Source organism: Spodoptera frugiperda, chromosome 25 (genome assembly GCF_023101765.2).
Source record: "Spodoptera frugiperda isolate SF20-4 chromosome 25, AGI-APGP_CSIRO_Sfru_2.0, whole genome shotgun sequence".
Lineage (NCBI taxonomy): Eukaryota > Metazoa > Arthropoda > Insecta > Lepidoptera > Noctuidae > Spodoptera > Spodoptera frugiperda.
In genome coordinates, this window is record NC_064236.1 from 4,084,368 (window position 1) to 4,299,022 (window position 214,655).

Consider the following 214,655-nt stretch of genomic DNA (forward strand, 5'->3'; position numbering starts at 1 on the left):
AGCTATAGTTAGACCTTTTTCTAATAATTCTTCGGTTTTAAAAGTAATACATAACATAAGACAATGTAAAGAAAATGAAGTTTCCTGCTAGAATCCATAAAAATAAAACAGTTTTTATTGGTGAGTATCAATAAAAATTAACAAACAACGTCTATGACATTTTTTTCTAGACGGTCTATCACCAAATAACCACTTTCCAAAGAATAACCAAAATCAAGAATAATAACAAAAATGCTAAACAGTAACAAATTAGTAATTTCTGTGAATTCGATCTCTTGTTTCTAACCGACATTTTAGTTTCACTGTTTGCAACAAAATTATTGTGGCTAATGTACACAGTTGGATAGGCTACAAAGGTGGAGAAATGGGTTCTATTATATTTTTGGCCATTGTCATTTCATTCGTATTAAATAATGGTTTTCGATTTAGCGCTACGAGATGGCGTTAGTGAGGCCAAAGCAAAGGACTTGCTTGTTATTCAATGCGTAAGCAGGCAGATTTTGTGGACAATGGCGTGGATTGCATTGGTACTACAATTTATTACTGTTGTTTAGTATAAGACTAGGTATTTATTTAGTTTTAATAAAAAACTAGTTACACAAATATGAGGTGTCTGCCGTTTGCCAAACGAGAACGCTCACTGAAAGCAAAAATTTAAGAAGCGGTGATGCGGCCCGACGTTCCTGTTTTCTTATAGATTGATATAAATTCATTAGACATATTGTAAGTGGTTAGATAGGTATACCTAAGTAGTATTGCCTATATCCTCAACATAACTTTTCAATACTTGTTGTGGTAGAAGTTTAATTTGCCAATTAATTTGTAATATTTATTTATCAATATAATTTCTTGCCTTGTTCTAAAAGTTGAAGAAAATGCTGCTGTTTTAAAGGCAAGTTTCTCTCTGGATAGTAGGATTTTTTTATTGAGGAGATGAAAACTAAATAAGTAAGTACCTCGAGGATTTTAAATACAGACATAATGACTTGGCCTTAGAGGCACAATGAGACTACCTACAACTGGGAAAAACCCAGTCGTCAAATGCTATTCAGACCCAGTACTTGACGAGTTGGAAAATAGTGGTTTTCCATAGTATAGGTAGGTAGAGGTGGTAAACGAGCAGACGGATCACGTGATGGTAAGCAAGCAAGCGGCGCAACACCAGATACCAAAGGAGTTACAAGTGCGTTCCCGAGCAAAGGGGAGCGTTGCGTAGCGCAAATGTTGTTTCACGCCGGTTTTCTATAAGCCGTTGTATCACTCCGGCCGAGCATAGCTCTTCCACACTCAGACCCTTTATGCTTTTTAAGAGAATTAATCTTTTGAAAAAAGCTCACGGTGCCAAACGCTACGCCCCATTAAGTAAAATGGGTAAGTGTGGGCTGATAATCAAGCCTCGAAGATAGGGCGGAATGGCCATGGTATGGTCTGTTCATCTGTTGAAATAGGTTCTTATTGCCATCGGACATTCGTACATAAGTATAGATGACCTGATGTAACGAGATTTACCTGAAAACAAAAGAAATCAGAATGATCCTAATGGAAAAAATATATATGTAGGTACCTATTAATTTCCGGAGCTGCGGACAACGTAAAAGTTACCGGGGCTCCGGCTCAAAGCAGGAGAAGGAACGGGGTGGTTTTTAGTCAGTAAGAGTCTACCACTTCCTCTTGTCTCACCCAAGGCGGGAGAAGTCATTGGATGATTTTCCTCCCTTCCCTCAAAAAAGGTACCTAGATATTAATTGTTTTGCCTGTTGCTATGTAGGTTGTGTACCTACCTATTTGTTTCCACAAAAACTCTCATTTCACTCGTTCCGTGGCTCGGGGTGGCTTGCAGCGCATGGTGTGAGGTGGGGGGTGAGGGGTGCAGGGCGGCGGTGGCCCGGGGTGGCAATTAGTTCACTATTGGTTGCAACCGTTATTTCACAAATTCCCTGTCAATATCTATTCATACTTTACCTACTCGTCACTCATATTTCCATCCTACTTTTTCCCTGATAAAACATCATATTTTCTCTCCCACTTTTCCTCCGAGAAAAAACCTGGCAAAGGAAATTAATAAGCATCATTGTAAGAAGCTTAAAGTATTAAATTAAACCAGTTAGGTAAATGCGAGACTGACTCGTGGATGAAAGGTTCCGTCTAAAAACATCGTTAAGTTGTGACTTTCTTAATACAAAATATGCACCTCTACCTACCCCTTCGGAGATAAAAGGCGTGACGATACATACTTAATACAAAATATCTGTCGAAATTAATATAGTCAAAGTTTTCTATAGAAACCTCATAGGGATGTACATACATATGTAACAATGAAGTTGTACCTATATAACTAATATTAAAAAAAATACAAATGAAAAATCTTTACGTCTTATTATGTATCATTAAATTTGTAAAAATGAATTAGGTAGGCAACAGTCTACCTAAGTAGCTATTACAGTTCACGCAATGCCTACAGTCTAGTGACATACGGACAGGGAAGTATTAGTGAGAGTCCCGTTTTTACTCTTTGAGTACGAAACCCTAAAAGATGCATCCTGATTGCTCATTGAAATGAGGTATTAAGTAGCAGACTGGCAAAAAATCACCTCTAGACTCCAGACGCTATTAATTATAAAAGAATTAATTTTTTTCTTATGGGTGCCATGGAGACACTTTAATATAGGTAGGTAGGCATGCCTTGTATGGGAGACATCATTGCCATCTCAGCCACAATTTTCTTTTATGGTAATTATAAGCCGGTAAACGAGCAGACGGATCATCTGATGGCAAGCAATCGCCGTCGCCCATGGACACTCGAAACACTAGATGCGTTACAAGTGCGTTGGCACCCTTTTTGGGGTTAGGAATTTAGCACTTGTTGGGGAATCGGGGATTGGGAAGATTGAAAACTCACTCACACAACGAATTACAACGCAAGCGTTGTTTCACGTCGGTTTTCTGTGAGGCCGCGGTATCAATCAGGGCGAGCCAGCCCATTCGTGCCGAAACATGGTTCTCCAACAAATCTACAGTTGAGCATAGGCCTCCCCAATAACTTTTAGTTCAGTTAGTTGGAAGCTGCAAAAGATACAAGAAGATGTCTACGCGCAACGCACAAGGTGGACACGTGATCTAACTAATTAAGGTCGCAAAGAGCCTTTGCATGGTAGGTATAATACTGCCTACCTCCTACATGTGCAACTGCGAAAACAACGCCACTGGACCATAGGATGTCCATGGTCCAGTTGGCTATGGGCGTCTTTTGGTCCAGTGGCCTTTTCGCAGTATTTGTATTGCAAGGCTCTGGGTGCCCCTTTGAATCAAAGCAAACCAATGTAGGTACACACCGTCCACCTACCTGAATGTACACCAAGCTGACTCTCAATGTGATTAGATTGCACTATTTCTAATTAAGGTCTCATACAATCCCTGGCCGTATTATTAGACGCATTCACATTTCTTTTTAGTAAGGAAGTGAATATTTAAGAGGTTGTGAATGGTCGTAGCGTGATCTTTTATATCTCATAAACTTACACACACGACAAATGGACAATCCTTGACAAAAAGATTTTTCAATTAGAACCACAACTTCTGGGGATAAGCGTGTTGAAATAAAGTTTTAAATTAAGTACATAGGTATTAAAGATATAGGAATCAATCAACACTGTAATTCTATATCTAAATAATAACTACAAATCCAAAAATACAATAAATTACCTACGAATATGATTATATAACACTCATGGGTTTATTAAACGTAAAAGTACGGAATATAAACAGTGACTGAAGCTTTGTGATTTAAATGTATTACAAATCGAACGAAAAGCAAGAGAGCGTCTAATAATGTGGCCAGGGATTGTACAGCACACAGCAAATAGAATTATAGTAGGAACTCTGAGAAGAGAACATATCCCCTCTTTGACCGTTCCTTGAAAAAACTAAATAAAAAGTGTATCTACAAAATAAATATACAAAGTATCGTGATAGTACCTAACTAATTTTAAAATGACAATTAACAATACCTTTTTTGATGACGTGGAGAAGCTTCAAAAGACGCCTAACTTTTTTGGGGATAATAGACTACGGAGTGCGGGATTTTTACCTCACTAAAACCACCCTTGGCCAACCTCAACACCTGTAAGGAGCACCGAGTCCTCTTAGTAGACCTGGTCCCTACGGTGCAACGCCTGCTATGGCACATTCCTGAGGAATTTACAATGCCTAATGATATAAATGATAAATGATAAATGATATTTATTTCTGTAAATAGATTATAAAATAACACTTTTACACGTCAATATTTCAAATAGCTAGATGAGGCCGGCATTTCCTATCCGACTACTCTGAGAAGAAATGCCGAAACAAACTCAGAGGTCATAGTCTCTTTTAAAGTCCAGACAAAATCAATTAAAGATGTCGGAGAACCGTGCAAGTTTATTCTGTAGTGGTCTTTTGAGGAAAGAACCACAGCAGTTTGAGCGGACCTGTTCAGATGGCAGCACGCATATGTCAGTTTACAATGAGCTCAGCTGACGGCTGTTGCTGAATGATCCGACGAACAATACCAACCAAAAGAACATTTGGGTAGGCCACACAAATGCTCACACTGTCAGAATATAATTAACTAAAAGTGAAATGACTAGACAAACTCTCGCACGGTCCTCAAACTAACAATTTTAAAAATAATATGTGAAAACAAAAAAATATCGAATGATATTAATGTATATCATGTCAAATTGTATAAAAATGTAACTTGTGTTACAAACATGTCAACATGACCTGTGTGGACATTATAGCGGCTCACTCCCAAGCCTGACTATCATCTAAGTAGTCTTTAATTTTATAAAAAGCTTTACTATACAGTTTTTCTTTAATAACATTTTTAAATTTATTCAGGCTCAAACTTTGAATATCGCTGGGAATTTTATTGTAAAAGCGTATGCATTGACATCTGAACGAACCACTTATTTTCTTAAGTCTAGTAGTGGGAACAATATATTTGTTTTTACTTCTAGTGTTTATATTATGTATATCACAATACTTTTTGAATAAATTAATGTTTTTGTGAGCATACACTACATTTTCATAAATGTATTGAGAAGGAACAGTCAATATATTAATTTCTTTAAATAGTTCCCTAAGAGAGTGCCTCGGACTAAGATTATAAATTGATCGAATGGCTCTTTTCTGCAGCACAAAGACAGACTGAATGTCAGCAGCATTTCCCCACAGGAGGATACCATATGACATGATACTATGAAAATAACTAAAGTATACTAATCGCGCTGTATTTACATCGGTCAAATTTCTAATTTTTTTAACGGCATATGCTGCAGAGCTGAGTCTTTTCGACAACTTATCTACGTGTGGAGCCCACTGTAGCTTAGCGTCCAGAGTTATACCTAAAAAGACAGTTGAATCTACAGGGTCCAACTCCTCGCCCTTGATTAGCACGCTGGTTTTCACATGTCTAACATTTGGTGTTGTGAATTTAATGCATTTAGTTTTTGATTCATTAAGTAATAAATTATTGGCACTAAACCAGCGTACTATTTTTGAGAGAGCACTATTTACATGATCACTGACTAATTGTCCACGTTTGAGTTTAAACAATAAAGATGTATCATCAGCAAACAGTACTATCCCATGGTTATCCTTCACAAGGTAAGGTAAATCATTAATATAAATAAGAAAGAGAAACGGGCCGAGAATTGACCCCTGCGGAACACCCATCCTAACAATAGACCCGGAGGAAACTTTTCCGTTAATGTCGACTCTCTGAATCCTATCACTCAAGTATGAAATAAGAAGATCCAGAGAGCTGCCCCGTATTCCATAATGGGATAGCTTCCTGATCAGTGTTTCATGAGAGACACAATCGAACGCCTTGGATAAGTCACAAAAAATACCCAATGCGTCGGCCGAGTCCTCCCATGCATCATAAATATTATTAAGAAGTTCAACACCGGCATCAGTTGTTGAACGACCCCTTGTAAAACCAAACTGGTTTCCATGTAATAATTTATTTCTATTAAAGAATCTTTGCAACTGATATAGAATAATTTTTTCAAAAATTTTACTGAATGTAGGTAGTACTGAAATAGGTCTAAAGTTAGTGGGGTCAGAAGTACTACCCGATTTAAATAACGGAGTTTAAATAACGATTTAAAGATAAGGTGACATTATTAAGATCATCCATTAATATCGTGTCGTCCTTTCTAATTTATTACAATTCAGTTATAATTCCACTTACTACTTAGAGACATGTAATGATTACTTACTTAAACTATTCCTTAGTAACGATTTTGTTCCGAAAATATTTGCTAAAGACTGGGTTAAGTAATCATTAAATGACTCTGAGTACGGCGTTAAGTCCATTAATTTATCTATCTACATTGGTTAGGATTTTTTTATCCATAGAATTTCAACATCGCCTAATTAATCTCCTAGATTAAGTGGAAAAAATCAAATGGTATAGCAGATCATACCTTTCTTCACAATGACTTATGTACTTAGCTTTATCACAATTATTGAGCAAGTAAGTAAATTACGTAGATATGTAACAAAATTAAATAAGATAATTAATTGACTTATCGCACACGTGATTAGGTAAACTAGAGATAATTATAATATTGATTATTTTATGTAAAAGGTTGCTGAGTACCTAAATAGTAGGTGATTATTAATTAATTATTAATTTTCTTTTATTTTATTTTCTACGTAAGTTTTGGGTTTTTAGGAAGGACCCTGCAGTGGGACTTTAAGTGGGGCGATGATCCCTGAAATCTAAATCTAATCTTTTACAGTTTGTATATAAATATTATTTTATAAATAAGTTAGTTATAAATTAAAAGAAAAACCTGAAAGATACAGTAAAATGTGATTAATCGAAATATAAATAAAACTATTAAGAATGTTTCACAAAACTAGTAAGTATCATCAATCAGTACAGTATTTTAATTTTATTTATTTTAAAACAGCGTAGTCTACGGAAAGGTCATCTGTTCTCGCTAATGGCTAAACTTTTGTTTGCCAGTACGGAGTGCACTTAGAGTAATGTACAATGGTGGTCGCATGCGCCTGACCACCACTAAGTTAATATTTGCTTGCACCAGTTACACCTGATGAGATCCGTCTTGAATCTTGAATTGACGAATGAACAGCATCAAATGTACCAATGAAATCAAACGAACCAGTTACTAAGGGATTACACGTGTTGCGTCAGTAAGCTGCGATGTTATCGCTTTTCTATTAGTTGAGACACTTATGGGGTATGGTTTTCGCTTTTCTATTAGATACGACATTTATGGTAATGTATGAACATTAATATTTTTACTGGGTTCAAGCAATAAAACTGTAAAATGATCAGGCGGATCTGTCCTCCACTGTACCTAAATTGACAGAAGCATTGGCTAACGTACTTTTATCACTCCCCAGGGTCTCAGATGATTGATTAGGTACTGTATCTTAGCCAATAAAATTATTACACCAGATTAAGGGTAAACTGAAAAGTAGATAATGGAACCACTATCTCTTTGTTATCGTTATTTACGTAGTACATTATCGTAGTGATTATAAATCCAAATCGTATTAATCGTTTGATAATTACATTCTGAACTTATGGCCTTGCGCGAATGACAAACGGATTTTGTACAGATGGTGATTGGTGCTATAAATGGTAATCCACAATGACTAGATAACCAGAGTTTTAAGTACAATGATAGGCAGATTTTTTTTTTTGAGTGGGAAGATCATCAATGTCTTCTCCCGCCTTGGGCGAGGCGAGAGGGAGTGTCAGACTCTTACTGACTAAAAACCACCCCGTTCCGTCTCCTGCTTTTCGAGCCGGAGCCCCAGCAAACCCGCTAGGTAGTCCGCAGCTCCGGATCAGGCATCAGCCCTACTGGGCCCATCTGTAATGATAGGCAGATATGCTCATAAATATGTATAATACTTAAAGTTCATTTTTGCAAAAACAAAACATAAAAGGGTAGAAATGAGGCCGGCGTAGAATTTACTGCCAAAGTCTGTATTAACGCAAGCGAATTCCCGTTAAAATTCTAGGTCTTTGTAAAGATAGACAATGGAAAATTGGAATTCATCGGTAATGTTCGATTTCAATTGAAATAGCGAATGCGGTAATATAATGAAGGCGAGGAGCCAGTAATGCGGGCATTGCAGTGGCTGCTCATCATTTCGCATTCCTAATAATATTATTGCATATGGAAGAGAATACGACCTTCAAACCACGCTTGCGTAGAGCCCAATATCCTTAAAAAGAGCAATAACGCACTAGTACCGGGTATTAGGTATTTATATCAGTTTTTCTGTTTGCTGACCTATCCGATAAAAAAAAAATACGCCATGCAGCTACTATCACATCGCTCGGACGTATAGGAATTGTAAACAGCTTACCAGCCGAGCGCCCATCGCGTTCGGCGGCAAATATTGTTACAAGCTGATAGTACATCGCGTTAGCCACGAACCACTGACTCGCACTGGTTCCACCGCGCAGCGGCAGCGTTTTCAGTACCAAAGCTTTCACGACCACATCTGTATTGAGAGTATAGCGATTTATGTCGTGATCCTTCGTAAAATATTTGTGAGATTTGCAGAAGTAAATTATGAAATTTTGTCCAGCAATAGTACCTATTTGCCAGCATTGTATTGCAATAGGCATGATGACGGGGTGAGAAGATTAAAAATCAATTTAGTCCCTCAAGTAGGTAATGAAAATATTAGACACGTACTTTTAATTTTGTCATAACTTCATAGTTATGTACACGATGTATAATTATGATACTTAAATAATACGAATCAAAGTTAGGAGTGGGAGCAAATACGTCATGTCTACGTAGAAAATGTACCTAGAAGTAGAAAAAAATGTGTGTATAATATTTAATAGAAAGATATAAGACAAATTAAAATTATTCATTTACCCTATTAACTCACCCGAAATCCCTTAATTTATGAAATTATGGGACATTAAATAATTTGGTTAAAAGTCAACGGTGTATTATAAACTGCAAGCATTTTCCACAAAGTGCCTTTCAGCGGTTAATGCGTTGACGCTGATGTTAAAATTACCCAAACCAAAAATTAATCCGATGATGGTTGACATATTGGTCCAGCTTACTATTTGTTTACCGGGCATAGTAAGAGCAGAATATTCATCGAACTCTGGACATTTTCAGCTTGGATATTTTCAGATAATACAACTTAAAACGCGCTTAGAAGTTGTTCAAGTAGTAAGTCAATTAATTTCTAATGACGTTGCATTGCAAAATGAACATTATTGTCTAATATCGAAAGGTACAAATGTATAAAAATAGTTTAAGAAATACATTTTCATTATTTAATTTCGGACTAAACCACTAGGTCGGTCGGTGCATACGTTATACCACGCTGAAGAGATGAAACATAATTATTTAATGGACCTGTCGCCAGTAATTAAAATAAATCTACGTTTCTACATAAAGTCCCTCTTAAAAATCGAGACAGTCTAGGATATACATACATACATACGAACATAATACTCGTTCCAGAACTATTACAAAGACGGATTGACCGCAACATCACCAAACAAGCACTTACAAAATCATTTTAGTCTAAATACCTTTTATTAATTTGAATGTATCAGCATTTAGTCCACCCCCCTAGTACATATTAGTGAGTAGTGTTAGTTACGTTACGCGAGCATTGATTTGGGAATTAAAGGGGTGGCTAAGGGCTTCCATTGACCAGCATCCATTTCCAAATTAATTTTGATATCAATTAGTTCCAAAATAGCTTGTCAATAGCAGCCAGCATATGTATCTACACAGCTACACTTCATTCTATGCAAAGCCAGTGTAAATTGACCCTTGGGTGTCCACAAAGATCATATAAAGCGAGATCATGGTAAATTTGTTTCGTGTGTCTATTAATTGAAGTATAGCTCGCTAGGGTTCAAAATAAAGGGGGACCATTAGTGTTTGTGAGTTAACCGCAACATTTAATGCACTCTGATTTCATATTGCTATTTGTTGAGCTGTTGTAACGCGCTGTTGAATGTAATGCTCGTGTGGTTTGTTCGTGGTGATCGGGAGTACAATATTATACGAGGTTGGAATGTATGTGCATTGTTTAATTATGTGGTGTTTTGGAACAACTAAATATTTACATCTATGGAGCCTGCTTAGGTACCTGGTTAGCTGACTGTGCAGCGCTTATAACAGACAACCAACGGGGCTCCAATTTTGGACCACCAGTAAGCATTAGAATGCTTTTCCACCAGATATGTGCTATGCTACGTTGCTGTGGATGCGTTTGGCTTCCACCAATCATATTCATTGAGTCGCATAGTATAGCACTGGTGGTAACTGACTCAGTTAAGCTTTGTTTTTATGTAGAAATATGCGTGTTGTCTATGCGTGTTACTATCGATACATCGCATACTTGAGTTGCGCATCTCTGGTGGCTTATACTTATATAGCGTCAATGAAATAAGTACCTATATCAAAATCATCTGCAACAGTCACAAGCTATTACACACAAAGAGTGCCCAAAATGTTTGATACAGATTCAATAAATCAACCATCACCTCTAACAGACGAACCATAAGTAATCATGGCGTTTCAGAAAAAAGCCAATTTATTAATCCATCCACGTACGTAGGTACCGGTGCTGCGAATGCACCTCGAAATTCGATTTTTCGGAAAACGAAATACGATTCGTGTCAGGCGCAGTTTGCCGGAATATTTTGTCGGATCGGGTTGAAAACTTGTTAAGTGACATGATGCAGGATAACGAGGAATGCAGGTGGACGGTGCGAAGCCAGGATAGGTGGATGATCAAATCATGGGCGGTGGTAACGACTTCGCAGACATAAACCTATTACCAGTGGCACCACGGCACCGGAGCTTTGGATTTCAGTTTCCAGTTTGCAGCGTGTCACAGCAAATTTTAATGATTTCAAGCGACTAAAAATGTCTCATTTCGACTACATTTAAAGCACTAGCTTGTGAATTGTATTTTTTTATTTATTAAAGTTTTACAAACAGCTTCTGCATAAAGAATATTAAGTACAGTAAATACAATACAGTAACGGCTACGGTTTATACAGTCGTGAATTATAGGTTAACCAACATTTAATACTAAGTGATAACTTGACACTAAATGAAATATGTAAATCGATTTAATAAACTCATTAAACTGTAGGTATGAAGAGCAGGTAGCAATATTTATATAAATTCGTCTTACACTATAAAACAGTAAATAAATAAAGAAATCATTGAAATATATTGCTTTACACAGATATTGAAGATAAGTAAGACATTATCTGACCCCAAAACACATTTTTTAGAATAAGCAGATAGGTACCGACTTATTATTTAGTAGTAATAATCTTAATAATCCCACTAATCTTATCGCTCTATAATATTCTAATGAAAGTTTGTTACGTATGTTAGCCACTAGTTATACATACACGTATCTCAGGAATGACTGTATGTATTTAGACAAACTATTTAAGAAATATAGGGAATAGTATTTCATGTTTATTACCCTGAACATTTCTGTTGTTTCTTTTTAGGCTTACACTAAAAAGTAGGTTTCTACTAGCAGATTTATGAATACTTTTATGGTAAAGTTTTGTTTTAATGTAGTCATTCTACACTATCTAGATGGTACCTACCTAGATACTTTTTAAGTTAGTTTTAAGAACTTGTGTTGTTAGAATATTTCGTCTAAAGGTGCACCCACACAGCGGTTATATAACGTTACACAACAATGTGTAACAATAACATTTGTGTTTAAACAAATTATAACAGTGGTTGTAGAGTATGTTACATGCTGTTATAAATGTTACACAATGTTGTATAACGTTATATAACTGCTGTGTGGGAGCACCTTAATATACAATATAATACGTCAATCTCCTATGGGGGTAGGGAGAGACAAAGGAACACCATCAGACTTTTCATGAATGTTCATCGATAAAGGGTAAATACCCTTTATTTGGCCTTTCTTTAATATATCACCAATCTGGTCTCAAATCAGTAAGTATCGGTATTAAATTCAGCAATACTAATCAATGCAATTAAGCAATAAACCTTATTATCTTCTTTATACAATTACTATCTATACATATAATAAAATCGTAGAAAAGTGCTGTCTGTACATTGAAAATAAAAATAAAAAAAATAGCAGGGGTTATTGTTATGTCGATGTCGAACCCAAAAATGTAATTAACTTTTTTTTTGTCTGTTTGTCTGTTTGTCTGTTTGTCTGTTTGTCTGTTCGTCTGTGCGCGCTAATCTCGGAAACGGCTGATCCGAGTTGGATGCGGTTTTCACGAATATATTGTGGGATGCTTAAATTTACATTTAGTGTTTGTTTCATGTCAATCGGTTCATAAATAAAAAAGTTATGTCAAATTAAAGAATCACGTCGAACATTCTATGCTTATACCATTAATCTCCGCAACTATTTGACGGATTTGGTTGAAATTTGGTACAGATATAGTTTAGAACCTTAGAAAGGACATAGATATATTTTTATTTCAAAAATCAAAAAATAAAAATAAGAAATAATTATCTATACATATAATAAAATCGTAGAAAAGTGCTGTCTGTACATTGAAAATAAAAATAAAAAAAATAGCAGGGGTTATTGTTATGTCGATGTCGAACCCAAAAATGTAATTAACTTTTTTTTGTCTGTTTGTCTGTTTGTCTGTTTGTCTGTTTGTCTGTTCGTCTGTGCGCGCTAATCTCAGAAACGGCTGATCCGAGTTGGATGCGGTTTTCACGAATATATTGTGGGATGCTTAAATTTACATTTAGTGTTTGTTTTATGTCAATCGGTTCATAAATAAAAAAGTTATGTCAAATTAAAGAATCACGTCGAACATTCTATGCTTATACCATTAATCTCCGCAACTATTTGACGGATTTGGTTGAAATTTGGTACAGATATAGTTTAGAACCTTAGAAAGGACATATTACACATATTTTTATTTCAAAAATCAAAAAATAAAAATAAGAAATAAATTATTTATAAATAATTCTATGTCGATCGTTACACACGACTTCGGTTCATGTTATTGTTTTAATTTATCGAAAAATAAGTAAATAAATAGTAAAAAGATATGAAAAAAATAATATCAATATAATAAAACATTTAGTACAAAGAAAATGCTCTAACGGAGTATAGATAATTCTATGTCGATCGTTACACGACTTCGGTTCATGTTATTGTTTTAATTCATCGAAAAAAAGTAAATAAATCGTAAAAAAGGTACCGGTAAACTATGGCAACTTTACCGGACCCTTGGCAACTTTACCATACTATAGGTATTCAGTATAAACTCATTTATCTAAAAATCTACCCACTAGAATTCTGTTTTGTAATAGTAGTATTTTTTAGACATTAAAAGGAAATATTTACTATATTTTGCGTAGACGCAAGACTGCTATTATGCCAGTAATGGCCGTCACAATGTATGCGTGAAAATGTGCTAAAAGTTAGTAGTTCCTAAATTGTGCTCACAGAGCCTTAATTATATGTCACAGGTGAGTGAAATTTTGATCTTGAATGTATAATATAGTTGGGATTACTGTTGTAATGTCAGCAATTGCTTTTTCTTTAATTTATTGATAAATAATCGCTTCGGTAATGTTGACACAGGTTAGGTAAAGTTGCCACGGCCTACTTTGTGGCAACTTTACCTACAGTTAGGGTTGGCAATAAATGTTTTTTTCTTGTTTGTGTGTATGTAACCATTTTCGAATACCTAAATTTCCCAGCATAATAGTGAATATCCTGGATGATAAGTTATAATGTATTTAATAATACCTTTTGTTTTAGAGCCAAAATGGCTCACATGAAACAAAACCGCAGATAACTCGGAGTTAGACAATATAAAAAGTATACGAAAGTAATGTTAAAATTAGCTATGGAGATAGTGAAGTCAAAAAATTAAAAAGTCAAAAGATTAAACATTATTTTGTAGCCTTTTTTTACAATTTTAAACATAAATACTTAAAATTTTAGAACTTAATTTAGTTTAAAAGGGAACAATATTTATGTCAGATATTTATGCTTTTTTTTACTTTAGGTTTAAGGTTTATAATTTTTTTTTAAATATACATGTCATAAAAATAATTCTCATTTTTTGACAACCCCGAGCGTAACAAATTATTTGTATGTAAATTACGATGAAACCCGTGGCAACTTTCGCGACTGTCTGTGTAGCCGTTATCTTTATAGATTTCCTCATATTGTTTGCATTATAATACGAAGAGGTCCTAGATGAAGCCCTCTGTACCTCAACAACTCTTTAATATGCAATACACGATGAATACGGCGCGTAGGTAAAGTTGCCAAAAATTTGGTATCTTTACCCATGTTGTTTTTTCTTTACTACGGCTAAAGTAAGCGTTTGTATATAATGACGATTACGGTAAAGTGAGCCAGATAGACTACAATTCTAAATATATAGTTTTGGTTTCTATGCGTCTTATGGTTAAAAATATATTTCGATTTTTGTTCCAAAATATGGTAAAGTTGCCATGTTTTACGGTATGAAAAAAATATAATATCAATATAATTAAACTTTTAGTACAAAGAAAATGCCCGAACGGAGTATAAATAAATAATCCAAGTTGTCTTTATCCTCGATAGATGGCGTTGGGATCGAAATAGATCGCGCTATGGTTTCGTTACATTCATTTGGTTGGGTATCGGCCGAGCGCTTCGGTACTATCGTAGAAAAAGTGTATTATCAGTCGTATGATTATTTGTCTGTAGTGGTCCTGCTGTTTCGTATATTCTAAATTGGTTTCGTTGTATTTGTCAATTAATAAGTTTATTTGTTGGGTTTTCCTGGTTTTTTGGTTAAACTATTTAACGTAGGTTTAGTTTCATATCGATTATTAGTAGTTACTGTAGTTAGTTTTTTTAATAAAATTGTAAGTCTAATTTTTTTTTAATTAGATTAGATTTAAGTCGTTTCTTTTAAATTATTTAGTTTAAGCTTGGTTATTATAGCATAGAGGATAGGTTGTAATATAGTTTCTTTTTTAATTGTTATAAATTCGTAATTCGTAGCTTTCTTTAGTTTTAAGTTAGTTTAAGTCCGTTTTTAAACTATTTTTTCAATGCCCTAAGTGAGTATACATCTATTAAATCCAACGCAGAGCTCATTATGTTGATTTTTGAAGAGTTCCCGGGAATATCTTCCACATCTCATTTTTGAAGAGATCCCGCGAGATCGGGAACTATGTGGTTAAAACCAAAAATTTGCCGGAAGTCACTATTCCACGCGAACGAAGTCGCGGGCAAAAGCTATATACAACAAAATCGTTTTAAAGCAAAACGCGTGCTTCTACAGAATAAAGGCAATTCTAACATACTTTCCTATGCAGGTAGGAACGTGAGATGTATTTTTGTGACAGCCTCCAACAGGCTCCTTACTCAGTATAAGATAGAACGGAGATTGTATGATATCTATTCAGAGTTAGAATAATAGAAATGCATCTTATGCAGGGCTACTTAGTTTGTCATGTATCTTGGAATTGTTAAATTATTTAGTATGCAATAAGAAAATAAAGATTGATTTAATAATGAGCTAATAGAGCTATTGTGGTACTAAATCGTTTTGTACTAAGTACGTTTTTAACGAAGCTATGTACGTATGTAGGTACATACAGTATGGAGATCACTCCAATAACTTAAATGAAACTACAAGTATTACTAGTCCACAGAAGCACAATAAAACTAAATATTTCAAAGAAAACTGGAAATTAAAATATATCAATCAATTATTAAATAAATCAAGTATTAAATTCTGTATGAATAGCTCCATGTTCCTTGATCACAGAAGAGACATTGTTATAATGCCGTATTTGTAAAGAGTGTTTAAATTAGCTCAAAGAGAATAATGCACTATTTGGCTTATCAGCTGGGCCTATTTCGCACATTTTTCGTATATTGTCAGACAAAATGATATAAATATGTGGTATTAAGTCATAAGATTTTCATTTTAATTTTTCCATGCGGTATATGACTAACTATTAACCAGCTCAGTAGACACCCGATAGTTACAGTAACTATCTTTGTACAGTAACTGTCTTTGTACTGAATCTTTCTTTTCTTACCTGCATACCAAATTACTTAGCTGACTCTACATACTGTATACAAAGAATACATGGTAACACGACAATACCTTACAGAGAGGAAGTAGCTCACGTAATGTAGATTTTTTATTTTACTGAAAGAATACTTTATTTTCATATCCAATTCAAACGGCATTCGTATATTTTTTAACAATTAAGTATTATGTTTAGCCGTGAATCAAATAGAAAAAAGAATACTTGGTAACTTCATAATAACAGGGTTGAAATTTTTAAATTCGTAGAGAAAAGAACACTGTGAAAGCTTTTAACTACTGTTTATTTGATTATATCTACGATTTTTTCTAATATCTACAAGTCCCCCTTCTGCGAAATGTGGTATTCCAATTTAATCTTTACACGAGATCATTCTTCGGAATTTGCTTCGGAGTATCAAAAAAAAATATTTCTGTACTTTTCCACGATTATGGAAATATTTGACATTCCTTTGACCTACATTTTGGTAGACTAGAAATTTAACTTCCATTAGTACTCAATAGATGGCGTGAGTAGTTCCAACCTAAAGTAAAATCCTATTTAGGTCATACAACTAAAAGGAATCTTTCTCGGTTTAGATTATAATGTTTTGAAAACCAAAAGAACTTAAGGTATAACTTTATGTCACACTGTTTAATCTCCGAAGCGGTAGGCAGAAGGGTACTTACATTATAACACTCATTTTTCACCAGTCATATTAAAAGTTACATGTCAAAGAAAGTCTGCTAATTGCCACAAAATGTACCTGACACTTTGTGCTTCGTGTATAAGATCGTCTATGTCGAAGGGAGATTATAAAATCCGTTATTATCATATTACGATTAGCCGTTTAGAAAACCAGTGCAGTAAATTCTTATACACACTACTCAGATAAAAATTTTGAGGAACTGAAAAACAATCTAAAAAGACTCACGACTGACTCACGTGGAAAATTTTCTTATTTTTATTTAGGTACAGACGGTTCAAGACGATTATGTGTCTCGTCTACAGCTTGTTATCAGGAGGGGGCCTTGAGACATCGATTTGTAATTACCTTTTCTATGAAGTCCTTCACTCAAAGCTTTTAGTCTTCGAGTCACTATTCAAAAGAATCTGCGAATAGAAGCCCTATATTTGCTACGAATAAATTATCTCTAGAAATGTTTTTTCTTCTTCCAATCCTTATTTATTTCATGTTGCTATTGTTTTCTAGTAGACCGCGTGTAAGAGATTACGTTTCTTTCGTATGTTTTGAAATATGATGTATACATACAACCTACTTATTATAAGGTTTGGGTTCGCTGTCATTGCAGCGGTAAAGAGGGATATTTGAGGAGTGGTTTAAGAGACGCTACGGTGTTCTCATCTGACAACCGCCTGACAAAAACATCGTGAGGAATCCTGGAGCTTATATTTTTTAATTATATCTAGATTTACTATTAATTTTGAAGTTGCCAACCCGCATTGAGCAAGCGTGGCATTAATGCTCAAGCCTTCTCCGTGTGAGAAGAAGCTATTGCTCAGCAGTGGCCACTTGTAGATTCGTTTTTATTTTGACTGCATTTCACATTTGACTGCATGGTTGGTGCGGTGGCTGGGCAACCGGCTGCCGCGGAAAATGTAGCGGGTTCGTTTCCGCACGGAGCAACTTTTTGTGTGATCCTTAAACTGTTGTTTCGGGTTTGGGTGTCAATGTTTTTAAAAAATCCCTCAAATTCTTTTCTAAGAGTATATTTAAATATTAAAAACATTTTGCTCGATTCTAGGATCAAACCTAACTCATGTTTAGACTTTTTTGTGACCCGAAGAAGTATTTCAGAAAAATTTTATTATTGCAATGTATTGTATGTAGTATTTCATGTATTTTATAAGTACCACCGAATACATTTCCAATCTGCTTATAGCTTTTGAGTGCACTAGCGATCGCAGCACGTACTTCAAACAGGCTCCGATATACAGGCTGTTTAAACTTTTTCAATTTCAAACTTTCAATTACTGGTAAACATGAAGCTTCGCACTCCGTTCAACATCACATCAGCAAGAACAAAACTGTGTGAACTGCACTTTACACTAGTGGGTGGTGTAAAGTGCAGTTCACACTTTGTGTGTACGAACACACAATACAACACAATCGCTTCTCTTTCTACAGAATGGGTTGATACATACCTACCTATAGGCTACAGGTTAAGATGCTTTTTGCCAGTTAGGCTATATGTATAGCTAAGAGGGTACCAACTTATAACTATGAATCACGTATTAGTTTGGTTTGCTAGTATTGTCCAGATGACTTCGTTTTTTTGTAACAACGCTGTTGTACATGATATTTAGGGATCAGAAATGGTGCTGTATGTGAAAAAGTATTTTCCCTATGTTACTGCTTTTCTTTTGAAATTTTTCTTGAATTTTCTTTGCACTAAAGCCCACTGAGCCCGAGGCCTTTCCAACGAATACAAAACCGTGGAAATCGGTTCGTGCGTTCTGGAGTTGTAGCAACAGGAAGGAAAACCCGATTTATTTTTATATTATAGAAGATAAAACAAACTTTCCGAAACCAACACCTAAAAAATTTAAACCAAGAAAAAAAACAACGTAAGCTACTTATCAATAAGGGTGCTTTTCCAATAGAGCACATCTCTTCTATTACCTACTATTATCTATTACCTATCGTTGTAATTTCAAACCGTCTGCTAGTACTAGTCTAGTCTAGTGCCCATTCATTAACAAAGAGAGGCTATCAACCTTTGATTGTATTCCTACTAGTTGAACAAAGCAAGCTGCAATGGGCTGGAGTGGATTCACCGCAGGCCACTTGATCAACGAGGATTGATTAGAGAAGGCCCTCACTCGAGATGGTCTCGAGTTCAGCCCTAGAACCAACTATGGACGTAGCCAAATTGATCCAATTAATTAATATTCATTTATCGATGGCTTTCCTACTTATGGATAGATGTCAAGTAAGATGTTATTAAGACGATGGCCTCTTATGGTTGATGCAAAAATTAGTGTCATCTACTGTCGTTTCTGTTGTAGGTATGGGAGTTTACATAACTGTATTGTGAACCTGATTATAAAAGAGTAACCTATGGAGTTTTTTGTTTGTTCTTCTCTATAGGAATGTACATTTTGGAACGAGCAAATAGCACTAGAGGATTAACCGCCAGACGTTTTGTTTTTTCTTTAATTTGTAATATTTGCTTTAACGTTCAAAAGTGCCTTCCCGGTCTATTTGAAATAAATTATTTTGACTTTGACTTCATTATTAGCTTATTTCTTCTTTTCTTTCCTTTGTAGGTACTAATTATTTTTTTATCTAAATATAAAGATACTAGCTTCTGCCAGCAGCTTCGCCCGCGTTCTTGTGGAACAGAAAATAGTGTGTTATTCCCGAGCATAATAAACCCCGATCCAGATTTTATCCGGATCCCCTCAGCCGTTTTGATGTGATTGAGTAATAAACATGAATATACCGGAACATTGAAGAATGACTGTTTTGGATCCCGCAACGACAAGGAGCAAATAAACGATAGGTTCCACTGTCCTCGATGAATTTAATGCAGGAGATAGAATGACTTAAGCCTAAAGGCACAAAAGAGACTGCACAATTGGGAGCACCCCAGTCGCTAAGTGGGTCAAATGTGTGAACTATTATACTTGCTTCCAATAATAGGTATGGCAAAAACGCCTAGATAGAGATCTAGATTCCACGTGGTCCGTATAATAAACTATATAAGTACGGTACATGTTCATATAGTAAACACAAAAGTACGTAATCCTACCTATGTGTTTACTTTTTTTTTGTTTATTACTCGTGCACCTAACATAATGGTACAATAAGCAAAACAAAAAAAAACAGTAAACAAAAAGAAAACAACGCACAAAAATTCTTGAATAAATTCGTTCAGGTAATTGTATTTGATTTTTATTTGATAACATTTTATCAACGGAGTGACCAAGTACAAATCTTGGATACTGTTATCAATGAAAATATATGGTGCACAATGTCAACTAATCACAATCAGTAGCGCGCGGTATTAAACGCACGAACAGTAATTATCACATTTTCAATAATTAACATTGTTAAATTGGAAGTGTGATTGTGAAAATGTGTGGTGTGATCGGTAGCGTGATCACTTTGAGCTTAGGTGCCATTCTTGTGATCGGCAGCTGTATCGTCGGCTTCCTTGTGGTACCTAACGTCGTTCGGAATGTGATCACAGGCGTGAGTATTTTCTTTTTTTTTTGGTAAACGAGCAGACGTATCACCTGATGGTAAGCAGTCGCCGCCGTCCATGGACACTTGAAACATCAGAGGTGTTACAAGTGCGTTGCCGGCCTTTTGGGGTTAGGAATTTAAGGGTTGTTGGGGAATCGGGGATTGGGAAGATTGGGAAGGGAGGAATTGGGCTCCCGGTAACCTCACTCACACAACGCAAGCGTTGTTTCACGTCGGTTTTCGGTGAGGCCGTGGTATCACTCCAGTCGAGCCGGCTCATTCGTGCCGAAGCATGGCTCTCCCACACTTTCTTCAATTTTATTTCCAAAAAGTAAAAATATATTATGGGTACCATTAAAACCAACGTCGAGAAAATATAAATAAAACACTCAAGCGCCTACTTAGTGCAGAATTACCTTTGTTCCTCGTAGCCTGAGTTGCAATTGGTCAACAGCATTCTCGTTTCAATTAGGTCGCCTAGGAAATCTGGACAGAACAAAAGAGGGGTTCAGTAATTGTGTCTGACTTGGGTTAAGTGCAATTCTCATTTATAAATTAGATTAAGATTTTTTTTAATACGATGAAACAGTTTTGTTGCAATTCGTATGGATAATAGAAAATGCTTATACAATGTTTTTTTTTTTTATTGAGACGATCTTGTCTTGTAGTCCCATTAATTTCGACGCTGTATTGTTGATACATTATTGAAACATACAATAGGCAAAGGATCAAATAAATAATGTATCAGAGCAAGGGTAAAAAAATTTTTTTTTGAAAAAGTAAAGATGGAGTTTCTTGCTCATCCTTCCCCATTTGACACTTTGGAACAGACTTCACTGACGAACAGACTGACGGACAATCCAATTTGATCTTTCAAAAGTGCCTAATTAAGGATGAATTGAAATAAATGCTTACTTTTAAGTAAGCATCGTGGACTAGGAACAACAAATATCAAAACAATATTTAAAAAAGTATAGCTGTCGTCCAAGGCTATGCATCTACCGAGCTTACTATTTGTATGACCTAAGTATCATTTCACAAAAATATAACAGCAACTCATCTCTATCTAAGCATAGTAATAATATATTGCATTCATTGCTATGATTAACAGTAATTAATATAAGGATCTTATAAAACTAACTGCCGTACTCACAGTCATTTAATGATTACTTAACCCAGTCCTTAGCAATAGCGTAGATGACTGATTTTTATTATAACGTCCGTCTTGTAGATAATTTTAAAATAATCGACACGTATTTTTTTATTTTCTTACTTACTTTCGAAACAATTACAAATAAATACTTTCGAAGATAAATTGATTTAAAATGTCGCGCGTCGTTAAAATGATGTATAATTAAATGTTTTGTCGTTCAGTGATCGATGGTCTTGTTAATATATTATGCATTTACGGAAATATTTACAACCTGCGCCGGAGTGACCTATTGAATAGATATTTACACTGACAACTTTGGTGTCAAGGGTCAAATCTTGACTTTTTAAACATCAAAGATCAATAGATATTATGTAACATTTTATGAGCCGTTATTTTTTCTTTTATAATAGGTATCAAATCGAGTCAGTTTAGTAAAATTAGTTGAAAGCAATTCGTCGTCTGTGGTCGCGTCAATTTTAAAACATTTACATATCCGGAAAAGGATTTGATTTATTTAGATCATGATAAAAAAATTAGCCTGTTGTAATTAAATATTTTTAAAGTGTTTATTTTAATCTTAATAAAATATAAAAAGATTTGGTTGTTTATGAAAATTTATGTTATCTACTAAATGTCATAAAAAAGAAAGTCGTTTGGCGAGTGGCATCAAGCGTAAACAGTTAAATGTACCTAATGTCTAAGCATTGATTACCACATTAGATGTAAATACAGTATTAGAAAAGATTAGCAAAAATAAGTTCGTGGTATTTTTTAAATCTAATTCTATTCTCAATTCCAACTGTTTGCTTAGTATAGTACAACGGTTTCATTACTTTGGTTGCATAAGACAAGAATAAAACAAATACCAATACAACCAGATCTGCAATTCGTTAGACTCCATCATTGTTTGAATGGCCAAAGCAAAAGAATAAATAAACAAACAAACCAACATCTGCCTTTGGTATTTACAATGAAACATCAGCAAGAATGCCATGCTTCACAAAGAACACTGCAGATCAGCATTTTAAAGAAAAACAGATACCAATTAATCGTGTTTTTCCACCAGAGATGTGCTATGTAGCTATGCTACGAAGATGTAATAGCTAAGCTTTGAAACTATGTGACCGTTTCTACTGATACTAAGCTATGTAGCTGTGTAAGTAAGATGTGCTATGAAGATGCGTATAAGTAAGCGATATATCGATGCTTTTTTTTTCAGGGGGGAAAATCATCCTATGACTTCTCTCGCCAGGGCAAGGCGAGAGAGAGTGTCAGACTCTTACTGACTAAAAACCACCCCGTTCCTACTCCTGCTTGTCGAGCCGGAGTCCCGGTAAGCCCGCTAGGTAGTCCGCAGCTCCGGATGTATCGATGATAGGGAAGCTTTATCAAATATCAATGTCAATTCCGTGCATTTATTTTTTTATTACCGTTTTAATGCCATTGTTTAATTGGGGCTTAAACAGGGGCTTGGCTGTCTGATATATGGCAATGTGAGTGTCTCAATCAGGTAATCGAATATACCGTCAACCGTGATTTTAAGTTAATTTAGTATGTCTCACGATATTATAAAAGTAGAGAAATAAAATCAATGTTATTTCTACGACCCATTTGTATGTACTGTAGGATCCGTATTAGGGCTTGAAAAGTGTGTAATATTTGTCCACTTGAGTACCAATGTAAGACAATAAATAGATTTTGAAGATATCTATTGTTACAGTTACAATAAGTGTGGATTGTCCGATAAAATTTACTTCAACAGTAAATCTGTACTTTACCTACATGCGTGTTTATCTTAATTTTATCGAGCTAATCGCTAATCTTGTTTACTAAGATCTTCACTCCAGACAAGTTAAGTGTGTTTTCGCGTTTCCATTTAGGTTCTTACTCCATTTTTTTTTTAAATCATCCAATACAGTAGTAAACCTACAACTTGACTTTGCTGCGTGGTCGCGAAGAATGGGATTTAATTGGGTTTTTTTAATGGCAATTGGGCAGACTGATTACCTGACGGGGTCTACGGATGGCGAACAAAGGTAGCTCGCCGCCTGACCAGAATCAGACCCGTGCGTACGGGGCGTCGCGTTGGGCGCGCGCTTCAAAGAGCCATTAGACCACCACAAATGGGCCCAGTAGGGCTGATGCCTGATCCGGAGCTGCGGACTACCTAGCGGGTTTACCGAGGCTCCGGTTAGAGTAGGAATGGGGTAGTTTTTTTTCAATAAGAGTCTGATACTCTCTCCCCTCGATCAAGGTGGGAAAAGACATTGGATTTTACCCCCTTTAAAAAAAGCAATTATCTATTGCTGCCCCTGGACTTAACTCCAGAGGAGTTAAAAGTGTTTGTCGGCTTTTTGGGGGTTAGGGAATTGATGATAGGGATATTTGAGATTGGGAGTTGAAGTGTTGTGGTTATAGGCTCATCAAAACATACTTACGTAACTGGTAAAGTAAGTAACCGGTACATGTAACAGTAGTGCACCCAAAGCTTTAGGCATTTGAGTACAATATTTAGAGGAACGCCTATTATTTGGCTCGTTGTGATACGAATGCTATGTAACCTAGTATTTTCGATTTTACTTCACCTACTTAAAGAAATTAATTCGTGACCCCTCACAGTCGCATATAACATATGACTTCGTTAAACAAGGCTGTAAAAATAGCGACAAAAATCTAAATATTTCAATTTAAAATTAATTAATGTCACATTAATTCTGAATTTATAATTTATTTTTATGTATGTCAAATGTCAATACCTATCTGTAATAAAAATAAAAGGAACGTTTTAATAATGAAGTTTTTATATAAAAAAAAACTTGTTTTGAAGATCTGTGGCCAGAATTAATTTGATTTTTATATGTATGTAGGTATTTTGCATATTTTGTTGAATTTCTGGAAACTAGCGATTATTATGCATCTCATTGGGTGTTTAACTTTCTTAATATTAAGCGATATTAGGACCTAACTTAGCTGTATGGTCTAATTTCGATCGATCGACATTGATATTGTGGAATTATGTATTCTTAAGTTGCAACAGTAGCGCCCATTGCATCCGTATTGCGTAGATATTGAATTAAGTAAATGGCGCGTTTGGCTTTATATACCGGACTCTGAATGCTACTTTAAAACCTACGATTATTGAGTTAACATTAAATAATTATGGAAATTTTATTGGATTAAAATAGCATTGACATTGAGATTGATTTCAAGAGTAAGCGGCCTGATATTTGTCAGGTTAAATTAGGTATATCTGCTGAGACCTCGAGCTAGATTTGTTGGTAGGGTGCTTTTCCACCAGAAATGTGCTATGTAGCTATGCTATGAAGATGTAATAGCTACGCTGTGAAACTATGTGACTGTTTCCACTGATACTACTGATTCTTTGTAGCTGTGCGAGTAAGATGTGCTATGAAGATGCGCCACCGTAAAATGGCTGTGCGAAGAAGATGCGCAGCGTAGGGAAACCGTCCATGACACACCCATAGCACGTATCTTTCTATATATATAAAAAAAAACATAAAAACATGGCTTAGCTGAGTTCGTTTCCATTAGTGTTAAGCTATGTGTTCCAATGAATGTGATTGGTTGAAGGCAAACGCGTATACAGCAACGTAGCATAGCACATCTCTGGTAGAAAAGCATCCTTATACACACACAGTAGTAAGCCCAATGTCCTTTAAAATGCCAGTAATGCACTTGTAACCTCTCTGGTGTGGTAGACGTCCAAAGGCGGAACTACCGTCACTTACAATTAGGTCATCTGTCTGTCTTCGTCTTCTGTCCTATAAAAAAAGTAGACTTCGAAACTTGAACGTTATAAAATAAAATCAGGTTAAAACTGCTAAACCCTAGTGCCTTGGAAACATGCCAAGAGAATGCCTGTATTCTTTTGTTCCTTAATGAAAAGTTTAGCGAGTCTAGTTTAAAAAACTTTAGTGAAACGAAACATGTAAGCACTGTGAAAGAATTTCTTTGCTATAGTGCCAAAGCACGTGTTTTTATTGTTTAAACACAAAATATCTTTCCTAATGTGTTCTATATCCTAATAATCCTGATAAACTTAGATAAAAAATGAAACAGCTAATGATATCAACTCCTGATTATTTCAATTAAAATATTTAATTATTTTGTCATTATTACGTTTACATGTCACTATTTTAATGTTTACATATTAATACCTGATAATATTGTATCATGAAAGTTCAAACTTTTTATAAACCAAACAATATTTTTATGCTATGAAAATCGCAAATCTCGAGAAAAGTTGAACTGCGTACGGTCTTCACCACCCATTTTTCTGTTTACTCGGCAATCTAGTTTAGGCTAACGATGCGCGTACAATTTAGCGTAATAAAACAATGAGACTTACGAATTAAAATATAGTCAACATATAACTGTGTAGCTATCAACAACTGAGAGGAATAATCGCCTACCATTCATATTGTGACTAAAGTGCAATAAACTAACCTAAAAGACAATAGTGACGTGGGCAGACCTTCCACTAAACCTTAGACTAGTCACGAGGAGCCAGAGGATGCCGGTGGCGGCTTGTCGTTCTACGTGGAGGACTAAGCCTTTGTTCAGCAGAGGACGTCTCTCGGTTGATCATGATGATGATGATGAAGATGAAACTAAATACTCAGTGAATCTGGATGGAACGTCATTCTCCAAACCGTACTAACTAAACCTTCACTACAACTCAATGTACGGAGTTAACTCTAAAGCTTATACAAACCGATTTCGCTAATTCAATTTTGTTGAATGTTGTTGTCTTGCTCATTAATAATCTTGCTCTATCATTCACCTCTATCCATCTCACATAGTTTCTTTATGTCATTTGCAAAGGCTTACAATATAGTGGCTCATGCCTCCACAAGACTTGCAAGCACAATAGTGCTGGTTACCTTAGCATGTGCTTGTTGTTGACATATTCGATAGACCAGACGTTCAAAGACAAATGGGATTTCATACGAGCTTGTTAGTAGATATTGCTTATATTCAGCACAAAGACAGGCAATCTGCATGCAATTCAAATGGCTAATTGGGTACAAGAGTAAAGCTATTGTGGTTTCTCTATCTTAAAAGGATTGTTTTTGTTTGTGTAGCATAAAGAGGGCGCTAATGTAGCGTACGGTCTTGTTAGTGTAATCTCTGTGACTATTAAAATATTAACCGCCGTACTCAGAGTCAATTAATGGTTACTTAACCCAGTCCTTACAGATTGATTTCGATACAAAATCGTTACTAAGGAATAGTTTAAGTAATCGTTAAATCTCTCTAAGTGCGGCTGTAAATCTTTATCTCTTTGGCACTACAAAATTTTTTAGTGAGTAAGAGTCTGAAACTCCCTCTCGCCTCACCCAGCGTGGGAGGAGGGATGATTTTCGCCCTCAAAAACGCGCCTAGTTACGAAGCAGCCTCTCAACCTGATTTTATGTAGCTGCTTGAACAATTGTTATACTTCATTATAATATTTATCTGAGCCTTGGGTTGGAACATATCTAAATTCCCTTTGCGATATGCACATATCACTTGCATAATTATATTTGTGATAATAAAGAATCACAGAGCAATTTTTCTGATAATTTAACGTTTCAATGTCGTTGTAAATTAAGTACGTATCAGTGTGGGTGTAAAGTATCTTTATAACCTTTTTATCGATACAAGTATCAGTTGTAAGGATAATCGATTTTATGTGTGTTTATGTAAATAGTATTATTAAATAAATCAAATGAAACCTAAGAGTGCTGAACCTCTTCACACTTTATTACCGACTTAAAATTTGAATTTTATATAACATCTATCGTTTATCTTTTATACAATGTGATAGGGGCGAGACTTCTAACCCGTTAAGGCTGAATACTACATCTAATTTTAACGACAAAAGTCCTGGGTCGAAGGGGTCGAATCCCCTCCCCCTAAAAATTATGGCCATTTTAATATTTTTTTTACTTTTTTTGATATCAAAGGTTGTATGAGTCGTAGAAACAAAAAAAAGACGACAAACGGTAGCTAATAACCTTGGCTAACTAATTCATTACTTTTTTCATATGTTTGATAATGTTTTGGTGAGAAAAAAAATAATTTGTGAATTATTCTTACCGAAAAAATCACTATTTTCCTATATTTTCAATTAGGGGTTCAACCCCCCATATTATTTTTTTTGTCGATAAAATTAGATGTAGTACTCAGCCTTAACGGGTTAGAAGTCCCACGCCTATCACATTGTATAAAAATGTTTTTTTTTATTATTATATTATCTGCTAACTCACATAACGGTTCGACAAGAAACTCGTCTAGTCTCAAGCCATGCATGAGACCCATATTCATGAGCAGCATTCCGCAACACAAGACGCGGTGACTGTCGCGATTGTTAATATAGTATATCTTACAAAAATTATAATAAATAAAATAAATGTGTTGCTAAGGGCAAATCTCGAGAACAGCTCAACCGTTTTTGCTAATTAATTTTTGTAAGGATTTCTTATTGTTAAGAGTAGGTTCTTATGTAAGCAAATAAAGTTTCTGAAGCGCAACAAAGTTTGTGGGGTCCAGTGGCTTATAATAGTAGGTAATTTTCCCTCTCAAACTGCTGTTCACATCTCGTGTTGTCATTATGATACATAAGTGCTGTGTACATAATACTATGAGACCTTAGTTGTGATCCTGTCGAGTTGGTAACAAGCACGTATGTTGTAGATACCCTCGAGCACATACCTTCGAGGATCTTGGGCCACTTATACAAAATGAAGGTACATTTTAACATAAATAATTTCATTATTCGTATTATGTAAAAATGCTCAGTTAATAAGAGTTCTTATTGAATCTTTGGGTTCTTTAGAATACTAGTTATGTTTCTCGTCAAATATTTATACATGAGTAAGCTGAAAATCATAATAATTAATTTAGTATATCTCGCGAAAGTTATAAAAATTGGTAGATTATATTTTTAGGCAATAAAATAAAAATATATGTACGGTATTTATTTTTCATCGTGAATTATAGTTTTGTTTTTATTGACTTAATAGAAAGTGGTTATCGTTTCGTGTACAATTATTTATGCAGATATGTATCGTATGCACTGATTGTTGATTCATGTACCTACTTACAAAGATATGACTTATTAAGGTAAAATTATCTGAAAGATTTGTAGCATAGAGTAAAAAATCTGGCACTTTCTGGCATCTGGTGCATTTTTTCGTGGATAACACATAATAATTCACTGTAATGTAAAAACTGTAGGCTTACATTTTTTTTTAATTTTCTGATAACAGTTGGAACCTTGCCGACCACCTGGTGTCACGTGGACGTCGTCTACAGGGACACCTTGCATATCTCTATGGCAATAATTACCAAACCATGTTTTCTCATTTTTGGTATTAAAAGACCAATTTTTATGTAGAACACTTGATAAGTCATTTCATTTATCTCAAACAGAATCATAAAGGCGAAACATGATCCCTACAACATTAATCCGCTGAGACGGTCGCAAGAATAGAACACAACAAATCTCAGACTAAACCAATACCTCGGCTTCCGTCGAAGTTAATTCTACAAGACCAACAATCCGGTATCTTTGACGTCATTCAAGTATAAATTCTCAAGGTAGGTATGCCTTGGAAACTTTTCCAACTCCGTCTCGATTCTCGAACAAAGCTGGGGGTAAAACTACTTGGCCGCTTGATTTAAAACGAATAAACGCAACGTAAAAGGAAGCCAGACGACTCCCATTCCAATAAATAACTTCAAAGCATTTACTTAGCTTCTAGAAAACTAGAGGTACCAGGAAATAATAAAAATCATACTATCTAAGAAATTCTGCCAGTGATTTTGATCGATATTCAATTTTCCTTCGTTCGTTTTTCTCGCTGTTGCAATATCGACCTTAACGTAATTTGACAAGTAGGTCGACTATTGCCTGTCAATAAGTGCTGCTGGGAAAGTGCTGTTTTAGTGGTGCTTTTACATATTTATAAAATAAATGTCACTTTTATAGGATTTAAGTTTATTGTCGTTTAAGAAGACAATATTGCGGTGTAAGTACGTTGTTTTGTGTTTAGAAATAGATAACACAAATAACAATAACAGTTGCCTACACAATGAAGCTTATACGTCGCTCGTCGTGCGTAGTTTTCCATGGTTATGGCTCCGAACGTGCCTCGAAACTAGTCGAGTAACCTAATCGGACAGTATGAAAGAATAATGATATTTACATAGATTGATTTCTTTAATATTCGAATGAGACTAATAACGTAGCGCAACAAAGATTTTTCATTCAATTATTACATATAAAATACTGTCTGAATGCAATGTCGTTCTAAAGTACATAGCACAAAGGTTTAAATACAGAAACGGTACGACTTACGGTATACACCAATGCTACTACCACTTTGACTAACCAATCCTTTGGACTACGTATTTTCGGTTATCTGTCAGATCCAATCACATTCGATCCTTCAAAGAGATTCCTAGCTTATATGTAAGATAGCATAGCCCTCTAGATAGATAGTAACCAATCTAATTGATGGACCAGTCGCATTGCCAGTGACCAAATCTCTGCTCCGTTTGTCAATTACTGGTAGCTCTTGTTGAAGTCCCAATTTACTTAATTACCTACTCTTATATTTACAAATGATGATGTTAAATGATATTTATTTTTGCAAATAAGTTACAATGTAACTCTTTTACACGTCAATCTCTTAAATAACTAGATGAGGCCGGCATTTCCTATCGGACTACTCTGAGAAGAAATGCCGAAACAAACTCAGAGGTCATAGTCTATTTAAAGTCCAGACAAAATCAATTAAAGATGTCGGAGAACCGTGCTAGTTGATTCTGTAGTGGTCTACGATTTGTAGTGTCTAAGATGTATTTTTGTAAACATAAAAATTACGAGGAGAATGTGTTTGTTAAATAGTAGTTTTTAATTAACGGGGCTCTTGAAATCTCTTGTCATCAACTTAATTTTGAGGTAGTTAACAACGTCCTAGCTACTCCCATTATTAAGCCAACAACACTTTTCCTTCATAAAAATAACGTGGAACGTGTGAAATACACAATAGCAATACCACTCAGCAAAATCTAATTGCGAAAGAGGCGAAGAGAAATAAAATTGCATCTTCACACAAAGTTTTTAAAACAAAGAGCATACCGTACGATTTAATTTCATTAGGAACCGTAAGCATCTACATTAGGCACCCTCAAAGCGCCACGCACTCACCGTTATTAAATAATTTAAATGAATACGTACTTAGTCCTGTAGGCTGAATAGCGACGGAACATTCACCGCGTCGCGTCGTGTGTCGTACATTGTTCCTTATGAATATGAGCCCCTAGATTGGCTTGTAACTAGTCGAATTACATCGAAGAGTACATATGACGTGATATCCTGGATCCTCAAGATATCTGATAAATCAGCATTATAATATGCAAACGTCATTGAGAACGTCAGTAAATATAAATAAATAAATACCGTACATATTTAATTTCGTATCGTACTGCATCGCAAAAAAGCACAGAAGCATTTAAAAAGCAAACATGGAATGCGAACGAATTAATTTGCCAATAGTCTTCTCAAAGGGACGACATGGCGGTAGTTGGAAGGTAAATAAACGGGAAAGACTCTGATATACAAGGTTCCTTTGAAGCCTTGCAGTGTCATTAAGTAGAGAGACTTTAAACAAAAAAGAAGAGACCGATGGTATTTACAATATTGGAAGTTTCCCAAGCCAATGAGCTCCGTACTGCATTTATTACGAAGTTTGTGAGCGAAATCTGTTTGTTCTCATTTCTCTAGTTTCTTTTGATATCCGAGAGGTACTTAGTACTAGGTAGACTTGTTCGCTGAATGCCTTCTGTAGTTCCGTGATGTTTTAAGCATCGGACACTTCGACTACGACTTTCCTGTTAATGAATTCAGTACTGCAAGTATCGTGAGCAAAAAAGTTCTAGAAATACAGTTTTATTTTAAATATTTTTGTTAAATTGTGTTACGTTTTCATATGCAGAATAGATTCTGTGCTCGTTTTTCTTCATTCGAAGCTACACTTTGGAATGAGCACCTAGCTTTATATTACTGACGGAGAATTCAATTTGACGTGTCTATAGTGCTTAATTAAGGATTAATTGAAATAAATTCTCTGACTTTAACTTTGATTATTTTTTAAACAACAGACGATTCTCCTATTCGTAAGAAGTTTCTATCCATTTCCTAAAGAAAAAGTTATTTTGAGAGCGTTCTATCTAGTCAAATTCATTGCTTTTCCAATAGGTATTTGTTATTTCGGGTCTGAGTGACACGTGTATGTGAAATTGTATGTTGTAAACGCTCCGACGATACAGGAAAAAATCACAGTGTGGGTTAAAAAAATTGGTATGATAAATACAACAGTTTTCTATGAATTTTGGGAAATTGCACTTTGTGTTTGTGTGTGTATTATTTTTTTATTTTTTTTCATAGATATGTAAAAATAAAAGCTTGTAACAATTCTAGAAGCAATCTTTAATAAAGAAGCGATAAGTGAGACTATAATTGTTTTTAATACATACATATAATTATAACCTCACGCCTGTTTCCAATGGGCGTAGACGGAAATAATGGAACGCCAATTGCTACGAATCTTACATACCTTTTTCGCTTCATCAACAGTCATCAGTCGTTTCATGCATGCTCGTCGGTTAAAGCTACTTTTAATTTGGCCCTTCTTTAATATATCGCCAATAAAGAAGATTTGTTACTAAAACCAATTAATTCTTAATTGAGGAAATCACCCATTATAATATGATTGCCTAGCAGTCTGACCGTACTTTTGCTATCTGATCTATACCTAGTTGAAGACTAGGTTTAATTAACAGAGCTGCTTCAGAAATACGAACAACGCAGTTCCGGAACGCGATCTTCCCTCCTACGTCATAGTTTCTTAGCACCTATTAACCGATTGAAGGAACGAGAGAAATTAGTTGTAAACTACTTGAAGGCATCCTGCAGTTGCTTTGACATTAATAGCTAAGATCAAAGTCTAAAGGGATCTTAGAACTTCAAAAGATTTATATTATTAGTTTATTCTCTGCCTGGATTCTCGCGTGGATTACGGACTTTGTGTCTTATAAAAGTCTAAGTTACTGCTTAGTATATCAGCTATAAAGTCCCGTCAAAATCGGTTTAGCGATTTCAGAGATTAGCCGAAACAAAGCGACAGACAGACACAAAGACAAATAGACAGACAAATAGACAAAATTAAAAAAAAAAACATTTTTTTTGTATGTATTCTAATTCTTATATACAGACAATCAAACAGACAATCCAATTTTATTTACAAGTGATGTTTTTCAAAGTTTATGACCTTAATTTGGTTACCATAATGCTTATTATTCTGTCATAATCATTGAGTTTGCGTAAGTATATAGAGAGACACAGCACTGATACATACATAATTATGTAGACGCAATCACATACGTCAAAGGGTTCAGTGGCTACTAACTAACTATGTACCGTATCGCTTGAGCTGAGGAATGTGGACAAAGGCTATGTTATGTATCTTAATATCATATAACATGACGCGTGTTCTTGCCAAATACCGAGATATTATGTCTCTTAACCAGGGGTGGTATACAGATATAAAAGTTAATTAAAAATATTTTTGCGTGCGTTGCCGTCCTTTTAGGGCTTAGGAATTTCATGGTTGTTGGGAAATCGGGTATGGTCAGATTGGGCTTCCGGTAACCTCACTCACACAACGAAACACAACACACGTTGTTTCTGTGATGCCGTGGTATCACTCCGGTGGAGCCGGCCCGTGCGTGCCGGTGACAAATAAATCTACAAGAAATAAGAACTTAAATAATAAATAAATATGTACAACTTAAAACTAAAATATATTATAAATAAAAATTCAACAAAATATAAATTAGTTTAAGAAAACTCCTTTGAACCTCTATACCTCACAATCATTTGATAAACAATGAACAACCAGGCAGTTCTTCAAAGAAAACAATAAGATTAGCTACTCCCCACAAAGTGAAATAACATGTAAGATTACTTGTAGAACAAAACACGTTTACAACAACTTTATTTCATTAAAACAACAATACATGACAATGCTAAATATTCCTTTAAACAAACCTGTAAAAGGAAATGAGATTTCATGACATTAAGAAGCAGACAGAGATATAATAATTGTTGAATGTCGAGGAAACAATGCGTAGTTTGCCCATGGCACCGGGCACTCCATGCCCAAAGCGATGCCCATGGCGTTTGCCCATCACCGAAAAAGTGAACTGACAAAAGCAATGCGGCTATTCTCCACATCCTATTGTTGCAGCCCTCGCAAAATAAAAACAATGGGCAAAATGCAAATTGCATCCAATTATTGAGTGTCTGGTATTGAAATTTGAATGGCAGGTGTAATTTCCGTGGTTGCTGCGTACGCCCAGCGGCCACCGCGCCCAGCGGCCACCGCGCCCAGCCTTACTTACCTATGGTCGGTGCTTGTTTCATTTTGGTGTAAAACTGTTGTTTGTTTAATAGAAATGTAGTGTTTATTTGCTTTTCGTACACGTTATTGAAAAATAAAATTTGAACATAAAAAACATGTATAGATCGTAACGCCACGTCACTCCTTTTTTATCCCCGAAGGGGTAGGAGGTACACATTAAGGCACGTAAGCCACTGTACAATGTACACCCACTTTGCGTTATAAGTGCCATGTACTAGGGGATAAGTCTATTGCCATATGTTGGGCACATTTCAAGACTCTGAGAAATTTTCGGAAAACCGAAAAACGCCCAGCATTGCTTTGGCCGATCCGAGAATCGGAGAAACACTTGCCACCACTCAATCAACGAGGCAGACATCAAGAAAATATTCAAATAATAACCATAATACCTACTTTGTACATATTTATAAACTTCTTTAATCTCGTATTTTGCTTGACATCTCTACTAACCCGAATGATTTCTCTAAGGAACACAACTGTCTTGGTTCTTTATCTTGTCTTTTCGGATACCTGACAGTCGATAAGGGTATAAGAGAATGTCGTATCATCTGCAAAACAAAGCCAAATAACAGACATGGACGTATGACGTCACTAGTCAGAGCAACAGTGACGTCCAGCGGAATTTAATTAAAACTCTTCAAAGGGGAGCGGACAGGAAGGCAGGCTTTGGTACAGAATGGATGTGAATTGCAATTCGTTTGTGACAGAGATAGGGCGCGAAGCGACGCGCATCCGATGATCGTGCGTCGGGTGCTGCACCGAATTCCTAACAATAGATTTGAATTAGAATGACGCTTTGCTGCAGCGTGATACGAACAGCTTTGCAAAATGCATTCATTACAGCGTTTAGACGCTGTAATAAAGACAATGAATAGAAAAACAAATGGAGTGTGCATTGGTATTTTTAATAAACTAGTGGTCGCCTAGTGGTCGAAATTCGACCATATACGATTTAATTTACAATACCACTTAACATACGTTCAAGGATAATTTTTATTTAACGAATTGCTATTAGTTTAACCAAACCTCCTTCAATGAGAAACCTCTTTTCACATGAGACGTGAGGATATCATCGCAATGTCTGTCAATTTTGACGTTTTGTCAAATACGATTACAATGTACTCTGTGAATACGATACTATTCATGGTAGGGTGTGTAATGTTTTATTTATTGATTTAATGTACTTTATAAGCATTATTTTTGAAAAATATTAGCATTCTGCACTTCTCCTACACATAAACGCATTTTGCATCACGTATTAATATATAGATACACATAAATCGATCAAAGAAAAGCTTTTTGAAAATACTCAATTTTTGTTTACTTTAGATTTTCTTCAGTGTCATGGACTGGCTTCTTGCTTTGGTATGTAAGCCGGTAAACGAGCAAACGGATCACCTGATGGTAAGCAATTGCCGCCGCTCATGAACATCTGAAACACCAGAGGCGTTACAAGTGCGTTGCCGACTTTTTGGTGTTTGGAATTTAAGGGTTGTTGGGGAATCGGGGATTGGGATGGGAGGTAATGGGGCTTTTGGTAACCTCACTCACACAACGCAAGCGTTGTTTCACGTCGGTTTTCTGTGAAGCCGTGGTATCATTCTGGTCGAACCGGCCCATTTGTGCCGATGCATGGCTCACCAACACTTACCTGGTAACGACATAAAACTGAAAGAATCTGCCTTATATAGTTTTGATAACCCATATTCGGTTGCAGGAGGTCGTGCTTATAGAAAACACAATACAGATGGAGAGGTTCGAGAGGGTGCCGTTCACGCTGAACTTCACCGTGAAGATCTTCAACGTGACCAATCCACAATCCGTACTGAATGGCGGTGTCCCATTCGTCACTGAAGTAGGACCATATGTCTATAAGTAAGTACTTCAATATATTATTTGTTATCTTAAAACTATATTTATGTGCCCATGTCCATGTCAGGGATTGACAGTAAGGACATTTGACAACATCTTCTCTTCCAGTGGGTGTCGTAAGAGTCGACAAAAGAACTGCATATTTTTTTATGAAATAGGGTAAACGAGCAGACGTATCACCTGATGGTAAGCGATCAGCGCCGCTCATGGACACATGCAACACCATATTTAACTATATATTTAACTGAGAACGAACAGCAGCGCTCTCTGACAAACTCTGAACCTTTTAATTGCGGTCTTCAAACTGCCCGTCAAACGTGGAGATTATTACAAACCCTAGTATCTATAGAGGAGGTTCTTAGGCAAGTAGTGGACTACAACATGTGATAATTGATATCATCATTGATACCTGCATACCGTCGTGATCAATTTACTTAGCTATATGTTTTATTATAACATGGTTAGATTGGTTGCTAGAGCCTACACCACAAGCTTGCTAATCTACAAGTTCAAAGCCGTCATAATCGATCCACATTGTCGATGCAGGATTAACTTGCCAGCGCATATTGGCAATCTCACCCGCACCACCAGCGGCATGTTGCATAATTTATTTCGTCAAAGCCGACTTTAAATATAAAGTCGCTCAAAAATCTATGCATCTTGTTTACTGTACCTATTACAATCTAACTTGTAAACTTGGGTAGTTTAACTGTTTTTTATGCTAACTAGTTTGGACAATTTTATTAACTGTTCTATGTGATATAATTTTTAATTTCTGACTTTGGGTTTATATAAAAAACCGCACACAAAACGACGATTCTTAAAATTGAAACTTCTGTTGTCTTTCGGAATTTGTCATTTTTTTAAAGTAACAATAAGTAATAGTTTTACTTTTATTTTATTTCTTTACTAATTGTTACTAAAAGTAAGAAGTCATATCACGAAAGATCTCATTTTTAAACTTCGTCAGATAAAATGCATTTCAGCTGAAAATTGTTCTATAAATAGAAGTCTGACTTGCTGAATACTTTTTCCCCGAACCCCTCAGCTTGAGTTTCAAAGAGTCATATTGAGCCTGCGAGGCGGCATGAGATCAGGTTCCACCATTATTTTTTTATCATTCCGAGCGAGAAAGCAACAGAGTGCGTTATTTTTAAATAAAATGTAAAAGAGAAATGCAATGTGGGGGCGCGGCATGGGCGGGCTGGAGGGTGGTGAGGTAGACGCGGCCCCGCGCGCGCCCCCACGCTGACGTACTCATCTAGCCACCCTCCCCATCCTCCTCAACTGAGGGATTAATAAATTATTTTTCTAAAAATCTTATGTAAAATGCCACTTTACTTAAGAGACAAGAATACTGATCCAGAAAAATGCTTTGAACATTTCGATAACCGGTCTTGTATGTGGTTCAGATCGGAGGAATTTACTGTGTTGTTGCCTGTTGGGCGTCTGTGTTCAGTCATGTCTTAAACTATCCGAGCAACGCGTGTAGACAGCGAGTGCCTGAGTGAGCACCTTGGCTAATGTACACGCTATGCACACAGACATTTGATGGCAACTTGTTTCCAGGTTACACCAGACTCGGGAGATACTCGGTATGAACGGCGATGTAATCAGGTACAAGAGACATGAACACTTCGTCTTTGACCCGGTCCTCTCATACCCATACACAGAAGAAGATGTACTAACCATCATCAACGTGCCGTACCACGTAAGTTTATATTTTATTCAATTATTTACTATTGTATTATTGATTTGTTCATAATATTGTAGGTATAACAATGTTTACCTGTGGTCAAATCATTATACTACGAATATATTGTCTCTCTCCACTGCCTGGTAAAACAATAGCAGAAAATCAATTATGTAGTCGCAATTGTTGTTATAATAACATAGGGCGTGTTGCAGACCGTCGATTGTATGGCTCCTGATTTGGTTAACTTTGTAATACTGAATATTCCACACCATACATGACTTAATTAGGAACCAATGGAAATGCAGTATTTCATATCTATGTGCATGTAGGTATCTCTGCAGCAAAGATGTTCTTCTCCGCAATCCCGTGTGAATCCGACAGCAATCTGTACGGGACCTAATGAGCCCTTTGTGCTGTTCACAGTAACATAATAATTGGCACCTACATAGGGTTAAATCATGCGTGCTTCTATTACATGCGGCTAGCACACGCTTGCGTCCAATTATGCTATGCGAGTGAACTATATGTTTATGTATGTATACACCTGCGCCACGAAACGGGGCCAAAATGAAATGCAAGTAGGACGCCTACGCGCTTTAAATTGCTCAGCGATCGAAACTACAGCGAATTTATAAATGTAGTTCATTATTTCTCTGAAAAAATTGCAAACTTACTTTGAATATTTTTCTCATTTAATTAGTATAAGCCCTGTGATACTCCGCTGCGTAGGCGGAGTGTATTGAAATGCAATATCAAAGCAAAGTGAACGATATCAAAGAAAATGAAAAGGAAAAAATATCAGTGAGCTTTAAAGGGGAAATGTCGTTATGCTATGATTGGAACTGAGTGGGCAATAAGTCGTCTGTCTGCTCTTTGGTACTTCTTCACGATATTTTTAGTGTACTTTAGATCGTATGAATAAAGCATGTCCCCTCTCCTAATAGATTGTGGAAGGCAGACAGCTACCATATCCATTTTAAATGTGCTCTGCCAATCACACGTCGCTTCGATTAAATATCAAAATTATGTCTGTCTCGCATCCCAAACCTTCATACTCCGATTCAGGGTATTTTAGTAACAGTAATAATGTATTTATCGACACTATTCTATAGTCTAGTTGAGTTTAAATAACGTATGTGAAACAATACGATTGAATTATGTTTTTAGACAAGATTAGTAACACACTTTAATTTACATCTCGGGTTACACTTTACATCTCGGCCTTACTAATTATCAACTACGTGTAAAAACTTATTCATCCATACATACTTATATATTCCTCATCTAGACTTTTTTTATAATCATTTTGACATTTTGCCAAAAAAAATATAATTTTGACGTGAAAAAGACTAAGATAACTAAAATAAATTCATTGTTTCATTCGACTAAAAAGTTTATTCCATTTTTTTAAGTCTAAATAAGATGTGTGGGTTAGTAATAATTATTTATAGCGTCTATGCTTCTTCTATACACATAATATACCATAAGATTACACATTCATTAATTTTGATTCAATAGTACGAATTTTGTAAAGTCCTAAAAATCTCTGATTGCCTTTATAAATAGAAAAACAAGATTTAAGTTTACCTTACGTAAGATTTTCGTCTGTCGCGTTGGCGTGAGCTAATTTTGGCTCGGCAGCCAGAACAGCTGTCTTATCTTGGTGTAGAAATTTCCAAGCAACAAGTTGGGGGGTTAGGTTGACTGGAGTTCCGTGTGTATGTACATAGGTACATAACTTAGTACTTAGTTTGGAGTTTCAGCGCCCAATCACTTACCAGATTTAACGGTCTGCTTGTTTAAGCCCCTTTGCGGTTATAAAGGTTAATTTTCGAAGTCTAGTCGTAGTGTTATGTATTATATAGTAGTAGTATTATGTAAATAGGTGTCTCGGGTTCCCGGGTTGGGCAAATTATTTTTTGTTTTTTTTTTACGAAAATGTCTCAGTAGTAGCACGGAGTCTGGAATTATGCTCAGTATATGAGACTTATAACATAAATGGTGAAAAGTAGGTGTACATTGTATAGCGGCATTACGTGTCATAATGTGCACCTCCACCTACCTCTTCGGGGATAAAAGGCGAGACGTTGCATAAGTTATATTCTATAGTTACTTGACAACATACTTATTTGTAAAGACTATCTATTAATCAATAGGTTATTATTTGTTCAATACATGAATGGATTGAAAAACATTTAACCAGTAGTTATCAGTATTAAACAAGATTACGAAGAGATTACAATTGCGTTATATAGATAGTGTTTTATCAACATTTTTAGCTATTTCTTAACAGTGTTTACATCGATTTATAGGTATCTACGTGTGTAATGAAGGTGAAAGATTTTTATTTGGTTATTTACTGAAGGTAAACAAGAGGTTTCAGGTTAGCTTTTCAGGTCAAACAAACAGTATTAATGCGGTTCAGATTTTGATATTCTCAATTGTTTCTAGAATAGGCAATAATTTATAACTAACTAACTAATAATTTGTCACAGAATTATTTATTTTAATATCCGTCTTGTAGATTATTTTAAAATATTAGGCACATTCTTTTTATTTTCATACAGAAACAAATACTTTCGAGGATACATTGATTTGAAATAAGTATAATGCCACTTCTAGGTATTTTTTATACGTAGATATGATGCATTTGCAAAAAAATACGTGTTTAATATTTTTACATTGCCTAACTGACGGACTAAATAGATTTTTAATGTCATCATCATCCCTGTTGAAGCTGTTATATTTACCTACATAATCTTTCTAATTATTTATTAATACACATACATATATATTTTTATAAAACCTAAAAGGCTATGCCTTTTTATAGTTTTATAGATTAAAATTAGGTTTCACGAACGTTCCATATTTAGGCACGTAAAACGAGGTTTTTTAGTAAAAAATAATGCAATTTTTTTATACCGTCCATTTCATACGCTAAAACGGAACGTAATTTAAAATTTAAAAGCGGACAGCTAAAATATTTGAGTATAAAATCATGTGGAAAATGCACTAATGGAGATCAGTTAGAATTTTCCATTTTTAGTGAATATGAAATGACGAATTTCGTTGCGAAAATAGCGAGAGTCTGTCTAAGTGCTTACCGCCAGCAGCCGCCTGCCAAGCTTGGGAATTTGACATGCACTGCAAAAAGAATTTTAGTGAACTAAATTGACAGACATATCTAATATAATTATTTAGAAAAGAAATGAAAGCTTAGGATGGCGGCTAGATTGCATTATTAAACCATCCTTCCTTTCTAATCTCTGTCAATTAGAGATCTGACCGTTCGTTTCAGAAAGCGTTCGCAAAGACAAAGACTGAGGGTGCATTTCCGCCAGAGATGTGTTATGTCGCTATGCTACGAAAAAGTAATAGCTAAGTTGTGAAACTATAGGACCGTTTCTTTCTTTTTGAGTTCAGCCCTCATTCATACAGACGAACAGAAAAAAATTATTAAGATTTCTCTTCAACAATCAAGTAACCTTTAAAAAAATCAAAGTATCTAGAGTTTTGACCTTTCTACAATTCTATTACATGTATATAAGTATGTATATAGATGTACTGTATCTAGAATAACAATAAACACCAAGATTCAGTACTAGGAACTCATATCGTGGGTAAAGTTAGAACTGTTTAGTGTGACGTCATCACTCGCGTTGAAGCGTGTACATGACCTGCCTTAACGTATTTATTCAGAGCCTGCCAGGCGCAATAATCGCTCCGCGTCGCTTCCTCTCACAATATGAATAGCATATCTATACGTATTGTGTCGTATACCATCTTGATACCGTCTGGGAATGCGGCATTCGTTGCTCTAGAGGTAGAAAATCTATTTAAGCAGAAATGTATATTCGAAATATGCATTCGTCGTTTTCAGTCGTGTCAATGGACAACTGCACTAAATTATAATTATTACTGAATTACATGGTTTTTACATTGTATATGTATTATTATATTGTGTACCTCTATCCACTCCTTTTTTGAGGAGGGATAATCATTCAATGACTTCTCCCGCCCTGGGAGAGATAGAATGTCAGATTTTTACTGATTAAAACCCACACCGTTCCTACTTCTGTATTTCGAACCGCAGTCCCGGTAACCCGCTAGGCAGTCCTACAATTTGGAAATTAAATGTCGTGTGTGACTTGTCACGTTAGCGTCAGGTTTTTGGGAGTTGTTTGACGCCAACATTTAATTGTAAAAAACTTCTTAGTTTTATTTTCGAACAATTAAATTCAATGTTTATTTTATGTAATAATAGTTGTAATCAACTGCCAAGGCTGATGTTGCATGAATAACACGAAAACTAAAAGATTAAAATTATAAAATACAAAAATAATTGTAGCGTTTTTCGGGAGCGTTCCGTTTACACCCTGTACTTACAACAGTAATTACAAAAGTTCTTTCTAAATATAAATACAATATATATACAGTACATAGCTTAGGACACAATACTCATCAGTCCTTATCATCCTGATATCAGTCTAAAGCCACAAAGGCCTCCCCCAATAACCTCCCGATCTGCATTACTCTATTGAGTCCATATCGAGCTCAAATCAGACAATCGAACACCTCTGTGATCCATTATCTACAAAGCATGTGTATCTGTGTCTATCTGTTTGTAACCATCGTACATTATAGCCATCAGATCCTGATATAGAACCTCTTCCAATCAGAGATTAATTAAAATTATCGTGACACGTGATCCATGGCTGTAATTGGTCCACCATCAGATTCTGGTTACACACGAACCAATTACGTAACAGTTATGTATTTAGTTGATTGTGTTGTTTGCATTAATTATCTGTAATTAGCTAGTTGACTCCTGCAATGCTAATTATCGTAGCTAGTGTGTTGGTTAATTAGATTAATTAAAAACTAGGATTTCATAGATATATCAGTTACTCAGAAGGTTTTGGATTCTGAGAATTACCGCCTCTATTTCTAAAAATATACCACAGTTCTATCACATGAAAGTATCAAAATATTAAAGGTTATCTCGCCTTCAGAAAACCAAGTGTTGATACACAAACAATAATGAGAACTTCACAGTGTTGTATTGCAAGTAGTACTATTTCAATCTCCACATACTATCATGTATCAGTTCATTAAGCAAGTTCTGTGATTAAATCGAAACAACACGCTGCTATATTAAAAGTTTTAATGCGCTACGAACAGTTGCTTGTAGCGTTACGCCGTAGTAGTTACGGCGTAGCATTGTTGTAGCTACGTAGAGCGTAGCCGCGTAGGCGCGGTCGTAGTACATGGTGCACTAGTAGGCTCGTAGCCAAGTGCAAAATTAGTTCCACACTTTCTAGATTTCCGGTAATACTTAGCCTTTAGAAGTTAGAAAGTTAAGTTAGTTAGCCTTTTGTAGTTTAGAAGTCGCATTTTCTTACTTAGTTTTTGCATTCATAAATATAGTAAAACTCACGTTACATTAATATTCACTAAATAGAATCGCCATAAATATTTCAACACACGAGTCAACACAAGCCGAAACAGTTTATTTTCAGTTCGGAAGCCTCCCAATTACAGTAGTTACACAAACTAAGTGCAGTTAAGCCAGGTGCAGGAATATTGTTGTTGAATTTGTTTCCCATTTGACGTCGGGAGCTCTGGTTTCTGTGCTCCGTGCCTCCCATCTCCTGTCTCCCGTCCGAGTCGTGTTGACATGTGAGAGACCAATTAACGCCTCAACTCTAACGAGGCTCTGCTCTCCGTTTTGTAACTTCATAATTAACTGGCACACTTTTCATTGTATGCAAGATGTTCATTAGTGTTGTTTTTGTTTTATTCTAAGTAATAACTTATTTTGATTATTTTCAAATGTAGTAAAGTATGATAATTTCAACGTCCATACAAGATCCATCCAAGATAGTTTTTTAAAACGTCTAAAGGCCAATAAAAACGATTGATTTCTCTCTCGATTTACAATTTACTACTCTTTTTATCACTCGATATTTAAAAAAATACATTATTAATATGCATCTAAAATCTGCATGTTGCATTGAATCTGAAATTGCATCTGCATGTGTTAATAGTTGAATTATTAAATAGTAGAATTTATGTTCGACGCCATGTTTGATATCCGACAGTTGCGGTGTTTGCGACGCCAAGCTTAAGCCTGGATGCACACTGTAGTGCCAATCACGATCGCCTTCAGTGCGGTCTTATCCGAGATAGCAATAATTCAATAATCGCATGAGGGGAGGACTGGCTTGTCTTGAATATTCACTTCAAAAATTAGTTAGATCAAGAGCTTACTAGCTTTCAAAATTCGAAATCAATTCACCAAGGCCAAAATTGGTTTGGAGAGATTGATTATTTGATTTATACACAAGAAATAATAATAGTCATTCTAAATTATTATCGTTCAGAACCAAGTTTTGGTTCAATTTAACTAGTAAAAAATATTTAAGTAAATCAGAAACGCACTATGGTCGGTTCTAAACTGTAGTGTAGACCGACCCCAAAACTGAATACCCAGGTAGTGATTTAGGATTCGAAAATCAAATTCGGATGCAATTTTTGACGGGTCGGTGGCAGCGAAACGGTTGACGGATTTAAAATTTAAATTCGGAACACGGAATAAAGGGATTAAATCAAAACAACTTGATTTGTGATAGCTGATAGGCAGTCACATAGGTAACCTGGTTATAAATATGTGGAATTTTTTAAACTTTAGCGTTCCTGCCTAGCGCCGGAGTTTCGGCTCGAAAAGCAGGAGTAGGAACGGGTGGTTTTTAGTCAATAAGAGTCTGGACACTCCCGCTCGCCTCGCCCAAGGCGAGAGAAGTCAATGAACGATTATCCCCCTCAAGAAAAGTGTAGAAGAGCCATGCTTGCTTAGGCACGAATGGACCAGCTCGACCGGCCTCACAGAAAACCGACGTGAAACAACGCTTGCGTTGTGTTTTGTTCAGGTTACTGGAGGCATAATTACCTGTCGTTTCCCCTTCCCAATCTTTTCAATCCCCGATTCCCCAACAACACTTAAATTCTTAACCCTCAAAAAGCTGTCAGCGCACTTACAACGCCTCTGGTGTTCCGGGTGTAAAGGAACAGCGACGATTTCTACATCAGACCATTAAAAAAACAAATGACATTTTAAAGTTCGGTTATAGGTAATTTGCGAACTCAGAATATAATTACTTGGTAACAGATTTTAATAAGAATAACATCCTGGTAATTAATACTTTAAAAACTGCACCACAAAAAAAACAGACCATCATAACAATACGGTAAAAATTAAAATGCATTTCATTTCTATAAAATTAATATAATAATACAATACAACGCTCCCGAGTCGCGGTCGCTTCGCGTCGCATGCAAAAACAAAAACTTATTGTTTCTACTCTTTTTGAGCGAATGTTCGCAAAGTCGGCTTTTCAACTCCGTTAGCCTGACCGGGAGCGACACAATACTCTATTATAATAAATATATTATGAATACATATAATATTTCGCAGTTTCACTTGTTTCCTGCAAAATGGGAAACGTATGAATCAAAATGATATACACCGGGTCACATAAAGCCATGCACAACCAGTATAAAATAACCGTCGAATGTGTGCAAAGATCGTATGAAGCGAGACCACGATTAATTGGTCGGTTGTATAGAGAGATGTGCAGCTGAGAGTTCGTGCAGTGAAACTTTTGATGTTTACAATTATTTCGTGAGCTCTCATGTAACAAGCTTTTTAGTTTGTATCTCTGTAACTTTCTCTTTACTGTATTTCTGTCTGTTCGTTGAGATAAAGTTTTATGTAGTTGTTGTTTATTTGTCATAATGAAGCTAGATGACTAATTAAAATTTTGTGCCTGTCTTGTAGTTTATTTTAAAATAATAAGCACGTATTTTTTATTTTCTTGCGGAAACAAATACTTTCGAAATACATCGATTTGAAGGTACTTTTTATACGTAAATATGACGTATATGCTTCCACTACTAAACTTTGATTTGTTTTATCTAAATATTGTTATCTTATATGACAAATTAAAAAAATACGTGTCTAATATTTTTTCAACTACCTAACTGACGGACTAAATACATTTTTAATGTTCATACCCCGTTTGCTGATATTGAAAGAAAAGTTTCAACATTGAAGTAAAACCGTATTAACATAGCATACATCTTTCATTATTGTAAACATATATGGGTAGGTATACTTTCCAATCACGGCTATTATGTCCTGAACAGAACTTTTGTTATTGTGCACTAAGACAAGAGCTCTAGAGCCCTGACATCACAATGAAAACAATGAAAACCACACCATGTGATGACGTATACGAGAGGGAAACAAAATGACATTTTACAACGGCCTCAAGCAAAATTAGAATAAGGACAAAATAATCACTACAACGAACTTGAAACTCTAATCTTTTGGCCTTAAGTCTTAAAATCCAAACATTATTTAAAGATATCATATCATTATGAACTAAATTTCACCTTATCACAATGTTGTTGCTACTTGAGACACGAAAATTATGCAAGATTTAATACAGAAAGGAATTTGATAAATGCTGAAATTAATTTGTAAATTTCTTGATTAGTTTGACTTCGTAATGTGTAATCGGATAAATAGAGATAGAAGAGATAACAGTGTCCTGTTTGTGAGTGTTATCTTCTATCACGCGTGCTGTAGGTCTAACTTCGAGGGGATAAGACTAAGACTAGATAATAAGATTATACCTAAAAAAAACATAACCCTTCCTTGGCAGTCGGGTAACTAGGTATTGTTTTATAGCTAGTCGTTTGAACGTAGTAGTTTGCACTCGAAATGGGATACGCGTTATTAGCCATTATTGCTCCTGTAGTACCTACTTGCGTTAAAATAAATCTTTTTCTTACTCCCAGAGGTACTTTCGTTTCACTTTTTATACGTTCCACCTTAGTAAAAGCACCACCACACCTTAGTTGGTGCTATGCTCCTTCATAAACTTATATTATTATGCACATTTCAGTTTGGACTATGCTTTTGTCTTGAGAGTGACGCACGACCCACACACTGACACAAAGTTACCTAGTTACACAAGCTTAGAGCAAAGGAAATTCTCTTTGTCCATCTCTACTATAGTATATGTAGGTAACGTGATGTCTTTGCTACAACAAATTTAGCCATTTTAAGTGTGGGAGAGCTATGTTTCGGCAAGAATGGGCCGGTGCGACCGGTGTGATACCATGCCCTCATAGAAAACCGACGTGAAACAACGGCCCAATCTGCCCCCTCTCCTATCTTCCCAATCCCCGATACCCCCAACAACCCTTGAATTCCTAACCCCTAATGGGCGCCAAGTCACTTGTAATACCTTTGGTGTTTCGGGTGTCCATAGGCTACGCCGATTGCTTACCGTCAGGTGATCTGTCAGTTCCATAAAAAATATTGTTTAGAATCTTTGTAAGCTTCTCATTATTTTAGCAAACGCAACACGATGTATTGCTAAAGAAAACATAAGATCTATGTTTGCAATCCATCGCAATAACAACTATTCAAATGCTTTCTTTACAAAACAGCGAGCACAAACAGCGCACGAATAAAAGGCTCTTCACATATCCGAGGATCACGTTCGATGCGTATACAAAATGTACTCAGACGATCGTTACAAACACGTCACATACAACGGCCGTCCAACTATGGATCCTCGACGAGGCTGTACCCCCCACTACACAGGCTGAACATCTGGGGACAGGATCTAAACGAACGTTTTGTTCTTGCCACAAGCTCCGACCAACAATTCAATCACTGTGCTACTTTCCTTGCACACCCTGTAGCGCTAGCTCTGGCATGTAACTACGTATGTGTATTTTTCTAGTAGGTGTTTTGAAATTTACTTTATTGTTTACTTTTTAAACTTAACAGTACTTGTAACTTAGTTTAGAATGTACTTATATGTGTATTCATATGTATAAGAATAGAATAGATTACTTTATCTGCAAATAATGTAGGTAGGTAATTAGGTGATACAAAAATTTTAAGTCCCTTGTACATTTTACCTAAATTGTCATGCAAATTTACATTTAAGAAATAATATAATACTACTTATCATCTAAGAATTCTTGTACTAAATAATAACAATTTCGTAAAATTAATTCTGTTTCTATTACATGCTTTCTAAATTTTGTTAGTGGTAGTTCCTTGACATTATTTGGTAACTTATTATAAACAAGTGGGGCCATATTTGCTCTCCACTCCTGTGTGGTTAATGTGTTCAATAAAATTCCGTAATAAGGTATTTAGTTATATATTATATTTTGAACAAAATACACATATTACAAACTATTTAGACTATTATAAACTTATTTGAAAAAACAAAAGAGGAGAGCTTTCAAACGTGCTAATGCTAGTGGCCAGTGCCGCTACAATCAAATAGTTTGGAAAGATTTTAACACATAAGTGTCGCTACACTAGTAAAAATTAGAAGGTAAACAAATTTTATAATTGTGTAAAGCTGGGGTATATATTGAGAGGGTTGGCAACGGAACAATAGCGCTCGACGGTACAACGCCATCTAGGAACCGACTTATAAACAACTGATTTGTTCTTACAAATGATATATTTTTGAAATGCTGTTACTAATTTCGGTGATCATTGATAAATTCTCATTTTTCCTCCGTGGGAAAATAATGTGTTATATTCGTTTGCACTAAATATAATTACTTTCAAATATTCCTGACGAAGTAATCGAAGTATATTTATGTAAGTGAGTAAGTACAGGAAAAATATTTGATTTTTAATTTTTATTTTATGTATATGTAATATTTATTATGCTCACACTTCATTATGCTATCAAAGAATAGTAAGTTATTCTGATTGACATACAATTTGGCATAATTTCTATAAAAGATCGACCTATTTATTTAACTATTCTTTGTGAGATAGGCCTTTAAAGCTTTTTCATAATTTATTAGAACTGACCGAAGTCAGTCCTTTCAAAAATACACACCATTATGCAAACATTTCGGAGTTTTCGTTCTTGAATCTTCAAAGTGAGGGGAGCAAAGCGGCGACCCTTATACGGGAGCGTGTAACGAAACCATAGCGCGATTCAGCTTTTGTTAGAAACCGTTCAACGCCATCTAGTTAGAACAAGGGAACTAAAATTGTACTGGAGTTTGTTATTATTTGCTGAAGTATTATATTTTTTAAACTGGGGCATTAGAAACATTGTTTAGAAGTAAGTTTTAATTTTATTTTTAACCTTTTTAGTGAGAACCTTCTCCTTTTTCGGCCGGTATCTTTTTCGTATACATTGAATATGCCAAGGTTTGATACCGATTTGTGTGATTCGATTTTGTTTACATTTGGTCTCATAAAAAAAAATATTCAGTTTGGTTCAGTAGTTTTTATATTATAAGCATTTTATTTACTTGAACGATGTTTTATTGACGAAACTTCGAATATTTTAGACGCTGTTAAGCTGAAAAGATCCAGTCAACAATTTATTACTTTTGAGTAAATTAAGTTTAAAGTTACCTTACAGTAAGTTAAGTTTTTTTGTATAGTTTTAACCATATCTTTTTTTATTATCTGTCTAGCTTTAAACTTAATTTACTCAAAAATAATAAAAAGTTGAATGGATCTTTACTGCTTAGGTAATAGGGTACATTTGTAACTCAATAACTTATTTCTTTCTGATCGAATTTTCGTGATTAATTTTTTTCGGTAGGGTATACTTTAGATTTGGTACTATTGTCACTTGCTCAGCATCTGATGCTGAGGTCGCGGGGAAATCGCGGGCGGGGAGATCAAATTATAAGCACATAATTACGTTTATTATGACAACTACATAAAGATATTCTCAACCATTTGCATCTGATTATCATCATTTCATGTCAATGTGCTGATGATGGAAGACAAAATTCCTCAACGGTTAAGAGTTTGATGAAAATTCATTCAAAATTATTCTAACACTAGCTTTTTTCTGCGACTTCGTCCGCGTGGAATAATGACTTTTGCAGACTTTAGATATATGTAGAGATTCCCAATTTCAACTATTTTTTTTTTTAAATAAACTTTGCTCTCTTCTCGGATTTTTTCCTGTATCGTGGGTGCGTTTAGAAACAGACAAATTCACCCAGACCCGAAACAACAATTTGTGGATCACATAAAGAGTTGCTCCGTGCGGGAATCGAACCCGCTACACGTTGTGCGGCAGCCAGTTGCCTAGCCACCGCGCCAACCGTGCAGTCAAGAGCTTTGTTCCCATTCTCGTGAGATTTCTGGAGATAACTGCTCCTATATACAATCTACCAGCGGCTCCACCCGCAGTCCCGTGAGATAAAAATGCCTAAGTATTATTCCAGACAATAACCTACTCCTGTTCCTAATTACATCCCGATCCCTTTAGCCGTTTTGACGTGAACGAGTAACGAACATACACACAAGCTTTCGCATTTTTAATATTAATAAGTTGTAATATGTTGCACATATGTAGCACACGGTTGTTGCCTGAGCAATATTGCATGTTACGCCCGAGTAATTTTCCTGCACAACACATTATTAGAGGAACAAGTATACTTCAAAGTTCATACGAGACCGTTTGTAGTGTACTTTGTTAGTTTATTATGTTGTAGCAATTATAATATTGTAATATTTGTGCTCCAGCGTAGGCCGCATCATCACTTACCATCAGGCGAGATAGCGGCCAAACGTCGGCCCATTCAACATAAAAAAAAATATTATGTTGATAATAATTGGGCATCAACATGAAGTATTGAATATACAATAAACTGTCTCTTCTCTTCAAGATTGTGTAATTACTAATTACACAATCTTGAGTGTGATTATTGGAAGTCTAATTACTAATTAGGCTTCCATTAATCACACTTACAACGTAATCGTTGTTTCACGTCGGTTTTCTGTGAGGCTGTTGTATCACTCCGGTCGAGCCGGTCCTTTCATGCCGCAGCATGGCTCTACCACACTTTAAATGGATAGTGAATGTGAATTTTGAAGTAAAAAAAACCAAACATCTTATTAAATCAAAGATAACTTATTAAGTATTGGCTTGAAATTATAAATCATGGTTTCGCAAAATTATCTCCACATTTTAATTAGACTCAAACTGCTAAAAATATAAATGCGCTCTGACTAGACAAACCAAACTCAGCTTCATAATAATAGCTATTTATCTATAAACTTTAAATATAAAACGCAAACAGAAGCGAAATTTCATGAATAGGATTCGCCAGAAACAAGTTTTGACAGCAACTTGATCCTCGAACTTGTAGCTCGGTTCGAAATGATAATACTTCGGAATACAACAGGAATAGACCAAACAGCGCTTAACAAAATCTTGAAGCTGAGTTCAGCACTATTAACAATAGCTCCGCTTGAACTCAGCCGAGCGACCGAAGACTTTCATCAACTCGTTTAATAGTTCATAACAAGAACATGCATTGCTTATGCCGCGAGAAACTTTCATTGTTTAGAACATATTTACTTTGCCACGGCCGGCGAGCTCGGGCCCGAGACTCCAGCAAAACTACTAACAATACTTCGACATATCACAAACCAATCCCTGCCTTTGTTCTCCAAAGTTTCATGTATATTTTTATCAATTTTTCCGCTGTGTTCATATTTGTAAAGGAATATTTTCGAAATAAAATGCAAACCAACATGCATTGCTTGCTTTTTGATCAGAAGATAAATAAAGGTACAGCGCATGCAGCTTTGTACTGCAGCGTTTATTTTTATCATCGACGAATATGAAAATGGACGTGTTGAAGTGAAAAATCAAATTTAACGGTTATTTAATGGCATGCAGTGACGAGAGAATGAGGAACTAAAAATATTCAGAGGTTTTAAAATTATTATCAAAAACCCTTCTCCCCTGTTCTGTCTATCGGTTTGTCAATTAGAGAATTCTATTATTACTAAAGCTCTTCATGATTAGAATTTCTTTATATATTCACACGTCTATTCCTGCAGCCTGGCAGTGCGAGGTTTTAAATAGTGTAACTGACAGCTAACTGCTGAAATATTAAACCAATTATGACGGTGGAGCGTGTCCTATGGTTGCAAGTTTTGATCGATATCTAAAAGTGACAACGCATATTTGGATCTATTTACTCATTATAAGATTTTAAATTTCATATAAGTTAGGAATTATATGGCTTGATTAGGTCGTCTCGGAGTGTCCAGTTTTCCACCTACCAATGTAGACGAAGGAATACAAAGTAACATAAGTATATTAGTTCATGCACCAATTCAACTACGCGCTATTTCTACCTATTCGAGAATATATAAATAATTTATATCTTTGTTCGAGAATATCTGCATACATGTACAAGCAGTTGAGTATATTGATTGCGTGCGGGTGCTGTAAAGGATCCTAACAGATAACAGCCCTAGCTGTTGTCATAACACTTCAAAATTATCCCAATTATTTGATAAATAATATCGAATACGATACCGAATTATCGGTTTAAATTTCGATACCAGTATTATCGATTGATTATTGCAACTGCCAGATACCGCAATCATGATAAAATGATGACGAAAAAGTATCTGGATTAATTAAGATAATTAATATATTTGGACCTCTACCTACTGGCAGGGTTTGTTTTTTTGAGTGGAAATATCCAATTCCATGACTTCTCCCGCCTTGGACGAGGCAAGAGGGAGTGTTAGACTCTTACTGACTAAAAACCACCTCGTTCCTATTCCTGCTTGCTGTAGCCAGAGCCCCGGTATATGGACGTGTATAAGATACGGGATCGTAAAAAAATACACTCACACATTTTAATATTCTTAGTTTCCACCACGTTTTCACGATAATGATATGAAAATAAATGAAAACGAAAATACACGAGTCAGAAATGCAGTCCGCCATTTTCTTTTATAGAGGTGTCATTAAAAACATAAAAGAATACCATTAGGAATAAACCTGCAGCTTTGTGTTATACGATATTACTATCTTTAGCAAAGCTTGGCCACAGGCAGTGCATCTTCATTAAATAAAGTAATTTCTTTTCAAAGACAAAGATTGAAGATAAATATAGTGCAGAAAGGAATGAGGTCGCTATAATAGCACAAAGGAGAGAAAATTCCAAGTAGTGTCTGTAGATAGAATTTTTCTCAACGAAATTATCTCAGTTTTGAAGAACAAATTGTTTTCTAGAAAATAATTTCTGAATGACTTTAAGATTCTTTTTTTATAAAGTTATTTTCGTTCTTCATAGAAATGTTTTAGTATTTATAGTAGATAGACACGCCCTTATTTCCTCATACATAGAGTTCACAGTACACTGAACGCGAATGCTGGCTCCACACTGTCACTAATTAACATGTTAATTATACTGCGTCGCTCCTCATGTTTTTTATTTTAAGAAAAACATGGCCGTCGATAATTATCGCCGCTGGCTGGTTATAGATGCAAGGGTCAATACGATCATAATAGGGGATGATGTAATATGGAAATTAAAAATCTATTTAGTCAGTTAGGTAATGAAAAAATATTAGACACGTATTTTATTATATAACATAAAAATACTTAGATAAAATAAAACAAAATTTAGGAACGGTAGCAAATATATCATTCCTGCGTATTAAAGGTACCTAGGTGACGCCACGCGATATTTAAAATCAATATATCTTCGAAAGTATTCGTTTCCGTATTCGTAAGAAAAAAAAACGTGTCTAATGTTTTAAAATAATGTACAAAACCCGTCTTGTACTAAAATAAAAAAAATACCCTATTGAGACTAACAACAGCTTGAACAAATAAATTTTCGCAGTAGATTTTAAAGTGTACTTAAGTATTAATATTCCATTGTTTCATCGAAAAAAAATCAGGTAATAATAATACAAGATCAAAGTCTCTATATCTATATAGAGATGTTACTAGTACATTTTGTCAGTCTTAATTAACACGCGAAAGTATTACGTCTGTAAAATCAACAATGTAGTGTTACCTTCTTGATATTTAAACTATTCTCATACTCGTGTCTTGTACCTACTACCCTACTACCTACGCGATTCAATTATTGTCACATCTTACACTGAATGAGGAAATTCCTTTTGGTAACAGAAAATACTTAGATGCAAGCGAGTGTCAGGAGGGACGGGTGAGTGGGTGTGTAGAGCTCGCATCTTCGACACCCGGGAGGGGGGGCCCTCCCGGTGGAGGCAGGTGCAGTGACAAAATAGCTTCACAGAAATATTCTAGCAAGTTACGTACAACATCCATTTTACATTGCATAGGTACTCAAAGCAAACACTCCGGATGAGATTTAAATTACGTTCCTAAAACTATTCAATGAAAGTCCATTTATAATTGCAAATAAAACTGAAGAGATTCTACCATTTCTAGTTAGTGCCTTATAAAAGCGTATTTTTTGCCAACTTTTGAAATCCAAATAAGAGAAATGAACACGAAACTACGTTCCGCTAACAAATAAGCTTCATTTCTAAGCGAATAATGGTGCAGCATCCCAGTTTTATTATACAAAAATTCAAAGCCCGTCGCTCTTTTGAAAATGAAGGGAAACTTCGCTATATTTATGGGGTAGCGTTGTCTACTGTTGCACAGAGAGTTCCAAACTGTATCTAGGGGAGAAACGGGTTACTGGGCCACTGGGGCTTAAACACAGCTGTTTGGGGGAGACGGAGCGCTGCAGTTATTCAGCTGTGTATTTATTGCACATTAGGTCAGACGAATTGGAATCAGCTTTAAAGCGAAGAGATAAGGAATAAATTTAAGCGACCCATGTTGATATAAACATAATTTTCCTATAAACGATTTGGTAGTGACATTTAGAAAATAGGGTGGCAGGAGGTTGTGAATGCAGTTGGCAATCCAATAAATTAAGGAAACTCTGCGTTGTTAATTGTGTTTGAACCTGTACAGAGCTTGGCTCGGCAGCGGCAGGGACCTACGTCTGCAGTGTAATTGTTAATCACACACACTAACGTGTAAATCTTCATTAGTAAGGTGCTGCGTGTGAAGTGTGAAGCAATATAAACTACTAGTAGGTACTCTATTATGTCAATAATTATTAATTAACACATACTAACCTACTTCCAAGAAGCAAGTACAAAGAGGAGATGCCATAATGTGATTGTTTACAGTGACACAAAAGACGACCCTGCCCATTGATAATATAATAAGTAAAAAGACGTAGATAGGTTATAAGCGCTCAGAAAGTGGCACACTAAAATGTAGAGAAAACGTTTTTGTAGTATGGGAACGCTAGCTTTAAAATAGAGAGGGGCGTGGTTTGTCTCGCGGTCCCTGTAAAGTGTCATGCCATGCATTATTCTAAAGGACAATCCAGTTCTGATATGTTCTCATTGTATTTGCTTCAAGTCTTCTTCATTGTGACTAATAATACAAAACACCTTATAACTGATGAAAAGTGGATATACCTTGAACAGTGGCATTAGGTTCCATAATGTATACCTCTGCCTACCCCTTCAGGGATAAAAGGCTTGAAGATACAACGAACAATTAATATATTTTTTTAATTTGTCTTTACGTAGCATATAACTTCAGTACCATGCACACTTCTCGTTTAATTAAGTGCTCTGCTGCCTTCTATGCTATCTTTTTGAATTAACCCAACAGCAGTTTACTGCTGTTTGGTTAATTCCAAAAGACTCTAGACGCAAAGTAAATGAGAAACATTTATCGATCAAAACGATTCGCTTAGCAAACTGATTTACAACCTAATTTTATATTCTAGGGAAACTAGGTTAGTACGAAATGTTTTAATGAAACCTCTGTGACTTAAAAATTCACTTATTTTACAGCAGTGGCCAAAAAGTTAAATTATTTTAATGTTTATAACACTGAACCCCTTTTTTAAGGGGGGAAAATCATCCAATGACTTCTCTCGCATTTGGCGAGGCGAGCGGGAGTGTCAGACACTTATAAAAACCACCCCGTTCCTACTCGTGCTTTTCGAGCCAGAGCACCGGTAAACCTGCTAGGTAGTCCGCAGCTCCAAATCAGAACACTGAACCCAATAGGTAAAAAAACGAATCCAATAGGTAACCACTTCGTAACTCAATTAAAGTCATTTAGCCGCTGTCGTTGTACAAAAACTTTTTATCTCATTTTATCGGCACACGAGACGCTATTAATAAACCCATTGTACGGTAACCGTTCGCTTTGTGAAGATTTCCTATTACCGTCCATTGATACATTACACGAGTTCCAAGTACATAGTACCAGCATTGTTCGGACTAAGCCCCTATTCCCTGAAAATCTAACAACAAAGTGAAACGTAAGTACTTTATAAACGTGCATTTAAGCTTTGGCCGTAGCTCTCGAACACGTTATGCTACAAAGCACTAATATTGAAGCATGTTTCGTGTGATGACAGGGATTTAGTCTAAAGTTACTAAGAGGAAGGTGGGCCCCCACCACCTCCCACAAAATTCCGTGTTGAAGGGCAGAGAATCGATAATGCAACGTGTTTACAACATTAGTTACATACAGCATACTCCTACATAGCCCGCCTGACAGCTGCGGCTTGTGAAATAAAATTCTCGCTCTCCGAGGATTAAATTATTGAGAAATGGATATTTTTAAAATGAATGCTGGATGCAAGCAGCCAGGCGTTGGACCAGGAAATCCTATTTTACTGTGTTGGAAGATAGTGCGGTACACATCGAGTCTTGTAGCATTACTTTTTTATTGTACCTTTTGTTTTTCCGTCTCGACGCGAGTGCACCTTGATACAGTTGCAGAAAAACATTTCATTTACTGTTGGTAATTAAATTAAAGCAGGGATGAGGACTACTTTTTTGTTTCGTGTCCGACTTGGCGTCTCATTAAAAGTATTGTACATGTATTTTTTTGTGGAATCAAAGTCTTTCCTGTGTATTTTTAATTTTTTAATGGAAACTGAGTGGATTGAAGATATATTAGTAATAAATATTAGTAATAATAAATATCAATATCATTTTATATTGTGCACTAGTATTTATGAATAACTTTGCTCGCCTTCTTTCTTTATAGGTCGTCTTTGTACTTAACCGTTGATCTACCAAACCCAATTATTTGTTATTTATATCAACAACAAAAACAGTATTTCATTGAGATATAATTATATAACTAAGAAAAGTTACAAACAAAATGGCATTTACAATAGAAAGATATCAATTACAATGTATTCCTAATGAACAATGGAAGCCTAACCGTACGTTGATAATACCTCTTTCCTATTAATGGACTGTTTGGCAGACGTTGTATTTTGAGTACACCTGAGCTTTTGAAATATGTCCGAAATGCATTGTTAGGACTTGCATTGAACATTATTGAGATGTGGTAGCGAGTTACCGACAGTTCATTAGCAAAATGCGAAGCCATCAGTTTGGAACAAACTGTAATGCAAACAGACACGTAGTGTGAGTACACTCGGATATTGTGGGTAATATTCATGCTTATTGTTGTTCAATAGTAGCTATTTCTGCTCGCTTATAATGAACTTCCCATTTGAAGATTTAGACTACCGAATAAACTAAAGAGACGTTATTAAAAGACTATCTGCCGCAACCAGAGTCATTTAATGACTTAATCTATTCCTTAGTAACAATTTTGTATAGAAAACCATTGCTAAGGACTAGGTTAAGTAACCATTAAATGACTCTGAGACAAAATTTGTCTCAAACAATATACTGCCGTACAATGTACCATTTAATGATACATTGTTTTAAAACGAACGTGACTTTTAATGCGATGCTATCCATGTGGAAAAATATTAAGATATCCCCATACCAACAGTTGTGAGGGCAGGACACGTGACACGTAAGAGGACAAAGGAATATTCTAGATTCGAATAGAGAATATGAGGCATGTGTCGCGTGGGCAGGCTCCCGGTCCTTTCTACAGAGAAGGGCTTAGTAACAAAAATAGGACCAATAATCCATACTGACTAAATTACCTAGAACATAATATCTATATTGTTTGTGTTAGTCAAAACAACCATTGTGGCGTAGGTTGATCCTAATGTTATAGGGATTTCATTACACCTGATTGTTTACTTTTGCTACGGAAAAAATAGATTTGCGTCAGTTTCAAGAATGATGAAGGTGAAATTTCGATAGGTTGTCAAGTGATATATTAGTGAGACGTCATTAGTATGCATCGAATTGCTGATGCGGTTCGTACGATGCGGATCAGTGGACGCAGTTGTATGTGTTTCTATACAAGACAAACTAAAATCCGTTGCGTACGATGCGGGCCTGTGCACGCGTACTTTAAAAGAGTAAGTTAGCCCTTAAGTAAAAGAGTAGGCTCATTTCATGAATATAATAAAGCATAGCAAGCGCTGCCACTTTGCCACACAACCGCACAATACTTTACAAACGCTTTCCCCGTTTTCTAAGATGCTTGTCGAAGAAGTTTCTTTGTTTTCGCCATGAGCGCAGTTGAGAACGGAAACTGTAACCGCGCCGGTGTTACAGGGAGCTGACGGTCGCCGTCATTATCCGGCCCCCAGGCGACCGCATACACGTGTAACTATCTAACTATACAACGTGTAACAAAAAGGGGGTATACATATCAATTGCACGGTTTCTAGATAACATAACAAACGATACGGGAAGGGTTTTTAAACTCATGTTTTCATGGTACCAAGTTATGAATTTTTCAAATCGCGTTGGCGCGCGAATCAAAATTTGGTAATCAGGTACTAGGCGATCAGATTGACAGAAGAAATGTTTCATAATATTAGCGAGTGATCCCTGTAGTGTTGTGACACGTTTGTATGATTTGAAATCAAGAACTATGCGATACCAAGTATTTGGTACTAATTTTTTTTTAAACGTATTTTAAGCTGAAACTTTGTGTAGAGATTCTATTCAACCTGTATTCATCAGGGCTTCTTGATGTATATGGGTATTTTGCTACACGTTGAATAAACTACACTATAATACTCAGCCATTGGTGTTTGTCCAGCCGTCTGTAAATAACATACAGATCATCATTCACCCGCTGTCATCCGCGCAAATGTTAATTTTATTCGCAGCTGATTTAATCAATAAAAGTAAATTAATACAGCAGCGTACTTAATTAGTTTTTGTTTGACCGCAACGATCTGTTTGTTCTATTTAATTGAGTGTTGTTGGTCCTAGATCAGTGCTTGATTCTTTTTTTCTAGTAGAATATTTTATCCATCCCTTAAAATAATAAAAAACTTATCTTACTACGTAGACGCTATGACGCGATGATGGCCAAACGCCAAGTTTTCAAATACACATAATTATTTTAAAAAAACGCCTTGATTGCATATCTCATTAGTATTCTTTGAAGATATTTTCAATATCAAAATGACGTTTCTCTCAATTTCACTTGTCATTTCATTGTGTCCTACAGGGGTAAATTCAGTTGTTTAATTATAAACTAGTGTATCACCGCATTAATCCACTCGGAAAGCAATAAAGTATCGACAGTTGAGAACGTGAAAATTTAAATTTAAACCATGTCCCGACTCGATGGTACTTGCGAATAGTTGCGATTTACCGATTTTACCCGAAAATTTTCAGGGAATATGGTCAAAGCCACATGAACCACAATTCAGCGCGAAACTCGTTCGATTTAAATTTAGGTGGCACACGTATCTACTGGATGGGGACTAAAAAAGGTGGAAATGTCATTAAAAGTGGTGCCCCGCCCTCAACACGGACTGAAACCTAGATTCGCATCTGCCTGTTTGTGGGAGTTTAATTAAAATGCACTGAACACTGAACCGGAGCCCAGTTCAGCGTTAATACTGAATTGATTGATGACCAATTTAAATGTCAGAGGGATGACGCTTTTTAGAACAGCTCCCAGTTTTTGTTGATTGAATCTGAGCTACCAACGCTGCGTCCAATGCATTTCTGTTTGCAATTTAAATAATTCAATCTGCGAGCTTTCGTTTGAACGAAAATGTTTTTTAACTAATTCGACATTAAGTATTAAATGAAAATCCAAGATGGGTGCTGCACGAATTTAATTAAAGTTGTTATTTACTATGATTAGGTTTCAACATTAAAACTTTTATTTGGTACTTTTTTTTACTTATATTTGAATAATATAAACACCAGAGACGTTACAGGTGCGTTGTCGGCATTTTGAGGGTTAGGAATTTAAGGGTTGTTGGGGAATCGGGGATTGGGATGGGGGTTATTGGGCCTCTGGTAATCTCACTCACACAACGCAAGCGTTGTTCCACGTCGGTTTTCTGTGAGGCCGTGGTATGACTCCGGTCGAGCCAGTCCATTCGTACCGAAGCATGGCTTTCCCACACTTAATACCCTGTTTCTGTTATAAATACCCTGTTTCGCTACATATTGTAGGCGGTCGTTGCTCTGTTCATTAGGAGCGCATCGACTATGCAGTCCGTTTCAATTACCGTTCTTCGTCAATGGACATATAACCGTTTTTAATAGCAGGCCTTTGCTTGGGAAATTGCCTTTATCGCCATGAAATTGCCTTTAAAATCGACATGAAACCCTTAATGGGGGCATTAAGGGTTTAAGTCGGTCTCCGTAATAACACATAGCCGTCTCCATTGCGTGGTTCAAATTAGCTGTAGTTGTTCTAGCAATCAATCGTTGATAACATTGTTAATTACATGCCTTTGATTACGTACTGTTAGAATCTTTAGTAAATAATTAGCCGGCCCTGCGAACATTGTTTCGCCTAGGATATAATTATTTTTCTTTTCATAATATATTATTTACTATTTCTTGGTCTAGTCTATTCGACTGCCTCTGGCCTCGCCCAAGGCGGGAGAAGACATTTGGTGATTTTCCCCGCCCAAAAAAAGGCTAACCAAGATTTTTATTGAAAGAAAAAAAAAGCATTTTCATTGCTAAGTCAACTTCTCGCATATATTGCGTTAAACGTGCAGTCATTTACAAAAGTAAAACCGATCAGAAACAATGTTTAGTATAACATGTTAAATAGCCAATGTCGAGACACCTTGTAATTATACAGAGGGTATCAATTTGGCCAATGCTCTGTCCTCACAGACAACTTCAGGTTAACCTCTCTGTGCATTGAGATCAGCTTCAAGTTTCGAGATTGACCCTCCTTTGTACCTAATAATATCACTCCATTATCCATAGTATCTACTTGCGGCTTTGCTTGTATTACTACACTATAAAAATGTACCGTGTGTAATTATGTTTCATTCCAGACATTTATTCCACACATTTATTTGCATTGTAATATGTACCTGTAGTACGAGTTTGCTTTACGTTAAACGGTACGTTAAAAATAAATATAATTAGTACAAATAAATAATGTAACAAAATTCATGTACAAATAAATAATGTAACTCTGGAACACGCTGAATTAAATTGTTTTTTTTTTAACGAATATTTTATTTTTCGTACCAAATACAGTTACTAAATTAAATGGTTTCGATGATTCGAGGTCGCTTTCGATTTATTATTAAACTAATGGGTACTCCTGCGCGATTTTACCGCTGCTCAGTTACTATTGATCGCAGCGTGAGCTTTTATAGCCTATTATAGCATTCCTCGATAAATGGACTATCGAGCACAAAAATCTTCAATTCGAATACTGACTATTCGAATCGAAGATTTTTCTACTGATACGTCATTTCACTAAGCTAAATCCAGTGAAATGTCGGAAGAGCGGATACTGCCGAATAAAAATTGAGTTACGTATTCTCTATATGTATAATATCAACGGTTAAAAGCCTATTTTTATTGATCTAAGCGACATTTTTTGTGTTCACACGTCATTCTATAAAGAAAAATTTGCTGATTCCTGAGTTATATAACTCAATATAAAAAATGTCGCTTGCCTCAATTAGCCTTTTAACAGTCGATATGTGGGTATACATTAAACTAATGCCTGCAAAACCGCGGGCAGAAGCTAATTTTTAAAGCAATAGTATAGGTATTTTACGTTTACATTCTAGCTTAACAATACAACGCTTAAAGGTACCATTTATCTTTTGTTTCTATCTCGAATGAGCTGCAGTTCGTTTACCATCTGTGCCCAGGTTTCCCGAATACGAACTAATTAGTCGTTGCCTAAGATCCGGCGAGTAATTAGGTCAGAACATTACCGAGTTTGTTTCAGTCGAATAGTTCGCCTCGCCCACGTAAAGAACTAATTGATACTTTGTTCGATCCCCAGTCGATGCTGTGACAAACTGCAGGAAATTTATCTGAATTGTGTATAGTGTTTTATTTAGTTTAACCTCTTGTATGGATTTGTTCGTCAACTGGCGAGTGGTTATTATTTTCTTATATAGCTGCAAAATTAAAAGAAACCCTATTGATGAATACGCGAGTTTGACATTCGCCAGTTGACGAACAAGTCTTCAAGTATGCCTATTTTAGAGACACAATAAAAAACTCATTGTGACTAGCGGAGATCTGCGCTCCCGGCATACTATGGACTTTTTGTTTTAAGGAGTACGATTTACTTACTTTAATTAAATTTCAAGGTTACATAATAACATCATCGATATCGGTTTGTTTCATCTGTCTATCTACTACTGGGTGTTTCGTTCTTTATGGTCGGCTCCTATTGATTGTAGTGTGATATTTTATAACTCATATAGCCTTCCTCGATAAATGGGCTATACAATATAAAAAATAATTATTGTAGCGGCAGGACATAGCTGTCAGCAAAGAAACATTTAATTTTATCCTAAAATTGGCGCCCAACGTGGGGCAACGAAAAACTCATTGTTTTATTTTAATCACTTTTTAATGTTCTAACTTTCATTGCATATATTTGGGTATACATATAAAATTACAGATATCAGACATTCATTACATTTTTTATTGTTAGAATATAATATCACAAATAAACTATAACATATAATGTTATACTTAAAGAATAAATAATACATAGACTAAATAATAATCCCAATGACTAAAACAAAACTAAAATATTTACAATTTAAAATTACAAAAAAGTATTTGTAACGTACAAACAAACTAAAGACTTAACTGACGATGTTTATATCAAGCTAACCGAGTTTAGAAGTGGAACGTTAGAAGCAAGGGATTTCTAGAATAAAATTTTATTAGATAGCCGTGAGCCTTCGCAGTTCGTTACGTCCAGTCTGTTACTTGTCTTATCAGTGGCCATTGTAGCAGTCAGCTAGAGAGTAGGATAGCATCTTAGACGTACAAGTGTTTTAAAACATTGCATCAAAAGCCCAAGTGGCCAGTGCTGACCAAAGGCCTCTTTTCGCATGGAAAAGGTTTAAGTATTAATCACTACGCTAGCTCAATGTGGATTGGCGATTTGAAACTTACCTATACAATGTGATAGGGGTGGGACTTCTAAGCCGTTAAGGCTGAGTACTACATCTAAATTAATCGCCAAAAAAATTAAATGGGTGTTAAAAATTATGGCTATTTTAATATATTTTTTACTTTATGTGATATCAAAGGTTGTATACGTCGTAGAAACAAAAAAAAACCTTGGGTAACTAAATCATTACTTTTTTCATATGTTTGATAATGTTTTGGTGAGAAAAAAAAACATTTCTGAATTATTTTTACCGAAAATTCGCTATTTTTCAATATTTTCAATTGGGGGTTCAACACAACAAGTCACACTTTTTTATAGTATTTAAGCGGTGTAGTGATTACAAAAACTCTTTAATCTATTTTGCACCCTAAGTAGTAGCTTATTACAGGCATGATTAGGTACAATATTGTGCAAGGACCGCTTCAATTTCTTCACGGTCTATTAGATGACGTTCTTAGAAAATCTCATTATCTGCCCACATAGTAGCCCCTGCAATACTCAGAGCACAATATTTATTATCCGTGCCCTACCTACATTAAATCCTTTGTGCTATTACTTGTGACCGTTAGCCACAATGCAGGTGGACCTCATTTCACGTCACGAGATGCAGTATAAGAAGATTAAAGCTTCAATAAGATTACTAGCAAGATTTCTTTAAAAGGTCTTGTACCTTCTTTGTGTCAACTTTATTGAGGAGTAGTTAATTAAGTTATGATTTTAAGTTATTATTTTAGTCGTGGGCCCACTACAATGTAGCTTAAATTTAGAGCGGCTTGACCAGCGTAGGCGTTCGATAAGCGTACACGCTGCGCAGACGTCGCGGCTATGTGGCGCAAGCGTTGTTTTCAAGGCGTCAGTATAAGGGTACATAAATAGCTTCACAATGCAGCGTATTCATGTATCCTTTCCGTTTTTTACCGGATACATTTCGGAGAGTATGCGGGGGAATTGCACAACTTGATTCCTCCTAGTCCTTTCCATCATCGAACCACAAGACAATCGGCGAGGCGTCACCGTTTCATGGTAGAAATCCCACCCACTCGCACGAAGCGCTTCGCTTCAAGCTTCCTTGTGCGAACTGCTAGGGAGTGGAACTCCTTGCCGGAGTCTGTGTTTCCTGATGGGTATAACCTGGGTGTCTTCAAAGCCCGAGTGAATGGGTTGCTTATGGGCAGACGTGCTCCACCGTAGGTCGCATCATCACTTACCATCAGGCGAGATAGCGGCCAAACGTCGGCCCATTTAACATAAAAAATCCTTACCAACGTAACGATGTTCAATTGAATCCAGAGGAAACGCTGCGACCACGCGACGGTTATATCGTGTATTTGCGGCTTCTGCGCTGCGCATACGTTTATCGTACGCCTACGCTGGATAAACACTAATATTAAGCCGCTCTTAACACTACTCCTTATGTGTGTGTGAACCTGGCAGATCATTGTCCAGCAGATCAAAAATAAAAGCCAGGTTCACACACATACTCCTTATGATGCCTACGAGTGTAGTAAGAGTCAACCGTTCTCTAATAAACTGGAACCTTTTAAAACAAATACTTATGCAGAGAAGACCCCAGTGCAACATGACACTTACCTATAATTTAAAACTATCTAAACGATATGTCCTTTGTGTCTATTCTATTAAATAGATAACTAGGAAAGCAAAATCATATTTCGCAATCAAAGACGTGGAAATCAAATACATATGAGACCTTATAAATTATAGAGAGATATAAGACTATTGCCTACAGAAAGCCTGAGTAGAGCGTTCAAAGCCTGATCATCCAAAGCGGCGCGCTGTTTCCAAGCGACCTGCAATCATGTTTGAACGCTGCATCGAATTCAGGCCTTTGACGGTTAATCGCACATAAAATCTTATTTTATTTTGATCTTTCTGCTGTTAGTTTTAACTTAATATAAATGTTTTGTATAAATAGTTTCTAGTAACGCACTGGCATTCGTAAACTATAGTAATGGGAAAATACGATATGAATATGCATTATAGTTAGCATCTGTAGCTTGGTACTATTTATTGCAACGTCACGTCTTTTATCCCATACAATATACACCCACTTTTCACCATTTGTGTTATAAGTCCCATGTAATAGGGGGTGAGCCTATTGCCATATTCTGGGCACAATTCCAGACTCAGTGCTACTACTGAGAAATTTTCGAAAAACCGAAAAAGACCCAGTAACGCTTTACCCAATCCACGAATCGAACCCGACACCCCTTGTCCGGCAGTCGCACTTGCGACAAATCGACCAACGAGTCAAGTACTATTTATTATTTCTTCTATTACATTCTTATTGATCGCCACATAAAGCGTTACTCAGTAGAGTTGAATCCAATACCGTCTACAACGAAAGGCAGTTTAAAAAACTTTTAACGAGATAGAACGTCAATTTGTGGAGCTAGAGCGGCCATGACAGTTGACAGCTACCGCCCTGCAATGCGAAGCGACGACGCATGCACCTGGAACAGCGAGTATATCTCCCGTGCAATTTACTGACACAAAAGGATATTTCTTCTACTAGAATTCTTTACCTTAAAAAAAAAATACTGGCCTGGAGTATACCAAAATCCTAAACATCTCTTACCACTGTACTCAGAGTCATTTAATGGTTACTTAACCTAGTCCTTAGCAATTGTTTTCGAAATAAATACGTTACTAAGGAATAGTTTAAGTAATCAGTTAATGTCTCTGAGTACGACAGTAAGTTTATTAATTGGGATTTTTTAAAAACAAATACACAATAAGCATGTACCATAGCTACGTCTATCACATCATTCATCGTGATATATAAAATTGATACATTCGGATCCGTCCACGATAAAAAAATATACTATCACAAAAGTCAGGTCATACATCTGTCTGTAAACCAAATTTTATCAAAATTCGTTTTGTAGTTTCAGCGAGCAGGCGTATCACCTGATGGTAAGCAACCGCCGCCCATAGACACTTGAAACACCAGAGGCGTTACAAGTACGTTGCCAGCTTTGGGTTTGGTTTTGGGGTTGGGAATTTAAGGGTTGTTGGGGAATCCGGGATAGGGAAGATTGGAAAGGGAGGAATTGGGCCTCCGGTAACCTTAATCACACAACGAAACACAACGCAAGCGTTGTTTCACGTCGGTTTTCGGTGAGACTGTGGTACCGAAGCATGGCTCTCCCACACTTAAATTGATTGACGGCCAAACGTACAAACATTCAAACATTCAAACAAACAAACTTTCACATTATAATATTTAGTTTGATCAATCGCATACTCGATACTCGATACCTACAGCTAAAACAGCATCGAAATAATTACATTATAATTATTAATCAAATGCATATTCGAGATTGTTACAATATCTTGCTAGGTAATTCCACATTGTTTGATCACCCTCAGCATACCTTGTTAATTATTGCAATGAACTCTAGCCAACTGTAACTGTTCTCTATTAGTATTGTATATTCAATTATTGAACTGTTTACACATATGTGTACCTATGTACATAACATGTCGTAGCTAGCTAGCAGCTAGCATTGATTAACTAGAATCAATTGGGTCAATACTTACCTACAAAATTATTGATCATAATTATGGGAAAAAACAGTCAAGTAAAAACCAAGATGCTTTAAGTGGAAAAACCGAATTAGTATTTTACACGACTCTTTTTTTAATGGGGAAAATCATCCTATAACATCTCCCGACTTGTGCGAGAGAAATTGTCAAACTCTTAATACTGACTAAAAACCAACCTCTCCTTACTCTTGCCCTGGTAAACCCTGCTAGGTAGTCCACAGCTCCGGCTCTGGACTGACGACTAACAGTTTGAGAGTTCATGTAAAAATTCGACTGAAACAAAAATTATGAAGTAATATGTAGAATTGTCGAAATGTACCGCTTTCATAAGGGGAGAAGAAACGGAGAGGGGGTCACTGTTGGACACCCTTATAGATATATTATTGTGTACCCCTACTCCAGCCAGAAGGCGCGCAACCCCAGATGAGTTGTGAGAGCTTTTATCGGCATTTGGAGAAGAAGGAGACAGGAGAAGCTCTTGCGACCTGCGACCAAGTATTGTCATTAGTTTTCCGATGCTACTCCGGTCAAGCTGACCTTTTTTTTGTAACGCGATAGATATACTCTTGAAATGCCCACCCCATGGGGACGACTGAGGGGTATGCCGGATTTTTACCGGCTAAAATCACCGCAGTGTTCCTCAATTGCCAGTGGCCGTGATCCGGGCTGCTCTCGCGGATTCACCGCACCCGGTCAAGCTGACCTATCTTATATAGATTTCTATTTAAGATTTCACAAAAACAATTCATACCTACGTACACAAAAAAAGAAGACCTCATTTTCTCTGTTCTGTGCCTACGTACGAAGGCTCTCCCACATATCATCTTTTAACCTTTATAATTATAACTCCGAAACTAGAGCCGAAAGAAAACAACAGCTTGTATGACAATAACCATAACATAGTCCTAATTATTTGCCTTGTATTTACGAAATAAAATCCTCACAGTCCTAATATTTTTCGTATATTTACGAAATAAAACCCCCGCGACCGCAACCTACGCTGATTCTTTGCTAATTGATATTTAGTTGCCATAGCAACCATAAATAGATGGAAATGATACATTATCTCAATGCCAAGTGTTGTTTAGGTACGCCTATATGACGTCATAAGTTCTTTTCCCGTAGGAAGATGTTTTAGAAGTTAAATGTCACACCCGCTTCGTTTTCGCCTTCGTTGTATAAACATCGATATTTATGGCATATGGTGGGTATAATTCTATATTCCAAGGTATTGTTAAGATACACCTACAGATTAACTCACATTACAGAGACACATATAGAAAAAAGAATCTTATCTATTTCAAGTATAAAAACGTTTTTTTAAGAGGGAAAATCATTCAATGACATCTTCAGGCGAGATGGAGTGTCAGACTCTTACTGACTAAAAACCACCCCGTACCTACTCTTGCTTCTCGAGCCGGAGCCCCGGTAAACCTGCTAGGTAATCCACAGCTTCGAAAAAAAAAACAGAATTTAGACTTTGATAAACGGATTTTGATAAAATTTAGCTTAAAGACAGCGTAGATATGAGCTGAAATGGTTGATAGGATACTCTTTATGCCACGTGAACGCAAACAGAAGCTAATAATCAATAATTATTTATTATTCGTAGTAGCAATACCGAGTTATTTCATAATGAAATATCGAGAAGTTTATTAAGAGTAGATTGATTAAATTACATTACTGCAATACGAACGTAAATTAAACTTTATTAGTAGTCAGTTGAGATACTTTTTCAATGCAATCCGATGTAATTTAATAATACTGATTTCAATGTAATTAATCTATGAATGTGCAGTCGGTTGGAAAAATACAGATAGCACTTAATAAGCAAAATGCAATCAGTCCAATTAGACTTAAAACATTTGCAATATTTATTATATGGTATTTTTTTATTGTAAACATTTTATTTATAGTTATTACTAGCTACTAGCGCGGTTTCACCTGCTATGCTCGTCTCCTTTTTGTTGTAGCGAAATGTTTTATAGCCTTTCTCGATAAATGCAAAATCCAACACAAAAATAATAAAATTATTCAAATCGGACCAGTAGTCTCAATGATTAACACGTTCAAACAAACGTCTCAGCTTTATATATTAGTATATAGAATATAGATCTAGATAGACATATACATTATTATTTAGGTATAGAGATTAGAAAAAATATAGGCAAATCACTATAAAGCAGAATTACGTTAAGATTCCTAATTTATTAGACTAAAAACTAACTTATGTAATTGTTAAATCTTTGAAAATAAAATGTCTATATGTTCCAAGGTATCGATTCACATGGCAAAGAAATTAAAACAAATGTATTATTATCTTCTAATCTTCTATAAGGTTCTAATCTCCAACCAGTTTCACAATATCTGGGTCACATTACGTACCCAACAGTTCCAGTAACTATGTATTAAGAGAGAAAAATAAATAAATTCTAAGAAAAGCTTATACATTTAAAGGTGACCTCAAATATATTTTTGTCCCTATATTTCTTCAAACAGAAATCCTACTAATGAACAGCTAGCTCTATTAAAAGAATGCCCACTTTTTATAATACAAATAAAACGCTTTTTCGAACACTTAAAATGTATAAACAAAGATATTTACACAAAAAAAAGTAAAAGTATTTAGTTTGCGGTTACTGTATATACCTTTGTTTAGTACTAACTGATATTTGTAATAAAATGCTTTCAATATTTTTTTTATTGAAACTATGGTGTTGTTGAGTGCTTTCGATCAAACAGATTTATTTATTTAGTTATTTATATAAATAAAAATACAGTCCTTTTCGTCGATTGTTAAGTGAAACCTTTTCAAAGTGTTCTATTTTACTAATTTGCATATTTCTTATTGATTGTCTTGTCGATTATTGTAAAACATTTGACACGTATTTTTTATTACCGTACCTTACGGAATAAAATACTTTCGGAGATATATCGATTTGAAATATTGCATGACGTCACTTTCAGGTACATTTTATATGTAGAAATGACGTATTTGCTGCCACTACTGAACTTTGATTCGATTTAGCTAAGTATTGTTATCTTATATGACAAAAAAATATTTAATACTTTTTTATCTAACTCATTTTTTATTTTCATACCCCGTAATCATGTCTATCTTCTTCTCAGTGAGCTGTGTGATAATAAATATTGGATGCTACACAAAACTCTGTCAATTTACAACTTTGTAGACCTATACTTTTGCATTTCAAACACAACAATCTTAAGAACCTAGATAGGTAACAAATTGACATCTGGTGGAAATAAGTGACTTCAATAGCATGCCACTGAACTTAAGGGAACCGTGAATAAAGTTCTCTAAGAAAAAGGGAATCTTCCGACCAAGCGATGTGAACGTGTCTGGCGGGCTTTCTGCTCAACTGATGTTCGTTAGTTTCTAACCACCATTTTCGCATGTAAACTTCATATGTGCAATATAGGATTTATTACGTCTTCCGTTGATTTGCTCATCGATCCCTTACAAAATAAATTCTTTTTTAATAGAAGTAATAATATACCTTAACTTATCTTCTTGTACAATTATTCTCCCCAGTATAACAGTAAATACTTTTCAATTGTCATTTCAAACGTAAAAGGCAATTTCGATAAGAGCCTTATAGGTACCTAAGCTGCCTACCGCAATTGTAGAACAACAGTAAGACACCTAAGTCTAGACCAATAGACAAAGAGAGGACTTACATAGGACTCTTGGAAGTTGATAGGATACAAGTAAAAATTATAAATTCATGTTTTCATGGAACAAAGTTATGATTGTTTCCAATATTTTCATTTTTTTTTCATGCGAATCAAAATTAGGTAGGTAGGTACTAGGCGATCAGATTTACAGAAGAAATGTTTCGTAATTATCGAGTGACCCCTGTAGTGTTGTGACACGTCACCAATTATTTGGTACCAATTTTTTTCAAAATGTATTTTGTGCTGAAACTTTATGTAGGGATTCTATTCAGCCTGTATTTGATTCTTTTTAAAAAACGTTGCCCCACACTAGGATTTTGTCCTGTGTCGTGGGTGCGTTTACAAACATACAAGTTCACATACACATGACACCCAGACCTGAAACAACAATTTGTGGATCACACAAAGAGTTGCTCCGTGCGGGAATCGAATCCGCTACACGTTGCGCGGCAGCCAGTTGCCCAGCCACCGCACCAACCGTGCAGTCGTATTCTTCAGTGCTTCTTGATGTATATGGGTATTTTGTTACACGGTGTATATGTAAGTCTGAAATCCCGTCTGTCCCTATCTACATTGTTCGACATTGAAACCCTTTGATGTTACAGTTTTGAAGATATCTTTTATCGTCAATGTAGTGGTCACAACCACTGTTATGTAAACGTTCTGTTAAACTGGCAACCTAATGTTTTTCTTGATATTATTTTAATCTTTATTGATTCTTTAATCTGGCTGTCCGTCTACATTTTATCTAGGTTTGATTTGCGTGGGTTACCGTGACTGCCATATTTTTTCTTTTATAATTTAGATTTGGCCTCTTAGGTTTATATTTAAAATAGAACTAAATAAAATATGTTAAACGCTTTACAAAATTTTCCTTTTTGTATTAGGCCTTTTCTGTTAAAGCAGGAGTAGGAACGGGGTGGTTTTTAGTCAGTAAGAGTCTGACACTCTCTCTCGCCTCGCCCTAGGCGAGAGAAGTCATTGGATGATTTTCCCCCTTCAAAAAAAGGCTTTTTCTGTTGACTGTTTTTTTAACCATTTAACAACGTCTAATCTTCATAGCCACACATATAGTCACGCGTAACATTCCGGTTTAACATACTGTTAATACAATATGCGAACATGTACTTACTAGCTATTAATAGAGCACTCCTGTCGCCTGATTTTCAGTCCAGTCACATAGATTAGTGTGCAACATTGTGCCCTTGTTATCGCTATTGACAGCGAACTCGGTACAGCCGCACAACTTTACATAATCCCTACGTGTTGACATGTTCACCATACATTATAATATCGTATCATACACGTATGGAGAGAGGCCTAGGTACTCATCGTTTATGGATTAAACTAAAAATCTATCTATGAATGAATTGATCGCGTGTACGGTCTGAGTTTTTTATTGGATGAGATGAATAGGGGGTTTGCTTGTCTCCTTGTTTTTAAAAAATACCCTTTCATAATCTATTAAATCAGTTACGTGACGTGATTTTCAACAATAATAAATAGAAATTTTAGTATTAAAACATCTATTTAGTTACCTGTTTAAACTCCGTTAATGTTATAAGTATAAACACTTTGTAATCTTATAGTTTTTTCTTATGAGAGTGGTTCGTTTAAACTAAATATTTAAGTAATTAATCAAAACTAAAATCTCTAAAATTTTTCTCGGAACACAAAAACCGATACTAGCCTTTTTGTACAGCTGTATAAAGTTTTCATAATTTTGTTATTATGAACGTTCATATATTACCACTTGACGTGCATAGTACTAGATATCTAAACATGTTGCCAATTGCACAACCAAACTTATAGAATACAGTTTTAAATCACATCATTCACGGCTATCAATTATCAAGATCTCGAACTCAATCCTCCGTAACCCAACATATTAGTCGGAATCACGGCTCATCACGTCTAGAAACATACACCAGGTATCGCAGAAAAAATTAATGAAGATAAATGCTGTAACAGGAATTAAACGCAGTCCCCCTCTACCCCCACACCCACGAAGTGCACGCACCCCCTTCTCCCTGTTTGCCACCCCGACACACACCTACGTTCATGCACAGCCCTCACTCACACTACAACACCGCTGTATTTCAAAGAGTAGTTTGTTCAATCGTTTTACAGTGCATATGTAGGTGTGGGTATATTTTGACAAATATTCAACTACATTTAAATTATACCAGGAATTTATTTTGCAGTGTTTATATTTGATTTTATTACAGTTCCAATAACGGAACTGCAATAAATGTTATTCCGGAAACGGGGCTGAACAAATTCGCGGTTCACAAACATAATTGGTGTTTACTTCGAAAATTGAATGTATATTTTTATAAATGGAGTATATAAAACACGGCATTGCGAATTACACAGAAATTATAATATGATATGCAATGCAGAATAGCGGACGTCGCATAAAAATATTCAAATATGCAATCACAGAATAAATATTAGCTAGCAAATAATATTATTATTTCGCCTGCTTTAAACTGATTTGATTTCTAAAAGAAAAACAACCTTAGGCGTTTTACTGTCTACGTAAAGACGATTTTTGCTTAACAATGAAATGTGGGTGTACGGACAATTACGGATGTTGCCAGGCGATCATTGCTGTTTATGGGCCACAGTCCACAGTTCGGCTGCGGGCCACGCTTTGCCAATCACTGACCTATCCTAATTAGGCCCAGCGTTAATTCGTACCGTTTATTTGTTTTCCAGGCCATCATCCAAGTAGCGGAAACGTTGTACCCGAGTTTGATGCCATTAGTGAACCTCGCAATCGATGGTGTGTTTGGAAAAAACAATCAGCCGTTCGTAAACATAACGGCTCGGGAGTTACTGTTCGACGGTATCCCGCTGTGTCAGAACACTGGTCTGATTGCAACTATCGCGTGCAACATCATCAGGAACATCGCACAGGGAGCCCGGAACATTGAACAGTTGGAAGATGATTCTCTCGTGTTCTCAATCTTAGATTATGTAAGTATTTTAGTCTAACACGTAAATAAACACCAGTATAGTTATGTGTACTACACAGTACAGTGCCGAAGTAAACCTGTCCCAATTCACTTACGTATTCGAAAAACACAAAATGTATCTAGTCGCAAGGAAAACAGATGCAGCTACAGGTTTCCCACCGCTATATCTTCGCTCTGCTTCTCGTATCTCTTTGTCGATCTTACTAGAAATAAAACCTCATTCCTTTCTGACTTTGTTTCCTTAAAATTCGCCTCGTGACTTGTGACCTTTTCCCAGCAATAAACGAGGTCGCTGGTCGGGTCGCGATGACGTCAGCACTTGTTGCACCAAACGAAGCAAATCTATGTTCTGTAATCTGACATTATTAGTAGTCCGTCCAGTTTGTGTGACAAACGACGTGTATTGATCTTAATTCCTAGAAGCGGTCGAGCGCTGCCTCCCTCTCTCCCTGCACAGGCCACGCCCAGCTGGATCCCGCTGAAAATAGATAGCTGACTATGGCTGATTATGAATCAGGACTATCGCGGCAAGATGAATGGAACTCCATGGGGAGCGTCTCGACAGGGATGTCATTTGCTTAGCTCTTTTCAAAAGATGATCATTTACTCTATTATGGAATTCAATTTTGTTCTGAAAAAATAAAATGATAGGTTTTAGTTCGAGTCTTGTGTGGCTCGTAGGTACAAAAACTCAGATTGGAAGATTGGCAATCGGTAACCGTAGGGGTTGGTAACAAGGTGCTTCAGTGCTGCGTTGGATTGGATGATTTTCAATTCAATTCCGACGTACGAAATTGTACGTAAGTACTTGTAGCTCGTATAGAATCGGTGCACCTGAAATGTATTCAGGTTTCGGCGACTGCGTCAGGATTCTTCCGTATATTTAGGTACTTTTTCCAATAAAAAAAGTGTTTCAAATGAAAAAAAATACTGCCTCGTTGGTCGAGTGCGACTGCCGGACAAGGGGGCTCGGGCTTGATTCCCGGGTCGGATAAAGTACTATTGGGGTTTTTGACTATTTCTCAGTAGTAGCACGGAGTCTGGAATCGTGCCTAGTATATGGCAATAAGCTCACCCCCCATTACATGGGACTTACAACACAAATAGTGAAAGGCATAATGTAAACCTCTGCCTACCCCTCGGGGATAAAAGGCGTGAATTGAAAAAAAGAAAAAACTTTTTTTATTGGAGGACATTTTTATTTGATTATTTCTAATCTTTGCAGTGATATTATACGTTCCTTAGTTTTTATTTAGGTTGACTGTTTACTTGCCTCATTAATTTAATGGCAGTCTCGAATATTCGAGCCGATATTTCCAACTACTAAGTCGGGATTGCATTTACTTAGTCTTTGTAGTACACAAAGTGTGTTCGTGACATCTTCGAGGAACCTCTTAAAGTTTTCTGAAGTTCCAATGCTCTCGCGGCATTAACAAACTTGTTGAGGGCAATTACTCGTACTTAGTAGGAAGCTGCGCTGATGCAAGCATCTGAGAGTCTGAGTCTGAGAGTATTTTGTACATGGCCTAATTACTTGGTATACTGCGCCTAGGGCCATGTTTCTTATCTTACATATTTTGTAGTCTTATTAGATTTGAATCAATATTCGTTGTTTACAAATTAAGACACATTATTTTCAGTTCTTGTTGTAAAATTGTCATGATTGACATTTGTAATGCTGGCTTAGGCAGTAAGCTTAAAAACCAATGAAAAATCCTATGAAAATTCGAATGTTTACTTTATACATGCTTTTTTAAGAGGGGGATCATCCGATGACTTCTCTCGCCTTGGGCGAGGCGAAAGGTAGTGTCAGACTCTTACTGACTAAAAACCACCCCGTTCCTTCTTCTGCCTTTGTAGCCTTAGTCCCGGTAAACGGAGCGTAGGCGGAAAATTTCATAATAATCTTCAATAATCCGCCTCAATCGATAAAAGACTAACATAGCCTCCTGTTAATAAGAAAATTCCTCATAGTTAATCTCTACGCTTGGCAGAGCGTGAAGATCTCAGTTTAAAAGAAAAACATGTACCTAATATACTACTTATATTTTCACAGAAAGAACAACTACCAAGCGAAGAGTATGAAGTGCTAAGAGGATTGGATGACCCGGCAGATTTGGGTCGTATCCTGAAGTACGGTGGCTACAACCGCTTCCGACACTGGGCCAAGAACCCTGAAGGTGGAGTCACCCCCTGCAACCAGATCAACGGCACTGATGCCGGTATCTACCCACCGTTCGTCAAGAGATCAGATAGCATCTATGCCATCAACACGGACATCTGCCGGTAAGTTCTATCTATATTTATTTAAGGTTCTTTTTCGAATAAATGTAAGTACGGGAAAGCAATTTTTAGCTTTTGATGCGAAACGTTTAGTATTATGTATAATAAGTGTTATAATAAATATTTTTATATCGAAAATAGTCTGGACCCATAGATATATGCCATAGAGACCCATTATTATAGCAATATTAGCTATTGAAAAATTATTTAAAATGTTAAATGTATTTAAGAAACATAAAAACGACGAACTGAAATAAACAATTTTAATGTAATTATAATTTCATTTCAATTTTAATGTAATTAAAAATTAATGTAATGTCAAAAATTAATGAACCTTAATTTTTGATAGCGTAATATTTTTATATAGGATCCATGTATAATACTAGATCTAGTACCTAACATATAAAAGACGAAAGCTTTTAAAAGAAACGCATGACTTTTGACCAATGGCAGAGCAATTCGAAAGGCGATTTGAAAAACGTAGACAGCTGCGGGCTGTCGCCGCCACGCGCTCTCTCATGTAGAAAAAAATCGATATGAAAAACCGCGTAAACATGTCTGTCTCTCTTATGTTTTAATTATACTGTGGCAAAGCAAATATGTCTACCACACCACCCCTTTAGGTCGCCAATAAAGCCACCAAAGGGTTTAATACCACAAAATCCCTGCAGCAGTTGTCAATTTGTTTGATACGTAAACATTCGATGTGTCAATATATTTTTACATACATACATACGGAACTGGAAACCTCTGTTAAAATAAAAAAGGAGAACCAAAAAAATCCCTTTGACAGAAAGCGCATTCGAACGAGTTATTAATTTCGACTTTTACAAAAAAATAGAAGCATCAGATTTTACTAAAAAATATCACCCATCCATCCAGTTGTTACGTTTGCTGAAAAAAAGAAAAGAGAAAATGTCTCTACTTTTTTAACTGGCAACATTTGCACCGGAACACGGCAATCTGGTTGGTCGGTTGAATAGGATACCTGTGCCTGCAAAGACCTCTTTAGCCCACAAATAAGAGGTCAGTAAACAAAGACCTCAGAAAACGTCTGTTGTACAAGTAGCTCAAGACTACACAAGATTACAAGTTAAGCCATTAAACCAGTATAAACTGATCTTCGGATTTGCGGAAAGATTATACAAAATAAGGCCATGACAAACTGGTACTGAAAAGCCGTGTACCTATGTAGATACTGACTTAGTAACTTAATATTCAAATAATATGTATGTATGACTCTTTTGTAGTAAATAATCCTACTTTCTTATCCTCATGACATAATTTTGTCAGTAGGTAACTCAGTAGTATTTTGTAAGACAATACCTAAAATTCTTGAACTTGTACCTACCTAAATAAATGTACCTATATAAAATTCTACCGAGACTTTGACAGACTTTATTCTTAACAGACTAGTGCCAATTATCCTCTTTTCAAGATTTTTATTTTATAAAATGTATTTTCGAAGTATTTATTCTATTATGTATTCGTAGGTACGTAGCGAAATATGTATTCTATTATATAGTTAGGTACGTAAGACTAGTCTAGACTTCTATAGAAAAATGATATGAATATACTTTTACACGTAATTGAATATCGTTTTGTAAAATATTTCAGTTGGAAATTCGATACATTGAAAGAATCTCACAATATAATCGAATCTTACAATTATATAACCCACTGAATGTAAAATAATTTGATGGTTTTATATGTATTTTAAGCCGTATTGTGACGGTCATAGAATACATTTAATTGTCACCACCCCTCTGCTCGCGGGTGTCGTAGGAGCCGAATCCGAACCTTACACCCCGACAAAGACCGGGTGGTAGCGCCCTTTACCTTTTAACCTCTTGTCCCTCTCCAGAAAAAAACAAAAGTGGAGAATAATGCAAAGTCCGTGAGGTAAGGTATGTGGAGTATAATTCAATAATCACACCAACAGCTTGTATGTAAGTGGCGACTGCTGACCAAAGGCCTCTTCTCGCACGAAGAAGGTTTGAGCATTAATCACCATGCTTGCGTTGTTGCGGGTTGGCGATCAAATATAATTTCTGATTCTAATATAATCAGAAATTATAAGCCCAGGTTTCCTCACGATATTTTTCTTCACCATTTGTCAGTAGTCTCTAAATAATCTTTTAAAGTACCAGTGTGACTTTATCCGAGTTATATTAACTCGAATAAAGTCACATTGGTACTTGCCGCTGATAGGCCGAAATCGCAACCTCATGCATGAGAAGCGGGCGTCTTAAACCACCCTGCAACCACGGCTTAATTTATTCGATTGTGAATTACCTATAAAATATCCTATAATCTAGAAATAAAATTCCCAGTTCACACAAAGTATGATTAAAGCAAAGTTTTATCAAGGTAGCAATATAACTATTGTAAATAATAAATTCCCTTCTTCAGGGACTGGGGGATGTGTTACAAAGTAGGTGACGCTAGTTTTAGGTCTATTTATACTACTATGTATAATCATCAACACTGTTGGCTCCCCGATGACCAAACACCGGCAGACAAACATTGTATTTGTTGTTTATACACTGTTGAGTAGGAAAAATAGGAATATGGCCTCAATAGTTGAATCGATAAAGTTGTGTTTTTATAATAGTTTTGTATTTTAATGATGGTATATTTTGTCGAGTGGTTGCAAGTCCGAATCAAGACGTCTACTAAAAAGGCACACAAACGCGAACTCATCATGATTTAATGCGTAAAAGGTAGTAGAAGGTTCGCCATTACATACAATTTTTTTTTCTAAAATCTACCATACAACTTTAGACCAACAACGTGTTTATGGGATAATTCAGATACTTTTTTTTAAGGGGGGAAAGTCATCTAATGACTTCTCCCACCTTGGGCGAGACGAGAGGGACTGTTAGACTCTTATTGACTAAAAACCTCTGTTCGGCTGTTTTTACTCCTGCTTTTAGAGTCGGAGCCCCGGTAAACCCGCTAGGCATCCGCGGCTTCGATAATTCTCGCGTGACGATCTCCGGCCGCCGTAAGTGCGGGGCTGCGAACGACGAGCAAGGGTAGCTCGCCGCCCGAACAGAACCAGACCCGTGCGTACGGCGCGTCGCGTTCCGCGCGCGCCTCAAAGAGCCAGACCACCACAGATGGGGCCCAGTAGGGCTGATGCCTGATCCGGAGCTGCGGACAACGTAAAAGGTTACCGGGGCTCCGGCTCAAAACAGGAGAAGGAACGGGGTGGTTTTTAGTCAGTAAGAGTCTGACACTCCCTTCCGCCTCACCCTAGGCGGGAGAAGTAATTGGATGATTTTCCCCCCTCAAAAAAAAAAAGCTTCGATAATTCAGATACTCAGCGCATCAAATGCAGCATTAACTTTTAATCTAGGTCGGTGTAACATTACAAGCACGTCACAAGTTTAGATCAACATTTCGCAAGCAGATACCTACTCCTCCAGCCTGCAGGTTTCAGATACCGTACTTAACTAGCTAAATAGACGAGTAAAACTATTACTAACTGTAATAGTTGAAAATTGTTAAGTTACAAGATATTTCAGTTCAGCTTACAAACTGTGCTACATCGCCGTCAAAGGGAAATTTCACGTGAAAATCCATTCAAAATAAATCCTTTTTATAGTTATTGACGTCATCCGGCGCTTGTATGAGTGATGGGCGGCGCCTATACCGTTTCCATGTATTTCATTTAATTTAGCACGCACACATCGGCACTGGTTTAATATTGGAGCATATAGTGCAATAGTGATTTTATCTCTATCGCTCTTATGCACTGTCACAGCGTACATAAACGGCAAAGGGCTATGTGACTATGTACGAACGCATCTCTCGCAACTGTCGCCGTCATAGGGACTTCCCACTACATCCCTTCACCCTTATTCTACACCCCCCACTAACTGTATGTAGGGGGGTGCAATTTAGGTCACCTACAGTTGTACCTTGATTCGACTTTAACATCGAGCTAGTCAATTTCGGTGGGGAAATTCTTGCCTGAGTTAGGAACTGAGTCTGACGGAGGGTAACTTGAGCGTGCCGGAGTTAGGGCATAAGTTTTATGAGGTACACCTCAGATAAACTACTTTCGAGACGTAGGCGAGATGTGGTGTGAGTTTACCACAAAATTCCTAGAATATATGATAGAAGCGTGGTGTATGTAAAACCACATATTGTATGTGTTATCGTGTTCTACAAAGGGGTTAGCAAATATTGATAATCCTACATTTAGTTACCGAAACGTTCCATTGTCTGGTTCATTTATAGATGACGAAGACTTTCTTTTTACATATTTTTTCTATCATAGCCTTCAAAAATCGTGCTAAGGTTAAATGTATAGCCTGTATGATAGTCTCGCCTGCTTTATTAAGCCTTAGGTTAGGTAACGGTAGTTACCATAGGGAGAGGAGCTATACAGCTGTACACCTGTCTAATATACACAAAAATTATACTACACATATTTTTGTATATGGTACAACGTCTACCAAAAGCAAGTATCAATAATATAACCTTTTCGCGTTAAATATACTTTCTAAATATATTTGGACACCATTTTCAATCTCTTATAGGCTGTTGATGTGTGATGATGTGAAATAGGTTTATATCGAACCAAAGGCAAGCGAAGTAAAAAGGCAATTAGTTCTTCAGGTAAACAAACACAGCAACGTGATCACAGAAAACATATAAAGTCACAATTAGTAAAAAACACATTTGAAACTCACAAGACCTTTTCAAAACTTACAAGATTCTTCCAAGGGTATGAAGTTTTTCTAGCACAAACAAAACTTAGTTTACAGGGACCTTGTACCTACTTGTTTATGAATTCATAACCTTTTTCAAAACTCTATGTTTTCTTGGTTTCTTCAAATTAGGTCGCATTAGTACGGGTTTTTTTCCCTACAGCGGTTACCCGGCCCAACTGCGAAACAGCACGTGACGCAATTTCAATTCATAAAGTTCGCTAGAACTACGACAATACGACAATGTTTCATAAAACTTCACGGGTTAAAAGTAAATAAAAATTGTTAATTTTAATTTTTTAATATACTGACATACCATATTGACATCAGCTAATCGTAAGTTTTAGTTGATTAATCGTAAGTTGAGTTAGTTAAATTTTAAGTTGATTGACTACAATTAAAAAGTAAACCAGTAATATGTAACTCATAATATATAATTTATTTATTTACAAATTGACATATACATATAACATTACAGCTTACGCCAATACGTTATACAGCCAATAGAATAGTTAAAGTTAAGATACAATTAAAAAACAAAAAAAAACCTAAATAGTATTTGTGCTGTGTTGTGTGTGATGTTGCTGTAGATTTTTTTTTTTTTTTTTTTTTGAGGGTGGAAAATCATCCAATGACTTCTCCCGCCTTGGGCGAGGCGAGAGGGAGTGTCAGACTCTTACTGACTAAAAACCACCCCGTTCCTACTCCTGCCCGTCGAGCCGGAGCCCCGGTAAACCCGCTAGGTAGTCCGCAGCTCCGGATTAGGCATCAGCCCTACTGGGCCCCATCTGTGGTGGTCTGATGGCTCTTTGAGGCGCGCGCAGAACGCGACGCGCCGCACGCACGGGTCTGGTTCTGGTCGGGCGGCGAGTTACCCTTGCTCACCGTCCGCAGACCCGCACTTACGGTGGCCGGAGATCGTCGCGCGATCCCCGACGCCCGAAGTGTCTCTCGCGACGGCTGGGGCGTGAGGAGGTTCGTTCTCTCACGCGCCCCGCCTCCTCCTTAGCTAGCATGACTGCTTCGCAGAAGGAGGAGACGGCATCCCAGTCCCCCTCGCTCCGCACCATGGCTTGTATCAGTGCCGGACGCGAGAGGGCGCCGTCGCCGACCACATCCCTGAGGACACGGCGGTGCTCAGCCCACGCAGGGCAGACCGCAAGCGTATGTTCCACCGTGTCCTCCGGGCGGTCTTCGCAGTGATGACACCCGGGCGTTTCCTCCCGCCCAATCAGAAACAGGAACCTACCGAAGCTTCCATGTCCGGTAAGCACCTGCGTCAGGCGGTAGGTGAGGACGCCGTGGCGCCTCTCTAGCCACTCCTCAAAGAGGGGACTTACCGCTGCAATGACAGCGAGCCCAGCCCTTGGTTGCGACAGTCGCTGCTGCCATTCCGCCATGAGATCGCGCCGGAGCTCATCCCGCCACGCATTAATCTGGCGCGGCAGTGGAGTTTCGCCCCGGCGACGCGCGTCGGCGCGCAAACTAAAGACGCGCGCGAGCACCTTCGCCTCCAAATCCCACGGCGGGAGTCCGGCAAGGAGGTTGGCCGCCTCTCCGGAGATCGTGCGATATCCGCGGATCACTCGAATGGCCATGACCCTCTGGGACGTGAGCAGCGCCCGAGCTGGTAGAGGGGCTCCGTAGAGGGCCATGGACCGCACGATCCCCGCGTACAACCTCCGGCAGGAGGCATTTGGCCCCCCGAGGTTGGGCAGGAGCCGCTTAAGCGCAGCCCCCGTCCGTTCCAACTTAGGAGCCAAACGTCGGAAATGCTCCACGAAGTTCCATCGACTGTCGAGGACGAGTCCTAGGTACTTCATCGTCGTCTCGACGCCGATGGTAACCCCTCCTGCCGTTATTTGGAACCCATCCGGAGGTGGCGCGTTTCCGCGGCCATGAAAACACATGGCCTCGGACTTGTGGAGCGCCACCTCGAGTCCCAATTGCCGGATCCTTGCAACGACCGTCGCAACCGCTCTCGCCATTAAATTGGCCGCCGCCTGGTGCGACCTCCCGTGCGCTAGCACCAGCGTGTCGTCGGCGTAGCAGACTACGCTGACACCGTTCGGGAGGTCGGTGCGCAGCACCCAGTCGTAACCGATGTTCCACAGGAGCGGCCCCAAAACCGAACCCTGTGGAACACCGCGCGACATCTCTCGCCGGTTCCACACACCTTGGTGACCGGGGTAGGTGACGAACCTATCCGTCAGGTAGGCCTCGATAACACGACGGAGATAGGTAGGCACCCGGTGGTACCGAAGTGCCTCCAGTATGCAGCTCCAGGGTAGGGAATTGAAAGCGTTGGCGATGTCCAGAGACACCGCCACAACGACCCCACCCCTGGACACTGCATTCCCCGTCGTGAGGTCTCTTACGCGCATGATGGCGTCCACCGTGGAGCGCCCTCTGCGGAAGCCGAACTGTCCATCCGCGAGGTCCGGCCCGAATCCAGACAGGTGCGCGACGAGGCGGTTTGAAATGATCCTTTCGAAGACTTTTCCCACCTCGTCGAGCAGCACAATGGGCCGGTATGCGGACGGAGAGTCCGCAGGGCGCCCCGGCTTCTTCACGAGGACCAGTTTTCCCGTCTTCCACTGAAGTGGGAACTGGCCCCTCTCCAAGCATGCGCTGTAGAGACCTAATAATCGAGGCCCGAGAGCCTCTGAGGCCAGGACCCACGCCTTGCCATGCAGGCCATCGGGTCCTGGGGCGGTGTTCTTGGCGCCCATCCGGCGCAACGCCGCTCTCATTTCTGCCTCGGTCACCTCCGGAACGATGTCGTCGTCGTCGTCGCTGTGGCCCGCATTGGGCACCGCAGGGGGCGGAGTCATGGATGGAGGGGTGAAGCCCCTCCATAGTCGGGGGAACAAGGCGCCGACCACCTCTTCCACGATTTCTGGCCGGAGACTCTGAGTCAGCGGGGGAGCCCAGGTGCGGAGCTTATCGCGCACCATCCGATAGGGGCGCCCCCATGGATCTCTGTTCAGAGTCTCCAGCATCTCCCGGCGGGCTTCCTCTTTAGCCCGCCAAATCTCCGCTTTTAGGGTGGCCTTTGCCGCCTTGTACCCCTCGTACAACTCCGCCTCTCTTACCTCCGCGTCTGGAGCGCGAATACGGAGCCTGCGGTGCCTGGTGTACCGGCGTCGCGCAGTAACGCACGTACTGCGTAGAGCAGCCAACTCTTGCGACCACCAGTACACCTGGCGCTTGCGCTGACCTGGCCGGACCCGGGGCATCGCCACGTCACATATTTTGACATGGCGACCTGGAGCCATCTTGCTTCCTCATCGACGTCGGCAGGCCTGTCTGGTGGTATCACCCAGGCCTGCACGATTGCGGCTTCCAGGAAAAGCTCCCGGTCCAGCTGTCTTAGCGCCCAACGCGGGCCACATGGGGCCTGTCTGACTGGCGGGTCCGCGGACTCGGCGGAGACGTTGAACCGGATGTACCGGTGGTCAGAAAACGTCTCCACCTCCTCCATAACGCGCCAGTCAACAACACGCGGTGACAGAGCAGGGCTGGCGAACGAGATATCCACCACCGACTCACCCTGCATCCGCACACACGTGGGGACAGAACTCCGGTTCAGGACGACTAGGCCTGTCTCCAGAGCCCAGTCTTCCACCATCCTACCCCGAACGTCGGTCAACCGGGAACCCCAAGCCAAGTTCTTGGCATTGAAGTCCCCGAGGACAAGCACGGGGAGGGAACGGAACCCGACGACGACGTCAACCAACTCCCTCAGGGAGTTGTGGAACTCGACGAGAGTTCGGTTCGGAGAGAAATACACGCCCACCACAGCGATCTCTCCGAACCGTGCTGCGACACAACCCCGGCCTCTCTGAGCGCTCTCGAGAGTCGGGGTACCGGCGGCGGCCGACGAGATGATGGTCACCGAGCCGTCCAAGTCCGCAACCCAGTGATCCCTGGGCGGGACGAAATACGGCTCGGAGACCACAGCGACATTTATTGACCACTGCGCCATGCTCTGGAGTAGAAGGTCCTGAGCGGCGGCGCAGTGGTTGATATTCGCCTGGAGGAGGCGGAATGGAGTCGTTACTGACAATCCATCACGACCTCCTCCCTGGCGGCATTACGGCTGGCGGTGGCCGCGGCGGCGGTAGCAGTGGCGACTGCGGCGGCGGCGGTGGCGGAAACGACGGGGGCGGCAGAGGGCCTACCCTTACCCCTGGGTTTGGTAGCAGGCCTTGCTCCCGGCCCGGTGATTGGCCGGCTTGCCAGCCGCCGCACATGCGTCGCAGTGCAGCGGGGCGGTGCACGAGCCGGCCCTATGACCGGGCTGACCGCAGCGGAAGCAGCGGTCGCTGCGGTCAACCTCCGAGGTGCATTTAACGCTCACGTGGTGGCCCACGTGGCAGCGGTAGCACCTCAGAGGCCGGGCCTCGAGCAGCTTGACCTGCGCCGAGACCCACCCCACCAGGAGCCTTCTGCCCTCCTTAATCTTTTTGGCCGCTGTCACGGGGCAGCTTACCACCACCGTGCGCAGCCCCGAGTTGTCCGGACGGATGGTGCCTGCCTTGACCTGGTCAACAGGGCACCCTCCCGTCCTGGCGACAGCGGCCACCACTTCGTGCTCCGTCACGGAGTCGTCCAGGCCCAATATTCGTACGTCTAGGCACTTGATGGGCCTGGACACGCGGACCTCTTCCGCACCGAGACACGCCCTAATCCTTTCGGCTAGGGCGTCGGCGGAGGAGCCGCTGGCCGCGCCGGGGACCTCAAGTAGACGGGCTCCAGTTGCCGTCACCTTCATTGAGAACCCGTCAGGGGCCCCGAACTCCGCGGGAGTCACCGCCCCCTTCAATTTGGCGAGGACGTCGCCATACGTTACGCCCTTCTGGACCGCATCGGGCTGTAGCGTAATAACTACAGCCGCGGTCTTAGGGGCGAGAAGCAAGGCCGCAGCGCGCTTCTCCTTGCGCTGCTGCTGGCGCCGCAGCCGCTGCGCTTTCTTGCGGCGCTTCCTCGCCTCTTTGGCGACTCTCCTCGCCTCGCCAACTAATTGCCAGTCACCACTTGCCGGCAGGGTGGGCTCGCCGGTGACTGGGGCAGCTTGCTGAGCCGCTGCGCCCCTCCTCCCTCTTCTGCGTCCTGTAGACGCATTTACTACCTGCCCGCCAGCCGGAGCCTGCACCACTGGGGGAGCTGGGGCCGTTGCTGGAGGAGCCGCTCGTGGCCTTGCCACCGGTTGAGTAACGCGGCTAGTCCGACCAGAGGAGGTCAAGGGCCTGGCCGCAACGGCCGCATATGACCTCGAGGTCGCTGAGCTCGAGGCCGCTAGCGGGGGACGGAGGAGTTTGCTCTCCAGCACATTAAAACGTTGCTGGAAAGCAGCCATCTCCCTGCGCAGTAGCTCCACCAAATCAGGCTCCGCCGGAGGCTGAGGTTGACGTCCTCGGCAAACGGCAAGCTCAGCCTTAGTGGCCCGGAGCTCGGCCTCCAGCGCCGCATTGGAGGCAGACAAGCGCGTCAGCTCCCGCCGCATGTCGGCCAGCTCCCGATGTACTTTCCCCGCCGAGGGAATTCTGCATACGTCAAAGGCCGCCGCCATAATTTCGGCCTCCACCGATCTCAGCTGAGCGGATCCGGCAGGCTGGGATTTTTTCCCTGCTATCTGGCGGAGTCCCTCCCTGACAGCTTGCCGAAGGGTCTCGGAGCCACGCTCACCATTCAAGCCCTCGGCATCCACAACCTCCATCACGGAGGAGTCCGAGTGGACGGCACTGATTAGGGCGCTACCCTCTGCGGCAGGACGCTCAGCCGGCTTGGACCGGGCAGTACCTGTCAACCTCTTGCCCTTCCCTCTGCCTCCACCCCGCGCGGCCGTGGGGATTTTAGGGGGGGCCGGAGCCTCCTGCGCGTTGGAGGACGAGGACAATCCCCGACCCTCCTCCGTCCTGGGGCGCTTGAAAGCCGCCCTTGTCTGGCGCTGTGAGCTGACGCTCGCGGCAAAAACTGATGAGGAGTCGGACTCCGAGTCCGACGCCCTCCGACTTGGAACCCGTGTGTGGGACTTGCTGGATGAGTCCAGCGCCTCCCCACGGGTATCAGAGCCATTAAGGCTCTCTGCCACAACAACTGCAGGCGAGCTAAGCTCACCTGCCCTCTCCTCTTCTGGTGGTTTTGTAGTTTTAATTTTTTTTCCCATATAGTTCCCACGAGTATGGGGGAAATATTCAGTCCACCCAGGCAGTGCCCCCTGTACCTGGGTAAGTGTATATTTGTATCCCAACTGGGGGGTCCACCGATCCCCCAGCTGGGGGTGCGCTCGAGACTGACACTACTCCTCAGCCACGCATACCCTCGCCGCGCACCAGAACTTGGTATTGGAGGAATTTTTTATAGAGGTTAACTTCCTCGCGGTCCGGGCGACCAAGCCAAGACCCTCGTCCCGTTCAGAGTCATAAAACATGACCATGACCTCTTCCCGGATTACGATATCAACGGTTGCAGTCGGGAACAACTTGTGCCCCGATGCTGCTCGTTGGCAGGGTGAGTGCACAACGAGCACCGTCCTTGCCTCTCCGCCACGCTCTCTGCTAAGTCAGAGAGACGGGTGGAAAGACGCTCCCTCGGAGGCGCAGGCCATGTGCCAGCACAAAGCCTGCCGCCTTCGGAACCCATCTCGGATTCTTCCGCTCCGTCCAGAAGTTCGCTACAGGCAACAGTCACTCCAACCCTATCACCCCCGTTAGGGGGACTATTACCTGTACCCAGGGTGCACCGCGGGGAGGTCTTCTGGCACCGCACCCCAATGTTGCTGTAGATGCGTTTATCTTCCATCAATCATATTCAACTTAGCACTGGTGGAAACGGACTCGGATGGATAGATGTGTGCTATGGATGGCTTTCCTACTATCGATATAGCTCGCACTGCTACATAGTTTAGTATCAGTGGAAACGTTATAGTTTCACAGCTTAGCTGCATCTTCGTAGCATAGCTACATTGTACATCTTTAATGGAAAAGCATCCTCATGCTGCAACACATTGTTCCACCAATAAAAAGATGCAAGGTCATAATAATTGCAAGTATCACTAACAAGCCGGACATCTTGATCAATTTAGCTCAGTTCTTACAATGCAACCACTTAGCAACAACACTGGGAAGTCGACAGAATTGCTAACCAATTCGCACTTGACCATTGTCACCAACAATAAAGTGTAGGGCACTTAAAATCTTCGACAATCTCAAGATCAATTCCCACAATAAAACATAAATTAGCCCACAATTGACAGCATGAGACACCAATGTTTTTAAAAATGCACTTTATTTCCTTTCGTCTTAAGTCCATTTTAGAACTGAAAGTACATTATTTTTCGTGAACTCTCCATTAGTCTCATTGACCTATGTAAAATCAACTTAATTACGACATGTGAGAGTCGTTATTCGTTTACTTTAGTAGGTATAAAATGGGAAATACGAATAATAAATATGTTAAGTATTATTTTGGCTTTATATTGGTTAAACTTGTGGGAATTTGACTATTAAAATACCAGGTATGACAGATTGTACAGGAATTAATTACTACAATATAAACATGTTTTTGTACGCAGTATTTTGCTAGCTTTTATTGCGAAATAAATGTAATATTATATGAAAGCGGTAAATAAATTGAGGTTGCATCAATAACAAATGTTTGCACACCTGCAATAACATTGGTTTTATGTTTACTAGCCCGCGGCCATAACCAAATATTTCATATTGCCAGTTTAATCGCATAAAATTATTTATGTTTTGATTTCAGCCTTCCCTCTCTTTCCCCTCCTTCCTCAAAAACCCTCCCCAATCTCGCCAATCCCAGTCCCCAACAACTCTTAAATGTCTAACCCCCAAAAAGCCGGCAACGCACTTGTAACATCTCTGGTGTTTCGAGTGTCCATAGGCGGCGGTGATTTCTTACCATCAGTCTTACAATTTTTAAATCTGTGTTAGAATAAGTAGTATTTCCGAACCGATACGACATCCAAACCTTCAAGAAAAGAAAGAAAGAAAGAAAACCAGTTTATTTGCACCGATTAAAAAATAATAAACATAAATAATTAATATAAAAAAAGTATACACTATATATCAAGAGTATATAAAGAGAGTATTCCTTTTTTAAAGACTGGCAATGCATGTGTAACTCCTCTGGTGTTGCAGGCGTCCATGGGCGGTGCTAATCGGTTGCCATCGTATGAAAAATAATATGATCGTTTGACTCATGTTCCCTTAAAAAAATCTGTGAATAAGGATCGATTTCTGACAATAATTGTATGGACTTTTGATCAATAATAGTGGAAAAGCTTTACCGCGACTTTGACGCGTTTTCCATTCCTGAAACAGCCAAAATAACTTATTACAAAGATGAATAAAATTGATCCTCGAAAGATTCCAGGAAAATTAATTTATTTATACAGGATAGCCTAATAAGGACAATAGACAATTGAAATTATGTTACTGATATTATGAATTTGGATATAAGTAAACGGATTAAGTATTATAAGATATTTTTACACTAGAAATACTTTCGAAATTGCTCTTTTCTGTATTTTTGCGCATTGACATGCAAATTGTGTGTGTAATTGACAACTGCGCTACGAACAGACGGAGAGAAATGGAACAAAGACTTCTCCGTTGCTATCCGGACATTCCACCCAGTCAGTTTGAAATAATATAGACATTATATTGTGGGAAACATGGTTATATACTTTATACATGTGTTAGAAATACACGGTTAAATCATTTTCTAACATATAGCTTTGGGATTGTTTTTAGGTATAGAATTGTATAATATAGTGCCTCATATTCATGATTGTTTTAAAAGACAAGCAAATAAATGATTATACGCCCCGCGTCTACTAGAAGTTCGAAAATCTTAAGGTTTCATTATTATTTGTTTGCGAAAAACACCAATTTTTCCCTAATAATTTATAATCTTCAGTTATAATCCGTATCAATACTGAAATTCAACACGTAGTTATACACAAAATCTCTCAAATATTTTTACCTGTGCTAAGAATCACGAGAGGGTGAAAACGTCATAAAGAACAGTATCTACAGAAACAGTATTACTATTTACATTTCCCTCAGAATTAACACTGACTAGTGTACTTATGTTACCGTTTTTTAGCTTAAATTGGGGTTACCCAGTTTCCAACTTCGTCTCGCTTCACCCTTTGATGAAAGGACATTCACCTTTCACTTGTCACTGCCCCACTTTAGCTCGTGTGGCAAATCGATAACAAAAAAAGTACAAGCCTGCTCTTCGTTCGCGATTTCGGTGATTGCTAAATGTTTTACTGATTCTATTTGATTGAGGATGAGATATATGTATAATGTTTTAGGTATGTGTTTGTTATAAAGTTATATTGCTTAGATACAATAAGGGATTTTTAAAATAAATACTTATTAATAGTAATGATGACAGTGTATGAAAATTTAAAATCTGATTAGTCCGTCTGTTAAGTAATAAATAAATATTAGACACGTATTTTTTATTTTGTCATATAAGATAACAATACTTAAATAAATCGGATCAAAGTTAAGGAGTCATTTCTATGTATATATAAACGAACCTAGAAAGTAAGGAAAGTATTTGTTGCCGTAAGAAAATAAAAAATACGAGTCTAATATTTTAAAATAATCTATCTAGAATAATATCGGACATTTAAATAAAAAATAGTCATCTACCCTATGAAATCCTTCTCAATACGGTATTGAACTAATGATGCCTCTAGTGTTGTGTGTACCCAAATCTTGGTTACCGTTAGTGACCGTTGTTATAGTGACCGCTACCAACATACGGCCCGTAAGCTTTGTTACTACGTAAGATCCGCCATTTATCCGTTGCGTTGCGTTGCATTGCGTCGCGACAACGCAACAGTGTCAAGTCATAAAACAATATGCATGACAAGCGAGGCGTCGCTCTAAGCTCTAAGCAGTATAAAAAATCTATAATTATGATTAGAAGAAAATCCACACATGTACGATATGGATAATGATAGATAGAACCTATCTGTAAAAAATCCTGTCTCCTTACATCAAAAACCGAGAAAATTAAGCCAAAAATACAACCATAGCGTGTTTTTCTTAAAATCTCAATAAGTGTTTTGAGTGAGTGACATTTGCGTGTATTTAGTTAAAGTGTGGCGTAAAAGCTTAAAGCGGTGTTTGTATTTAAACACCATTTTAAACGTTAAACGCCGGGTAGGTGTTTGTCGCGGCGGAGTTTCTGAAACCAGTGCCGCTGAAATTCAATGACAGTTTGGTTTATTGTTCATAAACACTGTAGGGATGCCTCGCTCATTGAAATATTATATAAAGATGGAATGACCTAATAACATTTTTGTTTATGAAAACTAGAGAGTGCTAATCTTACTAACATTATAAATGCGAAAGTTTGTGAGTGTGGAATGTGGATGTTTGTTACTCTTTTAAGTTAAAACGGCTGAAGAGATTGCGATTAAATTTAGAACAAGGGTAGATTGTGGTCTGGAGTTAAACATGGACTACTTTTTATGCCATGGAAACTCGGACGAAACTGTTGGCCGAAGTTAGTCTGTTTATACGTAATCCTTATATTAAGAAGTACTATCGAAATTGTATAATAATTCGTTCACTAGATTTGGAGTTGACGCCGACATAAGCAGACGAATTTAAACACGTCGCGTTGTTTAAATATGATCTAATAATAACGAAGTGACTATTAAAATTGGCAGTTGACGTTAACAAATCGCACAAGTTAATTATTTCGTGTTGACCTTTCGAGAACAGAATATAATAATAATTCAATTGGCCATTCAAAAAAATAATGTGACATCAGCATTTTAGTAATACGAGTAGGAACTAAAAAACCAAGCCGTTTGGTGTACGGGGCTCCCATAGAACATAAGTGATTTTTTTTTCATATGAAAAGCCATTACAAGTGGTCTACTCTTATTCAATGAAAAACGAAGTTTCGTTCTACAATTCCATTTATTGCGTACTCTCGTAAACAAAAATGAACGAATGAAATCAAGATAAATAAATATGTTTTGATATGAAATTAAAAATAAAACATTATTTTAAGTAATTTTATTAGTAAGTCATAAAACTTACGGCCGAAGATTAAACGAAACTTCGCATTCGAGAACCGGAGTAGACCTACAGATCTAACTCGCATTTATCCGTTATTCTCTCTAAAGAGATTTAACTGAAATCTATTTCCATCAACACAAAGACAATTTGACAGCAGTTATTGAAGATAAATTTATTGCCTTCCATCTCAGTTTAAAATTTCCAAACAACTCTGGAAATAATCCAATAAAATGCGGATCAAACTTGCAATATGTCCATAACACGTTAGCAATAATTCCAAATTGATTGCCTTTTAACCTGAGAGCAAACCCCTGTTTGTCGTGGGCTGTGAATAGACCGTCTGAAGCCAACTGTTGGCAGCTATAAAGACAGTCAGTCTGACCGTCGGCTTTTGAACGAAATGCAACCTGTATACCTCTATATTCAATCCGGATGAGACCTGTCTCAAAAGTTGATTATAAGTCCTAGCTCCCGACTTAGAGCTATTACGGTATTGCCTTTTGACATAACATAATCCGTTGAAAAACAGATTTAAGATGAATAGGTATCACTAGCAAATAAGGCTATTGATTCGACCTCTATTTCGGATACTGAAGAGATTATCTTGTAGCTTATGCTTGTCTGAATTATTAGGCTAATGACACTAATAACGCATCCATTAATGATGCCTAATGAGGTATTAGACGACAAAGGAGGTATTACTGAGATCTATGATAAATTATTCAGATTTATTGCATGATTGCCTTAATGATTGGGTATGCATGTGCACCATCCATCCTCCGCATAGAAGTCTCACAGTCTCTACACTTGATGAGTGAGATGAAGTTTAAAAGATTCAGGGTTTTCCAAATTCAATCAGATCATGCTATTACCTCCTGTTTGTTAAATTTGTGGTGCCATAGTCAGCTCTTTAGAGCCGCTGGATGCAGGTCGCTTCCAACCGGCCTATCTAGAAGTCATTGGGGCAGGCCTATGTTCAGCGGTGGATGTCTTATGGGTGATATGATGATGATGATGATAGTAAGCTCTTTGGATACCCACGGAAAGAATAAGACAAAGTTCTACGGGATGTTTGTTAATCAAAATTATTATCTACCAAAATATATCTGTGCGTGCACTTATCTATAAAATAACTGAACCAAACTAGATAACATCCTTCAAGTGCTTATTGCAACCGAAACCACATTTGTAAAGGATAAACGGTATTCACGAAGGTAAGGAATCTCCCGTGTGAGTGATAGGTATAATCGGATCAATGCAAGTGGAGAATAGCTTTAATCGGTGATATCGACATTGAACCAAAGCCGATTTCAGGTCGGTTGTGTAACAATTAATACTCACTGAATACTGCTCAAACTACCGATCGAGACATGCCCGATTTGAGTGTTTGACAGTTGGATCAATCGATGACGTATTTGACACAAATTGAACGCCATTTACCACGGTTAGTGACGTATTCTGACTTTGATTTATTAGATCCAATGCGGTGTTAATTGGAATGGATTATTTTGACTTATTGTCGGTATTTATGGTTGTAGTGGTTTGGAGATAAAATACTTGTTACTCAAGTTTAATGGTGCGTGTTTGAAGCCTGGTTAGGTACTGCAGTGACTAGGATTTTTATTCTAGGCCGATATCTTATTATGTACATAGGTACTTTATAAGCGTATTCAGACATTTCTTACAGTAAAGCAAAGAGTAGTGAAGAAACCGGGTTTAATTTATAATTACCAGTTATAACATTTATCCCTAAACGATTTGAAACCAAATCTGCGTTGAGGCAATCGAAACGTAGTAATTAATCAATGTATGAAAAGCAGGTTTTAACCAAAAAAAGGGGACAGTTATAGGTTTAATTAGGTCGTCTGCTCCTCTCCATGGAATTATCGGAATTTTATCGTCAAAACATTGATGTTTTGAGAATCTCAAATATAAATTTACATCATTTTCCTTTTTTAGCAGTCCTAACCACTACAATGTAAAAACGTAAAATATCAACTTAATACCCAAAACATCGTTTACCGCAAATTATAGCTAAAAAACTTCAAACATCATTTTTAATGCATTTTCAATCCTTTATTTTTCGTATTAAGGTGTGAATTGGTGTACAAATAAAGTGTTAGGACACATTCCACAGAGGTTACTCTGACGCAAACCTAGTTACCTATTTATAGACGTATACACGTTATGTTTTTGATTTTGAATTTAGTGTAAAACGTACTACTTATTTTATATATTTATGACCACATACGTGCATAAAAATCCTTTTTTTTTTCATAGACATTTCGGATAAATATTAAGTTTAAGAATAAATATCAAATTTATGATTATGATACCTAGGTATAACTGAGACAGACTATCGTATAATATTAGTATAACATACTTTTTTTACGGTATAATCAGTAGACGGGCAGACGGATCATCCAATGGTAAGCAATCGCCGCCGGCCATGGACACCCGAAATTACAAGTGTGTTGCTCTTTGGAGGTTAGGAATTTAAGAATTCTTGGGGAATCAGGGATTGGGAAAATTGGGAGGGGGATAATTGGGCTTGCGGTAACTTCAGTCCCTCAATGGTCTATGTAGGCGTTGTTTCACTTCGGTTTACTGTAAGGCCATGCCACTCCGGTTATCTGGTCGAGCTGGCCCATTCGTGAGGAAGTATGACTCTCCCACACTTAAAGTTAATATAATTTTTCGAGCATCTTCAACTAGTTTCGAGCCATATCGGATCTCATACACTATACACGCAGCGACCAACAAACTTCCTCACAGAACAATTAATTTATTAATCGAACACTAACATGTTTTATACTGAAACTTGCATTTTTAATGAAAACAAAGCCAGACAAACAATATGAATAGCACAGCGACATTTCTCATTTGCTTTATTCGTTCATTGTGAAGGTATTAAGAGCGGCCATTGTCATTCACCGGGCTTCAATGGCGGACGGCGCGCTGCCAATTAATGGTAGAAGAAGTTTGAAATTGAAAATTTCCAATTATTTGGTACCGGTATTGTGATTCGGAAATCAGAGTCATATCTGAGTTTGCTGCCACTAGAATTACGAGCTATTACGTAAGCTTTTCATTAGGTGTAGAAAACTGCACCCTGAACAAATAAAATGTCTATTTTCTTATAACTAATGAAACTCGCAGTTTTGAAAACGAGTCTTTTGCCAATATGATTTTAGAATTAATAAATATTAGGGTAAATCCATACCCCAATCGTAGCTACTATCCTTTAACCGAGTTTAAAACTCGATACTCCATGGTCGGCAACCATGGCCACTCATCCAACGAAACACAAAGGTTTGAAAGGTTGAAAAATATTCTATTTTGAACAAAGGGATTTTATTTGTGAGCCTTTATTGTGTTTTATTGTGGTGCACTGTGCACTCGACGGCTATTCGTCCACAAAGTGAAACACGGTATTTCGATATTTATACGTCCCTATATTGCATTTGCCTAAAAACGAAAGAGGAAAACAAAAGAAATTCTATATCCGAACCAGGGGGTCTACTCTAATTCAACGAACGAACGAAAAAGCTTCGCAGATTGCATACTAGAATTCTATTTATTGCGAACTTTCGTGAGCAAAAATTAACGAATAAAGATAAATAAAAAGGTATTGATATGAAATTAAAAATAAAACCTTATTTTAAGTAATTCTATTAGTAAATCAATAAAACCTACGGCCGAAGATTAAACGAAACGTCGCATTCGAGAACCGGAGTAGGCCCCCAGTTTACAAAAAAAGAGAATACGCCCTTTTCCAAAAGCCTGTGGTAACTCTAGAAAAGTCATGCGAGCGGCCATGGCTATCGCTGATCACTTACCATCGAGTGATCCGTCTGCTCTAAAAAAACCGACTTCGTCAAAAAGGAGGAGGGTCTCAATTCGACTGCATGTTTTTTTGAGGTATTCCCAATCCCTATACAAAAGCATTTGACAAAAGACCGTTCAAATGGCATTTCCAATCGAGACAATCCAAAAACAATGCAAATAAAAATCAAAAGCTTTCCATGACAATATTTTAAAAGGCTTGATTCTGGACATCACATGAAAATAGTAACGTGGCTCAACTGTAATTCACGAAGCTTAACAACAAGAAATAATCCCATATTATAATGTCATTAGAACTTAAAAAAGAATACTATGTTTATTAGTTTTTATTCATCCGTGATGATGATTGGCGCTTGCAACAGTGCCTAAATATTGGAAACTCACAAAAACGAATAAACATATTAAAATATCCCATTTTAAGTTCAAAAGATATTACTAGTGACCATGTCAGTTTAAAATCTTATAATCCCATGTATATATATATATATATCTGTTTATTTTATCTTTGTTTGTGAGATATGTCGTTTTTGCTCTCGCATTGAGTGCTCATATTAATTCCGGTTCGATCTAAAACAATAACTGGCGTTGTGAGCAGAGATAATCCAGCGCGGCGGGGGTTCGCTCGCCCGTACATTAATTATCGAAAATGAACTGTGAACGATTTAGTCTTCATTTGTGTTGCTTCGTTTTGTTGTTACTGCATCAAGTTTGTAGTACATAATTTGGATACGCCTGGCTGATTAAATAGCCGAGAGAGATCCTTTTTTTTTGAAGGGGGAATCATCCTTTGACTTCTCCCGCCTTGGGTGAGGCGGGAGGGAGTGTCAGATTCTTACTGACTAAAAACCACCCTGTTCCTTATCCTACTTTTAGCCGGAGCCAAGGGTGATCCTGAATTCGTATTTCTGACGGATATTCATTATTGTATTAGCGTAGCAAAAGAAGTAGACTAACTGCCGCACTCGGAAACATTAAATGATTACTTAAATCATTCCTTAGTAACTATTTTGTATCAGAAAACAGTGCTAAGGACTCGGTTAAGAAACCATTGGATGACTCTGAGTAGGACAGCTAGAAACTGAATACAATGCAAATATATTTTTTTTATATCAGCTATTAAAATCTTAAAAAACTGTGTACCAAGGGTACAATAATATGCTATCTAGATATATCTATATGGCACACAGATTTTTTAGGATTTTACACGACGTATCTGCAGCATCTTTTTTTAACTTTTATTTGTGTATTTTTATGGTATAAGCCGGTAAACACCCGTGAATACCTGAAACACGATCGTTACAAGTGCGTTGCCGGCCTATTGGAAATTAGGTATTTAAGGGTTGTTAGGGTATCGGAGAGTAGCTATTACAAACACCGTGTGGACGAGATAATTGGCAAAACGTGGACGTTATACACACATGAAATGGTGCGGCTCCACAAAATTTACGGTAGATAACAGAGTATGAACTGAAGTTAATTAATCCTAGATTTTAATTGCAGTTTTCCATGTGTGAAGCGAGGAGAGCGCCACTACACAGTAAATTATGATACACGATGCCAATTTGTGTACTTTTGACACGTAGTACCTATCAATTAGTAACGTTTCAATATTGCAGCGCTCCCAAAACGTTGCCATTGACGGCTTTTGTATCAAACGAATTCTTTTTGAAGTCCATCAGACTGATTAATTGATATATTCACGGAATGCACATACCCACGGGCCTTCTCTCCAATAATTGAAGCGCGAATGAAAATAATTACAACTGAATTAACGAACATGGTATTTTAAAGAACTCTGTATGAAGCACAGAAATTGTTTTTTCATATTTCTATGGGGATTTAAAAATTCCAATTATACGTATTCGTTAGTAATGAAAGGATTTTTTTTATTTTGTTAAAATTTTAATGATTATATTCCGTTGCGCTCGTGTGGAAATGATTGCAGATTGGAAAAGTAAAATATAAATGTCATAGTAATTTAGTACCTACATATACCTATATTAGTAGCTTCTTCTATACACTTAAACGTGCTGCTCGGCTCCTATTGACCGTAGCGTGATGTTTTATAGCCTATGACACTCTCCATCCCTCCAACTATTACAAATTAACCAATCACATTAATTCGTCTCTCCGTTTTGCCGTGAAAGACGGACAAACAAACAGATACATACAGTCTCACGTTCATAATATTAGTATACTCGTAGTATGGACAGCTAGTAAATTGATTAATACCTATATTGGGAATAGTCGTCGTCTCGTCTGAGATCATAGCAATATTGGACAAGGTGCCATACGAGCCAGTCGGACGGAAACATGAGACACCTTGACCCGTTTTAATTGAACCTGGGAATTGGTGCGATCCACTTACTCGCTCGACATAGATGTGTCAGCTATTGTTCCTAGCTAGCTATATTAGGTATAGGGATTATATATTCTCCCAATATCCGTTAACATGATCCTCGATAGATACACAACATGCTCCATATTAATCTATACTAACATAATAACGTAGAGTTTGTCTGTTTGCTCGACTGTTTGTTTAAACGCGTTTATCTTTGGAACTACTAGATGAATATGAAAAAATACTTTTTTAAAAGATACTTTGTTATTTTAAGATAATTAGACTATTATGGAGTTTCTCGGTCGTTCTTCTCCATTCGAAGCTACACTTTTTTTTGAGCACCTAGCTTCACTGACGGACAGGCTGACCGACTATTTTTTATTTCTTTCTTTGTTGACGTTTCAATAGTACTTAAATATTAATGGTTTAATTGGAATAAATTATTTGACTATGACTTTGAAAAAATTACTAAGATCTCTGTATATAACGATAGGCCTGCATTGACAAGATAATTATTAAATTCAACGGTATGATCGCAAATGGTGCACGAGCTACTAGCGTGCGTCTTCATACACGGTACAATCATAAAATTAATTTGAAAAAAAAATAGCGTAACTTTCCTCTAACCTTAAGGATAAAACTAAAGAAATGATGAGTGCCTCTAACTTAATAAGAATTTGTATAACTTTTTATAATAACTATTGTGAGACATAATAAATTAAATAAAAAATCACGGTTTACACACGCATAATAATGGAGAAACACGAGAAACGCGTGCGCGCCTGCGCAAGCTGCACACGATGAAGAGTCCCTCTGTGACTCGAAACTAGTAGAGCTTTTCTCCAATAATGTATGAGATTAAACCGTGATTTATTATTTAATTTATATAACGTGTAGTGATGATATAAAACATTTCTGTATTTTTTTTTCAGAGTTATGAAGTTATTATCTTAATACGTTAAACTCCACAAGATGATTCTAACCATCAATTTTTATTTGTCACCAGATCAGTGGAGCTCCGGTACGAGTATGACACGGAGTACAAGGGCATCCCAACGTATAGGTATGCTGCCAACGAGTGGCTGCTAGACAATGATGAAGGTTGCTTCTGTCTGAATGAGACGCGAGGTCTGAACCGAGAAGATGGGTGCCTACTTAAAGGTGCCATGGAGCTGTACAGCTGTGTCGGTAAGTGGCTAAAATAAGTCTTATTTATCATTTCTATTAAGCGTTGCCCTATAGGTACTAAGATGTTTTTTAAGCTCTTGGATTCGTTTACGAAGATATTATTTCGTATACACACATCACCACTATACCTTTGACCCATTGGACAAACAAGAACTATACGGTGGAGAAGAGCCATATCACGGCCTCACAGAAAACTGACGTGAAACCACGCTTGCGTTGTGTTTCGTTGTTTAAGTGAGGCCGCAGACTATAGAACCCCTTCCCCCCTTCCCCCCCTACCCAGTCTTCCCAATCCCCGATTCCCAACAACCTTTAAATTTTTAACCCCTAATAGGCCGGCCACGCACTTGTAACGCCTCTGGTGTTTCTGGTGTCCATGGTATCGCGATACTTACTATCAGGTAATACGTCTGCTCGTTTATCAGTTTATACCAAATGGAAATAAAAAAAACTTAAGATACCACGATAATGCAAGCATGACGTTTATTTGACGGCGACCTCTCGCGCCCGGCACTGGTTCAGGCCATGGTGCCGAGCGAGAGGGATTGAGATGCCGTCTTCTCCTTCTGCGAAGCAGTCATGCTAGCAAAGGAGGAGGCGGGGCGCGTGAGAGAACAAACCTCCTCAGGCCCCAGCCGTCGCGAGAGACACTCCGGGCGTCGGGGATCGCGCGACGATCTCCGGCCACCGTAAGTGCGGGCCTGCGGACGGCGAGCAAGGGTAGCTCACCGCCCGAACAGAACCAGACCCGTGCGTGCGGCGCGTCGCGTTCCGCGCGCGCCTCAAAGAGCCATCAGACCACCACAGATGGGGCCCAGTAAGGCTGATGCCTGATCCGGAGCTGCGGACTACCTAGAGGGTTTACCGGGGCTCCGGCTTGAAAAGCAGGAGAAGGAACGGGGTGGTTTTTAGTCAGTAAGAGTCTGACACTCCCTCTCGCTTCGCCCAAGGCGGGAGAAGTCATTGGATAATTTTCCCCCTCAAAAAAAAGCACGACGTTTATTTAGATGTGCCATTTCACATATGAGAACGTTTACATTAGTTTTAGGTACAGATACATAAGGTAAAACTTCAATTATCCTATTTTTATCCGATCTATCTTAGCATGTACTAATGAAGACATTCGAAATCTATAAATTACTCACATTTAAAATTCGTCTTGATATTGGCAAGTTAACATCGATCTTCTATATTTGGATTTAGCGATACGAAACACCAAAAAGCACTTTGGACAGGAACAAAATTATTTAAGGACTTGCTCAAAGAATAGATCCTGGAATCTGGAATTAAAGACCGGTGAGAGGTTGGAAATAGTCTTGTTCCTTTTAAAATGGTACTTACCTACATGTAACATATATTATATATCTACCAAGAACACCGTTAATCCTCTGCCTACTCGAGTACCTATTCGTTCGACGAAATCCCGACGATTTAGTACTAAAATAGCATTCTTAAATAACCATATGGACTTTTCACATCTTTCTTAAAACATATCTCCGCTTCTAAGTCTATTCTCTGTTTAAACTTTGATTGTGATTGTGGTAGTTACCACAGCTCTTAGAAGCAGAGAGCAATTGTAAGCAACTGCTTACAATACGCCTCATAGGTCAATTTCTCGTGCTCCATCGTCGGTCACATCATCGCTTACCACCAGGCGAGATGATGGCCAAACGCCATCTTAGTAAGTATAAAAAATGTCTGCCTCTCTCTCACTCATAATGTGACACAATACTCACACAATTTCCATAGTTGTGATTCATTAACAATATAATAAATGTACGCCTAAAAAAATTAGACACAATAACAAATGCAGTTGAAACATAGACTGAACTTCTGTCCTATCACGTAACTGTTGCCTTGTCGTGACTGTCATTCAAGTGAATACTTCGGATCCACGTTCAAATCTGTCGGCAAGTCACTGTGAGATAATAAAAACAATAAATAATTAGAATATTGCTAGTCTACGCTATTGCATTAGGATAAGTTCCTGTAATAATAGTCGTAAGTTGATAATAATAAATAATAAATAAATAGATTTTTATAATAAAGCAGTAATGCTTAGCGTACTGTAAAGCTCTCTAACAAAAATAAGCATAAAACATTTAATAAAAGGTAATTGAGTAAAATTCCTAAAACTCATAATAATAGCGTTGACGTTCAAGTTGCTGTAGAAATATGCACTATAAAAATAATTCCCCATCTGCAGTACGAGCGAAGCAATTTTATTGTTATGAAAACTCTCAATTTTCTCTCAGAAAATATTAATCCTATGATCGCAGGAAATTGATTTGAGGAAATCACTAGATACGCTCGACCGAAGGCGAACAATATTAGCTTGAGCTACTCCGCTCGATTTGCATTGCATTTTACAATTTTCATCCTCTTTATAAAATGGTATTTATTTGTTGTTCGCCTCGTATTTATTATGTTTGATTTGAATATTGCATAAAATGGGATTCTTATTTTATTTATTTACTAATTTCACAGTTGAATCGCTCTTGAAGATATTTGATGGCTGTTACGTAGCTATTAGTAAAGCGAAAACACCGAATGAACTAGCTAGGTCCGTTTTTAAGGGAGGAAAATCATCCAATTACTCCTTCCGCCTGGGTGAGGCGAGAAAGAGTATCAGACTATTACTGACTAAAAATCACCTTGTTCCTACTCCTGCTCTTCGTGTTAGAGCCCCGGTAATCCTCTAGGTAGTCCGTAGCTCCGGGCTGGGCAAACACTCTACTGGGCCCTATTTGTGGTGGTCTGATGGCTCTTTGAAGTGCGCGCGGAACGCGAAGCGCAGTGCGCTTGGGTCTGGTTCTAGTAGGGCGGCGAGCTACCCTTGCTCATCGTCCGCAGGCCTGTGCTTACGTTGGCAATTATATTGACCCTAAGATACCGTTACAAATCCACTACACAACAACCTCGTGGTCCCCAGATGACATTCAATGCCCCCATCAGTATGCATTTTTATACATAGATAACACGCCATAGATTAGTCATTGAAATAACTGTTATGAATACTGATTACTGATTTTCAATGTCATGAGAATATCAGTAAAATGTTTTTTTTATCTTAAGGACCTGGAATTCAAAACATTAATTAGGAATTACTTATCTATTCCTAAAACAATGATTTTAATTTGCTGTCCAGAAAAATCTTATGTATAAACAGGGTCTCGGGTGGGTTTGTGGGTACTTGTGTGCTAGCCTATTCTGTAACATTCAATCCAAAAGATCGAAGTGAACTCGCGGTCCCTTATATCATTGGTTGCGAGAATAATCTCGATCAATGAGAACGCGATTTTTTGAGGGCAAAAAAGCGTAAACCTAAGACACCTTTACCACTGCCTTGGCGTATAGTATACCTACAGGGTGTCCCTGAAGTCGACGTCCAACGGGCACTAGATGATCAGCAAGGTTCCAACTGTTATCAGAAAAATATAAAAAAATAATCTAAGTCCTACAGTTTTTAAATTACAGTGACTTATATGTTATCCACGAAAAAGTACACCCTGTGCCAGTCTTTTGAATCTTGTTGCTACAAATCTTTATTTTTTCGTCTGCAGTCTTCCTTACATTATCCTGAATTCCGTATTACTGGAGCACTATGCCTGTTGGACGTCGACTTCAGGGACACCCTGTATAATTACATTAATTAAAACAATTATCTTTTTCTTGAGCAAGAAATTAACCCACTGTTCCTCGTTTCCACGCCGGCAGTGTGACAACTGCCTTATTTGATTTAATGCACACTCCGCCACCTATTTTCGAACGCAGTGCCATCTACATAATATATTTACCAATGCAAAATTTGTACACAAATTAAAGTGTTGATGGAAACACAAACAATGGACATAATGAAGCCGTCCATTTTAATAATTATTGAAATTATTTACCATTGTTGAAGAGCACTTTTCATCGTAAATATACCGTACAGTTTCTGTTATAATTACAGGTCGTTACAAAATCTAGATTTATAAAACAACCTCTTGTACTGTTATATGCGTAGATTATAAAGTTACTTCCTAGAAAATATTTTGTATTTTCTGTGAGATTCCGTTGAATTAAAAAGGAATACGAAATTAAAAATTTAAAGAAGGTATTCTCTCCGACTTCATTTTTTAAATAACAGGTACCTACTAAAATTATTTGGTATCTGGTTTATCTAATAAGAAAGATATTGTAAAAAAGATGGTAAGAAAATCTCTAACCCTTCATCTCATCATTTACCTAATGTCCTAACAAGAATACCCCGTTACTCATTCTCGGCCACCCTGTACATGTACACAATCATTTTAAATTTTCAAATAGAGCAACGCATATTTTATGCAAATGCACTAGAATCACATTAAAGGACCAATTAGGCCACAAATATTGATAAAAGCTTTTTCATTGATTGAACCCTGAATTGAATTGTTCGTGCCAAATTTTGTATTCGAACCATCACAAGCAATATGCATGTGAAATAATAAATTGCGGCTATTGTTTGAAAATGCACTTTATTTCGATTGTAGGTAGGTACAGTCATTACTGGTCTTCATTATCCTTAATTTTATGAAGGTAAACAATCATCTAGACTCTAAGGTAAACATTATGTGATCACAGTCGTTAATACATAATCGTTTTCACACTCAATAAATGTTTACTCACCTTTTTATGCGCGGTCTCAAGAAAAATAACCTATGATTAAGGTGTACCTACTTGTTTACGTTGTCTACATTAAATCAAACGGTAGTTATCAGCAGTAAAATATAGAGTCCTTTGACTTGATTGATAGGCACGATTATCCGATATGTAGATGTGATATATTAGAATTTACGATAATCTTTAAGTTCAAACTTATTATTAGGCAAGAGAGGCCAACGGCGCACCTCTTGACCTGCCACGGAAACGACCGAATGTTTACACACAGCACGCGCACGCATGCACGCCGCGCCGCCGCCCGCCGCTCAACCTTGAACAAATTTTAACACTGATGCTCACTAATTCTCGAGTTCATATCGATTTATAATGAAGTCATTGTGGATACGAAAATAAAGTAAAACTTAAAATGTGCTTTGGTAATAATAGTCTCGTATAATGAAACAAGCCATTAGCCATTTTAAATATTGACCTTTATACTCGAGACGAGAGATGTCCGAAACCGAATTTCTAACGGATGCGAAAATTCGGGCGCACTCGCAGAGCGCAGTTTGTCAAGCACCTAAAGCGTGTATGTTTGCGCTGCGCCAGTGGAGTGGCGTCAAAGCCTTCCCAACCGCTCTGCTCTCCCCGAACCTGTTAATTTAGGTCAGAACAAAAAGCTACCACATGTGTTACTTTCCACTGGCTTTTACGTAAAATTGTATCAACTTTATATTTCACGAGGCGCTAACACCTAACTCTATGTCGTTTTTTATGTCACCACCGCAGCCAGGTTGTTAAAATCACATCTCAACCAAAAATAGGACAAACAGTAAACAGACGAAAACAATTTTTAAAACGTATACAATTTCCGTCGCAACCCTAACAAGCAACTTTTCGTACTCATGTTGTCATTATAAAACCGGTCACAGCGCGCAAGCTTCTCATCGCGCTTCGTATTTATTTGTTTTAAAACAAAAGAAAATGTTTAATTTTGCGCACGTATTTAGTGATCGCAGAATGTACGTGAACAAAATGAATATGTTTAAACCATCAATATTATCTTCATTGAAGTTCCGAGTGACTCGCACGACGTCTGGTCTGGTGCGACGGTGACACGCCCCGCCAAGGTGAACCTGTAGGCTCAATGATGTTCATTCAGCTCCCGTATACTAGACATTTAAGACACCATAATAACTTGGAAGCAATGACCCTCTTTTCTGCTCTAAAATGCATGGCAGCTGACCTAAAATAATTAAGATTATGGTAAAAATACGGGCGCGACACACATAGAGAGCGGCGCGTGGCGGGAGGTTGATCTCGGTACTTACGTAAAAAAGAGTGCGCGAGCGCAGGACGGTCAAACGCACGTTGCGATGAATCGTGTCGCGTGGTTGACGTGTGCGCTTCTCTCGGTCGTCGGCGCGCGTATCTACGAGCGCTGTGAGCTAGCTCGCGAGTTAGAGTCGCTCGGAGTGCACCCTGATGACATCTCCACCTGGGTGTGCATCGCTTACCACGAATCACGCTTCGACACCAATGCCAACAACCCTTACAGCGGTGACCATGGCATTTTTCAAATCAGTGAACTCTACTGGTGCGGCCCCGGCAAGGCGTGCGGTCTGCCATGCTCCGCATTACGTGACGAAGACATCTCCAATGATGTCGAATGTGCGTTGATAGTGCACGAGGAACACACTCGGCTGCAGGGTAACGGATTCCTGGCGTGGGTAGTGTATCCACAACATTGCAAACATAACACTAAGAAATATCTCGTGGACTGTGATACTAATGTGAAGAGTTCAGTGCCCATTACAAGATCTCGAGGTTACAATTACGTGGACAGTAACGACGAGCAGAATGTTACGACATACAGACAAAATACAAATAACGGTCTGCCGTCATTTTTATCGATTGCAGCCATCGTTAGAGAAAATTATGGTAAAGTGTCCGATCCAAGCAGAGGACGAGTAGATTGGACTAATTATAAAATTGACAACATTGATGAACTGAAACTGCCGGTGCTTAACCAACCATCGCAGCACATCAGCCTGCCACCTACGTATGCACCACGCCCCACCACCACCACGACAACAACTACCACGACGTACGTACCGCCCGTGAAGCCGTGGAGGACGATCGAAACTAATCAGTTTAGGAAGAAACATCGCAATGGTGATACACAAAAGACTACGAAATATTACGATATCGGATACGATAGATATTACACACCGAGCACGGCATCGGTAGCAGCTACTGTTCGTCCCATATTCTATGCAGCGAGCACGCCTGTACGCAATGTAACTACTACTACGTTAAGACCTACGACAAGGAGCACCACTGTAACTACAACCACTTGGAGACCACCTACTACTACCACTACATACCGGCCACCTACTACCACTACATACCGGTCACCGACTACCACGTACCGTGCACCCACGACTACGACGACATACCGGCCAATAACTTCATCAAGCTCTTTCTACAAATTTCCATCTTCTACAACAACAATCAGGACACTAAGTCCGTTCTCGTATAATTTCTCCGGATTTAAATCAACAACTAGGCCATCTCCTTCTTCAGCGAGAACGACATGGAATTGGCAATTTACTTCGCCCACGACGAAACCAAGCACGACTTCTATTGCTCCTCGAGCAGTCACCACTACTTACAAACCTATGACTACCACTCAGAGACCAACCACTCGTCCAACAGTTACATCAACAACAGCTAGAACACCATGGACTTGGCCTGCCTTCACACAGAGATCCACGACCAGTAAATCGACAACAAAACCCAAATCAGACTTCTCATGGTACACGTTCACATCACGAACATCAACAACGCCGGCGACGCCGAAACTGCAGACTGTCTCAACGAAAACTACACCATTTACATTCTGGACTAAAGCACAGAGCACACTAGCAAACACGACCCAGGACAGAACTACTAAAACATCATCATACTCTACTGTGAAACCTCAAATCACCTCAACACAGAAACCAACGACTCAGTCAATATTCGACCTGTATCTGAATCCTACGAAACGACCACAGTTGCCCAGCTATAGTTTCAGCTGGGGACAACCTAGGCTACAAATCTTCGGCAGCGGCACTACAACGGCACCAACAGTGTCACGGGGACAGTATCAACAAAATAAAAACACGTGAAACTCGTACGTAGGTTTTTAATCAATCAGTGGTCTCAGTTATCACAAATACCTACTTAATTATAGATAAGTTCGTCATAATCGTATTATTAATATTACCTTGTGATTCCTTCACATTAACACGTGTCACATTGTTTACAACTTATAAGTTAGAACTTGTCATCAAGATTTTTATCCTAACATTGTATTATCTGCGCAGGAAAAATAACTGCTTTGTATTTAAATGTCAGTTGCGCAAACGCATTATGTATGTCTATTGCGACGGACACCGTCACGACGGGGATTGCTCTTACTGTGTAAATATAAATATAATTATGCAAAATATGCGAATGTTTATTTGTAATATTATACCAAAAAGCATTTATTTACTTTTTTATGTGTACATTAAAGAAGATTTTTTATACGTGCGTTGTGTTATTGATTTAACTGCGCATCCTAATGATTAATAATATTTAAATGAAAGGCTAAGCATAAAATTATTTCTAAAAATAATGGATAACATGGTCAATAGCTTGTTATTTTTGTAATTAACATTTAGAATCAAGTTCTGATGCGGAAACAACGGAAGGTGCGAATGTACTGAAGGACAGTAGTATGTTACACGCGACCGTATCGTTTACTCATCACATAGAAATATAACAACTATAGTCTGTCCATTTTATGATGATTAATGTGCTAAATATTTATCTTCAAAGTGAAGTATACAAATAAACTAAAGATTTATTTCATCATTCACAAAGTTTCTGTTGGTCTACAGAAACTTATAAAAATTTAGAGTCCTTCTTATCTTATATTCTATTGACGTATAATTTGACATATTTTCCATTCGAAACGTTATTATTGATTTCCATATATCTATTTAAAATTCTCTAAAATTACATGTTTAAATACTACTAATAAAATACAACATAAAATAATGTTTAAAAATATAAAAATAGGAGCCGACCGGTAGCGGAGGCATGGTCCAAGCTACCGGTGGTTAGGGCTCCAGAGTCAGAAACCTCCTCACATTATGTACAGTTTCGAGGAGCACTGCCTTCTGCATCAGGCCCTTGATCCATCCGCCCAACGCCAGTCTCCTAATGTGGTTATCGAGGCTGTTAGGTATTAACCCATTGGCATTATTTATTATTATTATTGCACACATTACATTTGTCATTACAGACGTATTCTAATACGACAAAGTAACTAAACATAAAATAAAGTTCCACATAAACAAAACCTATACTTATCCTCTTTTAACATACATATATATATGTCTTACCTACCTAGCTACATCTTTAAGCTAACAGCAAGATAATGAGACATTGTGTAGTTAAGCCTTTAACATCACTAACAGGACATAAAACCTCTTTCTTATTCACAAAACTAATCTTGAGCACACAAAAGATTTTATATTACAAAGTGAATCCATTTTCCCATAATCCTCTCGCGTGTCCAAAGGATCATGGGGAAATTGATGCAGTTTACTATAAGATGCTTAGCTTGATAGAAGGGTGATGGTAACAATGCAGCCAGAAAATTTTCCATTTTTCTCTAGAAATTTTAATAGAAATTAGATTACGCTTAGCTAGTGCACCATAATGTATCATAATGTATTAATAATACGTCATAATGTATTAGTTTTGGCACGAATCTGGCATCAAAGGCGAAATTAATCCTAAATTAATTAATTTCGGAGCTATCAAAATCAATATACCTAATGGGTCAGAGTCGACAAACCATACCTATTTACCACACCTAGCTTTACTGATGGACAGACTGACAGACTATTATCTATTTCTTTCTTTGTTGACGTTTCAAAACTACCTAAGTATATGGTTTAATTGGAATAAATGATTTGACTTTGACTTTACTCAGATTAATAATACTTACTAGATGAAGCTGACAAAGTCCCCCATCACATAATATTTTGTTGAATAAATTAACTTATATCAATATTCATAATGTGACATCCATGAGAAGTGAATTGATCGAGTATTCGCCGTCCAGCCGGTTCTTCCAGGGCTGTCACAAACAACATTATTCAAATTGATTTATCATCGTAATGCCGGTATTGCTTTCAAAGTTCATTTTGTTCTGATCTATGACACAATCAATAAATAAAAAGCTAAAAGGAATAATGAGTAAGGAACTATATTTTAATTTTATATGCGGTTTAAAAATAATGATGCGTCAATGTACGTGCGGATAATAAAACATCGTGTGTTGTTTTCACAAAATCACAAGTGTTAGAGAGCTATGTTGCTCGACCGGAGTGATACCACGGCCTCATAGAAAACCGATGTGAAACAAAGCTTGTGTTGTGTTCCGTAGTGTAAGTGAGGTTACCTGAGGCCCAATTTATGGCCCTTAAATTCCTAACTTCCAAAAGACCGGCAACGCACTTGCAACGCCTCTGGTGTTTCAAGTGTCCATGGGCAGCGGCGATTGCTTACCATCAGGTGATCCGTCAGCTCGTTTACCGGCTTATACCTTACAAAAACAAATTGTTGGGACGCATCGAGACGATTTAGTTTTTAAAATAAATAGACGAAAAAATAATTATGACGACGTAAATAATGCTCTAATGAAGGTTCAAAATTGGTTTACATCAAATAACTTAGTATTAAATGATAAAAAGACAAAATGTATTAGATTTGTTTTGCCAAATGTTAAGACTAACCAATGCGATGTATTATTAAATAGTCAGAAATTAGAATTTGTAAAAGAGACTACTTTCCTAGGAATCACTGTAGATGACAAATTGCAATGGGGTCCCCACATTACATCGCTAGCGGGACGATTGAGCTCTGCAGCTTACGCTGTCTGGAAGATCAGACAGCTAACCGACATAGGCACGGCAAGACTAGTGTATTTCAGTTACTTCCATAGCATCATGTCGTATGGCATTTTGCTGTGGGGACAAGCTGCTGATGTTGAGTCTATCTTTATCCTACAAAAGCGCGCCGTCAGAGCTATTTACAACCTAGGTCGTCGGGAATCTCTTAGAGAAAAGTTTAAGGAGATCAATATTATGACCGTTCCATGTCAATTTATTTATGAAAATATTATGTATGTTAGAAAAAACCTACATTTGTTTGCGAAAGTATCTGACAGACACAACTATCAAACTAGACATAAGGATAGATTAAGTCAACCATTTTTTAGATTGTCAAAAATAAGTAAGTCATTTATGGGATTCTGTGTTAAATGTTATAATAGAGTTCCAATGGAAATACAGAATCTGAATGAATCAAAATTTAAACTATGTATTAAAAAAACGTTATGTAGACAAGCATACTACAAACTAAATGATTATATAGAAGATAAAAATGCTTGGAGGCAAGCTGGTCCGGCTCCACAGGATAACTAATAAAACGTAGTAATATAACCATGTTATTTCGATGTATTCTGTACTTTATACAATTATTGTAAATGTGAGAGCCCTGTAATTAACTGAAATCAAATTAGACTAGTAGAATGCATTTATGTCAGCTTGGAGTTGTCATGCTCACTCAAAGGTCTCATTGGCGGTGGCACGGGCATTGGATCGCCCGATTCCCTGCAACATGGTTGAGTTGGGCGGTGCTGGTGTACGTGTCATGTTCGTGAACGGGCGCTGTCAACTGAGACTGGTCAGCTCCGGACTGCATTAATTTTTATTGTCCTCTGGGTTATTTTCTTTTTCTGTCGCTTTGACTGTATATAAGTTTTACATTGTTCTCACATAGCTGAAGTAATCGAAACAATGTAACCAAGAATTGTATTGTAAATCTGATTGAGAAAGAGTAACCTATGGAGTTTCTTGCTCGTTCTTCTCCATAGGAATCTACACTTTGGAACGAGCAAATAGCTTCACTAGAGGACTGACCGACAGACAGACGTTATTAATATTATTATATTTGCTTTGACGTTCAAAAGTGCCTTCCTGGTCTATTTGAAATAAATGATTTTGACTTTGACTTTGACTTTGACTTTGACGTAATGGCCTCGGCTTTGTTTGCTTAAATTTCAATCCTGTTGGGCATAGTTCGGCGGATTTTAATAACGTACAATATTTTTCGTTCGCATGCGACTCTCTTGTCCTGTCTGCTGTCTTGAAGCCAGACAGCGGTAAAATCACTGCTGTCTGGCTTCAAGTGGACAATTTGTAGCCATCGATAGGTCTAAGAGTGATTCAATCGGAGTTATTGCTGATGGATGAGGGATTTGAGTCACAGTCAGTAAAGTTTCATGTCACGACTTAGATCTACATACCTACGTTGTTCTTTATATGGTTTAAATTCTACTTAAATATGACCACAGAAAAATAATACCTACCAATTTTAATTCTTGTAAATTTTCCTCGTAAACATTGCATTTACCGCCGTACTCATCAAACTTATCTAATTACCGCCGTACTCATAAAGGCATTTAATGGTTAGGTACTTAAACCAGCCCTTAGCAATAGTTTTTGATACAAAATTGCTACTAAGGAATACTTTACGTAATCATTAAATGTCTCTGTAAGCGGCAGTTAAGTATTTACACAGACTTTCAAAATGATAAAGAAGTCGGTTAAAAATACATATCATTTTACACTTTAACATGAATCGTACCACTGTATTCAATTAGTCTTCGCTCTGCAATATTATAATATGGGAACTGATATATTATATTATATTTTATTATCAAATTATACATCAACATTACCGCTGACCACATTATAATAGTATATTGCAACATCTGACAGCTTATAATAGCCACGGCCATTGACCAGACATTGTGTTTGTGACAGAAACTAATTAATTATTTGGTTAGCATTGATTTTGATTAGCCGGCGGATCATGCCCCTACCCTTTGTGGTAGTGATAATGCCATCCGCATTATTCATATGCACCTATCATTAGATATATATTTATTGTACCTATCTGCGACTAATGCAGGTTCTATACTACCTATATAAGAATGTCTAACTTTAGTATGTATGCATCTATGGAGTTGTATATAGCTTACTAATAGGTATTATACTCAAAACTTAGCAACAAAATTGTTTTCGATACAAAATCGTTACTAAGGAATAGTTTAGGTAATCGTTAAATATCTATTCTATGAATACGGCAGATAAGTAAAAGTTGTGAGTTCCAAAGATTTCGTCACAAATTAAACAATAAAAGATAGTTCAGATACTTACAGTAATAAATAAATGTACTAAATTGTTTAATTTTAAAGAGTTACAGAATACCTAATATCGGGTGTCCCAAAATTAACGCAAGATTTGAATTTGCCCCCATTTGTGCAGTGAAGTGTTGGCAACCCTGAAAAAAAGCAATTTGACAGCTAACAGTATAGGGTTATTAAAAATGGAGCGTTACACGATAGAACAACGTGTCTTCATTATTAAAGAATATTTTAAAGACATTTCCAGGTCGTGTACTCTCTCGTTTCGGTGATCAAAATTGGCCTCTTAGATCGTGTGATTTAACACCATTAGCCTTGATCACCTTCTTTTTATGGGGTTATTTGAAATCACAAGTATGTCAACAAGCCCACAACCACTTGTGCATTAAAGGAGGAGATTCAACGCTGCAGTAACGAAATTCAGCCACATTTATGCAGAATGGTCATGGCAAATTTCAACAAAGCCGTGGAGGCCATTTGTCCGATGTGTTATTCCATATATAACCCTATCCTATGTACTTTACGAGTCAATAAAAATATAACTATCAAAAGACTAAAAACGGCGTTTTCTATTTAATTCAAATCTTGCGTTAATTTTGGGACACCCTATATTATTCTTCTATGTCATTTCTTAAAATAAAAATGTAGGCAAGTGCTAGAACTCATCCTTTTACACGTTAGATAGGTTTATTGGTAGGTAAAAGTAATAAAATAATTAATAATGTAAGAAAAATACATAATACATGTGTTTTGCGGTCACAGGTGCGAATAACCACAAGATAATAATTTTAGGTCAATTTCCTGATCGTCTAATTTTAAAATTAAGTACCTATTTATTTTTTAGCGAACGACTTTAGAGACTTATTAATCGACCAAAATTATAATATTGAACAATAATATTATTTGGTATTCTCAACTACAAGGTTCTTTTTTAATCATTTAATGCTTCACAGTTATTTTTTTTTATTTAAAATGTAGACCGGTATAAAATAAGTATGATGAGGTAACGATACAGTGCATGTTGTGACATCTTAAAATGTTGTGCATTTAAATTAAATATAACATAAGTGTTTTTATATAAGTACTAATGTAACATAATATATATATATAAAGACATCGTTGTCACCGCCCTTCCCAATCTTCCCAATCCCCAATTCCTTAACATCCCTTAAATTCCTAACCCTCAAAATACCGGCAACGTATTTGTAATGCCTTTAATGTTTCAAGTGCCCATGGACGGCGGTGATTGCTTACCATCAAGTGATCTGTCTGCTCGTTTCCATAATAAAGACAACAATAATGTTTCTTTGGAATATTAACTCGAACCTGACCAATAGTTCAAAAAATCTTTAAAAAGCATTAATATACAACCCTAGTTTAAAATACTACTCAAAATTCAATTATTTAAACGTACGTTCCAATCTACTTCCCTCTATTGAAGTCTATTAAGTTCGAATTGAGCTGTCTACTTCATCAGTTCAGTTCATATTTATGAACGACACACAGGCATCACAGGCTAGCTGAAAAATGTCGATTCGAAAATTTTAATCAACATGTCCTGTCAATCTCGGTGTGAAAGGACTTTATGCCTATCCAATAAACCCCTGACGACACTCCCGTATGTACAAGGTGTAACGAAAAGGGATACCGATTTTTAATTTTTTTGAGGGGGGAAAATCATCTAATTTGTTCTCCCGCCTTGGGCGAGGCGAGAGGGAGTGTCAGACTCTTACTGAATAAAAACCACCCCGTTCCTACTTCTGCTTTTCGAGCCGGAGCCCTGGGAAACTTCTGGGCAGTCCGCAGCCCCAGAAAGGGTTTTCGATACGACACGTTTACGATTATAATTTATTTTTTACTCTTATTAAGATTATGATTTAATTTTAATGTTCATTAAGTATTTATAATTTTAATAATGATTCTGACCTCTAAATATTCCTGAATTTAATTTTATTTGTAATTCGTGTGTCTTTTAAATGTCGTGTAAAAGTGTGATCTTTACTAAACTTATATTGTGGAGTGGGTCCACATTGTATCCTATTTAAATTTACCACCTAAGTCTTACATGTGGAACGCAATAAAGAATAGAATTGAGAATGAATTGAATTGTCCACAGGGAATTTAAATTGCCCCACTGGTTCCCCACCTAAGACTTAATCTTGATAGAATAGCGCGGAAAAAATTCTGTGATACTCGCAGATAGTTTAAAGTGAAGTAATAGATGTATAGTTTAAAAATCAAAACAGTCCAATAGTTTTGAAGCCTATTCAATTATTCAAAAAACAAAAATGTGAAAGAAAATATGTATAAATAACATTATCGTATGGGTAAAGGGTTTTTTCTCTCGCTTAGGTAACTCAGCACAATTAGAATTAATAACATTATTTTAAAATTGAACTTATCAAATTTAAACAAGCATATCAGTGACATCAATAACATTAAATCAACTCACGAATGCTTGTAAACTATATCAAGATAGAGTATCAGTGAACTATTGACACTTATAGTAATATTTTAAGATATTTATTTCGACGCTTTAAGTTTAGTAGCTTTTATTTCTTTTTAAGTTGTAAATATTTAAGTTATAGTTATTGTTGTAATTATTTAGTTTATATACCTATATATTTAAGTTACATAATTTGAGTTTAGTTTCTAATTATTAAGTTTGGAAATATAATTTGTATGTTAAATAAATAAAAATAGATCCCTTTTTTGGGCATGACAGTCAAAAAAGGGTTATTATAATTAAATTTAATAATATTTGTAACCTTTGTTATAAATAGAGTTTTTACAGAATCTGTACCTACTCTTTAGTCGTCAGCGAAAGTAACAGTGTTTCCGAAACACCCTATACGTAGTCTGTTCAGTAGTGTCCTATAAAGCCTGCCATTTGCATAGCAAGAGATTTTAAACACGGTTTTAAAACACGACACGCCTTTGATATGTCAATCAGAGTTAACAAAGCCTATAGTGACAGTTTTTGTATAGTGCAGTAAATATATTTAATGTACATAATACTCGTATGTGCATAATCTCACGCCTGGTGGGGTAGGCAGAGGCCTACCCCCCTGTGGAACGCCAATTCTACGAATCGTACATATCTCTCTCGCTTCAACAGTAATTTTAATGTATTGAATAGTTAAAGTTATTTAAAAATAAATAAAATTCGAGGAATAATATGTACTTTCAGTTATGTCTGTTCTTTCCTTAATGTAATTGAACCCCATCATGGACATTGTTCAAAACAAAAAGTTCGTAGGTTCATAAAGTCCTTTTGTAGGGACGCGCATGGGACGTACCCAGTATAATATGGTGTCTTACACGACTCAGAAATCGAATCGGAGATCTCATACGCGACAACCAACCTTGACACTGCTATACCACCTCAATCACCTAATGCGTTTCACAAACAAGATGAACTAACTCACGCAAGTTGACCTTGCTCGGCTCGAGATGCGGATATTATGTGAAATTCATTAGCAATATATTATATAGTAGGTACTACGTTATTTCTGAAGTGTCCAACTAATGAGCTCGTCACCGCAAACAATCTGGCCATCACAACTTCTTAGAAAAGTGTAACCGACGAAACCTGTCCACAGAAACTGGCCAAAAACTGCCATCTATAAAAAAAATATCATCATTCACCGACCATAACAAATGATGAAACTGACTTAATTTATACCTTATTTAAATATTAATTAAAGCTAATTTTATATAGAACTGGATCACTTCCATATACAGACATTAATATCGTTTTATTGATTTAAATATGTACGAGTATCACTGATTAGGCCCACACATTATGCTGCTCGCACAAATTACAAGCCATTAGTAGATGTTCCATGTTTCGAGCTAATAGTAAAATATTTATTTAAATCTTTACACATAGTCATTATGTAAACAACTATTCTTATGTGCACTTCATAAATATACTCCCAAAGTATATTTCTGAGAAAAGGCTTATAGGTAGGTAAAAGAGCGTGTTTCCTTCTAAGTGACGTCCTAACGGTCAAACCAGATACACATCTCACGAATACTTTGTGCAAAATATTTTATTCGACTTCTGTTAGTGCTAGTACTGAGGGAAAATGTTCAATATTTTTCTCTTAGCACTCCCCTACCGGAGTAAAGCCAGTCGGCATATTTCCGTTCCACAGGATTAGCTAAACACGACGCTACATTCGCGAGAAATGTACGATGCACGCTTCGACAATCCTACATCGTACGGCGTACCTCTGAGAAATGGCCTTAGCGAACATATTTTCAAATAATTACATTTCCCTCTACACGAACACGTCTGCAGCCCAGGTGGCAGGTAACAGGCGGCCAGACAGGATGGGTTTTAATATGAAATGCAAACAATTTTCGAGGATTGAGTACAGCTTTATTTCGATGCAATTTTAGAAACCTATTTCCTCTTGTTATAGTTTTTTTCTTTACATTCCGTGTCGCTGAATGCAAGATACGAGTTCAAAGGCTAACAATAGATATGCGATGCTTTGATGTCAATGCCTTTGTTTGGACCGTTTGCTGTTATTGTCGTTTTAATTTTGCCTTTGACTGCACCGAAATGAAAGATAAACCCTTTACCTTAGCTGACTGGATGTAGAGCGCTGAAATTGTAAACGAGAGCGTTACCGGCGCCATTGTGAGCGGCGATTGTGTCACGATCAGGCCTGCATGTACAGAGGAAGGTATAGCAGCTGTCGATGTCGGCGACTGGCCGGTATCAGCTGCCGCACGCCGCCATGCGCCGCCGGCTCAGCGTCCAATGAAATACGACAGCCACACAGATACAGGGACTGCACAGCTTTGACTTATCCACTACAGCTTAATAACGTCATGGGCGTGCGTCATGCATAAGCATATTATGTAGATTTAGCACAGGTAACGCCGAGCGCGGACGTCACATTATCTATTCACATATGGATACGGTGCACGGGTTATAGGATATTTGTGAAGGCGGAAATGTGGAAGGGTGAAACGTGTCAATTTAGTATTTAGTTGTAAATGGCTATATGGTGTTGGAGACATGTCTATGTAAAAATAGTATGCATAAGTAGAGTAGCTAGGTTAGATGGGCTTTGATCAACACGCGCGTTGGCAAACCCAACATTAGACGCCGAATTTTTACGTACTCAATCTCAAATATCTCTCTTTTACTCAGTATACAAGCCCGACACCAGTGTATACATAATGATGCACGTGTGATAAGCTCACCACGGCGCGTCTGAAAAAGAAAAAGTGTAACGTTTAAAACGAAGTACAAAGTTTAACAAAAAATTTTAAAAATACAGAGGTGACGGAATTCGGCACTCCTCTCAAAGCTTGCAATACCTGCATAGCTGTATGTATCAGAAGTTCATACATTCTTCAATGATAAAAGCCACGTATCTATGAACTACGTAGTATCTGCGGATCTGCAACCCGCTTCCAGCATTTTGCGAGCACGCGATGAGACGCTCCAAAGCCCACATGTCATCTCACTTTTTCCCGTAGGTAATACTTTGTCTGTCTCTTTCGCAAGAGTTCTTAAAAAAAGAAATCATACGACATGTTTGCAAGTCTTATTTAGCAATCGCGCGGTGAATTTTTCAACATTTTCCAAAAGCAAAAATTTCGTCGGCTCGTTAGTTAAGTGAGGTGGTCAGCCGAACCGTACTCTCATTAATACGGTGGAATTATCTGATGTTTGCCAATAGACTGATCTCCGTATTACAAAAACACCAGCACGACCAACAGCAAATACTTTTTAGCCAAGCTTTTCTGGCCAAACCGAGATTTTTTCAGCAGATTAAAGAAGATGCTTTAATCAAGTGTAGAGCACTCATGGCAGAATTTTCTCAACACGAAACAGAGCAAATATTTCGTTGCTTCAAAATAATTGCTCAGAAAGCATTTCTAGCAGACTCCCCAAAGATGTAGCGCGGGGAATGGAAGTTTACCAACAAAATCACGGCACAGTTGGTAAATAAAATGCTCGGAGTTTGTTTGTCCACGGTAATTACTTCAGGAAATATATTTCAGTGTATTTGTTTTCAGTTTTCAATCACTCTTCATTTTGTGTTCAACTGTGACCGTTGGTCGAGAAATTGTAGGTAATCATATTTATTTAGCCGCCCGAGGGGATTGTCGCGAGCTCATTTACACTGTTTTCTCCCTGGTGTTAGATGTTTATTTTCCCTGAACTACTCTCAACTAGGTTGAGGTTGATACTGCGTTTGTGTTGACATTGATTCTTAGTTCCTATATTAACTTTTTTTTTTTATTTTACACTTATTATTACAAAAGTTTTTTTTTTCATCGTTTATTAATGGAAGTAACATGAAATGTTATACTGCCATATTTTATTTTCCTATAAAAACGCATTGTCCTAGTAACAACGAATTTCAATAATAAAAATGTTATTATTATAAAAGTAGTTTTTGTTTTTATACTAGATAATCAAATTGATTTATACAAAAAACTGATTGATCTTTTCCAGGTATACCTAACATTAAAATGTACCAAGAAATATAATATTCACAATAATATTTTGTAGATTGTTTCGAATAACATCTGCATATTAATTTTATACTCTCACAGCTCGTCTCGCCTCGTACGATTAGCATTTGAAATGTCAAAGTGTCAAATCGAAAACTGGAAGTCCCGAAGGTATTATGATGATTAAATATGCTTGCGCTTTCTACTGTCAATAGGCATTGCAGATGCTTTAGTTAAATTGATGGTTATATACAGTATGTTAACTAATAGAGGGTGTTCCTTTAAACTCGTTAATCTATATCATTAATAGATTAAAATAAAAATATCAGCATAGAAAAATAAGCAATAAATTGCAACGTTTGCCTTCCTTCAACTTCAACTACGCGTGCACAGAGTGTTTCTTTTACGTATCGATTTAAAAATTTTGGTGAATATTTTAATATATTAAAAAAAAAGTTTTGTTTTTGAATGGTAATATTTTTTAGCATATATGGATGCTATACTGTTGCGGGTTAACAGGAACGCCCTCTGTTAGTTAATATACTGTATAACTAAAATCTTTGTTAAATCTAAACTTGATTCTAGACCGCACATAAAATCGTCGCCGGTATCCATTAGAGCGATTTTTTATTCCATTTAACTTAAGAAATATAATTTAGAAAACGAACGATCAAATCTATGTCCAGAGTTTTAAAAAAACCATTCCAAGCGATGCGGCATCGGTCGCACCGCTTCAGCTTGGTCGCATCGAAACGAGAAATATTGTAAATCATGGATTACCTACCCACTGTTGTCAGTTGTTGCAAACATTTTTATCACAATTCCACGTCGTTGGAAGTCGCAGACTCCGACAACAGGCTATAATAAAATGTGCACGTAAATAGTGCATGTGTGTGGGTGGCATAGAGGGTGTGTAAAGATACACGTGTCGATATTATCTGCCTATAAGTTTACAGTAGTTTGAGCATTCGACCTTTACCTTCAATACTAGAATAGCCTTATATAAAGGGGGAATGTTCTTTCACCGTGAACTTTACAAGTCCCCGACATTGAACTGATTAAGTCAAATGATGCGTGGGTCAATAGCTCTTACGTTTGATTAGCTAATTGTCAATATGTTATTGAATTTTATAGTTTTATATAGTTAAGAAATTGTATTAATATTATATACGATTTTTACTCTTCTAAGAACAATATTATTATGTTTTCGTGGTTATTTGTGTAAATGTAAATAAATACAAAACATACAAATGTATGTCACCTGACGGTAAGCAATCCAGGCCAGAGGAGATACTAGTACGTTGCCAGTCTTCTACGGGTTAGCGATTTAAGGATTTAAGGCTTAGAAATTTGGGAATAGTAAAGGACTGCGGCTCCGGTTATCTCGCTCACGTGGTAAAACACAATGCAGGCATTGTTCACGATAGTTATCTGTGAGGCCGTACTACCACTTCGGTGGAGCGTCACTCATACCAAAACATAATGCCCCAACTCTTAAAATTACTTATTTATTCTTATATTCAAAATTGCTCTAGGTACCACTGTTAAAGAAGTTCTTTAGTTTCTTTGTCTTGCTTTAATTTTCAAGATAAAGTCAGTACGAAAGAAGAATAATAGAAAATCTGCTTGGAATGTTGGTGAATAGCTCCTGTGCAGAAAGGAGGCGGGTTTTACTTGTAAATATTTTTCCAAGCTATTCATAATAAAATAAACTTTAAACTATTGCAAAAGGATTTATAATCTTTTAAAAGCGCTTTTTAATATTTCCTTAGTACTGCTTTGAAGATTCGCTTTGAGTATTTTACTGTGTTATTATAAAAGGTAGAGAGAAAATAAATCCTTTAAGTTAAGTTTTAAAATTATTTTTCCATTATTGTCACAGTTGAGAGAAAAATAATTCTCCTCCCTTTGAGAAAACAGATGCACTCAGGTGCGATGAAAAATGCATGAGATATAAAAGAAACACTAAGTGTATACCATAAAACTAGACTTAAGAAACCAGGAAACAAATGGGCCTTATTCTTTGACGACGGAATAAAACCTTCAAAATGCGCCTAGCTTTTTGGGGATAAAGGATTAGAGAGTGTGGGATTCTTACCTTACTTAAACCACCTCGGTGGCCACCCTCAACATCTGTATGGGGCAACGAGTCCAGTTAATAGATAGGAGCCCCCACGGTCCAACGCCTGTCATGGCACATCCCCAGGGAGACGTGTGTCTCCCATGAGCCTCATTGTGCAAGTTGTACGGCAGCACGTGACCACTATGCTACCGTCTTTCCTGAGGCCGCTGGAGGTGCCCACCTAGAGTACCCACTCTATGCACCCAGGGCCCCAAAACTCCGCCTACAGTTGATGCAAGCGGGATTTAGATGGATAGGCATCAAGGTGGATCTCGTGATCCCCCTCAGCAGCCTCTTTTTGGGACCTGGGTATTTTCTTAAACTGTAACGGGATTTGTTACAGCATCTCTTACGTTTTGGTGATCTATTAATTGCACCCCCCAACACGACTGCCAAGCAACAATCTTTTTAAGGAAGCTTTTACTGTTGTTAACTCCGTCTTTGGATGATCGCCTTTGCTCAGCACTGGGCGTTTTCAGACGAATGTTAATTAATTATAAGGTTTTGACTTAGTTAACTTAGTTCACATTCATAACATTTAGTTATTAAAGTTATTGCATGACACGAGTCCGTGGAGAACTAAATACCTAGTTAGGTAAATTAAAAAAAACTTAGGTATTTCTTTCCCTATGACGTTATTTTCTTCTGGCCTGATTTTTTTATAAAAACGTACTGAAAACAAACTGTTTATAGGACTTAAAACAAAATAATGTTTAACCTAGTTACAGTATTGTACTGAAAAGTACTGAAACAAGAACGACAACAAAGTTATGCGCGAAAAACAAAATGTTTACAAACTCGTACAAACAACAATATACTATTTTTGTATAGCATACAAAGGCTTCACTTTCATTAATTAGTTCAAAGTCAAGAAGTGTTTTTCTAAGATCTTGATTCTACAAGTCTCCTTTAAGTTATTCATTATTGTAAGTAAAAAAAGTATGTAAGTAGAGCATGCCTTTGTTGTTATTTATTGAAGCATTGATAATTCCCGGAGTTGCAGATTACCTAGGCGAGTTTACCGAAGCTCCGGTTCAACGACCAGGAGTACGTAGGAACGGGGTGGTTTTTAGTCAGTAAGAATCTCATACACCCTCTCGCCTCGCCCAAAGCGAGAGAATTCATTGAAAGATTTTCACTCCTTATAAAAAAAAACATTGATAATCTTCTGTAGTGTGATTACATTTACAAACATATAGTTTAACAGTGCACATCATACCCAAACGGGGAACATTAATCAAGCTCGCAACACGTTGCATCGAACTGTGAAACTCACAGAATTTCTTTCTTCTATAGTGCAGTTCCTTTCTCTAACAAACGTTTAAATTAGCTACTTGAGGTAAGACAATTTAATACCACTAAGTACGCAAATACTTATACAAAACGATTTACTTTTAAACTTTTGTCTGCCGTTCAGACGTCCAAACTGTTTGTCTAGGTAGTCTAGGTACACTAACAATGAGCCTGAAGAACAAAGACTCCAAGTCGCTTTGAGTTCTACAATCAATCTTTATAATTAATGCATTTTCTATTATTTGTCATACCGCCGTACTCAGAGTTATTTAATGATTACTTAACTCAGTCCATTTGTCTTACCGCCGTACTCAGAGTTATTTAATGGTTACTTAACTCTGTCCTTACCAATCGTTTTCGCAAGAAAATATATTCGTTACTAGGGAATAGTTTAAATAACCATTAAATGTCCAGAGCTGCGGACAACGAAAAGGTTACCAGGGCTCCGGCTCAAAGCAGGAGAAGGAACGGGGTGGTTTTTAGTCAGTAAGAGTCTGACACTCTCTCTCTCGCCTCACCCAAGGCGGGAGAAGTCATTGGATGACTTTCCTCCTACAAAAAAAAACATTAAATGTCGTACGGCATTTAATGAGTACGGCATTTAGTATGTAATTTAATTTAGCACTTTAAAGTGTGGTAGCCAGATAAAATGTACATTTATCTGTCTGTCAGAAGCGACTAGTTTCAACTTGACCAGTCGTGGGTATAATAATTTTATGAAGCTTAAATATTAAATAGAATATTGCATTCGTATAATTGCAAATACTGATGCAATTCCGTACCTACTGTAGGGAAACTTAGACGTTGGACTTTAGCAGTGTGTACCTATATTATAAACTAGCTACTTCCGCGCGGTTTCACCCGCTCTGCTCGGCTCCTATTGGTCATAGCGTGATGTTTTATAGCCTATAGCCTTCCTCGATAAATGCACTATTCAACACAAAAAGAATTATTCAAATCGGACCAGTAGTTGCGGAGATAATCGCGTTCAAACAACAAACTTTTCAGCTTTATATATTAGTGTAGATGAAGACGAAACTAAGCAGATTTTTCGACGGTCACCTTACGTAGGTACTTATATACAAGTAATTAGAGCCCCAATTTAATTGATACTTTATGTTCATTCATTATCATTGGATCCTAAAATGTAGTACTCGAATAGTATAAGAACTGTAATGAATTTATTTTATAACCTTTTTACCTAACTTATAGGTAGGTACCTAATAGTGAAATGTCACACTATTTCCATTTACCTAACAGCTTTTAAAAGCACAACATATCACAAAGGTTTCAGTTTCCTCACATAATAGTTTCTTTAGACTAGTCTTAGGTATTGTCTCGAGTTTTCTTTAAAGAAACAATACATCTACGGGGCTTCATAATACTGGTACCTACTTGCTCTTCAAAGGTGACACGTAAAAGGCATAGTGTTAGTATGGACTTATTATTACCAAGACGTCTGATTGACAATGCAAGGTAAGTACGATATGAGCTGCGGACAACGTAAAAGGTTATCGTTGCTCCGGCTCAAAGCAGGAGAAGGAACGGGGTGGTTTTTAGTCAGTAAGAGTCTGACACTTCCTCCCGCCTCACCCTAGGTGGGAGACATCATTGTATGATTTCCCTCACAAAAAAAAAGAAGGTAGCTACGATATGTCCTTAAGTTAATAATACTAATCCTAGCTTCTACATTTTAAGCCCGAGGGGTATAATCTGTGATATTAACAGAATTATAACATCACCCTTTTTAATCCCCGAGGGAGAAGACAGAGGTGCATAATGTAACACCCACATTTCACCCTAACCTAAAGGGGTGAACCATAGGGTCATCGCATATATAAACGGCACGGACACCTCACGGCGTTTTTCGGCGCTTTAAAACCAATCCGAAAATGTTATAAGGACACCGCTCCTACAGTCTTTTTGGTTTGACTTTATAAAATACATAATAATATATCATACGACATAAAATTGAGTGTTCAGAATAGCAAGTTTGTTGCTTAATTGCAGCGGTACCGTACACTGGATAGGTATCAAATCAAATTTCAAAATATAGGTAGGTGATATTCCTAAGAAATTATCGAAAACCGGAAAATTGCCCAGTACCTCTTCGCCCGACCCTTGCAACCACTGGAACAACAAGGCATATTATCCTGATGATGAACATCATAGGCACATACATATAGTACATATTTATGTATGTTCTATGTGTTTAATTGCATAGAAACTACATAGCAAGTCACTTGTGCTTGTTAGATCGCCTGGTGCACTCTCCCAACGCTAATGCTTTGGATTTAATTAATCTAAGAGGTTTAGATACTACGGGTCAGATAGTCTCAATGTTGTTAGAATGTACTTAGTATTAAGTTGGATCGCAAAAGCCTATTAAGGAACCTTTCATATTGAAATTGTAAGCTGCATTTTTGAAGCGTTATAAGTGTGTTGCCGGCCTTTTGGGGGTTAAGAATTTAAGGATTGTTGAAGAATCGAGGATTCGGAAAATTGGGAAGGGGTGGTTACCTCACTGACACAACGAAACCCAACGATCAAAAATATATCTCATAAATAATCTCAATAAAATCAAAAACCGATCAAAATCTAAATATTTTATACGGAGATCAATCAGTCATTAATGTCGGCCGTAAGACTAAATATTTCATAAATCAAAAACATCTGTTTGATTTTCGTACATTTCCTAACTATAAAATAAATATAAAAACTAGAAACTAAGAATTTAAAATACTTTTAATCTAGAACTAAACTGAAATGTTGAAGACTTCTCACTTAGTAGAATCACAAACAAGAATCTCACTACAAGTTAAGCTGCAAACGTTGCATATCTAAGATTTGATCTGAGAGATTCATGGCGTGGGGGGAGGGGGGAGGTACTTATAGACAGATCTTTAGACTAGATTCAACGTCACTAGCTCGATGTTCCTGATAGACCGGGGCTACGGTACTATAAGTACCAACTTGAGTACCTACTTATAGTTTCTTGAGCTTATTATTTTGCTATCTCAAGATGTTTGCTGCAACGTTGGTCCGTGTTATTTCATTGGTGATGGAATTTTATTTTTGCATCGAATTTTGTTAGTAGGTTTTTTTGGTTTGTTATAAAAATAACAATAAAAGAAAAATAAACTAAATATATTAATTTTTAAAATATAAACATGGGTCGTGGACGTAACATTATATACAAATACAAATTCAAATTCACATTTTCGTATATACTTAATGTATAGAAAACTATATATCAATTTTGTATTGTGTGTACGTATATATTGTGTGTGTATACTATGCTCTATAAGCTTTACCTCAAATTTTTATAAACTAGAAGTTGTGCAATGATAGCTATTTATATTTATATAACCATGGTATATAAAATATAACCATATAGTAATAAACACAGTCTTATTATTGCCCTTTTATTTCTCAGCACCAAATCTTAATAAATGCCATTAAAATACTTACACCAGAAAATAACAGACTAGAAGATTAAATAGAAATTCTAATGAAAATTATTACAGACAATCGTTTACTGAACTGCAATAGAAACCATTGTGTGTCTCCTGCATTATCTACAGAATATCAGAATTGATTTGTACTGTGCCATCAACAATGGCTGACTGAACCACCAGACTGCAGAAAATACAATGTTCATAGTACTTACGATCTTAAAGCTTCCATGAAGGGGCTTTTGTTGAGAAGACAGTCTTCGAAAATACAAGTCCTCTGAACGTCCTATGCCAGCGTTTCTCAAATAATATTTGAGGAAAGTTGTGACGAGTTATTATTTGATATTTATGTTTTAAGAGAAGTATTCCTTTAAGTAATTACGATTGACGAATCTCAGCATCAAGGTACCTAAGCATGTAGTAACTACAAAAGAAATATTTTCCATTATTTTAAAAACTTTCGTCTCTCCCCATCCCCAAATCATCCATCCTTCGACAACGCACTGTTGTAACTCCTCTAATGTGTAGTCCATATGTGGCGCTGATTACTTACCATCAGACATTTGCTCGTAAACCATCAATTGTGTATAGGTATTATTTTATCTAAAATAGAATCAGTTTGGGTTTCTTTATATTATATTAAAATAGTTTATAAAATAGTATGGTGCCCTTGTCATATAATTAGTTATAGTTTTACAGTCAATAACAATTATTACATTACCTCCACCATACCATTATCAGTTTAGATTCAAACATGAGATTTAAACGTGTCACAAAGAGACAGTATACGTTAAAAAGTAAAATTACCGAGCGCTACTATCTTTGAGAAACACTGTCCAAAATACAGTACGATATTTCAAAGTATTTGGAAATACAAAGTGGACATTGAGATAGGACTTTTGTAAAGGCACATTGAAACGGGCATTGTATCGAATGCACTTGTTATCGTACAAAGGGACGCTTGCATCGCTGCTTACTGCTTAACACATGTAACTATGTATAGGGTGCATTCGTTTGTCAGTCTGCGAAGCTTTGACCATTCGATCATACTCGTATTCATTTGAGTTTGAGCGGAGTTTTGTAACTGGTTTGTTTGACTGTAAAGTTTGTTGATAAAACTTTTTATTTTGTATTGTTTTTTTACGTATGTGCTGCAGAATTTTCCTGGACGACAAAGGACAGTCGTATGAATTTTTCTGCCCCGGTGATATTCAAATACAAAGTTTTTTATGTGTTGAGTTTATCCGAAACGCATTATAGAATAAGGTGTCATACGTTTCTAAAGCAATCATTAATATGCATTATATTTCTTTCTAATATTCCTATTAAAATTTACAAGTTACCACCCCTTTTTTTAACGGAGGAAAATCATTAAATGACTTCTCCCGCCCTGGGCGAGGCGAGAGGCAATGTCAGACTCTTACTGACTAAAAACACCCCCGTTCGTACTCCTACTTTTCGAGCCAGAGCCCCGGAAAACCAGCTAGTCCGCAGCTCCGGAGCTTACCAACCCTTAAATATGCCTCTATAGGATCCGCGTATGCAATAAAAAGGGGTGAGTTAATATGCGCGGAATGAATCCAAATTCAATTACACAGGCGCGTATTTATTGATTGTTTCGCAAGCAATATTAATCACTACACCAGATAGTAATGAAAAACCTTAATATACGAGGAAAGTTAATTAATTTTGCCCCGCTGGCTGCACTCTCTACCTCTAATATAGGTAGGCACACTCAATCAATTCGCGTTGCCTAATTGACGGACGTGGAATGCGCGCAGGGCACCAGTTTTCATTAAGAACGCATCAGTGCATGGAGCTGAAACATTTGTTTGTTATTTAACTTTCCTCATTACCTACGTTCAGGAAACATCGCTTATACTATTTTAGTTTGCGTGAGCGACCACTTTCGGAGAACGTTGTACGTTGTTTTTACAGTGTACTAACTTCTGCCCGCGGTTTCGTCACGTGTGGAGTAGTGGTATAGAGTTTTTAATGTAGTCTACTAAATAAGCTTTCTAATTGTGATAGATTTTTTTAAATTGATCCGGGAGATTTTGCATGTAAACATGACATCCAAAAATATAATGTTTCCTCTATCTACCTTTTTGTTTTTGTGTTGACGAGGGAAATCTTCAAAAGGCGCCTAGCTTTTTGGGGAAAAAACTATGGGGTGTGGAATTTTTACCTCACTAAAACCTCCCCGGTGGCCACCATCTGCACTTAAAGGAGGCACCGAGTCTTCTTAGCAGACCAACCCGGGCGGCAATGGTGCAACGCCTGTTTTAGCACTTTCCTATGAAGACCCATTTCCTCTATATAGCTAGTATTAGTTTATATGAATATGTACGAGGCAGTAGTCCGCACTTGTTTTAGCCAGTGGTTTTGCACAGGTTTGCACTGAACTTCATACACACACGAATTAATTGCAACACACGATCTGTTTGTTGGTAGTTTTACTAATTTGTTACCTCTACCCAGTTTGCTCGACCATGTTTAATGAATATCGGAATAACTAGGTACGGGAAATAATGAGCTGAACGAGTTTTGAGTTGAGGTTTAAGCTAGCGCAAATTAATTGTTTTGTTTATGTTCCGCTGAATTTCGGTGCATAGTTATGCTACTGTTTTGTGTATTTCCAAATAGGAAAATAGAATATGTGGTTCTAAACCACATGTTCACGTCATATTTTAAATTATTAAACTAAAATTTTAATGAGAATGTTACGGACAGGCTCTGTTATATCAAAATTACATTAGCTATGTTCATAATGCATTTCTGAACAAGAAAAGCAAATCTCTTCCAGAAGCAGCACCTCATGTAAACTGACATGACGTTTTAAGTCGACTCCAAAGTAAGACAGGGTGGAAGCAAACTTTAGAACTTTGTTAATTAATAAATTTAACAAATGAAGTTCCCGTGCTACCTGCACACATGCAACACACGTTACCTGTGCAGACAAACGTTAACTAGAAAGTTAACAGCTTTGACTTCATAGCGGAGAGTTAATTAAAATCAAGATGGAGGCTGTGGCGTCGTCATGGTAACTTGAAACAAACTGATATAATGTTTCTCGCTATGTTTGCCAATGCGACGGCAGCTAAAGATATCGAGAAGTTCACAAATTAGTAATTACTTGGATGGGTTTCTTGAATTCCAGAGCTCTTAGTACTTTGAAGTCGGAGTCTGCAATCTGCAATCAGGATGTTTATTTAGATATACGAATATTAATATTTTATCTTACGTTCCTTGGTTAATAAGATTGAAATTTTTTTTTCTGCTTTTATAACTATGTATTCATTTATTATTTTCTTTTTTAAATATGATAAAACAAGTATGGTTGGTGAAACAACGCCTGCGTCGTGTTTCATTGTGTAAATGAGGTTACTGGAGGCCAAATCACCCTTCTTCCAAATTTTGTCAATTCCCGGCTCCCTTGTTGGGGAGTTAAATTCCTAACCCCCAAAAGGGCGGCAACGCACTTGTAACGCGTCTAGTGTCTCAGGTGTCTATACGCGGCGACGATTAGCCCTACCATCAGGTGATCCGTAAACTCGTTTACCGACTCATACCATAAAAAAGTTAACTATTTTATGGATAACAGAAATAGGTACTATTTAAACCATAAAACAGACTTCAAATTCTTAATAGATCTATCTATTAGTCATTTATTTGTTTTTATTTTTTCTCTCTTAGTCATCTAGCTATAGCCAGCACGGGAAATGAAAATGCACCTATTATTGTGTTCATTCCTTTTCCTTAATGCAACTAACCTTTTCTTGAGATGTTTTAATTATGTATATCCGCGTATTAGAGTATATTAACAGGCTATTAATACATAAGTAATGCTCATGATTTGTGTAATGGCTAACTTGTTTGGCAGGAAGTATTTGTAATGCGATAGGCTTCTGCTGACAACAGATTGACTCATTAACATGGTCATCAATGAGCAAACGACTTTGTTAATTGTGTAAACAATAGTCTCGTGATTATATTCTATGTATGTGTCTGTTTGTTTACTACGAATTTTATTAATCTAACAATAATGTAGTTTTATAGGTCATAAATAAATTATTTTGACATTTAATATATCCCAAAATAAATGTACTTTCATTCATTAATTTGACTAGGTATATATTATGATTGCATTAGATTATATTTAATTTTAGATTACGATTATATTTAATTTTTTCGAGCAATTTTTGTATATTAAGTAAGTTTACAATATCGCTTACCATCAGTATTAGGTGATCCGTCTGCTCGTTTACTCCCTATTCCGTATTTGTTTTTGATATTACGATAAAGTATTGAATTTATTATAATTAGAAACTACTACATAGGTTCCTCGTACTTGTAAAAATGTAGGTACTATTCCTAATTCATTTTAGTGTTCTTCTTTTTTAGCTCAAATTACACCAATTTAAAGCCTGTCAAGTAACTCCAAATGCACAATTGAAAACACAATTTCTTAATCGAATGTCAATCCGTCTTCTTAATAGTCAGGTGCACGGTACAGCTCACTTTTGACATTTAAGTACAGTGAATGCGCTTCGAAGCTACGATACCTAACTTAAAACGAAGATAGTCTTTAAAGTTACAGTGAAAAATAGAATAACTGGAGTTGGTAACGCTGCTTTTCAATTTGCATAGGTAATGAGAATGGTGCATACGAGCCCTTTTCAATGATGCATCGATTAGTAGCTCGCGCCCCCCGCCCTGCGGCCTCTGTACCGACACAATGCGTGTCGATGCCACATGCAACCGCGTTTACTGAATAACTTATTAACTAAGAAAACCTATTAAAAATGTGTTAAGCAGTGATGTTTTTCTAATTACATTTTCTTTTCGTTTTTTTTTTTTGCGGCAATGTATTTTATTTATGAAAATAATAAGTATTTTTTTAAGATGATACTTTTTGGGGTTTAAGAATTTAAGGGTGGTTGGGAGTCGATGGTTGTGAAGATTAGGGATGGGGGTAATTGGGCTTCCGGTAACCTCACTCACGCTACGAAACAAAACGAAAGCGTTGTTTCACTTCAGTATCCTGTGAGGCCGTGGCCGGCTCGGGTGTATCACTCCGGTCGAGCAAGCCCATTCATACCGAAACATGGCTCTTCTACACTTACTTCGCAGTTATAGACAAAAACCTATTTTATTAAGTTCCTGTTAATCTACATAATTGAAGAACAATTTTAACGTATTTATTTTCACGAAATGTCTCTAAATATCTGTCAGTTAACCTAACAGTAACTTAATTACCTAAATGAATATCGTATCGTTGATTGGCAAATAAAAATCGATGTAGTTTCGTTCTGCAAATAGAACAAAAGTCCTTGCTATTATTATGTTTAGGTAAATATGTATTTTATATCATATACTTATTTTATTCCTTGTTTACTTGCAACAAAACCTAAAATGTAATTTGATCAAATCAAAATAGACAAAAAATGCGCAATGTTTACGTATATCAGACGAAAATGATCTTTGCGAAGTTTATTTTTATATATTTTTCATTTAACACGACAATAAATAAATAATTGAAACTTATTAAATTAAGTTTTATTGCTGTCTGCCATCTTGCTCTTATTGTATTGTGTTAAATATAAATAAAGTGTAGTTTAACTTAAATGTATTTGTATTTCGTTTATTTAACATAATAAAATATGTATTTTAAAATAATATTTTGCGTTTAAATATTTTGATTTTGCGCAGTAAAATTGTAGGACATCATTCATTTGACCCTATGTTGTTATGTTTTTAGTCAAAACATGTAAAAATATTATTTTGTTGTTGACTATAAGTATTTTTAAAGTTAAAATATTTTATTTTTTATACCGATACTTACGTAGGTACAAACAAATCTTCGCATCTTTCATACCCGTAATACTTGGGTGCTTTTTAACCAGAAATGCGCAAAGGGAAGCCATCCATAGCACATCCATAACATAGCTTGGCTGAGTTCGTTTCCACCAGAGCTAAGCTAATTGTATGACTGATTATGATTGGTGGAAGCCGAACGTATTCACAGCAACGTAGCATAGCAAATCTCTGGTTGAAAAGCAAGCCGTCCTATATTTTATCCAAAGTTTGAACCATTTACATACATAATAGAGATGATGATAGGATCAGTCCATCAGTTAGGTAAGTAAAAAATATAACGCACGTATTTTTTATTTTGTCGTACATGAAGGCAATACTTATCAAACGAATCAAAGTTTAGGAGTGGAAGCTACCTACTTTATTTCTAAGTTAAAAACGTATTTCAAATCTAATAATCTAATACATCGTATAAAATCATGTCTAATCTTTTAAAAATATCGACCAAAGGGACTAGAAAAATAAAAATAAGTGATCTACCATATCCTATTTATTATAATGCCCAGTTATGAGTCTCACCGTACACTAAAATATTCCAAGTTCCCTGCTACTAAAATCCTCGAGGATAAATAATTGCAATATTACCTGTCTATGCCGCAATACCTGCGAGTATTTCATGAATTCCACTTGGTTTCGCTTCATCCAAACAGGTAATTATATGTACATGTGTGCACATGTTAAAGTACATATTTTATGAACATAAAAATAAACACACTTATGTACTACTCAAGTATCTTCGTCATACTCGGAAAACTCATATTTATTTTAATAACAGCTTACAGGAAAAGCTTTTAAAACAGTATTCCTAGAATTTTAATTTTAAAATCGTTTTATGCTTTAAAAATAAGTCTCAAAGTGGAGATTCTGCGAATAAGAAATCCGTTTTCATTACAGTTTTTTTTAAAGAGATATTAATAAAAGTCCGTGTATTACGGATTAATTAAAAATAGATCGTACAAACGACATGAAACCAACATCTTTCTTTGATATCTCGCTACCGCTCCAAGGTATTACCGCTGGACATGCCGCCTGCATATACGGTTTCTGTATATATTTATCTTGGGCGTTTCACCGTGTTTTCCCGACGGCTGTCATACCTACCTACCTGCATATAGGCTGCAGGGACCTTTATCTATATGTAATTATCTTTAAGTCAATTTGGAAAGGTCCAGCGCTTGTCGAACCAAGATGAGATTAAAAGGTAGGCGTTTTTCCAGCAGTGATTTATGTCTTTGGGCTTATAATGATGATAAAAAATATGCTACTTTTTATTATTTTTCATTACAGGAAAATTACGTACACTTATCTTTGTTAGGACTTTATGAAAAATCTCCTGTGCAAATTAACTTTGGTCGTCTTGTAATCTAGGCGTAGAAAGTTTTGGTTTTGTATTTTATTTTATTTTTTTTGAGGTGGAAAATCTTCCAATGATTTTTTCCGCCTTGGACGATGCAAGAGGGTGTGTCGACCCTGTTCCTACTCCTGCTTTTCGACCCGGGGCCCCGATAACCCGCTAGGTAGTCCAAACATCCCGAGGCGTAGAATAATTAATAGTTTTAATGATATGTGTATATTTGAAGACATGTACCAACTAATAACACATATTTTCCTGTAGTTTAAACCTATTTATTTGATATTTACAATAGTTATTTTATTTGTTTAAGGTGCTTTCCTCGTGTTGTCGTACCCACACTTCTTGTTCGCCGACAACATATATCGCAACAGCGTGGTTGGGATGTGGCCTGATGAAGACAAACACAAGATATTTGTGGACATAGAACCGGTATGTATTATTATATTATTACTTATATATTTTTGTAAATGTTACGAGGTCGTAACTGAGGTCGAAGGCTACCATTATATACTTTGAATATATATAAATTGAGTGTAAAATTCTGCCTCGTTGGCCAAGTAGTTGTAAGGCAAGAGGTCTCGGGTTCGATTCCCGGGACGGGCAAAGCATTGCTGGGTTTTTTTCGGTTTTTCGAAAATTTCTCAGTAAGTAGCAGCACGGAGTCTGGAATTGTGCCCGATATATGGCAATAAGCTCACCTTGGCCAAGTGGTCGCAAGTGCGACTGCTGGGCATGTCTCGGGTTCGATTCCCGGGTCGGGCAAAGCATTACTGGTTTTTTTTCGGTTTTCTGAAAATTTCTCAGTAGTAGCACGGAGTCTCGAAATGTGCCCGGTATATGGCAAAAGGCTCACCACCTATTACATGGGACTTACAACATTAAGTTGTGAAAAGTGAGTGTACATTTTACAGTGGCATTACGTGCCATAATGTGTACCTCTGCCTACCCCTTTGGGGATAGAAAGCCGGGACTTTATATGAGTGTAAAATTGAATTACTGTGATACCACTACGCACGAGTCAGTGCATATTAAATCCTGGGATCGATGTCAGACCGTATTATTGTTTTTCCATTTGCAAGCCTCTGGGAATATAGCCGGTGTGTGACCATAGTTAGCAAACTCCCATTATACTAATAGGACTAGGGTATAAGATTATCCTAATAGCGACTGGCATAGAGAGAGGGGAAATTGCAGAATCTAATAGCCTAATAACTCTCTACCCCGTCTATGGGTAAAAAGTAACAAAACACATCTGTTTACTTAGAAACGTTACCCGTATGAGGGGGCCTACTCTAATTCAACGAAAAACGAAGTTTCGTCCGAAATTCCGCAGATTTCGTACTACAATTCCATTTATTGCGAACTTTCGTGAACAAAAATGAACGAATAATATGAAATTTGAAAGAAAAAAAAACGTTATTTTAAGTAATTTAATTAGTAAATCAATAAAACCTACGGCCGAAGATTAAACGAAACTTCGCATTTGAGAACCGGAGTAGCCCTAATTGTAACAATAGTGACTAATGAAGCAATGACAATATAACAGTAATGATAACTCCGAAGCTCATTGATTGTGTGTTATTTGAAAACAAACAGGCGTTTGACCTTGGCCATGACTGTTAGGGAAAAGGGGCTCGTCGAGTCGTCTGCGTAAGTTGCCAGACATGGGGAGGGGTCCCGGGTCTCTCTCACCCCTCATCCCGATCTCACAGCCCCTCAAAAACGATCGGCTTCGTCTACCTTGACCTATATAACCGCCATTCATTGATGCTACTGCTCCAGTTTACATATGTTTAGTTCTATAGCTTGTATTGCACTCGTTGTGCTTAGTTAGACGCGTTTATTTTTATTACATTTTCTTCCTTAATTATATTTACTTAAAACTCTAAAATTAAAGTTTTAAATACTACTTATAAAATACAAAATAAAATAATATTTTAAATATAAAAATAGGATTCGACCAGTAGCGGGGGCATGGTACAGGTTACCGATAATTAGGGCTTCAGAGACAGAAACCTACTCACAATACCTACGTCCCTTTTCAAGGAATACTGCATTCTGCATCAGGCCCTTGATCTATTCGCCCAACGCCGACCTCCTAAGGTGGTGGTCGAGGCTTACATTTTCTTATTAGTACTGTATCATCTTCATTGTTTGAATATCAATAATTGATCCATCCGCCCAACGCTAGCCTAGCTTCCTATGGTTGTCGAGGCTTACATTTTCTTATTAGTACTGTATCATCTTCATTATTGAATACCAATAATTCCAAAAATAAGTATCCAAACGTTAATTAAAGAATATTTCCTCATAAACGAGATCATATTTGATCACTATCCGAATAATATTAATCAGGCTCTTCAGTAACTTTAACATCGTTGTGGTATTTACATTGGCAAAGGAAATGAAATGCTTTTAATATTTTCGAAGGTGCCCGCCGTCGGTTGCAGGGACCGGGAGATATTCCCTCCCCGTGGCTCCCCCTGCCGGACCGAACAGTTTTAATTAAATTGTTTGAATTGCTTTGCTTTCAATTATTTGTATGTGGTTATAAACAAAGAGAGGTAGGTACGATACGAAGGTGTAATTTCAATACTGTCACTGCCAACGGTATGTCGAAGGAAGGGAAAGAAGGAAGACAGGTAATTATGGCAGTGTCTTGTAATTAAATAACCATTTGCTGCTGCACTGGTCCGCACCATTTTCTTCAAATTTTCTCCAGTTATATCAGTATAAGTATTATTCTAGGACGTCTGCTCGTAGCATTACCATTCTTAACCAAACTATATCAAGTTCGCATCTTTGTTCACATAATAGTAGTCTCTAAACAATGGAAATAAAGCATGTAATGGCGATGGCTGAGACAGGACACCGGTGTCTTCTTGGCTGTTTAGAAGTTAGTGAGTATTTATTCTTACCAAATCACTATACTGAAGTTACTGAACCTCTCAGTACTGATACCAATGTATGACAAGAACACCATCTGAAATACCATGTCCCAACAAAACATACCCCGCCTATATATGGATTCGATCAGCTCGATACTTAATTAATACTGAAGCGCCGGCCATCAGCGGATCTCATTTGATTATCGCCGTCCACCCCGGTCATAACTATCCCTATCATAGCCAGTATCACCCTTATAACCGCTAATTACATCCAGTGTAACAAGTTGATTAATAAATACAGATATGTGTGATTGCTAAAGGCTTAGGATAATAGTTATTTGTCACCAATCAGAGTGTTTGTAAACGTGTACTATGAGACAAACTTTGTGTAAGTAAACTGTAGTTTTATTAATATGTACGGGTCTGTAGACGGCGAGTAAGGGTAGCTCGCCACCCGAACAGAAGCAGACCCGTGCGTGCGGCGCGTCGCATTCCCGCGCGTTTCTAAGAGCCCATCAGACCATCACAGATGGGGCCCAGTAGGGCTGATGCCTGAACCGAAGCTGCGGACTACCCGGCTTTTTTGTCAGTAAGAGTGTGACACTCCCACACGCCTCGCCCAAGGCGAGAGAAGCCATTGGATGATTTTCCGCCTTAAAAAAAGTCTTATTAATATAAAACAAAATAACCAACCCCCTGTATTAGAGAGCGAGGCGACTGTCAAACATCGAAACATAATTATTAAGGCATGAAGACTAGTCCATTGAAATGTTACAATTTGAGGGCCGAATAATGCATTTTTTAGAGGACGCAATTTTATTTTTTGATCATGTTGGGGGGGTCAATAGAAGCTTAACTTGAAGTTTGTGGGGTCGCCACCCTTGTCCCCCGGCCGCCATCTTGGAAAAAGGGATGGAAACACTTTTTTTGCTATATCTCGGAAACTATGCATCGTAATAAAAAATTTAAAATCATAATTTGTAGAAAATTATTTTGCCTACAAATATGTTTGTATAACTTTGTGCCCTAAATTAACAATTAAAGAAGTTATAAGTAAAAAAGTGAAATTTTTTTAATAAAATTTTCTCTTTTGCCCTATAACTTTTTTTTACATTTTATTAATAAATGGCTTCAGATCAATCTTGTAGAATATTTTTCGAGAATTTTTTTCCCTACAACTGTTTTTAATTTCATTCATTAGAAACTCAGTTACAGCGCTCCGAAGTTAACCGGGTTCGTCAAATTAGTCCAGTCAAATAAGCTTAAATTAGGTAAGAATCTCGGAATGCGAGATGACCAGCTGTAATTTTGTAAATACTTGTATATTGAACCCCTAAAACTTGTCTCAAAACCATGGTATATATGGTAGGGTGTAAGCAACTCTTAAAATTTAGGGTCAAAGGTCCCAAAAATCGTTTTTTGCGGTTTTTTGGAAACAACTCATTTCCTATGGGTTTTTGGTGTTTGTATTCATTATCAATATTGTAGAATACAAAATTTTCTACAACTTTTGTGTAAACTTTTTTTTTATATGGTGAACCGTTGTCGAGTTTGAGGGCGGAGAACGCACGGTCAATTTTCCACTTTGGAAGCGTCTATCTGTCAAACAATTGAATTTGAAGAAAAATAGTTTTAGAAACCATTACGTCTTTTTTAATGTCCTATCCATAACCAACCATAACGGATAGGTTAGCTGAAAAAATATTTTATTTCCAAAAAACCGCAAAAGAACGATTTTTGGGACCTTTGACCCTGAATTTTAAGAGTTGCTTACACCCTACCATATATACCATGGTTTTGAGACAAGTTTTAGGGGTTCAATATACAAGTATTTACAAAATTACAGCTGGTCATCTCGCATTCCGAGATTCTTACCTAATTTAAGCTTATTTGACTGGACTAATTTGACGAACCCGGTTAACTTCGGAGCGCTGTAACTGAGTTTCTAATGAATGAAATTGAAAACAGTTGTAGGGAAAATTTTTTCTCGAAAAATATTCTACTAGATTGGTCTGAAACCATTTATTTATAAAATGTAAAAAAAAAGTTATAGAGCAAAAGAGAAAATTTTATTAAAAAAAAATTTTAAAACACTTTTTTACTTATAACTTCTTTAATTGTTAATTTAGGGCAAAAAGTTATATAAACATATTTGTAGGCAAAATAATTTTCTACAAATTATGATTTTAAAAATTTTATTACGATGCATAGTTTCCGAGATATAGCAAAAAAAGTGTTTCCATCCCTTTTTCCAAGATGGCGGCCGAGGGACAAGAGTGGCGACCCCACAAACTTCAAGTTAAGCTTCTATTGACCCCCCCTACATGATCAAAAAATAAAATTGCGTCCTCTAAAAAATGTAAAGCTCATGTAACATTTCAATGGACTAGACATATTTCGTGACATACATGCACCAGACCTTGGAAGGCAGTTGGACGTCATAACGCTCCGTCCGATGGGAGATTGATGTATCCTTCAGAAGTTGTTACACTAACGACTGCCCAGAAGGCTACACTCATCGATACCCGTACATTATTCAACTGGAACTTCACAGATATGTCAGGCTGCACTTTCCAAGGTGATGTCAGCTTACACTCAAGTTAGTCGCCATTAAGGATAATAAATAATTCACAGTTTTGAACCGCATTCGGTAAGGCAAGGCTAACTTAATATAATATACAAATTGTTAGGTGTTACTCCGGATACAGACGGCGTTTATTTCTCGATTCTAAATTTGTCGTAGTAGCTGTACATAATAAAAATTGTATCTTTATTGATAGTGAATAGATACTGAAATAAACTGCTAGGCGGTATATTACCTGGCATTACTGAAGGACAGACTGACAGACTATTAGATATTTATTTCTTTATGTGTTGATATTTTAAAAGTTCCTATTTATTGGTTTAATTGGAATAAATTATTTAACTTTGACTTTGAGCCTGAATTTCACATTTGAGTTTAGAATTGTCACTCCAAGAAAGAACTCACCCCTTATTAGGTAAATACTTAAAATAAGTCGTAAAATAAATTGTACCTATATAACCCTACCCCCTCAGGGAAAGCAAGGCTGCACTTAATGACACATTTCACATAAAAAATGAATGCTTGGTAAACTAAACGTTGTAGTTCGAAAAAATAAGTTTGCATTTTACTTTTTAATAAATGACACTTAATGGTATTGTCCTTGTAACTGCGTGGGAACACACAGTGTGTTTTACTGCACTTCTATCATTACAAATGACGATAAATAAATTTCTTTCAACGGTAAACTGTAATTTGCCAACTGGCCTCTTGAATAATAAATGCACACCAGCCTAGGTCTCAGACTAAAGTCCTTGTAACTAATACATAGCCTGCTATTTTCTTCAGTCGGTAAACAGGGGTAGGTACCCACGTTAATTAACTAAGTACTTTGTAATTGAATAGAAAAACGTTTTCTATTTCTATTTCTGTTTTGTTTGTTTTTATTTTTAAGTTAATATTGAGTTGCTATTTGTTTTATAGTAGGTAATTAATAAGTACCTAGTGAGATAAATCTATATTTTTAGTTTTAGAATGACTGTCTATGTAGCTTGTAATTGTGAATTGGAATACGGTTCCAATGTTAAATGTGGGAGAGCCGTGCTTTGGCACTGCTGGGCCGGCTCGACCGGAGTGATACCACGGCCTCACAGAAAACCGACGTGAAACAACGCTTGCGTTGTGTGAGTGTGGTTGTCGGAGACCCAATTACCTCCATTTTCCAATCCCCGATTCTCCAACAACCCTTAAATATCTAACTCCCAAAAGGCTGGCAATGCACTCCTAACGCCTTTGGCGGCTATTGCTTACCATCAGGTGATCCGTCGAGTGTATTACCGGCTTATAACATGAAAAGATTTTTTAAGTAAAATAATATACTACATACTTTAAAAAGCCTAGAAATTCTGCGGTTTTTAGCATCGTACTTTAAAGGCAGTTACGTAAACCCGCAGGTCCTCAACCTGACCTCTTTTTAAATGTGTCGAATAGAAATTCCGCCCAGTTATGAGAAAATATTAAATTTTTCACGTGCATATGAAACCTTTATTCTACATCAAAATTAGCGTGAAGAAACACTGATTAATGATTAATAACAAACCGTTCGCCTTGTCCGTGGGTTACAATATAACAATTATTGTTTACTTTTACACAAAGTGTATGCAATTATCGAATTAATAACCCTACCTCATCATGGAATCAAACAGGCAGGGAACTCGCAGTTATATTTTAAAGTGGATATCATTAAAAATTCCACGCAAATATGAAGGCAGATACTCCAACTGAAAATATATTTAGAACTTAGAAGCCAAGTAGATAGAGCACAAATTATTTTGCATGTATATGTACAATTGCATATTGTATAATAACCCCTTTTACACGTTTTGTTATAAGCCATCAACGGGGCATTATTTTGTCCTAATACTCAGAAATATCAAAAGCCGATAATAGCCCATAATTTGTAGGTACAGGTACACTAAGTACTTTAACTACCACGAGAAGGGGTGGCAGGGTAAGTGTACTGACTTGCCTGTGACGCCGCTCAGGACAAAAGTTAGGATATTTTAGTAAGTCTGACGTTCCCTCTCGCCTCTCCTAGGGCGAAGGGAAATACCGTACCGTGCCATATAGGGAGATATGCTAAATAAATCTTGTTACTTTCTTCTTTCTTTCTATACCTACACAATGGTTATCCTCGGTCAAAAAGAAATGATATGGAAATTCACTATTTCACAATATACCGTAAAATGGGGTGAATAGGGATCGAGAGGTGAATAGGGACAGAAGAGGGGTGAATAGGTATAGGGAAATTCTTCATAGTATCTATTCACCCCTCTTTTGTCCCTATTCACCTCTCAATCCCTATTCACCCCGATTTACTGTACCTAATACATAATAAACTTTTTATTTGTCCACAGAATACTGGCACTCCGATCAGAGGTGCGAAGAGGGCGCAGTTCAACATATTCGCCAGGCCTGTCAGTGGTATCCCCGCCACACAAACCTTCCGCACTTCCTTAGTCCCGATCTTATGGGTGGATGAAGTAAGTACTTGAAACATCTGTTTTCACACTGATAATTTTATTTTATTCTCAATTTTGATAGCCTACGAAATTAATATCTCCCTATAATTATGTACTAGACATACTATATAGGAATTAGGCAGATAATTTCTTTATATAGGGTGACGGGGTATAAAAATAAAAATCTATTTAGTCTGTCAATTAGGTAGTGAAAAATATTAGGCGCATACTTTTTTTATTTTGTCTACTGTAGATAAAATCTGTATCACAGATCACCATGCCGACGCAACGCATGACTTAGGTACCTACCTACTAAATTGCATGACATAATTAGATGTTTGAGAATATAACTAAGAAAAAAAAACTGTTTATTCTAAGATACGAGTACGTAAATAATACTCATAAACACTAAGGCTTACACAATAAACAGTTGGTCAATGATGTTCATTTTGTCAATTTTTTATAGTATAGGTAGGTACGTTCTACTAAGAATTGTGCATTTCTTAGTAAAAGCATTTCGTTCGATTTCAAACTTTCAGAGCCAACCCGCCCGTATTTTATTACCAGTTGAAGAACTACAAATATAATCAACTAGCGGAACTTTCTTAAGGGCTTCTCACCTCAGATCCTTACAACTTTTATTAGGTGCTCAGACGGACAAACCATTCAAGTGCAGTTCTGATTGCAGTTTAGTTCGTAGCTGAGTTTATGGAGATTCTCAATTTCATGTAATCTGAGTCTCATAACTTCAATTCATAAAAAGTATGAATCAAGTTCGTAATTGATTGGTTCTAGCAAAAATAATAGGAATATTAATAGTGTATTTAAGTGTGAACTTACAGCGTGTCTACTGCATTATGTGTGATTGTGATTTAGCTAAAGTTATTTGTAATTGAATAGGTATGTATCTAGGTAATGTAATCGATAAAAACCATAAATATTGTAGGTACCATAAATTTAAGAAACAATTTATTTGTGTGTTAAATATTAACTACCAGTCACCTAAAACAAAACACCCCTCAACAGCTACAAACTCTTTCCTAATATTTTTTGCTCAAAACAAAAGCTTCCCCGCTTCGTTCATTTAATATTATTTTACAATACCTACGTAACACTGGCGAACAACTTGTTGCTATTCGTGTACGTTCCAACTCATTCATAATTAAGATATGGCATCGGTACGTTTTACACCAAACCTGTCATTAAAATGAATTCCACGGAGTTGTTGTATTTACTTCGGTGCCTGTTAAATATTTCATAGTTAGACGTAGTTGTGGGAAAGTGTTGCGCCAGGCGTATGGTTTACAAATCAATCGATATGACTAATGCACGCTATATGCCTTATGGTTTAACTGTGCAGTTAAAACATACAAACTTCATAGTTACTAATGTCGATAATGTCATTATTTTCTTATAGAGTGATACTTACTGCCTTCCTCAGAGACATTTAATGATTACTCAAACTATTCCTTAGTAACGATGTTGTACCGAAAACAATTGCTAAGTAACAATTACGGTACGTACGGTTGTACGGCGATTAAGTATATAATATTGTAGAAACCCTACGACATTTTACTAGTTAATTCTAATTGTCCTTTATTGTTTCAGTCTATCATTCTGCCCGATGAGTTCGTCGAAGAACTGACCGGCAGGTTGCTGCACAGTCTCCGATTAGTAGACATCTTCATACCGGTCATCATCGCAGCTTGTTGTCTCGTGCTGTTGTTAGGAACTGGCCTCACCATCAGAGCCTTTTTAGTAAGAAATTCAATAAAGAAGACCGAAGCTGTACTTGATTCTAAACCTCAACCAGAAGTTGAAACTCGGCCGGAACCTGAAACTCAAATTGAACCTCGAAGTCAACCAGAACCCCGGTTGGTTGAGAACGGAGCTACCAAGTAGATATTAAATAAATGTTATGTACCTAAGATATTAAATTATAATGATATTATTTACGCATTTGGTTTTTTTTTGTTTTAGTATCCTTATCTATAACTTAGGGCTCATAAATTAACTGGTGATATATTATTTGAGTCTTACACCTGACATGTAATCCCTATTCCTTAGTAACGACTTTGTTCCGAAAACAATTGCTAAGGACTGCATTAAGTAACTATTAAATGTCTTTAAGAGCGGCGATAAAAGTCATTTTTTAATAACAACGCCGGTTATCGACTTCAGGATAAAGTAAACTGAAAAATCAGATAATAGCGACTTTAGAGTTATAACTCAAAAATCTGATATTTCACCAAATATTACTTCCAGAAGTAGGCTTTAGGTACACTTAGATTTTTGCAGTGCCATGTACGCAATGGCAACAAAAGTAGGAGCAAGTAGTCCTAACTCTTTACACGTTTAAAGTAATTGAAAATGTAATTCACTGTCGTGACTGCCGCTCAAAGTAACTGATAGACTACTTAAAAATCTATAATGTCTGAAGGGCTAACCACCCTAACATTTTATACTTAAACTCTAGAAACTTGGCCCCATGTAGTGAACTTTCCACGTACACCCTAACTTGCATGACAATCTTTAATAATACCTTGTCAATACCAGAACTTAAAATTCAAATAACCGCTTGTATTCACCTATGTAATTAGGTGATTCTGCTAGGCGCTCCCTATGGTATTAAAAGTTGGAGGGTGGACTTAAACACCTACGAGTCAGTTTGCAATTGACATTTCGGGATTCGTGTTATTATAATAGTACCTACCTATAGTAGATAGTAAGTATTCTGTGCCTATACGAGTGCTTTGTAGTGACGGGAGACTACAATACATTTATCACTATCTTTACTTTCCCCACGGTTGTTAGGAGCCGAATAAATAAGAGACTGCAGATTTAACAAAGGCTGGGTAGCAGTTCCCTCACCTGGTATACTTTATAATATGCAGTCTCCAACCCGCCAAGCATGGAGAGCGTTGTCATCGATAATTATAAATCTACAGACATGAGACATAATAAATTAGAGGGACCTTTCCTACAGGCTGCGCAACGTCGCCGCGCCTGCGCACGCTGCTCATGATGAAGAGTCCCTCTGTGACTCGAAACTAGTAGAGCTTTACTCCATTCATTTACGTGAGTGAACCGAGTAAATTTTCTTTATTCCTATTTCTTCTACCCTTAAGTTAAAATGTTTTTCTTTTTCGTGCTCTATTCCTAATCGCCATCTTTTTTAATCTTTATCTTTTTGGGGCTTTTATCAGGGATATGTCAGACCCTAACCGCCATCTTAACATCCACTTTTTTTCGTTTCGTTCCTTACATTATGTCCTACCTATCCATCTAGGTACTCTTTCAGAGCTCCCTTCAATTCCTCCGCACTAAAATTCAGCCACTCGCGTGAATTATTACTTACCACCACATATTGTGCACTACAATATTATAAAGTTGTAAATGGAACTATTCGAAAATTACCTACTTACTTAGATAGGTACACGGTTTTTTTTTTGAGGCGATCTAATCTTCCATTTAGTCATCATTCATACTCTTACTGACTACAAACCACCCCGTTCCTACTCGTGAACATCGAGGCATTAAGTATTGTACCTTATAAAGACTGTCTAATTATTCCATTATATGGGACTCTATAACATAACTGATGAAAACTTACGTATGCCATTCATACATCAGCTGAATTCGTCTTATATTTAAATAGCTACACGTTGGAGTTATTAGAGTTTATAACATTTGGTGCTTAGTTGAGGCATTAAGTCTTGTGCCCCAAGACTGTCTAATTATTCCGTTATATGGGTCTCAATAACATAACTGGTGAGAATATGGCGTATACTGCCCTTTGAAGACATCAGTTTAATACATCTTACATTTAGATAGGTATACGTTGAAGTTATAACATTTGGTGTTTAGTTCAGGCATTAAGTAAAGTGCCTTATAAGACTGTGTAATTATTCCTTTATATGGGACTCTATAACACAACCGGTATGAGCACGCTAGTGTCCTTTGACCTTTGATCAACAGGTAGGTACCTACACGTTTGGTACTTAGTTGAAGCATTAAATACTTATTGTACCTAAAGATTGTCTAATTATTCCCTGTTATTTGGGACTCGGTAACATAACTGGTGAAAACTTGACGCTCCCGTTTGAAGACATCAGCGCAATCCATCAATCATTATTCTTCTTGATGAAGAAAACATGTAGATACCTAAGTATACTGAGTAACTTCTATTATCGCCCGGCGAGCATTCTTGTTTTGGCAGCTTCAATAAAACATAGTAGGTATGTATCACCTAAGTACTTAATGTTAGAATGTTTCATTAAGGCGCTTCACCAGAATTAACATGTCCTGATTATCTTAGTAATAGCGACCCGCCCCAGCTTCGCATGGGTGCAATGGTGATATATTATACCTGTATTATACATAAAAACCTTCCTCATGAGTTACTCTATCTATTAAAAAAAACCGCATCAAAATCCGTTGCGTAGTTTTAAAGATTTAAGCGTTCATAGGGACATACAACATGACAGAAAAAGCGACTTTGTTTTATACTATGTAGTGATGATACATACCTCCTCGATCATCAAAATTTATAAAGCAATAAGTATCTATGGAACCTTTCCATTTAGGTGTACGATTACTCGCTACTCTGTGCCTGTTTATTTTACTTGTCCCTATACTTACCATAGAATAGAAAACTAGTTAATGTATTCCGTGATACTTACTTATCTTCAAACTTAGGCGTTAATAAGGGTTTGCATCTATGTTAGCATATTTTTATACTTAGTTACTGGGAGCGGTTGACCAAGCTGGATCGGTGACTGCTAAGGAAGAATGTGCTGCTGAGCAGGAACAGGAACCTGGATACCTCGTGCTGGTTGCCGAAGACTCACACGATACTTACGAGATTTTAACAAGCTTTGTAACCAAGTCTTGTTACACGTTCTTGTTTATAGAAGCCTATGTTTTATGTTCACTGAGACAACCTCTTTGTAAAAACCCTTAGGTATATTGGGTTTTCATTAAATATATTTTGGTGTGACAATGAAAAATTGTCTACTTGAGTTAGGTAACTAGTATGTGTTTGTGAGTGTGTGTTGTGTTTGTTATGTAGTTAGTAATTGTTAGAACTGATTACAGACAGTTTGAATAGACTTGTGTATATCAAAATAAAAAAGAAACAAACCAAACTAGGGTGTTCAAATAATACATTTTGTACTTTCAGGGATATGTTTATTGTTTATAATAAAAATGATAGCCTAAGCTAAATAAACAAGAAAATCAGTGATATTAAATGGTGAAAGTTTTACTATTACACATCTCCCTTGAATCCTTTAACAATAAAGATCTCGGTACATTTGACATACCTACTGACTAGTTACTTATCAAGACTCATTTAGACACAGATAGAACTTGAAAGAAGATTATTATGTTATTATAAATGGATAATTATATTACTACAATCTAAAAATACGTCCAACAAAGGCTTTATACGAAGGGAGATTGTGAAATAGACACATAAATTTTTCTACGTATATTAATATCAGGAATAATAACTAAAAATTTCAACTACGCACGATTATTATACGGGTCTGTTTAAAATTACATTAGTTAATGAAAACACTGGAACATTGGGAAAGTATATATGTAACTACTGATTATCAATATGTATTTCACATCAATTATAACGGCTAACAGTGATTGTCCTGAGACTCATTGACATAATTTTTAATAAAGTACAAATATGCATAAATATATAACAGCAAAGTATTCGTGTTTAATCAAAATTGAAGCAGCGACTTTTAACATACAACATTCATCACACCGCAAACAACAGAGTATTGCATTATTAATTCAAAAATTACGATAAATGTGTATGAGGACAATCGATATTGATTATTATTATAATAAGTAACGACTTTGCATTAGAATACTATAAAGTTATCCTGGAAGAAAATAAGACATAATATATATGTATATAAAAAAAGAAATAAATAAAAATATCTATGATTTTTATTTGAAAAAAAAAAGAAATTAATATAATAAACACATATAATCATTTATTCAAACTAAACGAAATACAAGCCAATGTCATTACTTCATGTTACGAATACTTATATAATCAAAATTATAAGTCTTCTTGTACATTGGAAAATAAATCACATAGTTGCGAGGCTGATAATGCGGCATTTAGTCTTTCCTTATTGGACTAGATACAACAATAACTAATGCATGAGATTTCACAATTGTGTAAAACATTCGACTACTCAAAATATCTAATGTATAAAAATAGTTAACAAATTAATTTACTCAATGATACACAAATCACTCAGACCGCTTTACCAGCCCCTATGGACTCTACTAACATAAAACTCTTTTACATAACAAAGACATTCAGTCGATAAGACGATCCATAATCAATTATATAATAATTTCCAAAACAAAATACATCTATTTAAATTACTAATAATTGATGAAAGGAACATTAAATCTTTATTATGCTTCAAAACTTCTGCGCATAAAATTATATTGACTTTCCAACAGCACTTTTGACAGAACGCGGCATTTTTAGACAGATGATACGGTTGTATTTGTATGATTTTCATTAGTATCAAATATTATTTTCAGATTATGCTAATGGTAGATATAGTAATTAGTTAGTAATAATTATCAATGCTCTGAAGCAAGACTCCGAAGGCTAGAAGTAAATTTCAACAAAAATTAAACGGAAAGAAAATAACAAATATATTTAGGTAATTTCTGGATTTTGTGTTTATAATAAATATTAGTATCCAAAGTTAATATCGGTAGGCACTGTATATGTACTAAAAATCATAATATAAAAAACCTGAGGATGTCCGAAGATCTCTAAAGAGTCTAAAAAATAATGCAAATGTACAATTCTAGAATAGATGATATGAACTAAAAATGCCCACGTCTACGGTACCCATAGATATCAAATTAATTAAATGTTCCCCAAATTTGGCTACTTATGGACTTGAATGTGAATATATAATATAAATCTGAAAGTACCAGTTCATTCAAAATTTAACTAAAATATTTCATAGAGATATACAATATTTACACAACATTCTTTTCACCATTTTTCTGGTCATATGCCGTAAAATCGACAATCGGTAAAAAGAAGTTTATTTACAATAATATGTACAAGATTAATATAATCTAATAAACTAACCTTACTCAACGAAATGACGTTTGTCGTCGTTGTTGCGCTTCCGTCCTTTCGCATGTGCGAGCATTGTAACTAACTTTTTATGGCTGTCTCCAACGATCCAGCCATGCTGCGGTTGATGTTCCTGTTCGTCTTCCCCGTCGGACGACCAGTTGTAGTAGGCCGTGGTGCGGGGACGCGGTCTCGGTCGGTCGGTCGGTGGTCCGAGATGCGTGTGCGCTGTTGATGTTGATGGCGTCGGCGCATCGTATGGATTCACCGTGCTTCTATCTGCGTCATCACTTTCATTGTAGGCTCGACTAGTTCCGGAATAACTTCCGTGGCGGCTGTTATTGTTTACCCTGTTTTCGACATCTCGCTTTTTAAACGATATATGTCTGTTCGTACGTTTTGCACTGGAATGATGATCCTTTTTCTTGCCTTTCTTTTTACGTGAAGTCAGGATAACTGACTCGGCGCTGTTGGGACGTGGCGGTATAGCATCTGGCTCTGATTCCGAACTCCAACTTTCAGCCAGCACATTTTGTTTTCCCACAGTGCATTTACGACGCGCCCTTTGTCTAGCCACTCCCATGTCATCATATTGGATTTGGTCGTAAACATCAGCATTATAATCAAAACTTGGGCTAATGCGTTCATCTAATTTGTTGACCGGAGACTTATCTTTAAATGATCTATCTTTTAATGTATCATGTTGCTTTCCAGTAATTAAATCAGTTTTTGAAGTTAGGGGTTCGCTATATTTACTAGATGAATGTTTCGATTCGTGCTTTTTCGGAGAGTGATCTTTGTCTTTCGGCACATCTCGTTTTTTAGATGTAGTCGGTCCAAACTCCGTCGGAATTGATTTTGATGTCGAAGGGCCATAGTCTATGAAGGGCGGGCTGTCATATTCTTTCGGAGATAACATGGTTTGCTGTTTGGGTGATGGGCTCTTTACTTTTCTTAATGAAGAATATTCATCTCTGCTTGAAGTACTTCGGTTGTGTTTATCATTTTTGTAAGATAGATCATGTTGTTTTGGTGTTACGAAATCTTCATCTTTGGTAGTTGCCGTTTCATCATACGAGTCGGAAGTTTTTGGTTTATCCTCAAGTAAACTGTCAAATAATTGATCTAAATTAGCTGTGGGTTTGACAGTTTCCTTAATTTTCTTCTTGTCAGTACGTACTGCGTTATGTTTGAATATCTTGCCCATGACTGCATTTTTCTCTAAAGCATCTTTTCTTTTTAGCGGAGACGAAATTTTCTTTGTATCACTGCCCACTTTGCCACTGTTCATCTCACAAGACATCAAACTATTTTCAGTTTCATCGTCGCTGCACACGTAATCATCAGACATGTATACGAAGTCGTCTCCATCTGAAGCGCTATCACTAGAATTATCGGGATCTACTCCAGCATTGAATTTGGATGTACTAGGTCCATCGTTGTTGTAGCTTATATTTTTAAATCTCTCCATTAAAGTTGAAGGTCTGAACTCAAAAACTGCATCTTCATTATCCAAAAATTCATAAACGTCAACCTCCTTTTGTGAAGTAGAACCATCTCCGCCGTACCTTTCCATTTTCCCATTTGAATCTGTCTTGTCTTTTCTGTTCTTTGAGCTACCCTTCTTTTTCTTTTTAGGTGAGGGCGTTAGAGTGGGCACAATTCCAGAAATATTGATGTCTGAAGTGGGTATAGAAACCTTAATTCCATCAAAACCTTTTAGGGCACCTTTTGTTAGGACTTGAGAGCTTTGGTGACCTTTTTTAGAATTTCTGCGCGTTTTCTTCTTTTCAGACTTCTTCCGGGACTTGAAACTAAAAAAATAAACACACGGTTAGTAAATTATAAAAGGGATGCTTACAAAATTTTGTTGAACATTAAAACATACCTGTTATTAGTTTCAATAGCAGCAGCTTGTGTTTGCTTTGCAGCCGCCGCCTGAGATCTACACTTTCTTTTTATCTTGTCAAATTTATCTTCAAACATGTCTATTGGATCAATGATATCGGGATACATTTTGTCTTTAACTTCTGGTTGCTTTTTCGGTTTACTAGGAACAGATTCTGAACTAGATTTTTCAACATTAGCTTTAGGTCCTGGACAAGTATTTTCAAGATTAGGATTAACCTCAGGTCTAAGTTGCTCATCATTAATTTTTACTTCAGGAACAGCTTTTTCATCATTGACTTCAGGACAAGATGTTTCATCATTAGGGGCAGGGTCTGAATAAATCTCTTCAACATTGTGGTTCACGGGTTCACGATTTTTATCATGAAGTTCTAATTCTTCAGGTTTTCCATCAGTACGATTTGGTTCTAGATGAGTCTTGTTATCATTAAAATCGTTTAAGTTGGGATTAGTTTCAGTGTGAAGATTTTCAACATTAGGCTGAACTTCTAAATAAGCATTTTCATCCTTAACATTAACCAGAAGAGAATAACTTTCATCATCATGTTTAGTTTCATTATTAGGATTGGATTCTTTACACTTATTAGCATCTTCTAGAACAAGTTGCGCTCTACTAGGTCCAGCGATTTCAGGACTGCAGTAACTTATCTGGCCATCGTCACTCTGCTCTAATCCCACATCACTAACACTTCGTTGTAACATAGCTTTAGGTTTCTTAGAATTAGCATTAGCAGCTTCCTTTAGACCAGAAATTAAGTCCTTTTCCAAGTTCTTCACTTCTTCGCTCTCTAATATGTTTTTAGCTGTAATTGAATCCACATCACCGTCACCTTTAAGCGGTTTTTCTAATAGATCAAATCCTTTGACAATTGGTTCAGACAAATTATTGGCAACTGGTTCTAAAACTGCTAGTGGTGCCGCAGGCTTGATCTCAGTTTTATTATTCTGAAGTAATTGACAACAATCAATAAAAAGTGCTTCATCCATACTAAGTCCTCTCTGAGCTAATTTTTGTTCTTTGATTATATTATTTACTTTTACCAAAATCTTATCTAATGTTGGCATTATCAATTTGGGATGATTTTTCTTCTTAGCATATTTTTTGGTCCTTAACCTCAGTCGATCTAATTGACTTTTATATGCAATAAGATAATTTGGCTTCTCATATATGGCATTGGTTCTCATGTTTAATTCTATTTCAGCTAATTTAGCCACATGAAGTACATTCATTTGGTGTCGCAAAAAGTTATCCGATCGCCTAAATTCTTTTTTACATAAACGACAGAAGCATGGTATGGGCGGTAAGAATAAAGATCTTCTCACTTTCGGTAATTTTTTTATTCTTCTTTTACTCGTAACAGGTTTTTTTGCTCTGGTATCTCGGGATCTTCTTCTAGCATCGTTTCGATTCGTGCGTCTAGTAGTTCTTTTCCTAGGACTAAGACATGAATCATCACTTTCATTAGCAATGATATGGAAAGTTTCAGATATTTTCTTAGACGCCAATAAATTAGATTTGCGTGGTTTTCTTTGTGAAAAGAAACCAAAACTTTCCATGAACTGTTCAGATCGAAGTTCGTCGACGTCATTTGATGTACCAGATTTTTCTAACTCAGGCGAAGAAGAACACGTTCGTCTGGATTTTTTGCGATCGGTATTGACTCTAGTGCACGTTGCACTCCGTTTTCCAGTTTTTTCTGAATTAGGATTTCGTTTGGAGCACGTTTTGCCAGACAGTAGAGCTTTCTTTTCTTTTTCTTGAATGTATTTATTTAGTGGAACATCACTTTTTGAAGAGTCGTCGGAATCTACCACTTCTTCTTTAGGTGCTGGTGGTGTTTTATTTTCACTAGTATCATTTTGAGGTTTCGACCTTTTAAAGCAGTTCTGACTTTTACTAGATACTAATTGTTTCCCCTTATATCTCTTGTTATTGTTCTGATTTTCTGAATCTTTTTCATTGGTTTCAGTTTTAAACAATTCCGGTTGTTCAATCATATCATCTAGGTCAATATCGTAAGGGTCGTAAATTTCATTAGAAGATTTCACCACGACAGATTTGGATCGAGTCTTTCTTAAAGCAGCTTGCATGTAACATGTAGTACGTTTTCCTAAAGGCAACGATGAACTATTTCCATTATCTTGAGCATTACTTTCAATAAATTTAAGTTTCTTTCCTTGTGAATTTTGTTTAGGATCTTCAGTAGCCGGTTCATGTAATTTTCTTTTTTCTGCAGAAGTATTTAATGACTCCCTGCTTGTGGTGGGTCCCGAAAAAATAGGACAAGCATTAGCTTTTTCATATTCATCTCGAGCTTGTTGAATAAGTAATATTTGGTTCTCGGTTACAGCAAACTGTTCTTCTGCTGTAAGATTCGGGTTCCGCGGATATTCGATGCGGATAGGACTTTCAGATCGTATTCTTAGTTTAAACATCTTCTTGGACTTATGAGAATGCCTTTTCTTACGTTTTCCAGAAATTTTTAGGGATCGATTTTTCTTACAAATCTTTTTTGCTTTAATTGCTTTCTTACGTTTAGTGTCTTTGCATTTTTCTAAACCACTAGTTTTAGGGTTATCTAAATTATCACTTATAGGGGGTTTTGTTTCCAAATTGCCTTCCTCACTTGCCTTCCTACGTTCCTCAGTATCATTTACATCTTTTTCGGGTGTCGAGTGAGCTTTTGGCTCGGTGTGAATTTCTTCATCTTGTAACAATTTTGAAAAAATAAGTTGTTTTTTAGTTAGTGGTGTTTTCTGTTCCGTGGAAGGTTCAGTTTCATCCAAATTTTCAGATCCAATTGGCACATCTTCAGCAACTACAGATTTTCCACGCCTGCTGCGTCTTAGTGATTTTGAATTATTTTCGGTCGATTCAGAATGCGATTGCAAATCATTGGCTTCATCTTTTTCAACTTCTTTATTGGTTTCTTCATAAGTTTCTTCTTTATCGTTGTCACATATATGTTCCAGGTTAGATGCCAAATTTTCTACAGCAGCAGTCTCATTATTTTGATTTAAAACAGTTTTGGAGTCTTGAGAATCAAGCATTTTATCCAAATCTGGGACATTTGCACTATTATTTAAAATGTTCGAAGAGTTATCTTTTGTTGTAGCAGTCTGGTCATTTATGTCACCCTTTGCCGCGATGGTCGACAATTTACGTTTGTGTTTTTTCTTATGTTTGCTTTTTTCAACACGAGGGTCGCTTAAGTCGGATTTGCAGGTATCTTGTTTTAATTTATCTTTTTCTGAGTGTTTAAGTGCAATACTTTCATGCATAGCACTTTCATGTGCTCCCTCATTTATTTTTAATTGAGTGTCAGTCTGATTGAGCATTCCATTCTCAGATTTACTAAGAATAATTGTGGAATTTTCTAAAATTGGGGAGTCATTTTCTTTACATTTTGTCTTTTCAAAACTATCGTGACGTGGATCCATATATTGTTTATTTTTGTAATTTGGTGGCACAATCTCTTCTGTACACTGTTGGTCTGTTTCGTTTGTTGAGCGTTCAACAGAATGATTATTGCTTGGTACTTCCTTCACACTGTCCTCGGTGAGAGGTGTTTGATGCTTTGTAGCAGTTACATCTGTGCTTGAGTGATAAGTTGTGCATTTGCTAATATCGTTTGTCCCTCTTAATTTATCCACATCTTTATTTTCATTGGTGATTAAACATTCGTTGTCTAGTTTTTGCAAAATCTGTTTCATTTGGTCACGATTTTTAACAATTACTGCAAGAGAAACATCATCATCTGAATCTTCATCATCAACAATAGCATCACCAGTTGTTGCATTACGGTCAACATCAGTTGCTGGTTTATCAACCGATATTTGCTTATCTCCAGCAGGACTACCCTGGGGTGATCTGATTGTAACACTTATCTCTTGATTGTTATATGATAATTGCTGAGTTTCATTCGGCACTTGTAGATTAAATGATGTTTCTGAAGAGTAAGATTGTAGGCGAACATCTTTATCTTGTAGTGAACTGAAAGATATTTTCCTTCTTACACCCATAGTGGTTTGAACATTCTTTGAATCATTTTCTATTTTTCGTGTTTCTTTTATAGTTTGTCGTTTTCCTAATTCATTACTAGTAGAATTTTCTGTTAACGGTTTTGTTTCTACAGGTAACTCGGCTGAGGAATGTTTGGGGGCAGCTGATCTACATGCCTTTTTCTGTCGAGTGCTACTGTGTTCGCCTTGTTGGATAGCTGGCGATGTATTAAGTTCCAAAGGTTTATTATCTTTCTCATCTTGAACTTGTGTGACATTATAAACTAATCTTGATTTAATAGGGTTATTTTCCACTGGTTGATTTTCTATTACTTTGGGTGGCTCTCTAATTGTTGCTATTTCATGTATATTTGTTGGTTTAGCAAGTAAAGAAGCTTGATTTTCACTGCTTGAAGATGACTTTTTCCTTTCTGATGGAGTTTTAATACGTACAGCTCTTAAGCTAGCCGTTTTATCACTGACAGTTTTAGGTTTCGGTGTTGTCATTACAGTAACATAGTTTGTTATTACTTGTGTTGATAATATCGCAGGTTTAGGTAAGTTATCTGCCAACATCAGCCTGTTTTCATTTAAGGATGAATTTCTGTCTTCAGTCAAATCTACTATTTTGTTTCTGTAATCCCTATTTTCATTGATGTTTTCCGATTGAACTATCGGTTCAAGTGGCAGTACATTTTCACAACCAACGTCAATATCTTTCTCCTCCTTCACTTTTAACGTCGCGATAGGTTTTATATCTTCTGGGTCATCAACATCCGTTTTAACAACTGCTGGTAAAGGTGGGAACAACGGCGGTGGTGGATTCGGTGGTAATGGTGGAATAAATCTTTCCTGTACGGGTTCTGCTGTTGATGCAACTTGTACCGGTTGTGATGCAACATTCTCAGGCGGTGGTGAAGACGGCGACTTAATTTCAACTGACGACGACTTTATTTCAACTGACGGCGGTGGCAGTGGTGGTGGGGGTGGTGGAGGAGGCAGTATTTGAAACAGTGGTTGTGCCGCCGGTGGCGGAGGTGGTGGCTGCGGTACAGGCGGAGGTGGTGGCGGCGGCGGCGGCGGTGGCGGTGGTGGCGGTGGAGGAGGTTGCAGATAACTCATTGCATTATTTTTCTCCATATTAAACGCTCTCATGAATTGAGACGTACAATGATGCATGTTTGTCGGCAAATGGTAATTCGGAATAAAAGTATTATTAGCCATTTCTTCGGGTCCTCGAAGTGTTAATCGGTTAGATGATGACTGTGGATCATTTGTCTGCATAACATTGGGAACGATATTTTCGCAATTATTTCTTGTTGTTGCCGTCGGAGGAGAAACGTATTGCGGGAGTACGTTTAAGAGTTGGTCCCTATGATCAGCAGGCATAGTTCCTATAATTTCTAATAGTTCTTTAGGCAACATTGCTATTTTCCTAGCAATATCAGGGTCTTGAGTTTCGGTAACAACTTTACCAGTATCAAACTTTTTATCTGAATCAATGCTACTAGTTTCCGATGTGGTTTCTATAGATACCGATGTTTGTGAGAAGCTAGTTGTAGCTAGTTGTCCCGTTATTGAACTGGCACTTGCCGTAGCCCCATAATTCAATGCGAATCCACTATTAGAATTAGCTGACGAGTAAGCTGGTATTGTATTTGCTACAGTAAAATCAACAGTATTATTTATCGTAGCTGAACTGTCATGTTTTTTCACCGATGTTGTCATAACAGGATTTGATGCTGTATAAACCGATAATGTTGTAACGGGATCATTCACAGGATTTAACGTGGAGCCTGCATGAGCTGATGGTACTACTTCTCTACTAAGGTGTGTGCTATGTAATGAGCGGATAGATTGAGATTCCGATTGGATTGAATCTATAATACGTCGAGCGTCGCTCATGTCCATTTGATTAGCTATTTGCGAAATTCCATTTTCAACTGTACTAATTGTATATTGCTCGTTATAACTCATTTCTGCGGCAAGCGCTAAATTCGTTTTTAAATCAACTGAGTTGTTGTACGGAGGTTTAGTGTCCTCGGTACTTATGACGTCAACAATACTTTCATCATCAGCTGTTAAATCTATCGAAACGGAATCATTTTTAATCTCTGACACTTCGAGAATTTCTGCAGTTGCACTTTTAGTTGACAAGTCTGTAGGGAAATCCGTAACAACATCAATGGCTCTTGAAGTATCTGTAGATTTCTTGGCTACAGCATCTCTGTTTGGCAAATTTTGAATACCATACGCTGATTTTTCCTCTTTGTCAGTTGATATTTGCTTCGACATTCCTTTAAGTGATAAATCCTTGGGAACACTTAAATCAGTAGCACCATCTTCTTCACCTTTGGGTTCTGCAGGTGCACCTGCAGGTTTTTTGGGTTCTGGCTGGCTAGGAGCTGCAACGCTAACGCGCAAGTCTACAACACCATCATCTGGTTTCTTTTTTGATAAATCTAAAGAGCCGTCAGATCTGTAGTTTTCTGTAGTTACTTCCAAATCTGAAGATCGTTCTGTTGGGATTGCTCTTCCAGATAGATCCAAAGGCTGAGCAGGCGGTATGTCTGTGTCTTCTTCTTCTTCTGGAACCTTTTGAGATCCATCACTATCAGAACGTACATTATTGTTGGAATAGTGCGCTTCTTGATAGTTCTCAGGACGTGAAGTTGTTTCGCTGTACTCCCGTAATGGGTTATTTTGAATCATTAGTTCCTGTTCCGTGATTAGTTTTTGTTCCATTGATGATCTATGTTCAGAGACTCTTCTTTCGTTTAATCCTTGATCGTGAATTGATCGCTGCAATAAGTGATTCGTATGTTCATTTTCTAAAATTTGTTCCGAAATTACATTACGGTTCCTAGAAGACCATTGATCATGACTTTGTTCTGAAGCTGCATGTTCTTTAGTAAATATTTCACTACTGCTCCTATGCCCACTCGGCCTTGTTACTTCTGTCGAGAAAACAGTTTCGTTTGTGTACTTTTCATTAGATGACCTTCGATCGTTGGAAAGTCTACGTTCAGTTGAATGACGATGTTCATGGGAAGGTCTTCGTTCAAAAGAAGGTCTTTGTTCACGAGACGAAATTCGTTCAAATGAGGACCCACGTTCAAAAGAAGGACCTCGTTCAAATGAAGGGCCACGCTCAAATGATGGCCCGCGCTCAAATGATGGCCCGCGTTCAAATGATGGCCCGCGCTCAAATGACGGGCCGCGATCAAATGAAGGTCCGCGTTCATATGACGGCCCACGCTCAAATGACGGCCCACGCTCAAATGACGGCCCGCGCTCAAATGACGGCCCGCGCTCAAATGAGGGGCCACGCTCATATGACGGGCCACGTTCAAATGACGGACCACGCTCAAATGACGGACCACGCTCAAATGAAGGGCCGCGTTCGAATGATAGTCTGCGCTCAAATGTAGGTCTTTGTTCTGAATTTGATCCTCTGTCAAACGAAGGTCTCCTTTCACCAGAAGGTCCACGGTCAAATGAAACTCGGCGCTCAGTAGATAGTCTATGTTCTGTAGAAAGTCGTTCATCGGAGGCACGGCGTTCAGCAGAAAGCAGATGTTCCGCAGATATACGGCGATCGCTTGTAATATGTTCTTGCATTGATAAATTGTCATTGGACGATCTAAGTTCGTAAGCAGGCCAAAGTTCACTAGATACTCTGCGATCAGAAACAGTTTTCTTTTCTTTTGAAGATCTTCTTTTACCTGGTCTTTGCTCTGGGGGTAACATTTGTTCATTTGTTGGATGCTGGTCTATATTTTGTTCTGTTAACAATCTGCGATCTGCATATGTCAGTTGTTCCGAGTATAGTCTTTGGTCAGGTGGAGGTATATGTTCCGAAAAGGTTCTAAGATCTGGACATAAAATTGGTTCAGGATACGTTCTTTGTCCAGGATATAACCTTTGATCTGGATATCTTTGGTCTGCATACGTTATCTGTTCTGAAAGCGATCTAGGATCTACGTGCTGTCTCGGGTCGGATAATGATCTCAAATTGTTATATGACATTTGTTCCGAGAATGGTAACTGTTCAGGATATGTCCTTGGGTCAGAACGGGACGAATGATCTTGATAAATATTATGGTCCACATGTGACCTCAAATCAGAGTATGGTCTATGCTCAGTAAAATTTCCTGAAAATGTCCTCCGTTCTGGTAACGTCTGTTCCGCATATGATCTTGGATCACGGAAAGGTCTTTGTTCAAATAATGACATCTGTTCTGCTAATGTAATTGGATCTGGTAAGGTTATACGATCTGTTGCTTGCGATCTATGTTCATTGTGCGATCTATAATCAGATAAGGATCTCTGATCTTGAAATGATCTCTGATCTGTCCTCTGTTCTTCGTGTAATCTGAGGTCAGCCGCCGATCTATGCTCCGATAACGTGCGTTGTTCACTTATTGAATTTTGTTCACTAACTACAGCGTGTTGATAAGATTTGTTCTCAATAAGGCGACCACCAGACATGTCATACGTATGATGATATTCAGCTCTACGAGGGGATTTTGAGTCTTTGAAGAAATTAGTTGGTTTTGGTTGATGTGGTTCATTATGGTTGTTGTTACTTTGCCTCCGTTTCTTTTGTTTATCACCATCTGGACTTTTATTCGCATACTCATCATTAAATTGTAGTGTTAAATGAGGAGGAGGAAGTGGTGCTCCCATAGAGGTTTGAGGAATGACTTCAATCTGCGAGGGCAAACCAAACAATTGCTGCTGAGGTGGCGCGTTTGATCTTAAACGTGTTGATTTTCTTTTTACGGGCGTTTTCTTAGTTTGTCCGCTGCTAACTGATGATTTCTTTTGTCTTCCCCTGTAGCTACCGCCACTATCCTTGGCTGAAGCAGCAAGTGTTTCCTTACACAAAGCTAAACCATGTGCTACTTGTTCAATTGATATGTGTTGCGGCAGGTTACTTTGATAATGGAAATCCATTCTGTCTAGTGGTATCACAGACCGAGAGAACACCTCCGCCGGATTCGGGTCTATTTTCCGATCAAAAGGCGGCTGTAAGAAGAATCGAGGATTTGGATCGATAAAGTTGTCACTTCTAAAAGGCACACCCAGCTGGTTCGCATGTTGCATTGCTGCATGAGTAGCTAGTTGTACTGCAGGATAAGCCGATGGATGAACCACAGGATGAGGCATGGCAAGCGCAGTTGGAGGAGCCACTAAATGAGCGGCTGAATGTGATACCGCCGAATGTGGGGCCGTATGTGTGGTTGCGAGTGCAGCATGACTTGCTGCTATAGCTTCCGTTGAATTTAGAGCTAGATATTCAGACGGATGTAGTGCAGCTTGAGCGGCCGTACGTGTATGAGATATTGATGGTGTATGTAAATTACTAGATAAAAATTCTGCTGTGTGTTGGTTTTCAACTTGATGAGAAACTGGCAGAATTATTGGTTGCACGTTTGGAAGTTCACGTCCAGTTGCTATTTGAGCAACTGGTTGCGTACGTGTGTCTATGTCCGGTAAATTAGTTAGCCGGTTGGTTACAGAATAACCGGATGGTCCGGCAACTGGTTCGTCATTATCGGTAGTGTCAATATTAATATTAGGGTCTTCAAGTTTGTTCTTTAACATCGCGATACAGGCATTAAGGCCTTTTCGTGTTTTATTAACCCTGGATTTTTCCAAGGTTAATAACTTTCCACACGATAAGGCAGCCTTTTCATATGTTTCATCATTTTCATCGACTTGATTCATAGACAAGTCTTGAACTTCGTCGTTATAATCGTCGGGACGAAAAAGTCCTTGATAGGTTTGAAGGGACGTCCCCTCTCTTTCCCTATCTGCTGTTAACGATGCTATCGAATAATTTAGATCGTTCGGATCATTATCTGTTGAGGGGTCTCCATCGTCTTCTTCCGTGTTCTTTTCTTTACCACCGCGGCTACTTCCGCGGTGGTGGTTCCTCTGGTTGTCATTCCCTTGATTATCATTGCCACGATTATAGTTTTCGCGACTATTATTTCCTCGTTCATAGTTTCCTCGATTGTTGTTTCCCCGATGATTGTTTGATCGATTATGATTTTCTCTGCTATGATTTCCCCGGTTATTATTACTTCCCCGGTTGTAATTACCGCCACGCCCAGAATTCTGTCTGGAACTGAACTGGCTATTATTAACATCGATCTTTTTAGGTGTATTATTTTTAAGAAAGTCGTCACCTGACGATTCATTCATATCACCATTTGAGTCACTGTCACTTGGTTGATTTTGATTTCCAGAAGTTGAGTATTGGTTATTTGAGCTCGTTGGTTGATTACTCGAGCTCGCAGACTGTTTACTTGAGTTGGTCGACTGATTGCCAGACCTTGTAGTCTGATTACCCGAGCCCGTCGACTGACTGTTCGAACCCGTAGCCTGTTTGCCTGAACTCGAGGATTGCTTGCTAGAGTTCATAGACTTTTTACCTGAGTTCACTGGCTGCTTTCCCGAACTCATATTTTTCATTTGAATTTTTCGTTTTGTGCGTTTAAGCACGACTTTTCTTTTAAGAGTTTCAGAAGGTCGGTTATTCTTATCAGCTGGTCGTCTGATTGGTCTCAGAAACTTATCATCTTCATTACCCTTAGAGGGTTTGTCATCCTCATTATCCTTCTTTTTAACATTTCTAATAACTTCTTCTTTGTTTGTAGATGTGTTTAAGGAACTTGAAGAACTATTAAGTTCTTTAAGGGATCTAAGTTTACGAGTAATCGAATCTTCGGATGTACGATGTTTGATTAAAAGCTTATTTCTTTGTTTGTCCAATTTTCGACGAGGTCGTAACGAAGGATTAAGTGGATTAACCATTACACGATGACGTTTTGCGGGCAGGTCTGCAATCATTTTCCGGATTGTCTCGGCTAGAAATAAAGTTTACATGTTAACAAGATACGTAGTACAAAATGGCATCCTAATAAAACGTCAATACGCGGTCATTGTGACAATAAGGCAATAGTAAACGTAATTAATTTAATGTTAAGTCGTACCTCTTAATAATTAGAAACAGAATTTGGTTTACTTTGATTTTGAAAGGAAAATGAACATTTAAGTATAAAATCCCGTTGTGTGAAGAATTAAGTGTTAATAATTTTATAATATACAGGGTGTCCCTGAAGTCGACGTCCAACAGGCACCAGATGATCGGCAAGGTTCCAAATGTTATCAGAAAAATATAAAAAAAAAATCTAAGTCCTACAGTTTTTAAATTACAGTGACTTATGTGTTATCCACGAAAAAGTACACCCTGTGCCCGTCTTTTGACTCTTGTTGCTACAAATCTTTATTTTTTCGTCTGCAGTCTTCCTTACATTATCCTGAATAGTGCTCCAGTAATATGGAATCATAAATTCTTAGCCAACTGCTTTAGATTGGAAAACATTGTTAGTTTTAGAGGAATCAAATACTCTGAATAAAATTTTCACCTTACTTTAAGTGACTATACTGAATAAATTATGTATGGCGCTAGTAGTGGCAAATTTCACCAAAGTTGGCGCATTTAATAAGGATTATAAAATGGTATAGCACTTTGCACATTATTTCTTAAATTCGACACAAAAAAAGATTTTTCAACGAAACTCCGTTTCGATGAATTTGTTTGATCTTACTAAAAAAATTTCTAGTGTACTCAAATCATACGTATAACCTCGTATGCACTAGACAGCACTTTGCACGCTATTTGTTATCATCATGTTGAAAATCAGCGAGGATCTCTTGTCAAACAACATTGTCTGTTTACCCGTGATTTCGCTTGCAGCATTCGTCGGCAATATTATCGCTAGACGAACTGGTGTTGTGCATCTCGAGCCATCGTACCCGGGCTTCGGCATTTTAGTTGAGCACTGGCTTTTTTGCGCCGTGTTGATTATTTATTTTTTAAATTATTTTTTGCTTTACCTGCAATTCCTTGTAACGGTGCAAATAACTCTTTCTCGACAAACTAAAGAATATTTGATGCTTCATCCCGCATTTGATCACAAGGCATGAACACGTAACTTAATCGGAGGATTCACCCATTTCTTTTTTTTTTTTTGATGGGGATATGACGAGTAATTGTGCGTAAGGGCTCATGTACACCATACCACTACCGCGTCGATATGCTGTGTACATGAATCTGCCGCGTCCGTTCCTTTTGATTTTACTACACATTTGATAATGTGTTTGATGCACTATGAACCAATAAAATATTGCAATCATTCAATATTATTTAGTGAAACATGATACACAACATCAGTTCCTCTAGTAAGTCTAGTAATATTGCCGACGAAAGCTGCAAGCGAAATCATGAGTAGACAGACAATGTTGTTTGACAAGAGATCCTCCCTGATTTTCAACATGATGATAACAAATCGCGTGCAAAGTGTTGTCTAGTGCATACGAGGTTGTAACGTAAGATTTGAGTACACTAGAAGAATTTTTAGTAAGCCCAAATAAATTCATCGAAACGGAGTTTCGTTGCAAAATCTTTTTTTGTGTCGAATTTAAGAAATAATTTGCAAAGTGCTGTACCATTTTATAATCCTTATTAAATGCGCCAACTTTGGTGAAATTTGCCACTACTAGCGCCATACATAATTTATTCAGTACAGTCACTTAAAGTAAGGTGAAAATTTTATTCAGAGTATTTGGTTCCTCTAAAACTAACAATGTTTTCCAATCTAAAGCAGTTGGCTAAGAATTTATGATTCCATATTACTGGAACACTATTCAGGATAATGTAATGAAGACTGCAGACGAAAAAATAAAGATTTGTAGCAACAAGAGTCAAAAGACTGGCACAGGGTGTACTTTTTCGTGGATAACACATAAGTCACTGTAATTAAAAAACTGTAGGACTTAGAATTTTTTTATATTTTTCTGATAACAGTTGGAACCTTGCTGATCATCTGGTGCCCGTTGGACGTCGATTTCAGGGACACCCTGTATAATAAAAAATACTTACCATCACCAACTTCGCTCCTTATTTTCTGTCGTGGCCTCATGTGGTTCTTTTGTTTGTGACGATTCCTTAAATCCTTTCGTATTTTCCGCCTAATAACATTGTCAGGCAGACGTGGTCGTCTTCTCCGTACTCCAAACGGCCGATATCGGCATTTTCTGCGCACTGCGGGCGTATCACCAGCACAATCCAGCATATGTTGGTGTAAGTCTTTTAAAGTTATCGACTTCCTACACTTAGTGCAGTCTCTAAATCCTCTCAAAGGGCGGGTTCTATTGCACACCTGGCTTGGCGGTACGTATAAATGCTTTAAAATGTCAGCATTTAGTAATGGTTCCCCGACTATTTCATAATGCTGTACTTGGGCATTAGGATGATGCACCGATATATGAGACGAGAGTGCTTTAGAATCTCGAGTTTGGGCACCGCATGCACAACAGACATAACATCTTGGTCTCACCCATTCACCACTAAGAACCGCAGGCTCTAAATTATAGTTGGGTGTGGTTGGTGTTAAACCCAGAAAACTAGGAAATTCAGTGGCTTCTCTAACCGGTGTTCTTGGTACGTTTGTGTATTTTACAAGTTGTTTAGACGACGTTGGTAGTTCTCTGCTTTCTAGGATTTCTTTTAATTCTTTATCGATAATGTTTTGTTTTTCAGTCTTCTTCTCTACATTATGTGAAATATTAAATTGTTTATCGTATTTTTTGCGCATACTTAACTGGGTCCATATATCTAAACTAGAAACCAATGTAATGATGCATTTATTGGCATGAGAATCTCGCTTAATTTGGTCTGCATTCATAAAGACTTTATCTATTTCTGGACTATCCCACTTCCATTTATGTTTTGGTGCAATAGATCTAGGGAGATAGTTCTCAAAAATGTTACGAGAATATTGTTCATAAGCTAAGAGGATCGGGAAACCTTCTGCTGTATTGATTACAACGCTATTTTTTGATTTTCTTGTTTTAATTGTGGTTTCCGAATCCGGGTTGAAGTTGAATGAACCATCGAGATATTTTGCCAAATTTTCGGCGACGTTACTCGCGACTTTGGAGTAGAAGCTGGTTTCAAAACATTTTTCAAACTTTTGGGTAGCATCATCACTAGTTTTAACCCAATCCTTCCTAGTCGATTCACCTGTCCTTGGTGATCTGTGCACAACACCCAATCTCGAGAGGATTTGGTCTGCATCGGTGTTATGGAAAGAAAAATTAGGCGGTATGCGCTTATTCCATTGTATATCATCTAAAACAATCACTGCATTCTTCTCAATAACTGTATTGTTGCCTATAGATTTACTGGGCGGTAAAATTAAATTTGTAGTAATATTATCTTCAATATCAGCTTCATCGTGCACATGAGACGGTTTGAGTTCACACGAAATTACAACTCCATTAAACCCGTGAGTTTCAATTACTTCTTTATCGCCTTGAAAATCACTTTGTCTATCGGTCGCATTGGTATTTTCGGATTTTTTCAAGGTGGGCAAATTCTTCTGACGTAATTTGCTCCGATAAGGCTTTTGTTTCTCACAAACGTTCAACTTGTGTTCTGAGAGTTCTGCAGCTGATGTAAACCGTGTTTGACAATCCATACAAGTAAAGTATTGATTGGGATGACTATCGATCATGTGACGAACGATGTCACTAGCCTCAGCCTCAGTGTGGTTGCAGAAAAGACAGGCAATAAAGAAGTCTTGTTTTGAGCTCGACAAATGCATACGCCGTGCATGTTTGGTAACAGTTTGTTTAGACGTAAATTTTCTATCGCAGTAAGGACAAAGAAAGTATGGAGAAGAAGGAGTATCAGACTTGTCGAGATCATCTGGTTTGTTTGGTAAAGCCTTAGACGGAGTGCTTGTCCTTTTAGGCCTATCCAAAGAGACTTTGCCTTCACTTTTTCTAACATTTTTAATAGTGGGACTACAGGTTCGTCTCCTAGGACGTAGTCGTTGATTTAATGACGATAAGGGTTCGTCTTCGCTATTCATAGTAAAAAATTCTTCAGGGCTGTAACAAAGAAATAAAAACCTATGCAATTGGCTGACTAAGACGCACTCTCAATATACCGCAAGAACTGGATTCTTAAAAAAACTATCATTTGCAATATATCAATTGCTTTAGACACTTCCGTGTTGAATAAAATGTAATTTATGAATTAATGCTTTAAAATAGCGTATAAATGTATGGTGAGTATAGTCGTTAAATAACGTTCAGTAAAAATCAGTGTCTTATAGCAAATTTCAATCAAATAACAGTTTTAAAAATAAAGTATGGTTAACTATGTCTACCTGAAAGGCCTCAATTACGTTGTTTTAAGGATGTTATGTGAAATCAAAATTATGAGTCTGAACTCTGACTGGGAATCTAGATAATTATTATTTTAGTTAATCATGACATCGTTCCAATGTTTAATTGTAAAAGTAATTTCGATATTTTAAAACTCGAGAATGGTTCGACTGTCGGAAATAAGCCCAACATTTTTATTTTGATAATAATTAAAAAAAATTGCTAGATCTTAGACAATAAACAAATGTCTAATCAGTTAATTTCAACAAATTATAATAGACAATTTCGTAAAATAAATAAAAAGTAACGTTGCTTAAATGAAATTGTAATAAATTAAGACTACATTCACTAATTCATTACAAGGCAGGTAACACTGAATCCTTATAGATACTTTCAAAGGTTATCAGATAATATTTTGTTTAATTCAGAATTATTTTAAAAGACATTGTGAAAATATTCGACCTAAGCATTACCATGTAAAATACTGTCAAGACGAGTCTATTATGGTTTGCCCTGTCAAAAATTTATCAATGTTCCTTTACAAGTCCTTACCTTAAGAACTCTTTAGTCAAAAGGCTAGACTTTGCCATTTCGGTACTACAAGACGTTTTATTGTTTTTCACTTTACGCAATACTACGTCTGATAAATATAATAATTTATTATTATTTAAAAAAGGATTTACAGTTATGCGTTGACCGTTACGTGGCGCCGTTACAAGTTGAAAGCATTTTAAACATATTTAATATTTACACATTAAACTGTTAAATGTGTTTTAAAATTTGTCAGAAAACTTTAAATTGTCTTTCTTCTGTCTAAATTTAAAAAAATAACAACTTAATTCTCAAAGGAAAACTTGCAATTTGTCACGTGCTGCAGAAAACTTGGGTGCGACGCTGATTGCTTGTCATCTACCGATTGCCTACCCCCTCTCTCATTCCCATAAAAACACATATGGCCATTATACGATCACGATCTTCGCTATCAGTAATTACTACAACTACATTTGTAAACATTATGTAGTTAAATAATTCAAATAAAACCCTATATTAGTAAAAGTAAAGTAGTAAAACCCTATATGATGAATGAATGAAAACTTAGATAATTTGACCGCAATTAATTGGATATATTTGATAGAAGAAACTTGCAATACTGGGGACTGAGCCTCTGCATACGCCGGGCACAATTTAAAGACTAAGTCCTGAAGACTATGTATTGTCTGATCTAAAGTCGAACCCGAGACGAGAATTTTAGATTTTTTTTTCCATATCTTCGTGCAACACTATAGTATTATTGTTTAAAGTAAACACTTTTGACAGCAAAAACAAAAAAAGTATTCGACATATCAGACCAGACGAAATGCTTTTTTTATTATCTATAGGTTCACGCTTGACCACTATACCACTATATATTATACCACCACTAAAGCTAGCTTAGATCGGACGTCGAAGAACAAATCGTATTAAAATGACGATAAGATCAAATAAATACACTTCTAATGGTCTTTTTCACTGTTAATATCAGCCTATAGGTAACACCTAACAGTACTAGGGGTTCATTTGGATGCTACGTCACACTAAGTGGACTCTTAGTTAAGTGACAGTTTAGGGATGGTTGGTTAAAACGGCTATAAGTCGCTGTAACATTGTCTAGATAACAGCGAGACGAAATATTTACATACAAGAATAAGGTATATGCCAAGAATCCTAGTCCTGCTAATTTCCACAAACAGACTATGTGTGCCAACAACCGACATACGGACAGTATAATATAATCTGGAGCACCAAGGAGCCATGAATTTAGGTCACAAATAAACCTTAACATTTCAGTGTTCAAATAATATCTTAAGAGAAACGGCGAAAAGTATTAGAATACACTATTCTGAAGCGAAAATCAAATCCCCGATTTGATAACCAGACACACGTTGTTCAATTTATTTATTATTTTTTCAAATAAGTATAATAGGATGATGATAAAAAATAATAAATCTATTTAGTCCGTTAGTTAGATCATAAAAATTTGATACGTATTTTTTATTTTATCGTATCCTTACATAAAACGAATCAGAGTTTAGGAGTGGGAGCTAACTACGTCATTTTTGAGTATAAAACAACTCAAAAGTAACATCACTTGGATGAAATTAGGAACAATGGTAGATTAATATATTATAAAATAATACATACGCTACTTTTTACACCACAGGAACGCGGACGAAGCCGCTGGCAGAAACTAGTATTATAAATATCAGTGTGTTTATTTGCATGATTGTCTGCCAATTATGCTGAAACTACTGAACGGATTTTGATGAAATTTATTATGAAGACCGGGTATAAACTGACTTGGGTGGTAGGATACTATCCCACGGGAACGCGGACGAAGATGCAGGTAGAAGCTAGTTCTTTATACATGTGTATTTCTGCCTGCTTTTGCAAATAATTAAAACCGTGACGTTATGTAGTTTTTCACACTATTTCACACTATTTTATTCTAAATCATTCAAACCACACACAATGACACATGAATACGCTTTACACTCAGACCCGAAACAACTAATAGTGGATACTATCTCAGAATTGTTTCATGCGGGTATCGAACCTGAGACACGTTTCTTTTCAACAGGTTTGTCAGTCATTGCGCTCGATTCCCTAGTCGGGCAAAGTATTACTGGGCTTTTTCAATTTACGAAAATTTCTCAGTAGTAGCAAGGAGCATGGAAATTGGTCCAGTATATGGCAATAGGCTCACCCCCTATTACATGGAACTTATAACACAAATGATGAAAAGTGGATGTACATTGTACAGTGGCATTACGTGTGTACCTCTGCCTACCCCTTTGGGGATAAATGGCATGATGTTACGTATTATATACGGTAAAAAATTTGTTTGTTTGAACGCGCTTATCTCGGAAACTACTGGTCCGAATTGAATAAAATATTTTCTTTGTTGGATATTCCATTTATCGAGGAAGGCCAAAACCGCGCGAAAGATGATTTAGATTTCAGCCATAATTATCCCACTGCAGGGCAAAGGCCCTACGCTCCTTCCATTCCTCTCGATTTAAAGCTTTTTGCGGTCAATCCTCGTGATAGATGTAATATCTATACTAATATTATAAAGCTGAAGAGTTTGTTTGTTTGTTTGTTTGTTTGAACGCGCTAATCTCTGGAACTATTGGTCTGATTAGAATAATTATTTTTGTTTTGGATAGCGCATTTATCGAGGAAGGTTATAGGCTATAAATCATCACGCCACGATCAATAGGAACCGAGCAGTGCGGGTGAAACCGCGCGGAAGTAGCTAGTGTAATATGCACGGGAGTACTAGTATTAAATAATGAGACCGAAGCCGCGCGCTGACTAGTAAACAATATCTTTATCTAAAGATATTCTGTTATCCGTTATCTATAAAATTCATAGATATAAATAATTCATTTTTAATTACAAATATCAGTTACCATATTATTTTGGGATAAATTATATCATGTTCATTATCTTATAATCCCTTTTTGTTTTCTGTAATTTCCGAACATAATAAACGATTTACTACTTTGAACGCATGCTTACGCTAACATTTAATTCTGTATTTATTATAAGACCTGACACTGACAGACAGACATTTACTATATATTTTTTATAAGACCTGAATCCATAAACTTCATACTAATTCCTATGTGAGTTTTATCATCAACTCCTAAAATAATAATGTAGCCAAAATCTGATATCAGTGCAACCGACATGCGCAAGCACATAAAACGAGTGAAACTAACATTTAATTCTGTGTCGTGGACGCACTTGGAAACGTACAAGTTTACATCCAGACCCTACAACAATTTATAGACCACACAAAGACTTGTGTCACGGCTCCAGACTAAGCCACACATCTGTCGTTGGTGCATTTACAAACACACAATAAACTTCTCACTCAGACCTAAAACAACCAGTGGATAATATGAGAAGGACTATATGAGAATTGTTTCATGGGGGCATCGAAGCCACCACACGTTACTAGTTGTCAGTGCAGTAGAATTAACGCTATTGATTCATTCCAGGTGTAAAACCATTCATCATAGACCCAAAAAACTTTCAATTAATTAGAGTCAAAATTATTATCATACACATACACATAACGTCACGTCTTTAAAACCTCGAAAACGCAGACTGAGATATAATTAAATATTACACCTACTTTACAACCGTTCTAAATTCCATGTCATAGATATAGGTCCATTCCATACTAAAAGTACTTTTTAAAAACTACTACGAAAATCAAAATTATATATAGGAACGGGGTGTTTTAAGTCAGTAAGGTTCTGACACTCTCTCTCGCTTCACCCAAAGCGGAAAGTCATTTGATAATTTTGCCCCTTCAAAATGAAGCCGTTTTAAAAGAACTGTCTTACAAATCGATTAGGTTTAGTATCAATTCAAATTATATGTAACCTTAAACGCATAGAAATTTCTACAATGAAGAGTTTTGTAAACCCCAATATGTATCAAAAGCAACATAATGCCATGATATTATTAACACAAAACTTTTTTCTTGAGAACGCTACTAAATATGTGAATCTAGTTCTACATATTAAAAGTCTGGGCCAACAAGTACTTGTATACAAAGCAGAGACAGTCCCCAGTATTGTTACAGCTCATTTGAATATTTCAGTGAACGTTGGAGGCTACAGCGGACAAACTTACAGGGTTGACGTTTTAATACTAGTTCAGACTTAAGGGCAACTCTTGAACTACTTTTTCGACGTTTATTTGTAATTTTTCTATTTATTAAATGACTGATAGGTAAGTATGCACGACTAAAATTTATAAAGCTATTGCTTTTGCCTTTATGGTTGTCGCACATGTTGCTCAAGATCATGAGCCCTTTTTCAAATTTTTAAATCTTATAACTAACCAAATAACGTTCAGTGTCATTTACTGCCAAGTAATGTATTAGTATGTGGTTTTATCATCTCACATTTATTAAAAAAAGGAACTTAGAATTCATCCTACTGTTTCAAGTACACACACGCCTTTAAACGTGGACATCGATAAACTTAGTATGTTGATTCCGCGTTTGTAACGCTACAGCTTTTCGTAGTCGTCACGCGACGTAGCGCAGTCGTAGCATTCAATGCTTACGTAGGCCTAACTTAGTAAAAAGCTTGCAAAATATCTATATTTTTTTTATAAGACTTGTATTCATCATATAAATTTTTATGTGAGTTTAATCATAAACTCCTAAAATATTAACGTAGCCAAAATCTGATGTCAATGCGATCGACATACACAAGCACATAAAACGAGTGAAACTAACAAAAATGTTAATTAATAACTACGTAAAATCGTTTCTAAATAATGTGAATTAGGTAGAAAGTTTGATTAAGTAGTTATTTGATTAAATATTAAAGAAATTGTTAAGTTGAATCACTATTGTTCCTGCTATTATGTTGTGAGTTCATAGAAATCCTTATTGGAATTGTAGTACATATACATTTTAATGACAAATGTGATTTCAGGTACAAATGTCTGAGCTCCATGCTTGGTGTACCGGCGCCGGCGCATATCAAACAATTTCTTGAAGTCAAGAACTTTTTTATTGACCGTAAAACGCCATTAATTAATTTTAAACCGTTTTTAGTACGTAATAATTTCCTATTAGTAACACATGTCATATTTAACTAAAAAATTCATAATTATTACCATTTAGTAAAACACAAAGTAATTGAGACCGCACAGGTATGAATGAAACTTAAAATAATGATGCCAATGTATAAACAAAATATTAAAAAGACGGAGCAGGTTTTCTAAGTAATGCATTATATTAATAGCAAGAGGCTGGTATAGTGTAAAACCTAACCCAATTATAATTTACGAATGAAGTAATTCTATACCTAAATGTTAGTTCTAACTCAGAAATGAAGCTCTCTTTGACAATAAATTGAAACATACGTGGAAAACGTTTAGAAAATAGAACAAACCGCCGTTTAATTGCGGTTCCTAATAAATAATTAAACATACAGTCAATACTGAACCTTTTCACAAGGCCATATTGATTTTATAGGAATTATTCATGGCATACGTAATGCATAGAACTGCATTACACGGCAACGTTTAAAAACATTGTGACATTTCGAATACAAAGTATAATGTAACCCATTTAAATTCTAGTACCGAACAATTATGCAATTTCAAAAAGTTTTCGTAACATTACAGTTCTTGTTTGCGCTAAGTGAGCGTAACTAAGCCGGGGTAAACTACGCGAGGCGTGAGTGCAACTGTATGAATTATGAAGGGTGCGACGAGCAACACCACTTTGCTACGAGCTACGAGCTACGCCGTAGCCCGGTGTGTGCTACGATGATTACATGCACACATTGTTTCCGCCGAGAGCAAAACATGAGCATTTTCACGTGAGCTAGCACTTTTGTACTCACGAGCTGTATTTTATCTCTATTGTCTTTTTCAATGATTTTAAACTTTTCTGTTTTACTAATGACCTAAGGAGTAAGGACCATATTTCATTGGGATATCTTGAAGATGATAGCGGTTTTCGGTATCCTAATAAATTTGTCTTTGACACCTACTTTATAAACTTTTAGTTTTGGTGTGTACTATCGTTTTCAAATATGTGGCCATTAATTTATTAGCTTTATCACCTTCCAATTAGTACGTAAACTGTACTTAATATTTCTGTAAATGGTTTAATTATGGTTCAAGGATAATAAATAGTCAAGTAGGTATTGAAACACAAAAATAATATCGCGTTCAATGAAACCTTTTGACATCAAACAGTAAAATAAAATTCTATTCAGAATCCCAAATTAATTAGGTCTTGGTAAGTATTCTGATTATATTGCTCTTTAATAAGACTTTGTACTTTCAATTGCCTACAATCTTATTAAAATAATAACTGCCAAAGTTTGTGAGTGAGTTTGTGTGTTTGTTTGGTACTCAATCACATCTAAACGGTTGATGGGATCGGCATGTGGAATAGGGTTAGTTTAGTTACACGCAGGCTACTTTTTATTGCATTCGAACGCGGCTGAAAACACTGGCTGAATCTAGTTTGTGTCTAAAATTCCCATAGCTCGTAGCTAGTAGCTGTGTACCTCGAAATATCCTTGTGCACCGCGGTGCATTTCTGAGCAATTGATTGAGTGGCGGATGTGACAGCTGCACGTCATTGCTGCCGTGCCGACATCACGTAACGTGCGAACGGTGCACTAACTCTATTATTACTACCAATTAACTTTAAGGCTGTACATACTATGAGTCAATTCGTAAATGGATTTATTTACCGATAAAAGCATAAAATTAATCGATGTTTCGATCGATCTTGATGAATCAATCACTCAAATCTATACAATAATTTTATAAACGCCTACATTATTTATTCTCCATTAGGTTTTATAAGATTTTGTAATTTTACGGATTAACAGTTTAAGAGCTCCCTGTAATTTGCTAAAACGAGTTAGCTATATAATTGAATTATTTGTTCTTACAGCATGCTCAGCTTGAAAATCTTCTAAGTGAATGAGTCGATAATTTTAGTATTTTTATCAAGAGCCTTGTGTCAAAATAATTGTGACATAATATTCAGTAGGCTGCGCGACGTCGCTGCGTCTGCGCACGCTGCTCATGATGAAGAGTCCCTCTGTGACTCGAAACTAGTAGAGCTTTTCTCCATTAATTTACGTGAGTATACCATGTTTTTTTATTATATGTATAGTATGTCTCACGACAGTTATCATATAAATATTGAGTGTATGTTTTCTAATCGCAATATATTTTATTATGTACAGCCTTAGGTATCTATAAATTATTTTATTTTATTTTATCCGCTCTCGCTGTTACGAAGTATTGCAGTCGATGCTTTAAAGAGGAGACAGATGCAAATCACCTTCCTATTCGATTGTATTAGAATGCAACACCTGCTAAATGAACCGATCCCGTAGTTATCAAAATTGTTTTTAAGTTTTGCCATAAAATCCACCAGACAGATATATTTTTAAGACCCTGAAACTGTTTGAAGTATTTTTTAACCACCCATGTTGAATTATCGATATGCGTATACGCCGCTTGCGCAAGCGCCGCATTCGCCAGTCGTGGACGCACTATTTCACCTCTTGCTTTGTTAGTAAATATATGCAGTACAAAGAAAATCTTACTTTAATGTGTTCACTGGTAAAAATCATTCTGAACTCTTTATATGTATTCTATATTTTTATGTACTAGTAGAAATTTTGTTGTAATGTGAGAAATCGATTAAAAATTACTGCTAACAAGAATTCAGTTTGATTTTAGACGAAATGTAAAATGAAATTCTGTTGATATAGTCTAGTCAACTAGTACTTTTTTGTTCAACTCATTTTAACATTGTCGGATAGTTAATGATTGATAAGCTAATGTTCGATTCGAAACAAAATACTGATATCTTGTAAAAAAATTATACTCAAACAAAATCAGTGTTCTTTTTGGTGGCTAAAACACTAATAGTTATTTCTGATATCTAAATTGGCTACTCTAAGGTAGCGCCCACCTCCAACATAATAAATATTTTAATGCTTAAAATATAAAAAATTTAAAATATATATTTCCCAGACACTTATTTCACAGGTGAATGAACTCTTCTCTTTGATATTATTTTATATTTAAGTACCATTGTTATAATAATTCGACACTGTTAAAAAAAGTTGACGCAAAAAGCGCTTGCTGACTAGACTAATAAGGAATTTTGTTAAACAATAAATGACTTGTGTATTAAAGTACACAGCCATTCGATTTTCGCAAAGATTATTTGTAAAAAAAAGTGTCACTCGGACCAACATACTTTCCACTGTCGAAAGTTTTGAATCGGAAGTCCGAATAAGTTAAATCCTCGGTCGGTTGTCAGGAAGGCCAATCGTAGCTGTTAGCAAAAGTCCTTAATGTCTCGTTGCTCGAACTATATAATTTTTGCTGTGCTGTATGTATGAATGGTGTCGAACGGCTGAATAAAAAAAAACATGGTTTAAAATGTGGTCGGACGGTTGATTTGTTGATTGGAGAATAATGATGAAACACATTTATGAAACAACAAATATTAAAGCGATATTTTTCACATAGAATGTTTTCAATTAGGAAAATTATTTGATATTTTTTAATCAAAGTTGCTATGTATCCATGTGAAAAATAGCTTACATATAATAACATAAGGTCTTGCAAGGATGTGCTCAATATTTCAGATTTTGTGAGAAATGCTAGTCCTAAATTTCAGTGATATTTTTTTTTTACATTTATTATTCTAAAATTTTATACGTGTTCAAGATTTTGTCTTTTTAATATTGAACCATGGTATCTCGAGGATGAACTTTTGAAAATGCCTTGGTAACTCCTCAAATATTGTCCACTGGAGTTGTAAGACCTTACATCATGAGATCCACTTACCTCATAAGAAGAAGTTTGACGTAGTCATCATCAGGTTCGTCGTAGAGGTCTGCCGGGTCGGGAGCAAAGATGTCAGGGTCCAAGTAGGACTCTACATTGTGCTTCGCGCTTCCGCGAGCAATATGTTTGGAAAATCTAAACAAAATGGCACGTTGTAAATAATGTGTCGCTTGCGTAAAAAATTAAGGTATATACGAGTATAACAACACCGGTGCTGCGAGAGGGTAGAAAGACAAAGGTGCTGTTTAAGAACATTTGCATCGCAAGCCATTTTCGTATCAAATTTAAATTTGCGTCATTTTTAACTTGTTACGTTAATACTTTAGATAATATAGGGTCTACCTAAGGTATTTTAGGCCTTTTTTCCTGATTGGACATTTTTTCAAATCTCTGAGAACTCGCTGAGAGTGATAAACGCGATTTTGTGCAAAACGATTTATTCCTACGACCTAAGAATTGAACTTAACTCTGTAGTTACGAAATTTTTAATTTAATTTAACCGGATAAAATAAAACTGTTTAGAAATCCCTTATTTTTTATATCTGGCAATTGTCCGCAGCGCATTGTTGCATGCAGACATGCAGTATCTAGCCCTGAATTTAAACTGATCTAAAAGTTATGTGATGAATATATTTCCGCCCACATTGCGAGAAATATTTTTTTCCTAACTGGGAATTAAACCGAGCTTCGTATTCTGGCCGTGAGCTTTTTAAAGATAAAAATCGGATTATAACTGATGTAACAATTACGTAAGGAAAACATTGTCTCCTTAAGTGAAAGAAAATTTATTTTTCAGAGGTTTAGAAATAATGTTATTAAAATAAATGCGGCGTACGTTACAAAAGTATTTTTCCGTCTAGAATTTAAACTCTTTGTATAATTGGTCGCCGTAAATTTTAAATCGTTTTCGCATTATTTTTCATAAGTGTGGGTATTATTTCTCGTGTGGAAATTGAACCCATTCTTTTTTAAATTATTTGTCATCGCGAAATTTTACTTTTGTAATATTTTTTTTAACGATAATATTATTTCCATGACTGAGAGAAATGGTCTTTTGTACCTGGGAATTTAACCCAGAGTTTTATATTTAGTAGCTGTGAATTTAGTTTTTTTTTTTCGGCATTACAATATTTCTGCCTTATGTGTGGGAATTATTTCTTGCGGGGGAATTGAACCCATTGTTCTTTAAATTTTTTGTCGCCGCAAAATTTTACTTTCTTCATAATTATTTTTTCCATAAGTGCAAGTTTCTTTTTTATCCTGGGAATTTAACCCAGACTTTTATATTTGGTCGCCGTGAATTTAGTATTTTTTTGGCATTTCAATATTTCCGCCCTAAGTGTGGAAACCACCCTAATGATTTCTTATGAGGGAATTGAACCCATTGTTCTTTTTATTTTTCATTGCAGCGAAATTTAACTTTTCTAGTAAATTATTTAACGAAAATATCATCTCCATAAGTGAGAGAAATGTTTTTGACCTGGGAATTTAACCCAGAGTCGTATATTTAATCGCCGTGAATTTAGTATTATTTTGGCATTTTAATATTTCCGCCCTAAGTGTGGGCCCACCTCAATGGGGCATTGAACCCATTGTTCTTATTTTTTAAACGCGAAGTTTAATTTTTCTAATAAATTATTAAACGAAAATATTATTTCCATAAGTGAGAGAAATGGTTTTTTGTACCTGGGAATTTAACCCAGAATTTTATATTTAGTAGTTGTTTTTGGCATTTTAATATTTCCGTTACAAGTGTGAGATTTTTTCTTGTGTGGAAATTGAACCCTTTCTTTTATTTTTAATGGCCGCGGCGAAATTTAACTTTTTAACTTAATAATTTAACGAAAATATTATCTCCATAAATAATCATTCTTTTTTTTTGATAATATTTAGCCCGGAGTTTTATATTTAGTCGCCATGAATTTAGAATATTTTTGGCATTTCTATATAAGTGTGAGAAATATTTTTAACTCGGGAAATTTAGCCCATAGCTTCGTATATAGTCACCGCAAATTATAGAATAATATTCTGGCTCGCAAATTGAACCCAAGACTTTGGAATTAATAATCGGGAACTTAACCCGATTTAATATTAAGTTTAACGCCTAAGTTTTTTTTCATTCTGGAATTGGAACCAGATCTTTAAATTCAGTCGCCGTGAATCTAAATTTATTATGCATATAAATATTTTCACTTTGTCGGAAATATTTTTTAAATCTGGGAATTCAACTCACAACCGTAAATTTTAAATGGTTTAAAAATTTGCCCTGAGTCCATGAAATATATTTCTGATCTGGGAATTTCACCCAGAAACTTCGATATTTTTTTTTGAAATAAAGAACCTAACCTACCGGAAAAAAAATTAAATCTGGGATTTTATTGTAGGTCCATTAATCGCGAAATTCCTCCCATTAAAAATATATACCGGTGACAAACGCAGGCTTCATTCAGGAAATAATTTTGTCGCTTCGGGAATTGAACCCAGAAAGTAACTTCCATCAATCGCAATTTTTATTCTTCTAAAATATTAGATACTGCTGAAGAAGATGTGCTCCACCCAGGTAAGAATTTTGCCGAGCTGGGATTCTAACCCAGTCATTTTTTGGACTTGGAAAATTTTACACATACAATTAAAGCTTTGTGGATAAAAGCGTGAACACATAGGCGAGTTAAATGAAAATAAAATAATATTGAAATGAGGAAAAAAAGGAAATAAAGTCCTAAGCCCCAAAATATTTCTTAAAAAAAGTTTAGTGACCATTGCAAATTTAAATTCGATACTTTAACAGAGCGCAGAGTGACGCTAGCAGTTTTATGACTTCCTGTAATTTATTTTCAATTAAATACAGAAAGTCTTACTCTTTGGACATAGAATAATTCTGAATATACCCCAAAAACCCTAAACTGACGTATAAAAATAAATTCGCAGTGTTTCGTAAAAGCCATTGCTTGAATTGTGCAATTTTAATCATGACAGGAAATGAAATGACATTTTAAATCGAAATCTGTGAAACTAAAAATATAGGACAACCCCGGCTAGAACGTAACTACATTGAGGGAGTTCTCTACCCACAGAACCCACACAGCCACCCCCTAGGTCCCGTGTTGCTAAGCTTGACCTATTTTCCCGCTATCAAGAGACGCACTAATTGACGTCACATAAAACCCGAGCACTGATTTCGATTTACGCTAGTTTTTTTAAATATTTAACTTTAGCACAAGCCAAAACATTTATTGACTTTTTTGTATTATACAATGAACTTAAAATATTACACAATTAAATAGCACATAGAAATAAAAAATAAAAATAAAGGAAAATAAGAATAAAGTTCGCAACAGGTAACTGCAATCGCTGGGGAATTTAAAACTTTACCAACCTGGTAATGTCTAAATATTGGCTCAGGTTCTGGACGCACATTTTGTCTTTGTTAGTCTTTCTCACCACCACACAAAAATAATTTTACTTTAAATTAAAGTAAATAAAAATAAAATAAATTAAAAATAATAATAACTAAAATGAAACAAAAATAAAATTTAAAAACTGTTCAGCTTCACTTAGACACAATTTTTATAACTATCACTAGCAAGAGAACAAGTACGCCGCGACATTTCAGCGGCTAGCTCCGGCGACCGGTGCCGAGCACTGCCGCAGCTTGAATAATGGCTCTCGCAAATGGCAGGTAAGGGTTGGCTGGGTGAACTACATTGCCATGGAAACGGTTTGCTAGTGTGGGTGCGCGTATTGTATACAAGGGATGCACTTACAGATGCAGTAGTGGGGCGGCGCAAAGCGCCCGCCCCCGGGTGTACGCAGGCCCACACGTGGCGTCTTCTCCCCGCTTTGGCCAATACGCGAACAAGGATTATAAATTATTTCACAAGGGGTACACGTTGTCACAGCCAGCATGACCCAGCCCCAGGTCCATGGCATTTAATTTTACCTGAAAAAAAAAGTACTATAAAATCATCGGCCAACATTAACAACTGGCGGTGGGTGGAGTTTTACCCCCACCAAGAAAATGTCTTAACTTTGTAAAACTATCTTTGGGAGTTCCGGCCTTTCCAACTCGGTCCTCCCTTTCTCGCACACTATTTACATTCGTAAATTAAAGGAAAGCGTGCATGGTGGGGATTTAAAAATATTTCTTTTCTAAAAATCACAAGAATACGGGTTGCTAAAAAATCTGTTATTTTCAGATATATTTTTTTTCTCACAATAATCATGATAAAAGCGGCTTAAATTAATATAAATAAATTCATATCTAAAAAACTAAAAACACGCTTTTATATATACAATTATATGGAAAAATTATATATCTAATGAGCCTAAACTCGATTATGTTTCCTATCACGTAGCCTAAGGTTCCCTAGTTTCCAATTTCATCACCAAATCAGCTGAATGGTTATGTACCATATGTAATTATTGTAGTCATCTTTTTCATGATGTTTTTCATGTGAATTAGAAGTGCGCGTAATACAGATTCTTAGATTTTTTACATAGCTAGCTTACAGGTAAACCTAATAAAGACGTTTAATAAAAGTACATCGTCTTGTGTGCCTTTCAATTTTTAATTAAGCGTGATTATTGTAGGTAAAAGGCATTCGTTTACCTACTGATTTTGGTTTAAGGTCGGTACTAGCTTCGACCGTTAAGACAAACTTACGAGAATCCAAGTGATTAAGATGAAAGCTTAAGAAGTAAACGAGACGTACAGTATATACCTTACGATCAAAATTAATAATCTCTATTTTTGATAATAGATATATGGAGTTTCTATCAAAAATCTATCGTAGTAGTATGAAATATATAAATAGAGATAAATAAAGTAGATTCTGAATCCACAAGGGGCCAGACAATATCGATGTTACCAGTGACAATATGCTAGTGAATATAATTACTTTTTATCATGGGATAATGCTGAGTTTCCGTGGAACAAAACAACGCGTACGAAATCGCGGGTAGAGTTAATGGAAAACGGACACGGGCGGATATTTCTTAAACGCGCTTTTCTTAAAAGTTGGTGACGTCATACTTATGTATCATTTTATACGGTCTTTGCCCATTTATGGAAAAGACAGTTAACTACATATTTAAAATACTATATTTTTCACATTCCGCTAAAGACGCCTAGAAATGGAACACGTAGCCAAGATAAGCCTACCTAAAGACTGACATAAAAATGTATTTGGTATGCACAAATAGACTAGCTCTCATATTCATATCATTATGGAAAACATCGATATATCGGCTCACTGGCTGCTACTCAATCTAACTTTTGTATAAAATCCTCGATAACACAGTGAAAGCAATTTAACAGCATCGAATTGGATTTGTTTGACATCATATCATGTATATTTATAGAAAAAGTTCTGCAATCGATGCACCTTCAACAAGGGTGCGATACCGTATATTTTTATATCGCCATAGAGACTACTTCTTTCTGCATCAGTGATTAGGAATATTGCCAGTCTTTCTGACAACTCCACAAGACTAAATCTAAACGTCGGATATACATAGCTTAAGTCTTATTTACGCGGTTTTATACAATTTATTAGATTGGATTTAAGTCAATTAGGTAGCTCTCTCTCTCGACGCAGGCTTTGCATGTAATAGACAGTATAACGTAATAATTTTAGTGTCCTGAGAAAAATGTATTAATTAATCTAGGATCAAAACTATTTTATGGTATCAGCCAATACTGCTGAACATGACCCCCAGACTCAGGGATATGAAGCCACCTACATTTTCAGTTTTTTATGGGATAAGCCGGTAAACGGGCAGACGGATCATCTGACGGAAGCAATCAGCGCACTCCGTAGACATCCGAAACTCCAGAGGCGTTAAAAGTGCATTGCCATTATTTTGGGGGGGGTTATGAATTTTGTTGGGGATACGGGGATTGGGGAGATTGGGGTGGGGGGTAATTGGGACTCCGGTCACCTCACTCACGCGACGAAACACAACGCAAGCGTTATTTCATGTCGGTTTCTTGTCAAGACGTGGTATCACTCCGTTCGAGCCGACCCATACGTGAAGCATGGCTACCACACTAAGTTATCATCAGTTACCATCGTGACTAATTAAATAAAGAGATTTGTATGAGTAAACTCAATTTAACACGAACATAGTAACAATTTTGTTATTTAACTTGCGGAGCCCCTGAACTTTGTTTCGCCTAAGAAATGTTTTTAATTTCTTATTACATAAGAACCTTTTCCTAACAATAACAAACCTAACAAAAAGGGAATTAATGAAAGAGGTTCAACTGGTTTCGAGATTTGCGCTTAGCAACACATTTTAGCGATCCATTTATATATTATAGATAGACTAGCTGACCCGGCAAACTTCGTACCGCCTCAAATATTTTTTTCACACCTTTTAGACCTTCCCTGGACCTCCACAACTAATTCAAGAGTAAATTTAGCCAAATCAGTCCCGCCCTTTTCGAATTTTAACGAGATTAAAGAACAGCACTCTTGAATTAGTTAGTTAGACTAATGTTCTTTTACCAATTTCTGTTAAATTTAAAGAAATTCTTAAACAAAAATACGCGACGTATTTTTTAAGATTAGGTTTCTTTTATTATTTTTAACTTTTTAAAGGGAAATTAAGTTTTTGTGTCGGGGGTTTTTTAAATTTTTAATTTAATTTTTTATTTTATACTTTTTATAGGTAGGTAAGAAATATTTTTTTTCAGCTTACATATCCGTGATGGGTGTCTATGGATAGGTCTTTAAAAAAGACATTAAGGTTCCTATAACCACTTTTCGTCAAAATCAATCGTTTGAAAGTTAGACGCTTCCAAAGTGGAAAAATGTGTATCCCTCCCCTCTAACTTTTAAAATAAGAGAGTGAGAAAACTGAAAAAAATATATGCTGTAGATTTTAATGAAAATTAACAACGAAAATTGGTTTGAACGAGATATCATTATTAGTTTTTAAGAAATAAAACATTTTCAAATTGCAGACCTTCGGTTAATCTCCCGCTTACGTTACTTTCACCGCCCATAACTTTAAAACGGCTCAACCGATTTTCATCAAACATGTCTAAGAACACTCGCACATAAGTCTCCTTTAATACGAAAAAAACTAAATTGAAATCACTGCATCCGTTCGGGAGTTATGATGCCACAGACAGACAGACAGACAGACACGTCAAACTTATAACACCCCTCTTTTTGCGTCGGGGGTTAAAAATAGGTGATATATAACGAAATGTTGGTTTTCATCTAACTATGAGTGACATTTAACAGTACAAGTACCTAATAGGTTAGTTTAGGATGAACCTCACGCTAAGTAACGCTTAGTTAACAAATAACAAATTATTTAGTGGCGTTTAGTTAAAATGACCCTGACTGAGGTATCTAACTCCGAAAAAACAATTTAAAAAGATAGAAAGAGATTATTTTAAGATTTCTTACAAGTTTAATGCCACGCCCCGCTCAATTAAAGGACATTTTTGAAATCTTTTCAACTAATAGTTAGACATTAATATATAACATAATAGTATCAAGTTTCATTATTATAATCTGTTGCGTCGTTTCCCTGATTTATATGTTATTGTAAGCTCTTTATCCATGACATTTAACATCTTAACACGTTGTTCTTAGTATTATGGTCTTGTCTATCGGTATATGAGACACAATAGAAAACACAATGTATCTCGCGTAGATCTACATTCCGAACACAACGGGTCAAACCGAAAATTACATAATAGTAGTATTAATTTTTCAAAAATATACATGGAAACTGAAAATATTAGATTAAATAATATTGAGAAAATTTAATTTTTTTTATCTTCACGCGCAATATCGAGAATATACACCGAGAAGACCGGCCGACGGCTTTTGCATACATTCACCTGAGTAGCAACTAGAGTAGTGTCTAGCCGAGTTACTAGAGCGAAATGTTTAGTAAATATTAATAAAAACATATAATTAGGAACACTTATAACTTTTCGCTCTTCCCACATATACACAATACAAAAAACATTCTGCGTTAAAACTTGTGGGATACTGATGCCTATTGTACCAATTTGGTCTTTATATCCGTTAAATAACGGTTCAAAATTACTTTAACCGACGGAGAAAATGTCGTTATTCCTAAGCACTAAATGGACACTTGTATTCTAGTCTCCAATTCAATATAGTGGAAAATTAGCGACACACAACGGACGCGGAGCGGGACGGAGAGCGGTGGCCAAGTACAATTGTTTTGTTCGTTGTACCGCCTTTCAAATCCGATTAAAGTGGTGATGTCCACGTGTTCCCCGTATAAAAGACAACAAAATAAATACAAGTTTAAATAGAAAACAGAGAAACGTTTCACCTAATCTCTTCAAATAGTTTAATACAATCTATTTTTTTTTTTGCAATGATACCTATACGAATAGGAAGATTTGAAAATAACTATCTCTTGATATTAATATTAAAATACCAATTTTTTACTTATTTATGACTTTCGAGATTTACACAAAATAGAAAGGAAATGACGGAAGCGGCTAGTCTGAAAAAACTAATTCTTTGTTGGAAATTCAGAACGATGTTTTACAATTTAGGCAACAGATGAATATCTACGTTTAAATCGGATAATTTGCGCACAGAAATCTTCCAGTATTCGCTGCAAGGCAAATGCTTAAATCAAAGTAATACTATCGGGCAATGGATTTATTCATGCGATTGATTCAGGGCCGACTTATAAATTTTGTCACCTTGCATTTAATCGACCAATTTGTCACAGGTGTCTATGCGACTGCAAAGGTTTTTATTCTTTCTTAAAAAACAAAGGTATATTTTATGTGATAGTCAGTCATACGTATTCTCTGATTAAAAGAATTCGGAAACCAGAGCGAACTTTATAATAGCAGGAACCGCGTTTAAATTATTGGTTGTATAATAAGTATTCTCTTTTCGGTAAGTCCTATCCAAATTTCATTTTCGCGCGATACTACTACACAAAACCTTAACAATTCACAGAATACGAATAAAATCCGTGTTTTGGAAACAAGCCATCTCATAGAGAATAGTTTTTAATATATTAGTTCGTTCGGTAGATTTTATGCTTATCGATTTAAAAAGACAAAAGCGGGGACTTCATTCAATCTGTAGAGTCTGTAAAAACATTTTTTGTAATGATATTAAGCATAGAAAGATAATTAAGTCTAGTTCAAACGAAATTCATATGGAATTTTATCATAATCGAGACATTGATTAGGAGTTAACTCAAAGAGAAAGAAACTAACACATTTGGGAGGCCAATATACATTAATATAAAGTTCTCATAGTACTGGGCAGTAAGACTAAAAGGCAGAAAACGGAACGACAAAAGAAAGACACGATGATCGGCAGAAATACACATAATATTGGTAAACGGTTTCGACGCATTATTCGGTTCGACGACAAACTAATTCTTGTTTATCTAACTGGACCAAGTCTATCTGCTATATAATGTAGTCATTACATAGTGAAACGTCTTGAATCTCATGTGGTACCCTACCCATACATATTCAATTAGCGCAGACTTCATTTTAATGTATGATAATGTCAGAATACCTTGTGGTCACGGGAGATAACCTTATCAATGCCGGTGTGACTATTATTCGAGGATATTTGATAGATTTTATTTCTATCTCAGTTTCAACTAGCTAAAAACTTTGTCTCCAACTGTCATGAGTGGAAATAGATAAATATATACCTTCTTTTCTTAACGTACTCAAAACTGATCATATATTTTTTTTCTATGTATTTTTAAGATACTGCATTATGAATATTCGTGCACAAGAACGCATTACATACAGAGTGGTTGAAAATAGAACTTTTAATGATTATAAAAACATATTTTAGGTCTTCGAAACTACAAATCCTTGTTACAGATAAGATTTTTCACAAACCTTTCGGTATTTTAAACAGACTTAACTATATGCTTTATGACTTTAAATGGAGACATTTCCAAATGAACATGTGTATATGTACGGCTTGTATAACGAATATTTTAGTAAAATCCATGTTTAGTTTCGAGGAATAATTAAGCGGTTTAAAGTAGGCGGACGAAGCAAGTATATTGTTTCATAGTTTCCCATACAACAATGTCTCAAGTTAAAAACAGATTTAGGTAGCATAATTTCAAATTTTCAACATCACAAAATGAAGTTTTTGTAATTAAAAGCAGCAAGGAGCGAAGAAACTAAAATGTCAGATAAAAATATTGACTTCTCCTATTTTCAGAGTGTTGTATAATACCTTCGAAGATGAAATGACAAGATTACAAGTTTGCGAGCTATCTCAACACTTGGGCGGACTGTACGACCCAATAACTCGCCAAGCAAATTCAACCAACATTTACACTATTTTAATCGAATTGTAAACTATCTTGTACAGCAGTAACTATCACAAATTTTACATACTACAGAAATATTATGCTTATCACTCATTATAAATATAATATAAGTACGTAATGCGACCTACTAGTGAATAAAATTCGTTTCACGGCTGAATTTGACACCTAATTAATTAAGACCAGAATAATTTGATGATCAAACGAATTCGTATTCTTATTCTTAATAAGTAACAGGATGTATATTATAATTGTGGCGAGTGTGGCATAGATGCACATTGTTTACAATATGAAATAACGCTACAGTCAACATTTTTGATAAACATTGCATTTAGTTTTATTCCGTAATCTGATAGAACACGTGTATACAACATCATAGTTGACAAAACAAATTACGGCAATAGATGCTGTAATTTTTGCATCTCAAAAAAAGTTATTTACAATGAAATTCTGTAAGATTTTGTAAGTTTCGTAACGAACTAACTAACACTGCATAACATAATATTATCAATAGAACATAATTTCTTAGGAAACATGACCAAAAAATTGTCATTTTTGGGTCATACTCATAAAGCAAGCAAATTATGCTTTAAAAATGTCGGGAGCCGAGCAACATGGTTTTGTTTCAGTCTGATTTCGTCACTTGTTTGGTCCGTACTTATGAAGTGTCAATTAAGGTCCGTTTCATTGCACTATTTCGTATTCAAAACCACGAACATGCGCTCCATGGGGTTGAATACGCAATGTAGATTACGCTTTCATTCTACAGAACATATTGTGAATACCAGGTGCAGTCAAATTGCACATAATTTGAAGTATTTTTAGTACACATTTATTGATATTTAGAGCTTCAGAATGACGAGTATTTAGTAATTAGTTGATGATAATTTATACTTTTCAATACCACTATCTACCATTAAACCATTAACTATCAGTAAGCCACATTTTACAATAATATGTCGAGGCCTGCACCCAATAAACGGGACATTAAAAAATTAATATGGTCACGATTCCAATATAAAAGAGGTACTTTACAAACAATACCAACACGCACCTTTTTCTGGCATCTACTCTTTTCTTTCTGCTTTGTTTCTACCTACCATGGTCTAAGGTGGAATACCTTCTTATATTTTCTTCTATCATACGTCCCAATATATAACAAACTTCCTATTTTTCACATCACACCTCAGTTCCTCACATAGTCTATCCATTTTTCTTTGATTGTGCACATTATGGGTCGGTTCCTGGAGGTACATAACGTTTTTATATTTTTTTTTACAATTTCCATCCATCCTCATTTAAATTCAGAACTCGATTTGTAAATCGCAACGTGGTTCTCAAATTCGTATAAATTCATAATAATATGTAATTTTATTCCCACTTATCTACTAGTATCCACGTTGGGGCCGTGTGGACCGTAACGTATTAATAAATATTAACATACTGTCAATAATCAGAGTCAAAGAAATCGTAGTTCGATACAAATAATTCAGCATCACACGGAAAATGAATAAAATGTTTCTTTTTCTTCACAAAGATTTCCACAAAGTTGCACAGACTAGGTATAAGGTACTTAGTTAAATAGTATTGGAAAGTAATGGGTGATATCACAGTAACTAGTGTAACCGGTCCTAAGATACTAATGACCTTGTTTTTTAAGTTTTTGAATACGAAAACATAACCGACCTACTTTAAGGGCCAATTTTAAAAGACCACACCTTTGGCGTTCTTGATTTTAAACATAATACGTAGTACTTAAGCTTATTTATTTCTGAAAGGACATGTTTCATAACTGATATTAATTATTCTGAAATCTTAAAAGTATTTGAAGTAATGGGAAGTGAGGAAAAAATATTGATAATAACTTAGTGGTAGCAACACTACCAAGACGAGTTTATGCGATCACAAAGATATGTCTTCAAACCTGAAGCCGCAAATTGGTATGTTGGTGTAAAGACAAAATTCAGATATAGTGACGTGACGCTCCCAACTACTTAATATCTTGTCATTTAAGTTTGAACAATAAATCTTACGATGTATAATATATTTAATAAGGCCAATACAAAAAGGCCACACGCTGCCAGCGCACTTACAGCCGTTCAAAAAACGACGTGCAGGAGCCTTTATGTGTGATATGACCTTAACTTGTCTCACAAACTACAAGTGACTGTGCAACATAGAAACAACGGGCCTACAAGCCTTCCACCGTGTTTAGCACCTATTTACAAGTCCTATTAAGTACCAGTTGGCTTCATTGTACGACATCTTCGGAAGGAACTACTCGTAACGTATAAGACGACGCTTGTAATGCAATAAAATTAGTTATGAATTATTAATTTTCTTATAAAAAAACTTAAGTGATTAGTACGGTAAGTAGTTAGTTGATCATCAGGTAATACTAATATTATATGACAAGTATTTTCTGCCTTTAAAGTCTCTAGAACCTATTGAACGAAATGTCTTTAAAAATGCAGGGCCACAAAAATAGTTCTATTTTTCCTTTTATTTCCAATTTTGTAAAACTAAAACCGCCCAGACGAGCCAGACTGACCATGACCGATACTTTATACAATTTTAGAGACTGCACAAAATAGAGGTTCCTTTCAGGCTATTTTCATTTTGTTCGTCACAAACGACCCTGTGGAAGAATAAGAAATTGACCATTTATCGAATGAGATATGTTAGGACTAATCTATAGATACACTCCCATATATTGTTCATCTGATTAACCTATAATCATATATATCATTTTTTTTCTTATTAAAAAATCTTTTGATTTCAGGCTAATTTTATTTTACTAATTATAGTGTTAAAAGTGTTCGATTAGCGCTTATTAATTAATGGCGTATTAAACTAAGTACGACGAAGTTTTTTAAAAGTTGGACTCACAGTTATCTTTATAATCAGTCTTGAAAAACGGTAATCACATTATGACACACATGATATTTAGGTATATGTATTTAGAAGCATCTGCCTGTAAATGAATGATGGACGTCCCCTCAATCGGCCTTCCTTTTCAATCTCGCCCCACACCCACGTCATAATCACGGCGTCCTTAATGAAACGGAAACTACATTTAGTTTCAATACCAATTTCAGAGTCTTGCACATTTTAAAACTGCAACAGGCCACCGAATAACGGACTGCACTATCCTCCAAATTTTTGGCAACATGGGTGAGATTGCACAGTGCGACTGCTGTCCAGTCAGTGCAGTCGGTGCGATGGCTGTCCAGCCAACCATGCTACATGTAGCGAGTTTGATTCCCGCACGGTGCAGTTTTTTATGTGATCCATAAATTGTTGTTCTGGGTAACATGTGTATGCGAACTTACATGTTGGTATACGCATCCACAGGAGAAAATCCTAGTGGGGCTAAGTCATTTCAAAAAAATCGCTCTAATCACTTGCCAAGTATGGAGATTATGGCAATTTGTCTTAAAATAGTCTAATGTCCACTGCCGAATTATGTTCTTAAGAGAACATAATTCGGCAGTGACATAAGACTATACTACAGACATTAGACTATAATAGAAACATAAACATAGATCTCCATATAACAGTGCAAGTGGACAGATTATAAAATCATAGGCACTATTTCTGTTACTAAAGGAGCAAAAGTTTCTCTAACAAAATCCAATTTTATAACAGCAAATATAGGTACTTAGGAATGGGATTTATGTCAATGTCAAATAGAAATTCGCGCGATTTCCGAAGACTGCTGGATTTAAGAAGTGAATTAAACTCTGAACTCGGCTATGCAAGTTTTTAAGATGGTTTAAAAGTCTTATTTGTGTCGAGATAGTATTAATGTCTTCAGTTATGATGAGTTTTTCAAGTAAGTTTTAGACAAGTTACGTTGTTTTTATCCCAAGGCCTAATAATACATTACTTTTATGAACCTCATTTAAATAAAAGGGTAAATGACAATTTTTTAATATAATGTCCGTCTTGACGATCCTTTCAAAATATTAGGCGCGTATGTTTTTTTTTTTTTATTACGGGAACAACTACTTTCCGAGATATATTGATTTGAAACATCGCGTGACATCACTTCCAGGTATGTTTTATACGTAGAAATGACGTAATTGCGAGAGCAAATCCCACCCCTAAACTTTGATTTGTTTTATTTAAGTACTATATGACAAAGTTATAATATATGACAAAATAAAAAAATACATGTCTAATATTTTTTCATTACCTAACTGACAGATTAAATTGATTTTTAATTTTCATACCCTGTCATCATCCGTATTGAGACAAAATAGTGAACCTATTTTACAAAACATGGCTCCAAATCAACCAACTGCTGAATTTGTATTTAAAATCAATTTGTTGTGTTGGTTTGAATTTACCCAAAAGTTGTAAAAACACATTCAGGATTCGCAATTATCAATTCTCGGTAGTTGCTCTAAGCTTTAATATGCAGCTACCCGGTAAATGGCAATTGACATGCGCACTCTGAAAACTAATTATATCTCTGTCGGACAGTGAATATATAAATAAGAGAGAAAGAGATGAGAATATTCTAGATTGATTATGTACTCGTCAGTACGTTGCAATTTACTACTACAAAACTGGAGTTTACGAACCTTTAATATTACGACTGTTCTTCAAAGTCTAATATTTAGAAATGAATTTGTAGTAATATAAATAACTACGTGTACTTCCTTCCCCTCTTCTTTTTGTGCAAGTCAATAAACATAAGTACATACGACTATTGCTTGATTACCTACTGCTTTGATGAGTAATAAAAAAATATTGATTTTAATTTGAAGTCTATCGAGCAATTGATTCGCGGCACACGGCTCATCATATCAATCTCACATCAAACACGATTCTATTTTTTCCTATGTTTGGCATTCTTATATCTAGCAGATACATGTAATTAATAAAGATACAAACTAAAATGTATCTAGAATATATTTGGTTATCTAATGGAAATCAACATTTTCCGAAAGTTTATAAATGGGTGGTAATTTTTTTGTCACTTTGCAAGATTGCCGCGCACGTCGTCATATTGGAAAAATTTCAGAGAACAGAGTGCAGTTTTTACGATCTCTCTTCTCTTAGCTTAAGAGTAACTTTACGAGATTTAGTTTAAGTGCATAATAACTCCGGCATTTTATTTATTTTCTCAAATATTGAAATTTTCATATATTCTTCTGTGTTAAAATAACCAAAATTGGTATAAAAGTAGCTAACTAAAGTTATAACGATTCATTCATTCAGTTTGGCAATGCGTAGTTATGTGAAAATTGTGAACCCACTTTTAAGTTCCGTGACGCTAAAGGTCAATAACATTGTAGCTGATTTATTTCGCTATCGCCAACCAATAAACGTCGTAACGTCGTCGATACTAGAAAGAATCGAGCTGTCTGTCCTTTTATTGCGTAGAAATATCGGCAGCTCTATAAAATCACACGCTTCGTTTCACTGGAAATTGCATTTTAGCTAGACTGGAGAACATCTATGATAGATAATTTTATTTTGTGTAAAAAGGTGGAAAGCGTTTCCATCTCATAGCTTTTATTAGTTATTCCTGACTGAACAATCTGTGAGCGGAAAGCAAAATACTCTTTCAAAAATGCACCTTATGACTCTCAGACTCACACTCTATTTACTATGAAGGTCAAATGCTTATTATGTTGAGTGCACGACATCTGCTACACTAACATCGAAGCAGGGGATCCCGAACATGTGAAGCAAGTTGGACAAACAAAATATTCCCGTCGAAGATCTTATATTACGAAACAGAACCAGTTATTCACTGGAACCACGTGTTACCGTAACAAAGGTAGCCCTTATGATTTGATGGGAATTCATGAAGCTTGTTTCTATGAAAACCTGCTGCGAGATTATCGAGAAAAGGACAATTATCAACCGCTCCACTTGCACAGATAATATCACAACCCTTAATCTTTTATACATCATGTAAAAGGGTCATAAAGTGTCATTGTGACACGGTAAAAATTAATATACGCCGTAAGAAGTAAAGATTACAGTGCGTTAACCTTTTACAGGTATTATTAATTTGTAAGAAGCATTCATTTGGTTAGTCGTAAACGCGTTCCTCCGTGACGAAAACTTTGTGTTTAACTACTTGAAATATTTGTAAATCTGTCCTACTTTGTATATTAGTCTAGTCACAATAACCAATATTAGGTTTTAAATTGTATTTTATTTACCGTATTGTAGGACGGGTAGGTATTGTTTTATATTTTTTTATTTAGATAGGTACTACCTATTATTGTCACAGCTATTTTTTGGATTTACATTTAACTATGATTTAAATTAACATGAAGTTCGGATAGCTGTTTCGGCTTGATATTAGTGATGACTTGAAATAATATTTATTTCCGTACTTAATTGAAAAAATTAAGATGATTTCGTTATTTGTCCTTACATAATTATGTATTACGTTACTACTCTAAGAAGAAACACCGAAACAAGGATAGAGGTCAGTATTTTTAAGATATTTCATCGGTGTGCTCAAGGTCTATTTCAACTTTGTGAATTTTTGTTCCTTAACCTCTATTTTAGAATATATTGGGACCAACAAGGTAACAGATCCATAATGGAAAACAAAACAAAAATTGGAATAGGAAGTAAATAGTTAGAAGATTTCGGTTGATACAATAATATTATGTACTATGAAGCTCGTCAGAAATATCCAGGTACATCAATAGCTACCCCCCTCCCTCCACCTCGTTGCCGTTGCGCCCTGCGATCCCCCCGCGTCCGCCCCGTTAGTTATAGTATTACTCTTGTAGCGTTAGTTGCTCTCGCTCGTTTTGTTGTTAAAACGGAGCGAAATCGCGCTGGATCGTGTTCTTTCGGTGTTTAGTTTGCCACTGGACCGTAAGCTTGACAATTTCAACAGCTTCCATGTAGTATATTTTATGTTTGTTAATTAATCATTAGATATATCTATCATTATCATTTTAATTGTTCATTAAATGTTTGACATTGACATACAGACACAATATAAAGTTGTAAAAACACAATTATTTATTGGGTTTTATTTAATTTTCGTCATTTTAGAAAATTAGCGCATTTTGTCGTACAATGACCTACCTATTAAAAGTTTCAAAAGTCGCGTTTTACGACAGGTGACAGTGACAGTGACATTGTCATTAAAAAAAATAGACGGAATGACACCTAGCGCGTATCATACCCGACTAATTACTGTGTACTGGGGAAAGTGACGAACACGAAATTCTGAAACAATTTTCTTGTCTACATACTCAATTTTCCGTCTGTGTATGGCTTATCTAGCGTTCTCATTGCGTTTCTGTGTTTACAAACTCCCATACATAAGGATTACGTACTTAGTTTGTAACACTTCATGAGAAATACATTTCATAATAAGAGGTATACGATAGAAGAAGTAGTACCTAGTTTACACTTAATAGTAAACTATTGCTATCATTGTAGTACAAGGTATTAGGAGTAAGGAACTAGGTCACACAGTTACACAATGATTTTGATTTTTTTGCATGTTTTTCATTGTGTGGCATTGTTATATTTCTATGTTCAAAATAATTAAGAATGCTTTGCAATTAGGCATTTAGATGTAATACTAAACTGTTAATGACTTGTTGTTTGATTTAATTATCACTAAAATAGTCTAAACTTTGAAAAAAATCGAGTCTCTCATGCACATAATGAAAGTAAGAAAATTATCAAATTTGAACAATGTGAATTGAGTAATTTTCTTTCAATTCAAGTACATTACCATGTCACATCACAAATTGATGTAATCTAACAATTTTCTTCTTGAACATGTTTAATTTTCAACATGATAACTATAGGTAGGTACACAGCGTACATACTGAGATGTAAAACATATAGCCATGTTGAGTGTCATGATTGATCTAACTAGCTGTCAAGGCAGGGTCCTCTCACAAGTGCAGGGGGACATTGTAAATAATGGAATAATGAGACTGCACTTCAGACTATTGTCTTCATTGTGCAATGATTACTGGCAACCAATAATACCTATGTATAATGTATTCCGTACTGCCTAGAACATTGTATTGTCTAACAAATGAAATATATTTTCGTGTTGAAAACTATTGTGTGAGATACTGATACCATAGTAAAGGTTTCTCTGTGAGATTATGTAAGTAAGATGTATATATTTGACTTAAATAAGATCAAATAAATATTATATGCTAATGTTTATGTTAAAATCTTTTGTATGTTTGCAATACAATGTTGAACGACGAATGTTGGGGTGAATTGCTTCCCCATTCAGCATGACTTCACCCAATCGACATATAGATAGATAGCTCATCATAGAAATGTGCTTCTTAGCCTAGACTCCTAAAGTAATAATCATTATATTGTTAGTTTTTTAGATAATAATATGATTAGTAAAACTTTACTTTTTAAAAATTAATATGTAAGTGTGTGCAGCAAGTAGGTTTTTTATTTTCTTACGGAAACAAGTACTTTTGACGATATATTGATTTAAAATATCTCCTGACATCATTTTTATGTTTTTTTTTTATACTCAATAGTGACCTATACTTATACTCCTATACCTTAATTTGTTTTATGCAAGTACTGTTTTCTTATACAATAAAATAAAAAAAAATACATTTAATATTTTTTCATTACTTAGCTGAGGGATTAAATCAATATTCAATTTTTATACCCTGTCATCATATTTTTGTTTTTGTATAAAGATTTTTATTATTTGGTACATGTACTGTCATAGTCATGTTTTTCAATGGTCTCTTTTCTAAGTTTCCTCTTATACCTATGAGAGATAAAGTTAGAAGATCTTTAGATTTGCTAGAAAATTCAAAGTTAGGAGGTGTAAGTGCATGAATAGTGTTTTGTTACTTTTTTTTTATTGTAATAAATAGATTGGTATATTTAAAAGAATAAATTAGATATGTAATTTTTCTATGAGATTATACCCAAACATTTCATTAGTTTAAAAGAAACTATGAGAAAAATGTCTGATATTTAAATTTTGTGTAATAAGTACTTATTTAATTTATGGAACTTTTTTCTTTATATTATATTATATGAGGTTAAAACTGCTATGTACAACAACAAATTGTAATATTGTACAAGCTAGCTCTCTTATAGGAACTCCTGTTCCAAAACATTTGTGAAAAGTGTAGTTACTGATTTGTCTTGATTTATTTACTAATTTATTAATTTATACATGTATTTCAATTTCAAAGTTTTAATTATATGAGTATTATTGCAAGGATAATTAATTTCCACACAAAGGAATCACAACAAAGCTGAAATATGCCTTGTGTGGCCCCAGCAGCGCCATCTAGTGACCATAACCTGAACCAAACTTTTGTGGATGGGACTTCTGAAATTTCTCAAAATTACATATACTTTAATGTATCTGATTCTGAATGAAATGCTCTTTGTATTGTTTTAAAATAAGAGTTCGTTAACAATAAGGTCTTTATAAGGGTACAGTACCAACCAATTACATTTAATCAAACCAATTCAGATTGGTGTTTGTATTGATTGATTCAGTCAGGTTCCATCCAGGGCCTGTATGCAAAGCTAAAACGACACTTTTATATCGCAATCACATTTTAAACATCGATCCCGAGAAAATCAATACCCACAGCCATTTGAGCCTATCCCTGTAGCCATTGTCAATCTTATCAAACTTTATACTATGACAACAGAGTGGTATATTGGCCTACTTTATACAAAATACTTTTTAGACCTTTAGTAATTAAGCGCCCAAACAATTATAAAGTTATTAATTAACTCTTAATTTTTCCATGATGTAATTCAAAAAATATCACGACATCCGACTTTTAGCTATCGTAAGTAATCCGATTCTTGTTTAATTCCTTACGATGCAAAGAAATATAAGAAAATATTGGGCTCACAAGCAAAAAAAGCCTCTATAGCTACTAACATTATGTAGTTGGTACCATGCACGTAGCAGTAAAATATGGAGGATGCATATTCGATACTATCAAAAATGTCCTCTAAAACGAAATGGGCGGCTACGATAGACAGAGAATAACTAAATTACGTTGTTTGTGATTGATTTATCGTCATTTTTATTGATAAAAATAGCTATAAGACAAGAAATGCTGTCATTAGCCACACGATCATACCGCCCTACACAATAATGTTGATGTAGCTTAAAATTTAACTTACCTCGTTCGAGATTGGCATATTTCACGGAGAAAATAAATAAGGATAAAGAAGGGCGAAAACTAAATCGATTTTATTCACTTAAGATGTAGGATTTAGTTAAGTTTCACAATTTTTTCCACAAAACAATAACACTACGCGCAATCACTATCGAACCACCACACTGAAGTTGTTGACAACGAAATCGTCATAGCCAACATAAGAAAGAAAATTAATCAATTATTTCGGGTAAACTTGGAACATTGGTACCACCATATCCAAAAATCCGGCGCAATGATCCAACGATATTAATCCCAAAAACATCTGCATAAAGTTTAAATGTATGATTTATTTTAAAATAAACCTATATTTTATGTCAAATTACCATTAAAGCTAACATTAAAAAATATTTAATAATTTATCAAAACTTAGTTGAAGATGTGGTTTTGAAAAAAACTTTTACTAATCACTAAAATATTTCACATTTTGTTTTTATTTATTTTTTAATAAAATTCACTATTCGTATATTTTGTAAAGAAAATCATATATTTTAATTTTGTTCATCATGGTTGTTATAGTCGATAGAAAAAAAAATGTCTAATTAATTTTGTGTATCATTGTTGCCACCCTATAAGACTCAAAGAATAAAAACAACACGTGTATTAAAATATCATCAATTAAAAATGTCTTATAAAAATTCACGACGAACAATAAAAATGTTAGAAAAGTTATAAAAACAAGCTTAAAATGCTCCTCAATTTCTTCACACCCACTTATATTATAATGTGTGCATGAAATAACAGCGCATTTGCCCGGCACTCTCGATAGTACACTTATGATAGGAAGAAGCAATTTTTTTAATAAACCAGCACAATAACTAACTTTCTAAAACGCTAAGGTGATGATAAACTATAATATAAATTTAAGTATAATTATCTCTTTACCCTTTTCACAAACTTTTTTATAAACGTGTTAGTTCTCAAGACATTTTAAGCATAAAACGCATATTTTTTTGCTTACAGTGTGCATTCGGCCTACGATGTAATAATACAAAAATAAAAAGTCCAGTACGACGCAAATGCATTGATATCGATTCTTAGTAAGTTCATGGCCGCACGGCCCTACCACCGACCTACGCAATTAAAATCTCAACGTTGTAAATAAAATATCTAGCGCTTCTTCAATTCACTCCCGAACTGCCTATATACGATCGATACAGAATAAAAACGAGATATATACTTGAAAAATAATTTTATTTTATCCCTTATAATATCCATGTTTGTATTTAAGTACACAAAAGCTCTAACAATCAAAATGCATTTCCCGCATGAGAAAAGTTCAAGTAGTAAGTCCGCTTACAATATAATATTGTCAAAAACTTGGACCTCACAAGGCTTTTACGTTCTAGTGCTCACGAACACGAATTGTCGGCTCCTATTTGTTAAATTTTCAAAGTTAAAATACTTCATATCTACCTACCCACCTACTAACACTTTGATTAATGTTTTATGTTATTTTACTTATATTTATATAGAAATTATGTTACAATTTACTAGTACAAAGTATTTTATAACATGAAAGATTGTAGGTAAAAATTACATATTTTTACTCCTTTTAAAACATAAAGGTTAAGGTAAAAGTGGCCCTACAAAGGAAGACTAAGAGAAAGGGAAGTAGAGGGAACAGTTAGTAGTGGACGTTTTGTAGCTGATTATAATGACGATAATGTACTCACAAAACATGATGTAACTTCTAGTCTTATTATAAATATCATGGCAGCCTTTTGCCGTAAATATGAATAGAATTTTCAAAAACCGAAAGTCTCATTTTCTCAATCTTAACATTGAACGTAAAACCATTTCCTAGCAAACTGAGTTTGCGACCAAACGACTAACGAGATGTTATTGGGCATTTTCGTTCACAATAACTTTAACTTAACGACTACTGCCATAACTGTGAACTGATTAACAATGATCATTGATTTGTCATGAATCTTCTAGGTAAAATATGCTAGTGATTGGACAAATAATTACAATTTTAAGTTTTTATTAATAATTTTTATGCACTTACAGAACTGCCGAAGCGGTATCGGTACATATTTCTGAGAACATCAGCTCTCTATTATTTCTCATTCTATAAATAGCACATCGCATAAAGCGGCAACATTACAGGATTACACGATCAATAACATTTTCGATGTTGGTAACATTAACGTCAGTCAGTATGACAAGAATAACATTGTATCTGTCGTTGTCATTGTCAACTGTCATTGTCAAATCGTTGTCACTGTCAGTGTCAAAATTTTAATATTGCCAGATAAAAATAGAATTTTCTTGCTATTTAAAAAATGTGTCTGTCAATGTCAAATGTCAGTTGCGTTTGATTGTCAATTTTACAAACTTCAAACTTCTAAGTTGTAGTTGTCAGTTGTCAGTTGTCAAGTCAAGTTGTCTTGATTGTCAAGCAAGATGCACGAGAAGGGTCGTGCAGTATTTTTTTAACTTTATTTTTAACGACTGATAATAACTATAACAATCGTTTTTATAGTCATGGCATCTTATAAAGTGTTTAAAAAATCATTTGTGATGGCAATTATTATAAGTACTATAGTTTTTGTATTCTTCTGGGCGAACATGGAACTTGTCAGGTAATATTTTGTTATTTTTTATTTTCTTGCATAACTTACCTATATGTAAAAAAATTATAGTATTCGCGGCTCATTTCCACCACCTGCAGATTCGCATAAATTAATAAACTAGAATTAATCACCAAACGGAGAACTAATTTTATTATCTGAGAAAACCCTTTATTATGACTTATACTTTTTACAGTATCTAATGGAAGGTCACAATCACATGCAAATTGTGAAATCATCAAAAAAATAAAATAATTTTGATCTCTTTTAATGCTATTATCTTCCTGTATTTTTTGCACAAAACATTAAAACATTATTACAAACTAGTGATGGCTCACTGGCTAGTAATAATGTTTTTGTATAATAACCTTGCCTTAGGAAACTGCCTAATTCTAGAAAGAATAGAATCTTATTATTCCCTAGTCTAATAATGTCTGTACTAGATAACTATGTGCCAGCTGTGAAATGTTGTAGCTAATTGAGTTAGGACTAGGTCTTTTCTAAATCTATATCTATATTCTAATATATAAAACTATAGAGGTATAACTACAGGTTCAATAAGAAAATATATGTTGGATAGAGTATTGGCTAGGCCTCCCAAACTATGGGACGAAAACATACAAACTATGGCCCATTTAGTGGATTGCAAGCAAATTTTAGTGGGCTGTTTGTGGGTTTGTCTGTAGAAGATGCAGTAACTAACTGTTTATTATTTGATTTTTCACATTGGTAACTGGTTAATTGGTGGTTTAATTACTTGAAGGTGGGTCCTAAGTCCCGTTAACTTTGGGAACCACTACTATAGGCTATAAAACGCTACAATAATTAGGAGCCAAGCAGAGCTGGTGAAAGGCTGTGTGAGAAACTAGTAAGAGCATAAAAATCAAACCTATTTAATGCTGCATTTTTGATATGAGTGATCATTGCAATGTAGCTTACAAGTATACCTTTCTTTGTGCGTATTGAGTAATAAAATTATCAATTCTTTTTATACATCATAATTATTCAGTTAAATATTACAGCAATGGATATTCTTGACTATAGGCAATATGCATTGGTATGCCACTTTTAAATAATCAATGTACTTCCTTTATTAAATGGTATTATAAAATGTCGATATTCCGTAAAAATATTGTCTGCTAAACTTGCTAAAATTATATATGTAATAGTTATGAAAATTCCTGAATTATGGTTTATTTGTAGCTTGTAGTACGTCACTCACATGCTCCAGAACTAAATAGAATCTATCAGTACTAAAATGGATCTCTACTGTCCATTTGAGCATTAATATTACAAAAAACTAAATAATTCAGTATAAATGACAAACAGAATTTATCTTAATATCAAACAAAAAAAACACTTTTTTATTTCTTTTTGAACTCTGCATTACTGCAGTTAGCACAAAGTCTTTTACTATGTATGCCCTCCATAAATCTTCTATCTTAATCCATGTCTTCTTGTGGTCTGTGGTCACCTCTCGAGCACCTTTCCACCCCATCAATGATAGTCAGAACCTTTGCTAAATACCAAACACAAGATAGTAGGATACAAATACAATTGTCCTTTCTTAGCCTATGCATGTTACAATAGTTGGCAGGTATCATTTGGTAGTCCTCCATATTGAGTCTAATCAGAAATAACTGCTATAGGTGATACATAGCAATTGGTGTTCCATTGTCTCTGCCTCCCATGGGAGACAAGCGTGAGGTTATATATGTATGTATGTGTTTAAACAAACACTGAGCTGAACTTTCTAAATTGACAATTCTTTCGAGGTACTCCTGAATGATCGAATTATGACCTTATCACGACGCATATTGTTTTGAAGACTCTTAAGGCAAAAGTAACCAATGCTAGCGGAAGATTCTGAAGCCTTTAATAGATTTTAGTTTGCAGCAGCAAAAGTAGATACTTAATATAACATATTTACATTTTTATGTTCAAAACAGGAACAGCTTTTGTTTTTAATATTTAAAGAACACTAATACAATCCCTGGCCACAACACTGATTACTTTACTGATGTCATAAGCACCAATTACTATTGTTTTCATGAACATTGTTGCAAGTTTATTTTTGTTCTAAAATTTATTTGTGTTATTGATGCTGATTTACTAAACTCAATTTAGTTTTATCCTCAGTATATAGGATATTCTATATATTAGTTATGATTGTTTTATTTAATTTTAGTATGACTAGTTGATATAAATAACATAAGTCATAGAATATAAATCAGAATGGAGAGCAGATTGAGCATTAATGATTCTGCTTCAATAATTTTATTTTGGTGGTTGCCTGGAGTTTTAACACGCCCGCTTCTCATGCACGAGGGTGCAGGGTCAAAACTTACCAACGGCAAGTACCATTGTTTTGAAGGTAATACGTAATTTCTAAGATTATTTACTGACTACTGATAAACGGTGAAGGAAAACATCGTGCGGCAACCTGGGCATATAATTTCGAATTATAAAGAAATCGCCAACTCACACGAGCAAGTGTGGTGATTAATACTCAAACTTTCCGTGTGTGAAGAGCCCGTTGATCAGCAGTGCCCACTTATTGGCTGTTTATAAGTGTTGTGATTTTACCTAACTTGTAATAGTTGTAAAAATACTTAATAATTTTGCATATTTATTGTCTAAAATTTTTCCAATTGTGAGAATGGAATTTAATATTATATTTTACCTATGTTAGGAAAAAATACCTATTTTATTATCAACTATTGTGAACCAACACTGGTTGAAAAACGGAAAACTAAAAACGGTATCTATGTAATTTATAAAAAGAAGAATAGCAAATGGCATAGCTATTATTAAATTTTATTTGATTGAAAATGTACTTAAATGTTTATCGAGCCTATGGTCTATTGTTTGCTTGTATTTTTAATAGCCAATGTTGTGTTGTTACATGGACAATGGGGTAATTTTGTCTATAAATACCTTTACCGTTGAATAGAAGTTTTGTTAGTAGGTTTTGTATTGTGTTAATATTTTGTCCTATTTGATAAATTGAAAATAGTTTACATATTTGATATTACGGCGTAACTGTTATAACATGTTATTTTATGAATATAAATAACATGTTTTGATTGATTGAAAATTGAAACCTGTATTCTTATCCCTAGTACCACCTTAATTTCTACAGGGTGGCTGTTTTCTCCAATAAAACGACGCAGCAAAAACAAGCACCTGCTTTAAAACAGTGAGACCTAGAATTATACATTATTATTTTCAAACTAGCATGAAACATCATCAGTAATGTACTTTCCATCTATGTATTAGGGGTTTCAATGAAAACAACACGAGTATTTAGTTACAATAATTTCCTAATCTTTCATTAATCCATACTGTCCATACTAATATTATAAATAAGAAAGTGTGTTTGTTTGTTTGTCGCAAAGGGGCGAGTTGATGATATGATTTTTAAAGGCTTTGTATCTTCCTAACGCCCCCTCCTCCCACGTTTCTAACACGTGGGTTAGAAGGTTGTATGGAACATTCCGCTATTTTCCCGATAGAATGCTAACAATTGGCATGTGGACTATTTGTTACTACTAAAAATATCAGGACGATGTTTTTTGCCCCCTACCCCTAAGTGCGAAGCCGCGGGCGAACTTAGCATTCCGCAGATAGAGTAGCGTCTATGATATAATAATGAATCGCTAAATATGTAGAACAGCTATACCGATTTCGCTAATTCCATTTTTGTACGGAGAAGGTTGTAAAAAAAGAAATACAAATATGCATAGTTAGATAGAACATATTGTAAGGTGAAATAAAATTCGTGGGGTATTCTAACATATATTATACCTAGTTTATTAATAAAGTCTTTGGCACTACATTACATGCTAACCTTAGTAAGGCTTCTCCCATGTCTGTGTATTTTATTTATTACTCTTTTTGATGTAGGAGACTAAAAGTTACTATTGAAATTGTGTATGTTTTCATATTCGTGTGGGTACACATTTATATTTTCATGATAATCTTCTGATTCTGCGTTCATACATAAATCATTCACGACGTGAGTAACATTGTCGCCAATGGAATCTACACTCATATGGTTTCTTGCATAGCTAAAAAGGAAAATAAATGCTATTTTCTGTACCTTACTAACCTGTATCTAATTAGGACAAAAGAACTATTAAACTATATTGAAAATGAACTATCATCATTGGAATGCTCACTTTTTAACAAATAGGCCATTTTGTATCGCGATACCTTCAAAAGACTTTCGTGGCCGAAGTGTTGATTAAAAACACTACGTTGTTTTGGAAGCTGTTTTCATTACTTTGTAATCATTGTCTAAATATGTATATTCATTGGGTTTAGTATCTAAATATACATAGAATATGGTCATACTCTCGACATGCTCTCCCCAAGCTTCTTGTGTTATGATTTTTAACCTGGCCATGACGCGGGAAGCGCGGGAACGATGAAGGCTGCATTTTCCTTTACCTCAAAATGGGTGGAAAGCTAGTCCTGAAATAGAACACTTAATATTACATTTATTTTAACTTTACAGTTCAGGGATGATGAAAGAAATTCCACTGAATGTGAAGAATAAGCTGTGCCGCGTCAACTTCAAGGACCAGAGGAGTTATGTGAACAAAACATCGGATTTGAAGATGATATATTTTGTGACACCCACGTACCCTCGGCCGGAGCAGGCACCAGAACTGACTAGGCTTGCCCACACGTTGATGCATGTCCCGCGATTACATTGGATCGTGGCCGATGATCAACCAATTTGCTCCGATGTCGTATATGACATACTAAGGTTAGTATGACACATAACTACTTTATTCATAGTGCGTATTGCTATGCCACTTCCTACTTATATTACAATAGCGAAAGTGTATGCAGATATATTGTTGCTCTTTCAAGCTAAGTCTACTAATCTGATCTGAGCGAAATTTAAAACAGACATTGGTTAGATTTAATGTGAGTTTACACTTAAGGTAGATTAGGTAGATACATCTTATTATCTCTGGGCCGTGAGTGCAATCGCGGGCAGAATTTGGTAAGTAAATAAATGCGAAATTATGTTTATGGTATCAATTTTCGTCTCTTGAAATAGGATATATTTTTTTTGAGGGGGATAATTATCCAATGACTTTGCCTTTAGTGAGGCGAGAGAGAGTATCAGATTTTTACTGACTAAAACCCACCCCGTTTGTACTCCTGCTTTGAGCTGAAGCCCAGGTAACCCGCTAGGCCGTTCGCAGCTCCGGACGAAATAGGAGGGTTGATAATAATTTAGGTTACTTTTTTCCTTTAACTACGCGTGTAATGTGAACCCATAGGCAACAGCTGGTATTGATATGTTATTTCCAAACCATTCCGGAATAGCTTTTTTATAGGATAAATGGTAAGCAATCGAGTTTCTACGGACTCCCGAAATACCAGAGGCGTAAGAAGTGCGTTGCCATCCTTTTGGGGGTTAAGAATTTGAGGATTCGGGGATTAGATAAACTCCTTACCATTTCCATATCTATAGAGCTGATTCTGAAATTATTCGTATTTCAAACTAGAATGAAAACAATTAGTCTCTTTAGGAAAAAAGCAAGCAAGCAGCAGGTGAGGTTAATGCCTCGATGTGATGTAATAATGCTTAAGATCGTAGCCCTTGAACGTACGGAAATTGGTTCTAGCTTATATAAGACAAGGCCACTATTATAAACTACTTGCTTTTTGCCTGCGACTTCGTCCGCGTAGAATAATGAGTTCTGCCAGAATGTAAGTCTTTTAATTAGTGTTGTTCCATTAAATAGTTACAATGGTTTAAATGATAAAGAGTCAAGAGTACCGGGATTTTAATGCATAGTTTCCGTCCTCGTGGGATTTCCGACTTTTGCTCAGTTTCAAACTGTCGTTGTACCGAAATTCACTCAAATACGTTCAGTGGTTTAAGAGATAGAAAGTCAAGAGCCTTTAACGCATAGTTCCGGTTCCCGTGAGATTTCCGGGAAAAAGTAATCATACGTCGTCCCAAGTCTCAAAACTATCGTTGTACCGAATTTCATTCAAACAGGTCCAACGGTTTAAAAATTACAGGATCCCGGAGTTTTAATGTATAGTTCCCGTGCCCTTGAGATTTTCGGTATAAAAACTATCATACGTCCTTTCTCCGGTCTAATACTATCGTTGTAATGAGATATACTTGAATAGGTTTAGTGTTTACTGAGCGACAACCTCGCCAGTTAAGTAGTTATACTTTATCGATATTTAATTGCTCGCACGGTAATTGTTTGGTTTTAAGTCTATATCAACACGTATAACGTATGTTAAGAATTTAATTTAATAAGGATTAATACTGTATTGTTCAAAATAGGTTCGTTATCCGTTCATTTAATTATAATGTGTAAAAACAAATAAAACCTGTTATTATGGAGTTACTCATGGGGAATAGACATGTACCATGTCGTCCTGGCAGTAAGCGGGTTAGTGGCAAACGCAGACTTACCTATCAACGTTAAAAAAAATGTACCACCGCATACTTTTTTGTACCTAGATCTGTTAAAGAGTTACAACCCCACCGTACATTGTTTTATTATAACTCAAAAGGTTTTGGTTTATTGTTTTTTTCGACAACAATATCATACATGTCGTTTTCTATCGTTACTTTGCACAAAACCTATACTTATTATTACACTAAAACCTTTCTCATAGATCACTCTCCCTGTTATGGAAAACTGTATGAAAATCGGACCAGTAGTACTCTGCGAGTTTTTCGCAAACAGAGGCAGACGCAGCGGGGGACTTTGTTTTATAATATATAATGATGATAAGGTATCTATACAAAGTAAAGTGATCACCTAAATGATCTATACCATTATGTTCAATTTTGCCATAGAATACCTACGCTCCCATAATAAGTGCGTATGTAGGTAACTATATATTATATCTATATAGCTATTAGGTATAGGTATTATGTAGCTACGGACATTGTAGTAGGTAAATTGTTCATGATACAAATTGGAGTTAAAACCTTGACAGCAATGAATCAACAAGGTTATAAGAAAAACGATTCACTACTATATTTTGTATTGTTAGTAAAGGCAGTAACAATGCGGGTCGATTTCCTATGTTGTAACATCTCCTTTTATACCCGTTTATGATTAAAGTTATAGTAATTCTCTGTCTCGTTGGTCGAGTGGTCGCAAGTGCGACTGCCGAGCAAGGGATTTTGGGTTAGAGTCCCGGGTGTAGCAAAGTATTAACTACTGGGTTTTTTTCGGTTTTTCGAAAATTTCGCAGTAGAAGCACTGAGTCTCGAATTGTGCCCAGTACATATATGGCAATAGGCTACCCCCATTACATGAAACTTATAACACATGAAATGATGAAAAGTGGGTCTACATTGTATAGCCGCATTACATGCTGTAATGGGCAGGTACACCTCTGTTAACCCCTTCTGATTTTTGATATAGGATGGTTATAGGAGTTTCACCAAAAACTTATCTTCTGATGATGATGAAAATAAGTTAGATCTCTTGCCTTAGGGATCTTAATCTATTAGTAGGTAATAGTGGGTATAGTTTTTGACTCTTTACTACTTTACTTGTTTAATTGTAAAACAACTCATTCCAGACGATCGGGACTGCCATACACGCACATATCAAGCCCTAAACCATTCAAGTACCAAATCACTAATTTTCCTCGAGGCGTGGCAAACCGCCGTGCAGCTTTAGCCTGGCTCAGAGACAATGTCCATGAAGGAGTTCTGTACTTCGGAGATGATGACAACACGGTGGACCTGCAGCTCTTCGATGAGATCAGGAACACGAAGAAAGTTTCAATGTTCCCTGTGGGCCTGATCGGAGATTATGGAGTCTCCAGCCCGGTCGTCACAGATGGAAAGGTAAATAGAAATGCTAATAATATTATAAATGTGAAAATGTATGAGTATGTACGAATGTTTACTTATTTTAGTCTATTATTGTAACAGAAGTTTTTAGTGTGCGAGAGCCATGCTTCGGCACGAATTGACCGGCTCGACCGGAGTAATACCACGGCTTCACAGAAAACCGACGTGAAACAACGTGTCGTGTTACGTTGTGTATGTGAGGTTACTGAAAGCCTAATTACTGCCCTTCCCAATACCCGATTCCCCAACAACCCTTAAATTCCTAACCCAGTGTTTAGGGTGTCCATGGGCGACGGCGATGGCTTACCAACAGGTGATCCTTCTGCAAAATGTAAAACAACTGTACTGTACTGAGAAGTGTAAAAATCGAGGGAAGTGTAAACCTTCTCATCTGATAAATCAATCATATTATCGATCCGGCAAAAAGGCAAACATTTTGTTACCATATACATAATGCTATTGATCTGAATGTATGCAGTTACCAACTTAATATAACGTCACATCTTATAATATCCGAAGGGATTCTTTGGCGCATGGATAAACACAAGTTTTTCAGGAATTTGCTACGTGCTGTGTGCGTTTGGTTTTGGTACGTTGGGATGGGCACGTACCCCACGTACCTACTACACTCGCTCTAACTCCCGCGGGACCGACGAAACTCACGCAACGCGTAATTTCAATGTTTGTTACCGTATGACGCATTGTTTTTTATTATTAACTCTACAATTTGCAATTCCAGGTGGTGGCCTTCTTCGACTCGTGGGTTGGGTCCAGAACGTTCCCCGTGGACATGGCAGGCTTCGCCATCAACATTAAGTTTCTCAAGGACACCGCTTACATGCCGTACAAGACCGGACTAGAAGAAGACAGGTTCCTAGTAAGCCTAGGTTTAAAATTCGACGAAATCGAACCTCTCGCCGACAATTGCTCAAAAATACTAGTCTGGCATACGAAAACTTTGAAAAAGAAGAAGCGTAGTCTAAAGATTGATATAAAAATGTTTGAGAATTCTCAAAATTATCGAGACTTTGCAGGTTTACTTAAAGAGACTTCGAGGTTAGGTATGGCAGATGTGAGTTCTGTAAATGGTTCAAATGCTTACATTTTCCTACCGAAGCAACATAAGTTGACAGAAACTTCTATGATAGCACCGAATAGTTCTAAGTAATCATTTAATATCGTCCATCTACCCAAAAATCTCAAAAATCAAGTCATCAACCACGGTTTCAAAATCTTCAAAGTTGTCTTGTTCGACTTGAAAATATCTTAACATAAAGTTCTTGACTTGACTACAATTTTAAGACTTGTTGCTATTTGCTAATGAGTTACAGAATTCATCACCAATCATCAAATAGAATATAAATGACTATGAAATTATCCTAGTGCTAGTAAAACGATAAAATACATGTTACAGTATTTAGATAGAAAACGATTGTTTAGAAGAATGCCCGACTGAAATTTCAATGAGTTAGCATTGTCAAATTGTCAATGTTGTTTGTTTAAAAACTTGAACTAAACACAAAGTACTATTTTTATGTAGTAACTCTCCCTTTTAAGAGGTTGATAAAGAGAAGTAGTGATTTGTACCTTTGTACGAGTTTGCTTTACGTTTAAAGTAATCGAAACGAAAGCGCGTTCGGCGCTCTGATTGGTTGGTTTATTCGAGCTGGCCTATCAGAGCGCCGAACGACCTCTCGTTTCGATAAGTTTAAACGTAAAGCAAACTTATAGTAAGGGTATTGAATGTTTCTCACTATTTGTAATGATCTAAACTCATTTATAAAGTTCTCAATATGGTTTAAAATGTATGGAGCCATAGTGATGAAACTTTGTGCCTCCAAAATTGATAGTAGTTGCAACTGTGGCGACTGCTTTAGTAAGTGTGTACTTTATTGGAATATAATTTAAATTCAATTAATGTGATAAATGTTAAAACATTCCGTTGGTTCGTAGACTGAAAAAAAGTAATATTAAAACGTATATTAGTGTCATTTAACATTTGACACAGAATGGTGTTAATTTCTTCTTCTTTACAAAAATTGTAATAACATTTGAAAGACTGAATCGATTTAAACGACGAAATAAGACTAAATTGTTACTCGTTACGCACAATATTTGTGTATATAAGTAAAAAGCATTCAAAATGGCGCTTTTAACGTGTGAGACACACAGACATACAAAAAGACGAACACTAGCTCTCTGCCGCTTCTATTTGGGAAATGAGACTACTAAATATTTGCTACTCGACTAAAATACTATCTACTACTAGTGTGAGGCATTAATGTGTGTCGGGCTCGCACTCAATTGGGTTCCGTACCATTATTTATATATAGAAAGGGCAAATACTCTTACTCTGAAATATTTGTATTTTATTTATGTTTTTATATCGATAACAGAAATCTATTTATATTATTATAGAAGATGAGAAAACTTTCATACGTTCTTTATTTAATGTTTGTATAAAAAATCATACAACAGTGGCCACTGATCCGCAACAGACAGACCGCTCATCGGCAATGCCTACATACGATGCGTACCGATGATGTCATACGGAATGCCGATTAGTGGACGCACCTCGACTTTTTCTAGACATATTTTCTTGTTCTTCCTCTTCTGCTAATAAACAAGCAATAACAGTGTTGGTTGTAATAACGATACGCCGACATTCGAAATCTTCTCCGCTTCAACTTCCAAAAATTCCGATAATAGGCTTGTGTCAACTAACAATGAAATCAATGGATGAATGTTTCTAGGCGTAAATTGTGATATTTAATCAAGGAAAACCGGCATAATTCCTCACAAAATAATAAGATTATTGTTATTTTTACAAATACAAAATCAAAAAAATACACCACGCGCCCCTCCGCCGTGAACGCCAATCAGAACGTATGACGTCACATAGTGATATGCGCCATTGTTGTTGTTGACGTTTGGTTAAGATTTCCATACAACAGCACAAGCCACTTCGTTTTTTTGCTATTATTATCGTGTTTAGACAAGTTGAGAGTGCTATATATATTAACTTGTTTGAGGTTGTTGCTCTAGGGGAGTACTTGGTGTACAACGTTCTAGCAGTTCATTGGAAGTGCTAGGTGTACAACTTTCTTGAAGACACTCTGCTATTGTAGACATTCTCTGTTTTTTTATCATGTATGGCCGCTCTGCACTGGTGCAGCTTCGTTTTCTTCTGTCTTCTTGACATTCAAATTTACGTGGTAAACAACCTGGTTTCATTCGTACATAAGATACCGTTCCCATAATATGGTACTCTGTATAATTCAGCATATCGTTTGGCAACTGGAAAAATATGAAGACTGTTTAACACAATACAATGCAAAATGCAATTGCATTGTAATTTAAAACCAAAAAGCTTTGGTTCTTCTTAAGATTTACTAGTTGAATATGTAGTCACTACTTTATTAAATAATACTTACATCGAAATGATCTTCACAAAAATACATTCTCGATGTCGTTGATAAACAATGAGCATCAGTCCTCCTTGCCAGTTTTAACCACTTTTTCGCATATTTTTCTTGACCGGAACACGTATGAATAATTTAGTCGGAGTTTTTATACTTGTACTTATACACTGGGGCACTATACAGCTTTTAAAATACGAAGTTTCCATTTTAATTTAAACAAAACAAACATTCGCCTTAATGTGATATACCTGTTTGCCACTATGTGACGTCCTTCACGACGCCATGACACTTTCTTGTGTTTTTACGTCAGTTTAAAAATATTTTATTCAAACTTAAAATATGTGCTTTAAATATAAGTTTTATCATGAAATATTATTTTTTGGGGTAATACAGGTACTAAACTATCGAAATAAGCCATTTTTGAAATTTACGACACAGGCCTATTGTTTAAGTCGGGTCAAATTCGAACCTTTTTCTTTATTTTCGTGAGCATAGTCAGCCCATCGGGTAATCAAACTGCATGGTAATTTTGATAAAATAACTGTAGTAAGTTCGGGACTCCTTAGATAATCATGTTGTTTTATGGCCTTCGTGGTCACCACACAGTTTTTTATTTTTATAGAAAAAGAAATTATGTCATTATGAAAAAACTTCCATCACTGTCAATGCCAATGTCATAACATAATTTGTATGATGATTTCAGGTCGTCCAAACCGTAATTCCAGGGTTTTTATTGTACTTTCAGCGTATACACCATCCATAAGGAGCGCAGAAACGCATTCTCTGGCTTCGCCTGTTTTTCGTAGACGACAAATAAATGTGTATTACTCTTCATAAAATTTTCGAAACTTTACTCACTCCGTGGGGTCTCCCGTCTCCCTTGAAAGTAAACAGCAGGACTCGGATAAGGCAGATGTTGGGTAGCGAGGGTCGGGCAAGGGACATCTTTTGACGCAACCCGTTCGGGAACGTCGTTGCTCTTGGTCATCTAGTTATGCTAGGCTTGCACTCAGTTTTTCCTCCACGAGCCTAATTTCGGCTGGCATTTTCATCTCCTCCAGTTTAATATTTGCTTTTGCTTCCTCGGTGGCGATCATCAATCGCGTTTTCTCTTCAGCGGCTCTTTTCATATGATCGACATTTTGGGGCTGGTCGTTTTTGAAGATTTATTCGAATGCGTTGGGAGGTTTCTCGACCCATCTTTGGTAGAAGCTGAAGGTGATATTTTGCTGCGAGCTTTGGCCCGTGTCAACATTTTTAGTATTTCCTGCACCTCCTCAATTCTCAGAAGGTCGAAGGACCAAATGTTAGGGTTGGAGCGGAGCTGAATCTAGGCTTATTGCGGAATTATACACGGAAATATCTTACTTTACATATGTGTATTACAATTTCTCCTATACTTATTCGCTTTGATTACAAAATTAGTAAAACTGAATGACAATTTGTTGACAAATGACATAGAACAAAAAAACAAAGATAAAAAGTATCCTGTAGATAGTTTTTAATTGTCAACAATGTACCTACTCTTGTTGCATTTTCATAGATTGTTAAAAATTGGGTTATTTATCAAGATAATATATCTCATCAGCCATTTTAAATGAATGCAATATAGACGTTCTGCGGAGTCTTAGTAAAAGATCCAGTGTGTATAGACTTTTGCCCTTTTCGGTACGGAACCGTAATGATGTGTTATTTTGCAATAACAAAAATGGAGTGAATTTACTTGAGTCTTGTATCGTGCGACGGGTCTAGTGAGAAACGCGGAGTTACTCCTTAAACTGTTGGTAGGTCGGTAAATAATTGATGTTAGGTTAGAACTCGGATCAACGCCATGTGTAATGTACCACAAGCGTTTGATGTAACGAATTACCGTCTCATTTATAAACAATCATTAAATGTGAACGTTTTGATTATTGATTTTAAAAAAATTAGGAAGACAAAACTTTCTAATTCTGTCAAGTTTGAGTGAGGGTTTTAGGTTATACGCTCAAGAGATGGCGCTAGTGAGCCGTAAAGCGTGGAGACCCTTGTTAAGGTATGCGTCCATAGGCCCGCATCGTACGCATTGCACGCAACGGATTTTAGTTTGTCTTGTATGAAAACTAATACAATACTATCATCATCATCGGCAATGTCTACATGCGATACGTGCTGATGACGTCATACGGAATGCGTACGATGCGTGCGATGCGTACGATGCGGGCCTGTGGACGCTTACCTTTAATGTCGTCTTATTCTTGATTCAGCCAGTGGACATTCTTCGGACTTGAAGTGGATATTGATGCAAAGACACTGTAACATGTATTTATTGCACACGCATTAGAATTTTCGCATACACTAACAAGTTCTGGTCTTCATTTAAGGCAGCTTATCGTATTTCACAATAGTATAATCTCATAATTTAACTGTTTCAAGATCAATAGATAACCAATATAGATCTGAAATCTCATTTAGAACTGTCTAGTTGTTTAAGTAATTTAGCCTAAACTTTATATAGGTAGACTGTCACCGCTACTGGTGGATATATTAACCCTTAGGTAGATATGAAGGAAGGTAATGTTTTAATCGGTCGGTCGTTACCATACATATATATTTTTTTCCATAAAGTAATCACATTTTCTCATCAATGTGTAGTTTTTTTTAATACTCGTTCTGTTGATGATGTTTAAGCTAGCCGATTCAGGCATTAGGGACTGTGTTATGCAATTTTTTATTATTATGTAATGTTTTTGAATTACTTTAGGGTCCAACGCTGTCGTGACGTCTCTTTCTGGTATGTAGGGTTTGTGTAATTGAAACCCTGCAGACTGTACCCTTAGTACGAGTTAGTGAGAGCACGTCTGGCGCTCGGATTGGTCAGCTCGAATAAACTAACCAATCAGAGCGCCGAACGCGCTCTCGTACTAAGCGTACTGATGAATGATTGGTCTCATACAGAAGTGTGCATTACAATAACTAGGTGGCGTTACTGGGCCGTTTGACAGTTAACTTTTAAGTTCCTCACATCGGGTTTCTATGTAGCGTTGACATCAATATTCGAAAGTTTGGCAAATAGAATGTAAAAAAAATACATTTGTTATAATAATGTAAGTGGTTACTTGAATAGTAATTCAGTTTTATAATGACTAACGAATTAGCTAAATCGTAATGATTAGAGAGAATTAGATACCAACCAAGCTAATCTCTCGATATAAGTGTAAGAGTTAATCCAGTGTGATCTTAGATAGAAAAAGAAATCAATAATATTAAGTGAGCGAAAGATTTTTGAATAAAAAGTAGCAGTTTGAACAGATTTAATTTAATTCAAGTCGTTTTTTATCATGTTTTCGGTATTAAGCTAATCTGCTATCTAAATAATCTTATTATAACTTCCGTGAGATATACTAAATCAATTATTGTGTTATCGGCTTACTCACGTAACTGTTTACTACTGCTGATGTAGTAGCGCGACAATCGCCGCGTCGTGGTCCCGGAATGCTGCTCATGAATAGTATGAGCCTCTAGCATGGCTTGAAACTAGTCGAGTTCCTCGTCAAAAGGTTACATGTGTAGCTAAGCCTAGTAACTAGTAGAGTAAGCCGATAACATAATAATTAACTGAGTAAATAATCTTTCATATTTCTTCTAAACAATAATCAATTATACTTTTTCTTAGGCTGCAGACTTTTTCAGACATAGATGTTGCATTACAAGTTTCCTACTGTTATAGTTACAACATTATCATTATTTTTTTTCTAATTCATAGTTAGTTTAGCTTCGACCTCACTAGATGGCGTTGTTTTCGTTTAATGCCATTTACTACTACTACTACCTACCTTCAATAGAGTATGGCTTAATCATAAACTTTAACCAAATAATAGCCAATAAGTTTGTATTGTATGCAGATAACACGTAGATTTCAATTTCTTGATAAAAGTAATGTCTAAATATGCACATTTTTATAACAATATTTCATTGTAGGTGTTTGATCTGGCTACAGCTTTCAAATCAATAGATCTCTTAGCTATTCAGGTTGATATACCATTGTAAAGCTTAACAGTTCAATATTTAGGTCCCCAGTTCTTCCGGATTTTTTGTTATTAATAACTTTTTTTTTGTAGTATAATAGTTATAATATTATTTTCCATTACGGTGATATTTTATGAATGTTCTGGTCAAGGGAGAGTACTTTTTTCGTAAATAACAGTTTTTTTGCTTGGTACATTAGGTTAGGTTACTATAATTATGAACTTAAGTTACTTTATCATAGCTTTCGCTAGTACCCTAGTACGAGTTTGCTTTACGCAGTCACTCAGAGCACCAACCAATCAACGAGAGCTCCGAACGCGCTTTGATTGGTTGGTTTATACTAGCTGGCCAATCAGAGCGCCGAACACGCTCTTGTTACTTTATACGTAAAGCAAACTCGTACAGAGGGCACAGCTTATAATATACCTCTACGGATAATGTAATATGAACAAATATCACGATTTACTTTAAAGAACGGAAGAAAATCTGTATTTTTTTTTTCTATTTTCTACTTAATTATTTTTGTAATAAAGTCGATACTGTCTGTGCAATAGATTTCGCTTAAAATACGAGCAAAGAATAACTAATTACAGAACTTATGAAGCCTTTATAAATATTGTTCTTACTTATGAAGTTTTTTTTTAAATATTATTGTTCAAGCATTATAATTAGGACTGGTGCAATATATCATTTCAAATTACAATATAAATATGTCAGCATTGGTAAGAGGTTTGGTTTCATGTAAAAATAAGTTCTATAGGTGAGCCGTAAGACTAGATATTTTGTATATTAAGTGAGAATCAATTTCTTTTTACAAGTCCGTAAAATCGTTGTATTTATTTTTAAGTGTACATTTAATTAACTTACTTACAATCAGCTGTTAATATATTTTCATCTGTTTAAAGTTCTAAGTGCAGTTTCACATTTTTCTCATATTTAATGGAAAATTAATCATGTTTAGTGATATTTTTCTTGAATTTCACGTTAATTATATTTATTTTAAGGTATTACACCAAAAAGAGCAGTTAGTTTTAACGTTTATTTTATAAGAAGGAAAATCGGTTATGAATTTTTGTTAAATTCTAAATTGTAAAACTAAATTGTTTTTAATACAGGGTTAGTAATTGGATCATTCCCTATTTGGATACTACTTTATTATGTTTTTATGTTAATGGAACTAACCCAAAATGAGATTTTACTGTGTGATTTAGGTTAGGTATAACTTTTTTTGTAATTATTATTATTATTAATCATGTATATTCGTTTTCTAAGTACAATCTTTACTCGTTGTGATATGCTTCTATTAAAAATACGTCCAATCGCCATACCGTACGCAGAATCATTTAATGTTTATTTAACCCAAACAGGATTTTGGAATAAAATCGTTATTAAGAAATTGTTTAAGACTCCTAATGGCTCGAGAGATTTTTAACGCGCGTAAAAAACGCGCGTTCTCTTTGATCAGACGCACCAGCTAAATGTAAAAAAAAAGCTAGTAGAGATGTACATATGTATTATATTCATACGTCCAACTGCTATGCTTTTAAAATGAGAAAACATCCCATTTTACTGAGCAACGTTGCATTTTCAACGCTTAGCGTTAGACACTAAAGATTAAATTGTATTGCATACTTGCCAATGCCGAGTTTCAACGCGACGTTAACAACAATGCCGCGCGATTAGGTTCATTTGCCTTTTGTTTCAATAATTGAACAATTACTATCCATGTTATCTCGAAATTGGACATCAATGATCATTGGCTAATCTCATATGCGTTGCAAGCAGTAGGCAAAACGCTTGCTCCTGTTCGCCACCTAAGGAGTGGCTAACTAGTTCCATCATCCTCATCTTCATCAGCCTGTTCTCGTCCACTGCTGGACATAGGTCTCTCCAATGGCACGCCACTGAGCTCGATCTTCAGCTCTACGCATCCAACCACTACCAGCCACCTTGCAGATATCGTCACTCCACCTAGCTAGAGGTAGCAACTAGTTCCGCGCGCACTATTATAATATTCTGAAAACTATTCCTTTAGAAAAAAAACCTGCACTTCTTGTGAATAAAGAAAACAGAAGCAAGGGTATGGTATGGTGAAAGTTACATATATTTTTTACTCATTCTGTTGTGCTATTTCCTATTCTTAATAAATGTGATTTTATTATTCATCTCAACAATCTATAGTATTTATTGAATCTCAGTAAGTTGTATAATATCGTGATCATTATTAAATTATTTTTAAATTTATACACATAATTATATTGGACATTTTATAATATATAATAATAATAATTAGTGCTTTTATTTAGCAGTTTTATAATAAGACTTTATTATTGCTTTTTTTTTGTTGGTTACTAGTTATAAAAAATACTAAAATTAGTTTTTTTCTTCTTACGTGGGTCTTATAACTGGTAAGAGTCAACAGGTTGAAGTTGCCATTGATAACTACTCAAAGAGTCCGTGTATGTAGAAGTGAAGTATACTATTGCCATTATATGTACGTACCTAGAAGTCTGTAGTCCATTATGCAGTCGCAGCTTAAAGCATTAAAGCAATAGATCCTGAATGCTCTAAGCAGTCCATATATGGCGGCTCTTACATC

At 36.5% G+C, this 214,655-nt stretch overlaps 4 protein-coding genes across 7 annotated transcripts; 3 read left to right on the plus strand and 1 right to left on the minus strand.

The window, feature by feature from the left end:
• The first annotated feature begins 20,110 nt into the window (after positions 1–20,110).
• LOC118262721 (sensory neuron membrane protein 2) lies at positions 20,111–141,905 on the plus strand. The gene is made up of 9 exons (XM_035574292.2): positions 20,111–20,334; positions 35,693–35,850; positions 37,417–37,558; positions 72,775–73,035; positions 75,091–75,320; positions 98,313–98,494; positions 132,326–132,444; positions 139,842–139,967; positions 141,555–141,905. Exons 1-9 carry the CDS (start codon positions 20,218–20,220, stop codon positions 141,846–141,848), a joined length of 1,629 nt encoding a protein of 542 aa, XP_035430185.2. The 5' UTR covers positions 20,111–20,217; the 3' UTR covers positions 141,849–141,905.
• On the plus strand, positions 104,302–106,689 carry LOC118262715 (mucin-2). The gene has a single exon (XM_035574279.2). The coding sequence runs from the start codon at positions 104,491–104,493 to the stop codon at positions 106,285–106,287; it is 1,797 nt and encodes a 598-aa protein (XP_035430172.2). The 5' UTR covers positions 104,302–104,490; the 3' UTR covers positions 106,288–106,689.
• Positions 141,906–145,114: 3,209 nt separating the features above from the next.
• Positions 145,115–194,332, minus strand: LOC118262687 (uncharacterized). 3 transcript variants are annotated; one of them, XM_035574249.2, is made up of 7 exons: positions 194,152–194,332; positions 177,426–177,601; positions 173,662–173,796; positions 173,066–173,224; positions 161,954–163,968; positions 148,976–159,875; positions 145,115–148,901 (listed from the first exon to the last, which is right to left on the minus strand). In XM_035574249.2, exons 5-7 carry the CDS (start codon positions 163,947–163,949, stop codon positions 147,101–147,103), a joined length of 14,697 nt encoding a protein of 4,898 aa, XP_035430142.2. In that variant the 5' UTR covers positions 163,950–163,968; positions 173,066–173,224; positions 173,662–173,796; positions 177,426–177,601; positions 194,152–194,332; the 3' UTR covers positions 145,115–147,100. The 3 variants fall into 3 exon arrangements, with proteins under 3 accessions (XP_035430142.2, XP_035430134.2, XP_035430125.2); XM_035574241.2 differs by lacking the exon at positions 173,066–173,224; XM_035574232.2 differs by lacking the exons at positions 173,066–173,224; positions 177,426–177,601; positions 194,152–194,332 and adding an exon at positions 177,038–177,317.
• A 2,243-nt stretch (positions 194,333–196,575) lies between these two features.
• Positions 196,576–207,060, plus strand: LOC118262708 (galactosylgalactosylxylosylprotein 3-beta-glucuronosyltransferase S). 2 transcript variants are annotated; one of them, XM_035574261.2, is made up of 5 exons: positions 196,576–196,774; positions 199,905–199,961; positions 201,282–201,536; positions 204,350–204,620; positions 205,366–207,060. In XM_035574261.2, exons 1-5 carry the CDS (start codon positions 196,677–196,679, stop codon positions 205,792–205,794), a joined length of 1,110 nt encoding a protein of 369 aa, XP_035430154.1. In that variant the 5' UTR covers positions 196,576–196,676; the 3' UTR covers positions 205,795–207,060. The 2 variants fall into 2 exon arrangements, with proteins under 2 accessions (XP_035430154.1, XP_035430162.1); XM_035574269.2 differs by lacking the exon at positions 199,905–199,961 and having other exon boundaries at positions 196,578–196,774.
• Positions 207,061–214,655: the final 7,595 nt, after the last annotated feature.

Bases quoted from the DNA above. Each gene is read 5' to 3' on its own strand.
- LOC118262721 (XM_035574292.2), top strand. From the start codon at position 20,218: ATGTGTGGTGTGATCGGTAGCGTGATCACTTTGAGCTTAGGTGCCATT. The intron at 73,036-75,090 runs GTAAGTATTTTA...ATATTTTCACAG, and splicing joins TGTTCTCAATCTTAGATTAT to AAAGAACAACTACCAAGCGA. The intron at 139,968-141,554 runs GTAAGTACTTGA...TTATTGTTTCAG, and splicing joins CGATCTTATGGGTGGATGAA to TCTATCATTCTGCCCGATGA.
- LOC118262715 (XM_035574279.2), top strand. From the start codon at position 104,491: ATGAATCGTGTCGCGTGGTTGACGTGTGCGCTTCTCTCGGTCGTCGGC.
- LOC118262687 (XM_035574232.2), bottom strand. From the start codon at position 177,078: ATGTGCGTCCAGAACCTGAGCCAATATTTAGACATTACCAG. The intron at 163,969-173,661 runs GTAAGTGGATCT...TCTTTGTTACAG, and splicing joins GTCAAACTTCTTCTTATGAG to CCCTGAAGAATTTTTTACTA. The intron at 148,902-148,975 runs GTATGTTTTAAT...TTATTTTTTTAG, and splicing joins GCTATTGAAACTAATAACAG to TTTCAAGTCCCGGAAGAAGT.
- LOC118262708 (XM_035574261.2), top strand. From the start codon at position 196,677: ATGGCATCTTATAAAGTGTTTAAAAAATCATTTGTGATGGCAATTATT. The intron at 201,537-204,349 runs GTTAGTATGACA...AACTCATTCCAG, and splicing joins GTCGTATATGACATACTAAG to ACGATCGGGACTGCCATACA. The intron at 204,621-205,365 runs GTAAATAGAAAT...TTGCAATTCCAG, and splicing joins CGGTCGTCACAGATGGAAAG to GTGGTGGCCTTCTTCGACTC.